The sequence below is a fragment of the Mobula birostris genome, chromosome 24, assembly GCF_030028105.1.
Source record: "Mobula birostris isolate sMobBir1 chromosome 24, sMobBir1.hap1, whole genome shotgun sequence".
Classification (NCBI taxonomy): Eukaryota; Metazoa; Chordata; class Chondrichthyes; order Myliobatiformes; family Myliobatidae; genus Mobula; species Mobula birostris.
In genome coordinates, this window is record NC_092393.1 from 25,745,909 (window position 1) to 26,034,266 (window position 288,358).

At 40.1% G+C, this 288,358-nt stretch overlaps 1 protein-coding gene across 1 annotated transcript; it reads right to left on the minus strand.

Annotated features, from left to right (window-relative positions):
• Window positions 1–15,339: 15,339 nt before the first annotated feature.
• Window positions 15,340–200,280, minus strand: LOC140187239 (heparan sulfate glucosamine 3-O-sulfotransferase 3A1-like). The gene is made up of 2 exons (XM_072242341.1): window positions 199,441–200,280; window positions 15,340–17,347 (listed from the first exon to the last, which is right to left on the minus strand). Exons 1-2 carry the CDS (start codon window positions 199,968–199,970, stop codon window positions 16,726–16,728), a joined length of 1,152 nt encoding a protein of 383 aa, XP_072098442.1. The 5' UTR covers window positions 199,971–200,280; the 3' UTR covers window positions 15,340–16,725.
• Between the last annotated feature and the right edge of the window lie 88,078 nt (window positions 200,281–288,358).

Consider the following 288,358-nt stretch of genomic DNA (forward strand, 5'->3'; position numbering starts at 1 on the left):
ACAACAACAAATAGAATATAGCCGAAAATATCATCAGCACAATCTCAATTATAAAGGAGCAAAATCAGCCAGCTGCCTCCTAATACTTGTAATTGTGACTTATCAGAAACAATTATTAAATATCTGATTTTGGAATTAATAAGAAAAACAACATTCCAGTAGCCTCTTATTGACGACAATTTTACCGGGTTTTGCCAGCTATTCCACGTGAATCTCTCAATGTAATCCTGATAAGGGCTAGCAAGTTCGGGACTCGTGGCCAAACCTCAATCTCCCAGAAGTCGTGGTCGAACTCTGCCAATAATATCCAGCTGGGCTCTTCCATAACTGCACACTTACATTGGGATCCTCCACTGATCCTCATGAGCATTCATTTGAATGAGGATTTTAAGGCTGTGAGGTAGATAAGAATAAAGTATGTTATATTTTTAATCAATTGGTTTCTCTAAAGCTGTCAATTATTCAAAGGTGGTTTTACATATATGCTTTAGATGATTTCATTTGTTAAGAAATAGTTCAAATAGTTCTTTAAAATTGTGGTAAATTTTAAATGTTTCGGAGTGTCGGGGACCTTAGAAGCACTAAAAACCTTCATCAATGACAGATAGCAAAACTGGGAATACGACTTAACTACCCATTAGTGGCTTCCTGAGGAATTATATAACCAGTGCTTGCTGCTTGGTGTGACCAAATACATCATACAGGGATAATGGGCCATGTCATCCCTGCGACTCAGCCTTGGACACTGACAACCACCCACATGGTCAAGTGGACGCAAAGCCAGTAACCCTTGGGCTCTGGAGGTGTAAACAGTAAATACAGCTGTGAGTCTAATCCGTAAAATCTAAATTTATTGCAACTTATGTATTCAGAGAATTTTACTTTACGTCTTTCTTCTTCAATGCTATCAGTGATAGTTGAATGCTAACCATGCCCTCCACATTAAGAGTTGCAGCACTAGTTGAGGTACTAACACTAATTAATATACGTCCTAATTGCAAGTTGGCCTTCATGACTTCTGCTGTTTACCCCATGTAGGCATTGTATGCTTTTCAATTTTTTTTAAATTTGTAAATTGGTTATTACCAGAACTTAAATAAATAACCTCAAAATAACTTGCTGAAGGGTCTCAGCCCAAAACATCGACTGTACACTTTTCCGTAGATGCTGCCTGGCTTGCGGAGTTCCCTCAGCATTTTATGTGTGTTGCTTGGATTTCCAGCATCTGCAGATTTTCTCTTGTTTGTGATCAAAATAATCTACAAGGTTCCAAAGTTCAATGTGGAAATTGTAATCCAGAATTACCAATGCTCTTCACTTCTGTTAGGGGCTTGTATCATTTACTTGACACAACTGGTCCTAACCCTTTGCACTTTCACCAGTATTCATACTACATTGTTATCACATCCTGTAAGGTCAGGAGATCTTTTTTTTAATATTGATAAGCAATACTGCAGGTTTTCTCCCCTTATCAAGTGAATCTTAAAGAATATTTCTATTTGTTGGTCAGTCAGTAAAGCCCATAGTAAAATTGCCAGATCATTTCAAGGATCAAATTATAGGAAACCTGTCTCAATGCTACTTGCAGGTACTAAACTTGAAAAACTTTGTCCAAGCAATCAGTATCACAGCATGTTGGTCAGTCACACTATTAACAGCTCTCCATATTTTCTATGACAATGTACTGAAGAACATGAGAGGTGACCTGATAGAGGTGTATAAGATGATGAGAGGCATTGATCGTGTGGATAGTCAGAGGCTTTTTCCCAGGGCTGAAATGACTAGCATGAGAGGGCACAGTTTTAAGGTGCTTGGAAGTAGGTACACAGGAGATGTCAGGGTTAAGTTTTTTACGCAGAGAGTGGTGAGTGCGTGGAAAAGGCTGCCGGCAACGGTGGTGGAGGCGGATACAATAGGGTCTTTTAAGAGACTCCTGGACAGGTACATGGAGCTCAGAAAAATAGAGGGCTATGGCCTAACCTTAGGTAATTTCTAAGGTAAGGACATATTTGGCACAGCTTTGTGGGCGGAGGGCCTGTATTGTGCTGTAGGTTTTCTATGTTTCTAACATTATAGCAAAAGAAAAATGAGCAAAACTTTCATTAATCACCTTGAGTCTTCTCTATCGTTCAATAACATCAGCTCATCTGACCTTGGCCTAAAATCCATTTTCCTCTCTGTTCCCCTTAATCTTTAACTCTCCTATCTGTCTATGTCAGCCTTTAACTCATCCAGTGGGGTCAAAAGTTCTTCAAGTTCACAAACTACAAACCGTATTAAGAGAAGAAATTCCTCTGTTTCAAACACACTCTCTCTTCACCTTCCAACAAGGCCTCATAGAAGCATATGCTTGAATAAGTTTGAATAAGATCTCCCCTCACTCTTCTAATCTCCAAAGTGCATAAGTTCAATCTACTCGTTTTTTCCATGATAACATTCTCATCTGTTATCAACCTGATGAACCTTCTCTGAATTCAAAAGCCATGATGCAAGCAGGGAACAAGCCCATAGAAGTGGTCATGGAATATGTTCATGTAGGTGGCCGTGTCATATGGACACTACGATTGCCTTAGATAGGGACACAGTATTTCCATAGAGGAAGAACGATTGCAAAGCACCTTTATATAGATGTTATGGGAGCCATCTGGTCTCAGAATGTTTGTTCAAGTTGGTCCCACACTGCAATGTTCAAAGGATAGGGCACCTTGTCATCTGCTCAAATCCCATTAGCCCAATTTAAGTCTATATCCTTCTAGGCATTGCCCATTTCAAGTACTAGCCTAACCACTTCTCGATATAGTTGATTTCATCATGTCCTTTGGCAGGTCATTCCAGATATCAACCACTGTCAACGTAAAACATCTTCTCTCAGATCCCCTTTAAAACTTAGTAAAAATTTACAAAGTGGCAAATCTAAAATCTGGAAATCTAAAATAAAAACTGAATATGCTGGAAGTATTCAGCGGGTCAGGCAATATCTGTGGGAAGAAAAACAGAATTAATATTTCAGATCAAATAGAGTTGGAACATATTGGCTTAGATGTCTCTTAAAAGACTCCCACTTATCAGATGTCATATTTTGTGTCAAAGGATATGAAATGTAAGTCCTTTTTCATTACTACACTAATTCTAAGTTCATTAAATATCTCTTACAGAAAACTGACTGATGAGCAATTATCGGAGTAGTTCAAGTAAAATGTACATTAATTTCCACCTAAATAACAAGCATGAAAATGATATTAAACTGCAGACTAAAAATAAGCAGCTGAAGTTCATTCATAAATGGCTTGCTTCTTCCTAAATGTTTTTTTTTCTTTTAATATTCTTTTGAAATCTAGTAGAATGTTAGCTTCTGTATCAAAGTTTCAATCTGGAAGAGCAGTGTGGGTGAATATGGAGTGAAACAAATGACAAGATGACCATAAAGGGAGGAAAAGGGACAAGGCTATGTGATAAATGAAAATGTACGGGTGGATAAAAAGAACTACTGAAGTTACTTTGAGCCTTTTGTCATATCAAAAGCCATTGAGCATGAACTACAGTCATCTTCCTGCCACATGCATAAATATCCAGTTGCAAACACTCATGGATGAGTTATAGACAGAGACAAAATCATGGGTTAATTTGGCAGCTGATATAGGGGCAAGAATGTGCATTGAAATTGCAAACCGATGATTGACCTGTGCACATCTGTAAATCATCTTCAGATCAGCTGTTACTCATATCATATAATGAAAGCAGTTGATTAACTTTTACTTCAGTGCAGCTGAGTGCTCCCGCCCCGAATTGTTGACTACCCATTTCCCTCCTTGGGTGATGCTTGACCCATTGAGTTCCTCCGGCATCTTGTGTCTTGCTCTAGATTCCAGTATCTGCAGTCACCAGTGTCCCCTGATTTGCTTTCTGTTTGTCAAATATGATAGTCAAATCATGGAAATGATGACTAAGGGGTGAAGAAAGAACAGGTGATGCTTGGGCAAAGGATTGTGAAATATGGCCGGAATCACATCCAGAGAAATGACTGATATTGAAGAAATAGGACCAGGGTCCTACTTAAATGTAATTTCATCTTTATGATCAATCTTTTGGATCTGCTATAAAATGTAAAAGTCCAATATTTATGATTGCGCAGCAAGTTTATTCAATAACCAATTACAGAGCTAGCATGTATTAGCCATAAATATTGGCCTGCTAGCTAGTAACTTCTGGCAATTGCTTATTTTCTGTTTTCAAATTAAAACATTGCAAAGAATAGAGGCCATCATAAAATTGTGTTTGTATTAATTGGCACTGAAAGCATAACTGATGGTTTCCAATATTAATTAGACATTATTGAAAACAACAGTCTTAGCAGATAAAAAGAGAATGTTTCCTTTTTGTCAGTTAATCTAAATATCCATCACCATTTTCCATAGTACTTAGTTACATCCAACTTTAAGCTGCATAATATAATAGAATATGCTTTCTATGGGAATACCTTTTAGAAATTCTTAGAGGTAAAGCAAATATATGGATACTTACAAGGTTTTTATGTGGATGAAATAAATTATATGGGTCCTTAATGAGGTACTATGGACAATTCAGACAAAGGCCTTTCAAAACTGTAAGCTTGTATCAGAACACAGAAAAACATGTAGAGTAAAGAGGATAGGATTAGGAACAGGCTATCAGACCACTCAAGCCTGTCTCCAATACCTAATGTGATCGTGACTAACCCATCCAAGCCTCAAACCCTCTCTGTGCCATTTCTTCCTCCCTCTCTATTCCTAAATCTTTCAAATATGTAGCAGTTACTCAAACAAACCAACACCGCTTAGAGACTAAGGACAGGGTAGGGTGGTTAATCCTGTATGACGTGCCTTCCAATTGAATGCAAATGCAAGTTTCCAAAGTCAAAGAATATGTTCGATCCTTTGTTAAGAAACTAACAAAACAAACAATCTAGAAGCAATAAAACTAATGAAACTAAAACTAGCGATATAACAAAATAAGCACTTAGCGTAATAAACATTCTTAAGTTTTCTTCAACGTAACAGCATAATTAAGTGGTTTTAAGCAATCAACAAAAATGATATCATCCCTGATGCCTAGCTCTAGAACTAACTGAACTAAAGACATGACTAAGTATGTAAACTAAATCTCTTCACGTCCACCACACTCCCATCCACATGACTAACTACCATAATAAACTTGCAACACAAAACACAATGCAGATGGAAAATAGATACATGGCTCCTACAACTCACATCTCCAGCTCACATTAGATATTTTTACTGACTCATTTTCCACCACCCTCTAGCAGAGAAATCCAGAGGGTCATCATCTTCTGTGAGAAAATATTTTTATGTAAATCAGTCTTAAATTCCTGATTCTACCACCTGCTTCTGCAATATGTACAATATACAGTGGCCAATTAATCTACCAACACGAACATCTTGGCAGCGTGGGAGGACAACAGAGCACGCAGAGGAAACTCATGTGATCACAGGGAGAATGTAGAAGATGCAACACTGACAGTAACTGAAATCAGGATTAACCACTATGGAGCTATGCTGTACCTCAGTCGCTGGAATTCTATACTCCAGGGGTTAATGGAAACTAGACTATGCAAAATATTTAAGGTAGAAAGAAGATAAATGCATGAAGGATTGGGAAATCGCCACAGAAAGAGAAGCTGAGGTCCGCACCTATCACCTACACTCAGTGGCTACTTTATTCAGTATCCTGTACCTAATAAAATGACCACTCATTGTATATTCATGATCTTCTGCTGCCGTAGTCGATCCATTTCACTGTGGTGTGTGTTCAGAGATGCTCTTCTGAACACTACTGTTGCAACGCTGTCAGTTGCTGTCAGCTTGAACCAGTCTGGCCATTTTCCTTTGGCCTTTCTTATTAACAAGGCATTTTTGCCCACGGAATTGCTGTTCACTGGAATGTTTTTTTTTGTTTGCACCATCCTCTGTAAACTCAAGAGACTGTTGTGCAAGAAAATTTTACTCAAACCATCCCAATTGGCAGCAACAACCATTCCACGGTCAAAGTCACTTCGGTCACATTTCTTCCCTATTCTGACGTTTGGACTAAGGAACAACTGAACCTCTTGACCATGTCTGCATGCTTTTATGTATTGACTTGCTTCTGCATGATTGGATATTTGCATTAACGAACAGGTGTACAGGTTTACCTAACAAAGTGGTCACTGAGTGTAAGATCATATTAAATGTTGGAACAAGTTTGAAGGGCCTTCTATTTCCCTGCATTTCATTTATGGTCTAGAATTGCCCCCAACAAATTTCCTGACATATGCTAGTGATATTAAACCTGATTCTGATTCTGAACTTTATTGAATATACAGTATCTCAAATGAATTCACAGAATTTCCCTGAACGTTAAATCACATTTCAAATGGTTTTTTAAAATTATATGTTGACTATTCTTTTTTTTAATGGTCACTGTGTTGAAAGTAAATGTGAATAATATTTCTTTCAACCTTTTCTGTTGCTGCAAATAACTCAGGACGTATAGGAATGAGGAATGACAGGTGACCTACTGTCAGAATCCTATCTTAGTTGTATATTTTGCTACTGCTCAGGGTGTTGTTTTGTGATTCAACAGGAACTCAAATCATTTCCTTAAATTAATAACAAAATAGAAAAGTCTAGGGTGGACAGTTTATTTGTGTTCTGTCTGTATTTCCTCAGGCAGTGTACAAGACAGATTTCCCTCAACAAAATATTGCAATAACTTAAGTCAAATAAATGGTGTTTCCTTTCTAATGAGAATGTAGGGAAGTTATATATGTCGTACATTTCACATTCAGTGACTTTAATAAACTAGTAACTGATTGCTATAATGCAACCATAAAATGGGTAATGAGATTGCATGAAATAACAGGGTGAGGTTAGCTATCAGTTTCCAAAGCAGTTACTGTGAAATAGGACTGGTATAAATGACATTTCAGTCAATTGGCTGTTCAATGCAAGGAAAACATTCCACATTCCTCCAGATATTTAATTGCATTCTATTAGCATGAACAGAAGGGGTACTGTAGACAAACAATGTCAATAAACAGCAGTGAGATTTAATTTATCTCTATAGCGTAAAACCTACATATTTGAAATCTTATATTCTGTCTGTCTCTGAGCAACAATGGCTGTACCTCAATGCCTTTGTTGTGGTTTATGAGAACGCAAGGGTTTAGAGTGCATTGAAAGTTGCCGAGACCAGAATTAACAACTGCCACTGTTTCGTTGAGAAGGTTATTTGTGTATTCCAGAGGGGAATGCTATATCATAGAATTTAAATGCAGAGACCCTGTTTATTCCATAGCCTGGACTTTATGAAGTCATTTTAAATTGCTTCTTTGTGGCCTTTTCATATATTCTATAAGCATCTCTAGAAGCAACCATCAAATCAAAAGAGGGAAAAAGAAATTTAAGAGGAAGGAAGTAGGCATTTGGCTCTTTAAAACTACTCTGTATTCCTTGCGTTCATGGCTAATTTTCATCCTCAACATCATTCTTCTTCACTATACCTTAACCCATAAAATCCTGAATTGAATAATTTTGGTTTTAAATGAATTCACTGACTTTATCCAGGGTTGTCCTGTTCCCTCCCAGATCCTAAATACATGTTGTTGTTACGTTGAATTACTTTCATAATCTGTCCCCGAGATATTTTCCGGGGCAATATGGGGATGAGGATTTATTGGTGTATGGAAGGCGTTTGGAGAATGGGTTTGCTCTGTTGGCTGGCATGAATGATGGACCAAGTGACCTTCTGCTATGTTGTAGCGAAATCTGAAGTATATCTACTGAATGTGCAGCTGGATGAACTAGCCACTTACTCTGCTCCCACTGACCACCAATAAAATCCTGACTAATGTTTCATCTGGTGATTCATCGTATTCATAGATGACAGTTACTTTTTTTATTTGAAAGATATAGTTTTATTTTGTTTTTCAAACATCTTTCTTTAATCAACTACCCCACTCGGTGAAAGAACACTAAACTAAATATGTCATGCCAGCTTCTCTTCTGGAGCAGTGGAAATAAAATTGAAACAGATCTTTTACACGAACTATCAAAATCACTGAAATTTCCTTTTCTTCCTTTATAAAATATTTTCAGAACAAACAATCCTTTTAGAATGATAATGTCTTGAATGATTTTGAAGTCAATTTTTGCAACAGACTCATGTTTAGCATCTTGTTATGATCAAAGTATGGCCAGATTTGAGAACAGCTTCTCTCCAACTGTGATAAGACTGCTGAATGGATCCTGACCCGGATCTGGGCCGTACCCTCCAAATATCCGGACCGGCCTCTCGGTTTTTTTGCATGACCTTACTTTCCCTTTTCTATTTTCTATTTATGATTTATAATTTAAATTTTTAATATTTACTATCGATTTGTACTCCAGGGAGCATGAAGAGCAGAATCAAATATCGCTGTGATGATTGTATCAATTGTTTGGCGACAATAAAGTATAAAGTATAACTGCACAAATATCTCATGGGAATTACATAACCAATGTACACAACGCAATATCAGTGGCCATGGCTGTCAATCAAAATGAAGCCAATGTGGAAAATTGTACCAAACATCTCATCTTCTTTTCTTTGTTTTCATGGATCTGGAACATAGTAAAAGTGCAGTAAAGCCTCAGCAGTACAACTGGAGTACAGATGTACAATTTTCAAATTAAAAGACGAAGGATTTACTTTCCCAGCATGATGGAAAGATGCCAGAAATGAGCTAGTAACATCATGGAGGACTCCATCCCACTCTGTTCATGGACTGTTCGTCCCACTCACATCAGGGAAGGGCCTACGTAGCATTCACACTAGGAACACAGACTCAAGATCAGTTACTTTCCCCAAGCAGTAAGGCTGATCAACACATACACCCAATAACCCAACCCTCCACACCCTCAGCCACCACAACTTTAACATTTCCTGTCGATCACCTTCTGTGCACACTTCTGTGCCTAGTATGTCACTCTATGTACATACAATCAATCTATGTATAGAACCTCTCTTATGTATTTACATTTATTGTGTTTTTGTTAATTTTTGTGTTCTTTATCTTATCGAGATTTTTTTGTGCTGCAATGGATCTGGAGTAACAACTATTTTGTTCTCTTTTTCAGTTGTGTACATTAAACAATCTTGAATCTTGAATCCTTGTTCTCCTGTAAAGGTGCAATGAGTCTATTCTACTTTCTGTAATTAAGCAAATGTTTATTTTAAAATCATTACTTTTAACGGGTTTAAAACAGTCAAAAATGCCACAAAGAAGAAGAGACATCTCTGTGATTTAGCTGAGAAAAACAATGCAATATCCTTGGTGCCTGGTCCACCAGTAAATAATGGAAGTACACAATTAGGTGACTGGAACTCCTCAGCATGGGTGCTTGCTGCATGTGTTCACAGAATTGCAATGTGACTTTATCTTTTATAGAGCCATTGGGAAGTAATTTCAGTTTCTGAAGCATTGCCTATTCCAATAAAGCTTTAAGGATTGAAGGAGTCTCCAAATAAATAAATCAAAAAGAGTTATTGAGTGCAGTCAAGACACAAATGTCTATTGTGATTCTTTCTGTCCATAGTTGAAATATTGGCTTTTTTATTTAGTTTTGTTTCAACTAGTATTTTCAGAAAATATTGTCCTTTAATAATATTGTTTTAATAATAAAAGGAATACTTGCTTTTAAATACTAAACTGAATAGTAGGTAAATAAAATATTAAGTAACTTACCTATGAAATTTAAAATTTCTTATCATTATATGACTAAAGAATTCTAAAGTTTTTAGTTGCTTAGGCAGAGTAGAGAAATGGGAAATGAAATGAAGTCTTGCCTCTTTGTAAACCTTCTGCAACATCTTTAATTATTTCATGAAGATATATGACTCCTTCAATGTGCTAGGTTTCTTTTCCTCATTTTATACAGGGAAGGGTTTGTAGTAATGCTAATGCAAATGAATACAGTGCTGACGAATGGAGTTGAATAGTCTCCTTCTGCATAGCTGGGTTGAGCAAGCATCAAATACAAAGTAAATCCTTATCCTAGCCAACCATTGTTTCATCCTAGCCTTAGTGGGATAGTTTTCACTTCAGTACCAATTGATGTGAGTGAAATAGCTTAAAATGCACTGAGTACAGAAGACTTGGCTTTGTACTTTCTAGAGCAGGGCCAACAATGTAATTCCTGACACATGAGGAAAAAGAAAGTACAGGCAGAGGAAAAACTATATGGAATTATGGTTAGATTGTGTGTGGAAAGAAAAATAAAGAGAGCTAAAGAATAATTGAAATAAGTGAGTGTACAAAAAACTGGAAGAGAGAAGTAAGAAAAGGTTCAATCTTAAAATTTAAAAATGTAGAATCTTTGAAATAACATCTGTTTGCTGAAGGAATGAGACTCTACAGATTCAAAAATTCCTTTCCTAGGAAGGAATGGCTGACTGACAACGACTGAACATAAATCTCATTATTAAAATGCTCTGGTGAATGCAATCCCTCACTTTCTGTGTTGAATTTAATGGGTAGTTAACACACAAATGCAGCAATCACTTGGGAGACTGACAGCAGACTTCCGTTTTTGTGAGGTTAACGGAGGAGCAGTCCAAATTTACTCATAATTTGAGGCAATTGGCAAATTGAGGCATAAATCCTCTTTACCACCGTGCCGTCAGTTTTTCATTATATTCTTTACCTTTGCACAAAATAAATTCATTGAGACCATAATTGGTGAGGGAGAGATTCACATACTCACACTTGCAAAAAGAATAGAGAATATTTTACTTTAACTCAATTTAATTAATAGCATTTTTTTCAGTGAATCTTTCTCTCCATTCAAAATGTAGTCAACAGATTAAAGGATCAAAAGAACGATACGGTGAATTTGGAAAATACGAGTACTAAATAATAGTCACTTGAAAATAGAAACAAGTAAATATTATTTCAAAACTGGAAAGTTAGAGTTTTCATTTCTGGGTGTTTCGAATTTTTTAATTCTAAGTTCAAATATTCCGTAATGACAATTAGTTCAATGATGCGTCTGTAGCCAATAACAGCAGACAAGAGTTTTAATGCATTGCTCTAAGAGCATAAAAAATTACAGATCATAAATCTGAAAGTCTCTTGAAATAGTACACAGTTCTCTATGCATGATTCGCCTGATAACAGCTTCTGTTGTAAGTAGCATCTCAACATTGTTCCCGAAGTACTGCAGGAGTGCCTTCATTGCGAAGACTGCAGTGGCTCACCTTCACCTTCTCAAGGGCAGTGCCAAATGAAAATAAACACCAGTCTTCCCATGTTGCTCATTCCACAGAAATGAATAAACCAAAAAATTTATGCAAATGTTGTGTGCGCGCAGCAGTAGGCACATTGCTGCTCGGTTACCTTTTAACAAGAGCAGACAGCAATGAAGGAGTTCACCATTACCTTCAATACAACAGACTTTGGTCAAATGAGGAAAAGGGCATTTCAAGGCCTTGGCATGTAACTCATGGCTTACCATTTATGGAAGTGTAAATGCTGCTGTTGATAAAGGTGTAGGTGTCCATGTATAAACACAAAATTAGAAGCTAGTTCCAGTAGATGATTAGGTCGGGGTATCTGACCTAAGGCCAAATTTGGAGTATTGTGTACAGTTCTGGTCACCGAATTATAAAAAAGATGTCATCAAAATAGGGAGAGTACAGAGAAGATTTACTGGAATGTTTCTTGGGTTTCATCACCCAAGTTACAGAGAAAGGTTGAACAAGTTGGGTCTTTATTCTTTGGAGCGTAGAAGGTTGAGGGGGGACTTGATAGAGGTATTTAAAATTATGAGGGGGATAGATAGAGTTTATGTGGATAGGCTTTGTCCATTGAGAGTAGGGGAGATTCAAACAAGAGGACATGAGTTGAGAGTTAAAGGGCAAAAGTTTAGAGGTAACATGAGGGGAAACTTCTTTAGTCAGACAGTGGTAGCTCTGTGGATCGAGCTTCCAGCAGAAGTGGTTGAGGCAGGTTCAATGTTGTCATTTAAAGTTAAATTGGATAGCTATATGGACAGGAAAGGAATGGAGGGTTATGGGCTGAGTGCAGGTCGGTGGGACTAGGTGAGGGTAATAGTTTGGCATGGACTAGAAGGGTCGAGATGACCTGTTTCCTTGCTGTAATTGTTATATGGTTATATATATCAGAATGAAAACAATTTATCTTCAAACGGTGATAAAATATACAAATTGCCCAAGAACTCAGCAGGTCAGGCAGCATCAATGGAGAGGATTAAACAGATGTTTTGGTCAGGATCCTTCAAATGAACTGGAAAGAAGAAGAAGCCAGAATAAGAAGGTGGGTGGAGGAGGAGGAGTACAAGCTGGCTGACGGTAGGTGAAACTAGCTGGGTGGGTGGGTGGGTGGGGTAAGGGGAATGAAGTGAAAAGATGGGAAGTGAAAGGTGGAAGAGGTAAAGGGCTGAAGAAGAAGGACTCTTACAGGTGAGTAGAGTGGACCATGCAAGAAAGAGTTGAAGGAGGGGTACCAGAGGGAGCTTCAGGGCAGTTGGGTAGAAGAAAAGCGATGAGAGGGGAGACAGAATGGTGAATCTACAAAGAGAGAAGAGAAAGCAGAGAGAAATTTCTGGATGGGAGAGATGGAAATGTTCATGCCGTGCTGCTGAAAGCGTGGGAAGGGCTGGATCTGCACTGTATCTCCAAATAAATAAATGAATCAGGCTGGAGGCTACCCAGCCAGAATGTAAGGAGTTGTTCCTCTAGTTCAGAATCAGGTTTATTATTACTGGTACTTGTCGTGAAATTTGTTAACTCAGCAGCAGCAGTTCAATGCAATACATAATATAGAGGGAAAAAACACAAAATAAAATAATAATAATAATAAATCAATCAATTGCAGTATATGTATATTGAATAGATTAAAAATTGTGTAAAAAAACAGAAATAATATATATTAAAAAAGTGAGGTAGTGTCCAAGGGTTCAATGTCCATTTAGGAATTGGATGGCAGAGGGGAAGAAGCTGTTTCTGAATCACTGAGTGTGTGCCTTCAGGCTTCTGTACCTCCTACCTGATGGTAACAGTGAGAAAAGGGCATGCCCTGGGTACTGGACGTCCTTAATAATGGATGTTACCTTTCTGAGACACTGCTCCTTGAAGATGTCCTGGGTACGTCGTAGGGTAGTACCCAAGATGGAGCTGAGTAAGTTTACGACCAAGAGTGGTCTCATCATGACCGTGGTGGAGATCATGAACTGTCATGTCTGAATGAGAATGGGAAGTAGAATTAAAATGGATGGCCACTGGGAAATCCTATCTTTAGTGTCAGATGAATGAAGGCGCTTGTTGAAGTGATCCCCCAATCTATGTTGGGTCTCACCAATGTTGTAGAAGCACCAAATATAGCAGATGACTCCAATAAACTCACAGTAAAGCATCAACTCACCTGAGGGACTTTTCAGGGTGCTGAACAGTGGTAAGGGAGGAGGCATAGGGGCAGGTGTAGCACTTGTCCAGCTTGCAGGGATTACTCTTGTGCCTGCCACACTCTCCTAGGGAAATGACAGTAGCTCTGATGGTAGCATTGTAGTGTAGTGGAGATATGCAGTGAACCAGTCTTTCAGTGTTACTAAGTTCTAAGTATAGTCATTTCTCGAAGATGCGTCAGGTCAAGAGTGTATAATTTAATATAGCCTAACTAAATGACACAGATACTTACTTCACATTATGATCATGTCATTACATAATATATACACATTCACTTACCAAAGGATTCATGATCCTGCCATTGTACCTTTTATGCATCCTTGTTGATGACTGTTGGCAAGTTGCTCTTGAGTTGTTGCTGTTCAGGATGTTGTGGTCAAAATTTAAGCCTTTCATAGACATCTTGAATGCCATCTGTAGACACCAGTCAAGGTGCCATCACTAGGATGGCCTTATGTTGGAAAATCAGCCTACGAATCTGAGTCTCTAAAACTTTTTAAAAGCCTATATTACCTGCAATTTAGGTGAATCACCTTGGAAACTGAAATAGTCATCAATAATTAAGAGTTAAGTCTTGTAGCAATGTAGCATCAGTTTTGAGATTTTATTGGAACATCTATGATTAGGATATGACAAACCAAACACTTAGATGTTGTTTTCCTTCATTAAAGTCTCATGTTAGGTTTCATAATTCTGAATAAATGATGAAGGATGTAGTACTGAAGCCAAGAGGCTTCTTTTTCCACTTAGAGAGCCGCAAATCTTTGGAATTCTTTTCTCCAGAGAATTACCTATAACCTGTTCTTGAATGTAATCAAAGTTGAGGTTGATAGATTTTTGGTATTTGTTCAAAATCAACTGAACCAGTAAAAAAGGTCAAGTAATTTCAAATATAAACTTACAATCAGTGCAAAAAGAGTTTCTGTGATTTATTGCTATATTTCTTTAGAAGTCCATATAGAAGACCTTAGCTCCAGCTTGAATTAATCACCGCTGTGAATCTTCACTTGTTGTGTCTACAAGAGACAATAAGTATTAAGTCCCTTGTAATTTTTTAAAAAATGCAATGGCATTTATAAGTACAAACTAAAAGCGTGTGTTTAGTTTTAATTTATCAATAGTGCACACCATATAATAATTCTGAGCAGTTTTCCATTCATTTGGAAATTCATTGTCCATTATGTATAATCAGATTACTCACAGGTGGTGGCCTGGCAACTGAAATGATTTTTTTTAATTTTATGTCTATTGTCAAAACACACAAAGTTACCACACTCAAATATATTGAAGGATACTTAAAGCAAAAAATGCATTTTAGAACACTACCCAGTTGTGCTTTTTCATAGCAGTTTTTGTAATTGGGAAGCTGTAAAGGCATTTCAGCAGAATCTATTAAAAAGCATTTCTCAGAACTGGCACAATCCTTGGTGGTTTATCTTCTGAATAACTAACTGCACTCTTGGATATTGAGGCAGGACCAGTTTCCATGACCAGCATGAGACAAATGATAAGAGAAACTGTCTATTTATACTTTTATGCAGTGAGAGTAATGGAGTTGACAATCAATATCTTTACATTTCAACAGCAGAAGAGATATATTGAAGGGCAAAAGGTGAAAATAATACTATTCAAATAAATAATATTTTGACTTTCTTTTGAAGAAGCAACTCATATTTAACTTCATTATGCTGTGTAATTGATATTGTACTAAATACCCGTATCACAATTGGCTGTGCCAGGTTTAAGTGTTGCTGAAAATAACACGTTATGTATTACATAAAAAATAACGCTCAAGCTCCTTTGTCAAATATATCTCTTTTTCTGAGATTAGCAAGTTTACAGATCTGATTGCATATAAAATTTCACATAGATGTTTAAAACTTTGGGTACCATTTACTTGACAGCAAATGATGAATTGAAACCATCTATAAATCTGTTCTGATCTTTATGAGAAAAGTATGTCTAGTACTGAGAAAATTAATGAATGTCACTTACCCCTGAATCTATACTTCTATTCTTAATACTATAGGGAACTCTATATCTTCACTACTGCAGATGTGGCGAGTCTACAATATGTCAATCTGCTGCTACATCAGAAGGGCAACCACAAATGAGCTGATAATACTGGGATGAATTATGGTAGCTATCAATTTAGATGCGTGATAAATCTGATACGAAAATTCAGATTATTTGGGAATAACAGAAATTCCACAAGTTCAACAGAAATTCCCAAAAACATTGATCAGTTTTATTTTCCTGCTGAATAAAATTGTAGCTTAGAATTAATTTATCAGACACATGTGCTAAATGAGCAATATCCCAACGGCGGACTAACTTCTGAAATTTGTTTCCACTGACCGCAACAGAATTTTATTTCATAAATGGAGTCCACTGCACAGCTGTTACTTGCTGTGACTTGAGACATACAATGGAATACAATTCCTACCCCTAGTTTTCTGTGTTACAAATACATTGCCTTGTTGACGAAAGTTTTAAACTGATGATCTTCTTATTCTGAACCCACAATTCATATAAATATATGAAATTCACCTTGATGGAGTTAGCAATTCACTTAGCCAAAAATATTTAGGTTCTTATATATATGCTGAAAATTGAACAAATATATTTATTTTTTTTTCTAATAGAGACTAATTTTGCAACACCACTGCCCCTCATTAAATTTTCCTTGGATTTACTCAAAAAGACAGAATAAATAAATGATGCATAATCTTTCAGCTCCTCACATACAGTATCCTAACAGGGACGTAGAGATTGCTGATTACAAATAATATTGTTATAAATACCCGTAAACTTTATTAAATGTGTGCTTTTTAAAAAAAAACTCATAAATGAGGTAAAAGAAATGACCCAGTACAGAATTAGCACCCTTATGTAAAGAAATCTGTGAATAAAGTAACACAAAGAATTTGCAATTCTGTAAAAATAACAATTTCCGCTAAAGATTTTGGTAGTTTTGAGATAACAAATATCTAAATACTTCTGTTAAACTGAACTCTAATGCAAACTTCTAGGTTGCTCATTCTATATTCTTGTCTAATATGTAGCTATTGGTTTAAATAAATAACTCAGAAAAAATGTATCTTTGAACATAAGGAAAGAACATCCTTGCTTCCAACAGATTCCTGCTTAAATTTATTCAGAATATCTTCTGTTGTCATTATTTTAATATTTATAGTCCTGTTGTGACTATCTTACATATTTAACATTTCAGTTATCCCAGCCAAAGTTCTGTCCCGTCATTTGGTAAAATTTCATGTTGAAAGGCCTATAGAAGTCTCTCAGCCTCCGAACCACCTCTGGGTCAATATTGGGATGTGTCCTTCCTTTCGTTTTGCCTAGGCAATGGGGCTTGCTGCTTCCCTCTGGTTTCTTCAAGCAGAGAAAGCCCTTGGTCTTGTTGAAGTAAAAGTGTTTATCTGTAATGATTCTTTTGAGACCCAGGAAGTCTTGTACTTTGCCTAGCTCCCCGGCTGGGTCATTAATTAGTCTCTCTCCACTCACAAACAGGATTTGTCCCATAGGGAAATAGAGAAGCCAGTTCTCCAGGTGCTTGGCATAGATGCCAATCTGGATCGCATTCCAGGAAGTGTCAATCAAACCTGAAGTCCTGTTTTTGAAGGCTAAGCTCTCAAAACTGGGTATGTTGGGTTTCTTCGAGAGAGCTTGTGTGTAGTCAGATATAGCTCTAGTGACTGGATCCCGAACTACCAGTATGAGTTTGGCATCCTTGGACATTGCATAGATTCGGGCAGCTGCTTCCTTAGTGACAAAATAACTGGGTGTTTTCTCCATAGTGACTTGTCCATCCAGAGTTTTAGGCATCAAGTTTCTGTAGAAATATAAATTGGCATTAAAAATATTAGAGCTTTGCTTGTGCTAATTTATTAAATACATTAAATCCCATTCAAATACAATGGGGAAAAATCAACTTTATCATAAGTTACTCATCAAACCCTTGTCCAATTCTCCTTTGTAAAATCAATAAGCAACAGAACTGGAGAGATAACACAACAGCAGCCAGTCTGTGAAAAGGAGAGACTTTCCCTCTTCAGTCTAGATTTTGCTTTTGAGAGCATTTTTGTTTGATGCAAAACTGGCTAGCAGTTTAGGAACAAAAATACCCTGTGAATGCACACACAAAATGCTAGAGGAACTCAGCAGCTCAGGCAGCATCTATGGAGAAGAATAAACAAACAACATTTCAGACCAAATCCCATCATCTGGACTGGCACTTCACACACTCTCAATCTCTTTAAGTTCCCTAGCCATAGTTGCCTCATTTTCACTATGGATGTTCAGTCCCTATACACCTCTATCCCCTGAATTGCTAAGTTCTTGCAACATTTTGTGTGTTGCTCTGGATTTCCAGCATCTGCACAGGCAATTGTGTCTGTAAATGAATGCATTTTTGATCTGTCTCACTTTCATATGGATATTCATTTGTTTGACTTGTTAACTCTTAACTCACACTATGCTAATTGGTGTTGGTCTGCCTGAAGAACCACCAAAAAATAATGTTTACTAAATACCTTTTACATTATGGGACAGATCTCCCACTACAACACAATGCACATAACTGTGGAAACATCTCCAGCCCTGCTGCCTGTGTGGCTCCATTAGACTTCTTACGGAAGCCAGCGTGAGCTTCCACGATTTTCTCAGGTCCCAAGCTGGAAAATCTCTCTGCTGAGCTTGAGCTGTGTTTAGCCTGACACCGGTCCCCATTCAAATTGAGAAGAAGTAGTTGATTTTTATCATTTCTTTACATTATTTTCAATATGAAGCCATTTAATATACATTTAGTCTATAAAATGTAAAATAAATAACATCTTAGCAATGTTTCTGTTTTCAACTTGTATCAAACATATGAATTTAATCATCATAGCAATATAAATTGCCCCTGTGTGGGGACAAGGCCATACCAGATGTCAAAGCAGTTCCATGAATGATGGCCCGAGTACTGTATGCCAAAACACTTGGAGCCTGGATCTTGGTGAAAGACTGTGGTGAGTAGGAGGCAAGGGCACATGGATGGGTTTCTAGTAATGATGTGAGAACTGAAGATTTGCCCCAATAAGATAGTTTAATGAAGCAGAAAAAAAAGAGAAAACGAAAGTATGGCTATCAAAAGCATAGCATCAAAAATACTGGCAGTGAGGGAATAAATAGACATTTAGGGAGGAAAGTGAAGAGCACAGGTAACTGAAGGTGCAGCCGCCAATGTTAACATGAGGAAAGTTCAGGACCCAGTAGGTTTTAAGCCAATTGAAGAAGAGTGGGGGTAAGGAATGAGGGGCAGTGGGGTGGCATTACTAAACAGTTGAGATGGATTGAGGACATGGAGGCATTTGGACACAAGGCTGAAAGCTGAAGCATTGAGACTACACATCAGTTTTGTCATATCCACTTATGAGATTTTATTTTTCAAAGTTTAAAGTATATTTATTATCGAAGTATGTATACATTATACAATCTTGAGATTTGTCTCCTTACAAGCAGCCACAAAACCCAAAAAGAACCCATTAAAGAAGGCAGTCAAACGCCCAATGTGTAGAGAGAGAGAAAAAAAACAAATCATGCAAACAATAAAAAGTAAACAAATAGTGTTCAGAATGAATTTGGTATTAGTATTAGCACATTACTGTCATATGTACTGAGATACAGTACAGTGAAAAAAAAATATTTTCATGCCACCTCGGCTGATCAACCCATACAATCGATGTACTTACAGTACTTACTTACAGTACATCAATTCTAGGTTTGCTACCATTCAGATTTATGTACTTAAAGGATTGTCATCTTGATGGCCCAATCTTATAACCTTTCCAACTTATATTGTGCTGGGAACTCTTGTTTCCCATTTGCAGTGTTTTTTTTCATCCGGCCCCTATTTCCCAAATCATTTATGCCCAATATGAATGATGATGGTCACAAGATTGATCACGTTTTTCTATTTCAACACAGTTCCATTTACAATTATCCATTATTTCCTCAAATTTGGTCTACCTTCAGTCCTGAGGTAAAGATAAATTAAAACTCAGGTTTGCTCATATTGGAACTCAATTGTCACATAATATATTCACTTCAATTCAATCTTAATAGAGTCAGTAATTAGTCTGCCAAGATATGTTGAGACTGGAACAATACTCCATATTAAGTATATATCCAATTTGAACCACAACCCATTAATTTTTATGTGGTAATTTAAATTCAAACATGAATAGATGAATATTTCCAAAACCACTGATTGTTCACAGTGTTAATTTCCTGTTTTTGCCTGTTAACTGATCACTTTTTACTTGCTGTAAGCATTGAGCAAGCAGAATAACTTGGTTTTACTTGATGAGTGGTTCACGTCTTGGCGTTGTAATATTTAACACTGCAAATGAATGGCATGATTTGGTTCATTGCAATTATGCATTTCAGTCACAATTATGCTTGGCTTAAATTTACGTTAAGCAGCAATCAGTAGAGAACCCCCAGAATGCATGAACTGCTATTTTTAATGTATTCCTGTCTGAGTAGAATTTTATCATAGGCCAGTAATAACCCTGGGAGCACTTTTCATTTGCAACAAGTCACTGGGCATTTTATGAGCACAATAACAAGAAGGCCTTTGATGTTTGGGAATAGTTTACAATACACATTAATGGCCAGATTAATGGCTTCACTTGCTGCACTGCTCCAGGGTCTATCCCAGAAGAAAGTGTTGGGATTAATCAGCAAAGCAGAGGGCTGATATTTAGTCCTGTAGAAGCCCTACTCCCCCTGAATATAGAGGATATGTCTTCTAATATCAAACTTTTTGTCCATGGTTATATTGTTGTTGGATATAGAAAGAGGAACTGCTCTAACTCTGTTTTTCAGTTGCAGACTCATTCGGGCGTGAGACTTTTCTGTTGAGATATTCCATCCGCCCTAGTATTCTTATGCTCATGGTGCACACTATTGCTGGAGTACAGGTACGTGGTTGCCAGCCATTCACCAGTATCTTTCCTGAGTGATTAATGCATTAGTGTTCATCTAGATAGAGGGCTTTTATCTCACTGACTGATTCCTAAATTGGATCTATGGCAGAGTGTGAAAGTCAGAGCTTCTGTTCAATTATATGTATCCATAGATTCCTAGAGAGATACTGAAATGAAAAAAGGTCCTCTGATCCACCAAGCCCAGCAACTATCCATTTATCACCGACTAATCCGTCATGAATCTCATTTTATGTTCTCCTGACATTTGCATCAACTCACCATCGATTCTACCAGTCATCTGCACACTGGGAACAATATTCAGTGACCAATTAACCGAGAAGGCCTGAAGCCCTTAGGATATGGAAAGAAACAAGAGTTCCTGGAGGAAATCCACACAGTCACAGCTGAACGTGCAGACTTGACACAGACAACAGCCAAGGTGGTAACTGTGAAGTATCAACTCTTTTGTGGCATTTGTAGTACTGTGCCATTCTACACTGACTAAACTAAACTTGATCCAATCTAGAATGAAACTCTGGAGCCATCCATACAGATATTTCATTGAGATCTGCTATATTTTAATTTTAAATGCCTCCAGCAACTGATGTGGCCCATAAATGACACTGGACTTTTCATGGTAAACTATGAAGGCCTCAGTCTGGGATCCTGCTGTCCTGCCTACCTGACTAATGTGATGAGATCAGCATTGAAGGAAAATTGAACGGAAGTCCAACCTATTTTCAGTGATCTGATAAAAAGTAATCATCCCTGTGAGGGGAAGACACAATCTGGCTTGATTGTTTCATCTTCTGACTGTTGGAGGTTGACTAATCATGGAACAAAAATCACATCTCACACCATTCCTGTGCTTGGAAACACTTCAATCTTCAAACTGGGATGGCATGGTAGTTTAGTGGTTAGTGTAACTATCGCAGTGCCAGTGACCAGGGTTCACTTCCCCCACTGTCTGTAAGGAGTATGTACATTCTCCTCATGACTGTGTGGCTTTCCACTGGGTGCTCTGGATTCCTCGCCCATTGCAAAGACAAATGTGCCAGTAGGTTAATTGGTCACTTGGGTGTTATTTGGTGTTGTGGGCTCGTTGGACCTGTTATTGAGCTGTATCTCTAAAACAAAAACTCTACTTCATCTTTTCAGATCCCTGGGTTGCCTCTGTTCTGTCCATCTCTGTCACACCCTCTAGCCTTGAGACATATGAACTCTTTAATTTGGTACATGTGCATCTCCAATACTGCTGTTGGAGTATCTCCAGTACCCCACTGGTGGCTCATAATTTCAGTTATCTTGATCTTAAATTTCATATTCCCTACTTAAGCCTTCCCACCTCAGTACTTCCTCCCCCCCCCCCGGGATGCTTGCCTTACTTTCTTTTATGCCTTGGAATTAGATATTGTTTGATAACAGTCTTTTTAAACACCTCGGCCCATTATAGAGGAACAAAACTTGGACAATCTAATATTTTGACCATCATTAAAGGAAATTAAAAGCCAATATAAAGTAACACATAGATACATTTATTGCTCCACCTGGGCTTCATGTGTGATATGAAGGATCTTCTATCCATTCTGAATCTCAAGAATTCATTCAACCCAAAATATCAACTTATTTTTCATATTATTCCTGGTCTCCTATGAACTTCTTTGGGATTTTCTGATTCTTTTCCCATATTCTTAGATTTTCTTCTGATCTCTACTAATAAGCAGCCGAACCATAGTAATCAACAGTGTGGAGCTGATTGCACCATTAGACAATATGTGTTAAACTTCTACCTGCTGCTTTTCACTCCTAAAATAAAAATACTGGGAAGAAAAAGTAGAATTAAAACAATATATATATATTCAAGAAGGGTTATGCAATTCAGGAAATAAAAGTAAGGATTAAATGAAAGGTGAGAAGAACTACAGGAGTTACATGGAGCTAATCTGTGTAATGTTCCTTGAGCTGTGATTTGCTAGAGATTGTGTCATAACTGGGATTAATAGTTAGTAGATGACAGCTTTGCAAATCAACACCTCGACATAATAGTCATGATGATAGCCATTATATGCCCAACCATTGGAAGGAGATGTAATGAGCACCCAGGGCTATAATTCTAGCAAATTGTTGCCATCTTTGTTATCACTGAGCATTGCCAGTTTGTAATAAGTGTCTTTCAGAACATGGTAAAAGTAGAATGAAGGAAGATGAATTTGAGAAAAACGTGGAATTGCCTTTTTTTTCCTGTTAGACAGTACTAACGAGATATTCAGTGACCTGAGAAAATGAAATAATTTGAATTGAAGTGAGTTTGTTGCTGTTAAAATCTCTTTTAAATTTGAAAAATGTAGAGCAGCTTAGCATAGGTTGCTGGATGCTATGTATTACATTTCTGTCAAGATCAGATTTTGTTCTTTGTTTACCTGCATAAGGATAACAGCCTATTTTTATGTAGGAACCTATAGATTTTCTATCAATATCACATCATCAAGCAGAAGGCAGCAAAGTCATTGAAACTTGATCGCCCTCCAGTTACTCTTGATCCTCATTCTCTTTAAGATGTTAACTTGATCCCAGGAGCAGTTTATACATAGTACCGAAGTGGACATTAGATATACATACATGAGGCTTGATAGCTGTGGCAGCAGGGCAAAGGCTCGAGTCATACAGTGAAACATTGGGCCTAATATCAAAATCTGCACAATTACATTGGAATTCCATGGTTTAAACAAGAGTAGGCACCTCCCTCTAACTAATGGTGCTGCCACCAGTGCTGTTGGAATCAGGTATCACTGCACACAGTGGCAATCAAACTTAGTTCCTTGTTAATCTGGGAGTTTTTTTTAATATGAATACAGTTTACTCACAAACTAAGATACAGAGGAAGCAACACACAAAATGCTGGCCGTATGCAGCAGGCCAGGCAGCATCTCTAGGAAGAGGTACAGTCGATGTTTCGGGCCGAGACCCTTCATCAGGACTAACTGAAAGAAGAGATAGTAAGAGATTTCAAAGTGGGATGGGGAGGGGGAGATCCGAAATGATAGGAGAAGACAGGAGGGGAGGGATGAAGCTAAGAGCTGGAAAGTTGGTTGGCAAAAGGGATACAAGGCTGGAGAAGGGAGAGGATCATGGGACGAGAGGCCTAGGGAGAAAGCGAGGGGGAGGGGAGCACCAGAGGAAGATGGAGAGCAGGCAAGGAGTTATTGTGAGAGGGACAGAGAGAGAAAAAAAAGGAAAAAAATAATAAATAAATAAATAAACAAACAAACAAAACAAATAAATAAATAGGGGATGGGGTAAGAAGGGGAAGACGGCATTAACAGAAGTTAGAGAAGTCAATGTTCATGCCACCAGGTTGGAGGCTACCCAGACGGAATATAAGGTGTTGTTCCATCAACCTGAGTGTGGTTTCATCTTGTTCAGAACACCTACGCTCTGTCCGCCAGAGAAAGCAGGATCTCCCAGTGGCACACATTTTCATTCCACGTCCCATTCCCATTCTGATATGTTAATCCATGGCCTCCTCTACTGTCAAGATGAAGCCACACTCAGGTTGGAGGAACAACACCTTATATTCCGTCTGGGTAGCCTCCAACCGGATGGCATGAACATTGGCAATAAAGTAGCCATTTACAATAACTCTCACTACTATGAAAAATCATCACTAAACGTAGAGAATCTAAAAGTTAAAACCTGATAGCAGCTGGATTTCCTGGCACCCCTTCCCCTTTAATTCTTTGATCAATTCCTTTAAGTCTGTGGCCCTTGGCTATTGACTCCTCAACTAAGTGAAGTGGGTTCTTCCTTTTTAGGGTTTTCTTATGTATTCTATTTATCTCCATTATTTTGTCCATCTCATTTGAATCCTCCCTTGCCTTTAACACCTCCACTCTCAAAAAATCTCTACCCAATCTTTCCCCACAGCTCTAATTGTCTTCTCCAGGCAATATTCTTGTAAATCTCCTCTGCACAATGTAATGAATATGCTACAGTTGTCACCGACTTCATCAAGATCTGCATGGATAAATGTGTGCCTTCGGGAACATAATGGACATATCTAAGTTAAAAGCTGTGGATGAATTTGGAGATCCATGGTCTGCTGTGTTCTCTTCCATAAAGAGTACTTGCTTAATCGCTCTGTCATTTCCATGTTCCTCATTCTTCCATTTCTGTCTGTAAATCCCTCACTAAATAAGGAAACCAAAATGCTCTGTCATTTTCAAGATGTGGTCAGTATAGTTACAGCAAAACTTTCCTTCTCACTTACTACATTTTCATGGCTGATTCTGTTCCCTAACATTATATACCTTTATTTTTCCATGTCCCCCATATATTGCAAATATAGTCATCTTAATTTAACAATTCATCTTAATTGTGCTAGCCTTAATTGCCATGTAGAAAAGAGTTCCAAATTTTTACTACTCCCTGAAGCACCTTCAATAACTCCAAAAGACTGAAATAGGGTAAATACTGAAAGGCTTTTGGAGTTATTGAAGGTGCTTCAATTTTATTTGCTGTACAATACAACCTCCATGGTGAGTGTCTGCCCCCGGACTGAGGGAGAGGGGCAAGGCAAAATCACCTTTATTCAGGGGTCTGTGGGAGGAGCCACAGGGGCAGTCAGCAGAGGGGCGTGTCCAGACAGTTAACCCAGTTACAACATATATATGGTTTGCCACACTCCCCCCCCATGCTATGCCATACTGTTGCACCCTTACTTAAGGGTTGCTACTGAAAGGTTCACCATAAAGGCTGTGACCACCAACCTGCAAAAATTGTTTCTCTCTACTTATAACATAAGTTTGTGCTAATAATATGAAAGTTTATGACCCAAATCTTCAAAGTGAGTTGTCAGTCTTTCTTAACATGAGAATGGAAACATCTTGAGGAAAAAATGTAAAGAAGGCTTGTTTTGAGCACAATTCTCTTTCAAGCTCTCATTTGAAAATGTACTGTATTGTAAAATAGACGAAAAGAAAGCCCCAGGATCTCAAAGCACAGAAAGAGGCCAGTCAGACCATTCAGAATGTTCTGATTCTTGAACAATAATCCTCTACGGACTGTGGCCTCAGTTTTACAGCACTGGACTTCTTTTCAGATTGTCACCAGACATCGATCCGTTTGTGTGTTTGAAATCCAGCACTGGCGTGCTGAAATCTACGGCAATGCTAAATGTGTTTGGCAAACTACAAAGCTTTCTATTATTTACAGTTAATGTGCTCATGGTTATAAGATTGTGGGTTGGATCAAGAGTGCAAGAGTGGATTATTAATGATTTACAGCTGTTCACTGCAACTTCAATCTGTTTTGAAGTTCAGGGAATTCAAAATCCAAAAGTCAAAAGAACATTTTAATTATTTATTACACTGCTGGCACTGCTTGAAGGAGAGCTTTGTGTACAATAATTCAGTCCATAATAGCAGTGCCCAGCAAAGCACGTTACATTCTGAAAACTAAATCTCAAATGAAAAGAGCTTGCTCAGTGTGATGCATTGGAGAATACGGTCTGCGGATATTCTTAAAGATTGACTTTGGCTGTGAACCTATTCAATAATCTAGACAGGTGAACCGTTTATGTGCCTTTAATTTATTCCAGACTGCAAATATTGCTGGGATTAACATTTATATCTAGAAATGGGTGTTCACCCCTTTTCGTAAAATAGGTGACACATACAGCATTTTCTGCATTGTGTCCTTCTGTGTGATCCATCAATAAAATAGTGAAATGGTTGAAAAACCTAAAAATACTGAGTTGAAAAACACTATTCTGGGTTTGAATGCAGGATTATTAATCTGCAATGATCTCACCTGCGCAGATGTTGCCTGATCTTCTGAGTATTTTCTTACATTTCTATTTTTATTTTAAAGGAACATTGAATTATACATAAAAACATTACCTGTGCATCACCCAGTGGCAATTGCCTGCAGAGTCCACAGCGGCCATGTCAATGGCATCGACTGCTGTGAAGTGAGACAGTTCTCAGTGGCAGTCACACTATAATAGCATAAACTGCTGCCATAGAGCTGGGGGAAAATGGACATAGAATTATTGTCATACACTACAGGAACTGGATCAAGGCCCAGTTTGCATCCATTTATTCTCTCCACAATTCTAATGAGCTCCCTCCCGATCCCAGCACTCAGTTTCAAAAGAGACAATTTACAGCAGTCAATTATCCTCCTATCAACACACACATCTTTGGGATGTGAAAGGAAGCCATGGCAACTGGAGGGAACCTAAACGATCACGAGGAATACATGCAAACTCCAGATTGTACCAGATGTTGGCTCAGAACCTGGGTTCCTGGAGCAGTTTGGGCACAGGTCTCCTTAGTGATCTACCCTACTGGTACTAGTTCCACTGCGGTGGACTGAGGGGGGCAGGAGAGTGATAATCATGACTGACTCATGAGCCTAATGCCATGTTCCCCAAAATACACTGAGTTGGGGATTCATGAGGGGATCGATAATCATAGCAACCTGCACGGAGATGCTTAATATAGCAATGCTGAAAACTTTCTCAATGATGCCGATGGGAAAATGAGAATATTGAGTCAATAGCTGCTGTAGACCACCTGATAGCAGGCTGGAGTCAATGCACTGAGCTACATCATGACCAGGCTACTTTCAGTGGACTCAGGTACCTCTATCATCTGAAATATGATTTCTTAAAATCTGTGCAAGGCACCTAGGCCATAACTGGGTCCAACTTCTAGGAACGAAATCTGTCAGAGATCTTTCATAAATCCAAAACTAACTGAGAATCAAACACAGTCTGAGCACATCAAGTGCTTGTAGACCAGTACACTGTGGTGTATAAGGTATCTTGACACAGTTAAGTACATGTATTCCAGACATTTCAGCTTCTTGAGACAACAGTGAAGTAGTCAGGCAAAACAGCAACTTAGCATGAACCAGTGTTAAAATATAAGTCAACTTTAAATCTCCTTAGACGTCTTTATCTCTATAGTCTTGTTTTCACCGATATCCTATGAAGACTCAGGAACTTGGCACCCTGGCAAGTTGAGTCCCTTTGTGCTGGACGTCACATTCCTGTAGCCCTGCCAGCACCACTCATACCCCGCAACTTCCAGACCCAGCTTTCCAGACGCTGGTGTAACGTCCTCAGCTCAATGGACTCAAATCTCTAGAATGTTTTGCCTTCCAAACTCCCTTTCCAAACTCATTTGTCACCTCTCCCTCTTCTTTTGAGAGTTAATGTATCAAATAGCCAGCACTTAGTGATTAAAATTAAAGCCACTTTAAAGCAAAAGCAGTAATGATTTGACAGCTTCTTCCCAATCCTATCCTAAATAGCCAGCAAAAGCTTAGCGATATATTCCAGGGTGGTAATGTAGGACTACTTAACTTGCTTTGGTAGGGTCTTTCCCTGTAGTGGCTACTAGTGGCTCCATATGGGTACCGAGCACAGTTAGTTCCAAGCCTAAACGTCAGGAGTTTGAAGATTTTAAAATTTGATCTGGTGCTGCAGTGGGCAATGCAGTGTGGCATACTACATCTTGTGTCTTTGCAGCATTCATGCATTCTTGCTTCTTCCATCTCAGTATCTCGTGATTACAGCTAAATAGGAACAGGAGAGTCAAAAAAAACCACTAGCAGCAGGGCTTCAGTTAGATCAATCCTATGGTAATTAGATCTAAGAATGACTGTAGGGCCTTTGAATATTCCAATACTTACCTGGAGGAATTTAAAGCAGAACTAAGATTGGATGTTGTAGAAAAAATCTAAACACTTGTAATCTATGGAGTTAATAAATATTGGACTGATTGACGTACACAAGATGGAAACAAGACCTTCAGATCAATTTGTCATAGAAACATAGAAAACGTACAGCACAATACAAGCTGTGCCGAACATGCCCCTACCTTAGAACTACCTAGGTTTTACCCAAAGCCCTCTATTTTTCTAAGCTTCATGTAACCATCTAGGAGTCTCTTAAGAGACCCTATGGTTTCCGCGTCCACCGCCACCGCCGGCAGCCCATGCCACGCACTCACCATTCTCTGCGTAAAAAACTTACCCCTGACATCTCCTCTGTATCTACTTCCAAGCACCTTAAAACTGCCCTCTCATGCTAGCCAATTCAGCCCTGGGGAAAAGCCTCTCATTATCTTGTCCACCTCTGTCAAGTCAACTCTCATCCTCCATCGCTCCAAGGAGAAAAGGCCAGTTCACTCAACCTATTCTCATAAAGCATGCTCCTCAATCCAGGCAACATCCTTGTAAATCTCCCTTGCACCCTTTCTATGGTTTCCTCCTCCTTCCTGTAGTGAGGTGACCAGAATTGAGCACAGTACTCCAAGTGGGGTCTAACCAGGGTCCTATATAGCTACAACATTATCTCTCGGCTCTTAAACTCCATCCCACAATTGATGAGGGCCAATGCACCATACGCCTTCTTAACCACAGAGTCAACCTGCGTAGCAGCTTTGAGTGTCATATGGACTCGGACACCAAGATCCCTCTGATCCTCCACACTGCCAAGAGTCTTACCATTAGTACTATATTCTCCCATCATATTTGAACTACCAAAATGAACCACCTCACACTTATCTGGGTTGAACTCCATCTGCCACTTCTCAGTCCAGCTTTGCATCCTATCAATGTCCTGTTGTAACCTCTAACAGTCCTCCACACTATCCACAACACACCCAACCTTTGTGTTATTAGCAAATTTACGAACCAAACCCTCCATTTCCTCATCCAGGTCATTTATAAAAATCACAAAGAGTAGGGGTCCCAGAACAGATCCCTGAGGTACACCACTGGTCACCGGCCTCCATGCAGAATATGACCTGTCTACAACCACTCTTTGCCTTCTGTGGGCTAGCCAGTTCTGGATCCACAAAGCAATGTCCCTTTGGATCCCATGCCTCCTTACTTTCTGAATAAGCCTTGCATGGGGTAGCTTATCAAATGCCTTGCTAAAATCCATATACACTACATCTACGACTCTAGCTTCATCAATGTGCTTAGTCACATCCTCAAAGAATTCAATCAGGCTCGTAAGGCACGACCTGCCTTTGACAAAGCCATGCTGACTATTCCTCATCCTATTATGTCTCTCCAAATTTTCATAAATTCTGCCTCTCAGGATCTTCTCCATCAACTTACCAACCACTGAAGTAAGACTCACTGGCCTATAATTTCCTGGGCTACCTCTACTCCCTTTCTTGAATAAGGGAACAACATCCGCAATCCTCCAATCCTCTGGAACCTCTCCGTCCTCATTGATGATGCAAAGATCATTGCCAGAGGCTCAGCAATCTCCTCCCTCACCTCCCACAGTAGCCTGGGGTACATCTTGTCCGGTCCCGGTGACTTATCCAACTTGTCCATACTAACCATGTCACCTAATTGAGCTAGTCCCATTTGCCTGCATTTGCTCAGATCTCACTGAACCTTTCCTGTCCATGTAATAATCCAAACACCTTTTAAGTGTTGTAATTGCACCTGCCTCCACCAATTCCTCCAGCATCTTGCTCTATTCATCAATACGTGGAGCTGCGTGTCTACGTCATACAGGTGGGAGCTGATTTTGCTGTAAGGTAGAACAGGAAGCGGTCATTGTAATATAAACAGATGATAAACAAGAGGGGTGTCTTTAAATTATAAGTAGGCATTAAACTAGAGGTTGGTGCGGTCCATAGATCAAAGGCAAATGAAAAAACAGGTCTGATGAAACGTTGTAGGTTTTTACAAAGAAAATGGTGTGAGGTGTCTTTTGTTTAAGAAAATCCGTAACAACTCATTTATTGTAATCCAAATGCTGAAAACAAAGTGCGCTAACAGATCTTCATGTAATTACATCAGCACATCAAACCTGCCTCTTAAAGTGAACCCCAACTCAATGTCGGTGGTTGTGAATTATGTACGTTTCCACCAATTACATAGCCAACCCCGCCCCCCAGAGTTCACTAAAACCAGCATTGTGAGGCTGTCTGAGTTCGGACAGGCCGGTCGGCTCGGGTCCTATGTTCCATGGCTGGAGGAACAGCAGAGGCCTCTGGCTCATCCACAGCTGTGTTGACACGCTCATGGTCATGTTGTGATGGCAGGGGCATGGAAGTGGAATCGTCCAAATCTCAGTGGGCTGGTTTAAGGTGATCTACTGAAATACATTTAGGCCTACCCCGTTTTTCTATGATAGAAGTTTTTTCTCTCCGTTCTAAAACGGGTAGCGGGCCAACATTAGGGGGCCTAAGGGGGTTTTGGTGTGCATCATGGTGGATGAAAACAAACAAAGTGAAATGTAGGTCAACAGGAGCCCAAGAGTCCTATATACATGATACCATGATGGAAGGTAGGAATAGGTGCAAAGGAACTGAATTTACTGAGGAGGGTGGAATGCTGTCAAGAGTCCAACCAGGCGGTCGTGACATCAGGAATCAAATCACCTGGCACTCCTAACTGATGCCTGTATACCAGCTCAGCTGTGATCGACTGCCGATCCTCTACTGGAGCTGTTCTGACCCCAGAAGACAATCATGCCAACACTCATCCATTAGGGAAGCCTTCAAAGCAGCCTTTAAGGAGCGGTCAAACTGCTTTCATAAGCTATTGGACTGTGGGTGATATGCCGTGGTGTGATGGAGCCTATTGCTGAGGTTCTGGCCATCACAGCCCAGAGGTCTGATATGAATTGGGGACAGCAGTCAGATGAATTTTCAGATGGAATGCCAAACTGAGCAAACCAGATGCTGATGAATTTCTGAGCCATGTCTGTGGCCATTGTCGATGCTAGAGAGACGATCTCTGGCCACCAGGTGATTCTGTCCACCATAGTATGGAGGTGCGTGAAACCGTGGGAAGTGGGAAGAGGACCAATAAGGTCCACATTGACATAGTCAAACTGTCGCTCAGGGACCTCAAAAAGTGCCAATGGCACATGGACATGATGATTAATTTTTATCCGCTGGCACTCCACACAGACTGAAGTCCAATCATGCATGTCCTTTCTAAGGCCCTGTCACACAAACTTAAGTGCAACCAATTTCTGTGAGGCCTTGTGGCCCGGAAGCAAGGGGCCATGTATGGAGTCAAAAAGAGTCCATCTTCAGCTTGCAGGTAGTGTGGGGTGAGGATGACGGTTTGAGACATCACCTAGAAGAGAAACTCCAGCTTCCCCAGACTTAATGTCAGCCAACTGCAGGCCCATGACTGCTGTTCTTTAGGCCTGGACCTCTGGGTCAGTAGATTGGTTGGCTCCCATGCCAGCACGATCAACCCTATGTGTATGGCCTCAACAGCAGGCCCTGAGAGATGATCAGTCATGGCATTATTTTTCCCCTTGATATGTTGTATATCAGTTGTGAACTCAGATATGTAGGCCAGGTGGCGTTGTTGCTGTGCAGACCAGGAGTCTGATGTTCTTTAGTTCATGGCACGCACGAGAGGTTTGTGGTCAACAAATGCTCTGAAGTGCTGGTGCTCAAGAAGAAAAGGAAAATAACGGACAGCCAGATAGAGACCGAGAAGCTCATTGTGAAAAGTGCTGTTCTTCCTTTCAGCACGACAGAGCTGCTGGCTGAATAAGGCGAGCGGCCGCCACCACCTCTGACCAACTGTTATTGGAAAGCACCCAAAGCATAGTCTGAGGCATCAGTAGTAGAGGCTATGGGTGTATTGAGGGAGTGGGTGCTCCAGTAGGGTCACATTGGAAGGAGTTCGCTTGGTATCATCACATGATTAAGGGTGTTGCTTTTAAGCTCACGAAACAGGGAGAGAAAGTTCAGCAGCTCCCAGAATGAAACAGTGATAGAAATTCAACATACCTACAAACACCTGCAGCTGTTTAGTTGTGCAGGGCTGTGGGAAATCTATAATAGCAGCTACTTTTGATGAGAGGGATTTTGCACCTTCTGCAGAGATGCGATGGCCAAGAAAATCAATGGTTGACAACTCAAACTGGCATTTAGCAGGGTTAATTAATCAACCAGTGTTGGTTTAAGCACTCAAAAAGTGTGCAGAGATGAGATACATGTTTGGATTTGTACACATTGGTGACAAGTATGTCATCCAGGTAAACCAAAAGGAAATCTAAGTCTTTTAATACAGAGTCCATCAGCCATTGGAAATGTGCTGCATTTTTCAGCTCAAATGGCATGCACAGAAACTCAAAGAGGCCAGAAGGGGTTATCATAGCCATTTTGGGAATGTCCTCCGAACACACAGGCACCTGATGATAGACCCTAATTAGACTGACTTTGTAAAAAAATTAACTTTCCGGCTAACTGTGTTGAAAAGACTTTGATGTGTGAGACCAGGTAACAATTGGGAGTAGTGGACTCATTACGCCGTAAATAATCACTACATGGGTGGCAACAACCATCAGCCTTAGGGACCATATGGAGAGGCGAAGCCCAGAGGCTATTTGACCAGCATACAATGCCAAGTCTCTCTAAGTTGGCAAACTCAGCCTTCATGGTTGCCAGCTTTTCTGGGTCCAATCTACACACACAGGCATGGACTGGTCGGCCAGTTCGGGAAATGTGGTGCTCGACCCCCATGTTTTGTGACTGTAGTGGAGAATGTGGGCTTGGTGAGGTTTGGGAAATGAGGAGAAATGATGCACCTCTGCCTGGCTGTGTGTAGACTATCAGCCATTTTATCAAGCTCCCTATAGTCCTTCAGGGGTCCATTAGCAAGGGCTATGTGAACTTGATCATGCATTTGCTGCATGAAGAGTTCTTTCAAAATAAAATAAGGATGGTGATTTGCTAGGAAAGACAGCATGTGATCCATTTGTTCTGATGGCTTAGCATCTCCGAGACCAGGTAATGAGAGCAAATGTTTGGTGCGCTCACACTCTGAAAGTCCTAATCTCTGTAAAAGGTGAGCTTTCAGCAATCGGTATTTATCACATTTAAGGGGGTGTTCTCATAGACTCACTGCTCTTGATGCTGAGTGATGCTACCACATAGTAGAATTAGGTGTGTTCCATGGTGATTACTTGCTGCGCAAATCGGGCATCAGCTTGTACAATCCAGGCATCAGTATTTTGCTCCCAAAGCTCTGACAGTGTCAAAGGAACTGCGTTAGCCAACATCTTCAATGACTCTGGAATCATCCTGGAGCATCGGGGTCATCAATGTAGGTTTTTGCAAATAAGGCAGCATGAGGCATTTAGTATTTAAGAAAAATCGTAACAACTCATTTATTGCAATCCAAACCCTGAACACAGAGAACATCATGGAATTATGTCATCACCTCAGACCAGCCTCTTAAAGTGAACTCAGTGTTGGAGACTGGGAATTATGTGCATTTCCACCAATTACATTACCCTACAATGTCCTCAACATTGAACACTAACAGTGAACAGTGTTTAACTCGCTGCAGATGTCACCTGAGTTGCTGAGTATTTTCAACATTTTCTGTCTTTCTTCACTTTTTGAGGGTCATATCACTTAAGTAGGTGAAGGACTGGAGCAGGTCACAGTGTTAAAACTCATTAAACAACTCAGGGGGCATTATAGGGTTTCAGAAGGTGTTGGGGAGGGGGGGTTATGTACATATTGGATAGAAGAATCTGAAGGTCAATCCCTGCAGTTCTCTAGTTGTGACACAACTGAGTTAACAAGAAAAGCTACTGCCAGAGAGGCTTTTGCTGTGATTAACAGAGTTACAATGGAAACAAGTAACAAGAGTGCCAAAACCAGACAGTGAAGGTTGTATGTTGGAGCACTAAGGCACAATGGTGCAATCAACCTCATCCAGAGACAAGGAGAAACAACAATGCAACATACACTCAGTCACAGAGAAGCTTCCTTGTGAATTCACCGGGAAGAATAGCAGGCTGAATGTAGGGATTCAAACCAGCATTCAGGCAAGCAGGAGTGATGTGTCATTTGCTGAGGAATTAGGTTGGATATGAATGACTGATTAAATCTTTATTGGCTAAGTCAACTGTTGAGATAGAGTTTGTGAACTACCATTGCCTGACCAAACATAAAATCATTTAAAATTTGAGGCTAGACTGAAACAATTTATTTATAGCTTGCATTGTCAGTTCTATTTTGATTTAGTTCATGGTATTCTTTGGTTTCCATTAGTGCTAGGTTATTCAGTTAGTTTTGGTTACCGAAAAATATTCCACTCAAGAGATGTATCAACATTCGAAGAGCAACTAAGCTAAAATGGGAAACAATTACAATTCCAGACTAGTTCAGTCTCCAGCTGAATTATTTCTTCAGTAACATATTTAGCTTCTTTCATGTATTGGTGAATAAGTTCAGTTCTTCACCCCATTTGTTGCCTGTGCCCTTAATCTTCCAGCATATTTCATCATTATGGTGTCACCGACCGGCACAGCCCACATGCAAGTCAAATAAGAAATTTGTGAAGTCACATATGCTATTCTTAAAATGAAATCAAGGAAGATGTAAATACTAAACACAAAAGATTCTGCAGTGCAGGTAAAGAGTTTAAGCCCGAAATGTCGACTGTTTATTCCCCTCCAGATACTGACTTGCTGAGTTCCCCCTGCAATTTGTGTGCATTGGTCATGACGAACATTTAATGCCAGCAGGGTACTTCATCAATGAAAACCAGTTAAAAAATTAACTCCCCCCGAAAGACTTTAGAAATGTTTTCTTTTGTTTCATGGGTTAAACATCAAAATATTTAGACACCAATCAAATTCTAAGCGTTTTTTTCCTTTATCTGGTAGGACAGAAATTGCATCATATAACTGGTTGGTTGTGTACAGCATTTGATCTACCAGGCTGGTTTCATTAGCATGGAGAATTTTTTTTTTCAGATTTTCCCTCTTTTTGTCTCCTCTTTCTTATGTCCCAAAGGAGATCAGAAGCTCCATGAATGGATTTTGAAGCTGTGTGGGATTTAACATAACGACCAATAGTTTCAATGTCCTGACCTTCAGATTTCATTTGCAAAAATCTGATGAACTTTATTCCATCAATGAAACAGGCAGTCCACAGGAACACAGATGTTACTGTAGATAAATTGAAACTTTCACTCAGCAATTTGGTGATTGAAATCCTGTGGAAAATTGTATGAAGTTAAACAGCAATTGAAAGCAATTTAAGTAAATGGAAATCCTGAGGAGAAGCAGTAATCTATTTCTGTTATTGAAAAAGTAGCAGTTGATGTGAATTTCAACTGAGAAAAGAAAGAATACCTGGTACTGATGTGAAAATGAATAGCTTTGACAGTGACAAAGGATATCAGAAACATGAAAGGCAGAGATTTTTCATGTGTACACTAAACAAGTCAACCCATCAATTATTTGAAATTGAGTTAAGAGTTTGAGATAAACCTATATATTCAGGTAACTGATAGGAATAGTAAAAAGGGTCTGAATAATTTCTGAATAATTCAGAATGTTGCTGTGTGAGAAAGGAGGGAATAAAATCTCTTTTCAGACAAAGGAATACACATGTGGAAAAGGAGAAAGAGTGAAAGAGCAGGGCAAGGCTTGTGGAGTGAGGAAAACAGAACTCTATAGGGAGTACTCAAGAAAGATTAATAAACTGTCAAAAGTGAAAATTGAAAAGTCATCAATCAAATTAAATCTGAAGAAGAGAGTGGAGAGGAAAAAATTTAAAATGTGTATATTTCACCAGAGTATCATTCTTCAGAAGAGAAGAACAATTATTGAAAATGTAATATGTCCAGGCAAATACAAGGGCACATTAAAAAAATATCAATTTTGAGTAGTTGTTGCCTTGACAGCAAATCTAACAAATGGGAGGAGATTGGTTTATGTTTCTAGCTGTGAATTGATCAGTCATATGATTTAAATTTTAAGAACTACACAGGAGAGTGTCATATCTGAGCCCACAAGCAATTAGAGCAGTTTGGCAGCAGTAATCATATTGAATGAAAGATGCATTACTGGCATTGCACAAGGGTACCAACTACAAATAAATGTTTTGTATCACTACCAGAAGATCCAGTGTTTAGTTCTTAGTTCTGAGTTCTTCAGTAAAGTATAATGCTAAAATATTATAGACTATGAATTGTTTATGGTGGAAAGAAAGAAGTTATTGGAGGGAAGTCATTTGCTCACTGTGGAACAAGCTGATGGTGTGATTTTCAGCAAGCTCTTCTGGTGATGCAGTTTTGCAAAGAATAGCCATTTGCGTTGCAGGATAAAATAACAACTTAATAGGACTTAGAAAAGGTTCAAGAGAATAGATGTTGTTGATCATAACTGGTGAAGATGAAAGGTAAATTGTAAATATCTTTGTGACCCCCATCAGGAAAGCATTAGAAACTGTAATACTGCCTGGGGAGTAGAAAGTGGCTTATTAAAGCCCAGTATTACAAAGGAACACAAAGAGCTACAAGCAGTAAACATAGCATTTACTATTGGTCACATATTAGTACACATGTTGAAAGCAGAGATAATGAAAGGCTAGGTTAAGTATGGTGCTAATGGATCAGCAGAGATCGAAGGGTAACAAATATTCCGCATTTCTTTGAGAAAGTGACATTGATAATAGAAGCTCGAGTTAAGATAGATTTAGATTTCACTATAGTACAATCTCAGATGTATCTGTGAATAGAACTGTGTTAACAAGACCATGGTCACTAGTGGACCGCTACAGGGATTGGCACAGGATTCATTGGTGTCTGCAGTGTAGATAAATGATTTGAGCTGAAGGCAGAAAAAGAGCTAAAGAACTTTGCAGATATTGCACAAGAATAATGGACAAAGCCAAGGTAATGTGTCTAGGGAAGTGAAAAAAAATAGCAATATAAATTTAGGCTACAAACCTCAACAAGCTTCCTAAAACCAATAGTAGTGTGCAGCAGCAGTAAGGAAGGCTAATTGAATTTTGGGATTTATATACAGACAGACTGACTATAAATCCTAGAAAGTGATACTGAGTCAGAACAAGGCTTTGCTATTGCAAAAAAAATTCTCTGATCTCCTGCTGCAGTGCTATCCAGGGATTGGAGGTGGATTAGAAATAAACAATTGATCTAAAAACTAAGATTTACTTTGTGACCGGAGGTTGGAATTTTTTGAGGTCATTTACTTTGAATGAAAAGTTTTGAGAAATATTATTCAAATTTTCATATAAATCAAATGTGATAGTAGGCCACTCAACCCCTGAGCCTGCTCCAGCACTTAGTAAGATCATGGGTGAACTGATTGTAATCTCAGCTCCACATTCTTTTGCAATTCTGGATCCCTCCAGGAGGCGATATATAGGGCTATTATTCTGGCTGATTGTTTGCAGTTAGCAGTGAAATAATGCACTCTCTGTTGACCTCTCCTGTTCAAGAAGAATTGATCCTAGACAGGTACAGATGTCATGAGAAAGTCCGTGGCGAGCACAGGCAGATCCATCAGTAGACATGTTCCATCCCAATCATTTTCATAGTCAATGGACCAAAATGCACAAATTCTACCCATCGGTTCAATTGTTTCATTGAGCGTCAAATAGGAAGAAATGATTAAGTTGGCAATTGTAATATTACAAACCATTTAAAAAACTAAAAAAGAAGATTTAATTTTAATAGCATTTGCACTCAGTGGCTACTTTATTAGATACAGGAGGCACCTAATAAAGTAGCGATTGAGTGTATGTTCATGGACTTCTGTTGCTGTAGCACTTCAAGTTTTGTTCGGAGATGCTCTTTTGCACAACACACCTGTAAGAAGTGGTTATTTGAGTTACAGTCGCCTTCCTGTCAGCTTGAACCAGTCTGGCCATTCCCTCTGACCACTCTCATTAACATGATATTTTTGCCCATAGAACTGCTACTCACAGGATGTTTTTTTTGTTTTTCCACTATTCACTGTAAACTCTAGAGAACGCTCTGCATGAAAATCCACGGAGATCAGCAATTTTTGAGATATTCAAACATCCCATCTGGTACCAGCAATCAATCCACAGCCAAAGTCATTCAGATCTTCCCGCATTCTGATATTTGGTCTCAAAAACAACTGAAGCTCTTGACCATATCTGCGTGCTTTTATACATTGAGTTGCTACCATGAGATTGGCTAATTAGATATTTGCATTGGTGAGTAGGTGTACAGGTGTACCTAATGAAGTTGCCGCTGTGTGTACTTTACTTGAAACAGTCGTCTGAGCAGTTTACAATCCACAAATGGAAAATTAGCTTCTTAGCATCAGAATATTTACTAAAGTATAAATGACGTTTGGAATTGCATTAAAGTGTAACACTTGCAGAGCATTTTACAGTGAGAATAACCTGAAAATGTTCATCAATTCAATGAGTTTGTGCGTTAGCAACGGAGAAGGCGGCAGAAGAGCAGAGCTTAGAAAAGAGGGCTGAATATTAAAGTTGCTGTTACCTTTACAAGAAGATATCAAAGGTCATGGTCATCACCACGTCAAAATTTGGGTCAATAGTTCACTTTCATTGCCTCTAACAAGGGAGCATGACTAAATATCTATGTAGGTGTCAGTGGATTTAGATGGAAGCACAGCAGTTGTCTGTTTTGACACAAAAACGTTCAGGGTTTCCACAGGTGCACAGTTAATTGCAGAACTCTTGAACTTGAATGGGATAAGTGTATATTTGTCAGGACCCTCCACAATGAATTCCCCATGGAGTCAACTGGTGGAGTTAAGTCTTGCTAACATTCACCAAAGAATTAGCTTCCTGCCTCTGTCTCAGGTTACACATGACGCATGATTTATGACCCCATTGATCTCATAAACATTGTAAGGAAATGAAGGCAAATAAAAATGTTTCTTTTTCAATGGTTCTATTTAATATCAAAGAATGTATACAATACACAACCTGAAATTCTTACACTCCACAGATATCGTCAAAAACAGAAAAACACTGAAGAATAAATGACAGAAAAAAATGTAGAGCCCCAAATCTCCCTGCTCCACTCCCATGCAGAAGCAGTATCCACCCTCTCCTCCCCCTCCCCCTCCCCACTTATTCTAGCATAAAGCATCAGTATTCGCACCACCCATCATGCAAGTAACAGCAAAGAGAGACCATCAGATACCTCAAAAACTAAATGTTCACTCCAACATCTCAACATCCCTCAGGCTCTCTCTCTCACTAACAAAGGAGATACAAATATCGCCCGTTCCACAGTGACAGGGGAGACAACAGCCACTATTTTTTAAGTTGATTTGGTTTGTTTAATCCATAATAACCTCTTAAATGTTTAACTGTTTTCTTTTAATGTCTTCTTTTTTCATATTCGGTTTATTTTGGTAGTTTTAAAATGTTTCAAAATATCGGCATCATTGAGAGACATTTGAAAACCGGTGCAGCTTTGGTAGGTGGCTAGGAAGTCAAAGCTGTAGAGGGTGTCAGTGTTGGGACGTCTTCAGTGTATCACTGGAATTCCTGCTAATACTGAAACCATTCCAGTGGAGTCCAGGATGCTGACTGCCAGCAACGTGAGGCCTCTGCGTTCCCACAAGTGAAGGAGTGTTTGGGTTGGCCATAATAGCATTTGTGAGTAGTGGGCTCGGGCCTGAATGTAATAGCTCTTTCTTTCTCTTCAGCAGCAGATTGCAGAGACAATCATCAAGCATTATTCTAATGTTTATGGAAGATAACATGAAGTCAGAAAGTATGAAAAGAAATGCGTTAGGAATTGAAAATCAGATGAGCCTGTGGCTGCAAAAAATCAACCAGGAGCTTAATATAGACAAATTCTTATCTGAGGTCATTTCATTTATTGATGAGATCATCTCTAAGGAAAGCGTGAACTTGATCATATAGAAGTCACCAGTCATGACCATGTGTCATATAGACAACAGTAGGGGTACTAATGGCTAGGTTCTCTAAGATGTGGGGAATTTTCTGGCTGCACATTCAAGGTCTCTGAAAGTATTGGCCAAAAATATTAAAACGCCAAATGAATCCTAAAATGGAAGAAATTTCGGCTGTTACTGAAATGAACTACATTTACTAACCAATGAAATTTCACTTTAAGTACAGTGTTAGTGTAAAAATATGATTATTAACCACAGGAAGTCAATGGCACCATAGACAAAGAATGCTAAAACTTGTTAGGCGATTTAGCTTAGTTGCAGAAGTTTCTGTGGCTTTATGTAAGACAGCGTCACTCATGCTTTCACTGATCATACTGCCCATGACATTTGTGAAAAGTAATCCTTTGAATATAAAAAAATCATGATCAAGTTAGGTAGGTCAAGCCTGAGGTTTTAAGGTTTCTGGTTCAACTATCATTCAGTAAAATAAAAAAAACCTGCAGTTTAAGGAGTTTATTGAAACTTGCATGCTTGTCATGGTTATCACAGTAAATAATTAAATTTCCATGACCAGTTGCAGTAAGAATAACGTCTTTGGGATTTTAGCAGTCAAAACTCATTGAATGAAACACATGATCAAAGTGAGATTACTTATAAAATATCACAGTACATTGAAACCATTGAACTGAGATCTTGCTCTGATACAGCTCATGTAATCATAAATTTCATGACCAGTTTAAAATATAGAACAAATTAAGCAGCAGAATCATTGAAACCTCAACCAATACCAAACCAATTAGGAAAAGAGTTGATGAGATGATAATCAACAAACTTGGTAAAAGGTATACAGCTTAATTTCATAGGTAAAATAGTGATCATCTCAATGTGTGATATCTTTTCCCCACAGATACTGTATGCTAAACCTATTCAAGTCTCCAGAAGATGTGGGTAAGAGTTTGCCTCTTCCCAACACCGAGGCATGTGTTTTTAACTTAACTTTGTCATATTTACCCATAATGTCTGTCTGTGCTGTATGGAAATTCTTGATAAATCAACAAGGGAAAAGTTTTGATGAAAGTACAAAATGGGAAACAAGTATGTAAAGGGGATAACTACCTCTTTTGGTTTGTACTGGCCTCAGGCCTCATTTAAATTCTGTATCAAATCTCCTTTAACTGGGAGTTGGTTGCTCCAGACACCAATTGAGCATTGGTCCCAAGACAGCAGTGATTCATAAAATTTCTAAAGAACTAGGAGGTCTGTTTATAAGGGGTCCATATTGTTTCCTTGCACAGTCTGTGAAATCACTTCTGTTCCTTTCCACCCCAAAAGTAAATCAAACCTTACCTTCATTTATGTCCTAAGAGACCTGCCACCTGATGCAAGAGGTATTAATACCATTAAGTGAGCTGAAAATAGCACCTCCATGCCTCTGTTCACCCTCTTTATTGAAAGCTCTCTAAAATTTTATCCCACAATATTCACATAGAGACATATTATCTTATTGTCTGAAAAACCTGTTATTTTAGTAGGTCCTTTATTTAAAAAATGCCATGACTTTTTTTTGAACATTATGAATTTGAAATATAAAAACAGCACATCAAAATTCCAATATATCTGGAGAGTCATATGGTAAGAGAATTTAACATTCAGAACATGACCTTGATGGTGGAGTTCATTAGGGCTAAACCTTTAAGATCATTTTTATTCATTATTTAACTTTTTACATTATTACTTCATTTGATGATAGCTGTGACTCTCCAGTGTCTCTTGAATGATCTTCATTTCAAATAAATTGTTGGGACATATACAATATGAATATAATTTCAAAAGGAGATTAAATTCCAAGTATCTAATGGCTACCGTAATAGAAATAGTCAACTCATTTGCAAAGATTGCTATTTCACAGAAGTGTTTATTTTTACACAACAATTCATCAACAACTCTCTGACCTCACTTGCAACTGGCGGTGGTTGTTGTTTCTTGAACAAGGTTTGAAAGGCACAATAGTTCCAGCTTTTTACATAATGTGACATGTCATTCAAATTTAGACAGAATGCACAATGGCAACTAGCTATTGTCTCATCTTTTTTATGGTCACATGCCTGCTGAGGAGCACTTTACATTTGTTTTGCCAATTCAATAAATAATCGACATTTCCATCATCTGTTCATCAATAAAATTTAATCCAAATTTTGCATGCACTTAAGTTTTGTTATTATAGACAGGAAGCTGTAACCTGCCAACATTTTATCACTGCACCAAGATAATACATCTTACTTTCATCAACATCAATATCATCTGACCTTCAGCTGAGTGTGTCTGTCCGCTCCGAATGTTGATGATATTGGGATCCATAGAAAGGAAGAAAAGAAAATCTTTCTATTTACATCTTCCATCTCATGACTCCTAGGTCTCAGAAAAAATATTCATGGCCAATAAAGTTTTCTGAAGTTGTACTTTAGTAAAATGTAGCAGCCTATTAGACCATGGTAGGGCGATACAATGAGGTGAATTATCTAGGAAATTTGCTGTTGGTCATGTGTTTTGAGGAAAAAAATTGTGAACTGGACATAATAAGAAGTTCAAGAGCTTATCGGAAAAGTTCAGAGGGAAAGTCTGATTTAATTTTTCATTAGGGAGGATTCAACTGTCAGGATACATTACGCATTTGGGAGTTTAGAGTGGGGTTTAAATTTCTGATTCGGAGACAACTGTGCAACCTGAAAGAATAATTAGCATTTTATGATGGGTTAAGTACAACACGAAACATTTGTACCAACCGTGCAAATAAAATGGATTTTGTTTAATTGGGTCACATCAGGACCAATACAGCTTGGCCTAATTAGCTGAAGTTTTGTGGAAATAGTTAAAAAGGCATAATAAAGACAAACTGAATAGCAAGGTATGTATTTGAATGAAACACAGAAAACAACAGAACACTGCCAATACTACTACAGTACTATAAAACTGTGTGTTGGTTCCTAATAGTTCGTTTGGAGGTTGTCCTTCGTATCTGACAATGACAGGAAACCTGTGCGGGAGAGTTTTTAAAGTGGTAACTCTATTGCACTGGGGCAGTTCTACTCACCTGGACTCAGAAGTCTGGGTCCAGTGGTATGAATGTTGTCCCAACTAGAGTTCTCCTTGGTTGTAGTGGTCGACCATAATTTCTGTGCCTCCTCATGCCCTTGGCTCTGCACAGAGCATTGCAGAAAAGCCTTCCTGGCCGTTGGATCTCACTGTAGGTCTCATCTGCCCAGTCCACTGGAGCTTACTTCGCATGCTAGGACAAGCATGTCCTATCTCATCAGGGTATAAGGCCCACTGGCTACGCTGAACTGGATTAGCCCACCTGTTGAAGTGGCATACTGGGGTGTGCCTGATACCACAGGCAAACAGTTCTATGTAGCTACAGGTGAGAAATGTGTGCATGCTGCCATATTTTTTGATCGATTGTAAATAAACAAAATCAACACAGACACCTAGCATAAGATAACGGACTGCCTTCTTAAAATTTTTGACATTTGCATTCTCCAAATCTTCATTCACATTGCAACATTCAAGATGATTGTCGATACCTTCAAATTCTTCATAGTTTCTAACTTGTTGAAGTTGTAAAATCGCTTCATTTTCACTCCTGCCCATTTCTGGCATCTCCCAGCCTGAATTCTTGAAACTGGAGTGAACAAAACAGTTCTGATTTGCCTTACTGTTTATTTCTTGCTAACTATTAGTGACAAAAATCGCTGCTTTTTAAAGGGAAGCACACGCAATTGATGCTATTTAAAAACTGTTTGCTCTAAGCATAGTGTAGTGTCTAACAGCAACAAAGTTCATGCGTCTGACCACAGTTAGAAACTGTTCAGCAACAGTCTCCTGCCTCAATTACGTGGCACAGTGTCCCAAATAGACAAAGAGAACCCCGGCTATTTTCTTAATTAGTTCATGTGCTTTAAGAGTTGTCCTAAATAAGCAGCTGCCCCTATTGATGGCTCAATTAACCAGAATCCACTATACTTGCTCTTGCATCATTTTCCCTTCCCAACTATGGTTTGAACAATTACCAGGGAAAATAATAATGGTTGTGTAATAGATCATTTAAGAACTATTGCGTATACAAATTCAGACTAGCTGACACACAACATATGCCACATTGTATTAAGGAAAAAGAGTTAATTTTGAGCAGAGGAAAGTAAATAATTTCTCTAGACCTTGAAATTTACAGAAAATTTGACCTCGCTCATGTGCAACTACTGAAATTACCTGGATTATCTTGGAATAGTGGCAAGACTGTTGCATTCCACCAAAGGCAACCTGAGCAATACATTCAGACCTCAACGAGTATAATGGAGAGATTTTGACTTTGACCAGCTCAGAGAGGGAAATATATAATGAAAAAGGAGATAAACCCACTGTCCTTCACCATTTTCCATCCCCTTTTTCCTCTCTCACCTGATTTCCTTGCCCACCCATCACCTCCCTCTGGTGCTCCTCCCCCCTTTTTCTTTCTTCCATTACCATCTGTGTATTTCACCAATCAACTTCCCAGCTCTGTACTTCATCCCTCCCCCTCCAGATTTCACCTATCATCTGGTGTTTCACTCTTCCCTCCTCCCACCTTTTAAATCTACTCCTCAGCTTTTTCCTCCAGAAGGGTTTTGGCCCAAAATGTCAACTGTACTTTTTTCCATAAATGCTGCCTGGCCTGCTGAGTCCCTCCAGCATTTTGTGTGTGTTGTTCGGATTTCCAACATCTGCAGATTTTTCCTTGTTTGTGATAATCCTTTCCCTCATGTTACGCTGTCTCCAGTCCCACCATGGATAAAATAACATGATTGCTTAATTCAGCACGTTCCAGTCCCCTACAGAAAAAATATACTATATGTATATTATAGAACAAGCTGGTTTATGCTATGGTAATTACTATCCCCAACATACATAACATTATCTCTATACCTTAATATAAATTCACCCGAATAACTAACAAGCTACCGATAGCCAATTCAAAATCAAAATATAATGTAATGCCTAGGAAAATGTAAATGTAATAAGTCAGATGAAAAGCATATCCTCCAAAGTTTCACACACAAAATGCAGGAGGAGCTCAGTAGGCCAGGCAGCATCTACGGAAAAGAGTGCAGTTGACGGCTGGGGCCGAGACCCTTCTCCAGTCCCGATGAAGGGTCTTGGCCCGAAACGTCAACTGTTTACTGTTTTCCATAGAAGCTGCCTGGCCTGTTGAGTTCCTCCAGTATTTTGTGTGTGTTGCTTGGATTTTCAGCATCTGCAGATTTTCTCTTGTTTGTGATTGGTTGATTTTACCACAAAAGCACAAAAAGGGGTGAGGGGCTTGAGTTCATTGCGTGAAAAATAAATGAAAGCATTCCCTCTGGTAAAACAAAACCCGGAAGTAATTATGTCCTTGGACCTGTTGGCCCTGCATGTGGCATACCATGCCTTTCTCCTGCAGAATACTACCTCCGATGCAAGTAAGTAGCATTTCAAATTCATTCTGTCTTCATTTCATTAAAAGCTTAAATAATCATTCAATGACTGAACAAGGCATGGCATGAATAGAGTACATTTCAGGGGGGCATGTTAATATTTTGCGCTTGAATAAGTTATAAAATATGAAGTCATTCGTTCATAACAGATTTTCATATGCTTGTCACATTCAATATTTTCTGTTTATTTAACACAGGGCCAAGGAACAAATGCCACTACACAAGCAAGTATTACTCACCACTGCTCAAGGGAAGTGCAAGAAAATAAAGAGGCAAAATTCCTGGAATGTCAAGTTTACCAAATAAAAACCTGCAGATAAGCATATGCTCTGGTACTGGGTTAGATTTTGTAAATCCAGAAACAAACGCTTTTTGACTCATTGTCTGAAAGACGTGAGATGCAATTTTTCAGTTAAAGTATGAGTGATGCAAACACCTCAATAGAAAGTGTCACCTAAAATAGGTATATATATGTGTGTGTGTGTGTGTCCGTGTGTGTGTGTGTGTGTGTGTGTGTGTGTGTGTGTGTGTGTGTGTGTGTGTGTGTGTGTGTGTGTGTGTGTGTGTGTGTGTGTGTATTTATTTATTTATTTATATAAATAAATTTAGTTTGGGAAGATTCAGGATCTGATTTCCTTTTCCTCTTCCATTCTCAGGCTGTCCATCCACTAGAATTGGCCATGAAGTTAGCTGGTTATAAGTAAAAGGAAACCCCTTCATCCACAGTTGAAATCAAAAATGTGGCAATTAGAACTATATTGCTCTTTATGAAATTCTACAAAATCATTCCATTTGGTGACTGCACTGCTCCCGGTTACACCCACACTCATATCTTCCAGAGATACCCCAAAAGAGAATTGACAAAGACGAGCATTCGGCAAACAAAGACAGAGAAGCACACAGCGTTTAGATTCGCTCTGTTACAGCCTGTTATCATTTTATGTGAAATATGATAACCAAGGAGGCACATATGCAGCTCCTTATGATGTGCAGCCTTCTTAAGAGATCACCATGGAAGGATCCATAATCAGAACATCAGAAGTTTCACACAACACCACACGAAACACGTCATTTTCCAAAGTATTCAAAACAACTTCATCAAAACTCCCAAATGGATTTCAGTGTGGAAGAAGAAACAGGGCAACACAAATTGATTCATCAGCCTACACCGACGCCTTCACATCCAAGATGATTAAGTGTTATCCATTGGAGCAGGATGAACCCCAACACCCCACCCATCCTATATGTGCAAGACCTTATAACAAGCTATTAATAATGACTAAGAATATCAGAGTATTTCTTTTAATTGATGTGGGTAAAGGTGTCCTGTTGCTATATTATTATGGTTTGTTACTATATTTTCTTTTGAAATAAACATTGTGCATTTCCTCTTTAAGACTGTGCTTTTTCTGCCTGCTCAGTATCAAGGGTGTGGCTGTAAAGAAAAAAAAGATGTCGTTTCACATTCTGCACAGAAGACAGTCTGCAGAATTAGACTCAGATACAAGGGCCAAACATTCACAATATGCTTGACAAGAAAATTCATCATTTTGTACAGGAAAATGCATCATTTTGATGTACAAAAAAAAGCCCTGCATTTCATTTTGCACATTTGTACAGATTAAGTCAAGATTTTTTAATCAAATAGGCAATGCCTCCCATTTGACAGCATGAACAAAAAATTACCAGTGTTTATGGAACAGATACAGTGATTGACAGAATGCTGTGGGCAAATGTAACTCCATTATAATTTTGACAGCAATGACCAATTGCTTGTGGCTTTGACCTTTCTTGCAGCCTACACCTGCCCATCCCAGCATGCTCTCAATGATTGTTACTGCAGCTGCCTATTGGCCAACTTTACACGTATAGTATCAGGTCTCCATGACCTTCACATGATCTGACTTGGAGGTCACGTGTTTGCACTCAGGAAGTGGCTGGATTTCTACCACACATGTGAAAGTCATTCATCTGATCTAAACAAAGGTTCTCATGTGACCCACTTACCTTCTCACCTGACTAAACAATTGGGATAGTTACGCCCCTTGGAGTACTGAGTTTCCTTGCTACCTTTAAAAATCTGTGTGTAGATCTTGCAATAAATTTAGCCATCTGAGCTTGCAACTCTAGACTTCTGAGTATTATAATTAAAAGGACAATGAAACCAAGAATGCTTCTATTTTTGATCTTTGCTGAAGCAAAAATATTAGACACACAAGTGTACAGTTTAATTTTGATAGACGATTCTGCCATTGTCCTTACAGGAGAGGGTAATGTAAACATAGATGATAGTGATGATAGTATCACAAACAAGAGAAAATCTGCAGATTTCAAAGTAAGACACACAAAATGCTGGAGGGAATCAGCAGAGCAGACAGCATCTATGGAAAAGAGGTAATAGTCAACGTTTTGGGCCAAGACCCTTCGTCAGATGATAGTATTGCAGACAATTTAATTCTGTACAGACATATCTTAAAAGAGAATTAAAATTTGCATGTTTATCCTTCATGAGTAAGAATAAAACATGTCTGGGTTTATTTATTGCTTTTAGTAGGGCTGTAGGTCAAATTGGTTACCATCTTTCTGACATTGTTACAGTAGCTGCAAAGATATAGTACTGCACTGATGTAAAAGGCTTTGGAACATTCTAATCCTTCGATAAGTACTTAATAAATGTATGTCTTTTTAATTATTTTTTACATATCGTGAGATAGTGCTGCACAGCAAAAGTCTCTTCACTCTAAATTGATACCAAATTAAAGGTGACTCATACTTGTCATCCTGAGAGACGCCATACTGTGATGGATGTTACTTCGTCAGAGAGAGCAGTCCGCTTTCTCTGTCATGCATCGAACATTAAAGTAAACAGAGAGTTAGAGAGAGAGGGCAAGGAAAAAGTCTCTTTGACCCTAAATCTACTCCAACTACCAACCACAAATTTACACAATTCCCTCAATACAACTCAAACATATCTCCATTAATACCATCTTTTTGATTATTCCCATGTTCTCCTCAACTCCTGCCCACCCACTCACCTCAACCACAGATGGTACTTACAGATTCTGGACACCCTCATTGGTCAATTATCCTACCAACTCACATAGTTTCGGGAGGTAGAAGGAAGCTGAAGCACTCAAAGGAAACTCTGTTTCTGAGGAGCAGTTCTGCTTCAAGAGGTGACCAGGGAATATCGTAACACCTGTGCTTGAGGCAAAGGCTGGATTGAACATGACCTACTCACTATAAAGATTCATATTAAGTTACATGTGCTAAACATGCTATGTAGTCATGGCTATAAGTTGAATAATACTGGGATATGGGGAGAAGGCAGGAGCCTGGAGCTGAAAGAGAAATGGATCAGCCACGATGAAATGGCAGAACAGACTCGATGGGCCAAATGGCCTATTTCTGCTCCTATAACTAATATTTTTGAAACTGGGTTTCAACAAAGACACTGGAACTGAACTTCAGCAGTAGAGCACAATACATGAAAACTATTAAGTCCTGCATTTGACAAAATAGAACTAGAATTTTTATTCAAGGAAAACACTTAAAAAAGTGGATACCAAAAATGTCATCAGTAACTAGGGTCTTGTTGTAGTTGGTATGATGAGGACCACCATGAGGAGAACATTATTTAAGTTCTTGGAAAAATGTCTTTATGGAAAAATAGCAGGTCATTAATATTTTTCTGTTATTTTAAATTCCTCTAAGGTATGTTGGCTGACCATTAATTTTGGTTTGCAAGAGATAAAAGCTTTTCATGGCAATGCTTGGTCAAGACCGCAAGTCTGTTGAATGAATTTCAGGTCACATTTCAAACGCTAACATCTGTCTGTACAGGACTAAAGCAGTAAATGTGAACATTGAAATAATTTGTCTGCACTAGATTCAAATAGTTCAAAAATCCCAATAGATGCGTTTTTCAGGGCAAGAAATAAACTGAGGCCCAATTATCTGTAACTCCGAAAATGCAGAATTTTTTGGACAAATTTGAACAAAATATATATATATTTTTTTTCTTTCATTGGGTTTTGTATTTTGGCTTAGTGAATTTTAGTTTCTCCGTAGCATTAGGGAAGAAGTTGCTTGGCAACTATGATTTGGGTGTCTGGAGTTGAACCTTGAGCATCAGGAATCATGAGTTTGGTTAACCCTGAGCTTCAGATTCAAATACTCACCTTCAACAAGTGCAAAATGTAAATATTCACCTGCAGATCCAACTAGTAATTCTCCTACTCCAACAGACTGTCAAATGTGCACAACTCGCATTGATAGTATGGATACCCTCATAAGAAACAGGAGGAGGAAGGGAACGTTTGGCCTTTTGTGCCCACTCCATCATTAAGATCATGGATAATTTGATTTTTGGCAACAGCACCTCTATCCTGCTTGAACCCATAATCCAGAACTCACTACAGTCAACCTCTTCAAGCTTTGAATTTACTTAATTATTTGCCATCCATAGCTTTCTAGAGTTGAGAAATTTAGAAGTTCATTACTTTTTGGAAGAAGACATTTCCCTTTACGTTGGTCCACTTTCTCCTGAAATTATGCTTCCAGATCCAAACCCCTCACAAGGAGCAAAATCTTTACATCTGTCTTGTCAGTTATCCCCAGGATCTTAATTGTTTCATTGACATCATTGTCTATATTTACCAATGTCTGATAAGGGTAGGCTGAATTTACCCTGTATTCCCTCATAAAAGCATTATTTAATCAGAGGAATTAATTCAGCAAAGCTTATTTGCAATGATGTCTTCATTGAGCAAGAATACTCCTGGTGTGGTCTCTCCAAAGCCAAGTGCATTTGGTGCTAACATTCTTCTCTTGGGTTTCTATAAGACCAACATTCCATTTTCCTAATTCCTCATTGTACTTTTATGCCAGATCTTTCTGAAGATCAGCATATGATAGCCTCATGCCCTTTGATTAATATTTTCCTTTTTTTACACCGCTGACCAAAGTGGATAACCTCATAGTTGGCTGAAGCTAACTTTTTATTTTAGAGGAATTACCTTTATAAACAATTTGTGTCAACAACCCAGCCAATTCTGCAGAAACTTTTGGGAAGTCAAGACACTTGGATCAATTGCATTTTCATTTGTTTCAATAGAATGCAATGTTTTGTTTTCAAACCTAGATGTTGCCTGTATCTTCCAACATATTTTAGTGTGTGCATTATAGGTTGCAGACTCCTCCGGGAGCAGGGTATTGGCTTGCTGCAGCCAGAAAGCATTAATTCATCATTTCCCATTGCCAGCAGTCAGCTCATAGTTTAAATATTTAAAATCTCACTGCTGGTATTCAGTCATTTAATGGGCAAAAATGAACAAGGTCAGCAAAATAGGAAAGAAGGCTTGCCCAGCCTCACCATAAGGGGAAACCCAGCAAGACAGAAAACATTTATATCTACATGGAATATGAACAAGTTCACCATCCTAGAGTCATAGAGCCACAAAGCACCACAGTGCAGAAACAAGCTATTTGGCCCATCAAGTCCATGTTGAACTGTTATTCTGCCTTGTTCCATCTGTACCTAGACCATGGTCCTCGATAACCCACCCACATGTATTCATCCAAACGTCTGCTGGCAGCTCAATCCACACTTGCACCATCCTTTAGGTGAAGAAGGTCCCCCTCAGGTTCCCCTTAATTATTTCACTTTTCAACCTTAACCTATGACCTCTAGATCTAGAAGTCATCAAATGATGGCCTGGCTTCCAATAATGAGACTGAATGTTTAACTCTAAAGGAAGGAAATAACTGATATAAAGCATAGCAATGATTCTAGGTCCTTTAATTTTAAAGTATTTCCTTTGAGAATGTGTTCTTGAGCCATCTTTGTGAACCAATGTAGCCCAGTATCCTGTTTCCAAGGAAATTCTGGGATTCTTACCAATAGGAGGAAGGCTTTGATGATGGATATGTCCATTTGGTGCTTGATGGTTTTCTCATAGTGGCCATTACTCTATATATCAGACAGTCTGTGGTTTAAATGCAGGAGTTTCAGCACTTTTAACAGCGGCCAGTCAGAAATTCGGAGTGAGAGAATAGTTGATTCACACAGGTCGGCGCGTGTGCATTAAAACGCATTTGAACAACAACCAATTCGAGATCGGAATTCATTAACGGGGTAAGCAGGACCACCTTTTTGGAATGGGCAGTGTTAGAGTGGAGATTTAAGGCTTTAACTTCAAGACTTCAGTGAGGAGAGGCTAGAGTGAGAGAAGGCAAAAGCTGTAGGTAGACTTTTTTTCCAGTTTATTTGCTTCCTTCTTTATAATTGCACAGTCACAGCAGTACGGGTGCTAGGCAGTATAGTTGAATGCTCCTCTTGCGGGATGTGGGAAGGAAGGTAGGCGTCCAGTGTCCCTGATGACTTCACCTGTGAGAAGTGCATCCAGCTGCAGCTTCTAACAATCCGCATTAGGGAGTTGGAGCTGGAACTGGATGAACTCCAGATCATTCAGGAGGCTGCGGGGGTGATAAACAGGACATTCAGAAAGGTAGTCACACCCTAGCTGCAGATCACAGGAAACAAGGTGATAGCCAGGAGAAAGAAAGGGGTTAAACAACCAGTGTGGAGTACCCCTGTGGCCATACCCCTCAACAACAGGTATACCATTCTGGATAACATTGGGGAGGTGACCTAGCAGAGAAAAGTAACAGTGGTCCAGTTTCTAGCACTGAGTCTAGCTCTGTGGCTCAGAAGAGAAGTGGGGAGAAGAGATGTGCTGTGGTGATTGGGAATTTGCTACTTAGGGCAACAGAAAGAGGAACATCTTAGATCAAGGCCTCAACATCCTCAAGTGGGAGGGGGAGCAGCCAGGGCTCATGGACCATATACTGTAGGTACCAATGAAGCAGGTAGGAAAAGGGATGAGGTTCTGCAAAGTGCGTTCAGGGAGTTAGATGCTAAGTTAGAGGACAGGACCACCAGGGCTGTAATCTCAGGATTGCTACCCATACTGGTGAGACCAGAAATAGGAAGATCATAGCTTAACATGTGATTAAGGAGTTGATACAGGAGGCAGGGGTTCAGATATTTGGATCATTGGGCCCTCTTCTAGGGAAGGTGTGACCTAAACAGAAGAGATGGTTTACATCTGAACTGGAGGGGGACTAATATCTTAGCGGGAAGCTTTGGTAGTGCTGCATGGGGGTGGGGGGAGGGGGTGTTAATTTGGAGTTGCAGGGCAATGCGAACTAGATTGCCAGAACAGATAATGGAGTGGTTATGGAGAAAAATGTTGTTAAGACCTCAGACAAAGTTAAGAATCTAAAGATTGAGCATGGTGGAACAAATTTTCTAAGTTGTATACTGTATACTTCAATGCAACAAGTATTGTAGGAAAGTGCTTAGGGCATGGATCAACACATGAAATTATGACATTGTAGCCACTAGTGAGACTTGGTTGCAGGATGAGCAGGACTGGCAGCTCAATATTCCGGGGTTCCATTGCTTTAGACTTGATAGAGCACAAGGGGTTAAATGGGGGGGGGGCCAGGGGGGCATTACTAGTCAGGGCAATGTCACGGCAGTGCTCAGTCAGGACAGACTAGAGAGTTCATCTAGTGAGGCTTTATGGGCAGACCTGAGGGAAGAGAAAGGTATGACCCTGTTATATTATGGACTACCAAACAGTCTGCGCAATTTGGAGGAGCAAACTTGTAGAGAAATCACAGACTATTGCAAGAAACATAAGGTTGTTGTAGTAGATGATTTTAACTTTCCACTTACTGATTGGGACTCCAAAACTGTAAAAGGACTAGATGAGATGAGCTTATCAAATGCGTTCAGGAAAATTACCTTAATCAGTACATAAAGTCCTGATGAGAGAGTCTGCAATACTTGATCTCCGAATAGGGAATGAGACAAGGCAGGTGACAGAAGTTTGGTAGGGAAATACTTCGGATTGATCTAGTGCTCGAGTGGAGGATCTAAACTGGAGAAAAGCCAATTTTGGTAGTACCAGAAAAGTTCTGGCAAGTGTGAACTGAGACAGGCTGTTTTCTGGCAAAGGTGCACTTGGTAAGTGGGAGGCCTTCAAATGTGAAATTTTAAGAGTATAAAGCTTCTATTTGCCTGTCAAGATAAAAGGCAAGGATAACAGGTTTATGGGACTATGGATTTTGAGAGATATTGAGGACCTTGTTAAAAAAAAGGAGATGCTAGCAGATATAGACAGGTAGGAACAAATGAGGTACTTGAGGAGTTATAAGAAATGAAAGAGAACACTTAAGAAAGAAATCAGGAAGGCTAAAAGAAGACATACGGTTGCTTTAGCAGACGAGGTGAATGAGAATTTTAAGGGGTTCTACATATATATTAAGAGCAAAAGGACTGCAAAAAATAAAATTGGTCTTTTGGAACTGGTCCTCTGGAATATTAGAATGGTAATCCCTGAATGAGGTGAAAAGAGTTGGATCTTAAATGGATTTTTTACAGCTATATTTACTTAGGAGATGGAGACAGAGTCTATGGAAGTGAGGCAAAGCAGCAGCAAGGTCATGGACCCTGTACAGATTACAGAAGAGGTGTTTGCTGTCTTAAGGCAAATTAGAGTGGACAAACCCCCAGGGCCTGACAAAGTGTTCCCTCAGACCCAGTGGGAGGCAAATGCAGAATTTGCAAGGGACCTAGTACAGATTTTTAAATCATCCTTAGCGATGGGTGAAGTACTAGGGATTGGAGGATAGCTAATATTATTCCGCAATGTTTTTAAACAATGTTTAAGAATAGCTCTAACAATAAAGTAGGAAATTATAGTCCAGTGAGTCTGAATGCAATAGTGCGAAAGTTATTGTAAGGTATTCTAAGGGTCCAGATATATGAGTATTTGGATATGCAGGGACTGATTAGGGGTGGTCAGCATGACTTTTTGTGTAGTAGGTCGTGTCTAGCCAATCTTGTAGAGTTTATCAAGGAAGTTACAAGGAAAGGTGATGAAGGCAAGACAGTGGATGGTGTCTACATGGACTTCAGCAAGGCATTTCAAAAGGTTCCATGTGGGAGGTTATTCAAGAAGGTTCAGTCGCTTGGCATTAAAGATGAGGATTGGATTAGACATTGACTTTGTGGGAGAAGCCAGATGGCAGTAGTAGATGGTTACCTTTCTGACTAGTGGAGTGCTGCAAGGATCAGTGCTGGGTCCATTGCTGTTTGTTATCTATATCAATGATCAGGCTTATCATGTGGTTAACCGGATCAGCAAATTTGTGGATGACATCAAGATTGGGGCTGTAATAGACAGCGAGGAAGACTATCAAAGTTTGCAGTAGGATCTGGATCAGCTGGAAAAATGGCCTGAAAAATCTCAGATGCAATTTAATGCAGACAAGTGTAAGGTGTTGCACTTTGGGAGGACCAACCAGAGTAGGTCTTTCACAGTGAATGGTAGAGCACTGACGAATGCAGTAGAACAACAGGATCTAAGTCTATAACTCATTGAAAGTGATGTCATAGGTAGGTAGAATCATAGAGAAGGCTTTTGGCACATTGGTCTCCATAGATCAAAGTATTGAGTACAGGAGTTGGGATGATATGTTGAAGTTCTATAAGATGTTGGTGAGGCCTAATTTGCAGTATTGTGTGCAGTGCTTATCATGTACCACATGAAATCAATAAATGAAATTGAAAGAGTACATTGAAAGCTTACAAAAATGTTGTCATGGCTGGAGGACCTGAATTATAAGGAAAGATTGATTAGTCTAGGACTTCATTCCCTCCTGGAATGTAGAAGAATGAGGGGAGGTTTGATAGAGGTATATAAAATTATGAAGGGTATGGATACAGTAAATGTAAAAAGGCTTTTCCCACTGAGGTTGAGCAAGACAATAACTGGAGGTCATGGGTTAAGGCTGAAAGGTGAGAAGTTTAAGGCGAACATGAGGGGAAGCTTCTTCAATCAGAGTGTGGTGAGAGGGTGGAACAAGTTGCCAGTGCAAGATGTGGATACGGTGTTGGTTTCAACGTTAAAAAGAAGTGTGAATAGGATGGGAGGGGCATGGAGGGCTGTGGAGGGTGCAGAGCGATGGGACTAGACAGATTAAATGGTTGAGCACAGACAAGATGGGCCAAAAGGCCTATTTCTGTGCTGTAGTTTTCTATGACTCAAAATCATATGTCCTGCAACTTCACTGTGCCAGTAAATGATGAATAGGTGGAGGGTTAAGTTTTGGGCTCTATATTGATCAAACAACTGCACTGTCATAAATGATGTCAAGCTTCTTAAGTATTCCTGTAACTTCATCTGTCCAAATAAGTAATAGTACATTCCAAAGCATTGCTGATTTGGGATTTTCTGGTGACAGAGAGATCCTACTGCGTTAGGAGGCAAGATATTGCAGAATAAACAACATAATAGTTGAACGCGTGTCATATTGATAGGAGTAGACAATTGGTGTCTTTCAGATTAAACCATAAATTTTTCAGACGCAAGTGAAAAAAAAATTTCGCACTCTGAATATCCTGATAAAAATTCATTCCTTAACTGACTGATGCAGTATTGTTCATCTCCCTGCTGTCATTTGAACCTTGCTGCAGGAAAAAACAAGCTGCTCTGTATGCCTGTAAAACAATGGATGCTCTTCAAAGAGAATTCACTGGTTGTGAAGCACTTTGGTTCATGATGCTAGAGGAATGTTTAATCTTTACAATGAATAAACAGGAACAGTTATTAGAGCGATTTTTGTCTTTAAGACATATACATTTAGCAATTGACTGTGGCTACCAGTCTTCACATCTGAATATGCATTGTGGATTTAATTTGGAGTGCAGCTCTGAACAATGGGTTCCTAAAAGCCGCGAATCCCAGACCAGACAGTCCTGATTAAAATTCATTTGGATGGTGTGGATGCGAATCAGGAGGTGTGAAGGTAGTTTCGAAGAAAGCATTGTCTATATGTTGAAATATGGAATTGTCCTTTGATGTTTGGCACATATGTTGGGCTAGCCAGACCTTTTGACTGAAAGCATCTCCATATAATGCCTGCTGTAGCTTGTTTGATCAAATAAAGAAGCTGCTTTGTATCTACCAGTAATTTTCTCTGGTGACTTCATTCATGCAACAACACAGTGGCAACGATCCCCTGGCTATCCAGCACAAACTGAATAAAAAATATTTGATGTTCTCAAAAATTTATGGCAGAAAAGCCAATATCATGAAAACTTGCAGAAATTTAATTCTAACAAGCCTCAGTACACCAGATCCACCTCTAGGCCTTCAGGATGCAAATCCAGGAAAATATGATTTAAACAGACCCACCAAACCTATGTGAATCAGCAACAAGACTCAAACACTTGTTCCAGCAATTTATCCCTGTGTTGAGTGATACAGAAAAAAAACACAAGTTTTATGGTCAACAGAAAAATATATGGTCAAAAGATAAATATATTTGTATTATTAAATAAGTTATCCATCCGGATTGTCAGGTCATGTTAATATTTCAAAATATCTACTGGCCATTTACAATACCACAGCAGAATTTTCTATAAAACATATATTTATTTATAATTAACTTCAATTAGATTACATTATATATATATATATATACTGTATACAATGCAAATCAATTGGTTTATTACATAGTCTTGTAAAAGATGATTGATGTGCTTTGTTAATCAGATGAATATGCAAATTGAAATTGGTCAAGATGATACAAATATATACGTAAAATTAAATAAGTAATGCAGGAAACAGCAGTAAAAGAAAAACAATAATGAAGTAGTTTTAATGGGTTTATTGTCCGTTCAGAAATCTGATGGCGGTTGGGAAGAAAACTGTTCCTAAGATGTTGAGTGTATGTTTTCAGGCTCCTGTACCTCCTCTTTGATGGTAATTGATGGTAGCAGTGAGAAGAGGACATGTCTTGGGTGATAGGGGCCCTTAAAGATAAATGCTGCCTTATGAGGTATCTCCTTTAGATGTCCTCAATGTTGGAGAGGCTGGTGCCTATGATGGAGCTGGCTGAGTTTGTAACATTCTGCAGGTTTTTTTGATCCTGTGCAGTGGCCCATCCATACCAGATGGTGATACAATCAATTAGAATGCTCTTCATGGTACGCATGTGGAAATTTGCTAGAGTCTTTGGTGACGTACCAAACCTCCTCGAACTACTAATGAACTATAGCCACTGTCGTGCCTTGTTTGTAACTGCATCAATATGTAGGGCCCAGGATAGACTTTCAGAGGTTTTGACTTGAAACTGCTCACCCTTTCCACGGTTATTGCCTCAATGTGGATTGGTGTGCGTTCCCTTGGCTTCCCCAGCCTAACGTTTACAATCAATTCCTTCTTACTGACATTGAGATTCTTGGTGAATGATGTTCACATTCTTGCTGGAATAAATCCTTCAAACTCCCCAGCGTATGTATACACACATTCATTTCAGGGACTGGGTAAGAGCTATAGCTACTAATATTAAAATAGCAAGCCATATTCAGCGTTCTGACATTGATTCTTGAAGTAAGGTTCAAAGGTCGTACAAGTCGCTTTTCATACTCTCCATACTACAGTATTTTCCAGCTTATTTTTAGTTCTGGCACTTGCATTTAAAAAGTTGAATGAGCTTTAGTGGTCTTGATTGGTGCAAAATGCCTCAATTAGGATTCCAATAACATCAATAACTCAGATCTGCATGTAAATGTTAAAGTAAAATTGATATGTATGAAACTCTGCATCTTGGAACTAAATTGTATTAATTATTTCTTTAGCATTGTGAAAGTAAAAAAAAAATTCCTAGACTGAAATGTAATAATAGCAGGTCAATTTTATATCACTCTGGAGTTGCATCTTGGCACCTCTGCGTGTGAGTTACCTTTATAACCCTGAAGTAATTTCCATGTTTGGGATACTAAGGATGATGTCATTCCCGGTGCATTTCACCTTTTGCATTGGAGGAGCTGAATTGATTTTCTCCAGGTGAGTCCATTGTTAGGCATTTCTTGATTAATCTGGGTTTTCCCAGAATTTTACCACATTACAATATCTGCCACGTAAATGGATTATTACCGTAATCCTTTATCTCCAATGAATCAACTCCCTTGCCGCCCCTGTAAGCAACCCAGGTCTATGATCACTTGCATTGAATCTATTGGTCCAGATGCAGCCCTTTTTCTTCTGAAATACTAATCTTCCATAATGTAGGTGATTACCCATTGACTCACCACCACTGAGCACAGCACACACCTCCAATCCCAACTGTTGTGTTCACTCACCTATATCTACTGATGAGACCCTAAGCCTGGAGATAGAACAAAGCCGAAATACGGAATAAACCTTTATTCAGCAACCACTCAGCTAAAAGAAACAGTGCAACTAGAGCACAGCTATTTAACGGCTCCTTAAAGGTCACGAAGAACATTCGAAAAGTTGTCAGGAACAACGACCGATCAGAGAAAGTCAGCCTGGGATTGATTGACAGCATTGGTTGCTTTCGGTTTGCTGTAACTTCAAGTACCATTTTGAGCACTACAGCTCGGATTGCGTAGAGGGAGAGAAAGGTAAAAAGAAGCGAGTGAAGCTAGAAATAGGAAGATCATACAGTTTAACGCTTCGCTAAGGAGATAGTGCAGGAGGGAGGACTTCAGATTTTTGGATCATTGGGCTTTCTTCCAGAAAAGGCTTGCACCTGAACAAAAGGGGCATTAATATCCTAGTGGGAAGGTTTGATAGTGCTGCCTGGGGTGGGGGGTGGGGGGTTACATTAGAGTTGCAGGGGAATGAGAACTAGAGCACCAGAACGGATTGTGGATTGGTTGTGGAGAAAGATGTTAAGCCTACATACAAAGTCAGGAATCGAAAGGTCGACCATAATGGGACTACTGTTCTGAGATGTGTATATTTCAGTGTAAGGAGAATTGTAGATAAGGTAGATGAGAGGGCATGGATTATGACATTGCAGCCATTAGTGAGACTTCATTGCAGGAGGGGCAATACTGGCCCCCCTATGTTCCAGGGTCCCATTGTTCTAAACATGATTAAGTGGGAAGGAATAAACGTGATATTACTAGTCAAGGAAATGTCACCACAGTGCTCAGTCAGAGCAGACTGGAGAGCTCATGTGGTGAGGCTTTATGGGTAGAACTAAGGAATAAGAAGGGTATGACCACATTAATGGGAACAACAAACAACAGGGATTCTGCAGATGCTGGAAATTCAAGCAACACACATCAAAGTTGCTGGTGAACATAGCAGGCCAGGCAGCATCTCTAGGAAGAGGTATAGTCGACGTTTCAGGCCGAGTCCCTTCGTCAGGACTAACTACACTCTGTCCGCCAGAGAAAGCAGGATCTCCCAGTGGCCACACATTTTAATTCCACATCCCATTCCCATTCTGACATGTCTATCCGTGGCGTCCTCTACTGTAAAGATGAAGCCACACTCAGGTTGGAGGAACAACACCTTATATTCTGTCTGGGTAGCCTCCAACCTGATGGCATGAACATCGACTTCTCTAACTTCCGCTAATGCCCCACCTCTCCCTCGTACCCCATCCGTTATTTATTTTTATACACAGATTCTTTCTCTCACTCTCCTTCTTCTCCCTCTGACTATACTCCTTGCCCATCCTCTGGGTTCCCCCCCCTTGTCTTTCTCCCCAGACCTCCTGTCCCATGATCCTCTCATATCCCCTTTGCCAATCATCTGTCCAGCTCTTAGCTCCATCTCTCCCCCTCCTGCCTTGTCCTATCATTTTGGATCTCCCCCTCCCCCTCCCACTTTCAAATCTCTTACTAACTCTTCCTTCAGTTAGTCCTGACGAAGGGTCTCGGCCTGAAACATCGACTATACCTCTTCCTAGAGATGCTGCCTGGCCTGCTGCGTTCACCAGCAACTTTGATGTGTGTTACCACATTAATGGGGCTATATTATAGACCACCCAACGGTCTGTGGGATTTAGAGCAAATTTGTAGAGAGGTTGCAGACTGTTGTAAGAAATGTAGGTTGTGATAGCAAGGGGCAAAATTGGTCCTCTAGAAGATCAGAGTAGTAATCTCTGCATGGAGCTGAAAGAAGTGAAAGAGATCATAAATGGATTTTTTGCATCTATATTTACTTGGGAGACGGACACAGATGTGAATCAGTGAGGTCATGGACTCTATACAGATTACAGATGAGGAGGTGTTTGCTGTGTCCCCAGGGCCTGATAAGGTGTTTCCTTGGACCCAGTGGGAAGCAGGTGCAGAAATTGCAGGAGCCCTAGCAGAGATACTTGAAACATCCTTATTCATAAGTGAGGTTCTGGAGGATTGAAGTATAGCTAATGTTCTGTTGTTTAAGAAAGGCTTTAAGAATAAGCCAGGAAATTATAGGCTGGTGAGCCTGACATCAGTAGTGGGAAAGGTATTGGAATGTATTCTAAGGGACTGGACAGATAAGTATTTGGATAGATGCGGACTAATTAGGGATAGTCAATATGGCTTTGTTTGTGGTAAGTTGCGTTTAATCAATAATATAGTTTTTCAAGGACGTTACCAGGAAGGTTGATGAAAGCAAGGCAGTGGTGTTGTCTACAAAGTTCAAAATACATTTATTACAATGTACATGATATGCAATGTTAAGATTTGTCTCCTTATAGGCAGCCACAAAAACAAAGAAACCCAATAGAACACATTTAAAAAAGATCGTCAAACACTAAACGTGAAGAAAAAATACAAATCATGCGAACAACATTCAGAACTGAAGTTCACAAGAGTGAGCCCACTGTCATGAAGCCAGTCATCACTGCTGTTGATTCAGGAGCCCATTAGTTGCAGGCCTCAGACTCAGTGCAGCGAAGAGACGTGTATGCGCGTATGCGGAGCAGCGAGATGAACTGGCCCGTCACTCACCTCCTGCCCCGATAAACTGACCTTTTCATTCTGGCCTGGCACCTAAATCATCCAAACCTCGGGTCGTCCCTCACCCTCGGAACTGGGCCCAGACTCACCGCCTTGACTCTGCATCGCTTCAGTTTTTCAATCTGGCCAAACTTCGGGTCTCTCTTTGCTCTTGGGTCCATACCTGGGCCCCACCACCTCGATTCTATTTTATTTGCTACCCACAATTCATTGCTGTGCTTCACCAGCACTATCTTAAACTGGGCTTTAGCAAGGCATGGGAATTTGATCAAGAAGGTTCAGTTGATTGGCATTGAGGATGGAGTAGTGAAATGGATTAGACTTTGGCTTTATGGGTGAAGCCAGAGAGTGGTAGTAGTTGGATACCTCACTAACAGGAGGCCTGTGACTGCTGGTGCACCGCAGGGATCAGGGCTGGGTGCATTGTTGTTTATCATCTGTATCAATGATCTGGATGATAATGTGGTACACTGGATCAGCAAGTTTGCAGGTGACATCAAGATTGGGGGTGTACTGTACAGCGACAAAGACTTTCAAAGCTTGTAGCAGGAGCTGGACCAACTGGAAAACTGGGCTGTAAAATGGCAGATTGAACTTAATGCAGATACGTGTGAGGTTTTGCCCTTTGAGATGCCCAGCCTGGATGGTGAGCGACAGAGCACCGAAGAATGCAGTAGAACAAAGGAATCTGGGAGCAGAGGTGTATAATTCATTTAAAGTGACGGCATAGGTAAAGAAAGCTTTTGGCACATTGGCCCTTGTAAATCAATATACTGAGCACAGAATTTGGGATGTTATGTTGGGATTGCACAAGATGTCGGTGAGGCCCAGTATGGAGTATTGTGTCCAGTTTTGTCACCTGCCTACAGGAAAGTTGTAGATAAGATTGAAAGAGTGCAGAGAAAATTGACAAGGATTTTGCCAGGACTTGAGGACCTGAGTTATAGGGAAGGATTGAATAGGTTTGGACTTCATTCCCTACAACCGAGAAGGTTGAAGGGAGATTTGACAGCAGTATATAAAATTATGAGGAGTGTTGATAGGGTAAACGCAAGCAGACTTTCCACTGAGGTTGGGCGAGACTACAACTAGAGGGCATGGGTTAAGGGTGAAAGGTGAGAGGAACACGAGGGGGAACACCTTGACTCAGAGGGTGGTGAGAGTGTGGAGCATGCTGCCAGTGCAAGTGGTGGATGAGGGGTCAATTTCAAGATTTTAGAGAAATTTGGATAGGCACATGGATGGGGGAGGGATGGAGGGCTCTAGTCTGGGTGCATGTCAATGGGACTAGGCAGATTAATGGTTCAGCATGGACTAGATTAGTTGAAGGGCCTTTCTCTGAGCAGTAGTGTTCTATAATTCCATCAGTACAGGTGATATACAGCAACAGGAAGACTATCCATGAGGCCCTAGGGGCAACTGATTCTCTGCGGTGACATCGTGACTAAAGTGCTCACTGTCTTCCTGTTGCTGGGCCCAACTTCTGCATACAGAGGATACCACTTCAGCAATGAGAGGCAGGGCCTTGACTGAACGTGTCCAAATACTGTACCTGCCTTGGGAAATTTGTGTTACCCAGTTTTAGTGGATTTATTATTAAATTGTGGTAATTAGGTTTTCAATCGTCCTCTGGAATATTTCAAAAAAAATATTGTTGAAGCTGTGAGACAAGACCTGATAATTATGTATTTTAGAATTCTGCAGCAGCCACCACAGATTAAGTTGACAGGTTTTCACTTTATGCATTTAATAATATACTGTATGCCTGAACACCAGAGTGCTTGTGAGTGCTGGCCCTAATGCACAGGAGGGACAAGTATACTGTTTCATGCCCCTCCAATATCCTGCCAGCCAAACATCCCCCTACATCTATCCCACGAGAGCTTCCAAGAGCCATTGCCAATGAAGAAGTCGCTTGATGCTGATGCTTTCATACTAGCAAGAACTCAGGGGATGTGTGACCAATGCCAGCATGTCAGGTGGACTATACCACTAAGACTTCTAGTCCAATCTCTACCAATCTTTTTTTTTTCCTAACATGCAGCAATGGGAATAAAGTAGACCTAGCATAAAGCACACTATTCTTCTTGCGGCCATAAAGATCTCCCCAAACTTCCAACTATCTAGCAGAGGTTCAATTACAATGGCTATAGTAAGAGTTCTGTCTATATTAATACCAAGTACATTAATCATAAAAGATTTTAACTTCAGTATGCTATTTTTTAATATTTGCTTTAAACCAAACACAGCTGTGTGAATCACCCCATTAATTTCATTTAACATTTCTACACTCCATAAACCGTGTTCAGTCTTTTACAATTTCAGCCCAATGAAAGCAATGCAGATGAAGTTTCCCCAGCTGTTAACTGCGACACGCTAAAGTGTTTTCATTTTCTGTCATTTGCAGTCATTAGAGAAAGCCCACAGAGTTCTTCAGCCTTCACTTTGTAAAAGTTTTATAGAACAGCTGTAGAAGTAATTGGTTTATTTAAAAGGAAACCATGTTAATATAAGACAAAGGAATTTAGATGCATGTTAAATGGATGAAGGATGGCTTTACAGAGTGGATTGCGAGAGTACATCTGCGTTTTCTCATGCACTGTCTCAAATGCGTGATGACATCCCTTTCCTGTAATGAGCCAGTTTAACAACTTATGGAATATCAATCTAGTTTTATTTACAGGCTAAATGTAAAGATTTAGTGGTTTGTAGCTGGAGATAAGATGGGTTGAATAAAATCAAATTTGAATATAATATTCAACTGTATCCTTTCTCCAAAGCTTTATAGTGGAATTTCAGGCCTGTGCTCCTTCATTATAACAATGAACTGCTTTCAATGCCGTGTTAGCTGCTGTATTGCTCATCTGATTTGAACTGGGACAACTGAAGCATCAGAATTTATGTTTCGGTTCATCAGTCCTCAGTTTTTAACACTGCTCATGCTTGTAACACATGGGAAGCCACTTGGCCCATCAGTTCCATGCTAGTTCCGGCTTATCCATCAGCTTCCTTTCACATTCTATATATATATTCATTGTCACTGATCTGTACTAAGTGGCAAGTTACTGTAACCCATTAATATATAATTGTTACCTCTAACCGCCAGTTTTTTTTTAAATTCTGGCTCTTCTGAGGGCTCCGACTCTTACTGACTTTGGGCTTCATGTGTGCTAGGTCTCCTCCACCTTAATGCTGTATATCAGGCACTAATTCAGTATGCTGGTAATAGCAGGCTTCCTTAATCAAATCCTCATGTGCGCACTTTCCAATTCTTCACCGACCAACTCCCAAGAGCAGTGATTTCCAGCTTTCTAACTCAGGCATAAAGAAACCAGTGCTAGTGGCTTCACTGTTGCTCCTTATCAAACTGCATGCAATCTACGATTCAATGCTTCACAATGTGGCAAATCCACACCCCCCCCCCCAGTAGAAGGGAGAAGGTAATAAACAAGTAAGATCAGATAGTAAGAGACAGACAAATAGATGGGATAGTATACCAATCTGTTCATGGAACATGTTTGCAAAAGTTTCCTGGAATTATAGAATTCTAATGGCCTGTATTTGGTGATCAGGAGCACATGCTCAGTGGCCACTTTATTAGGTACATCTGTATACATGCTCTTTAGGGCAAATATCTAATCAAAAATATTGTGGCATCAACTCAATGCATAAAAGCATGCAGGCATAGTGAAGAGGTTCAGCTGTTTTTCAGACCAATCATGAGAATGGGGAAGAAATGTGATTTAAGTGATTTTGATGGTGGAGTGATTGCTGATGCCAGACAAGGTGTTTTGAGTATCTCAGAAACTACTAACTCATGGGATATTCACACATAACAGTCTGTTAGTGGTGCAAAAAAAAAAAAAAAATCCAGTGAGCGGCAGTTTCGTGGGCAAAATCACATTGTTAATGAGAGAGGTCAGAGGAGAATGGCCAGAGTGGTTCAAGCTGACAGAAAGGTAACTCAAATAACGATTTGTTACCACAGAGGTGTGTAAAAGAACATCTCTGAATGCACAACATGTCAAACTTTAAAGTGGATGGGCTACAGCAGCAGAAAACTACAAATGTACACTCAGTGCCCACTTTATTAGGTTTTGAAGGTACTTAGTATAGTAGACACTGAATGTAGATCTGGTACAAAACTCAGGAGCTGCAAGGTAGCTTCTGCGATCTAGCCTACCTACAACAGGCACCAAACTGAATCCACCAATACTGTCTTCACAAATTGCTCTAAATTCACTGGAGCCAATGTCAGTGTCCCCTCCCTGATTAATATCACAGCAGTGTCCTAGTTAAACTTACAGTGAACAGGAGACATAATTTCCATGCCTGACTCCCATAAGACATGCCCTATTCTCAGCTCTGTCATATGAAAAGATTCATGGGGGCAATCAAAACTTCCATGAAGAAATGTAACATCTCCACTGATTCTTGGGAATCTCTGGCCTACGAACCATTCAAAGTGAAGAAGCTGTACTCAGAATGGTGTCAAGAAGCTCAACCCAGGAACATCCAGTATCCTGTACAAACAGGGCAAGGAATGAATAAGCTACCTATCCATCCAACCATCAGGCACTTTCTGGCCTGATTGTAGAGAATCAAAAGTTCCTATCTTGTGATTGCCCAAGAAGAAGAAGATAAGATGGAAGGCAACCACTCGACCTATCAATTCCCAGCTGAAAATGAAGAAGAAAAACAGGTAAGACTTTAAAGAAGATAAAAAGGTAAGACTTTAATTTGAAGTTGGCAGCATAAGTAAATCAGGCAAACAGCAGGCTTAGTCATTCAGGAGTTAAAAAGATAGGAATTAATTTGGATTTTGTAGGCTTTAGACTAGATCTAGCTTATAGCTCAAGGATTGTGTTCAGTTTTGTACCATTATTGGTAGAATATAACATAGATGTGTTAAAAAGAATCCAGGGCTTATTTCAGAAACTATTCAAGGGGTTACCTTCTCATTTTTTTTTTCAAATTGTAAAAGGTTACACATGAACCTCAGGAGTCAAGTCAGAAAAATAATTTGTATTTGAAAACAAAATACTCACAAGCATAAGCTACTTAGCCAAAAAACAATGTAAAAGCTATTTATAAATTCATAAAAAGGGGAATAACTTATGCTTGAAAAAGAATATAAAGTAATAAAAGTTAGAACAGAACTTTCAGATAAACTATATAATGTGGTTGATGGAGAACTATTTATAATTGCACAATCTCATGATTTCATGCACAGCATGGGAGGGACATTCACTCAATAACTACATGCTAATCGTGTATGCTTTGTGCACACAGTTAGTAATTATGTCTGAAGAAAATCAGTAATGAATTGGACTTGGCAGCAGCCAATGAAAATTTAGGTATTTCAAAGATTAAGTGCAGAAATGTTTTGACTACATTTAGAACTAGTGTTTATTTGGTAATTAATATTGAAAGGCTAGTCATCATCGGTGACATCAGAGTTACACCCTGTCATGTTCTGTCACAAATCAGATAACACCTGATCCATTGAATCTGCTACTAAGTCATAAAAAAACAAGCAGGGACCTGGGTAATATAAATATCCTGACCTGTGCACACTGAGGTGCCACTATAATGATTATAGGCAACTAAGAACTGACATAATATATAATATCTCACAGCATGGATTGCACATAACCACAAAACATCTTCTCAGCAGTGACACATCTGTTTAAATGCAGTAGTACAGATTATCCAATAGTGTTCAATCTAATACCAGTATCATTGTTCCCCAAGCCTCCACCGAACATGCTGGCTCTTGCTACATTCATTCCATAGAGATCAGCAGCATTTCCCTGATTCCATGCAAGACTAGAGGATCCTAGCAAATTCATTGGGTTACGTATCAAATGAACTGTATCATCCCTTTGACTATCAGCATTTGCACAGCCTTAGATCAAATCTGTATTGTTATTATTCTTCTTATAGTATTTTATCTATTAATTATCTATTAAACATTCTGTATTGAGATTGTCACAAACAACATACGTTTAATTTTCCCACTCTATACACTTCTGATTTCGAACTTTCAGTGGAGGGAGAGATTGCACCTTTCAACTCAACTCCCATATCCAGAAGTTCCGGGGACAGGGAAGGACGTGACGTAGTGAAAGGATCGGAAGGAAAAAGATTGAGGGGAGATTTGATCGGGGTATACAAAATTATGAAGGGCGTAGGTAGGGTAAATGCAAGCAGGCTTTTTCCACCGAGGTTGGGTGGGACTACAAGTACAGGTCCTAGGTTAAGGGTGAAAGGTGAAATGTTTAAGGAGAACATGAGGGGAAACCTCTTCACTCAGAGGGTTGGGAGAGTGAGGAACGAGCTGCCAGTGCAAGTGGTGCATGTGAGCTTGATTTCAATGCTTAAGAGCAGTTTGGATAGGTACATGGATGGAAGGGGTACGGAGGGCTATGGTGCTGGTGCAGGTCAATGGGAGTAGGCAGCTTAAGTAGATAGGCATGGAGTAGGTGGGCTGAATAGCTGGTTCCTGTGCTGTACTTTTCCATGACCCCATGAACGTAGAGTTGGGCTAAATATTTGTGTAGATGCAAAACCATGAGTTAGGCATTTATTTTGCTTTGAGTCTAAAGGCTGCTTTAATTGAATTTATGATCTAACCATATATGTTGAATTAGCTTTCACAAAGTGGTATTTTTCAAACTGCTGTGAGAGTGGCCCCTTGCCTAGATTGAGTCCATGTCTGACTGCATCATTTATAATGTAAGAATGCTGTGAGAGTGTATTTTGTGGACCTACTTCACTGGAAAGAACAAAGTAATTCTCAAGCTCAAGGGGCCTGCACCCCACCCAAATATGTCTCACAAAACTCAACATTGAGCAGAAAGACTTCCTACCTGTTGATTTTATTTAAGTTAAGTCTGCTTTGCTATGATTCCCTTTATTACTATTATTTCTGTTAGTATGGTGAGTATATATTTCACAGGCAAAAAAAAAGCACCTCCCTTGTTTGCATATTTACTTATTTATTTAGAGATATTTATGGAACCTTCAAGCACAACAAACCACATCGCCTAGCAACCCACCTATATAACATTCGCCTATTCACAGGGCAAATTACAATGACCAATTAACTTACTAACCAGTACATCTTTGGACTGTGGGAGGAACCCACATGGTCACAGGTAGAGTCTACAAAATCCTTACAGTTGAACTCTGAATTCCAATGCATTGAACTACAATGGGGTCGCATTAACCACTATTTCATGAATTGAACTGGAATTTGCCCAGAGGTGAACAAGGCTCCCAAATGTTCCCAGTGGCCAAAACCTAAAGAATTTTTTATTTAATTCTTTTATCACCGGGTCACTTCCATCACAGAAGTGGGCAAACACATTGGACTGAACTAACAGAAATCATCTTGGTTTAAAAGCATTATTCATTATAATGGAAGGACTAACATTCCCACTGAATGAATTGGACATTTTTCATTATCTTGTTGCAATGTTTAGCAGTTCATTATTTGCCCAGAAATTTCAGCCCACAGTACTCCTCTGCCAAACTCAGCTTAGTAACTCATGGAACTGTGATGCAGAGAAATCTACCTCTTTATTTTCTTTGATCTGCGTCTATTTTAACCAGCAGAACCTCAAGTATTGCTTGGGTTGAGGTGCATTTGGACTAAGGTTAACCATAGATTTGACATGCCATTTAAAATTTTGACGAACATCTATAGATGAATAGTGGAGAGTATCCTGGCTGCTTACATCACGGCCTGGTATGGAAACACCAGTGCCCGGGAACAGAAAAGTCTAGAAAAAGTGGTGGACACAGCTCGGCCTGTCACAGCCAAATCCTTCTGATCACTGTGTGCATTTACAAGGAACACTGCCATAAGAAAGCTGTATCCATCAAGGATCCCCACAATCTCTCTACTCACTACTACCTTGTGGTAAACCATGTATACATGTTGTAACTCGGTTACCTGTCTGGACACACACCTCTGCTGACTGCCCCTGTGGCTCCTCCCACAGAGTCCTGTATAAAGGTGTTCGCCTTGCCCCTCCCCCTCAGTCCGGGGGCAGACACTCACTGTGGAGGTCGTATTGTACAGCGAATAAAAGCCTTTCAGTATTTTACCAAACCTCAGTCTTTTGGAGTAATTGAAGGTGCTTCAATTTTATTCGCTGTACAATACGACCTCCACAGTGAGTGTCTGCCCCCGGACAGAGGGGGAGGGGCAAGGCGAACACCTTTATACAGGACTCTGTGGGAGGAGCCACAGGGGCAGTCAGCAGAGGGGTGTGTCCAGACAGGTAACCGAGTTACAACATGTATACATGGTTTACCACATACCTTTAGGCAGGAGGTACAGGAACCTTAAATCCCACACCACTAGATTCAGGAACAGTTATTACCCTACAACCATCAGGCTCCTGAACCAGCATTGATAACTTTACTCACCCCAACAATGAACCGCCTCCACAACCTATAGACTCACTTTCAAAAGAATAGCTCATGTTCTCTGTAATATTTACTTACACTTTTTAAATTATTGGCACTGTTTTTCTTCTTTTGAACACCAAATGATTGTCAGTCTTTGTTTACATATAGTTTTTCATAAATTCTAATGCATCGCTTATTTTCCTGGAAATGCCTACAAGAACATGAATCACAGGGTAGTATAAGGTGACATGTATGTACTTTGATATAATAATTATCTTGACTTTGACTTTGAATACTAATCTGACTTATTAACAGTGCATCTCTCTTAACTGACACATGTAGGTTGGCTTGCCTGCTCACTACTACATTTTCTTAGTGGAAATTTCCTGTGTGCAAGTTGGCTAATATTATCCCTACATTACCACAACGACTACAATTCAAAATAATTTATTAGCTGTAGAGCAAGGCAGGACATCCTAAGGTTATGAAAGGTGCTGTATTTCAATTCAATTCAAATTTATCATGAATACAGCCAAACAAGACAGCGTTACTACGGGGTCAAGGTGTAAAGACACATTACCAACAGTCACACACAGTAGGCACACAGAAGATCACAATCCATGGCTTTGAGACCCAGTCCTCGCATATATAAAGAACATATGAACAGGAGTGGGCCACCAGGTCTCTCAAGCCTGCTCTGTCATTTGATATTATCATGACTGATCTTCCCCTCACCTCCACTTCTGTTCCGAATCCCCAAGGTCCTCAAATTGCTATCCTTCAAAAATATATCTTCTTCCTCTTTGCACACTCCCAATGATCTAGCTTCCATGACCCTCCAGAGATTCACTGCCCTCTGTAAGAAGACTGTCTTAAGCAACACCGTAAATCTTTTCTTTCTTTTTTCTTCTTTGCCCTGCTGATCTATGCTCATCCAGTAATGACATGCAAGTTACTGGGAGACTGTCAACATCTCAAAGAACTTGGATGCAGATTGGAAGCAAATAAGGAGCACTTTGATCAGATATTTCAGATACCATGTTGTTACTTGAGCACCCGTCGGGCGAAGTCGGGTGAACTGATCCGTAGCGGGAGCTGGAACATCAAAGACAGGAGGACTCAGCTGCTGGAGGGCTCAGTATTGGTAATCATTTGACTTCTCTCTCTCGCTTAATGGAGAGGGAGCTTAACGTTTCGCTGCTGATTCTCGAGTCGGAAATTCGAAATAAAAAGCAAATTTCCAGACTGACTGGAACATTGGAATAGTGACTATTGTCTCCCTTGTTGCTGTGGAAGAAGTGATATCCATCTCTCCCTTGTTAGTGAGTGAGAGTGTCTGTGGGATGTTGGAGTGAAGTTAGTTCTTGATGTACTGTGGATCATGGTCTCTCTTTAGGGGTTTTGCTGTTGTTTGCATAGTGGTTGGTGTGAATACTGATGCTTTATGGGAGGGGAGGGGGGAAGGGTTGATGCTAGTTGCTGCTGCTTGTGCATGGGAAGGACTTTGGATTCTTCTGTCATTCATTCTTTAGGTTTTTTTTCTGTTTTGCGGTTGTCCGTGGAGAGTGAGAATTTCAGGTTGTCCTCTGTATATATTCTCTGATATTAAATGGAACTATTGAACTATTAAATTAACCAAAATATGCTAGGTAATATTGAAATATTGTTTAAATATCCCATCAGAAATACTAGAAATATATAACAAGGCTTAAACGGCACACACAAAATGTTGGAGGAACTCAGCAGGTCAGGCAGCAGCAATGGAAAAGAATAGACAGTCGAACTTTTGGGCCCTTCTTCAGGATTGAGAAGGAAGGGAGAGGATAACAAGGTTATTGATATCTTAAGAAATAATTGTTGGCTGAATTTGGGACTTAAATCATGCCACGTCTGCTAAAAAGCTATACCAAAATGTTAACTTACCATATCTCTTCGTCTTCACATGTACTGTACTACAAATTGTTTTGTTGCAGATCTAACAATAAGCCAACTCAGATATTTAATTTGCTCAGAATTTAATATTTATTGTGGATCTAATGTTTTCTATTGCCATGAGTTAACTGAATCATGTCAAGATGGATCATTTTGTTTCAAGCTATTGAATAACAATGCAGGAAATACTATGAATATATTGGCACAACGAATTATGTGCACAGACCTATGTATGTAAAGTAAATATTTGAATTAGGACTGTAATTTAGCCAAAAGAGTAAAATGCTTTCAGTTTCAAATTGAGTAACCACTGATGTGTAACTGTCAAATTGTGCTATAATGATTTATAATTGCTTATAAATGTGCTTCATGAATAACAGCAAAACAAGCTATGGATTGACTTTATCAGAATTCCAGTGAACCCTGGATAAAGTTTACTTGAATATATTACATTCAGTCAGTTCAAAATCGGTCATCTTAATTTATCAGTGAATGTTTCTATTAGGATGCCAAAACATCAATTATACAGTCTTTTGAAAAATGACCTGAAAAAGCAGATGGATTGAACGGATTGAACGTTCATTTCATCACTATTAAAAGGATAATGATGAAATAGAATGGCTGCTGTGCCGATATACTGGCCATTAGCCATCAAAAATAACAGATGACATAAATTATGTGAGGATATTAAAGACTGGATGATTTACACGAGTGTGAAGTTTTTTTAGTAATGCATAAATAAAAAAAAACACTGGAAATAATTTAAGACTACGAGTTCGTATTGCTGATATCAGTAGAGGAAACCTAAATGCTTTCGTGGAACAGTTGTTTGATTGTTCGTCGTAGATGCTAACTCATGTAAAAGATTAGAATCAATGATACTGACTATGTAGCTACCAAGCTGTCATGAAAACTCAACCAGTTCAAAATGCCTTTTGGGAAAAGAAATCTATCTCCATTACACAGTCTGTTCTACCACGTGACCTAGACCAATAAAGACTCTTAATTGATGGCCTACTCGGTCCAGTCAGCCACTCAGTTCCACCAAAGCATAATGAAAATATACATCGAGAACAGCATCATCCTGGTAGTCCAGCTTTAACCTAGAACATGACAAAAGCACTCCAGGGTAATAACTCCTGTGACATCCACAGTTTGGGATGCATTAGGACTACCAAGCTCCAGTCAACGTTTTGGTCTAAGCTCAAATACAGGAATTGTGAATTTCAGTGAGCTAATCCGGGCTATCCGTGATAACAGTAGCATTTGACTGAATGTAGCATCAAGAAAACCCAAGTAAAATAAAAGACAATGGGCTTGGGGAGATGATCCACTAAGTGGAACAACAACTAAAACAACAAAATATATTTAGGATCTTTGAAGAGCATTCATTTAATTTTTGGAACATCATTCCAGGTATCTTTTGATGGATATCTAACCTTCTTCAACTTCTTCGTTGATGGCTTTCATTATATTAAGAGTAGAGATGTTTGCTAGCACTTACAATTGTTCACAACTCCTCAATTAAAGAAGCAGTTTAAGCCTGCATTCAGCAAGATTTGAACAACGTTCAAGTTTGATCTGAAGTGTAGAAAAAAGCTTTCATACTATAATTGGCATCCCTAACAAAAGATATTCTCTAATGTGAAAAATCTGTTGGCTGAAAATTCTAAAAATGATGTGCTGGGTTTGAAATTAATGCAATATAACATGGACCAGTTCTGACTGTTCATTATATGTACTTATGCTATTTCTCTCAACTATTGCTAGCAAATTCCACATATTCTTGGTAAAGTAAACACAAAATAATCTGCAGATGCTGTAAAAGATCAAAGTAACACTTTCAGTACGCTGGATGAACTCAGCAGGTCAGGCAGCATCAGTCAGAAACGATGAGTCGATGTTTCGGGCCGGAACCCTTCGTCAGGACTGAAGAATGAAAGATGGGGAAGGATTTGAAGAATGCTTGTAGCGTCAGTTGAAAGACCAGTAATTTGAAAGACAAAGGGGTGGGGGAGGGGAAGCATTGACGTCATAGCCCTGAAAACAATGGGTGGTAGAAGAAGGAGGCGGAACCATGAGGGAGCTGGGGGAGGGGGGTAGAGTGAAATAGGGATAGAGGAAGGGAGGGGGAGGGAATTACTGGAAGTTAGAGAATTCTATGTTCATACTAAGGGGCTGGAGACTACCTAGACGGTATATGAGGTGTGGCGCCTCCAACCTGAGTTTAGCCTCATTATGGCAGTAGAGGAGGCCATGTATGGACATATCGGAATGGGAAGCAGAGTTGAAGTGGGTGGCTACCAGGAGATCCTGTCTGTTGTGGCGGACAGAGTGGAGGTGCTTGATGAAGTGGCCCCCCAATCTGCGTCGGGTTTCACCAATGTAGAGGAGGCCGCACCGGGAGCACCAGATGCAATAGATGACCCCAACAGACTCACAAGTGAAGTGTTGTCTCACCTGGAAGGACTGTTTGGGGCCCTGGCTGCAAGTGATGAGGTGTAGAGACACTTACGCTTACAGGGATAAGTGCCGGGTGGGAGATCAGTGGGGATGGACGTGCGGATAAGGGAGTCACGGAGGGACCGATCCCTGCGGAAAGTGGAGAGGGGTGGAGAGGGAAGGATGTGCTTAGTGGTGGGGTCCTGTTGAAGGTGGTGGAAGTTGAGGAGGATAATGTGCTGGATCCGGAGGCTGGTGGGGTGGTAGGTAAGGACAAGGGGAACTTTGACCCTGTTGAGGTTGGGGGAGGATGGGGTGAGGGCCGAAGTGCAGGAAATGGAGGAGATGCGGGTGAGGGCATCATTGATGACGGTAGAAGGGAAACGATGATCCTTAAAGAAAGACGACATTTGAGGTGTCCTGGAATAGAAAGCCTCATCCTCGGAGCAGTTGCGGCAGAGACGGAGGAACTGGGAATAGGGAATGGCATTTTTGCATGTGGCGGGGTGGGAAGAGGTATAGTCAAGGTAGTTATGAGAGTCAGTGGGCTTGTAGAAGTTGTCAGTGGACAGTCTGTCTCCAGAGATGGAGATCGAGACATCGAGAAAGGGGAGAGAAGTGTCCGAGATAGAGTAAGTGAATTTGAGGGCTGGGTGGAAGTTTGAGGTAAAGTCGATGAAATTGACGAGCTCAGCATGGGTGCAGGAAGCAGCACCAATGTAGTCGTCAATGTACAGAAGGAAAAGTTGGGGAGCAGTACCAGAATAGGTCTGGAGTACAGACTGTTCCACAGAATTCCTTATTAGATTTTTCAGATACTACCCTGTATATATGGTCTTGATTTTGGATATATCATTAAATTGGGAACTCAGCCAGAAATTCATTTGGCCAACATCAGAGAAGTCAATGTTTTGCAAAGAAAAATTGCATTAACTAACATTAACCAAATTTGCATATGTTTCTGGGAGTGTTGACACCAATCATTAATATCATTGCAACACACATCTGCAGAATCGCTTGTGGTTATTAATATCATTGGGTGTTTTGTGCAAGACTTTCTTGTTCCCTGGCACTGTTTTAACAGCATCTATCTTGCTCAAATGTCTTCAGTAATGGTACAGTCATGAAAGTTCATTTCTAGTGAAATTAATAGCCTCACTGGTATGAATAAAACCAGTGGCATTCTCTCACTGAAGAACCAATTTTTACCAATGCCAAACGCTTAAACTGAATAGTATTTAAAGAATCAAGCCCCTGTCTCTGCAATCTTTTGCAGACTGCTACATGGCTATCAGCAAAATAAATGCCAAGTGAGACCCAAGACACACCCCACCTGTAGTTCCAAATTATTTTGCCAGATATTCCAGAGGAAGTCACACAAATAGAGAAATGGTTACATATTCGTCAGATTAGAAATGAGTTTTAAAAAAAGAGAACAAAAGAAAAGGCACCTGATATGCTTTGTAACTCCAGAATTTATTTGAAAGAAAACATGGGAGCCAGAAAATTGTGTCTACTTAGTTGTTCTTTTCGTTAGTGAGATACATACATATGATATGATGGCATAGTGATGTATGCCATTCATGTACTCCTTACATATCACCGACAATGAATGATGTAAACAACAAAGGATGCTTAATCAAACAATATATTTACAATGATACTGAAATATTAAATACTCTTCTGCAACTTTTCTCACAACATTGCTCTTGGGAAATAGTCCTCAAAGACTCACAGCACAAAACACGTGTATCAGTTTGATACTTGAGTTTGTCTGTGACCTCAGAAGACCTTAAGTACAAACTAGCATGTGCCTGCTCCAGGCAATGTCTGCTGAACTCTGCCACATATGACTCTTTACTGCTAACAGCTGCATTGCCGAATCTAAAAACTGAAATGGAAGTTTATTGTTGAATTCAGTTTTGTTCTTCCTTTCACCTTTCTGATGACTTCTTGCAGCAAGAGCTTTATGAACAAGGAATTTGTGTCTTGCATGTGCTGATCTTCTGAAACTTGTGCAGGTTCCTTGATACCCTGGGAGCATTCTCCCTGTCCCCCACCCCCTCCACTGCAACATACAAGTTATTCCTTGCCTGCTCTCCTGAGCAACTAACAGATTGGCTGATTATATTCTGGTGTGATTCTTTAATAGGCAATTCCTGAGGTTAGAACTTCTGCTAATACAAGAAATTTCAACCCTAATGCACAAAGCTCCTGAAATAAAAGAACATTACACAGGGCTGCCTGCTGGTGCTGTTTTGCAACAGGTGCCTATGGACTTCTGAATTTTGACTTTTCTTGTGTTTCTTAAAAAAGCATTAGGGAGTTTGCTCCTGTCATTTCAGTGATGTGAAATGGTGCAGATTCATTTCTATGCCATCATCTCCTTTTCAACTCTATTGAAAACATTGAGAAGAGAACAATGTCTAATGTTTCTTCCTCTATGTCACAAATACAGCCATCCATTAAATTACCTTCACCTTGTTCATCTGTTGCATGTTTTTCTGCGATATTCCCTCTGACAGAGGATGGAATTCTGATTCCTTGGAGATTCTTCCCAAAAGTTTTCATATTGAATCATTATTAAGTCCTTATAAAGTTTCTGCTAAAGCACAATTTACATTTTATTCATTTCAGCAAGAAGTCTCATCTTCTGTTTGATGTCCTAAAGCTTCAACTTGTCACCAGCAGGAATTCCTCATAATAATGTGGACTAACCATAAAAATGGAAAATATCTCACTTGCAAAACAAAGATAATGTCAGAAAGCATTGGATTTATGGTGCATTGCTCAGATCATATGAAGATCATTTTTAAGTATGGTGTAAAACTAATATTTCACCAATCTCTTCCTTCTGTTCTTGTCCTTCCTTGATGGGTGAGGTTAAAGTTACTTCCTGCATAACACCTAATATTTCACCATCTTTAGCAGATTGAAGTTAACATTGTCCAATCTTAACAACTTTTGTATGTAAGATCGAATGGATGGAGTGCAACAATTCTACCCAAAACTTACCCATTGCCAATGCAGTTTCTAAATGGTGTTATAGTTTTTCACCTCCAGATGTTTGTTTATTACTCACACTTCAAAACACTGAGGCCTCCCATTATTTGTAGTTTGCAAATAATAGGACACATTTTTAATGAATAAAGAACTTATCAGTTGAATATAATGGTGCCCAAAATGATGTTTAACGTGAGGGTACATTTGATCCTCACTAATTTTGTGTGAGGCGTCTGACAGCGAAATTATATCATGCATGAGAGCACAATAGAATAGGCTTTGCACATTTTCACCATGGAAAGGACTTTCCTCCATTAACTCCATGATTGTGGAATGAACAGAAGAAACTGGTTGGGTGATGTTTTGGGGACTGTAGAGTGGACTTTAGAGAACAAATTAGAAGACATTTGGAAAGAAAGAATTGGGCTAGAGGGGGGAAATCTGACATCAAACTCAAACAAAGGATCTATGGATATTGGCAGATATGGGATTTTAAGGCAGAGGACAGATGGTCATAGACAGATGCATCACAAGTGGGCCTATGAAGGGGAAACAAATGGCAAAGTGAATCAGATTGGATTCAATCAGAGATTAGCAATTGAGAAATGGCAGAAGGGCAAACAGATGAAGGTGGGAGTAGGTGATTGTATAATATGCAAACAGACTTTGTAGCCCAAAACTTTGGTATCTAGCAATTAGCTACACCAATCGCATTCTCTTTTCTCTCTCATCTCTCTCCTGCTACTCACATCAATCAGGGATCACTGGTAGTTTCCAGTTAACCTACCAGCAGCTTATCTTTGGGAATAAGGGAAGAACTGGATAATCCAGGAAAAATCTATGTAGACACGGAGGAAATGTAGAACCTCCGGATACTGTAGATGACAGCAGGATCGAATCTGCATTGAAACTGCAAGGCCGCTGTACTAACACATAGCAGGACAAACAATAGGAGAAAACAAGTTTGGTGACAGGCCTAAAGACCAACACATGTGGGTGTAGATCCAATATCACAGGAAAAGCCTTTGAAAAAGTTGATGTTGAGGCCAGTTAGCTATATTCTGCAACCAGAAAATGCATTCAACTGCAGTTTGTTAAAATTGACCAACAGGGCCATCATAAAACAAGGGTTCAAAAAGCAGACAGAGACTTAGTAGACATCTTTCAATTGAGGAAGTGCAATAGCTTCTTTCTCTGTTATACTTTACTCTTCCATTTGAGTGATACCTTCAACAAATTAAATAATTACAAAGTATTTGTGCTATCGGGCAGAATTTTGAATTGAAATCTTGATGGTGCAGTGTGACACTTCAGCACCTCTTTTCATGCTAACTCAGTCTGCATAACTATACTTTGCTCCATTTTGTTATTTTGGGCTCATTGTTGTATTTATCAATATATCATGTATATCATTTACCCTGTGATCTTCACACCAGCAACCCATTTCAATGAACCCTTCTGTATATGACTGAGCTGAATCTAAATCTGAACTTGATCTAGAACAGGTTTGATTATAGACCTGATCAAAGAGAAATGCACTTTAATGAGTGAGTTAAAAGAGCAATTGGAGTTGGGGGGGGGCGGTGATAAAAATGCAAACCTAAGTTTAGTAACCAAGCAACCAAAATTAAGGTCAGAAATAAAATTACAGAACAATAGAGCTAGACAGCACAAAAAAACAGGTCCATCAATCCTAAGCCAAACTCACCCCACTTACCAGCACTTGATATGTAGTCAGCTACACCTTAGCGATTCAAGTATACATCAGTAATGAAACACGAATATCAAGGTTGGAGAGATTTACAGAGATATAATTCTTGAGTCTGGAAAATGTGTTCAAATGGACAGGTTACATGATATAATGGCTAAAATATGCACATGCAACTTCTGGCATTTTATATCTAAACTTCCCAGTACAAAGCTGGTAATAATTTAGGGGTAACATGAGGGGGAACTTCTTTACTCAGAGAGTGGTAGCTGTGTGGAACGAGCTTCCAGCAGAAGTGGTTGAGGCAGGTTCGATGTTGTCATTTAAGGTTAAATTGGATAGCTCTATGGACAGGAAAGGAATGGAGGGTTATGGGCTGAGTGCAGGTCGGTGGGACTAGGTGAGAGTAAGAGTTTGGCACAGACTAGAAGGGCCGAGATGTCCCGTTTCCATGCTGTAATTGTTATATGGTTATAATAGTCGACAACCAGATTCCTCATCGGTGTTGCCGACTGAAGCGCTGCGGGAGATTGAAACATCGAGAAAATGAGTGTGGCTATCAGAGGCCTCTGCAATCAGATAACCTCTCTCTCCCTCCCTCCCCCCCCACCCTCTCTCTCTCTCTCTCTCTCTCTCTGTCGATGGTGTGAGAGAGTCTGCTGATTCTCGAGTCGGGGAATGTCGAATAAGCGACGCTGCAGACTGTAACATTGAAACAGCGCGTTGTTGGCCTCCGTCTCACTGCGGCAGGAGAAATGTCTCTCTCTCCCCTTTGTTAGTGAGTGAGAGGGCCTGTTGAGATGTCAAAGTGCTGGGATGGACAGTAGTTTTTTCATGGACTCCACATCATGGTCTTTGGGGGCTTGTTATTGCTTGCATGGTGGATGGTGAAGGAGCTGATGCTTTATGCTGGAACAAATCAGGGAGGGGGAGGGGAGGAGGGTTGATGCTTTGCTGCTACTTGTGTGTGGAAGGGGGAGGGGCTTTGGGGTTCTCAAGTTTTTCTGTCATTCATTCTTGGTTTTTTTTCTCTCTGTTTTGCAAAGAGTAAGGATTTCAGGTTGTTATACTGTATGCATTTTCTGACATTAAACTGAACCATTGATTTAATATTCTTTTCACTGCCTAAAACAAATATGATATTATCCCTTGTTCGGTTCAACTTTGATACTCTTCAATGAATTACGGCCCAAACCTTCTGCAAATTCTCAAATGGCATTCAATATTAAAATACTGGAAAGAGTGCAATCTTTGTATCCAGAGCAATACAGAAAGTCAAAAAGCATGCAAGCAGAGAAGATTGCAGAATATCACATTCTGAAAGCCTTGAGGTCTGTCAAGACAGGATGAACATATCAAATGAGAGTAGAAAACCATTAGGGCGAGAAGCAGTAATGATCTTTGACAATTGCACAGCATATCAGGCAGTTTCAAATCTTTATGTTTTGGGAATACCTTCGAAGGTTTTCTTTACTTTCTTCGCTTCCATATCAATTACTAGCAAGAGGCATACATTATGAGCATGTAGATTTCTCTTGGCTGGTAAATTTATCCCTCTTAAAAGCATGGATATGCGTTTTTTGTCCAGAGGATTATTTCAGAATCTCCATAATACTGGAAACCTCCCCTGCATTTCCATTAGCCGTTTGAACAAAAATCCAATTATTTACACTTCTGATCCAGTAACACTACCATTTAGTAGTGTCAAAGTGAATTAATTTTTGAGTTGTATAAGTATTCTTGCAAATGGTTTTCTGTTTTCTTAAACAAAATTAAATGGGAGGTAAAATTTGATCTTCCCTTGTGCCCTAATCTAACAAGCTGTATGCATGCATTAATATCCAATTTCCAAACCTACGTAGGTTCTCTTTTTGAATACTGATCCATATAGATATTAAGGGCTTTCTGCCAGGTTATAACTTTAAAGGCTCCAAAGTCTCCAAGGAAGTCTGTAGTGTCACTTGTTCAGCCTCTCTACATATAACTGTTCACATAAGATTTAAATATAAATTGCTTCACATTGGCACTTTCCTTATTTTTGTATGTGCTAGTGCTGTCAGATCACCCATATATCTTGATGCCAAACACTTAACATAACGCTCTTCGGCATTGACTTTGCTCATCTGCATTTACAATCGTGTTCTTGGTGTATGAAAGATGCTGGAGACCAATATTACAGAGCTGAAGTTGGCAAACTCCGTAACCTGACGTTTGTGAGAAGGATCAATTTTATGAAAATACAGTGGATCCCCTTAATCGGGACACTTTGAAACCAGTACATTTTGGCCCAATTAAACAGCTGCCCCAATTAGCTGAAGTTTCATGGAAATAGTTAAAATAGTATTTTTAAAAACAGACAAACTACTATTTAACTGAGTAACAAACCATGTATTTAAATTAAATACAGAACAAATGGGAACACTACTAATACTACTACAATACTATAAAACTGTGTATTAGTTCCTAACAGTTATCTATGGAAGAATTCATCAGGTGTACGTAGCCATGCTTTTTTGGTTGACTGTAAATGAACAAAATCAGCAGACACTAGTGCAGATAATGGGCTGCCTTCATGCAATGCTTTCAATGACTGCATCCTCCAATCTTCATTTTCATTGTAACATTCAAGGTGATTGTTGATAGCATCAAATTCTTGAGTAGCTCAGATTGAAGCATTTGATGTAGCGGTGTTCGCCGAGCTTGGCAAACACTGCAATATCATATGGTGACATGTATATACTTTGATAATGAATTTACATTGAACTTTGAAAGGGTTGTGTAACTGTTTTCAATAGTAATATTCAAAAAGGTATTGCATTTATACTTGAGAAGGAAAATAATCAGTATCATGGAAGGAGGCGGTAAGAGTAATCAACTGATTAAGTCTCTCAAAGAGCACGTTAAATTGAATGGTCTTCTGCATAATTTTATAATTCATTTTGAAGCAGAGCATGGGGAGGCTTTTAATCCCAGGCATCTCAGAGCTCTCACACTCAATGGAACAAGGATCTCAGTAAAAAAAATAACAATTTGTCAATGTAGTATAAAACAAGAACGTACGAGGGGTGATTGATAAGTTTGTGGCCTAAGGTAGAAGGAGTCAATTTTAGAAAACCTAGCACATTTATTTTTCAACATAGTCCCCTCCTACATTTACACACTTAGTCCAGCGGTCGTGGAGCATACGGATCCCTTCTTTGTAGCAGTCAGCGTCTTGGACCTCCAGGAAGTGGTCCACAGCAGGGGTGATTGATAAGTTCGTGGCCTAAGGTAGAAGGAGATGAATTATTAACTTCAAACTTTTTGCATAATCACTCAAAGAGTTGAACTGCACATGTTTGTAACGAGAGCCATATAACTCATCGCCTTCTACCTTAGGCCACAACTTATCAATCACTCCTGCTGTGGACCACTTCCTGGACGTCCAAGACGCCGACTTCTACAAAGAAGGGATCCGTATGCTCCACGACTGCTGGACTATGTGTGTAAATGTAGGAGGGGACTATGCTGAAAAATAAATGTGCTAGGTTTTCTAAAATTGACACCTTCTACCTTAGGCCACGAACTTATCAATCACCCCTCGTCTCTAATATATTTAGCGGTGGAGTGGCAGAGCATTAACGGGGAATATGGGGGTTGGTTCATGGAAAAATAGGAAGAAACTTAACTTTGTGCCCTTGAACAAAGTAAAACACTTGGCCATGGATTCTCTTTCTCCTCAGATTCTGTGAGTTCCGCTGGGCAACGATTTGCTCAGACATCAAGTGAAGGCACTATGAGTAGCCTATGGTTTATCAACAAGTGTGAGTGTGTGTGCGTGTGAGTGAGTATACGTGTGTGTAATTGTGAAAGCACGTGCACACAAAGCAACACACAGTTAATAATTTTATACCATCTTGCATGCTGTTCAAGCATCTGCAGTTGGAATCAAAGTCCCTTAGGGAGATCAAGCTGGCCACAACTGCTGCTCCTGACTGCCGGCCAGTACCTTTTTGATGCTGAGTGAAGTACGGATCAGTCTTGGCTGGGATAACTCCTCCTGATCCCGATCTGGTGCTCTAAATCCTGATTAGGGCTAGCAGAAAGTTCACCACACTGGGTTAAGAGCCCCCAAAAAAGGCAGGCTGAAGATTCTAACAGCTGTTATGTTTCTTCCCTGAATGACTATTTGAAAGTGGGAGGCATTTATGCCATTGAAGAAGCTCCTGAACATATCCACTGTACAAAATGGAAAGAAACTACCTAACAATAGTGAAAATGTGAAAGAAATTGAATAATATATAGAACAGAACGGCAAAGGATTTACAAGAGTGAATTCAATGTGGAATAAAACATAGATTGTATTAGTCACAGTTCAAACAAAATAGAGCCAGATTTCAAACAGTGAGAGGTTATAATACACATCCAACCTTCTTGTTGGCACAGACTCATAAATAGGTTTCAACAAACTGACTTGTGTAGCAGGGAAAATCAGTCCTTGTACTGCTTGCTTCTCAGCTTGATGTAATATTTATGTACCCTTGAATGGAGCTGAATGGTTTTGCCAGCAATTTGCACCATGTAAAGGGATTTTTTTTCAAACTCTGGATAAACTTTCATGAAACCAATGAGAAATTTCAGCTAAAATTCCTCCCTAATAATTCATGTTTTCTAAATATTTGCTTGTCTGGAGAAGAAGAAGTGGCTTGGTCCTTCAAGTCTTTGTGTCTTAGAATGCTGGTGCTGGGTCCATGCTAACAGATTATTGTAATGAGCAAAAAAAGTACTCTCCCCTGCCACAGCTGAGATACTAAAATAAATGAATGCACAATTCTGCAAATGTTGGACAGTATACACTCAGTGGCCACGTTGTTAGGTACCTCCTGTACCTAACAAAGTTGCCACTGCATGTACGTTCATGGTCTTCTGCTGAAGTAGCCCATCCACTTCAAGGTTTGACGTGTTCTACATTCAGAGGGACTCTTTTCCACACCACTGTCATAGTGTGTGATTATTTCAATTATAGTCACCTTCCTGGCAGCTTGAACCTGTCTGTCCATTCTCCTCTGACCTCTCTTACTAACAAGGTGTTTATTTCCCCATGGAGCAGCTGCTCACTGAATTTTTTTTTGCATATCACTCCATTCTTTGTAAGTGCTAAGGGCTGTTGTTTCTGAGATACTCAAACCACCCTGTCTGGCACCAATGGTCAAAGTCACTTAGGTCACCTTTCTTCCCCATTCTGATGTTTGATCGTAACAACAACTGAACCTCTTGACCATGGCTGAATGCTTTAATGCATTGAGTTGCTGCCACATGATTGGCTGATTAGATAGTTGCATTAACGCGCAGGTGGCCACTGAGTGTAGAAACAAGCCTTTTGGCACACTGTGTCCATTTTGACCAGAAGATGCCAAGGTCCTCTTAACCCATTTTTGTTCCTGTTCTTTTCACTAAGTTCTCACTCTAGACCCCCAATATCAGAATTATGGGAGCATGGTAAGGGAAAATAGTTGTTTCTATTTTGTAAGGTACCATGTAATAGAAATAAAAAGTCCTGGGATGCAATTGAGGTGATTGTTTTCCATGATTGCCCAGATGTCTTGAATTTCCAAGCAAGGAAGAAAAATTGTTGAAGTGTGTGTCATATTATTTTACTCTCAAGCATGCTCTAGTGGAGAAATTAATATCAGCACCACAGAGAGTTCATCCATTCATTTCTTTGGTCAGTCAAGAAATCATACTTAAAATTGAATTTTCAGCAGTAACTAGATCTGTTTGATTTCTGTGTGCTCTCTTATGTGGGTTTTAAAAATATTTGTGTAACTTGATTAACATTTAAACTGAGCCTATTGTTTCCAGCAAAGAAAAAACAAGCTCTGTACGTGCACTAGGTACCGTGAAGCTCACAGGAATTCAGTGCATGTTAAGACCAGTATACAAAGGAGCAGTTTGTCCCTGTGAAGTCTTAATCATGGCATTGCAACCTGAGATAAATCACATTACACACACACCTCCCGCTGCTACTGTGCCTGCCTTGCAGCAGAGCCTTTCCCAACTATTGATAGCATTTCTACTCCATGCAAAGCAGGCACAGCAGAAAGCATTCCAGGGAAATCATGTGAACGTCTCCAGCATCTCAACACGGTAGCAATCAAACACGGTGTGAAATATTGCAGCAAACCTACTGCGTTGAAACACGCTGATAGACGGAATGCTTGCTGGATGAAAGAATATGTTCCAAATGGTATTTGTAATGTTACCATTAACTTAATAGAACACTAATAGCTTTTGCATCTCTGGTAGAAAATAGTCACTAGTGTCAGTTCATCGTGATATATTGCAGTACCGTCTTAATTCTCAAATGTTAATTTACAGTATTCTATACTCTTTTTCAATCTTCCACAGTGCTGAATAGGGAGAACGATTTAATGTACACTGAGCGGAGTGTGATTTCTTACAGGATGCCACAGTGGCACAGCTCATAGAACCGATGTCTCACAACACCAGAGACCTGATGAGACCGCGCCTGAGAAGGACCGTGTGCAGTTCTGGTCTCCTTACTTGAAGAAGGATACACTGGCTTTGGAAGCAGTGCAGAGGAGGTTCACCAGGTTGATTCCAGAGATGAGGGGGTTAGACTATAAGGAGAGATTGAGACACCTTGGGACTGCACTCACTGGAATTCAGAAGAATGAGAGGAAATCTTATAGAAACATATAAAAAAATGAAAAGGATAGGCAAGATAGAGGCAGGGAAGTTGTTTCCACTGGTAGGTGAAACTAGAACTAGGGGACATAGCATCAAGATTTGGGGGAGTAGATTTAGGATGGAGATGAGGAGGAGCTACTTTGCCCAGAGAGTGGTCAATCTGTGGAATTCTCTGCTCGATGAAGCAGTGGAGGCTACTTCAGTAAATATATTTAAGACAAGGTTGGATAGGTTTCTTTATTATAGGGAAATTAAGGGTTATAGGGAAAAGGCAGGTAGGTGGAGATGAGTCCATGGCCAGATCAGCCATGATCTTATTGAATGAGGGAGCAGGCTCGACAGGCCATATGGCCTCCTCCTGCTCCTATTCCTTATATTCTTATGTGTGCCCTCTTTGTAATTGCATCAATATGTTCGGCCCAAAAATAGATCTTCAGAACTCTTTTAACATACAGGAACTTGAAAATCTCAGCCTTTCCACTGCTGACCACTCTCTAAGGACTGATGAGTGTTCTCTCGACTCCCCCTTACTGATGTTCTCAAATTATTCTTTGGTCTTGCTGGCGTTAAGTGCAAGGTTGTTACGACAACACTCAGCCAGCTGATCTATCACTCAGCAACAGTCTAGGAGCAATTTAGAGCAGTCAATTAAGATATCTACTGTCATGTCTTTGGGATGTGGGTGGAACAAGGGTATTCAGAAGTACTACAAGAAGAATGTGCAAACATGCAGGATCGAACCTAGGTCCCTAGTGTTGTGAGACAGTGGTTCATATTTCATTAGAGGTTTGAGAAGAATTACTATGTCACCAGAAACTAACAAATTTCTACAGAGGTACTGTGGAGGGCATTCTAACTGGTAGCATCACTGTCTGGTGCGGAGGGGCCACTGCACAGGATCAGAAAAATCCGCAGAGGCTTGTAAACTCCCCCAACTCCATCAAGGACTCTAGCCTCCCCACCATCGAAGACATTTTCAAAGGCAATGTTTCAAAAAGGTGGCATCCATCATTAAGTACCTCACCACCTCTGACATGGCCTCTCTTTATTACTACCATCAGAAAGGAGGAACGGGAGCCTGAAAACACACACTCAACGTTTTAAAAACAGCTTCTTGCCCTCCACCATCAGATTTCTGAATAGACACTGAACCCATGAGCACTAATTCATTATCTTTTGCTCTCTTTTTGTCCCACTTATTTAATTTTATATATATTTTATGTATTGCACTGTATTGCTGCCGCAAATCAACAAGCAGACATCCCACCTCTCCCGGAAGTTCTGGGGGTCCCCTGCACATTAGTAGTGGCTCCCTGATGCCCACAAAGTATCTACAATGTCCCAGAAATTGATTTTTTTGAGAGTCAGCATGAGAGAACTTGCGAGAAAAAGCGAGAGAGCGAGCGCAAGAGCAAGAAAGCAAGCGCGAGACAGCAAGGGCGAGTGAGAGAGCGCGAGAGCGAGAGAGAGAGAGCAAGAGCAAGAAAGCAAGCGCGAGTGAGAGCGACCACGAGCGAGAGAGCACACGCGTGAGAGAGAGCGAGAGCAAGAGCAAGAGCAAGAGTGTTCCAAAAAAAGAAATTATGAAACGTACGTCACCCCAGACTACACTAAACTGTACCCCTGCCTAATAGGGGTCAAAAATAATGACAGTGCTGCTTGCTGCACTGTTTGCAACTGTGACTTTTCTCTTGCCCATGGTGGGTTAAGACTGTAAAAGACATGTTGAGGTGAATTTAACAGGTGTTATTCATTCATTAGCATAGCTAACGTTATTTAAACTAGCTGGCTAGCTGCTAAGGAGCTACTCTATTGCAGACATCCCACCCTTCCCGGAGGTCTCCTGCAAATTGATGATGCTACCTCCCTGGAATGAGTTTTTGCAGGGTTGGATGTCTGAACAAGTATCACAACATACTGTGTGTCAGTGATAGTAAACCTGATTCTGATCCTGATTGTATCTGCATCTTCATGTTGAGCAAGAACTAAAACGCCAACAAGGGTTTAAGAGAAAATCGGACACCATCTTCTGAACATTTGCAGAGATGGGTGATAAATAGAGCTTTACTGGTCTTACCTACATTACTGTGTGGTCTCAACAGTGCCACAGACCTCTCCTGAACCAAAGCCTTTGACACATCAGTCTCAGAATTTATTGTGCTTGATGCAGCACCATCGTATCTTTTCTACCCCATTCATTCCCAGCACGCACCATTAAACTCATTGCGGCAGGGACTTAAACGGGGGGCATATGATGCACACAAGCCTTCTGACGGCAAGGAGATAATGTTACACCAGGTATCCTGCAGCAATGTGTTTTGATGCTATTACAGAGAAAAAAAATCATCAGATTGTGCCCTGAAGATTTAGGCAAGTTTACACTGCCCCAAGAGCAGCCTGGTCACGTCTGCATTAAAAGCCCAGTGATGCTGAAGGCTTAGATAAGAAATTGCTCTATGTCTAAGGTAATACCAGTGGTCGACATCCAATTTGTCTGGGAAGGTTTTTTTCTGAACTAGTTCAGTTTCTGTGTAACCACTGAGCTTCCAGATGAATTGTCTGGACAGGGAGAGACAGTGGGGTCATATAACTCCTCGGAAGAAAGGCATTAAATCATTCTGCAATCAAATTCTTGCCCTTGAAGTAGACAGCTTCTCACTAGTCACTTGATTAATCTGTTTAGTTTGCTAATACATTGAGAATGACAATTGGTTAAGCTTGAACCACCTTGTCATTGCAGGTACAGACAAATAATGATATTAAAGAAAACATTAATATAATGTCTTTTCCACGAGCTGATGTAGGAGAAGGTACAATAAGTCTCTGTTAGCATTCAGTAGTCTGGTTACACCTGTATGCACACTGGAGGAAAATATTCTAATAATTCTTGCAAAGTATCATTTTCAGATGTCAATAATTTTTAAACACTTTATTGATATGAAACAGTTTAAGACAGTACTGCCACACCTTTAATTTAAAACAAATACATATATTAATAAATGACTAGTCATGTTAGCTCATAGTTGAAACTCTAGCTTCTAACATTACTCCTGTTTTGGGCAACAGGGTAGGGTTGTTAGCTTTGAGTATGAGGTGCTCTTGGGTTAGAAAATACACAAATCCAATAAATGGTTACTTACGCTAACCTAGTCTAATGACTTAAATGAAGTGACAGAACACTTCCCCCACCCCTGAATAACCAATTCACCTGCATCTGTTTGGAAATCCCACAATGAAGGTGATCATTTTACAGAACCACATCCTAGCAGAAGTTCAACCATCATTTAATGGGCCAAACATGCAATACAAGAATATCTGGGCACTGAGTCAAGGGAAATGAATTCCAGAAAACGAGCTTAACACTTATTCTCTACTCCACTGTGCACTTAGTGCATACAATAGAGAGTGAGTGTCTAAGCTCACACTGTGGAAGAGTCATAAGAACTGTCTGCAGATGATGAGAGTGTGCTAAACTGAGGAGATGAAAGGTTCCCTGTGTTCCCTTTGTTCACATCATGGAAAGATTTAGCAAGATAAAATCACACATCCATTTTAATTTTAACACAACATTGACAATTTTCCCAGAGTTTTTATTCAACTCAAGGCGCCCATGTGCACACAATATTAAATTATTAAGCAACAAAGTGAGGGAAAGTAACTCAAAAATCCGCAGATGCTGGAAATCTAAAACAAAAGCAGAAAATGCTAGAAACACTGACAAAAGATCTTCAACCTAAAACGTAACCAATGTTTTTCATTTTCCACAGATGCTGCCTGACCACTGAGAGTTTTCTGTTTTGAAAGCATTTTGTCCTTTTTTCAAATTGGGAGATGCTGAAAGTGCATGGGTGTGATTCCATTCATCCTTCTAGGATAGTTGTATCTGTACTCAAATGCTAATTAGATCAGAATTTGGGAGGATTACATTTTTATACTTTGGGTTATGTCTCATGCACCTCTATCCATGCTGGCAAAAGTTCCATCACTTGACCACTCTTTAGACTTCTCATGCCCAGAAACAGAAACGTAGAAGCACAGAAAACCTACAGCATAATACAGACCCTTCAGCCCACACAGCTGTTTTGCATCCTATCAATGTCCCACTGTAACCTCTGACAGCCCTCCAAACTATCCACAACTCCCCCAAACTTTGTGTCACCAGCAAATTTACTAACCCATCCCTCCACTTCCTCATCCAGGTTATTTATAAAAATCACAAAGAGAAGAGGTGCAGAACAGATCCCTGAAACACAACACCGGTCACCAACCTCCACACAGAATATGACCGGTCTAAACCACTCTTTGCCTTCTGTGAGCAAGCCAATTCTGGATCCACAAAGCAAGGTCCCCTTGGATCCAATGCCTCCTTACTTTCTCAATACATGGAGTACCTTATCAAATGCCTTGCTGAAATCCATATTCACTACATCTACTGCTCTACCTTCATCAATGTGTTTAGTCACATCCTCAAAAAATTCAATCAGGCTAGTAAAGCACGATCTGCCTTTGACAAAGCACTAGTGACCATTCCTAATCATATTGTGCCTCTCTAAATGTTCATAAATCCTGCATCTCAGGATCTTCTCCATCAACTTACCAATCACTGGTCTATAATTTCCTGGGCTATCTCTACTCCCTTTCTATCCATTGATGATGCAAAGATCATTGCCAGAGGCTCAGCAATCTCCTCCCTCACCTCCCACAGTAACCTGGGGTATATCTCATCCGGTCCTGGTGACTTATCCAAATTTCTTAATGTCTATATGCTCAAGCTTTTCAGTGCACTGTAAGTTATCCCTACAATTGCCAAGTTCCTTTTCCGTAATGAATACTGAAGCAAAGTATTCATTGATTACATTTGCTATCTCCTCCAGTTTCATACACACATTTCCACTGTTACATTTGATTGGCAATATTCTCTCACGTCTTATCCTCTTGGTCTTCACATACTTGTAGAATGTCTTGGAGTTTTCCTTAATTCTGCTCACCAAGGCCTTCTCATGGCCCCTTTCTGGCTCTCCTAATTTCATTCTTCAGCTCTTTCCTGCTGGCCTTATAACTTTCTAGATCTCTGTCATTACCAAGTTTTTTGAACCTTTCATAGGCTTTTCTTTTCTTCTTGACTAGATTTTCAACAGCCTTTGTACACCACGGTTCCTGTATCCTACCATCCTCTCCCTGTCTCATTGGAACGAATCTATGCAGAACATCACACAAATATCCCCTGAACGTTTGTCACATTTCTGCCGAGAACATATATCCCTGAGGACATATGTTCCCAGTTTATGCTTCCAAGTTCCTGCCTGATAGCTTCATATTTCTCCTTACTCCAATTAAACACTTTCCGAACTTGTCTGTTCCTATCCCTCTCCAATGCTATGGTAAAGGAGATAGAACTGTGATCACTATCTCCAAAATGCTCTCCCGCTGAGAGACCTGACACCTGACCAGGTTCATTTCCCAATACCAGATCAAGTACAGCCTCTCCTCTTGTAGGCTTATCTACATATTGTGTCAGGAAACCTTCCTGAACACACCGAACAAGCTCCTCCCCATCTAAACCACTTGCTCTCGGAAGATGCCAATTAATATTGGGGAAATTAAAATCTCCTACCACAACAACCCCGTAATTATTGCACCTTTCCAGAATCTGTCTCCCTATCTGCTCCTTGATGTCCCTGTTACTATTAGGTGGTCTATAAAAATCACCCAGTAGAGTTATTGACCCCTTGCTGTTCCTAACTTCCACCCACAGAGACTCAGTAGACAATCCCTCCATGGTTTCCTCCTTTTCTACAGCCAAGACACTATCTCTGATCAGCAGTGCCATTCCCCCACCTCTTTTGTCTCCCTCCCTGTCCTTTCTGAAACATCTAAAGCCTGGCAATCTAAGTAGCCATTCCTGCCCCTGAGCCATCCAAATCTCTCTAATGGCCACAGCATCATAGCTCCAAGTAGTGATCCACACTCTAAGCTTATCCGCTTTGTTCATTGATACTCCTTGCATTAAACCATCCGTCTGAATGTATCCCTTCTCTATCACCTGCCTATCCTCCCTCTCACACTGTCTACAAGCTTTCTCGATTTGTGAGCCAACTGCCCCTTCCTCCGTCTCTTCACCACCCCCCCCCCCAGTGATTCTAGTTTAAACTCTCCCCAGTAGCCTTTGCAAACCTCCCTGCCAGGATATTGGTCCCCCTGGGATTCAAGTGCAACCTGCCCTTTTTGTACAGGTCCCTCCTGCCCCAAAAGAGGTCCGGATGATCCAGAAATCTGAATCCCTGCCCCCTGTTCCAATCCCTCAGCCATGCTTTTATCCTCCACCTCACTCTATTCCTATACTCACTGTCGCCTGGCACAGGCAATAATCCTGAGATCACTATCTTTGAGTTCCTGCTTCTCAACTTCCTTCCAAATTTCCTGTAGTCTGTTTTCAGGACCTCCTCCCTTTTCCCACCTACGTCATCAGTACCAATGTGTACCACGACCTCTGGCTGTTCACTTTCCCACTTTAGGATATCATGGACGCAATCAGAAACATCCCAGACCCTGGCAGCCGGGAGGCAAACTACCATCTGTGTTTCTTTCCTGTGTCCACAGAATCGCCTGTCTGACCCCCTAACCACAAAGCCCCTATCACTGCTCTTCCCTTCCCTACCCTTCTGAGCCACAGGGCCAGACTCAGTACCAGAGGTGCGGCCACTGTTGCTTCCTCCAGGTAGGTTGTCCCCCCCCCCCCAACAGAACTCAACCAGGAGTACTTATTGTTGAGGGGGACAGCCACAGGGGTACTCTCTCTTATCTGACTCTTGCCCTTCCTTCTCAGAATTTTGGATTTCAGGCTGCTTTGTTGCATCTCATCACTGCTTTCATAAAAGCAAGCTAGAGCATCGATAAACTCAGTATAACTTCTTTTTTATTTTCCATTTGCTCCTAAATTGACCAGGAAAATGTGAGTTTGTACTTGATGGACACTCGCCTCAGCCCCCTGTGCCACGGACGGGGCAACCAGAAGAATTCAAGACAAAGAATTCAACATCCGCTTGATATGATAAACCCACACAGCAATTGGCTGAATATTTGAATGCCCACTTCAAGTGCTTCTTTACGGAGAAAATTAGTAATTAAATCAACTATAACTTCAAAATAAATACTCACTGGTATATGAGATTTGCTATTTCACCTTTAGCAAGTGCAGTTAGGCTACAAGGAAACACCCCACTGTGTGTTCAACATATCCTTTATTTATTTATGGGATAAGGGCAATGCTGACAGAACACCTTTTTAATGACTGCTCTTGAGAGGGTGGGGTAAATTGTTTACCAGAATAGGTGAAGCCTTTATAGTGCAAGAGTGCCCACATTGCTGAGGAAATATCTCAACTGCTTTCAAAAATATTTTCATGGAATATGACATATCTGAGCCAGCAATTTCCACAAATCAACATGGGGTTGGTTCATGATCATTTAGTATGGAAAGGATAAATCAACAGATTTATATTGCTAGTCTCATTTTGCCTGATCCTCCTGTGCAGAAGGAAACATCCTGCTTTGCCAAAACAACACTGTCAGATCACTGCAAAGTTCATGAAGTTTCTTGTCAAAACAATAAGCATCAAGTCTATAAATCTGCATCCATTTCGTGCAATGAGTATCATTATAGAACACATTGTGTGTGATATGTCATCCATTAACAGAAAGGTAGAAAGGCAGATTACAGTACCTCTTGGTTGGGAAGATTGGACAGGTTGTCTTTCTTGACTATAAAAGATTCCTTCCAAATTAGACACTGATGGTAGATAGACGCTTGAGCATAACATTTCCCAATGAACTCATTTATTTTAATTAAAACTGCTCAGCCAAAATAGGCACCTGCTAAAAAGCACAATGCACAGGGACATTCTCAGTGTCTCATCTCTTTCCTTGCAGCACCAGAACCTAGACACTAATCAACTCATTAACCACCAGGGTGTAATTGACAATGATACTGTGAAGACGTCTCTGAAGTTTGAAGAATCCATTATCATCACCTCAACAAGCACATCTTCAAAAAAAATGAACTGGTGACGATTCAGCAGAGCTAATCTATCCATTAGAAAGCATTCCAAGGAAGTGTGCCTGAAAATACGTACGTGGTGCCCTTTCTTGCCCACAGGTAGTAAGCATCAATCACAGTCCAGTGCATTTAATAAAGTTCCCACTGCATTTTCTCATATGCAGTTTTAGAACTCAATGGGTGTCAGGAGAAATAAAACAGACCCACTATGAGCAAAAAGGAAAGAGAGAAAAAAAATCACAGCAGGAAAGAACAACTCAGACATTCAGAGCAATTTACCTTCCAGCACATTGTGAAGCAAGGTCACCTTCCATTAGTTGCCTGAGAACTACAAATATAATTCAGAAACCAATTATCACAAGGTTAACTTTGTTCATCAGATTGTAGCAATGGTAAAGGGAATGCCGATTTAGACCGAAGGTACAATGGTTGCCTTATCTTTAAAATGTATTTTATCTTATTGTAGCATTTAACAAGCAATTACTGTAGTCGTGTCAAGAACTATGCTTTCAGATCCTGATGAAAAGTCATTTGCGCTTTAATTTCAAAATTCCTTTTTCAGTTATTTTAAATGCAACGTTTAAAATGCTAATCTGCTTCCATCATTGTGGATTATATGTCAATGGGCATTTGTATGCTGTACATGTTGAACAGAAATTGGGTCAAAAATTTAAATAATATTTATGTTATTTACTTAGGATTGTTTACATTCTTGTGGGATCTTAAAGCACCTTGACAACCAGCAGTGACATTTGAAGTGCTGGCCCTGTCACTGCTGTAATGTGGTAAATCCAAATGTGCTACAAAGAATGGTAAATATTCAAAATCCAGTGGCATTATTGATTTTCCTTGTATCTCCAATTACTACCAACAAAAGATATCTTAATTGGTTGCCTGTCACACTGCTGTTGAGAAACTGCACTGTGTGCTGTTCAGTTATCACAGTGGCACTTTTCTCGTGAGGTTTATAGATTTTGTAGGAATTAAAACTGGAAAAGATGCAATAAATTACCATGCTTTCTTTCATTTATTTGTTCATAGTGTGTGGACGTTTATGCTCCATCACTATGGCCCCTACATTGTCAACTTCACATGATTCATGACCATAACTTCCTCGCCGTGTGCTGGGAGGAAAAAAATCATTATTTTTCCAAGTGTTTCATATCACTGAATTACAAAATTTTATGCATGAGGACAGGCCCTGTCAGATCTCATATCTTGAATGTAGAACTCCTGAGAACTTCATCCTGAGAACTGTTAATTAAATTTGCTGACGACGCTACACTGATTGGCCTAATCTCAAATAATAATGAGGCAGCCTACAGAGAAGAAGTCACCACCCTGACAAGGTGGTGTCAAGAAAACAACCTCTCCCTCAATGTCGCAAAAACAAAGGAGCTGGTTGTGGCTGCTACCATCCGGGAACTGGTACCGCAGCATAAAAGCCAGGACCAATAGGCTTCGGGACAGCTTCTTCCACCAGGCCATCAGGCTGCTTAACTCATGCTGACACAACTGTATTTCTATGTTATATTCATTATCCTGTTGTACATACTATTTATTATAAATTACTTGATTGCACCTTGCACATTTAGATGGAGACGTAACGTAAAGATTTTTACCCCTCATGTATATGAAGGATGTAAGTAATATAGTCAATTCAATTCATAGCCATTTGGGCCTACTGTTGACCTCAATTTACGGGTAACATCCAGACATACAGCTTGAATTCTAACTGTTCTTACTTAATTGATTCACATTTCATTCTTTAAACAAGGTACAACTTATAAATGCAAAACTTTTAAGGCAACTTATTCTGCTTTCTCACCCCCTCCCCAATGCAGTGACTGAGCAATGCTGGAAGCAACAACTACAGAGAGGGATGCAGAGGCAATGTTTAAGATCAACAGACACGTCTGCTGCATTCATGGTATTTTGCTTCAACCAATCAAGGGAAACAACTTGCCTAATTTAACCCATTTCATTGTCAACAGGTTACTATGAAGCTTTGACTTATGTGGCATTTGCTTTTACTGTATTATATCGAACCTAATTTATGCATCATAGACCACTTTTGCTGATTCATTATTAAGAGTCTCTCCGCATCATTGACTCTCTTCAAAATTATTGCAGAATTGTTCAGATTTAGCCCTGTTCATTTTACTTCACAGCTGGTTGATTTAACAACTCGGATCATCCATGTTATCCTTCTTTGAGCTCTTTGAATTTACTGAAGGAATATTGCGAACTGCAGCTTGATTAAACATACTGGCACAATTCTATCCCATGATTTTCATTCTGGCAACATGAAAAAGCCATTTGGCTTCAAAGGTTTCAGCACTTCGGTTCCTGACCTTTATATTAATTATATTCAGTCATTTACCAGTGACATTGGTTCATTTTTTCTTAGTTTATTGCACTTTTCAGGAGAAATAATTTGTGGTAATTCCTGGACCTGACAGGCCATCAAGGAGCGTACTTACTGTGATACAGATGGGCTGTGAACTGTCACAAGTCTAACCTTTACCCGGTTCTCCAGAATGTGAAAAATACCATGTGGCCAATCACAGACACAAGCCCGGGACTCACCACTCTACAATTCAGTTCATTCATCTTACCAATAGCTAAGAATTTTTTAAGCATATTGGAAAATCACCTGAGAAAAATAAATACTTCTGCATTTCAAATCCAGATGTTATGCTTTAATGCAGGTGTTGTTTCAAACAGAACCGGCAACGTAGAGAAAGTGGTTCAGTGAATAGCATTGATTGATGATATGATACATCATTGCCCTGTTATAGACCATTAAACTTGTTCAGTTAAACCTCTACCACATGGCTAATCTTCAGCTGAGCTGATCAATAATTATTAATCTCTGTCTTCCAGAAACCCATGTTAACTGATATTGATAAAGGTTCTCTCTGCTTGGGTATAAATTGGGATCCATTTTCACATTCTTCTTTTAATTTGCTCCATTAATATTCATCCAAAAAGCAACCCTTGACCCCTTGACCACCTTCACCTTACAAACCACTGCCATTTTTCCAACCTCTATTTCCTACCCATTTATATTTGCATATAATGACATAACACTTTGGTGAGATCACATCCGTGATCATAAATATCATGTACCATTTTGGTCTCCTTACCAAAATATGATATACTTGCTGACAGGGAGAGTGCAGTGAACTATCATCAGACTGGCTGCTGGGATGGTGGATCTGTCATGTGAGGAAAATGAGTAGTCATAGACTCTTTGGAGATTAGAAGAAAAGGACAAACTCATTATAACACACAAAATTCTTCAAGAACTCAATGTGATGTTGGGGATACTATTCTGGATTGAGCAGTCTAGAGAATATGTCTTGAGGGGCAATGGTCTTCAGGTAAGTATAGACAATTTGGGACTGAAATGAGGAGGAATTTATTTGAATTTTCTACCTTGGCGGACTATGGAGGCTTAGGTATTGATTTCATTCAAAGCATAGACCAATAGACTTCTGGGTGATGAAGGACACAAGGGACATGGGGATAGCCAGGAAAATGATATTCAAGTAGAAGATAAGTGATATATGCTCCGTTAATGCTAGAACAAGTTCAAGGAATTGAATGGCCGGCTCTTGCTCCTATTTCTAACGTTCTTTTGTTCCTTTCCAAACTCTTTTTAGTACTGCTGCCTCTAATATTGATAGTTTCTTAACCAGAAGTCCATGTATTAATCTCCCCAATCAGGTTCCTGCCTCAAACAGAAACAAAATAACTCTCATGAACTGATAACCTATACTGCTAAAAGTACTACACCTCTCTAGACTTATCTGATCTACCTGAAGCATTAGAGGTATTTGTTAATTCCCACCAAAGGGACTCCCCACCATTCACCTCAGTGGGTCCACATTTGCCCGGTTCCTTTCACATTCACTTGTAGACAAAGTCTCACTTGCAGTGCCCTCTGTTCCTCTCCCACATTGGTTCAGGAATGAATTCTCTTTGGTTGACTTTATAATGATGACATTTATAGCTTTTAATATTAAAAATATGGAATATGCAACAATAGTATTTGTTAGTTGGTTAATAGTTACATGATAAAGTTGCTTCTTTCAAATTTTATATAAAGAATTTTATTCTCACTGTGTTAAATCCCAGACATTCAGGAAATCCTAAACCTAATTCTAATCTGACACAAAATTATATATCAATATTTTACAAAAACAAACTGGACAATATTGAATCCCATTTATATAACTTTCAAAGAACTAGCAAAATTTTGATGGGCAAAAAGCCCTACAAGTTCAATATAAGTCATCATCACTTCATATACCGCATGCTGTAGCTTTGCAATGTATCTAATATACTATGTCTTATCTGATAGTTATTTGTGACTCCCTGTGCATAATGGAATATTAAAACACAATTTATGATCATGACTCATCACATTATATGTCTGCAAACAAATACTGGATGAACAGACATTATATCCAATATTGGAATGACTGAGATCCCCATTAGCAGTGACAATCATGATGACTGTTCCAAGCCACAGGTCTCCTCTCCCTGACTGAAAATGAATGGACTGTTTGGATTCTTGATGTCATGTATGACCAAATATGAGCTTCAAACCACATGACCATCCCAATTACTAAAGTATCTCTGAAGCATCATCTGGTTCAATTCCTGCCTGAGCTGGTCAGCTGCTGTAACTTTTATTGTTGCACTGAGATTGCACTGATCTAATATACAGCCTACTGCTGTCCCTTATTCTTCTCTGTAAACCTGAGGTGATATTTTTAATGCATATCTGATTATGGGAATTCCATCATGTGTCCACACATAACTCAGTCTGGAGATGTCAAGTTGAACTTCCAAGGTCAAACATGAAATGGACCAGAGAAAGTAGTCTACATGTTTCACAGTTCATTCTATCCATGTCTTAACTCTTAGCAAGCCCTATTCAATCATCTTTCCAGTGACTTCTGACCCATGGCATATTCAACCACAAAGAGAAATCACATCAGTCCCATTCCCCTTGCTTATTTCTTTACAACCTGTTCCCCTTCACGTGTCCACCAACTCCACTTTGACTCTTCTATCACTCGCGTATAGTAGCCAATTAATCTAACAACCAGTATGTCACTGGGATTACCCAAGGAAGCTAATGCGTTCACAGTGAGACCATGTAAAGCTTAACTGAGATCTGTGAACAAGGGTATTGCATTGAAGACTAGTTGGGATCTGGGGGAAGGCATTCAGTATCAATGGTCAAGCAGGTGGAAAGGGGAAGGGTTAATGGTTGCAACTGGACAGACACCTGCTCTCAATTGGGACAGGTGGACTGAGATTCATGACCTCTATCTAGGAATTTGGCACTCTTAGAGCAGAGTGGAATATCCTCCCTCGCAACGCTTCAAAAGGAACAGTGCAAGTGAATTGACATTATTGACCTCTGAAATTCCATCACATGTCCACATACACCAGAATGTGCCATGTCAAATTTTCAGTGTGTCCATCAAATGGACAAAAACTATTCATTACCGCATTTCATTTCAGAAGTCCTTTTGCACACATTTGGTTCTAAATTAAACAGTGCTGCACGATCAAATTTCTAGGCAATCCTTTACTTTCCTGATGTCTTACATTACTGGTTGATTGACTTACAGCCAAAAAAAAATCCTTGAAATTGAGACTGAAGAAAATTGCAAACACAGATCTGCTTTCTTGCTTGCTACACTAATACCAAGTGTCAAGCATATACATACATAGAAAATTAAAAGGTCATGGAGGGGCACAGAAAATCATCAAAGAACCAAAATAGGACAAATAAAGTTGAAAAAAATCAGCATTCTTTTTGATTCAATTGAAACTCATAAATCTTAAATTGAAGTAAAAATATCATTACAGCAAATGAAGGCAACAATCCACATATCTAGGTATGCAATTTTTAAAATGGGTAAGAAACAGGTTTTAAAATAGTCAGGGTATTTCAAAATTTATTTTTGGGAATACATCATGTGTGTTACGTATGTGTTCAAGTATAGACCACTAGTTAAAATCACTTCCTGCATAAATGTTTCCAGTAACTTAAAGTGGGAGGTAAAGAAGCCTTGAATGGTGTTAAAGATTGTGAAGGAGAATGTAGAATTGTATAAGAAATTGCAAAGAAATTTCGATAAGACTGAACACCAATAATGTAAAATGAATTCAAGCCCATCGTCTTTCAAATGACAATTTGTTCCTTCTGTTTAATAATATCACTGCAACTGTATTTCTTGAAACTGGTAATCCTTGGACTCCTTTGATAACATGGTTTATTAGTAATTACTTCATTTCATTCTCTTGATCAGATTATCATTCAATTATTTTTATTTGCCTTTGAAGTATAAAGGATAAAGTATTAGGGGTTACCACTACACTTTACAATATAGGTGACTTTAGTTAAATTCCTGCCACTGCCTGCAAGGAGTTTGTACGTTCTCTCCGTGACCGCATGTGTTTTCTACGGGTGCTCCGGTTACCGCCCACAGTCCAAAGACGTACAGTTGACAAGTTAATTGGTCATTGTATATTGTCCTGTGATTAGGTTAGGATTAAATTGGGGATTGCTGGGTGGCGTGGCTCAAAAGGCTGGAAGAGCCTATTCCACGCTGTTTCGCAATAAATATAAATAAATAAATAAATAAATTCAACATTAGCTTCAGAATGCTATTCTGAAGCAATGTTCTTGTTTAATTTTTACTATTTCTTTAAATCATTTTAGAAAAATTCTATCTACTTAATCCTTGTTTCAATACTGCTACAAGCATATAGCATGTCTTTGATCACTCAGTGCTGGATAACTACAGTGTAAATTGGTCACTGGACCTGTCTACTTAGGAGGACTAAACCAAAGCATAAAGTTGGCTTTCTATCAAAGGGAAAGTTAATTGGCTAACTCTGAGCCTTAGTTTAGCATTCACAAGGAATATGAATTAGAACTAGGTTTACTCGAGTGGAAATTGGACACTCCATTCTGGAGAGATTGCAGTTAAATCCCTGAAGTATGACAGGGAAGAGGGGTGTAAGTAATCTTGTTAACAGAAAGAAAGCCCTTGAGGGTTTTTGATCTGTTTGGAGTGCAGAAGATGGAGTGGGGATATAACTGACATAAATCAGTCGATGTGTTTCACCAATAACTGAAACATGAAATGTCCAAATAAGAGTAAAACCAGACATTATTTGCTCATACCTTTCAGTTCCGGTAGTAAAAAATGTGGCAGTTTGGATCAGCGTCAGTGGCTTAACTCTCAAAAGAAGAAATAAAAAGACTAGTTGTGTTTATGATGAGATCCTTAAGACAATGTCAAGAGATCTTAATTCTGAGACAATAGCGCTTCATGTTATATTTAGTTGTTTTTTGGTGGTAAAATATGTGCAAAGAATTGGAAATAAGGTCACGGTGGTGGGGAAGAGGCAAGGACATAAGCCACCTCCAATATTATGAGACTATAAGACAAAAAGATATAAGAAAAGAATTAGGCCATTTGGCCTATCAAGTCTGCTCTGCCATTTCATCATGGCTGATCCAATTTTTGATCCTACCTTCTGCCTTCTCCCTGTATCCCTTCATGTCCTGAAATCATTTTGGTGAACCTCCTTTAAATCCTCTCCAGTTTCAGTGCATCCTTTCGAAGATAAGAGCCCAAAACCTGCTCACAATACTCCAAGTGATGCCTCACCAGTGTTTTATAAAGTCTCCACATTACATCCTCTCAACATTATCTAATATGTACCAAGATGAGAAAATCTGAAGACGCTGAAAATCCAAGCAACACACGCAAAATGCTGGAGGAACTCAGCAGACAAGCCAGCATCTACGAAAAAGAGTAAACAGTCGATGTTTTGGGCTGAGAACCTTCAACAGGACTGGAAAAACAGATAAGTTAGAGCAAAAAGATGGGGTGAGGGGTGGAAGATGATTGGCGAAACTGGGAGAGGGGGAGGGGTGAAGTAAAGAGCTGGGAAATTTTTTGGTGAAAGAGATAAAGGGGCTGGAGAAGCGGGGATCTGTTAGGAGAGGGTGGGAGACCATGGAAGAAAGGGAAGAGGAGGAGCTCTAGAGAGAGGTATTGGGCAGGTAAGGAAATGTGGTGAGAGAGGGAAATGGAAATGGGGGAATGGTGAAGGTGGGAGGGGGCAGTTACCAGAAGTTTGAAATATTGACGTTCAGCATTTTGTGTGTGTTACGTAATATGTAGTCTAGCTTGAGACAATGGTTACGTGCACAGTTGCCTTTACCCATAACCTGAAAGACACAAAGATTTGTCCCTCCAAAAGCAAAAAGATCGAACATCTGTATACAGTTCAGTATTGCTCATTCAAGGAAGTTCAGGACAGTATCTTCGCTGATGATGAAGAATTGAGCTCCGTCAATGACTTAATCGGTAAATGTTCGTCATGTTCAGATAGACCTCAAGTCTTCACATGTTGTTAGTTTAGGCATAACTAGGCAGAAAAAATATGGCAGTTCCACTGTAAGTCTCTGTATATCCAGATGAAGGTTAAAAATTAGATGGATTCTGTCCAATCACTACTCTCCGGTAGCCTTTTGTGCTGCTGATAACATTTTAACATGAGGTGATGACTGGATCCAGCTTACAATGAAATAACCAAAAGTGACAGGTAGTTATGGGACAATATCCATGGAAATCTGGCCTTTGTGGGGGAGGAGGAAAATGAAGGGAATAACATACACAAACACTGCTAAAACTTCTCCATTTCCAAGTAGTACTGCTATGTAAGTCTGTGAAATGCAACTTTCTGGTCCAATTCGGAACTCAGTGTTTCCTTCCTGAACCCTATTTACAAGGGAAATCCACTCTAATTTGAATCAATTTGATCCCTATCGACAAGCTTCTTTGCTTATTTCCTTCTCCATTTACACAAAAATGAGAACTGTTTATCTCAAGTGTAAATCAATACAGATTAAAGAGCTCAATTTGCGTCCCTTGATTTAAGTGAGCAGTGTGTGGGTTGGATAGATCATTTTGCTTCTGATGTGTTTAGCTTGCATTTGTGAGGTTTGGGCTTGTTAGGTGAAGTTTAAAAATTAATAGAAATAAATCCAAAAGTCAGTGGACATTAAAATTTTCTGTAATTTAGGATAATATTTATTCTGCATAAACCATATGATGATTATTGGGGCACTGTACTGGAAAAGGTGGCCTATTAATAGCAAAAGTTATGAATCAGATAAGCCCATGAGTGATTTTGATGTTTACTGTACATAGCTCCTAGTCTATAATTGACAGATAATATATTTTATATTTATTTTAGAAATAAAATTCAGTACTTAGATTTGTCTGCTCATATCAGGCTAGGAAATGCCAGCATCAAATGGCAATTTATCCTGAGTAACCTGATCTGTGTCCAAGGAGACAGGTAGCATATACTGTGAACTAATCTTAACACCTCCATGTTTAAGCAAGGGAAAATTAGCCAGATTGCTAACATCTGTCATATGAGCAGGAACTCCTACTGGAGGTCAACGTGAGTGAACATCTGGAGAGAATTCACATCCTCGCCTCTTTGGCACCCCAGAATGGGAAGTTCAAACTTATCATTCACATTTTTAAAACCGTTGGCAGTAAAGCTGAATGAATTGAACTGGCCAGAGTCAGGCTCACAGCCAAATGACAGGCGTGTGAATTTCAGTTATTTTTATATGTAATATAATAATACTGTCAAAACAACAATCCTCCAGTTTCCTGTGAATCTTTCAATATCAAAGTGAATTCATGAGGGGGAGGGTCAGATGTTCAGACAGGAGCATAAAACCGTCTGACAGGTTATGGAAGGGAGGTGGTACAGTGGAGCTAGATACAACGTAGTCTCATAGCTCCAGTAACCCAGTTCCATTATGCCCTAATGGGCCTCCTTCAGGTGATCCAACGTCCCAAAGGCAAGCTGGTTGATTTGTTAATTGTGCACTTTGAATGACCCCCGATTGTAGGTGGCTACTGGAAGAATCAGTGGGTTGTTGGTGGACATGTGCAAGATAATGTGATATGAAAAATAAATGGGGAAATAGGATTGATAGGACTGAAACAACTTGATGAGCTGAGCAGCCTCCTTCTTCGATTATGGAATGAAACAGAAGGTAATTATTTTCTCTTGGACTTTGGAAATTAAAAAAAATTATAAGTAAAATAAAATTATACTAAAACTTGGAGATTTAGGAGTCATTTTTGCTGCTGGCGGCAAGGGTATGCTTCAAAAAGCAAAAATTTCATGACATAAGCCAGTGATATTAAACCCGATTCTGATGACAGGGTTTAAAAGGCAGAAACAAAGTAGCTGAGAGATAAGTTGAGATGGATGCCTAGATGGGAGGATGTGAGTCAGTGGTTTATCAGGAATGAGTTCCAAGCTTAACAAGCAGATGGTGTTGGAGAAGGCAGAGGAAGAGCAGGGAGAAATCTTCCAAAGCTCTGATCTGGGGCTGGACAGGTGAGAGATTGGCTACTGTAAACTGCCCCTTGTGTATGTGAATGGTAATCTTGGGAGCGCTGATAAGAATGTGGGAAGACTACAATTGAAAGGATCAATGTAGGATTAGTGTAAATAGCTGGTTGATTGTCAACATGGATTTAGTGAGTTGAAGGGGGCCAATCTCCATGCTATATTACTCTATAACTTTTGCTGGAGGTTAGAATGGAGGCAAAGGAACAGAATATTAAAGAAATAGCAATAATATAAAAGATAGAAAAAAAGTGCCTTTTTTTTTCCTTCTGGTGCAATAAACCATTTAATTTCATTTTCAGCTTCCCAAGGTTATTGGATAGACTTACAAAGTGGCAGGTAAGAATGTAGCTGGTGCAGATTTGACCTTCCCCTAGTTACTACACCTGCAAAATTCTGTACTGGCATCAACAGAAACCAAAGTCCGACAGGATCTATTACAGAATCTAACATCACATTTTAAACCCCTTTCACAGTTCTTCCCATTGTTGCTTAATGCCTTCAACTTGTAATAGCACTGTCCCTTCAACTCATTAAACACTCTGCTTTTCTTTACTTGATAGGTGAAAGGGAGGTCACCTGGGGGTAGTTGTTGTTGTCCTAATAGAAATGATTAGAGCTAATGGTGAGGAAGGCAGTGCCTTTAATGAGGCTCATTAATTATTGAGAAACAAATGATTGTTTTTCGGAACACAGCACGTCCCAGCTAATACCACCTCCCCAACACACACACTGCCTGCAACCCCAACATATCACAAAGAGAAGTGGGATGCTGAAGCTTGGCCTGACAATTAAAGAGTTAATATTTGTTCCTGTGAACTCTGACAGGCCATGGTTATTCAGAGTAAACTTCTGGAAGGAGAGAATTACAAGCTATGACACAGACAGCAGCTGTTGAACTCAGCCAACACTGAGATAATGAGCCCCTCCTGCATCTCTGTACTAAATCTCAAAGTGTACTATTCTTACATTTCCTATGAAACTGATAACAAAACTATCATCTTATGTTAAAGAAAAAGTGTATTTTTAAACAGCCACCCATCTGGTCTGTAGTTATTTAAAGAGATTTGAAGTTCTACAATTCAGAAATAGATCCTTTGGCAGACTACCTGAGCTAGCCCCATTTGCCAGTTCTTTCCTTGTTTTTAATGTAATGAAATCCAGTAGCTAATTTTCAGTAATTCAAGTTTTTTTTAAATTGAGTTCATTAAGAAGAATTTAGTAACTATACCACTCATATTTAGAATGCAATTAGTTTGAAAACTATACTGAAGATGGAAAAACCACTGAACTGCTGAAAGATTCCATCTCTCTTTGGCTATGGCCTCAATCATCATCTAACTCCAATTAATGCCAGTGCATATTCATAATTGACTCAGTGGTGTGATATTGGCTAGACTAGGATTCAAGGCTATTTTCTCTCCAACAAGGATTAAAAGAAATAAAAATGAGGACAGAGTTCATGTGTCTTTCATATTAAAGACCTAATTTACAAAATGTATGGTCTAACAGTTTGGTTCCTTAATGATAAAAACTGAGCTTGTACCTCATTTGATAACTGAATCAAGACCTCTGCCCCTTTACTCTGTGCCCTTGTCTTTGTATTCATTGCTTTTGAGAAGAAACTGGTTCAGATGTTGTATATCAACTCCAATGAGAATCCATGAATACAAAATTGCTTAAGTATAAGAATCAATTTGTAGAGTTGTTCTCATGGTCAAATAATAGGTGTAGAACCCAGCAGTTTTTTTTCTAAATGTACTCTCAGTAGGAGTAGAGGTCTATTTGGTTATAGATTGACCAACTCACAGATCAGCTAATTGATAGAAATAACAGATGAAAATTAATGTTCTCTATCAAGAGTGGAAACATTAAAATAATGTTAAAAGTAAGTATGCATTTTCACAAAAGACCATTAATATCCTCTGTGTTATATCCAGTCTCCTCACACACCCAAATATTGTACAAGCCAAAAATTTGTAAGCCAAATTCACATCTGTATTTTGACATTTGAGCAGCTTTATTGTTGTTCCTTTTTGAATGTTCACATCTACTTTCCTTAGCTTTAATTTCCTGCTTACACATAACTTGTTTATTTTTCATTTCACTGGATGTTTTGTGCTCCTTGAACTCATTAGCTGCTTTTGAGAGATGGATTCAGCAATATTTCACTACCTAAAAGTTCCCTCTAATACCTTATTTTTGAGAAGTTAGTCTTAGCTTCATTATTTTATGATAAAGCTCTCTTGATAATTAATTATGTTTGCTTAAACCCACTAAACCCAATCAGTTTGAAAAGTACCTTATTAATATGCTAATACCTCCTGTTGAAATTCATGAATCTATATTAATAAAACTCAGCTCTTCAGAATTTGTACTCCAAAGTGGTTGTTAATGGCAGACAGCTGATGCTCTTCTCTAATGTTTAGCCATAGAGTCAAAGTGCTGTGTATTAATTCAAAAGTTGTACATTCAATTCCTTTGTCTATGCCATTTTGCTGCTCTTCCTCAACCTTATTAGTTCTTACTCATGTAATGTGAGAGAATTAACCCACATGATTGATAGGGGGGCCAGACCAGAGTGCAGCAGAGAAACCCAAGATTATCAATGACCAGACTTGAAATGGTAAAACAGTGAACTTAACTGCTTCTGTTTATCTTGATAAAACACTCATCTTATACCACAGCAAATCAAAGGAGCTCATTTGCAAATACTGCTGACAGATCCAACTGTCAGAAAGCTCTAGAAATCAGAGCTCAGTTCAACTGTTGGGGAAATAGTTATTGCGCAAACACAAAGTAACAGTACGATCTATAAAATTCCTTCCTTAAAGGCAGCCTTCGAAGATAGTGTTTAGTTTTCCAGAGACATGCTGAAGCATCCATTAATCATGTTCAGTTATGTACCATTGCAGACTGCCACATTAGAGGCAAATTACTTTAAAGTGAACTGGGGTGTGTAGATATTTTTCAGACTGTTAAAGATTTAGTCCCAGGGTGCAATTTTGGCTATTATTTATGAATTGGTTGGTGGATATACAACTTTGTTCCAATATGGAGAATTTTACAATGGAAAATATGTCTTAAAAACACCTGTTGTGGATTTCATTTACAGAACAATTTAGAGCAAGTTAAAGAACATTTTGCCTTTTACAGATGGCAACTTTGCTACATTCCATTTTTGCCAAAAATCAGCAAATTACGCTTTGTAGTAAACTACTTTTTGTGTTTTAAGAAGAAATGTTTGAAGTACTGAAAGCAATGAATTGGCAATGGCTGAGTTCAATTCAGACTTTGGATTTCTAGATGCAGACAACAGCCAATGTTAAAAATGTACAATAGATATTGGGGAACACAAGATGCTGGAAATCCAGAGTAACACAAAATGCTGGAGGAACTCAGCAGGTCCGACAGCATCTGAGGGAAGGAATAGAGTCGACATTTGGAGTGAGACCTTTCATCAAGATTCTGAGGAAAAGTATTTAACTTTTCAGGTGTGTTACAATTTTTGGAAGAGAATTGGCAATGTAAATGGGGGAGTTGATTTAAAAAAAATATTCCCCTCGAATAAAGAGAATGAGAATATTTAGAGAATCTCGTAGATTATATTCCATTGATTTAGAAACGTGTCTGTCCATTTGATTAAAATACAGCAGGAAACCAATATCTAAAAGGAAAATCACTGTAGATCAATCATCAACAAAAATAAATGACAGGGCTACATTTAGGGCAGTGTAAATTCTGTGAAATTACTTATCATTCGAACAAAACATCAGAAATAGTACTGACATTAGCTCTTGACACAAAATGTCAACCATCCCTTTACCTCTATACATGCTGCTTGACCTGCTGTGTTCCTCCAGCAGTTTGGTTTTTTTCCCTTAGAAATAGCAATCATCTTACATCTAAGCCCTAAAATCCCAAGAATTTTGTTTATAGTTTTAATTTACCAACATTTACACATTTCTGATAGCCCTTGAATGAGGTATGTTCACAGAATTAGAATGAAAGGATGCTTGTAAATGAAATCCCTCTTTACACCACTATTAGACTATTAGGAAGCAGCAGCCTGATTTAGCATCGGCACAGTATCAATAGTGTAAAACCATACAGAGTGCAGTATCATATCTCAAATTCCTCCATCCTAATGTTGGACGAGGGAACCCGATATATGCAGAAGACAGCTTCTCTTCTTGCAGTTCAACATTTAATATCAACACTAAATCTAAGTAGTATGAATATACTATGAGTCATCAACCCAAATGTTACAAGTATTCACCCAGCCGCAACCCTATTCCTAACCCTCTGTGACCTCACTATCAAGATGCATTTCACTGTGAATTTCTCTGGCTAAACTGCCAGGACATTTATGTGATCTGCTTCTCAAGCTTGGTATGAAGATTTATGTACCTCAGTCTTGGGCTGCCAAACTGGAACCCATAGCCAACATCAAAAAAGTAACGGATTAAGTAAGGTTTTCTCAAGTGGATTATGTACAGCGTGTGTTTTCCTATTTCTAGTTGTTTTGTAATGTAATCAACATTTCCAGGTTCAATGAAAGGAAGAATTTGCATCTATAAATAAGAAAGCAAAATCGACCAATGACAGAGATTGAAATAGCATTGAAAATTGAAGGCAAGCATTGATCGCACTTTAACCATCAGCTGAAGCCTTTGAGAAGAACAATTTTATTACAGTTCAATATTATCTGCATTCTTTAGTTGGTAAAACACCAGAAGCCAAAGTAAATATAAAGAGTTGGAGATGGAATGAGTTGGATGAGAGGTAATTTTATTAGCGGAGAATGATTGATGCCTTTTGAAGATGTCCTCGAAGGTGGGGAATCTTGTGTCTGTGATAGAGTTGGCTGAGCTTACGTCCCTTTGCAGCCTCTTGTAACCTTGTGCATTGGAGCCTCCATCAAGCAGTGACACACCCAATCAATGCTCTCCACTGTCTGACTGTGGAAATTTGCTAGCTTTTGGTGACATACCAAATCTCCTCAAACACCTAATAAAGTATAGCCACCTGTGAGTGCATCATTACGTTAAGCCCAGGATAGATATTGGCACCCAGGAGCTTAAAGCTGCTCGCCCTTTCCACTGCTGATCCCTCAATGAGGACTAGTGTGTGTTCTTCTGACTTCATCTGCCTCAAGTCTACAATCAATTCCTTAGTCTTGTTAAGTGCAAGGCAGTTGTTGTGACATCACTCAACCTGCTGATTTCCCTCTCTTCTATACACCACCTCATTGCCATCTAAGATTCTGCCAACAACATTGGAAACATTGGAAAATTTATAAATATTTGTTTGAGTTGTACTTAGTCATGATTCCTTAAGGTTGTTCTAGCCAGGGGTGGTAATGGGGACAAGCTCCCTCTACCTATTAAATGCTCCCAATGGTGTGTGCCTCAAATAGCTTCTGAAAACCAAGTCCAGCTCCTGGCCTTCATGCGTTGTTTGGCTACTGAGTCCAGCAGAACCATTTCTACTGACAGGAGAAGGTGCAAGGGCAGGTTACTAGTGCCTTAAAACCAGTCACTTTGGGCAGATGGGGCTAATCAGCAATGGTTGGCCATTCAGCCCATTGAGTCTGGTTCACCTCTTAATAAGATCAAGGCCAAATTGACTGTAGCTTCAATTCCGATGTAACTTCCCATCTTATGGCAATGATGTTTCAGCTTCTTTCTCATTAACTATCTATCTGCTTTACAGTAAACTACTCAGAGACTCTGCTTCCACTGCTCTAGCAGGGACTGGGGAAGCATTGGGAAGCTATGCTAGTCTGCATTCTACTGCACTATTGGAATACAAGGGTCTTGTGATAGCAATCGGTTGTGCAGAAGTTTAGAACATCCACGTCTGCAGAAATTTGCATGGAAGTCCAAATACTGAAACATTATTGGAGTTTCATATACAATTACTGCCTTTTATTGTAAATTTCAGTGCAATATTCATACAAGAGAAATAACCACTGAGGAATCAATATTGTCAGCTAATTAAGATGCCAGATACGGATTTTGTAAACTTAAGCAAAATCACATTCTGGTACTTTCACCCTCTGAACACCAACAGACGTTAGTAAATAAGTATAGACATGTGGTTTGACAATGAACTTATAATCTGTGGAGTTATTAGATCTTTCTTAACTAGAATTAGTTTTTAGATGTAGGCATTCTCTGGTAGAAACTGAATTTGTGGGAATATCCAAACATTTTTTTACAATGTGCTTATGAATGTTATTGAGGTACAGTGCAGAGTATCAAGTCCAGCTGCCCAGCAACTCCTGATTTAACCCTAGACTAATCACAGAACAAATTACAATGACCGATTAATCTACCAACTGGTACATCTTTGGACTGTGGGAGGAAAACAGAGCACCCAGAGGAAATCCACATGGTCTTGGAGAGAACGTACAAACTCCTTACAAGCAGCGGTAGGAATTGAACCTTTGTCACCTGTACTGTAAAACATTGTGCTAACCACTACGCTACCGTGTCATTATAACAGTTCTGTTCTTGAGTAAGAACTAAGGGTGGTTTTTAAATGTTGCTTTTCGAACATTGTATCAGAATATGCCATTTTCAGAAGTTAACTGACCAAAGTTTCAAAACATTTCGGGTCTCAATTGTTAAGACATCCAAAGAAAAAGGCACCCTAGCCATACATACACATCCAAGACTTTTGCACAGTACTGTATAACTCAAGAGAAATGTTGATAAAAGCATATGAGAAAAAATAAAATCACCTCCCCATGCTCCCAGCAAAGAATTCAGATTAGCCTCACAAGACAGAAATTAAGCAGTGATGTCATTAACCTGTCCTTAGCTCTATTTTGGAATCCAGAAGGCTAACAATGAGAGAGGAGTGTGGGGGAGAAAAAAACAGTATGAACTTATCTTACCTGTAAAAGCTGACTACTGGAAGAATCAAGACCGTGCCCTTTTCCCTCTGTCATAAGTATCATTTGAGATTAGCGGCCTTCCCCTGGGTCTCAGGAATTGCAAGCTAATATTTTTTTGGACGTCTTAACAGTTGAGATCTGAAATGCCTCGAAACTTGGGTCAGTTACTTCTGAAAATGGCATATTCTGATACAATGTTCAAAAAGCCACATTTAACAGATTTCTCTGCAAATTGACAATGCCTCACATGGATCATATTGAAAAGTAGGCACTCCCAATGTGATTTTCATATTTTTAGCAGTAAGAAGTCATTTTTTTTTTACATCGAACGGTATTGGCAATTTGATGCTATCATGTTACCAAGCAATATTATTATACCCTCCAGTGTCTACAGACATGCTGAAATATTTCTGTCTTGTGAGGCTAATCTAAATTCTTTGCTGGGAGCATGGGAAGGTGATTTTATTTTTTTCTCATACGCTTTTATCAACATTTCTCTTCAGTTATACAGGACTGTGCAGAAGTCTTGGACACGTATGTATGGCTAGTGTGCCTGAGACTTTAGCACGGTACTATAGTAATTTGATGTATTGCACTGTACCACTGCAAAAACAACCAAATTTCATGACACATGTGAGTGATGATAAACCTGATTCTGATAGGGGGCTCTGTTGTGGACTGAGAGTGAAAAGGGGGCAGGGAGAGGGGAATCACATTTGGAAGAGAGGGAAGAGAGAGAGCAGGAAGCACCAGAGAGGCATTCTGTAATGATCAATTATCCAATTGTTTGGAATCAAATGACCTTCCCTGGTACTTCAGGGCTAGGTGTGCCTGCTCCCGTGTCACTGCCCACCCCAGGATTCCTTCTCTGCCACCTGTCCCACACTCATCCTGTGGCATTCTACCTTTGCCGTTCCCAACATCCTTTGCTCCCACCAGATTTACGAACTTGCTCTATGCTCCGAATTGACAAGTACAAAACTGCGCAGAAGTCTGAGGCACCCTAGCTATATACAGTATATGTGCCTAAGAATTTTGTACAGTCCTGTGTATTGTAAAAATACTTATAATGAGGAAAGTGCCTCATTTCATTTGTAAATCTCCATCTGCTTTTCAACATTTAGCATCAGCTTGAAGGGATTGCTGTAAGCGCCAAACCGATTTGAAGAGGTCCAGAGTAGCTTTGGGCTGGGCAATGAGGTCTAGGCCCTGTGATGGGCCAGGCGGGGCATGACCCGGTGTTTAGATGAATTAAACACCGACCCAGATAGACTGGAAAGGCAAGGTGCTGGGAATGGAGGTGAGGGTCTCCTGTCTCTGCAGCATTGAGATTGTGAGTCTGCTCCTGCAGCTACCTGCTTTGTGTCTGTGAGCTTCACAACATCTTTCCCCACTACATAATGAACCTGAGACCAAGGCTTTGAACCTGCTCCGGGGATTCGGGTCTATTGACTCAATCTGGTTCGTAATGTTATTGCATGCTTCTATTGTTGGCATGACTGTGTTCTTTTATTCTTTTGTTGTCCATTGAGTGTTGGTCTTTCTTTTTTTAATTGCGTTTTCTCAGGTTCTGCGCTTTGTGGCTGCCTCTAAGCAGACAAATCTCAAGATTGCATAATTTATACATAATTTGATAATAAGTGTACTTTGAATCTTTGAACTTTTGGATGGGCTGTAGCTTTTAGGGTGAGGGGAGGTGAAAAGTTGCTTGAAGTGTAGTCGCTTCATTGGAACAGAGCACTGGCAGAGGAACTGCTGTCTTCTCTGCATCTGGCATCCTTTCCAGTTCTTTCCCACTTTTTTACTTTCACCCTGGTCATTTACTTTCCATGTGCTATCCATTGCCTCTGTTAAGGCAACACTTCCTTTTCCTCTCCTGTCTTTAACTTCTTTAGTGCTTCTTTCTGTGATTCTGTTATCAACTGTAACAATCACTCAGTCAAATACTAGCCCAATCCACAAACACTACCATCTTTCCTATTGTGTGTACACTAATTAAATGCCTAATGAGTTTATGCTTCTGAAGAAGGGCTGCTATTTCCAAAAGTACTGATTTCTTTTTAGTTTCCAATTTCTAATACAGTATTGGCAATTTTTTAACTTTTATTTTGGGACAACTAGCTCATCTGTCCTAAGTTTGGACTGTTCAGATCTGTACTTCGCCATAGACTCCACTTCGTTCATCTGAGACTGACTCGACACTGAGATATGCAGCAATGATAGAATACCCTTACGATCATAATCTCACATCTATTTGTGTGAAAGCAAGTATACTCCACTCATGTATGCTACTTTTCAATCAACATAAAAGTTAACTTTGTAAAAATGGTGCCTTTTAATATTATTATTATATCAGAAACAACATTCACTATTAACACAATGTTTAAAATCTAAATAATGGACAGAGAAAATGCAGAAATCTTAATGATTGCAGTAAGTGTTCTGTAGTGTAAATCTGGACTTTTTAAAATAAAAAGTGTGCATTTATCTTCCAAATAAAACAGGGTAAGAGGTGTGTAAAGAAGCATGACTAGCTATAAATCACTCTCCCAGTCATACTTCATGCTAAATTAGGTAATCATCAGCATTCCTTCATTTTCATTCATTCAAAATACTGGAGCATCTTATTGAAGGGGAAGGTAGCACTACAGCAGTTTAAGAAGGCAACTTACCATCACCTTCTGAAAGGTAAATAGGGCAGGCAATCAACTACTCCTCTTGCCAACAAAGGCCCCATCCCATGTAAGAAGAAAGAAATAGAAATACAGATTGCCAAAGCCTTAGGATTGATCTGGTTGCAAAGGGAAAGGGGTTAAGAGCATTGCTTCTGGTTCAAGAGAGAGAAATCTGATGGAATTTAAAATTATGATATCACTCAGAGCCGTGTACTCCCAAAAGCCTATCTCAATCCCAATACCCTTTCCTCTTCCAAATGTGGATCTGAGGAAAAAAAATCAGGGTCAAGTTCAAGTGCCCAGATCCTCTGTAAACAAATTCACTGAAATGATCAATCACAATTTTAAGGAGGTCCTGGGGAATTTGGGGAAGGTACATTAGCAAATTGTCAGTGGAAGGGAGGATATGATCTTGAAAAATTTATCCTGAATTTTAAAATATGTTCAGAAAGTACTTTCTTTAATTTATAGCTGGCCTATAAACTATTCATTTCTGTTGATCTTCTATATTTGTGAATTATATTGGCTAAACAAAAAATAGGCAGGAGGCTCAAATAATAAACATGATTCATTTTGTGAGACTGGTTTGTCTTCTTCCATCGCCATGAGAACACAATTTCCATTAGACATCAATTCTAATCCAGTAGATTAGACTTGAAAACTGATACCTAGAAATGGGAAGAATAAAAGCTGGATCAATTTTCACTTGTCAATTGGTCTCATTATAATTGCATGAGGTTTGGTTGGGGTCTCGGCTGCACCTGAAACAACCTGCAGGGAGGATGCAGGATCATAGCTGTGCCGTCAATGTGATATGACAGTCATAGGTGTGCTGAAAGAAGGGGGAGAAAAACAAGGAAATTTCCCTCTGGGTTGCGGGTAATTTAATGAGGATGTGGGGTGAAGAGAGGCAGCAACGTTTGGCAGTCAGACTCCAAGATATACATACAGAGCTGGGAGCTGAGTAATCTTTATCTGGGAAATACAAGAAGTCATGGAGTAAGATGATGAAACTTTGAAAGTAGAGGGGAAAATAATTCAGAATAGAGAACATTGACTTCTCTAACTTCCGCTAATGCCCCACCTTCCCTTTGTACCCCATCCATTATTTATTCATTTATTATTATTTTTTTTTCTCTCTCCTTTTCCTCCCTCTGTCCCTCTCACTATACTCCTTGCCCATCCTCTGGGCTTCCCTCCCCCTTTCTTTCTCCCTAGGCCTCCCGTCCCATGATCCTCTCATATTCCTTTTGCCAATCAACTGTCTAGATCCCTCCCCCTCCTGTCTTCTCCTGTCGTTTTGGATCTCCCCCTCCCCCTCCCACTTCCAAATCTCTTACTATCTCTTCTTTCAGTTAGTCCTGACGAAGGGTCTCAGCCCAAAACGTCGACTGTACCTCTTCCTATAGACGCTGCCTGGCCTGCTGTGTACACCAGCAATTTTTATGTGTGTTGTCAGAATAGATGTGAAGGTTTTCTTTAAATGGTGGCTTATACAATCAGTGGCTGCTTTATTAGGTGCACCTCTACACTTGCTTGTTAATGAAAATATCAGGTCAACCAATCATGTGGCAGCAGCTGTTATGTATTTATGTATATTTTGACCCTTATGGTTTGCTTTCAAGCTTCCCTGCTTGAGATGGCATTTTGGGTAGATGACTTACAAGTACGATAACCAGCTTCACATTTGTTCCTTACCTCTCCGTCTCTCGTGTGTGCTATTCACGGCCACCTGGCTTCCCAGTACCACAAACATAACAACTGGCAATGAGGTGACAGGTTCTCACGTGACATTTATTGTTTTGTTCCCTTCGGCAAGAAAGGTCCATGTGCAACGCTGGTGGTGTGATGTGGGGTGAGCGAAGAGAAGGTGCCAAACACCGTAAGAAGATGGCTGCTGGAAACATGGTGAGTGAAGAATCCAAGGGAAGGTAATGGGAACGGATGGTTAAATAAAATAAATGAGAGGGGGAGAGAGAGAGAGAGAGAGATGGATAAAACTAGTTAACTTTTCTGGAATATGATTGTGTTTGAAAATGGTGACAATGTTTGGAAGTAGGAGGCTGTATGGTGAAACAAACAGAGAAAGAAACTTCCACTGTACATTGTTAAAGGTGGTTATCCAGTGCTTCCGAGCCACTCGTGGCTGAAGTAGCATAAACTCAACAGGCCAAAGTGCACTTGATTTGTGAAAGCACTGGTCTACAAGAGGTATTGAAGAAACGCATAGAGGTATTGAGCAGAGAACTGGGCGGAATGAATAGAATCTCCGTTACGCTGGCTGTTAACTCTGACACAAAACCCAAATGGTTGAAAGCAAGATCTGTTCCATATGCCCTCAAACCAAAGGTATAGGCTGAATTGGAAAGACTGGTCTAGACACAAACAAGTCTAGAGTATGATATTGGAATGAGTGTGCGTAAGTATATGAGCATCTCCAGTGGTTCCTGACCTAAAAAGGGATGGGACCTTAAGGATTTGTGAAGACTTCATTAACCCAGTTCCTATGACTGATCAATACCCTCCTCCCCTCATTGATGACCTTTTTGTAGGATTGGTTAGAGGACAGACAACATTTATCAAGATTGATTTGTGTCAAGTGTACTTGCAGATACATGTGGAGCCAAAGTCATGGAAACTGTTGACCATAGTGACTGTCAAAGGAATGTTCAGGTACCGAAGGCTTCTGTTTGACATCACCTCGGCTCTTGCCCTTTCTCAGCAAATGGTGGATTAGGTCCTGTGCCGGTTGATGGGTGCGATACGATTTGGATGACTTACTTGTTACTGAGAAAATGAGCGTGACCTCCTACAAAACAGGGACGCTACACTACAAAGACTCAAGGAATATGGGTGAAGGGTCCAGAAGGACAGGTGCATGTGACTTCAACTATCAAATGAATATTTGGACTATTTGATTGACAACCCAGGGCTTCACAAGGCACCAAATGTGAAGGCAATCATGGAACTTCCACCACCGCAGAATGTAAGTTAATTGAGATCATTCTTAGGTCTTCTAACATACTATGTAATGATTGTTGCTAACCTAGCAAGCATGCTGAAACCACTTCATGAACTTTTAAATAAATCATCACACTGGCACTGGACAGATTGCTATGAAGAGTCTTTTAAAAAAAGACCAAAGCAGCTCTGTCATAACCCGAAGTACTCAGACACTTAAATGCCCTTACAGTTGCCCCACAACACTTCGCCCTATGGTGTGGGGGTAATCATCTCACACGTCAAGTGAAGGGTATCCAATCACTTTTCCATTCAGGACATGGAGCAAAGCAGGACATGCCTTGTTAGTGAGAGAGGTCAGAGGAGAATGGCCCGACTAGTTCAAGCTGACAGGAAGATGACAGTAGCTCAGGTAGCCATGCTATACAATGGAGGTGTGCAGAAGAGCATCTCTGAATGCATAATGTACCAAACCTAGAAGTGGATGAGCTACAGAAGACCACGAGTGTACATTCAGTGGCCACTTTATTAGGTACAGGAGGTACCTAATAAAATGGCCACAGAATATATTTATCATGCCTAGAAAGAGGATAGCCACATTGGTATATTAAATATAGCATTTCTCCCTCACTTCCAATCAAGCAACTCCCAAAATTCATCAAACTGGTGAAAATCCTGGTAGATATTTTTAGGGTGATTTTACTGTTTCCATCAGTAAAATGCTTGTCGGCAGTTGTCTAGCTGAATATGCCCACAAAGCTCTAAACGCAGGCAAAACAATCATGTTGTTGAATTCCACTACCTATGACAGCTAAAGCACTGTGGCAAAACAGTGCCGTTCAGGGAATGGTTGCCCTGTGCTACTCTGAGGGACAGAATCTTCAAGGGGCTGGAATAATGGCATCTTGCACTGGGGTACATTAAACAGAGATGTTGCAATCTTTGACATTGATGGTTGTCTAATGGAGCATAGCACATTAAAAAAAAATCAGTTCATATATTGAGCTCAAAGTTCAAAGTAAATTTATTCAAAGTACATATACGTCACTATATACAACCCAGAGACCAATTTTCTTGTGGGCATAGTCAGCAAATCTATAGAACAGTAACTATAACACAGGATCAATGAAAGATCAAACAGAGTGCAGAAGATAACAAACTGTGCAAATGCAAAATGTAAATAGCAATAAATAATGAGAACATGAGATAATGAGATAAAGAGTTCTTGAAAATGACATCACTGGTTGTGGGAACGTTTCAATAATGGGACAACTGAAGTTGAGTGTAGTTATCCCCTTTTATTCAGAAGCCTGATGCTTGAGGGGTAGTAACTGTTATTGAACCTGGTGGTCTTCTTGTACCAGACAGAGGCTCTTGTTGCCTTCTACCTGATGGCAGCCATGAGAAGAGACACAACAGACTGCAGATACAGGAATCTGGAACAACAAACAATCTTCTGGAGGAACTCTGCAGGTAAGGAGCAACATCTGAGGAGGAAAGGAATTGTCAATATTTCAGGTTCGAGTTCTAATGCAGGGCTTCATTCTGAAACATCAGCAACTTCCTTCCTCCCACAATACTGCTCTACCCACTGAGTTCCTCCGGCATATTGTTTGCAATCCATGAATTAATACGGACTTGTTTTAATCTGAGTCAAAGACGAAGACCTTAGATGGCACATTATTGCTCCTATTTTGGTCAACAAGGCAGGAAAGTTTATTGTGTATGTTAATAACATCATTACATTCGTGAATGAAGTTGGAGAAATGACAGAAGTGTGACATTAATACTCCCAATGGGCGTGGCTTCATCAAACATAAACAATATCGTTTTAAAGCTTCCACAAATTGGATGCTGTGTGTTTTACATACAAATAAGGGTGCTTGAGTGCTTTAACTTCTGGACATTAAGTGGGTTGCATTTTATTCACCTGCTGCTTTTGATCCCTCTCTTAATCTTGAGTAATATCATCTTGCGTAGAGAGCATCAACGCTTCAGTTATCTGAGAATTTCAAACTGACCTGTATCTATTCTAAGGAAATCAAATAAAGAGGAAGAAGCTGGTGACCTTTACCCTATAGAGGCTCAAGAGCTTAGACTTCTGCCTCCATTTTTAACAGAGCTGATAAAATATTAAAGCTGTAAATAGAATTTAAAAAAAAAGGGTTTTGAGCCTCAGGCAATCCCAGGATTAGATTTGACCAGGCACTGGAATTCTGCTCATAAAATGAGTTAACTCTTTCTTTTCCATGATACTGTTACTGTTATCTAGGTGACAAAAATATACTAATAGAATTCCCTTTTGTTATTTAATACTGCAGTGGTAGCATACTGCACGATTCAAGTTTTAGTTTTTTTTTGTTTTGACAGACTCATCACTACTGCTCACAGGGTGTGTACAAAATTGGGGATAGAGGTGCTAACATAATTCATTTTAAACCAGCATGGCAAAATGTAACATGAGCCAAATCAATGTTTCAAATGTAAATGATAGAATTTAGAGAGGAACAGACTGATATCGCTTTAAATAATTACTGAGAATAAAGAGAGCAGGAACTGATCATTTTTGAAAAAGAAAGTGGTATTCATGGGAAAGGAAAAACCAGTGAATAGCAATCAGTATAATTAAAGAGTAGAAGATTTAAAAGGAAAAGCTCTTTGCAGTAGCTGCCAGTTAAAGTGTATGTATTTTCTTCAGATGGTTTACAGTTTTGCAAGTAATAAACCAAAAATCTAATCCAGTCAAGAAGGACAAACTCTAAGCTGGAAACGTCAAGTGTTGCCCAGTCAATTCAGAGTGGCAACAACACCACAAGGCTGTGTGCTTAGTTCCCTGCTCTACTCGCATTGGACTTGTGTATAAAGTGAGGCTAAGTACAGCTCCAATGCCACATTGAAGTCTGCCGATGACACGACTGTTGTTGGCTGAATGAAGGGTGGTGGCAAATCAGCATATGGGAAGGAGATTCAAATCCGGCAGAATGGTGCCAGAATAAGAATCTCTCACTCAATGTCAACAAAACCAAATAGCTGATTACTTACGACAGGAGGATGAAACCGGAGGTCAATGAACCAGTTCTAGTCAGGGAATCAGAGTTGGAGAAGGTCAGTAAGTATAGATTCCTCGGCGTTATCATTTCAGAGGATCTGTCTGAGGTCAGTACACAAGTGCCATTACAAAGGAGATACAGCAGCACCTCTACTTTCTCAGAGGTTTGCTCAGAATTAGAATCAAATCTAAAATTTTGACCAGCTTCCATAGGTGCACAATGGAATGTGTACTCACTGGTTACACCATGGCCTGGTATGGAAACACCAATGCTCAAGAATAGAAAAATCCACAAAAAGTAGTGAATACAGCTCAATCTATCACAGGTAAAGCCCCAACCACCATTGAGCGCGTCTACAGGGAACGCTGTCGCAGGAAAGCAGCATCCATCATCAAGGAGCTCCACCATCCAGGCCACGCTCTCTTCTCACTGCTGCCATCAGGAAAGAGGTATAGGACCTTTCGTTCCCACAACATCAGACTCCTGGATCCAGGGTGGATAACTTCACACACCCCAACACTGAACTGATTGCACAAACCAGGACCTCACTTTCAAGGGCTCTACATCTTGCGCTCTTTCTCTTAAAATATATAACACAATAAAAACCAAAATATCCTCTATCTTCATCCAATGTATGTCTTGAGGCCACATTCTGTATTAGTCATGTAAAGAAGCATCAAGCAAATAAACATCATGGTTCTTTCTGATAATTAATATTTACCAGTAACCACTTTAAAATTACTATTCCCCTTATCACAATAGCTCTATCAACTCTGAAGAAGATGTCTTGTTTTCTCCTTACTCAATTGGAAGGTAATGCCATCTGCCCCAAAGCAAAATGGAAAGCCTGTTTGGCATGTAAGACTTTTTCAGATCTTTACACCATCTGAATATCCACTGTGAAAGGAACTAAGCAGCAATGCAAAGCTTTATGCGATTCAATTGAAGCAGTTTTAGATCACAGCTCAGCATACATCCAATAACCTGCTTTTGAGGCTTCATTCAGCCTGATTGTCAGAACAGAAAAGCACAGCAGAAAGTGAGTGCATGAGCTGCAATGCCATGTTTTAAGTTCACTGATGACACCCTGTTTTGGGTCAAATCAAAGGTAGTGACAGATCAGCAAATTGGAGGGAGATAGAAAATCTGGTTGAGTTCAAAGTAAATTTATTATCAAAGTACATATATGTCACCTTATATAACCCTGAGATTCATTTTCTTGTGGGCATACTCAATAAATCCATAATAGAATTAATGAAAATGCACCAACTTGGGCATTCAACCAGTGTGCAGAAGACAAAAACTGTGTAAGTACAAAAAGGAAGTAATAATAAATAAATAAGCAATAAATAAGAGATAAAGAGTTCCTGAAAGTGAGTCCATAGGTTGTGGGAACATTTCATTGATGAAGTGGAGTGAAGTTATCCCCTTCGGTTCAAGAGCCGGGTATTTGAGAGGTAACAACAACTATTACTCCCTCAACATCAGCAAAACCAAAGAGGTGATTATCCAATTACAGGAGGAAGAAGTCAAAGGTCCAGGAGCCAATCATCAGAAGATTAAGGATGGAGAGGGTCAGCAGCTTTAAATTCCTTTGCATTACCTTGTCAGAGCTTTTATCCCGAGACTAACGCATCAGTGCCACCACAAAGAAGACGTGATGGTATTTCTTAAATGTTTATATAGATTTGAGATGTCACCAAAAACTTTGATAAACTTCTGTAGATGTACAGTGGTGAGTATCTGAACTGGTAGCATCACAGCCTAGTATGGAGATACCAATGCCCAGGAATGGAAAAGACCACACAGAGAGGTGGATATCGTCCAGTGCATCACAGCAAAACCCTCTCCACCACTGAGTAAATTTACATGGAGTGTGCTGCCACAAGGAAGCAGCATACATCATCAAAGGCCACCCAGACAATGTTCTTTTCTCACTGCTATCATTGGGCAGGAGGTACAGAAGCCTTAGGAGCCCCACCACCAGGTTCAGGAATACTTATTACCTTACAACCATCAAGCTCCTGAACCAGCATGAATAACTTCACTCACCTCAACTCTGGACTGATTCCGTAGCCTACACTCACAATCAAGAACTATTTTCAACTCATGTTCTCAGTGCATTTTTAAAATTTGCACTCTTTATCTTCTTTTGCACATTGTTTGCTTATCAGTTTTCTTTAGTAAATTCTATTATTTCTTTATCTTACTGTAAATGCAAGAAAATGAATCTTCAGGTAGTATACATTAACATATCCTGTACTAGTTTGATAATGTACTTTATTTTGACTTTTGAACTTTGGAATTGATCCAATAGACTCATCAATATGCCAGCCATGCACCAGGAGACTGTGATCTCTGTACATCAGTGAGATGGTTCTCCTGAGATTTTCTGGACCAGTCATGGGTTAGGGCAGTATCTGTTAAGGATGTAAAGGAGGGGATGATGGTCAACAGCCATGAAGAGAGTGGGGTGGACAGCTTCACTGTTGTGACAGCTGCCGACAATTGGAGAGCGGAGGAAAAGACAGATAGGTGGTTGCAGAGGCAATGCAGGAATCAAGAAGGAAAGGAAGTGTGAAGGGGTAAGGAGTTGAGAGGGAATAGGATGAAGGAAGATAGACTGAGTGAAGCAATTAGAGGAAGGGCACAGAGGTAGGGATACAGTCTGGACTGAGGGGAAGAAACAGTGAGAGGCTGAAGAAAAGGCTGGAGATGGGAGTGAGTGTGTGTGTGTGTGTGTGTGTGTGTGTGTGTGTGTGTCAGAGAGTCCACCTGCAACCAGTTTCCTCAGCAAGGCTTGTACTCCTATTGCATTGATTCTCCTTAACACTGAGCCAAGACCTTACTTAGTTAAGACTATTTGGTAGCTAGTGTGGAGCAGCCACCTCAGAATTAAAGAATTGAAGCAACAGGAATCGTCCAGTTCTTAGAATTGAAGTGGAAGCAGTCATCATTTATTCCCAGTGACTGACTCAGAAGCAGATGTAGAAGACTGTGCAGTATTGTATAATTACTGATAAATTAATAATTGCCAAGCATATGATCTTTCCAGAATTAAACATTATTCCGTTCAAGGTGACACAGCAGCACAGCTAGGAGAGCCACTGCTTCATAGCAGCGGATAGCTGATGCATAAAAAACTATAAATTACAGTAATAAATATACTGTATATACATATGTATAGAGCAAAAGAGTAAATAAAAATAGTGAGGGAGTGTTCATGGGTTGGTTCACTGTCCATTCAGAAATCTGATGGTGGAGGGGGGAGAAAAGCTTTTCATCATATTAAATGTCTGTCTTCAGGCTCCTGTACCACCTCCTTGATGCTAGCAATGAGAAGAGGACATGTCCTGGGTGCTGGAGGTCCTCGATGATGGATGCAGCCTTTTTGAGGCATTACCTTTTGAAAATGTTCTTGATGCTGGCTGGCTAGAACCCATGGTGGAGCTGGCTGAGTCTGCAACACTCTGCAGCCTTTTTCCGATCCTGTGCAGTAGCCCCTCCAGATCGACATTGATGCCACCGGTTAGAATGCACCTTACATTTGTAGAAATTTGCCAGAGTCTTTGGTGACATACCAAATCTCCTCAAATTCCTAATGAAATGTAGCTCATTTTGTGCCTCCTTTGCCTTTTAGTAATAGACCAAGACAATTGTGCTGCTCCAAAGTGCCCTACATGAGGTCATTCTTGCCCTCAGCTATTAGGCCCTATAATGGGTCAGCCTATAGCCAGGGAAGTGATGACCCCCCTCCTGCTAGACAGTTTGAAAACACTTTTTTAAAATTCTTTCTTACTTTTCTTCTAATGTTTGTATATCTGTGCTCTTGTAATGCTACTGTGATACCTTTGGGGTCAATGAAGTATCTATCTATATATCTACATCAATATTTTGGGCCCAGGGCAGATTTTCGAGGATTCTTTTTGTGTCTTCATTTCATTTTGCTTCTTGATGTAGTAATTTTTCTTTTTGTTTATATCTGTTTGAATGAACAAAAAGACCTTGTATTCCATCTGGGTACCCTCCAGCCTAATGGCATGAAAATAAATTTCTCCTTCTGGTGAACAAGTTTCTACTCCTGCCCTTCCACTATTTCCCATTCTAACCTTACACTTCTTCTCATCTGGGTCCCATCCTCCTTCCCTTTCTCCAACTGTCCACTGTTCTCTCCTGTCAGATTCTTGCTTCTCCTGCCCTTGATCTTTCCTACCCACCTGGCTTTACCTATCACCTTCCAGCTAGCCTCTTTTATTCTCTCCCTACCTTTTTATTCAAACATCTTTCCTCTTCCTTTTGCTCCTGAAGGAGGATCTCTGCCCAAAATGTCAACTGTTTTCTCTTTTCCATTGATGAACTGCTGAGTTCCTTCAGCATTGTGTGTTTCTGTGACACTTCACTGAAATGGTTAATTTTCAGGCAGAGATGTTGGAGACTATTTGGCCATTAGCACATCAGAGCCGGACCGTACTCTTGCCTTGCATTTGTATAAATCTAATTCAGTGTGCAGTAGTCAAGGCCTTCTGGTATGTTTTTCTTACCAATTTGGTGTCCCCATTCTCCACCCTATCTGATTCAGAAGAAATTTGTACCAGCTTTATAAAGTCATCCAACTCAACAAAGACCTGGCAAAAGAAATGCAAAGTTGCAAACTATTGGCCTAACCTGGCTACTAATTAAGCTGGAAGTCAACCATTCTGCTTATATGAGCCTATCTTCTGAGATTAATGAGGTCGCCTGCTTACTGATAAATCTTGTTGATAAATCTTACCTGCACATTTAATCATTCTTCCTCCCATCATTATTTCCCTCCCTTCACTTCCTACCAGCATCTTCACAGATATCTTCAAGATAGAGCTGCTTCTGAATGCTTTTATTTATTTCCCTGGTTCATTTCAATTAGGTTAGCACAAAGAGGAAGGAAGAAAACTGAGTGGTCAAAAAGGTTTTTCAAAATAATTTCAGGAGATTCTATCTGCTCAACTCTGTTCCCTCAGTAAAGTTTATGCTGGCAAAAGTCAGGAAATCCTTTCTGGAGGGAAAAACAAAATGTATCCATTCCATCATCAAAAATGCTCAGGATTTGTCATGTCCAATACTTAAGAGTAAAGGAGAACAAAATAATTGTGACTCCAGATTCAATGCAGCACGAAAACCACACAATAAGATAAAGAACACAGTAATAAAAAAACACAATAATATAGATACATAAGGTAGCTTATATACACTGATTGTATGTCCATAAAGCGATGCTAGGCACAGCACTGTCTGTACATAACGTGATTGAAAGGAAATGACAAAGTAGTCGTGGTTGGGGGTGTGGAGGGGTGGGTTCGAGGGTCGAAGTGATGATCGGCACACACGAAAATGCTGGAGGAACTCAGCAGCACAGGCAGCGTTGATAGAAAAGAGTAAACTGTCAACGTTTCAGGCCACAAAACTTCATCAGGACTCCTGCTGAAGGGTTTTGGCCCGAAACATCGACTGCTTACTTTTTTCCATAAATGCTGCCAGGCCTGCTGAGTTCCTCCTGCATTTTTGTGTGTGTTGCATGGATTTCCAGCACCTGCAGGTTTTCTCAAATTCATGGAGGTGTTGATCAGCTTTACTGCTTTGGGAAAGTAATGGATTTTGATTCTGTTGGTCCTGGCGTAGCCTCCTTCCTGATGGAAGTGCAATAAACAGTCCGCGAACAGGGTGGGTGGGAACCTTATGAGGTTACTGGCCCTTTTCCGGCACCTTTCTGTATATATGTCCTTAATGGCGGGTAGGCAGGAGTTGATGATGTATTGGGCAGTTTTAACTACCTGTTGAAGAGTCTTCCTGTCTGCCATCGTGCAATTTCCACACCATACAGCTTGTTTCACCAGTGCCATCTCAAACAGGAAGATCTTCTGCTGAGGATGATGCGGAGGGAGATGCAGTCATCCATCCTGAGTATCTGAGGTCTGTTTGTGAGGAAGTCCAACACCCAGATGCACAGTGGAGTATTTACTAAGGAGTAGGAGTCTTTTTAATAAGCTCAGTGGGACAATAATGTAGAACGCCAAAAGGAAATTCAGAAACAGGAAACTGACAAAGAATCAGGGCAAGAGAAGAACAGAGAATTGCACGTAGGATTGTAAATCTTTGAGTGTCCTACCTCAGAGGACTGTGGATGCTAACTAGTGAACTCCAAGAGTTTATTCAATGAACAATGGAAAAAAGGTGATTCTTTTTGAAGATATGATGCTTGTGAAACCCTCGAGAGGAAGTTTAAAATATATGACACTGATCACTTGTAATGTAATGCTGATACTGGTGCAAAGAAAATTTGGAAAACATTTCAATTTTAGCAATGACATCAAATCAAGTTGATGAGCCCACAATCTTCCAAATGCAGCAGATTCTGTTTCTTGAGAGTTGTGCATTAGGGAAAGCAAATCACATTTATTTTGCATTAGTGAGGTTAACTAAATCATTGATCTGTGCGAAAATTGCTACTATGGTTTATTTTAATTTTTTTTGCTGGAAGCAAGTCAGCTAAACAACTTAAACAGCGAAAAATCAGCCATTGTGTTATCAATCCTTTTGTTGAGATACCCCTCAAAAGCACAGGGGATTAGCCATGGCATTTTGACAGGACTTAAAACAGCAATTGAATGTATTGTTGGCAAAGTGTTCCCACTTAAAACAGACGGGGGATGGGGGAGAAGAGGCAGGGGCTGCAGTAGCAGGACAGGAAGGACATTATGTTCATCCACAATGACATCAGTCTGCAACCCATTTATTCCTGCAGTACCCTCCCAGTCTTTTAGCTAAACTTATTCACAAACTAGAGGACATCAATGTGGACAAACTGAAATGATGAATACAGAGTATGGATACAATGAGCAACCCAGTCTATGACAATATGCACTGTAATTGAAGGCAACAGAAAGATTAAAAAAAAATCAAACCTTGTAGAATGAAATTATTGAGGATGAATATGTTTCCAATAAGTGTATAGAACAGTATTTTTTGTTTTAAATCTGAAGATGCAGCTCAACGAAAAGGCAGAAAAAGATGGAAATGCAGAGTAGGGCAGGGAACATCTGTGGAAAGAGAAGTAAACCTTTCAGACTGGGGACTCATCTGATGAAGTGTCCTGAACCTGAATTATTAACTACTTCTCTTTATACAGAAGCTGTCTGACCTGCCGAGCATTCTCAGCATTTCACAGACACGAGGTACTACAGATGCTGGAAATCTAGAGCAATACACACAATGTGCTGAGGGAGCTCAGCAGTTCATACAGAATCCTGATGAACGGTCTCAATTAGAAATGTCGACTGGTTATTCTCATCCATACATGTTGCCTGACCTGCTGAGCTATTCCAACACGTTGTTTATTCCCAGCATTTACTGTTTATATCTTTTATAAAATAGGCCCGCCTTGTCCAATAGTTTGATCTTCTAGATTGGGAGCACCATGATATTCTTTGACTACCATGTTTCCTTGATCTGGTTATTTTAGGATTGCTAGACTTGTGGCAAATTATCTAATTCATATGCAGTTGGTCAGTCAAAAATTTTACTCTTCAACATTCAACTATAGCAAAGGAAAATGCCAGTTTCTCTCCTAACTGAGAATGTTCTATATTAAAGGAAACTGATTATTAATTTATAGACCAAGCCCAGAAGGCATTGATGGTTTATTACCACTGCGTGTGAGCACTGATTTTATTTTACCCTGTGCTATATTTCTGATCTGGGATTTCTGAGAAATTATTATTTTCTACCTTGACATGACGCTTGTGACATGATGACCTTGGGTCACAAATGTTAATTTTTTGAATGCATTAGATCTTCTTTGAAAATAATGTTAGTGTGTGGTACTAGCTGATAAGCAACTTTCAGAGAGGATATTCAAACCCTCTCCCATTTCTCACAAGTCAGACTGCAGCCTTGAAAGCACAGAATGTTCATTCATATGTGGTCAATAATTATGAATCAAATTAACTTCAGATAATAAATATTACCAAAAATATCAGTAATGAATTTAAATTGCATATGATTCATGCTGTACTCAACAACTTGTAATCACATGAGTATCATTAGTTAAAATTTAAGAATTTATCAATCTTGGATTATTTACTGTATAGATGAAACAAACGAAAATAAAATCAGAAATCAATCAATTAATACATCCAAGTAGGTTAATTATTTGAAATGTATATATATTATATATATATATATATATATATGTCAGCAAACTATTTTAATGTTAATTCTATTTATTTATTCATTGAGACACAGTGCAAAATAGGCCCTTCCAACCTTTTGAGCCGCACCGGCAAGCAATTCCCTGATTTAATCCTAGTCTATTCACAGGACAGTTTACAATGACCAATTAATGCCCTTAGATTGTGGGAGGTAACCGGAGCGTCCGGGGGGGGAGACCCACGCGGTCATGGGAAGTGAGTGATGTATGAAATGTTTGACAGGGATCATTCATTTTTAATGAATAATTAATAAACCATAACACGCAATAGGGAGAAATGGCAAAAGAGCAGAGTTAGGGTTTATTCAGTGGTTGAATTGTTGAAGACAGACAGTAAACATATTATTGGAGAAGCAGGTTCCAGTTTCCTTGCTAGATTATTTCTGTCACCCTGGTAGAAAAGTGACTTAAAATTGGTGCTTGGCATTTGATATGCCATCAAGCTGCTGAAGTAAAAACTAGCTCTTCACGCTTTTGGATCTCCAAAATCTTTCTCAATGAATAACAAAGACATGCAAGGAAGACCTTGCATTGTAATTGATACAATGGGTTTAACCCCATCAAAGGCTAGAGTTCAATTAACAATCAGCAAGTCTTTAGTGTATTAACAATTGTTTTTGTTTCCTTAAGATCCAATAAATGAACTTTCAGTGATTCCTGTTGAAAAATATTTTGGGATCACTGGTTCTCAATCGTTAAAGCTTCATCACTGAATAATGTTATTTTCCAAATGTTAAGTATTTCTTTGATGAGACTATACTGGAAGACATAGTATACAGTATATGGAAAAAAACATGCAGCCCATGGTTAGCATGTGATCTAACCAGCCTTTGCTGAGATTCTCCCTGCCCTGCTGAGCTTTCTGTTTTTATTTGATTTCTGGCATTTGCAGTTTCATTGATATTCATTTTGCTGAGCTCGATACACCACTCAATCCTCCCTGTGTTTTCTTTACCTAACTCTCTCACAACAGTCCAGTGCATTCTCTGTAGTTTACATATCAAATCTCCTCCATAAGGACATCTATAGACCTCAGCCATTCTCTGAAAGGCAAGTACTCACTGCTCATTGATAAAGGTTTCCTCTGAACTTCCTATATACTTCCTTGTTGATTGACTCTAGAGTAATAGAATTATGCAGCACAGAGAAACAGCCCTTGGACCACCAGGTCCCCAATGAACATTGAAGCATCCATTGACATTAATCCTATACTATAACAAATGTGTTCATTCCACATTTCTTTCATCTCTCTCCAGATTTTAACACTTACCTGCATGCAGGAGCAATTGTCCAGGTGACCTATAATCCACAAGTTTTGAGAGTGTGGGAGGCAACCAGGGGAAACTTTGGGGCTCACAGGGAGAACCAGTAGACTCCACATGCAGACTCTGAGCTCAGGACTGAATCCAGCCTGCTGGAATTCTGAGGCAACAGCTTAACTGGCTGTGTCACTGCTGACCCTGCACCCCGACTCCATCCCCTCCTTACTGCACATGGTAATCCTAGGAAATCTCCCATGCAAATAGTAGATCCTGAGATCAGGCAAGATTCAACATGTTACTCTATTTTATTGCTCGTTGTGCCCTCACATAAATGCAGACATCTCACCTCTCCCGGAAGTTCCGGGAGTCTCCCGCATATGAATAGTGGCTCCTTGATGCCCGCAAATTATATACAATATCACGGAAATCAATTTTTTTGAGAGCGAGCGAGAGAAAGCAAGAGAGAGCACAAGAGCAACCATGAGAGAGTGTGTGCGAGAGAGAGAGCGAGAGAGAGTGAGTGAGAGAGAAAGCAAGCAAGAGCGCGCGAGCGAGAAAGCAAGCGAGAGCGCGCCATGGCAGAGTGTTCCAAAAAATATATAAAACGTATGTCGCCCCAGACTACACTAAAGCGTACCCCTGCCTAATAGGGGTCAAAAATAATGACAGTGTTGCTCGCTGCACTGTTTGCAACAGTGACTTTTCTCTTGCCCATGGTGGGTTAGGACTGTAAAAGACATGTTGAGGTGAGTTTAACAGGTCTCATTCATTCATTAGCATAGTTAACGTTATTTAAACCAGCTGGCCGGCTGCTAAGGAGCTACTCTATTGCAGACATCCCACCTCTCCTGGAAGTCTCCCGCAAATTGATGATGCTACCTCCCTGAAATGAGTTTTTGCAGGGTGGGATGTCTGTAAATGTAATAATTCTACAGACTTTGACACTCTTGCTGGCTTCATTTTACAGGAGGAACAGCAACTTAGACCAGGGGTTCCCAACCTTTTTTACGTATGGATCAATGCCACTAAGTAAGGGGTTCATGGACCCCAGGTTGGGAATCCCTGACCTAGACAACTGGATCTTTCCTGATAGCATTTTTTTTGCTGGAACCATCATTTACTGCACCCTCTCCTCTTTATGACATGCTGATTGGAACTGAACACAGTCTTCCATTCCGGACCTACCAAGGTTCACTGTAAGCTTGACTTGAATTCAGTACTATTATATCTGAGGTTGCCATTCTGCGTGATGCTTGTGAAAATAAACCTCCAAAAGAGTCATGAAACCAGAGAAGGTAATGCCACAACAAACTGGAATGAATTAATGTAAGAACATTACAACTGGGTAAAATAGGTAACTGCTACCTGACATCATTTTTTCTCTTCAGTGACTGCTAATTTTTCATTCTGCAAAATACATTGAGAACCGGAGAAAGGAGCAATTGGGAATGAATCAATTAATTGCCCTGAACAGACTGGAGTAGCCCAAAATGAACTGCATTAACAAAGACAACATTGCAGAACCAGACAAGACTGATGATAAGAATGTTGCCACTGGTGTATTCCAGAATAATGCTTACTGGAACCAAGTGTTTGATTCGGCTGCATGTGTGATTAATGTGACACATTGAAAGAAGTTTGGTTGTTGGCATTTATAACTGTCAGAAACATGGAGTTTTTACTGACAAAAATCAAGTCATAATTACCGTACCATAAAGAGCCATAAAGTTTCCCTGCAATTTTGGAACCAGAGCTCCTCTTGTAAATCAGCACATGGAGTAGTAATTCTCCTTCTCTGGTAAATAGCATTTAGCAGGTTATGTTAAATTGTGTTATGCTTTAGGAGTGATACAGTCATATATCACTGCACTGAGATGATTAGAACATGCACAATGTGAGAGTGTTAAGGGTTCAATGAATTGCTCATGAGTACAGAAGAGCACATTTCAAGTTCCATTACTTATTGATACACTCACCATTTTTCCAGCTCCCAAAGACATTAACGTCATTGCATCATAGACACATTCACTTCAGGTGTACAATAAAAATACTGTGAGCATGTACCAAGTGTAACAATTTACTTTGCACCGTGAATCTATCCTTGTCTGAGAACATTCTCAGTAAATGCAATAAAATTGTGGCTAAAAATTCAGTCTCTATTCATTTTCAGTCTCTACACACTTATATCAGTTTCAGATTCTAAGAGAAATTCAGAAGGGTCATTTAGGATATTTTATCTTGGAGCTCCCTTATTGGTGAGTGCAAATTCACACATCTTGGAGAGTGTCTCCTTGCCTGGTGATCTGGGGAAGCTTTCATAGCCAAGAGTGAGACATTGATGAAATCTAAATCTCAGAACACTGTCACAGAAACTCCAGTTTATTATGGCCCCTGAAAGGCCAGCAATAGAACAGGATGGGGAGCAGCAATAACTCCTGATCTAACAAGGGTGGCTGAACATTCACAAACGCTTAATTTTCCCATGTTTTAATTTGAAAATGTATTAGAGTTACTTGACTCCAATTTCACCAGATCAAATAGAGCTCTATAGGCTTTATTCTTCCATAGACGTGAATTTATTTTTGGAACGCACTTTAGCCCAGCATTTGACTTTTCAGCTACCTTTTCTACCTAGGACAGGAATAACCAGTGAGCTCTCAGTTGCATTTTGTTTAAGTTCCCCTCCCCATTTCCAGAGTGACCTATCCATCTTGATCCTCTCCACTGCCATATTGAGACCAAATGATTTCTAGAAGACGACGCCATATATGCCTCATAACTCGGGCGGCCTACAACTAGTGGTATGAACGTAGGATTTTCTAACTTCAGGCAGTGTTCGCCCCCTATGATCTAGTGGTCCAAATAGGTTCTCTCTTCCTTTCTTCACCTCTTCCAGTTCCATCTGCCCATCATCCACATACCTATCCACTGGGGTTTCTTCTTCCCTGGCCTACCTCCACTATTCCCTCCACTATCTGGTTGCATCTGTCCATCATTCCTCCCCTATCTGGTTCCACTCATCAATTTCACTCCCTCCCCCTCCCCTCCCCATCCTCTCCCATCTACTGGGCTCTATCTTCTAATCTTGATTGTTCTCTTGTTTGTCCATCTTCCAATAGTTTTTTTTCTTTTATTTTCCTTATCTGTTTCCACCTATCACTCACCAATCTCTTAGCTCTTCACTCCCTCTTCCCCATTACCTGCCATCATCCCCCACCTCACTAGTTTCTACTCATCATCTAGCAAGCACTGTCCTCCACACTCCCCTCTCATTTCTGTCAAAGACCATACTACACTCTCGATCCTTTCTCCACACAAAAAGTGTGGGGCCTCTTTGCCTCCACAGAACCTGCCAAGTTCCTCCAGCAGGTTGTTTCTTTGCTGCAGATTCTGGCACTTGTAGTCTATTAGAGCCAGAATGTGTGGCAACACTTGTGGGCTGCCCCCAGCACATCTTTCTGTTGTGTTAGTTTTTAGCTCAAATGACTCATTTCACTGTATTTATTTAGAGATATAGCATGGAACAGGCCTTTAAGTCACACTACTCAGCGATCCCAGCCTAGTCACAGGACAATTTACAATGATCAATTAACCTACAAACCAGTACGTCTTTAGATTGTGGGAGAAACTTGGAGAACCAGGAGGAAACCCACAAGCTCACAGGAAGGATGTACAACTTCTTACATAGAAGGCCAGAATTGACCTCCAACTTCTGAATCCCCTGAGCTGCAATAGCGTCACACAAACCACTACACAATGTGGCGCCCCGTCCCACTGTAATCTTACAGGCCTTTTGAGAAGGCTGTCACAATTCACTTTTTTTTGTGCTGCTTTCAACAAAATCAGAACAAACTATGTTCAGCAATCTGACGGTGCTCCTCAACCCAACTGTCAAGAGGAAGTTCTCCTCTGCAACCATCAATAGTATGCATGTGAAACCCAATGGTATGAATGGCAGCGATGCTTCACTACCAGATGAACTCAATGCCTTCTATGCCTGCTTTGCAAGGGAGAACACAATTACAGCTGTGAAGATTCCTGCTGCACCTGATGACCCTGTAATCTCCATCTCAGAGGCTGATGTTAGGCTATCTTTAAAGAGAGTGAACCCTCACAAGGCAGAAGGTCCCAATGGAGTGCCTCGTAAAGCTCTGAAAACCTGTGCCAACCAATTAGCAGGAGTATTCAAGGACATTTTCAACCTCTCACTGCTACGGGCAGAAGATCCCACTTGTTTCGAAAAGGCAACAGTTATACCAGCGCCTAAGAAGAATAATGTGGACTGCCTCAATGACTATCACCCGGAAGCACTCACACGAACAGTGATGAAACGCTTTGAGAGGTTGATCATGACTAGACTGAACTCCTTCCTCAGTAAGGAACTGGACCCATTGCAATTTGCCTATCGTCACAATAGGTCAATGGTAGACGCAATCTCAATGGCTCTCCACACGGCTTTAGCCCACCTAGACAACACAAACACATACATCCGGATGCTGTTCATTGACAATAGCTCAGCATTTAATACCATCACTCCCACAATCCTGATTGAGAAGTTGCAGAACCTGGGCCTCTGTACTCTCCTCTGCAATTGGATCCTCGACTTCATAACTGGAGGACCACAGTCTGTGTGGATTGGTGATAACATATCCTCCTCGCTGATGATCAACACTGGTACACCTCGGGTGTGTGCTTAGCCCACTGCTCTACTCTCTATATACACATGACTGTGTGGCTAGGCAGAGCTCCAATACCATCTATAAATTTGCTGACGATACAACCATTGTTGGTAGAATCTCAGATAGTGACGAGAGGTGCACACGAGTGAGATATGCCAACTAGTGGAGTGGTGCCACAGCAACAACCTGGCACTCAATGTCAGTAAGTCAAAAGAACTGATTGTGGACTTCAGGAAAGGTAAGACGAAGGAACACATACTAATCCTCATAAAGGGATCACAAGTGGAGAGAGTGAGCAGCTTCAAGTTCCTGGGTGTCAAGATCTCTGAGGATCTAGCAACACACATGAAAGTTGCTGGTGAACGCAGCAGGCCAGGCAGCATCTCTAGGAAAAGATACAGTCGACGTTTTGGGCCGAGACCCTTCGTCAGGATGGAGGGGCTACTGCACAGGACCAAAAGAAGCTGCAGAAGGTTATAAATCTAGTCAGCTCCATCTTTGGGCACTAGTCTACAAAGTACCCAGGACATCTTTAGAGAGTGGTGTCTCAGAAAGGCAGCGTCCATTATTAAGGACCTCCAGCACCTTTTCTCACTGTTACCATCAGGTAGGAGGTACAGAAGCCTGAAGGCACACACTCAGCGATTCAGGAACAGCTTCTTCCCCTCTGCCATCCAATTCCTAAATGAAAATTGAAGCTTTGGACACTACTTCACATTTTTTTATTTTAGTATATAGTATTTCTGTTTTTGCATGTTTTTAAAAATCTATTCAATATACGCAATTGATTTACTTGTTTATTTATTATTATTATGTTCTATTTTATTAATATTTTTTCTCTCTGCTAGATTATGTATTGCATTGAGCTGCTGCTAAGTTAACAGATTTCATGTCACATGCCGGTGATAATAAAGCTGATTCTGATCCTGATTCTGATTTTCCTATCACCACTGCGATGCTGAGGTTTGATTTGATTGTGAATTAACTTTAGCATACAGGATACAATTACCAAATTTCACAAGTTGATAAACTGGATGATTGCCAGTCCATAATAAGGTACACCTCTTGTCATTATTGGCAGGGGGAGTCATGGGATGGGGTGGAGCAGAGGGAGAGAGGGTAGGTACTTCATGTAGGTTCACTTTCATTAAATTCATATTACTGCGTGCATTGATGCATACAGCAATATTGTTTAAAAATAAAACTGAGGTATATGTTGCAGCTACATTGGGAACATGGGGAAAAATGGAGAGAGCTCTGAAATCCTGTATTTCAATTTGAGTGTATGTGACAATTAGTCTCTTGCATGATCTCAAGATAACCTAGATACCTAAAGGTTTGGGTGCATCTGAACTCAACCACTCAGTGTACGTCCGTCAAAGCAACATTTAACTTGTCCATGATTTCAGGGTTTATAACCATTATCTAACACAGTAAGGAAGAAGAGACGTATTTATTTTGAACTTTTCACAATGTCAGGATATCTTAAACTACTTTAAAGCTAATTAAGTTACTCCAATTCCTGCAATGAATGAAACATACTAAACTGAATTCAGCAAGGCAACATGAACTGTAATGCAATACTATTTTTCGCAGGGGTGGGGGGGCTGTGAGTGGAGGGCTTTAAATTGGACAAGCTCACCAAGGAGGACTTCATGTGATTCTTCAAAATAGAGCCAAGTAATCTTTTGCTTTCATCTGAAAGGACTGAAAGAGCCTTGGTTTAATGTCTCACTCAAAATTGCATCTGCAATCATACAGGCCTCACAGAGAACTGCACAGCAGTGAATATCTGTTCCTTAAATAGCCTCTTTGTGCTGCAGAGAGTCTTTCAATTTGAAGTAGTCATGTAATGTGCTAGGGTATCTGGAACCTTGAATGAGCCCATTTATATTGCAGAAAGGATATCTGATGACTAGTAGTGATAGAGAAAAAAAACTATTGACTATGCCCAAGGTTGCAATTCTGACTTTCCCTAAATGACTTCCAAATTTCCGTAATGTTGGAAGGGATCTGCATGAACCAAGAATGGAAAAATCATAGCAGTGGCTGCACAGTGCAGCATTATACGCCAGAAGGGATGGTCACAGTGGCTGCAGTTTGTCCAGAATGAATTACTAACTCCGATAGAATCCAGAATCTAGTTTAGATTGTCCCAGTGACGTGAGTGTACCCTGAGTGATTTAGAACCATGATTTTGCATTTGATTGAATGAGAAGTTTTAAGTCATAATATAAATGAAATAGTGGTTTTTTAAAGAAACAAATTGTTCAGTACAATCTAGATATAGAGTGTGAAGAGCGTCCAGTCCTTTTCCAATATTGTTTACTAGTAACTGTCAAGGGTGACTTAAAATGTTGGCCTTGTGATGCCATTCTGGAGAAAATTGTGCCATATTTTATAAATAACAACTTCTTTCTGAGATAAACAATAATTTATGTGGCTATATTTCAGCTGGTCAAGAAAGCTGGAAAGGAACCCCTAGAACTGTCCTTATAAATAGTCATCAACCCCTGCTTTTCTCTTCACAGATGCTGCCTGGCTTGCTGAGCATTCTCTGCATTTATTTCAATTTCCTTGTAATTTGTTTGCTTTCCCACTTACACTTTCTAATTCAGAAATAGCTCATTATAAGGGAACAACCATTCTGCAAGGAATGAACATTACACAGAAATATGACTCCCCGATCCCCAAGGCTATTCTAGCCACTGAACCCTTTATCTGTGAGGTTGAAAAGGTCCTCAGAAGATGCAATGGAAGAATAAACTAGATGATAGTTCCTCTTATGAACGAATGCCAGCAAAGATCAATGAGTGGTCTTTTTCCTTCAGTATTAATTAATATGAGCGAGAAGGAATAAAGTTTCAATTGTGTAATGGTCATGGTACTCCCAAAAATGTTTCTCAACATGAAACACTTGGAGGTATTGTGTAATGGAGTATTAAATATTGTATGAAAGTCTAAACAGCTCTAAGGGATACTTTATCTTTCGTGAACTTGCTGCTATACTTTGTATTGGTCTCCTACAGTTTTTGGTGTTTTCATTCTTGTTGCTGATTGGTAGGTGGGCGATATGTTACTTTTTGTTGGGGGGGAGTTGGGGAGTTGGGGTTTTGGGGTCTGATGTTGTTTTTCTGTGTGGGCAATCTATTAGTTTTTTTGTGTGTGAGGTGGGGGGTTGGGGATTTTGATGCTACTGTTGCTGTCCTTTTCTGTGAGGAAGGGATTGGTGGATTTACATAGAAACATAGAAAATAGGTGCAGGAGTAGGCCCTTCAGCCCTTCGAGCCTGCACCGCCATTTATTATGATCATGGCTGATCATCCAACTCAGAACCCTGCACCAGCCTTCCCTCCATACCCCCTGATCCCCGTAGCCACAAGGGCCATATCTAACTCCCTCTTAAATATAGCCAATGAGCTGGCCTTAACTGTTTCCTGTGGCAGAGAATTCCACAGATTCACCACTCTCTGTGTGAAGAAGTTTTTCCTAATCTCAGTCCTAAAAGGCTTCCCCTTTATCCTCAAACTGTGACCCCTCGTTCTGGACTTCCCCAACATTGGGAACAATCTTCCTGCATCTAGCCTGTCCAATCCCTTTAGGATTTTATACGTTTCAATCAGATCCCACCTCAATCTTCTAAATTCCAACGAGTACAAGCCCAGTTCATCCAGTCCTTCTTCATATGAAAGTCCTGCAATCCCAGGAATCAATCTGGTGAACCTTCTTTGTACTCCCTCTATGGCAAGGATGTCTTTCCTCAGATTAGGGGACCAAAACTGCACACAATACTCCAGGTGTGGTCTCACCAAGGCCTTGTACAACTGCAGTAGTACCTCCCTGCTCCTGTAATCGAATCCTCTTGCTATAAATGCCAGCATACCATTCGCCTTTTTCACCACCTGCTGTACCTGCATGCCCACTTTCAATGACTGGTGTATAATGACACCCAGGTCTCGTTGCACCTCCCCTTTTCCTAATTGGCCACCATTCAGATAATAATCTGTTTTCCTATTTTTGCCACCAAAGTGGATAACTTCACACTTATCCACATTAAATTGCATCTGCCATGAATTTGTCCACTCACCCAACCTATCCAAGTCACTCTGCATCCTCCCAGCATCCTCCTCACAGCTAACACTGCCACCCAGCTTCATGTCATCCGCAAACTTGGAGATGCTGCATTTAATTCCCTCATCCAAGTCATTAATATATATTGTAAACAACTGGGGTCCCAGCACTGAGCCTTGCGGTACCCTACTAGTCACTGCCTGCCATTCTGAAAAGGTCCCGTTTATTCCCACTCTTTGCTTCCTGTCTGCTAACCAACTCTCCACCCACACCAATACCTTACCCCCAATACCGTGTGCTTTAAGTTTGCATTTGATGTTATTGCTGCTGGTTTTTTTGTGAGGGAGGGAGATGGGGATTGATGTTATCATCGCTGTTTTTTTGTGAGGGTTGGGGTTGGGGGTTTGGGGTTTTTAATGTTTCAGCTTCCATTTTCCATGTGGGCGATCTGTTAGTTTTTTGTGCAAGGGAGGGGCTGGAGATTTTTGGTTCTTTTCTTTTTCATGCCAGTGGGGCGGGGGAGGTCGGTGACTTTCCTTTCAATGACTCCCATGGTTTTTCTGTGTTTCATGGCTGTTTGGAGAAGACAAATATCAGAGTTGGATTGTGCACGCATACTTTGATAAAATGAACCTCTGAACCTTTCAGCATGTACAGTGTCAAGTGTAGGTTTGTTAATGTCTAATGTTTGCTGATAGTGGCTGGAGTCTTCCTTAGCCTCAGGCACTTGTGGCATGAGAACAAAAGACCAAAAAATTATCTGTCTCTGCTTGTCTCTCAATCCTTGTGGAACTCCAAAAGGTAACATGCTGAGTTAGTAACAAAAGATCACATATTTTGTCCATCTCTGTGTGCCTCACTGTGCTTGTGGATTGAACATCCTTTTCACTCAGATCTTGGGACTTCACCTAACCTAGGACAGACTCAGGGTGATTTCATGGGTCGGAATTCAGAGATCCTCCAACAACAGCAACTATCAAGTCCCCGGCGGCAGCAACAATCAACTGAAGACTACGAATCATTTGTGTGGTTTAGTTGTGCTTTCTATTTTAGGATAATAAATTAGGCTTAAGTTACTTTGTCGTGCTTGTATGCTTATTATCACATGTCTTGGGCACTTGAATTGGCTTGGGTCTGATCAAAACAGCCCATTATATACATTTTGAAGAAATAATGTAGACTTGTAATGCTTAGACAGAGGCATTCATGCTTGTTTAATGAAGGTGATAACACCATTGGAGAATGTCATGAAATTGCCTGTTGACTGTTGGGTATGTCTGAAGGTTGAATCGAAAATCACTCAGCGCGCAATCCACCTCTGTAATCCGCCTTGGTCCAGTTCATTATGTATCATAAATATGTAAATTAACTCCAGCCAAAATAAAATGCACTATTAAATTTTGGGGGTCACTGAATAGGTTAATTTGATAGATTAATGTTAATATTTGGTGGTATTAAATAATTAAAATGAGGATAGAAATTAATATTTGGAAGCCATGGTATGTTTACCTTTTCTTTTTGCATACAAATGGCATCTAAAGCAGTCTTGAGATAATGCAGAAATTAAAGAACAGAGCTAAACACAAAAGAGATAATTAGTTAGTCAATATAGATTTCACTAAATGAACAGGATATCTTAATGACACTAGAGATTGTAATGGTAATGAATTCACTATTACATGGTTAAGGCTAATAAGCAGCCATCACTGAGGGAAAGTGGCCCACAGGGAAATTAGTTCCATGTTGATTTTCATCAAAAGTGCAATCATCACGTGATACTTTTCCCAACTTCCCAAAACAGAATTAAACTGAGACTTTCCTGAGTTATTTTACTTCAGTTTGATGTTCTGCTGCTGGACGAAATGACTGTTTCCAAGGTACAACTTTCTCATTACCACCTGTCCTTCAGTAGCTCACCCATGAAGCTCAAGTGTAGTAACAGTACAGCTCCCAGCTAGAATTGGGATGAGGGGTTATTACCCAATCAAACAGCCTCATGACTGCACTGCTCCAAGTGACTAGGATTGATTTTATGTACAGAATTTGTATTACATAAAAATCCACCACTCAATCCATTTTTCTCAGAAATCAGACCGCTTTTATCAGGAAATATTAGTTCAATTTTCTGCTGCTTCTGATAGAAACTATTTAATCAGGCAGTAAAGATTAGATGCCCTTTTTTGTTTGCTGAGTAAATATTTATTATTTGGCTTGGTTGCTATAAAACACATTGTGTGGTTGAGAATCTTGCTGTCGGTCCCAACCTTTGGCTAACAGAGCGAAATTTATTGGCTAAGGCTACATAATTTATTAAGCTGTGATAGGCTGACACAATGAATGTCACTAGCTGGGGGCACATAATTTTCATTACAAGAAGTGGCTATTTAGCCCATCAAGCCAAGGCTGGCTTGCAGAACATTCTCTTAGTCCCATTCTGCTATTTATTTCCCAATTACCTATTCTAATCAAATCCAATCAATTTCTGCCACCAAATTAGTGCAATTGGTACCTTGCAGTAGCCAGTTAAGCAACTTATTGCAAACACTGATGTGTGGGAGGAAATCCGTGTATTTGCAAGAAAAATGTGTGAATTCTACACTTTAAGTCTAGGTCAAACCTCTATCCTTGGAGTTATAAGGCACCAGCTCTAACTGCTGCAAAAGTTAATAATGGAAATCAATGAGTTGTACTATGTTCAAAGGTTAATTTATTATCGAAGTATACAAGTCTGAGATTCTTTTGTCAGTCACTAATGAAACTCATCAGCTGAAATAGTGCAATTTATTAATGTAACTAGTCAATTCAATAGATTCTGTAGCGAGAGGGCGGGCTGAAAATGCTGGAAGTACTCAGCAGCAATAGAAACTAAGTTGACATTTCGGATCAACAACGTATCATCAGAACTAGGGGAAATATAGAAATCAAACGTCTTTTAAGTTAAAAAGGAGAAAGGGGCAGAGAGAACAAAGGGAATGTCTCTGATAGAGTAGACCAGGGGCTCCTAACATGGAGTCCACGTAACCCTTGGTTAATGGTAGGGGTCCATGGCATAAAAAATGTTAGGAACCCCTGGTGTAGACCAAGATTGAGTGAATGATGAACAAGTACAGAAAGGGTGGAGAGGTCTGTTAATTAGATCTGGTTTCTGTTGAGTGATTCAAGTAGGGTAAAATGAATGAGGACAGAGGTAGGGAAGAGGTTGTTGGAACAGTGAAATACAGAAAACCACAGACGGTTGCTATCTAAATAAAAAGTTTGGAAATGTTCAGCAAATCTATGACATGAGGGAAGAAGAAAAAAATCATGTTAATGAACTAGCTTGTTCAGGATCTCCTCTGTAGACTGAACAAATTGGTCATTCAATCTGAGTTACTTTCTTCAAGGAGATGAGACTATGCCATGTGAAGTATGTTAAATTGCAAAACAATACAAACAAATTGCTTCTAATTTGTACTAAACTGAAACCTGAGAAGGCAATGATCATAATATGATAGCGTTCATCCAGCAGTTTGAGAGGGACAAGATAAAGTCAGATGTATCAGTATTACAATGGAGGAAAGGGAATTACAGAGGCATGAAAGAGGCCAAAGTTGATTGGAAGGGGACATTATCAGGGATGATGGCAAAACAGCAATGGCCAGAGTTTTGGAAGGCAATTCAGAAGGTGCAGGTTAGTTATATCCCAAAAATAGAGTTCTAAAGGGAGGATGAGGGAACCGTTGCTGACAAAGATTAGATTAGATTAGATGCAATTTTATAGTCATTGTGCCGAGTACAGATACAAAGCCAATGAAATGAAGTTAGCATCTGACCAGAAATGCAAAGAATAGTGTTATTTACAAAATAACTGTGAATAACAAGTAAGTGCTATAGCACACAAATATAAAAGTACCGAGACAGTACAATATGGATGCAATGCTGCTTAGTGCTGTGATAAGAGGTTCAGCAGCGTCACAGCCTCAGGGAAGAAGCTCTTCCTGTGCTTGCTGGTGCGAGAGTGGAGGCTCCTGTAGCACCTACCAGATGGGAGGAGAGTAAAAAGTCCATGGTTAGGGTGAGATACATCCTTAATAATGCTTTTCGCCCTGCCCAGACAGCGTTTATGGTAGATGTTCTCAATGGTGGGCAATTGGGTGCCGATAATCCGCTGAGCAGTTTTCACCACACGCTGGAGTGCTTTGCGGTCCGATTCAGGACAATTTCCATACCACACTGAGACGCAGTTGGTGAGTATGCTCTCAATGGTACAGCGGTAAAAGTCCGTCAGTATCCTGGGACAGAGGTGAGCTTTCTTGATGCTCCACAGGAAATAAAAGCGCTGTTGCACCTTTTTGATCAGGATGGAGGAGTTCAGGGACCAGGTGAGATCCTCGGAAATGTGGACACCAAGGAATTTGAAGCTTGATACACGCTCCACTACAGCTCTGTTGATGTAGATGGGCACGTGAGTGTGGCTCCTAGCATGCCTGAAGTCCACAATGATCTCCTTGGTCTTCTGGGTGTTAAGGGCCAGGTTGTTGTTGGCACACCACACGGCCAAGTGCTGGACCTCGTCCCTGTAGGCCATCTCATCAACCCCTCTGATCAGGCCAACCACCTTGGTGTCGTCTGCGAACTTGATTATGGAGTTAGAACCATGTACAGGAACATAGTCATAGGTGAAAAGGGAGTGCAGAAGAGGGCTCAGCACACAGCCTTGAGGCATGCCAGTGTTCAGGGTGAGAGTGCAGGAGGAGAGGTTGTCTAACTTAACTGATTGGGGTCTGTTAGTCAGAAAGTCCAAGGTCCAATTGCAGAGAGATGAGCTATTACCAAGCTGGCGAAGTTTGGCGATCAGCTTGGAGGGAATCACAGTATTGAATGCCGAACTAAAGTCAATGAACAGCATTCTGACATAAGAGTTGGGGCTGTTCAGGTGGGTCAGGGCAGAGTGAAGTGCCGTGGAGATGGCATCCTCTGTTGACCTGTTGGAGTGACAGGCAAATTGATGGGGGTCCAGGGTGGTGGGCAGACAGGATTTCAGATGTGATAGAACCAGTCTCTCAAAGCACTTTGCAATGATGGGGGTGAGTGCAACTGGATGGAAGTCATTCAGGCCCGGAAGGAAGGCAAAGACAGCATAAAAGGCAAAAGAGATGACTTATAATATAACATAAATTTGTGGGAAGTTAGAGGATTGGGAAGCTTTTAAAAACCAACAGAAGGCAACTAAAAAAGCAAGAAAGAAAAAAAAGATGAAATATGAAGTTAAGCTAGCCAGTAACATAAAAGAAGATATCAAACTTTGATATTTAATTACTTAGATTTTCAGAAGGCCTTTGACAAGGTGCCACACATGAGGCTGCTTAAAAAGCTACGAGCTCATGGTAATACAAGAAAGATTCTAGCATGGATAAACGAGTGGCTGATTAGCAGGAAGCAAAGAGTGGGAATAAAGGGGGCTTTTTTTATGGTGTTCCACAGGGGTCTGTGTTGGGAATGATTCTTTTTACGTTACGTGTCAATGGTTTGGATGATGGAATTGATGGCTTTGTTGCAAAGTTTGGAGATGATATGACGATAGGTGGAGGGTCAGATAGTTTTGAGGAAGCAGAGGTGACAGAAGGCCTTAGATTAGGAGAATGGACAAATAAGTGGCAGATGGAATACAGTGTCAGGAAGTGTATGGTCATGCACTTTGGTAGAATAAATGAAAGGGTTGACTATTTTCTAAACGGAGAGAAAAAATAAAGAACGGAGATGCAAAGGGACTTGGGAGTCTTTTTGCATGATTCCCTAAAGGTTAATTTGCAGTTTGTGTCTGTGTTGAGGAAGGCAAATGCAATGTTAGCATCATTTCAAGAGGACTGGAATATAAAAGCAAGGACGTAATGTTGAAAATTTATAAAGCACTGATGAAAGCTCACTTGTGAGCAGTTCTGGACCCCTTTATCTTAGAAAGGATGTGCTGACACTGGAGAGGGTTCAAAGGAAATTCACAAAAATGATTCCAAGATTTCATGGCTTGTCATATGAAGAGCATTTGATGGCTCTGGGCCTGTATTCATTAGAGTTCAGAAGAATGAGGGGTGGCTTCATTGATACCAAAGAATGGTGAAAGGACTTGACAGGGTGGATGTGGAGAGGATATTTCCTACAGTGGGAGAGTCTAAGACCAGAGGACACAGCCTCAGAATAGAGGGGTGTCCTTTTAGGACGGAGTTGAGGAGGACTTTCTTTAGCGAGACAGTAATGAATCTGTGGAATTCTTTGCCACAGACAGCTATGGAGGGCAAGTCTTTAAATATATTTAAGGCAAAAGCTGATAGATTCTTGATTGGTCAGGGCATGAAGGAATATGAGAAGAAGGCAGGAAATCGGGGCTGAGAGGAAAATTGGATCAGCCATGATGAAATGGCAGAATATACTCGATGGGAAAAATGGCCTAGTTCTGCTCCTATGACTTATGATGTTATGGTGCCAAGATGGTTGTTGTATGCATCTAGAATGGTAGTGTTGTGAGCAGTGCTTGTCTCTCTCACTTTCAGCTTCCACTGCTCGCTAGCAGTCTTGCAAAAAGGAGAGCTGAATGTGTAAGTCTTTCCCTGCCAGTACATAGCCTCTCCAACAGCAAGTCTCACGTAGTGCCTCCTTTCTGGCAACACATGGAAATTGAACTCCTTCTGGATTCAGGCTAAACTACAGAGGATAAGGAGGAGGGTCTGGCCCTTGCAGACGTAGCATGTAGGCCCACCGGTGTGTGGCCAGACCCTGGTAGTAGTGAACCAGATCCCCAGCTATGGGTAAATGGCCCCACTGCCTTGTGGGTAGCCTCGGGAGAGACGAAGGCTACGGGAGTAAACCCAGACAGAGAGTCCAGAGTGCAGCCCCTAAGGCGGCTGGATGTCATTGAACATCCTTCCGGCAGCTCTTGCTGCCAAGTTGGTGTCAAACGCATTCTTTATAAGCTTTCCTTTGGACAACACTGGTGAGGCCAAGAGGGGGATCTTGACAACTGGGCATCTCAGGATCTCCATACCTTCCGTTTAGGGTTGTGATGATGATCATCATCACCCAATGTCCTTCAACACCAACACCATGGTCTTATAATTTTTTTTCAGATATAAAGAGTAAAAGAGAGGTGAGAGTGGATATTGGACCACTGAAATTGATGTTAGAGTGGAGTAATGGGGGACGGAGAAATGGCAGACAAACCTAACAAGCACTCTGCATCAGTGTTCAATGTGGAAGACATTAGCAGTATGCCAGAAATTCAAGAGTGTCAAGGGGTAGATGTAAGTGTAGTTACTATTTCCGAGGAAAAGGTGCTCAGGAAGCTGAAAGGTCTGAAGGTACAATACTGTGCCAAGTCTGAAACACATGTAAAAAATTCTGTAAAGCAAAGATGCTTTCAAAAATAATGAAAGGAAAAGGCTCTCAGTATCAGATAATTTACTATGAAGATCAGTAAGCAGGAAACAACTAAATTAAATCAATATTTGGTGTGACCACCATTTGCTCTTAAAACTGCGTAATTTCTCTTAGGTACACTATCGTGCATATTTATAAGGAATTCAGCTTGTAGGTTATTCCAAACTTCTTGGAGAACTTGCCACAGCTCCTCTGCAGACTTTGGTTATCTCACTTGCTTCTGTCTCCAGGTAATCCCAGACAAGCCTTGATGATGTTGAGATCAGGATCAGTGCAGAGACTGCTTTTTTTTATATTGTATATCAATGATTTGGATGGTGGAATTGATGGCTTTGTTGTCAAGTTTGCAGATGATATAGAGATAGTTGGAGGGGCAGGTAGTTTTGAGGAAACAGAGACTGCAGAAAGACTTAAACATACTTGGACAAAGAAGTAGCAGATGGAATACAGTGTCAGGAAGTGTATGGTCATGCACTTTTGTAGAATGAATAAAGGCCTAGACTATTTCCTAAACGAGGACAAAATTTAAAAAATAGAGGTGCAAAAAGAGTCCTTGTGCAGGATTCCTTAAAGGTTGAGTTGCTGCTAAGGAAGGCAAAACTTGCTGGTTGAGCCAATGTAATGTTTGATTATCAGAGCAAGGATGTGATGCCGAGGCTTTGTGAGGCATTGGTCAGACCCCTTATCTAAGAAAAGATGTGCTGGTATTGGGAAGGGTTCAAAGAAGTTTACGAGAATGACTCCGGGAAAGAAAGGGTTAACATACCGGGAACGTTTGATGGCTGTGGACCTGAACTCGCTGGAGTTTAGAAGAATGAGGGGCGATCTCATTGAAACTTATTGAATATTGAAAGGCCTAGACAGAGTGGATGTAGAGAAGATGTTTCCTAGGGCGGGTGAGTCTAGGACAGAGGGTACAGCCTCGGAATAGAACGATGTCCATTGAGAACAAAGATGAAGAGAAATTTCTTTAGCCAGAGGGTGGTGAATCTGTGTAATTCATTGCCACAGATGGCAGTGAAAACCAAATAATTGAATTTATTAGTGCAGAGATTGATAGGTTCTTGATTAGTCAGGGAGTCAAAGGTTATAGGGAGAAGATAGGAGAATGGGGTTGAATGCGATAATAAATCAGCCATGATGGAATGCAGAGCAGCCTTGATGGGCTGAAGGAGAGGAATAGAGCCATATGTCTTATGGTCTAAATCTTACCTGTTTATTCCAAAGCCCAAACAATGGAATTGGCCACATTTTTCAGAATGACTTGTCCTGAGCCTATTGAACATAATTCATCCTGTCATAATGACTGACTGAAGGGAATTTTAGGATTCTGTTAGCTGCCTCCTAAAAAGGAACATTTTAGGATCCTGATATTCCTTGTCTGTGGTTGGCTACTTCATGTCAAAATAATTCCTGGGACTTACTGTTTAGGGATTCATCACATTTTTGTTCTAAGAATCTTACTGGTCTGATTTTGAAATGATGACTTGAGAAAATGTCAACATAATGTAAACAGAAATAAGAGGTTAAAACCTCCAGTTTTAATAAGTGGATGGGGTGACTTTACTAACATGGCTAGTATGTTACAAGTGGCACTTTAAGTAACAAATATGTGTATGGAAGCAAATAAGCATACATTTAATAACATAATAATTAGCAAAGATAATACATCAGTCCCTTTGAACCTGATCCATATCCAACATTCCTCTTTTCCCTTAATACCCAAAAATCAATGACTGAGTCGTACAGACTTTGCTAATACAGTTTTCCAGATGTTCACCGCATTCTGAGTGAACAAATTTCACCTCCTCTCCATACAACATCATCTGTGTCTTGTTCTGAGACTTTGACCCTAGTTTTCGACATCTTTCCAGGTAAGTATCCTTCCACATTTTTTCCGTTGAACTCTAAGAATTTTGTAAGTTTCAATGAGTCATTCCTCATTCTTCATTCCTTTCAAGTTTAAAGATCATAGGCCCAGTCTAGTCAATCTTTCTTCATATAGGCTGTGGACCATTTTTAAGATGCTTTCATTTTTTTCAGAAATTAAATGAAATAAAGGATGATGGTTTTTTATATAGATTTAACAAGGGAAAAACTACTACTTCTGACAAGTGAGTCACAAACCAGAGATCATAAAATAAATTGCCTGCAGGGACTGTGAGGAGAAATTTCTACATACAGGAAGCTGTTAAGAATGGGTCCTAACAGCAGTTTCAAAGGACAATTGGACATCTACTTGAGGAAGATTAGTGGCAGGATTGTGGTGAAAAATACTGGGCAGTGGATCTAAATTGAATAGCTCCTTCAAAGAACCAGCAGAGGCCCCATAAGCTCTCTGATTCTTTGATTTGGAACTAATTACTGAATTCATTAAGTATTTAATACAATGGTTCTCATTGGAAACCTGTCAAAATTAAATATATTCTGCTCTGACTATCCTAAAACTCAGTGCTATAAAACAATTCAATTACATAGCATTCTTGAAATATTTATAATATCACATATTTCTTGAATTCTAATAGACAATATTATGAGGATGAGACTTAACTGTCTGTGATGTTGTGGTTTTAAAAAACAGATTACAGAAACAGCAGCCAGTCACCTCCAATTTATTTCCCCCATTTAATTAGAATTAATTAGATTATCTAATCTAATTCTATAATCTTAAATTCCCATAGATAATAGCCATCTATCATTATCTGATTTGACTTTTACAATTGACCTAGGTTACGTGAAATAATTCCATTGTCCCACTACCCTTCATATGAAGAAGTACCTCTTGACAGCACCCTTAAACAGCTTTTCCCATTTAAAGTTCAAAGTAAATATTATTATCAAAGTACATATATGTCACTATATACAACACTAAGATTCTTTTTCTTGTGGGCATACTCAGCAAATTTATAGAATAGCAACTACAACAGAATCAATGAAAGACCACCTCAGCTCGAGCATTCAACCGGAGTGCAGAAGACAACACGCTATGTAAATGCATAAAGAAGAAACAATAATATAAATAAATAACCAATAAATATCAAGAACATGTGATGAAAAGTCCTTGAAAGTTAGTCCATTATTTGTGGGAACATTTCAATGATGGGGCAAGTGAAGTTATGCTCCTTGTTCAAGAGCCTGATGGTTGAAGGGTAGTACTTGTTCCTAATCCTGGTGGTACAAGTCCTGATGCTCTTGTACCTTCTTGCTGATGGCAGCTGCGAGAAGAGATTATGTCCTGGGTGGTGAGGGTCCTCGATGATGGGTGCTGCTTTCCTGCGGCGGCGTTTCGTGTACATGTGCTCAATGGTTGGGAGGGCTTTACCCGTGGTGGACCAGGCCATATCCAGTATTTTTTGTAGAATCTTATCTAAGGTTATGTTTTCTTAGTCAGGACTACTCTGCCAGAAGCTGTCTCTCTCCTTTTACCTTCAACTACTTTGATCATCTGAGGCACCTCCATTAGGTAAAGCATTACTTTTCAATACTCAAGACAATTATCACCCACTCTACACAACCTATTCTTGGAGCTCAAATTGTCAAACTGATTTTGCAATTTTGACCTTTTTCTGCTCTACATGAAAGATGGGTTGCAAAACTTGGAAGCATCACATATTACACTTTGGTTCCTTGTCAAGTAATCTCGCATTCTGTGTCAGAAGGATTGTGATTTCAATTTTAAAGATTAAAGCACATTATGCATACTTGAAGTTCTGATCATTTAGATGACCCCCTTGCTCTTTCCAATATTTCAAGTGAACTTCATATCCTGCAGTTCCTTGGGATTGAAGTTGACTTGCTTCTAGTAGAGTTCTGTGGATTCTGAGATAGCTGGAGAATATTATGAAGGGTTCTTGAACGCTGTCACAGATGGGCTAACAGATCCTTGTTGGAACATGTAGTTTAAGATATTGGGTGCTCCCTCCACAGTTTGCAAGTAAAACTTTGTGTGTTCATGTCGTTATATTCTACCACATAGCAGTCAGGAAGTACAAGTTCCCGAAATTTTCAGGCAATTTTCCTCTCTTAAGCCAGTAACAAGAAATGAGTCACAACCAATTTAGCTCATTGAAGAATAACATTTCGGTCTTTGATGAGGTTGGTTAAGGAAGGAGGGATAATGGAACCTTATTGCTCCAAATTTGCACACAATTAGGACTGCACAGTGAAATGTTTTATCTGCAAAATGCTTTGAGATATTCTTGAAAGATATCATGAGGCGTATTTAAAGTGCATGTCATTTCTACAACGAGAATGTTCAGTACACACAGTTCCATATCGATGAGTACTTCAAAGAAGCAAAAAGGAACAGTTCATTTACACAGGAAGAATTAACTTCCATTAAAGTACTTTTATAGTTGGGTAATTCACAGGTTTGAGCTACATGAACCACATATGCAGAAATCATTTCTCCCTTTGACCAAGTTTATTTTAGATTGTAATAACTAAGTTTGTGTTGCTAATTCTAAATAACCGGAGTTTGAGGAAATGGTCTGGCTGGTTTTAGCAGTGGTTAATATCTGAGTTGGAGTTTTGTATATTTTGCTTTAATGTAAATATAACCAAAGAAGAGTACTGAATAAATGAGGTGAAACATAAACAAACTGAGGACTGGATTAAATAAGGAAATACTTACATAACAGACCATTTAGGAATTACTATGCTGCCCACAGCTGCCTCAAATGATATATCACTCGCTGGAGGATGGCAAATAACAACTTCCATCAAAGCCTGGAGCTTGTATGGTCAAGGAGAACTTAAATGAGATGCAGATAGTTGAGTCATGCAAATTGTACTGAAAATGGCATTGCACTGTTTGAGGCATTCTTTTGCATGAGACATTAAGCTGAAGCCAAGTGGGTCCTCCCAAGAGAATGGAAAAGATCTGAAGGTCTTTTTCACAAAAGCAGCAGAGAATCTACCTCATGCCCTGAATAATGTGTAACCCTTAGCAGGCTTCACCAAAGTGGATTGTCTATGTGTTAGCTTACAAGAAATCAAAACGTCTGCAGATGCTGGAAATCTGAAATAAAAGCTGATAAAGCAGAACATGTACAAAATAAAACAGAGTTAATGTTTTATGTCGAAGTCATTAGTATCACTCTCCAGCATTAAATTATCTCCCTTGTTTGCCTCACTAATTAAAAAATCAGTTGAAATCTATCATGAACATGTACAGTGACTGAGCCTCCATAGCTCTCACAGGAAGAGAATTCCAAGACTAGAAAACTCTTTGAATGGAGACATTCCTTGTTAACCCTATCATGAATGATCGATTTCCTAGACTGATACTCTAAATATCACATCTTCAGGAAGTATCAACTAATTCTGAATTAATTTTGTTGAACTCCTTAAAACTGTTATAGATTTCAATGAGATCTACTCTTATTTTTAACTCTGGAAAATATAGGTCCAGTCTGCTTACTCTCTTCTCCATTCCAGGAATAGTTCAGATAAATCTTTGTTCTGTCACTCTATTGTAAGTAAGTTCTTCCTTAAATAAGGAGACCAGATAAGAATATTCAAGATTCTGTGGAGATCTCCAGCACACCATATAGCTGAAGTAAAGATATCTTATCCTTCATAAGCCAATCTCACTTGTAATAAGCACCAAAAGATCACTTACTTCACTAACAGATTATTAACTTTACATTGCTAACTTTCAGTGATCTGTATATAGGGATACCTTGGTCACCCTGAACACCAACACCTTTCATCTTATCATCATTTAAAAAAAAACACTATCCTGTTGTTCTGCTTTTGTTTCTACCAAAGTAACAGTTCAGGAGTTAAATTCTAAGTAGTAGAACAAAATGTGATGAAAGAAAATCAATTATTTTAAGACTTTGTGTTCAAAAATGGCCACATTTTTTGGAATAGTTGCTATTTTTAATCTATGATTTCAATGAAAGTTGTAAAGTGGAAAATTGGTCTCTTCAGTTTTTTGAATTTTCCATCCTCTGTTTCTTATTTGTGATTATAGCAGCTGTGAGTATAAAGAAATTAGTTCACTTCTCAGGCCCTTTTCACGAAGGTGATCTCCTAATGAACGGCAGGAGCATATTACCCTTTGTTGCCCAGTGCTCATGTTGTTGCAAAATTCACTTTCTAATACTCTGTGAAATGTCCAGGCAACTGTACACCACAGATATTAGTATGTTCCATTTGGCTGCATTGTGACCCTTCAGTTGTCTACCTTGATCCTGAACATCTCTCAGCCACCACTCCTGACACAATGGCCTGGAAAAGCCTTTGCAAAGCATCAATAAAAATGGCGTGTGGAGCTGAAAATAGATACGACCAACTGCAACGTTGTGCCCATTTCCACATCTCTCCACATTTCTTAGAAAAATTGACTCCCAACTTTTCGAAGTGAGATTTGTCAGCACTGGAAGTACTTTCCCACAGTAAAAATTCCCTTAAATTAACTAAACAGTAGAGCAAAACTTGACTTGGTCTGTAGCATGCTTTTCAGTTTCACTAATCTGAAAATAGATAGTTATTATTCTCAGAAAAAGCAGTCTTTACTGACCTTGGTTCCTCTAAAACCACACGATTAAAGAGCCAACACAACAGCTGTATTCTTTGAAATTTGTCCTCTATAGGAGTATGCTTGGGCTGCTTCTCCCATGGAGCTCAGGGTCTCAGTCACACTCAGCTTTCTAGCTTCAGGATCATTCCAGACATTTTTTGCTGATCTCCAGAATTCTTACAGTTCGTTGCTCATTACAGAGCTTAAAAAAAAAGGAGGAATTATCTCCTCCTCCTTCATCTCAGAGGGGCACACAAGGGAATTTGCTGCAATTGCAAGCTTTCCAAAATGTGGGTGTTCATAAACTGTAACCATCTGCCAGGAGCATGTGGTGGCAGACCTGAAGGTTTCCTGTGGCCTCCTTGCACTAAGAACAAACATCCTGTTTGAGTACTGTTCTCCGCCAGCCTGTCCAGGTCTCTCTGATGCCCTGGGGGTACAATCATTTGAGACTCATACAGTACCAGGCTACTACAGCAGTCAGCCCTGAAGGAGAGATACTCACCAGTGGCTGGAAACGAGAAGCTTGTATATTCCCTCTGCTAGCTGCCAAGATCATTGCCACAAGTCCAAGTGCTGGTAGCCCAGAGATCTTGAGTTAGGTGAACAAAATATGCCTCACTAGAACAGACATGGAGCAGTGCTTCTCAATGTAACTCATTGTTCTGGAACTTCACAAAAGAATATTCCAATCATGCTAGTATATTCCAACAACTTTGCAATCAGTTACTCAGTACCAATTTACAGACCGGCATTGTAAATTTTTATGGTTCTATGAGAAGCTGATGAAGCGTGGTTATGTAAATTTGAAAGGACTTCCGTAAGTGGTAAGGGAGTTTGCAGGGAAATTATAAAATTGCTATGCCAACAGGCTTTGTCACTACTGGTGGAAGGGGATCGAGACACAGAAAATGACATGGTCATGCTCAACCAGCTTTGATGAACAAGATGCATCATCCATAAATCTGACACGGACTCCCAAAACAAACACTTCAAATTCAGTCAAGGCAAATAATTTCCAGGTGAGCAGTAGATTTTCTTTAGGAAAACTGTAACCTTTTCACAGACTCATGGCACATGGCAGCTCAAACTGCAGCAGGAACATTCAGGACACAAACGGGAACAAAACAAAACTTTGCTAGCAACCTGCCCATCTACCCGATAAAACGCCTCCTGCATCACTGGTAGCAGAGTCTGTATACAGTGGAACATGGAACTGGAATGAAAGCAGGTCAAGCCACTGCATGTGAAAGGAGAGTGGATGCGTTGATAGTTTGTATAGAATGGCAGTAGATGTGACAAAACTGACATGCAAAGAATTAAAGAAATCATTCTCTGAGGTTGTATCCACCCTCTGAGGACAATGATTGTTGAGACTATGAGTGATGCTGTTGTAGTTGTATCAAGCCATGTTGCTTGAGGGGAGAATAATGAGAAGCATTCTGAATAAACTGAATAAAATGTTTCAGAAATAAAGCTTGCTATTTCCAATGGCACATTAAAAATAGTTTTTACGATGTGTAATGAAATCCTCTCCCTTGCCTTCCCTCTTTTTCTCTCCACTCTGCCCAACAACCCACCTCAACTTAGGTGTCATAGTCACTATAGGGCAGCTCCAGTAAGTTTGCTTCGATTCTGACGTTGGGTGCTGTGTGAAGTGTTCATGATATTTGACTGTGTGGGTTCTCTCCAGGTGTTATTTCCCTACATCCCAAAGACACACTGGTTGGCCTGTTCAGAGGCTCTTATAAATTTCCCTCAGTGTTGTTAGCTGGTCAGAAGGGGTTACTGGGTATATGAGAGAGAATAGGTTAGAGGGAATGGGATTGATAGGATCACTCTGACAGGTGGCACAGACTTGTAAGGGAATATAAAATTAATAGGAGATGTGTTAAAGCTCCAGAAATAAACTTGCTCATTCTGAGGAGTAGTTAAACATGAGAATGAAATATCAAAGGATTGCAGACTCTTGCAAGCTAGTTCCTTCAGAAAATAAAAATGAAAGATTAAAAGAAATTGCCACAGGTAAGAAAAGATATTGAGTGAAGTTTCTTGAGTGAATGGTGAAAGGGACAAAAGGAGACTCTCATTTCCATTTCCATTGTTAACTGTTTAGTATGCAATGCAAAACCAGCCTTATCTCCAGGAGTTCTTGCACACTGCTCCTGAATCAGAAAGACTGGTCTGAACAAAATAGCAGACAGCGATAAATAAATCAATTCACGTTTTAAAGCTTCATCACAATTTGGTTATCTGTGTGAGTCCTCGGTGCCTTTGGAGTATCAGCTTTTGACCTGTGTAGCTGACTGTTACCCACTTCTTTGTAGCAGCTAGGGCAACATTAATAGCCAGCAGTTCTTGGGCTCAGTAGGCACTCCCTCCCCTTCCATTAATTCAGCCAATAATAAACAATTAGCCTTTCTCTCCTGATAAATCTAAGTTGACCAAATCACTTTCTGTCTGTGGTTGAAGGATAAGCTTATTTGTACAGGCTAATTACGGATATTAAAGCCTCAGCAGCCACAGCAATCTTTATTTTTGTCCATTAGCTCCTGCAAGCAGAGAAGGTGAATGCTGATGCCACCTTCTCTCTGTATTCTCCAGCTGTTTCTGGTGAATGAAACCTGAGGCAGGTGCTGTCATCTTTCCTGCCTTCAGAACCCATCCCACTATTTCCCTAATTGTCCTGGACTGAACCCCTCACCAGGACGGAAAATACAGGCACAAAGCTAAAACTACTGCCTGAATTTGGGAAGATCTTCACGGAAGACATTCTTAGCAAGTGCACTCTTACACGTCCACTGCATCCATGTAGGAAACTTGCAAACAGCAGTTGAAGGGGTGCTTTGTGTTAAGCGCCACTGACTCCTTGTGATCCCAACAAATTGGCTTCAATGTTCAAAGTGTAAGATTTTCTGCTCTTGGCTAAGTGGAGCCAGGCATGGTTTACTGCAGACTCAAAAATTAGCCAAGAGCACAATGAGATGACTGCTCACAATTTGCCAGGAACTCCTCATTTGAATAATTATTCCAAGTGCCTTTGGCCTTTTGCCTGATTTTGGAGCAAGAATGTTGTAGTTAAAGGGAAATTCAAAAAGGTAAATGACTATATAATAATGTCACTTCTTCATCACTGCTAGATTAAAATCCTCTTTTTCAGATTTGGAGTTTCACCAACACTAACCTGCAGTGGGTACAATAGGTGACATATCACTCTCATCTCAAAGACAAGTAGGCAAGAGTTGTAATGCCTACTGGAGTTCCATTCAGGATGGCACTCAGCTACAGTCTCCATCGTGATCGTGGCTCAGATTTATACCATTTTTTTTTAAGTTTGTAGTGATGGTTTGGGAACAGAGAGGGAGTTAGGGTCATGCTGAGGTTTAGGGACATGGATGTTGAAGAGCTAGAGGTCGGACCTCCATTTTGCATTTGAAGTCCGATGCGTGGACGGGTGATGAAGGACACCTGGCAGCTTGGCCGCTGCTCTGCTTGAAGACCAGAAATATGGACAGGTGATGAAAGACATCCATGATGTCTGATTGTTCCAGGTCATGGATCCCAGGATCAGATGTTCATGTGACCAGGCAAGAGGAGGCACAAGCGCTTTGTGTTGTTGTGCCGAGCATTGTGAGCATACTATGTTAGTGCCAGAATGTGTGGTAATACTTGTGGGCTACCCTTAGCACATCACCAGGTGTTTTGGTTGTTGGTGCAAATGATGCATTTCACAATATGTTTCCATGTACATGTGATGAATAAATCTGAATCTGAATATACAGTATATCCACAGAATGAAACTTTAGTAATGTTGGGAGAGGGGGGAAGAGACATTCTTTGAGCTTTTACAAAGATTTATGTACTAGCAGAGTTTACCAAGGATAGGCACTGGCATAAAGAGGGATGACAGAGAGAGAGACGGAGAAAGTGAAAAGAGGCAAGGTTAAACAAACCTACAACCTACGATGGACCAGTTCAGCCCCTGAAGCCTTTTCTACAGATGATTAAGTGGAGAAGTCACCACAAGAAGATGACAATGACTCTGTTTTGTGCTCTGCTCAAGGAAGCAGTGTATAAAATCTGACATTTATGATGGCCATTCCCAATGGTTTATACAAAATGCGTAAGGCAAGGCAATGGAAACTAAGCAAAGTGTTTATATTAGGGTTATGATGTGGCAAACACATTTAAAAAGACTTTCCAGCATGTTCAATTGCATCACAACTGATGTTCAATTGCTTCACAATTGAACATCACGTATTGCTTGTCAATCTGTTCCATGTTTGCCTTGTGTGCTTGTCAGCTCCTTGCATAAACCTGAAATATCTCATAGACAGAGCAGTGTAACATATGCTGCTCATGCCACATACTTTCAGCAATCTGGATTCGATCCTGTTCTTGCGTGTTGTCCAGTGACTATGTAGATATCGTCTTGGTGCTCCAGTTCCCTTCCATACCCCAAAGGTCTAACTTGGACCCCAGTATGAATGGGGAGGAACTGATTGGCATGTCAGAGAGAATGGGTTTCAGGAATGGGGGAATGGGACTGAGCGGTACCCTTTGAGGGACAGCATAAACTCGATGGGCTAAATGGTTTAAGTTGTAAAGAAATATGATGAAGTTATTTCAAACTAATGATCTTCCACTGCCTTAAACATTCAGTTTGCAGTTCTGCAAACTAGCTCTGTGGTGCAAGGTGAGCAACGTTTCATTTGTGTCTTCTGTGCAATTCTCAAGACAACACAATTTCAACATTGCTCTTTGGTTTCCTTGCACCATGAAGCAGTCAAACCTGTATTGCATCAATATTTGTAACGCAAAGCTGCCATTTTCTGGGTATCTGGGATTGGATTTCATGCTAGTTTACCAAATGAACTACAACTCCTATGTGATAATTAGGAGAACAGCATTTTGGCATATTATGAAAAGTACCACATAAACACATCTTTCTTTATGGGCTTTGTCAGTCTTGTTCAGATATAGATTATAGGTCATATTTTTAAAGATTGCCTCACCTGTAAAGTCTAAGTAGCAAAGGAGGAAAGCTGAAGTCTAAGAATATATGCAGAAACTTGAAGAGCATTGGCCATGAGACAGAGGAGAAGAATTAGGCCATTTGGCCCATCGAGTCTGCTCTGGCTCACGGCTGTTCCTGTTTCTTCCCCTCCTCAGACCCAATCCCCGGCCTTCTCCCCGTAGCCTTTGATGCCGTGGCCAATCAAGAACCTATCAATCTCTGCCCTAGATATACCCAACGACCTGGCTCCATAGCTGCCTATAGTAATAAATTCCACAACTTCACCACCCTTTAGCAAAAGAAATATCTCCTCATATCTGTTTTAAATGGATACTCCTTTATCCTGAAGCTGTGCTCTCTTGTCCTACTCCCCCACCATGGGAAACATCCTTTCCAATTTATTCTGTCTAGGCCTTTCAACATTCGAAAGGTTTCAATGAGAACCCCCTTACCCTTCTAAATTCCAGTGAGTACACACCCAGAGCCATCAAACATTCCTCAAAATGATAATCCTTTCATTCCCAGAATCATCCTTATGAACCTCCTCTGAACCCTCTCCAATGTCAGCACATCTTTTCTTAGATGAGGAGCTCAAAACTGTTCCCAATACTAGAGTGGTTTATAAAGCCTCAGCATCACATCCCTGCTCTTGTATTTCAGACCTCTTGAAATGAATGCCAACATTGCATTTACATTCCTCACCACCGACTCAACCTGTAAGTTAACCTTTAGGGTGCACAAGAACTCCCAAGTCCCTTTGCATCTCAGATTTTTGGATTTCCTCCCTGTTTAGAAAATAGTCTGTACGTTCATTTCTTCTACTATGTGCATGAGCATGCATTTTCCAACATTTTATTTCATTTGCCACTTTCCTACCCATTCTCCTAATAAGTATTTCTGCAGCTTTCCCGTTTACTCAACACCTCCTGCCTCTCCACCAATCTTCGTATCATTTGCAAACCTGGCAACAAAGCCTTCAATTCCATCATCTAAATAATTTATCTACCGCATATAAAGACGTGGTCCCAACACCGATCCCTGTGGAACACCACTAGTCACTGGCAGCCAACCGGAAAAGGATCCTTTTATTCCCACTCACTGCCTCCTACCAATCAGCCAAAGCTCTAATCATGTTAGTAACTTTCATATAATACCATGGACTCTTAACTTGGTAAGCAGCCTGATGTGTGGCAACTTGTCAAAGGCCTTCTGAAAATCCAAATATACAACATCCACTGCATCCCCTTTATCTATCCTACTTGTAATCTCAATGAATTCCAACAGGTTAATCAAGCAAGATTTTCCCTTAAGAAAACCATGCTGACTTTGTCCTATCTTTTCCTGTGTCACCAAGTACTCCATAACCTCATCCTAAGCAATTGACTACAACATCTTCCCAACCAGAGGTCAGGCCAACTGGTCAATAATTTCCTTTCTGCTGCCTTCCTCCTTTCTTAAAGAGTAGAGTGACACTTGTAATTTTCCAGTCGTCCGGAACCATGGCAGAGTCCAATAATTTTTGAAAGATCTTTACTAATGCCTCCACAATCTCTACTGCTACCATTTTCAGAACTCTAGGATACAGTTCATCTATTCCGGCTGGCTTATGTATTTTTAGGTCTTCCAGTTTTTTGAGCACCTTCTCCCTTGTAATAGTAACTGCACTCACTTCTCTTCCCTCACACTCTTCAACACCTGGCACACTACTGGTATCTTCCACAGTGAAGGCTGATGCAAAATACTCATTTAGTTCGTCTGCCATTTCCTTATCCCCCATTATTATTTATCCAGTGTCATTTTCTAGTGGTCCTATATCCACTCTCATTTCCCTTTTATTTTTTATATACTTGAAAAGGGTATATAAAATGATATTCACTTTGATATTGTTTGCTAGCTTGCTTTCATATTTCATCTTTTCCCTCTTAATGATTCTTTTAGTTGCTCCCTGTAGGTTTTTCGAAGCTTCCCAATCATCTATCTTCCCACTAATGTTTGCTTCGTTGTATGCCCTCTCTTTTGCTTTTACATTAGTTTTGACTTCCCCTTGGCCAACTCCTCTCTCATAACGACTGTAATTTCCTTTACTCCACTGAAATACTGTTATGCCAGACTTTACTTTCTCTCTATCAAATTTCAAGTTGAACTTAATCATATTGTGGTCACTGTCTCCTAAGGGTTCCTTTACCTTAAGCTCCCTAATCACCTCCGGTTCATTACATAACACCCAATCCAGTATACCTATCTACTAGTAGGCACAACAACAAACTGCTTTAAAGAGCAATCCTAGAAACATTTAACAAATTCACACTCTTAAGATCTATTACCAGCCTGATTTTCCCAATCTACATGCATATTAAAATCTCCCATGACTATCATAATATTGGCCTTTTGACACACCTTTTCCCTTTGTAATCTGTAGTCCACATCTCAGCTATTGTTTAGAGGCCTCTACATAACTGCCACCCAAGTCCTTTTACCCTGCAGCTTCTTAACTCAACCCACAAGGATTCTACATCTTCCGATCCTGTGACACATCTTACTAATGATTTGACACCATTCTTTATCAGCAGAGCCACGCCATCCCCTCTGTCTATCTTCCTCTCCTTCCAATACAACACTGAACCTTGGGCAATCAGCTCCCAACTACAACCATCCTTCGGCTACGATTCAGTGACGGCCACAACATCATAGCCGACAATCTGTAAAGTGTAACAAGATCAGCCACCTTTATTTCTTTTACTCTGTGCACTGAGATATAACACGTTATGTATTATATTTGCTACCCTTTTTGATTCTGCATCCCTAATGCACTGATACGCATTCTGCTGGCTGCAATTTTGTCCTATCATCTGTCTGCCCTTCCTGACAGTCTGACTGCACACTATCTTTGCTTTCTTACCATCCGTCCTATCCTGAGTCCCCTAACTCCAGTTCCCATCTCCTGCCAAATTAGTTTAAACCCTCCCCAATAGCTGCAACAAACCTGCCCGTGAGAATATTGGTCCCCCATTGGGTTCAGGTGCAATCTGTTTCATTTGTCAAGCTATGAAAATTATGGGTAAAACATCATTTCAGATACAGAGCAACCTGCTTCCAATATTTCCTGTCCAATCTTATCTTTATTATTGCTCTTACAGCTGTCTGACATCACCTTAGAAAATGACGTTAAAATGATATGGTTCATAGAGCAGAGAACAGTACAGCCCACAATGTTGGTTCCTTTGCATTGCTTACATCAAGATCATGACCAGAATAATGGAGCATCACAGCAGATATTTTGCTGAAAACCTCTTGGCTATTCTTATGTACTGTATATAAGCAGTACAGCTCAGCTCTCCGGTGAAATGATATCGTATTTCTTAAATAGGGTACCGTGCACAATTCTGATTTGATGGGGACAGCCGTGAGAAGCACAGAGGAATATCAGGAGCAACTTCTGAAATGCCCGGTTCGCTGCCGCTGCTACTGTGCGATCGAGAATCTCCGGAGGGGAAGGCCCCAATTCCTTGGCTTTGCCTGTTGCTCGGCGGCCGGGACTGGGGTCGAAGCACTCGGCAGAGATGGTGCTCGGTGCTCGGTGTCGGAGGGCTGGTCGGAGGCTCAAAGTTTTCGGACGACTCAGAGTCAGACTGCGGTCGGGCATGGCAGGGAGAGTTTTCTTCCTTCTCCTGTCTGCGTGAGATGTGGGACTTTCGAGAGACTTTGAACTTTTTTTACCGTGCCCATGGCCTGTTCTTCATCAAGTTATGGTATTGTTGCACTGTTGTAACTATATGTTATAATTATGTGGTTTTTGTCAGTTTTTCAGTCTTAGTCTGTCCTGTGTTTCTGTGATATCACACCGGAGGAATATTATATCATTTCTTAATGCATGCATTACTAAATGACAATAAAAGAGGACTGCATGTCCTCATAATCTAATCTAATCTAATAATCTGAATTTTTCTCTTAATGCTCTCTTTTTGATTTTTTTATGTTCCACTAATTTTCTGTTTTCCTCAAGGTTACACAGACATACGCTGGTAACCAAAACCTGTCAATGCTGCCCACATCCCAAAAGAATATTACTGTATCTGTCTGTGTCAAAGTGTAACAATCTCTGTGATATAGAAAGGCTTTCTGTCAAATGCAGACTGATCTTCATATGGACATCCACTTTAACAGGAAATTGTCATTTTCTGTGTTGGTGAGGTTGGAATTTCATTTCATATCAAAATTGCTGGCAGATATGGAAGGCAGAGGCAGCCGTCCATGGATCCTCATGTTTATACGCAGTAGCTTGGCTACCTCAGTCTGGACAGCTGAAGTTTGTGAATATATATGCCACTGGGTGCGGAAGTCTGCATGGTGAGCTTCAGTAGTTTGATAAAACTTTATTAGTTTGTAAGCTTTATTATTGTCCCTGAGATAAAGCTTTAGTAGTCCATTGGCTGATAAATACAGTCCCATCTTCACCAAAAGCAGAGGTGTGCACAACTGCCAGCTGGGGTCCTTTGAATTGTAATCAGAGAAGTGAAACTCACCTCGTCTTTTATTCCTTCTTCTTGGTCAGGACCTCAGCAAAGCAGGAATCCGAATTAGATGCTCCCTGGTTGATGTGGCTCAGTAAAACACTGCATGCATGGCCCATTCACTCACGAATGCCTCCAGGCACTCTATCTACATTCTCCGAACAGAAAACTCTCTAAAGGAAATTAATGCAGCTGAGGAACTGGAAAGAAAGCTTTTGTGGATTGCTGCCAGTATAGATGTAAATATTTAATGGCAACTGCATCTGCTAAAGGCCTCTTTGACTAAACATAGAATACATTTAGTTAAAAATGGCAACGTTACTTACCAGAATATTCACAGGGCAAAACACATTTTCTGTAAAGAAGTTATAATGAAGCCTGAATTACTTGGCTTAATTTAAAGAGTCTGTGTCACTTTCAGCCAACTGGTCTGTCTAAACACTATAAGCACACATTCTAGTAGATTCACTGAGATAAAGTAATAGATAATGTGGAGTGTATTTTTCTCACGTTATTCATAAAAAATGATATACAAGTATAAAAAAAACGCTCTATTTACATTCATAGTGTCACTTCGTCAATACATTCACAGTGTTAATGATTCCACACATTGGAGATGTTTGCACAGTGTATATACATAGCAACATTGCCACTCATGTGACCTCCTGGAATGAGTCAAACTTCAAGTGTTTGAGGGGCGTCCACTGCAGACTTCACCCCTCCATGTTAAGTGGTGAAAGGACCCTAGGCAGCATTACTTCCCCATGATGCCGTGGCAATGGCATCTGTGTTTCCTTCATCATGTGCTCCAGCAGCTGGGAATATGCTGATCAACAGCATTGCCTGATGGGCACCTTGTACTGGAAGACCAACAAGCTTTGTGCAGTCCAAAGAATATCCTTCACCAAGTTAATGACGAAGATCAAGCAGCGCTTGATGTCTGGCTGTGCATCCCTGTGAACAGCACTCAGATCAGAGCTGTCGTACAGTTACTTGGTATGGACCGTGACAAGGCACCTTACATCCTTCTCCAAATCCTCTTTGCAAATACATAGTCCACAAAGAGGTGGACAACCATCTGATTCTCACTGCAGCTGTCCCAAGGACAGTGTTTGTTGGGAAAGTGATTCCAATCACACAGAAGGAGCTGAGAGGGAGGGCCCTTCTCACTGCCAGTCATAAGGTATTGGTGCTTGTTGCCAATGAGGCATTTTGCCAGATGAGTTTCCTGGAGATTAGCTAATCCAAACCTCCTACCATACAGTAATTTTGAAGTTCCTGGTAGAAATAACCACAGCTTGTATTATCTCTTTCCAAGAATTAACAATTTTAAGTTAGCGCATCTTGTTCCATCCAAGACCAGTTGATCAAGGGCTTAGATGTTTTCAAAAATGAAGATGTTAAACATTTTGTTCAATAAATATATATTCACATTTTATAAATGCTACAGTGTGTATACTGCTGTGATTTTTCTGCCTATTTTTCTTTTTTCCATGCTGACACACTTTCTCACATATTCTCTCCCCCTTTCTCTCTCTCCCCCCATCCCTCCCTGTTGTTATTTTATGTGTACATAATAAAGAACTTCAGAACCCTCCTCCTCCCTACCCACTCTGTCCTATCTATCCCCTCTCACCCCTTTCTCGTACCCCCTCACCTTTATTATTCACACTCTCATTCCCCCACTCAACTATTACACCCCCTCTTCCTCTGCCCCACTCCTCACCCCCTTTCCCTCTCTCACTTCCTCCTCTCACCCCTCACCCCTGCTGTCACTCCCACCCTCACCCACCCTTCTCAACCACACCTTTCACATCCCTCTCATCCAACACTGTCACGCACCCCCTCACCTCACTCCTCCCCCTTCTCTCACCCACTCTCACCCTCATCCCTCTTTCTCACCCACCCCTCACTCACCCCCAATCTGTCCTTTCTCTCACCTTCACTCTCACCCTCTCACCCCTACTCACCCACTCTCACCCCATCCCTCTTTCTCACCCACCCCTCTCTCACACCCTGTCTCAGCCTCCTCTCACTCACCCCCCCAATCAGCCCCTTCTCTCACCCCCAGTCACCCACTCTCACCCCCTCACCCCTACTCACCTACTCTCACCACCTCTCCCCACGGTCACTCCCTCTATCCACCCTCACCCCCACTCTTAACCCCCTCACCCCTCCCTCTCACCCCCCTCTCCCCACCATCACTCCTCCTCTCCCTCCTCTTACCTTCTCCAACGCCCCTACCCCCCCCCCCTCACATCATCTCTCTCTAAAAGGCATGTTCAATCTTGCCCTTTACAGCTTTCAGTTGACTCTGGTTGACAGAAGTAGTTACTTTAATCTAGTTGATTTTCTTTTCTACTACTTTAGGGATCAATTTCGATACCAACAAGAAGGTAACATGTCTACTTGGCCTCTCCTTTGTAATGAAACATATATATCTTGGGGCCAAGCTATTCCTCTTCTTAGAGGCATTAACCATTCTGATAAGTTCACATTTATAGCTGATGTTTCCAGGCGCATCCACTGGCTCGCAACTATATTTATGCTTTACCACTGCTAAATACCCCAACACCTGACTCACTGTTGGGCGCACTGGTGATGTGCTGTTTGCACCTGAGGACCAACTTCACATCAGAGAGGGCTGGCAAGGAAGTAGCAATCTCATTCAATTGCATTGTACTACAGACTCGGTATATATAAAAAAACTTTACTTACCTTGTTCCAATTTACTGTTTTAAATTATTTATTAGTCTTTCACTGTTTTACTTACCTCTATTTAAATTATTTAGTTTTTTACATTATTTACATATTTTTGAATAATCTTTAATTATATGACTATCAAGAGAAATTCAAATGCTGGTAGTTGTCGTTTTTCTACCACCTAAGATAGCCTCAGACTACCAGTGAGCTGTCCAAGATAGCCGTGTCTTCCTAGGGAAAGAGCTTCAGAAGCTACCTGAAATCTGTCTGTGCTGATAGCTCATTCCACCCCCAGATAACTCAGGGTCAGGATGTTCTGTTCTCTGGCCAAGCTAAGTGCAAGTACAGCGAGTACAGGCTGCAAAAAATCAGTTCAATATCCTTTCACTGGTTTGTTATAACCAACAAAGCAGTAAAGTTGATCCTTCTTTGCACAATAAGTTCTGTGATTTAGAAAAGCAGTTTACTGTAAAAGAGAACTCTGCTCCAAAACAACCATGGTTTGAGGACATGCTTCTCGAGATGTTCATGACATGATTGCTGCTGAAGAAAGAATGCTTCTGTGATAGGCACCTCCAGGGTTTCTTCACGAAAATGAGACTGTTTGTGAGGCAGTCCCTTTTAATTGCAATTACACCAGAGCTTGGTGACTCAGCCAAGTCTAAAGGGACCCAAGTATACATGTTGAGTTCTGGTGTATGCTGTGATCAATGTGTCTGTCGGCCTGGTCAGAGCGATTTGCTTAATGTTACTGCCATGCAAGTAATAGGTTTGGGATTATTTTATTTATAGTGATGGTCAGGTCAGGTTGGGTCAATTCTGAGGGAAATGTATAACTCCTAGGTTTGTAATGGACATGTCGAGTCGAGTTCAAGTGAGGTTTTAATTTTATATTCAAACAGCCTTCTAAATCACACTGTGCCTCCAGCATATGGTTTTCTTCAAAGTTTACCACAGTAGCAGTAATAATGACACAATCTATTTCTGCTGATTGGTAATGTATCTCCCTTTATCTCTGTGTTTATTTTGCGATTACTAAGTTTTGTAAGGATATATTTGTAAGCATGCCATGTTTGTTTTCTAGTTTCATGAAAACCAGTTGTGTAGTTTTTATTGTGTGTTCCAAACTATTATTCTTGCTTTAGCATCGAGATCACAGGAATTACTCTACTGTTAAATAAAAGAGGCCTTGGGGTAACCCCAGTTGTAAACTGATTATCAGGGGAAACCACCCCAGGTTAATGGCAATTTCCTGCCAGGAAAAGGAATTTACAGAATGATAAAGGTAACAAACGATTAGGGATTTTCAGCTCATGCATACGGCAATTATCAGGCTTTCTAGCAAGGAGAAAACTTCATAAAAATTTAACTATCTATGACTTTTCTCTGTAAAGTAATGCGTATCAGGGAAAGTTTTAACCACATCTCTCAAAAGCACACTTTAATTAGTTAAATGTATACCTTGAATAATATCTTAAGGAGATACAACCTTAAGTTATGGAAGCGTTTTGTAGATATTCTTCTCATAATACTAATGGATAACTCAGAATGATGATTGTTTACTTAGTTACCGTAAGAGCAAAACTCAGGAGAACTTGAAACAGATTAATACTGTTGGTAATTGAGTTTAGTGCATAAATGCTTACTTTTGTTCATGAATTTTACATTCAAAGAGAGTGCTGTTAATAATGTAAAGTGGATCCTGCACCATATTGAAAGGAACCTATGATGCTTTCAGCCTGAAAAATTGTAGCCAACAGTAGAGTTACAGGGTTATTGGTCACTGTCAAGTTAATGGTAAGGGTAATGGCAATCTCTTACTTGCGGATAAATTGTACAGGAACGTTAGGGAGGCACAGGAGACACAGTTAAATACAAATATATAGAAGCAGCTGTCCAAAAAGTGTTGCTGCATCATTAGCATTATGAAGATGACATGTTGCTCCTAGCCTTTCTTGTTTTTCAAGATATTGCTACATTTACCCATTAAACAGACAGTAAAAATACTAAGCATAATCCCATCATTAAAGGCTCAAGAGTTCTTTTACCAATGGAAAAATAGCAATGACTGTCTGTAATCCTCTTCAACTCTGAAAATTAACTGTTTTAAATAGAGAAGTTTCATTCTACAATTGTTTTAAAAGTGTCTCTTTTCAATTGCTTTTCTCTTTCTTTATTGTTTTTCTTCCTGTCACTCTCACTTTATATCTTGTTCGGAATCTGATGAGGGCACTCAGATAGCTTCATCCTGATACAATCCTCCTCACCATGGATGACATCTCCAAAAAACACTGCCTCCAGAAGGTGACTTCCATCATTAAGGATTCTCACCATCCCAGATACACTCTCTTATTACTACGGTTGAGTTGGAGGCATGGGAGCCTGAAGACCAACACTTTAAATTTTAAAAGCATCTTCTTTCCCCCTGCCATCAGATTTCTGCATGGTTCATGAATACTACTTGGCTAGTCCTCTTTTGCATTGTTTACTTGTTTTTGTAACAATGATTTTATGTCTTATTCTATAATACGGGAGAGGGAGGAGAAGATGGCGGCGCGATGCAGCGCGCGCAGCCGTTCCGAATTGATATCGTATCTGTGAAGTAGGATGCAGTGCACAATCCAGATTTGATAGAGACAGACATGAAGAAGCACGGAGGAACATCTGGAGTAACTTCTGAAATGCCTGCTTCGCTGCCGCTGCTACTGTGCGATCGAGAATCTCCGGAGGGAAGGCCCCAAATCCTCGGCCTTGCCTGTTGCCTGATGCCGGGGCTGAGGTCGAAGCGCTCGGCGGAGATGGTGCTCGGTGCATTGGTGTCAAGAAGCTGGTCAGAGGCTCGGAGTTTTCGGACGGACTCGGAGTCGGACTGTGGTCGGATGCTTCCAGGATGCTGCATCGGCAAGTTTGCGGTGCTGGAGGTTCACTGTCTGCGTGAGATGATGGGACTTTCAAGAGAATTTGAGATTTTACCGTGCCCATGGTCTGTTCTTATCAAATTACGGTATTGGTTTGCACTGTTGTAACTATATGTTATAATTACGTGGTTTTTGTCAGTTTTTCAGTCTTGGTTTGTCATGTGTTTCTGTGATATCATTCTGGAAAAACATTGTATCATTTCTTAATGCATGCATTGCTAAATGACAATAAAAGAGGACCGCATGTCTTCATAATCTAATCTAATACTGCCAAAAAACAATTTCATTAAGTACATCTGTGGTAATAAACCTGATTCTGATTCTGACATGAATTCACCCCCTTTCATTGATTCTAACTCTCATTGCTTCCACTGTTGATTTCACAACCCTTCACTTTCTTTGGTGAAAGAAATAGGTGTCAGATGCTCTGTATATTCATATTGCACAGCTATGATCTATAGAGTCATACAGCACAGAAACAGGCCATTCAGCCCATCATATCTATACCTATCAACAACTAATCTCCTTTGCCAACACTGTCCATTGCTGTTAACAGTTGACTTTTCAGCAGTCTGGTAGGAAATTACTTAAAGTGCAGGAGAAAAGTTCTTTCAACAGCTTGACCCTAGTGTATCAATCAAGATGATCCTACACTTCAAATCCACGTAAAGGCTGCAGATGCAAGTCCAAAGGTGAGCTAAATTCCGGGCATGAACTGAGAGTGACTGTTCTTAATACTAAGGTATAATTTGAACCAATGATGCATCGCAGGACCTTAGTGGAATTAACGCCAATAGGTATAAAGGGGAAAACACTTCATTGATGGGAGTCATACCTTGCAGAAGGGAAGATGATCACAGTTGTTGGAGGTCAGACATCCAGTCCCAGAATATCATTGTGGGACTTCCTCAGGATAGTGTCCTGGATCTATACATCTTCACTACATCATCAATGACCTTTCTGTTATCATAAGATCAGTAATGTAGGTTCCTGTAGAAATATCCAACAAATTAAACAGCCCATCCCACATGCATCAGGGGCTGATTAATGATAAGTAACATTTTCATCACAGTAGTGCCATTTCCAGCAAAAGAGAGTCTAACCATTGACACTCAATAGCATTACCAACGCCAAGATCTAAACTATCAATATCCTGGAAGTCACCATTGATTAGAAACCCAACTGTCTCCAAGGACTGATAGAAAGTCTGGGTATCCTGAAATAAGACAGCTCCTTATTAGCCAATGCCTTTCATTATCCATAGTGTGTGCTGTGAGGAAAGAAGCTCAGAATATCTAAATCAGTGCAGCTGTAGTGAATCAGAAAGTTGCTTCATTATTGTCGCCTGTACCAACCTACAGTGAAAAATTTGTCTTGCATACAGATCAATTCATCAGAACAGTGCACTGAGGAAAGCAAGGTAAAGCAATAACAGAGTGCTACAGTAGAGGGAAAGAGCAGTGCGGGTAGATGTTGCAAGGAGATAGATTGTGAGGTCGAGTCCATCTTATCGTACTATGAAAACATTGAATAGTCTTACAACATTGGGATAGAAGTTGTCCTTGAGCCTGGTGGTATGTGTTTTCTTCTTCTTGAAAGGGGGGAGGGGTGAAGAGGAAATGTCCTGGGTGAGTGGAGTCGTTAGTTATGTTGACTGCTTGACTGAGGCAGTGTAAAGTATGGACAGAGACCATGGAGGGGAGACTTGTTTCCATGTTGTGCTGAGTTGTGTCGACAACTCCCCACAGGTCTTACAATTCTCAAGAAACAGAACATCATCTAAAGAAAAGCAGCTGCTTGACTGGCACCTAGGAGGACCACTAAACCACCTCCCAACTTCCCAACCTCCCCCTCCCCCTCCCCCATCTGCACATATGTGCGCAATCTACATTTACTATGCCTAGGTTCACAGGAACGTTGCCACCTGTTGGCTCCCCTGCAAGATCTCAAACCATCCTGGCAGAAATATACCACCTATCTTTCTGCAATGTGGGGTCAAAATATAGCCGACAACCTTGTGGGCATATGTTCAACTAAAGGATTGCAGTGGTCCAAGAAGGATGCTCATCACCATCGTCTCCAGGGCAACTAGGGATGAAGAATAAATGCAGTCTCACTCAGATCGCAGAACAGAATAAATACAAAAGATTGGAAGATTGGTAGTAGAGGCCATTAGTGGCTATTTTACACCAAAACATGATCTATGGTTATTCCCCCTTTGGACGCAGTCAGTAATAAAACTCAGTTCACCTCCGGCAGCCAATGGATCAACTGATTTATTAGAATGTTATTCAGAAAACCTTGAAGAAACCATGGGGAGGAGTTCACCTTTGATTGTCGTTGCTGGACTGCGCAAGCGTATCAGTCACTAGTTTAATCATCTCTGCACATTTGACTTCAAAAGTAGTGAAGGTTTGGAAGGTGAGTAAAATAAAACACTGTTATTTTTGGATCTGTTTAGTGCTAGCAATCAAAGAAAAAAAATCTGTGCGCTTGGACAGTCCTAGATAATTGATACAGAGATTAACGCTAACCAGTCTTTCTGACATCAGACTGATTCTTCTGCATTCATAAAATCCTGATTTCACTTCTGATAATTATGTGCACAAGGAGGTCCCTGGAAAATGCTTTGAATTTACTGTGGGAACTGTATTTATAAGCAAAGATGAGCATTGTGAAGTCCAATCCGGGAGTTATTTCTAGAGTAACATAATGGTCACAACACGCTGGAGGAACTCAGCAGGTCGGGCAGCATCTGTGGAAAAGATCGGTCGACGTTCCGGGCCGGAACCCTTCGTCAGGACTGTAGGGGGAAGGGGCAGAGGCCCTATAAAGAAGATGGGGGGAGAGTGGGAAGGAGAAGGCTGGTAGGTTCCAGGTGAAAAACCAGCAAGGGGAAAGATAAAGGGCTGGGGGAAGGGAGGCAGAGAGGTGATAGGCAGGAAAGGTGAAGAAAGAATAGGGGAAAACACAATGGGTAGTAGAAGGAGGCAGAACCAAGAGAGAGGTGGTAGGCAGCTGGGGGAGGGGGCAGAGTGACATAGGGATAGGGGAAGGGAGGGGAGGGAATTACCGGAAGTTGGAGAATTCTGTGTTCATACCAAGGGGCTGGAGACTACCTAGACGGTATATGAAGTGTTGCTCCTCCAACCTGAGTTTAGCCTCAACATGGCAGTAGAGGCTATGTATGGACATATCTGAATGGGAATGGGAAGCAGAGTTGGAGTGGGCGGCTACTGGGAGATCCTGTCTGTTTTGGCGGACGGAGCGGAGGTGCTCGACGAAGCAATCCCCCAATCTGCGTCGGGTTTCACCGATGTAGAGGAGGCCGCACCGGGAGCACCGGATGCAATAGATGACCCCAACATACTCACAAGTGAAGTGTTGCCTCACTTGGAAGGACTGTTTGGGGCCCTGAAAGGTGGCAAGAGAGGAGGTGTAGGGACAGGTGTAGCACTTGCGCTTACAGGGATAAGTGCCAGGTGGGAGATCTGTGGGGAGGGACGTATGGACCAGGGAGTTGCAGAGGGACCAATCCCTGTGGAAGGCGGAGAGGGGAGGAGAGGGAAAGATGTGCTTAGTGGTGGGGTCCTGTTGAAGGTGGCGGAAGTTGCGGAGGATAATGTGCTGGATCTGGAGGCTAGTGGGGTGGTAGGTGAGGACAAGGGGAACTTTGTCCCTGTTGTGTTGGTGAGAGGATGGGGTGAGAGCCGAAGTGTGGGAAATGGAGGAGATGTGGGTGAGGGCTTCATTGATGACAGCAGAAGGGAAACCATGATCCTTAAAGAAAGAGGACATTTGAGATGTCCTGGAACGGAAAACCTCATCCTCGGAGCAGATGCGGCAGAGACAGAGGAACTGGGAATAGGGAATGGCATTTTTGCATGTGGCGGGGTGGGAAGAGGTATAGTCAAGGTAGTTATGAGAGTCAGTGGGCTTGTAGAAGATGTCAGTGGACAGTCTGGAGACCGAGAGATTGAGAAAGGGGAGAGAAGTGTCCGAGATAGACCAAGTGAATTTGAGGGCTGGGTGGAAGTTAGAAGTAAAGTCGATGAAATTGACGAGCTCAGCATGGGGGCAGGAAGCAGCACCAATGTAGTTGTCAATGTACAGAAGGAAAAGTTGGAGAGCAGTACATCGGTGAAACCCGACACAGATTGGGGGACCGCTTCGTCGAGCACCTCCGCTCTGTCCACCAAAACAGACAGGATCTCCCAGTCGCCGCCCACTTCAACTCTGCTTCCCATTCCCATTCTGATATGTCCACACATGGCCTCCTCTATTGTCAGGATGAGGCTAAACTCAGGTTGGAGGAGCAATACCTCATATACCGTCTAGGTAGTCTCCAGCCCCTTGGTATGAACACAGAATTCTCCAATTTCCGGTAATTCCCTCCCCTCCCTTCCCCTATCCCTATGTCACTCTGCCCCCTCTCCCAGCTGCCTACCACCTCTCTCTTGGTTCTGCCTCCTTCTACTACCCATTGTGTTTTCCCCTATTCTTTCTTCACCTTTCCTGCCTATCATCTCCCTTCCTCCCCTCCCCCAGCCCTTTATCTTTCCCCTGACTGGTTTTTCACCTGGAACCTACCAGCCTTCTCCTTCCCACCCTCCCCCCACCTTCTTTATAGGGCCTCTGCCCCTCCCCCCTACAGTCCTGACGAAGGGTTCCGGCCCGAAACGTCGACCGATCTTTTCCACGGATGATGCCCGACCTGCTGAGTTCCTCCAGCGTGTTGTGAGTGTTGCTTTGACCCCAGCATCTGCAGAGTATTTTGTGTTAACATACTGGTCACTGTAGCTGATGCACATTTAAGAAATGTTTAATTAATTTTATAAGTGGAGGATGCACAATAATAAGTTTGCTCTGTGCCACTAAAGTTTTAGATGGTACTGATATAATACTTGCAGTACCATAAAGTAATAACTTTTCATTTTTGTCACTTTTTAATGTATTCTTTTCTTAAGTGCGCTACCTCATCAGAGTCCAGGTCTCTTCGCCCTGCCCCTGTCTTTTTTCTGTCCTGACCCCCTGCCCTCATGCTGTGCATTGTTTTGTGCATGAGAGTGAGTACACAAAATTGGCAAGTGGGGAAGAACAACTGGTTCCGCAACCCCATCCCACAGAATGACAGCTCAATCATCGTGACTAAACACTCCCTTCTTTGACTGTGTCAGCTACCTCCACCCCACCCCACTCCATCCCATCACCTAAAGTATTGTAATCTCCTGGGACAGGGAGACAAAGCAGACAGGGTAGAACATCTTTAGTGTCCTGTCTTCTGAATTCAAGACACTCTAAACCTTTGACCTTCTGTTCTACGCACTAGTGCACCCAATCCTCATCTTTTGCTCTCTTTGTTAAGTAAGTCATACAAATATTGCAGATCAAGCCATCTAAAAATAAAGGGGGAAAAAAAGCCAAGAAAACACATCGCAGATCTGATAAATACAAGGAAATCCACAGTACATTTGTTTTTTCATGACTCAATGTACATGGGAAAGGAATTACAGTTCATTTTTAGTGCTGACATTATCATACTTTCTTCTAATCATTCTTGGACTTTGTCATGTAACGTTTCCCATTAAACTCACCAGTGTGAATGCAATTGACTGATAAACTGAGGAAACATAACTTGGAGTCACGTGGCATGCTCACTCTACACCACCCAACAGCATGGGACAAATTTATTCTTAGATATAGACCTCCACCCCATTGTCACAACAACAGAGTTGTCCCAATTACATAAGATCACAATTTGACAGGCAAGACAATTTTCAGTTCTAAGCAAATGCATTCTGTAGCCTGCAATTCTGAAAGAGCATAACTCTTTTTTTTTCTGGTGTGTCTATGCATTCAGATCCTGCTGATTAACAGTATCAGCTTCTGTGAAAATTTGACCTTGCTTGGCACAGATTTATATGTGCATGTGAAACTAATTACAGCCAATGCAAATAGTTGTGCCGGGCTCAATCTTTAACTTTATTTAAATAACAACTCAGGTTTTATGTATTATTGAAAATTCAGTGAAATAAAAGGCATTTCAGAACCTCCAGCAGGTCACGAAGTGAACTTGATCCAATGTATAATATTCTACTCCCACTTAACCCATCACTAATAATAACGTTAACTTAAATCTGTTATTTTATTTAGAACCTACTGTGAAGTACAGACCTGTATTCTGCATCAGAGTTCACAAGAGCCAACACTGAACTGTGGAATATTCTGGCTTCATTTTAGATCAAGGATACCTAGTTCAAATGAATTGCTTGCCCTCAAAATCTGGTCAGGCTAATTATGCCTCATTTTGTGCAATATTTCTAAGCAGGAATTCAACCAGAGAGCTTCTTTGCTTTTCCAACTGACAGACCGCTTGTGACTGTTCAGTCATCTTTTAGCTGTTAACAGGCAAGCATTCAGTGAAGTTCTGGAGAAAGAGAAGCTCTTAGTCATTTGCAAATGTCACTCCACTCTTTACGAAGGGAAGAAGACAAAAGAAAGGAAATTATAGGCCAATTAGCCTCACCTCAGTGGTTGGCAAAGTATTGGAGTCGATGATTAAGGATGAGGTTTCGGGGTACTTGCAGACTAATGATAAAATAAGTCAAAGTCAGCATGGTTTCTGTAAAGGGAAATACTGCCTGACAAATCTGTTGGAGATCTTCAAGGAAGTAACAAGCAGGGTGGACAAAGGAGAGGCGGTGGATGTCATTTACTTGGATTTTAAGAAGGCACTTGATAAGGTGCCATACTTGAGGCTGCTTAACAGATAAAATGCTATGGCATTACAGGAAAGATACTGGCATGGATACAGGAATGGCTGACAGGCAGGAGGCAGTGAGCGGAAATAAAGGAGCCTTTTCTGGTTGGCTACCAGTGACTAGTGGTATTCCTCAGGGAATATCACTAGTATTGGTACCACTACTTTTCACATTGTTTGTCAATAATTTGAATAATGGAATTGATGGCTTTGTGGCAAAGTTTGAGGATGATACAAAGATAGGTGGAGGAGTAGCTAGTGCTGAGGAGGCAATGCGATTGCAGCAGGATTTAGACAAATTGGAAGAATGGGCAAAAAAGTGGCAGATGGAATACGATTTTGGGAAATGTATGATGATGTACTTTGGTAAAAGGAACAATAATGCGGACTATTATCTAAATAGGGAGAAGGTTCAAACATCAGAGGTGCAGAGGGAATTGGGAGTCCTTGTGCAAGACTCCCAAAAGGTTGGGTCTGTATTTATTTCAAGGGGAATACAATATAAAAGCAAGGAGATGATGCTGAGGCTTTATAAGACACTAGTCAGGCTGCACTTAGAGTATAGTCAACAGTTTTGGGCCCCATAATCTCAGAAAGGATGTGTTGTCATTGGGAGAGTCCAGAGGAGGTTCAAGAGGATGATTCTGGGAATGAATGGTGTTAACATATGAAGAGTGTTTGACAACTTTGGGCCTGTACTCACTGGAATTTTGAAGAATGCCGGGGGATCCCATTGAAACCTATCGAATGTTGGAAGGACTAGATAGGGTGGATGTGGATGTTCCCTGTGGTGGGGGTATCCAGAACTAGAGGACACAGCCTCAAAATTGAGGGACAACTTTTTGGAATGGAAGTAAGGAGATTTTTTTTAGCCAGAAAGTGGTGAATCTGTAGAATGTTTTGCAACAGACTGTGATGGAGGCCAAGTCAGTGGGTATATTTAAGGCAGAAGTTGATAGTTGCCTGATCAATCAGAACACCAAAGGATATAGCGAGAAGGCAGGTGTACAGGGTTGAGTAGGATCCAAGATCAGCCATGATGGAATGACAGAGAAGACTTGATGGGCTGAATGGCCTAATTCTGGTCCTATGTCTTATGGTCTTATTATCCTACAAGCCTGGCAACTTCAGGAATCCCTTCACTTACTGTAACTAAAGCTGGCAAAACAAAATTAAATGAAAACAAAGATGAATATTGCCCAGAAACCAGTTCAGTGTTGGTTCCTGTATACTCTGCTACAGAATACAGATCTGCAGCTATCATAAAAAAAATAATGGTAACAGATGGTTAACCATATCCTTCTAACTGCCATTCACCACAGTTACTCATGAGTTAGAGAAATTCATGGGCATCATCAATCACGTATTCATAAAGACTTAGCCAACGTTTAAGATGATACTTCAAGTCAAACCGACAATTTTGGGAATGAGAGTCCGACGTCAGTAGCAGATGCACACATTCAATGTCCATGGAAAGACTGAAGGGAAGAGTTCCTGGTTTTTGATCTACCTCAGAGATGGTAGATTATATTTAAAGGAACATGTTCATGCCATGGTGAATCAGCCGCTTGCTTCTCAAATGGAAAATGTAAGATAATCCTAGGTACACCAGACATAGAACATGTTGTGCTAACCTACCCATCAAGGCCTGATATTCTGGTCACCTCATTTCTTCATTTGATAACTCAGGAGGCTACTAATTGGCTTGGCAGACTGGTCATGCAAGTGTGAAGCTTTTCATGTTATACAATGCAAGGAGGAGAAGCCAAAAAGCAAAATGTGAAACCCTGGTAAACCATAGCTTTCCAGTGCCTTTTTAATTATATTATTATTAAACTCTGGCATGGGCTGTTTGTAACAGAAATACATTGGCACATTTGTCAATCACTTTGGAGTTCCCATCTGTGGCATCAAACTAGAACTGACGCTTACAATTTCTCTGCTAAACAGCAAGATTGTGCTATCAAGAGTGAAAACACCTTAACTTTCCCAGCAGAAAAGAATGTTGAAAGCATGTTCACAATGAAGTTGTGCTATTGACTGCATATTACATAGTGACAGTTCATGTCAATGATAGCAAAGTTGGCCATTTGCTGTCTTAAAATGTCACAGCATTGCAGAGTCACATTTCCATGGGGCTACTAAACCAATGTCAAGTCTCTCAACTGTAAAACAACCGTCAGATCAAAGGATTTATATTCGGGGTAGCAGAGACGTGTGACGTTAGCATTGAGAGCAATGTAGACAGACTGTGATTTTCGCTTTAAGCAGCACTTCCATGAGAATCCTAGTGAAAATTAGAAATAGGCTTGCAAGACATTCCAAAACAGACTTGTATATCTCACAATGGATGGCCTAAGCAGAATACATGGGGGAAGGTGCAAAGAATAAAAAACCTGGATTGATAAACCACCATGCATGGGACTCTACAAGAGAAGAAGGACCCTTTGTAATGGAAGCAAACATCCTGATGCAAGAACCAACCCAAGCGATGATCATCTCTCTGCTTCCACATTTGCTATCTGACGCATTGAGCTCATCCGGCAGTTTGTTTTTGCCTGTTTGCAGGGGAGAACCTGCAGCAACTGAAAAAAGAGATCATAAACAGCAATGTGATGATGATGAGATCTGCTGTTAGTGTAGTTGGGTGAGGAATGAAAATCATAAGAACGTCCTACTTCTTTCTCACAAACATGCCATGGGAAGTCATTTTGCTTCTCAATTCAACTTGTACGTCAGCATGGATAATGCGTCAAAATCTTTGTGCATCCCTCTAGCATTGTTAATTGAGGATGAATTTTCAGTTAATCAAACCCAAATATATACTAAAAATCAAATGTCAAAGTGTAACCAGGAGACATGAACATTGGAACAACAGCTGTCCAAATTATCATCCCACCCCCATTTCTTTCCAGCAAATTTCCTTTCGTCTAAGGGTTCGGTGAACTATACAATAGAGTTGCCTCAAAAATAGAAAAGAGCTACAGATTTGCAAGTGCAGGTACCTCTGCAATCAATTAGTTTTGACTACAAATACTCATTCTGGTTCTTGGCAGTGACTTCCATTTTTTTTCATTGCAGGCCTTTACGATGTGCTTCATCTTTGTCCAAATATCACACATATTTCCTCTCTCAAATATGCTGTTTGGTCGATGTGAAGAAACAGTAACTGATCTACCTAGTTAACAATCCGCTAATGATTTTCACAAACAATCATTAATGGGATGGTAATGGCATTGTGAAAAACAATCTTAATATAACACATGAGTAGAGTTATTTTTTTTAACTTGGAAGCTCTATCAATAGAAAAGAGTTTGCAGGAAACATTCACTCAAATATTTCTTCTCCCAGTAATTAGTGCATGATTATTTTTCACCTTGAATTCTTCTGGCTTATTTTTACTACGTATATTTCATAGTTAGCACCAATCAAACCAGTTCAGTTCAGGGGGACAATGGACAAATTTACATCCAAAAAGTTATACACCATCACAGCATCCAAATGATGGTTGCAATCAGCCAAAATGAATGATTATATTGAATTCTCCTCAAGCTATTTCTGATACTGTATGTGCAGGACAGAGTCACCCTCTAATCAACAACAGATTAGTTTTCTGTAGCCTGGCAACAAATGCCTCAATGTTTCAATCCCCATTCATAAGTATCACAACACACTGCACTAAACTGCCCATTTTAAACAAGAAAATCAAATAACAGTGGTATTTCAGAACCAAAGTTGACAGTAAAAATCTTTGCTTTGGCAACACGTTTTAGGGCTGTGCTTACGATAAAAGGAATATCATGACCAAATTACCAGCCTCGTGGCTTTAATGAAATCAAAGCACATCACAATCTCCACCGCTTCCTATACCAGTATTGGTGCTGTCACAAGTTCAATTTCTAACACAGTTTCAAAATATTTTACACTAAAGGTCACAAAATTATCAACATCAATATATATTAATGACTTAGACGAGCGAATTAAATGCAGCATCTCCAAGTTTGTGGATGACATGAAGCTGGGTGGCAGTGTTAGCTGTGAGGAGGATGCTAAGAGGATGCAGGGTGACTTGGATAGATTAGGTGAGTGGGCAAGTTCATGGCAGATGCAATTTAATGTGGATAAATGTGAGGTTATCCACTTTGGTGGCAAGAACAGGAAAGCAGATTATTATCTGCATCGTGGCCGATTAGGAAAAGGGGAGGTGCAACGTGACCTGGGCGTCATTGTACACCAGTCATTGAAAGTGGGCATGCAGGTACAGCAGGCGGTGAAAAAGGCAAATGGTATGCTGGCATTCGTAGCAAGAGGATTCGAGTACAGGAGCAGGGAGGTACTACTGCAGTTGTACAAGGCCACACTTGGTGAGACCACACCTGGAGTATTGTGTGCAGTTTTGGTCCCCTAATCTGAGGAAAGACATTCTTGTCATAGAGGGAGTAAAAAGAAGGTTCAGCAGGTTGATTCCTGGGATGGCAGGACTTTCATATGATGAAAGATTGGATCGACTAGGCGTATACATGCTGGAATTTAGAAGATTGAGGGGGGATCTGATTCAAATGTATAAACTTCTAAAGGGATTGGACAGGCTAGATGCAGGAAGATCGTTCCCAATGTCGGGGAAGTCCAGGACAAGGGGTCACAGTTTGAGGATAAAGGGGAAGCCTTTTAGGACCGAGATGAGGAAAAACTTCTTCACACAGAGAGTGGTGAATCTGTGGAATTCTCTGCCACAGGAAACAGTTGAGGCCAGTTCATTGGCTATATTTAAGAGGGAGTTAGATATGGCCCTTGTGGCTAAAGGGATCAGGGGGTATGGAGAGAAGGCAGGTACAGGGTTCTGAGTTGGATGATCAGCCATGATCGTACTGAATGGCAGTGCAGGCTCGAAGGGCCGAATGGCCTACTCCTGCACCTATTTTCTATGTTTCTATCACATTGTGAGCAATTCTGGGCCCCTTATCTAGAAACGATGTGTTAGTATTGGAGAAGCTCCAGAGGAGGATCGTGAGAATGATCCTGGGAACAAAAGGGTTAACATATTATGAGGAGCAGTTGATGGCTCTGGGCGTTTACTCACTGGAGTTTATATTGATGGGGGATATCATTGATACTTATCGAATATTGAAAGGCCTAAATAGAGTGGATGTAGAGAGAATATTTCCTACAGAGGAGGGAGTCTAGGTCCAGAGGGCACAGCCACAGAATAGAAGGTCACCCCTTTAGGACAGAGATGAGGAGAAATCTATTTTGCCAGAGGGTGGTGAATCTGTGGAATTCATTGTCCTGGATGACAGTGGAGGCTAAGTCATTGAGTCTATTTAAAGCGGAGGTTGATAAGTTCTTAATTAGTAAGGGTGTCAATGGTTACGGGGGTAAGGCAGGAAAATGGGGTTGAGAGGGATAATAAATCAGCCATGATAGAATGGCTGAGCACTCTCAATGGGCCGAATGTGTTTAATACTCTCCCTATGTCTTATGGTCTTATACCAGTGGACTCCAAATAGGAGGGAAACACAGTAAAAATGTAACGTTTGAGTAGATAATTTAACGTAAAGGTCAGATTTGTCATTATTGAATGGAGTTTTACGAGTAAAAACCTGAAAGAGAATATATTTCATGATAGACTAAAAGAGCAATTCAGGCATTATGAATTTATTATTTGGAAAGAATGATCATTTGGACCCATTTTGAAGATCAAAAATTAATATATGACATTGGAAACAAAGCCATTTTTAATTTGTTAGAAGAATGATTGCAAAACATAAAGCAAACGTAACTATATTAACATTCTCTAAAGAGAACAAATTCTAGAACTGAAAACTGGTATACAAATAACTGTATGATAACAATAGAATCATTAGTTTTAGCACAGAATGAATACAATTACACATTAAAAGGCTTGATATATCAAAAATTCAAAATATTTATTAAAAAGCAGATAGCTTTCAAAGGGCCAGATGCATTTTCTAAAAGGGGCAGATGTTAAGTCCAATATGGGAGCAGCACATATTTCATACAGAGGCTTGGTTCAGGATCAGAAAACCAGCCACCACCATCAGTACGCTGGATCTCAGAGACTGGATGCAGATCCTCTGCGATACAGGGCAAATGAAAATGTGAGCTGCAGCATTTTGGATGAATTGAAATTTATGGAAAACTATAGGGAAGGTAAAAGCTGTGAATCTTAAGGCAACAAACAAACTTGGATCCTGCAGGAGAGGGTTATGAGTGGATTCAGAACTATTGAGGAACTGATCTGAGAATAGACTGAGCTTCTAGCTCAAGCAGAATCCAATGATTCTGTATGCTTTCACTATGAGGTACAACTGGAGGCCTACGTTTGTACATGCCAGTGCAAGTATCATGCCATTAGCCAGTACAAGCAAGCACAAATAGTTATTCACTATCATTTCACTTGCCTGACTTAATTCGACTGATGAATGGTGCCCAGGCACCGGAGTTTGCAGTGATGATCATAAACATTGTATTCAGTTTACCCACATTTAGTCGTAAAAAGTATCTGCTCATCCAACCTGAATGCCGGATAAACAGAGTAAACTATGATAAATCTGAGAGTGGATTAGTCCAGTGAGTTGCTGCGAGGTGGAATTTTCTTTCATCTGTTCACAAGTTCAGAATTTCAGAATCAGATTTATTATCATTGTTATTTGACATGAAATTTCTTGTTTTGCAGCAGCAGCACATTGTAAGGACATAAAAATCAACAAATTACAAGAATAAGTAAATAGTGCAAGAAAAAGGAATGAAGAAATAGTGATCATAGTTCATGGACCATTCAGAAATCTGATAATAGAGTGGAATAAGTGGTTTCATAAGCACCGGCCTGATGGGCCATAAAGGCTCGGGGCAGACTTTTTAAAAAAATCAATGAGTGTGGGTCTTCAGGCTCCTGGACCTCCTCCTTAACAGTAGTGATGAGAAGAGTGCTTGTCCCAGATGGTGAGGGTCCTTAAGAATTGATGCTGCCTTCTTAAGGCACCATATCTTGGAAGATGTCTTCGATGGTGGGGAGGCTTTGAAAGTAAGATAAGCTTTATTTGCCACGTGTACATTGAAACATCAAAACATACAGTGAAATGTGTCATTTGCATCGATGACCACACAGTCTGTGGATATAATGGCGGCAGCCTGCAAGTGTCAGCACCAACATAGCATGCCCGTAACTTACTATTGAGCTTGGGTCTCTGTCACTGTCATAGCATTATACTAACCACTACACCACCATGTCTGTGATGGAGCTAGCTGAGACTATAATTCTCTGCAGCCTCTTGTGATCCCTTGCACTGGAGGATCCATACCAGTCTGAATGCTCTCTAACATACACCTATATAAATTAAAACGAGGTTTTGGTAACATACCAAATCTCCTCAAACTCTTAATGAAATAAAGTCCACGGTATGCCTTTTTTATAATTGCATAAATGTTTTGGGCCCAGGATAGGTCCTCTGAGATGTTGACACCCAGGAACTTGAAGCCGCTCACCCTTTCCACCTTTGACCCCTCAATGAGGATCGGTGTATGTTCTCCTGACTTCCCTTTCCTGAAGTCTACAATTAGTTCATTGGTCCTAATAACATGCCTTTGAATGACATCACCTGGGATAATATATACTGTGGGTGCAAAATTACAAGGAACCAATGTTAAACGCTTAGATTACTCCATTGCTAATAGTGTGCAATGAGAGAGGCAAGAAACTCCATGGTTTTAAGTCTTTGAGGTTCAATATTAGCTCCTGTACAAATGATTTCCATTCATGTAATTGCCCTTTAAATGCTGCGGCTCACAATATCCCTATGATGCCGTTAGGGAGAACCGCCCCCACCCCCCCCCCCCCAGGATTTTGACCCAGAATCAAAGTTCTCACAATCATCCAACACAAGAAGGGCCCTGTTGAGGGTTCTTGGCCTGAAACATCAACTACTTACTTCCCTCTGTCTCACCTGCTGAGCCCCTGCAGCATTTTGTGTGTGTTGCTCTGGATTTCCAGCATCTGTGGAATCTCCTGTGTTTACCACTGTTAACCCTTCCAGCAGATTCACAGTATATCTCTTCTTCAACTCTTATCCAAATTCCCAGCCAAAATATAAAAGGATCGCTCAGCTCTTTCTAGGTTCTGACTTAATCTGATAAACTGCTTCGAAGTAAACACTCATCCTGCAGATTCAACATCAAGCCAAAGTACAAAGCTGCGTAGGAGTAATTCTGCAGTATAGTCTTATGCAAAATCCTACTGATTGGCACTCTTCCTCCACTTCCACCACTGGCCCTAACAGCGATACCAACAGAAGCTCCCTTTATCAGATTTGCTGTGCAACAGGTTTTTAAGAGTGGTGTTAAATAGTTGCAAACTGCATAAAAATGTGGAATGTTACCTTACCCCTTGGTTATTTATTTTCAATGCGGGTCCAATTTTCTGACAATGCTTGCATCACATTGGTAACTGAGAGAATGCATTGTCACTCCGCTGACTGCTTGATCAATGGGCAACGATGCATGTTTCAGCTCCTCCCCCTCATTATGTCATGACTGGAAACAGGTTACTTGGAGATTAAATGCTTCTACCCGAGAGACAGGTAACCTTTCATTATTCCCTTTAATCCTGCATAATAACAGTGTCAGAATGTCACTAATGCTCCATTACACACAAGACAACTAGAAAGAAAAGCCCAAATTTCCCTAAAGACCATATTGACATAGGTATTGATTTTACCAAGTTTACTAAGAAATCCATTTGGGCAATATCTACTAAATGAATAATCCCATTATCCCACAGAACTACATGCAGTTTCATCACAGAGAAAAACATCATACTTAAGATTAAAATGCATAGTTTATTTTCTAAATTATGTTTAAAATGATTGGGTTAAAACTTACATTTGGACATAAGTATTTTGGGTGTTTTTAAAATGTCACAAAGGTGGTGTGTTTAGACTGCAGTGCCACTAATGTGTGTCCAATGAATTTATTATATTGTTTGATAAGCACAAGTTACAGCAAAAGAAGGAGAAAAGGAAAAATAAAAGTCCTATAATATTCCACGAGTTAAGTCATTAGTACAAAATAAACAATTCATTATGGAAATAGATGGTATTATTGATAGTTCTTTCTAACCTCTGAAAACCAGAATATTTCTTATGGCTCACAAGAAAATATTGTAACCCTTCTGTTGATCAAGCTGTGACGAGTGCCTAATCCAAAATACACAACCGACAAAATGAATTTGCCTGCAAACAGGAGTGAATTTATCAGTGTAGTGCCTCAGATTAACATCCCATAAACACCAGTTTTCCACCTTAATGGCAGGTGAACCAGAGAGAGCAACATCTCACTGCTTTTCCCAGACAGGTCCATTTTTTCTCCCTCTAATGTATTTGATGGTAATGTAGACATTCCTATACAAAGCAGGAACTAATACTCACTGTACACATTCTAATTCTCTAATTTCCATTGGGGCAATGCACGGACATGTTTCCATCATTTCTGATCTGTATTTGAATTAAAAAACCAGCCATCAGGAAGGTAGTTGTGGGAATTGCTGCAACTGAGCTAAATATTTAGAAATTGGATTTCACCATTGCTAGGTGCACTGGAATAAGTTCCGTTTCACTCTAATTCTCAGTCCAGAAAAAAAAACAGGCCACTTCCTGGTGGCCAAACTTTTTAATTCTGATTCCCATTCCTGTTCTGATGTGTCAGTTCATGACCTCCTCTTGTGCCAAGATGAGGCTACTCACATAGTGGAGGAATAACACTTTATGTTCCACCTGGGTAGCCTCCAACCTGATGGCACAAATAATGTTTTCTCCTTCCAGTAAACAAATTCCACCCCTCTTCTTTATTCCCCACTCTGACATTTTACCTCTTCTTACCTGTCTATTACTTTCCCCTGGGTTCTTCCTCCTTCCCTTTCCCCTGTGGTCCATGCTCCTCTCCTATCAGATTCCTTCTTCTCTAGCCCTTGGCCTTTCCCATACACCTGGCTTCACCTATCACCTATCACCTTTCAGCCAGCCTCCTTCCCCTCCCCCCACCTTCTTATTCTGGTACATTCCCCCTTCCCTCTCAGTCCTGGAGAAGGGTCTTGGCCCAAAAACGCCGACTATCTATTCATTTTCATAGATGCTGCCTGATCTGCTGAGTTCCTCCAGCACTTTGTGTGTGTTGCTTTGGACTCCCAGCATCTGGAGACTTTCCTGTATTTATGATAGGCCATAAAGTTGATTGAACTGCAACAATAGTGTTTCGTACCCTAAAATGGGACCTGTGTACACAGACCCAGGCTCCATTAAACTTGGCTGATGGGACATTAATGTGCGGCAAGCTGAAAAGTGCATCAGCTCTTACAGCTATATTCACCAGAGAAGCCAAGGAGAAGAGGAAAGAAGTACCCAGATTGGTCAGATTGGCACAGATACATGCCAAGAGGGAGCTTTTCCCTGCTTGGGGTCTTGGGGGTTCAGGACATTCAGCATTAGAAGAGTCTAGCAGGAGAGACTCAACTACTCTCCACGGGAGGTAAGGATCTATGGACCCAGGAAGCAATACCTGGAGGAGAATTTGTAGCCTGACAGTTCAACACTAATAGAACACAACTCTTTCTAGTGGATACACACAATCACAATTTGTTAATCACTCAAGTTAAACTTCATCCCCACACTGTGCACAGCCCACCCTATCCACCAGTATCATCATAATGGACACAGTTATATCTTACTTTATCTTTGCAGCTTTGGGAAAAGCCTCTCACATCCCCTCTCCAAAAGAAGAGTTCACAGTTTGAACTTAACCAAGTCATTGCTGGTGCTGTAAAGACAGGAGTTATTCTTTGTTTCAGCAATGTTAATAAATATAGATAATACTTAAATGCTGAATCTTATTTCGGTTGAAGAGAAAAGCATTTGAAACATTTAGAATAAGAATGGAATTCGCTTGAATTGGTTGTTCCAATAAGTTTGCTGCACATTGAATTACCAGTTCATGGCGAAATGTTATCAAGGTATTTAAATTTCAACCACAAATACAATATATTATAATTTGATTTATGCCATGAATAAATAAAACGGGTATGGAGTATGGTAGATTATTGACAAAGTATTGAACCACTGATCCAGAAGAATGAATTCAAGTCCCGACTTGATAGCTAAGGAATTTAAATTTAAGTAAGTCTGGTGTCCTTGAAACAAAATCTTGTCCCAACAACAAGACAAATATTTTTCAGGGAAGAAAAACTACCATCTTTACGCAGTCTGGCCCACGGTAGTGTAGAGGTTAGCACGACGCTTTACAGTACCAGCAACGCGGGTTCAAAATGATCAAACAAGCTCAGCATTTTAACACCATTATTCCTATAGTCCTGATCAAAAAGCTACTGAACCTGGGCCTCTGTATCTCTCTCTGCAACTGGATCTGTGACTTCCTGACCGGAAGACCACAACCTGTGGCGATTGGTAATAACATCTCCTCCTCGCTGGTGATGAAAACTGGCACACCTCAGGGGTGTGTGCTTAGCCCACTGCTCTATTCTCTCTATACCTATGACTGTGTGGCTAGTTATAGCTCAAATGCCATCTATAAATTTGCTGATGATACAACCACTGTTGGTAGAATCACAGATGGAGATGTGTGGACCTAGAGGAGTGAGATATACCAGATAGTGGAGTGGTGTCGCAGCAACAACCTTGCACTCAATGGTAGTCAGACCAAAGAGATGATTGTGCACTTCAGAAAGGGTAAGATGAGGAAATATGAGCCAATCCTTACAAAGGGATCACAAATGGACAGAGTGAGCAATTTCAAGTTCCTAGGTGTCAACATCTCTGAGGATCTCTCTTGGTCCCAACATACTGATGCAGCTATAAAGAAGGCAAGGCAGAGGTTATATTCCATCAGGAGTTCGAGAAGGTTTGGTTTGTCACCTAAAACATTCAAAAACTTCTACCGATGTACGGTGGAGAGCATTCTGACAGGCTGTATCGCAATCTGGTAGGGAGGGCTAATTGCACAAGATCGAAAATTCTAAAATTAGTCAGATCCATCAGGCGTACTAGCCTCAGTAATATCCAAGATTTCTTCAAGGAGTGGTGCCTCAAAAAGGTGGCATCCATTATTAAGGACCCCCATCACCAAGAACATGCCACCTTCTCACTGTTACTGGCAGGAAGGAGGGACAGAAGCCTGAAGCACAGACTCAGTGTTCCAGGAACAGCTTCTTCCCCTCTGGTCATCTGATTTCTAAATGGACATTGAACCCATAAACACTACCTCACATTTCAAAATTATTTCTGTTTTCGCACTACTATTCTTAACTATTTAATATACGTATCTATATTAAGGTAATTCATTTATTGATTTTTTTCTATGTTATCAATGTTTTGCATTGTATTGCTGCTGCTAAGTTAACAAATTTGACGACATATGCCGGTGATAATAAAACTCACTCTGATTCAGATTCAGATTCAATTCCCACCGCTGCCTATAAGGAGTTTGTACCTTCTCCCCGTGGCCCTGTGGGTTTCCTCTGGGTGCTCCAGTTTCCTCACACAGTCCAAAGACTGTGGTAGGTTAATTGGCCATTGTAAATTGTCCCGTGATTAGGCTTGGTAGGATTAAATCGTGGGATTGCCGGGCAGCAAGGGCCTATTCTGTGCGGTGTAGAAAGAAAGAAAGAAAGAAAGAAAGAAAGAAAGAAAGAAAGAAAGAAAGAAAGAAAGAAAGAAAGAAAGAAAGAAAGAAAGAAAGAAAGAAAGAAAGAAAGAAAGAAAGAAATATATATATATATATATATATATATATATATATATATATACATACATACACATACATACGATTCTAGATCTGCCGGAATGGACTAAGCTGCCTCTCCAGTTCATAGCGGTTCTGGGTGCACAATAACAATGAATCTTCACAACCCATGAACAGTTAAATAAAAAGTTTAAAGTAAATTATGTTTTTAATTCCTGTTACATTTTATTGTTGGAACTGCTGGGGATTAAGCCATTAAATCAGCAATGACCATTGCAGCTGCCATTCCTTTGCAAGAGCTGGCTAATGTTTACTCAACTTTCATCACAGCAATAATGTTCACAACAAACTTCTACAGAGTTCACAGTACAAATTGAACTTAATGAATCTGGTGAAATTCAAGAGACCGGTAAATGGATCTTCGTTCATAATCTCAGCTAGGCCCAAAAATATTCCTTCAGCAGATGCATATTAATTTCCCATCAATTTTCAGTATTTTGAAGGAATCATTCGTCTGTCCCTTTCTTCGCAAAGAGCATGCCCGGTCTTATGGCACTTTCCCTTACAGCAGTAGTTGTAACTCTGGTCCTTTCACCTTTTCTCTTCTCTCCATCCACAGGTTCAAACAATCATCATTTCTTCCATTCTCATGTACTGTGATCACTATTCACAATTCGGCCTCCTTTTACTGAGGAGAAACCAACCACAGAGTAAATTATCTCTCTGTGGGGCTCCTGCACTTTGTGACCTTGGGCGTCTGCCTACCTGCCACTTCAATTGTCCATCCAATTTCCACTCCAACCTTTCTGACAGGATAATATGGTGAAGCCCAATGCAGGTGTAAGAACAATACTTCATTTACCATCTTGGAACACAGCAGGTTTCTAGACCTAATAATGAATTATGCAAATTTATGTACCTGGCACCTTGTCTCTTTCTGATTCAGAAACTGCTATTCTGAGCTTTCTACTTGACATCTGTCTGTAATTATGACACTTCTAGACATGTTCCATAGCCTTGCTATTAGCAACAATTAACACAGATCTGTTCCTAACTTCTTATTTACTCATTTGGTCTCATCCTATTCACTTCGTTCCTGCCCCCTTTACCTTATCTGCAAATGAGTTTCTTTTCTTTGTTTCCCAGTCTGGTCCTGCAACATTAACTCTGCTTATCTTTCTGTAGAGCAGGTGCTCCCAATCTGGAGCCCACATACCAGTCAGTTAATGGTAAGGAACAACCACAAAAATGATGGTGAACGCAGCAGGCCAGGCAGCATCTATAGGAAGAGGTAAAGTCGACTTTTCAGGCTGGGGCCCTTCGTCAGGACTAACTGAAAGAAGAGATAGTAAGAGATTTGAAAGTGGGAGGGGGAGAGGGAGATCTGAAATGATAGGAGAAGACAGAAGCCACAGTTTAAGAATAAGGGGTAGGCCATTTAGAACGGAGTTGAGGAAAAACTTTTTCACCCAGAGAGTGGTGAATATATGGAATGCTCTGCCCCAGAAGGCTGTGGAGGCCAAGTCTCTGGATGCTTTCAAGACAGAGATGGATAGAGCTCTTAAAGATAGCAGAATCAAAGGTTATGGGGATAAGGCAGGAACTGGATACTGATTGTGGATGATCAGCCATGATCACAGTGAATGGCGGTGCTGGCTAGAAGGGCCGAATGGCCTACTCCTGCACCTATTGTCTATTGTCTGTTGAGGGGAGGGGTGGAGCTAAGAACTGGAAAGTTGATTGGCAAAAGGGATACCAGGCTGGAGAAGGCCATGGGACAGGAAGCAGGCAAGGAGTTATAGTAAGAGGGACAGAGGGAGAAAAAAGAGAGGAAGAAAAAAAGGGGGAAAAAATATATATTAAAAAATATTAAATAAACAAATAAGGGATGGGGTGTGAAGCGGAGGAGGGGCATTAACGGATGTTAGAGAAGTCAATATTCATGCCATCAGGTTGGAGGCTACCCAGACGGAATATAAGGTGTTGTTCCTCCAACCTGAGCGTGGCTTTATCTTGACAGTAGAGGAGGCCATGGATAGACATATCAGAATGGGAATGGGACATGGAATTTAAATGTGTGGCCATTGGGAGATCCTGCTTTCTCTGGCGGACAGGGCGTAGGTGTTCGGCAAAATAGTCTCCCAGCCTGCATTGGGTCTCACCAATATATAGAAGGCCGCACCGGGAGCACTGGATGCAGTATATCACCCCAACTGACTTGCATTTTTTGTGTGTGTTGCTTGAATTTCCAGAATTTGCAGATTTCTTCGTGTCTGAGTTAATTGTAAGGGTCCACAGCATAGAAAAAGTTTGGGAACCTCTGCTGGAAAGGCTGCCTGACTTGCTGTTTCCTGCATTTCCATCATAATTTAACAAACAAGGTAACCAGCTGAACAAATTTAATTTTGCTAAGCTTCCAAAAGTAATTGAATTTTTAAAGACACCCTTCAGTCAGGAGGTGAATTTGTCACTAACGTAAAACAGATGATAACAGGGTGACCACCATTTCTAGACTTCTGATATTCTGTAGAATTTAACAGAAAGGAAAATCAGAAGAGTTGTATAACAGGAAATCGATCAGATATCATTCACTTTGCTATATCATTACTGTCAGTTAAGTTAGTCCCATACCCCAGAAAAGTTATGGGGAGCCCAAGCAAATGGAATAAACAAAAATTCACAAAAGTTTCTGCACCTAATCTTTCAATGTTATATTGAGAAGTGAAAGAACCTCTACAGAGACACTTAACCTGGAATATCTAAAGTTGTAAATAAACTGGTTCTCATTTGGATTAGATTTCAGGAAATCACAAGGATGGATCATGCTGTCTCTTGCCAGCTAGCCACGTTCAGCTAGAGCAAGACCTGAGACGACACAGATTTCAGTAGGGAATGTAATACAAATATTTGGAAGATAAGGGTTGAGACATACAATGACAATGTAGCGTTGCTTTACTTTCATATTTTTGCTTACATTTTAATGTTTTAGCAAACAATCTTTTTTAACAAATGGAAGTCTGACACCTTCTATATAATATTGTTAAGCTCCAGAATGAAAAATGAAAATGTTTACAATGTTAAAAAAGTGTTAATTTTTCAGGTAAAGTATCCTTTGGCAGGGCATCGACAGCATTCTGTTTTTATTTCATCGTCTGCAGTTGATTTATTTAGTTAGTTATGTTTTTCAATTGCTAGTCTCAGGAATGCATCAGGCCAGTGTATGCACAAGGTAGGTGCAGATGTAGGGTTCTTCAGGCAACAATTCCAGGTGGAGGTACCTGGCTCAATGTGCATGAAGTGTGTCCACATTTGTGCAATATATCTGTTAGCAGACCCAGTCATTCACAGGTCTGCTGTTCTGCTGTCAAAACAACAGAGCCATATTTAGTGGTGGCCACGGCAGCCAACTTACAAAACTTGCTTAACTTGCTAAGCTGAACAAGCATCCAACTAAAAGTGTTCTAACCCTGTTTCCATAATCGTGCTTCTAAAGCCAAATATTATCTTTAAAAATAATACATATTAAGGCAACGCATACAAAAAGCAGGAGGAACTCAGAAGGTAATGTAGCATCAATGGAGGGGAATAAACAAATGTGAATTGTTTATTCCCCAACCTGCTGAGTTCCTCCTGCATTTTGTGTATGTTGCTCAAAATTTCAAGCATCTGCAGAATTTCTTGTGTTACATACAATGACAATGTAGCATTGAAGAAAGATGCACTATACAGTCCGACTAATCATATCTTTCCCCCTTTTAAAACTCCTGCTTGTCCTCAGACAGTTGGGAGAATCAGACCTTTCAAGTTTCTTAAAAGCTTGATGCAATGGCTCAAAGAAACGAAGTGTCAATGTTATTCCTTTAACGTACACTCAGTGGCTCATTAATGCAAATATCTAATCAACAAATCATGTAGCAGCAACTCAATGCATAAAAGCATGCAGGCATGATCACGAGGTTCAGTTGATGTTCAGACCAAAGATCAGAATTTGGGAAGAAATGTGATCAAAGTGACTTTGACCATTGAACCATTGTTGGTGTCAGACAGCTTCTCAGAAACTGTTGATCTGCTAGGATTTTTACACACAATAGTCTCTGGAGGGAGTGGTGTGGAAAACAAAACAAAATAATAATGGTGTGAAAAACAAAATAAAACATGTTAGTGAGCAGCAGTTCAGTAGATTTAGGACGGAGATGAGGAGGAACTACTTTTCCCAGAGAGTGGTGAATCTGTGGAATTCTCTGCTCTATGAAGCAGTGGAGGCTACTTCAGTAAATATATTTAAGACAAGGTTGGATAGATTTTTGCATAGTAGGGGAATTAAGGGTTATGGGGAAAAGGCAGGTAGGTGGAGATGAGTCCATGGTCAGATCAGCCATGATCTTATTGAATGATGGAGCAGGTTCAATGAGCCAGATAGCCTATTCCTGCTCCTATTTCTTATGTTCTTATAATTTAACAATAAAATTCTGCATATTAATATACACATCTATAGAAGAGATCAGAGCTCAGTGTATTTATAAAGATGGCTTATGTTTAATATTGTAACTTAGTATATTTGAATTGTCTTGTTCGTAAAGATTATTCATCTTAAAGATTGCATTGGCATAGAGAAGAAATTGGAATTTTCTCTTTTTATAGAAATAGCAAATAGTTCAGAATTACATGAACTGACCATGTCATTTCTGACTGCAAAAGAGGCATGGGAATTTGAGAGAATCTTGTGTGCATTAATAAATTAGAGGTATGCCTACAGTTAAATGTAAATTAAACACTGTTAAATTGCAATCATCCCGCGATAAATACATACTATATTTAAAATGTTAAAGTAGAATGCCTTGGCTAGAGACAAAACACTTTAAAAACCTATTAGATTAATTTAGCTGAGATGTTCATCTCTACTTCAATTACCCAAAAACTGTCCATTGGTTCAACAGAGATCTTTCCTTCAAGAATATGTTAGAATTTAGCGCCCTCTAGAGTCAGCTGTGACATCTCTGGGCAGATCAAGAGGCAAGGAATCAGTTCAACCAATCAAATTACAGAATCCTCACAAATGAGTATATACAGAAAGCAATGTTATAATGTTATGTTGGGCTAACTGCCCAGTCTTCAGACCATGTCTAAACTATAGGTTATAGAATTAAGGATAGCTATGTTTTCCTCTGGAGGTCAAACTTATTTATTTATTTAGGGTTACAGCTTGGAAAAGGCCCTTCTGGCCCTTCAAGCTGCACGGCCCAGCAACCCCTGACAACTCTGATTTAACCCTAACCTAATCACTGGACAATTTAAAGTGACCAATTATCCTACCTCTTTGGACTGTGGGGGGAGAACTGGAGGACTCAGAGAAAATGCAGGCATTCCACAGGGACAATATACAGACTCCATACAGAGCAAGATGCTCCAAACTGTAATAGCATCATTCTAATGCTATGCTACCATGGCACCAAAACTGTATGAATGCTAAAAGTGTTTCTTTTTATCTGTAAAACTTAACAAGCATGAAATCTCATTCATCAGAAGAGAATTAATTTTCAAATTTAATCAAATATACTTTGTGTTTGTCTCCCTTAATGACATGTCAATATTTTAATTTATTTCATTTTCTTTGGAGTCATTTAAATGTTTTATTTTACTTTACACATTGCTGGCAAATTGGCTTCATGAGGCAACATCTATGTAAATAGAAACAGAGTCAGCTTTCAGGTTGCAGATTCTACATGATAAAGTTTGCTGAGAACTTTTCATAGATCCTGCCACACAAAGCCATATGTGCTTTGTGTGCAAAGCAGTAAGTAAAATATAATAAATATAAATAAAGTTTAAATTATGCCAAAGAAAGTAAAATAAAGATTAGAATATAGTTGTGGTATTAAAGGAGACAATTCTACAAGGATAACAGGAGGACTTTTTTTTCTTGTGACTATATTTTTCTGTTATCTTATATGTGCTCTATGTGCTTTCTGCTGCGTCTTGTACCTTGGCTCTGGAGTAACGCTGTTTCATTTGGCTGTATTATGGGTATTCATGTATAGCTGAATAATAATTAAGCTTCAACTTAAAAAAGTTATACTGAATAAAAATACTACTTAAAATGCTAATTAATTATCTTCTGAGAAATGTATTTCTATGTCCGTAAAGTTAAGCTTTCCGGACCAGAGTTTTCGTTCAGCAGTATATTTCACAGATTACACTGAAGAAAGCAATACTTGTTCTGCAATGTATACATCTTAGTCAATTAGCTCACCTTATGGCATTAATTTCTCTGCATATTCTGTAGCTGAAAATTGAAACAGTGCATCTTGCGGAGAAGCAAAGTACCAATGGCATCAGCTTCCAGATACCTATGTTTTATGACACCTGTCCAGATGCCAACAATGCACGTGCTGATGACACAAGCGGTTGTCACTTTTATCCCAATGCAATAACGAATTGGTGCTGACAACTCCATTGTTATTTGTGTAGTAAAGTCCAGTTCATTTTATCTCACCATGGGTTCTAAGATGCAATTACCTTCATATGCTCTACCATTGTTTAGTTACTAATTAACCTGTAGATGAATTGATGGTTATTGACGCACACACAGTTGTTGGAAGAATGACACTGATAAAATGGAAAGGGCAGGGCTCGGCCATGAAAAGCTATTTTTCACATACTGAATTTTAAAAAAGACTTGTTCTGGATCTTCATGAACTGTACAAACAAGCTTGTTTTCTTTGTTTGGGTTTCAATTTAAATTACAAATATGCACATCTGGTTTGGCTGAATCAGAACGGCAACTACTTTTCTCCAAAATGGAACAGGCGAACCACAAACCACAGTGCTCTGAACTTTGCATGTGCCTTTCCATCTCCACGTATATTTATCCATTCCACAGCTGGTTCTGCTTCATATTTCAATATTACTTGCAAAACATTCTAAACTTAGGAACGTGATAGGGCTAAAAACATTTAGTTGCTGTAGTTTTTGCTGTTTGCTGTCATTGCGATAGTACACTTAGTTCTGAATAGGTGTTAATCACGTAGTACAAACACAAAAAGTTTTTTTCTTGATAACAAAATTCAGCACAACCTAAAATATACTCAGTGGTTGCTCCTGCACCTAATAAAATGGCCACTGAGTGTACTTCTGTGGTCTTCTGCTACTATAACCCATCCACTTCAAGGTTCAACATGTTATTTATATACATACATTCTTTCTCTCTCTCTCTCTCCTTTTTCTCCCTCTGTCCCCCTCACTATACCCCTTGCCAATCCTCTGGGTCCCCCCCCACTTTCCTTCTCCCTTGGCCTCCTGTCCCATGATCCTCTCATATCCCTTTTGCCAATCAACTGTCCAGCTCTTGGCTCCATCCCTCCCCCTCCTGTCTTCTCCTATCATTTTGGATCTCCCCCTCCCCCTCCAACTTTCAAATCCCTTACTCACTCTTCCTTCAGTTAGTCCTGACGAGGGTCTCGGCCCAAAACATCGACTGTACCTCTTCCTAGAGATGCTGCCTGGCCTGCTGCGTTCACCAGCAACTTTGATGTGGGTTGCTTGTATATTTAGAGTTGCTCTTCTGCACACCACTATTGTAATGTGTCGTTACTTGAGTTACTGTTGCCTTCTTGTCAGCTTGAACCAGTCTGGCCACTCTCCCCTGATCTCTCTCATTGACAAGGTGTTTTCCCTCACAGATCTGTCACCCACTGGATTTTACTTTTGTTTTTCGCACCATTCTCTGTAAACTCTAGAGACTGTTGTGTGTGAAAACCCCAGGAGACCAGCACTTTCTGAAATACTTAAACCACTGCTTCTGGAACCAACAATCATTCTAAGGCCCAAGTCACTTAGATTACATTTCTTTCCCCATTCTGATGTTTGGTCTGAACAACAACCAAATCTGTTGACCATGTTTGCATGCTTCTATGCTTTGAGGTGATGCCACATGATTGGCTGATTCAATATTGGCATTAACGAGCAGATATACAGGTGTACCTAATAAAGTGGTCACAGGGTATATTCGAAACCCAATAGCATAATTCATGATTTACACAGTAAAGTCAAAATGAACTACATCATACTGATCTCATACACCTACATATATTTACGTATGTTGCTTCAATAATACTTAATAAATACTAGAAATGCGTAAAATTAGAAGACCGATTGCATATCCTCTTTCACCATGCGTACTCACAAGCCAAGGCTCTTATTACACTACAACATAAGTAGATATTGTTTCTTCTTAAACTTGTTTTCAAAGCTCTAATTGCCTCTATTTGAAATGATTGACCTGTCTGAAGAGAAAATCTTTTGCTCCCTTCCTCCACCCCAATCCCCACTTCATATACAGACTACCTCCAATGAGAGCAAACCCATTTACACCCATACAGTGAAATAAATTTTGGTTGGTAACATAAAAGGGGTGAAGATAGATCAACATCTTTTCCCGTTAGCTATTATTCATTTTGTGCAGCTGCCCAGGACGGTATTGTTCATGTTGCTTCATAACAATTGAATCACACTTATTCAGAAATGGACCATGTAATAAGCCCAGAGATATTTTGTTATGGAAGTTTTTTCTTTTGAAAACTGTGATAGCTGTTAAAATAGAACAGTGAATTAATGAAGATGCTAAAAATATAGGCAGATTGATAGCAATCAACATGTTGGAAGCAGTACATATTGTTTGTCACAATGACGGAACTAGCTCTAGATGTGGTTTCTTCAATGCCCAATGTAAAAACAAAATCAAGATTTCACCTCCTGTGATCCAGAGCACAGACTAAAGTGCCATGCTTCTAGCCTAATGAGGAACAGCTTATGAAAGAAGACACAGTGAAAACAGAAATTATTAATTTCTTTGTTCAGAGCAATACGTATATATGATGATTTCCCACATCTTACAATATTTATGAAATCCCGGCCCTAACTGACTGTGTACAGAAAAAAATGTCCAATCTCAGAGTAACGTCAGATTGAATACACTGGGAAAGCAGATTTGAAAAACTTCAAAATGTTTTCAACAGCTCCCAGATTTCAAAATGAAACAGCATTGAATGAGGTTTTACAGTAGGTTCTTTTTAAGGAGAGCCAGAGAAATTGGTGTGAATTATTGAAAATTTAAAATAGTTAAAGTGTGACTCATTTCATCCATTATATTATGGGGTGGCATGGTTGCACGATACAGATGACCTGGGTTCAGCTCCTGCCACTGGCTGTAAGGAGTTTGTATGTTCCCCCCCCCCCCCCGTGACCGTGTGGGTTTCTTCCCACCAGTTGGTGAGTAAATGGTCATTGTAATTTGTCCTGTGATCAGGCTAGGATTCAATCCTAGCAGCATGCTGGGTTGTGTGGCTCAAAGGGCCAGCAAGGCCCATTACACGCTGTATCTCAATAAATATACGAGCATCAGAAATCTTTTCACTGATGAGATTTGGAAAGAATACAAGATTCTGGATTTAGCAATTAGTTGCCTCCCTCACAGATTGCAGACAGTTGGGAGTTTCAGATACAACAAGATGGAGGAAGTTGGGACAAGTACTTCAGTTTCCCCTTTTATGCTGATACCTGTTGCCTCAAATTAGGAAAAAAAACCTACAATCAAAATTATTGCTGGTATGGCACGTGAAAAAAAACAAGATAACTTGAAGTCAGTTGACAGGAAATATATACCTGCAACAACTTTTTTTGATAGAAACTTCATTTGACTTCCTAAAGTGATGAGGTTTGAGGAGTTAAAGCCAAACATAGTCTTAAGATTAAATAGAGTTAGAGACAAGCACTAATTGAATAAAAAATGCCCCGATGCTACTGAAATTCTATGTGTAATGTCAAAGACTTTATTCTTAATTAAATGCAAAAGGTTGATGTAAATCTACTTAAAGTAAATTTATAAAGCCTACTGCAATCATTGAACAAGCAAAATAGATTTACTCAGAGTATAGATTATAGACTGAGAGCAAAGCAACCCAAAATTGTGATGCTGAAGCTCCATTGCTGATCAGAGGTGATGCAATTACATGCTGTGGTAAGGAGTTATCAGTTTAAATTGGTTAACTGAAAATGTAGGCAAAAATGGGAAGCAAAATCTTTTAAGTTGGAAACTTTTCTGCAAATATTATATAGATACTAAATAAATGTAAATTAGGAAAAAGTGATAGATGGTTGAACGCTAAAATAAAAGCTTTCATACGATTATTAAATAAAATCTTTTTACTGCTTTCATGGCAAAAGGAGGCGATATAAGTTACAATTCTCTAAGATTACTGTCATTGATCTGAATAAAACTGAATGATGGACTCAAGGTAGGTGACCATATAAAGACACACACACAAACACACAGCTCTAGAAGTGAAACTGGTAGATCAACAGCTTTTACAACTACTTTCTAACAGTAAATTTAATTAATTTCAACAGCTGTGAACTGTTTTGAAGAATATTGTTAATACAGAACTAATAAATTAAATATGTCAGTTCAAAAATTATGATATTGAAGTTACCCAAGAATAATGTAAACAATGGCTCGTTTTTGGCAAAGCAGAGGGGTTCTGAAATTAGGGGACAAATGTTCTGGATCTTCCAGCCACTTCTTACATCAAGAATAATGTGAGTTCTTGGATTCAATGAAAGCTCCCGTATTTTCATTCTGTAGCCCATTCTAGCAATAACTTTAACCTCCAGGCTGAAGGTGCAGTAAAAGCAGTTATTTCTTTCACTCTTCTGACTCATAACCAACATGTCCATATACTGTTATAAATATCCTGGCTACCGAAAGAAATTAAAGGAGAGGCAACTGAAAAAAAAACGGTATTTCAATTCTCTGAGAGGTCTTCTCACATAATTTCACTTACTCCATTTATTATCATGAAACGCAACTCAAATTGGAACATTTTCCAAACAACAAATTTTAGATCAGGTTCAACTTTCCTACAAGTTCTTACAGTTTCAAGCAACATACCTCATTTAATGCATTCCAAACTTTTTGAGGGCGGACCTAAACTTTCAAGATATTTGATTCGTGCTCATTTAGGCAAAATTAGGCATTTTCAATACAGAAAAATAGGAAATATATAAACATGAAATATTTTGTATAATATTATTGAATTAGTAAATAGAGTCTTGTATGTAACATATATCAATCATGCCAATACAGAGTATACAGACATCAAAGAATAAAATTACAGATAAAGATAGACACTTTAATTTACTTTGTATTGTATTAATGACCATGCATGGTGAACTACATCCATGATCGCACCTCCACTGTTTACAGGCATAAATATGCAAATTACAAGTAATATTAAACTTTTCACCTAAGATAATGTTCATCACAGCTACTCCAAAAATTAGGGGCGCATAAATTTTGTTTTAACAAATATATTTCATTTTTTAATTAATGGAATAATCATCAATATGTTGTTGTTTAATAAGTGTTGGTGACATTATTAATGAAGTGTTAGAAGAATTATGACGTTTAGCGTTTGTAGGGTCTGAATTTACTTCAGTAAAAGAAATCCTTGCTTCAAGAACCTCAAGTCTCGGAGTGTGAATTCAACTCATTTTGATCGTAGTTCCTTCATGTTAAGTTGTTTTGATATGAACCATAACTTTACCCTGCCTAAACTAATCTTACCACTCTACCTACTGAATTATTGCCAGTAATATACTTCTAATCTACTCAAAGGTCAGCCAAGTTGCTGCTGTTTGTTGCTTTGTTGGCTGATTTAAGAGATAAAGGTGCTGCTAAGTTTATGCACCGGGAGAGCGAACACCAAATTCCCTATAATTCTTACTCTCAAATAACCAGACTGACTGAAATTAAATGCAAATGATTGGCAATTCGTTCAAAGTTAGTTATGTGTTCCCTTTGATTAGAGATACTTTTAAGATAATCTATAATATATATATATTTATATATCTATTATATATATATTATATATATTAAAAATCACGTGAAAGGAAACGGCTAGTAACTGGCGGCGGCCTTACGGCAATGAGATGAAATCCTGAAGTTTAAAACAAAACTAAAAAAAACTAGTGTGAGTTTTAATGGAACACCCACATTCTGCGCTCTGAAAACCAGCCACTTTTTCTTCAACAGCCCAAGTGAAAACAACTTACTAAAAAGCAAATGCTGCTTAAAATACACACTCTGTAATAGGAACGCATATCATTCACGCCATCCCACCTCAACTCGCCTCTAACCAATTTAGTTTCCCGCAACAGTGGCAATATTTTTATAATATCTGTCAAAACGATCTGTCTGTATATTTTTCTCTGCCCGTAGCCAGCCCTTAGTGGTCCAAGACACACAAAACAAACCAACTGGATGCAGTATATTCTGGAAGTTGACGCATGGTGCGCAAGTGAAAAGGAAAACAGCCTTTCATATTAACAGAAATGTGAAACCTTCTTAAATCCGCAAAGCTTTTGGTACAAAGGCAATTAAAACGTGAGGAGAAAATGCAACGAGCACGCAGTATTATGCACGAGTTTCAACCAAATTTGTGTCGTGGCGCAAACATTATATTGCAGCAACGTGGGCATTAAGGAAGTATTTTTGTTTATAAGTATGTTCTACTCTGGAGGTTAATTGCTCGCGAATGTTTGTCGGTCGGGAGATTTAGATCAACAAGTGATTGCTAGTGATAAACCAGCTTAGAGCATTTTGTTTAAGGTCTGTCTGGTATGATTTGCCTTTACCTGTACCAGCGGAGTCCCTTTTCGTAGTGTCGGTCGAAGAAATGCGGCTCTTCCCCCACGGCCCTGATATCGGGGTGGACCCGGACAAATTCGAGCAGAGCCCGTGTGCCTCCCTTCTTCACCCCGATGATGATCGCTTGCGGGAGCTTCCTCACCCCGTCCTCACTGAAGCTCAGGGTGCTGGGCGGGTTGCCCGCCAGCGACCTGCCGATCCTCTCCTGCTGCTTCACGTTCACGGACTGTAACTGCAGCCTCAGCTCCCTGAAGTACTTTTCAGGGAGCTCGCCGTTCAAGTAACCCTGCAACTGGAGCTTCTGCAGCAACCTCTTCCTGCGAAGCGCCTGCCACTCGCCAAAGTCTCCCGCCAGGTAGTTTTCCTCTGAGCCACGGACGGGGCTGGACATGGTGTGACAGAGATCCGTCAGATAATACAAGAAGTACAAGGACATCATCAACGAGCAGAAGATGACCACAATTTTCCGGCACACCGTCGTGGGAAGGGCGTCCAAAAACACTGTGAGAAATGCCATAACGTGTAGTAGTCCCCGGCGCAGGAAAATACCATGCTAAGCTGACATACTCCAATCTAGTCATGTATCAGCTTTGAAGAAATATTTTATTGATGTGTGTATGTATATGTGTGAATATAGATGTATCCGATCATTTAATATGTTTGATACTGTCAATAAAATAGGTGCCCCGGTTCTTTTTATATCCTCTTAGTTTCGCGGCTCCGATCTTCAGCCGCTCGCCACTCTACGCGCTGGTGCATTTTTCACCGTGCTCACCCTGCGCGCTGTCACGGCGCATTGCTTTCCTCGCTTTGATTCATCCCCACTTTCCGCCACATGTGTACAAATGTAGCAAAACTTCTCCAGCAGCACGCGTGACAGGCACCCGGCACAGCCAATGAACAACTCCGCTCCGGCGCCGGCTCTGTCCCAATGCGAAGGCAGGTTGAATCTGTTGCCCAATCAAAGATGGGCGTAGGGGCGGATCTTCGCCTTGAAATTGCGCAGAGCCGCGAGGAGCCGCTCAGAAGCGGAGTGGGTTGTGTGTTAGTGGCGAGTCGGCAGTGGCCACCAACCACCTGCCTAAATTCTCTGAACCCCGTCAGCTATCCAAGGTTTCCCAAGTGGACTGCAAGGAAAGGGTTTCAACTGTAAAATACGCTGGGATATGGCGCAGAATGAAATAGCTATTAAATAAGGAAGCATGATTGAATGGTACCTAAGGAGGAAATCAGCCCCACCCCTCAGTAACTGAAATAAATGAAACCCTCTCTAAAGAAAATCAAATAAAAGTCTTGACGGGCCACTTCCGACGAAGTTTGCTAATCATGGGTTTGGAACATTCAGTCCTAAAGCGATCTGAGGAGGGTGTACTCCCGGCGCTCGCAGTGCCGAGGCTTCCCCCTCGTGCTTTTACAAGGCGCGGTCCGATGTCTGCCTGACCAGTGATTATAGTTGTTGTCACCAAGGTGGCGGTATCAGCCCAGCCGCCTGACTTTGAAGTTTCTCCATTCTGCTAGTGAAGGAGCTGCTCGTTCTATCGCTTGGGCTGTAGGAGACTGTAAACAGCAGCCGGAACAAGGCGACGTCTTGTCAGATGGGAAGATAATTGATTTTATTTAAAGCAGCTGCTTTATTGCACTTTAATATATCGCAAATCGTATTCGATTGCTGGTCCCTGCGGGCCTTCACCATTAAACAGTTGGGCAATAGACGCCGCATTGTACAAAACAGAGTGCTTTAGGCAAAGTACAAAAGTGAGGGACGTTCGAATGACTGTACACGCATAGATGCAACCAATTTTCATTAACTTCCACTGTTATTTCCCTCAGAGGCTACACATATGGTACAATTCAAAGGGAGGATAGAGAGCGAGGCACTTTAAAACTGAAATATCTTATTAAAATGGCCAAAGGGTTTAAATAACTATTGTATAAAATTCACAACATGGGTTATGTATAACTTCTTAACGTTTATATATATATAGGAGGTCCCAGGAAAAAACTGAAAAGTCCATGTATGATCTGTTGCGTTAATATAAGTTTCTGTCGCCATCACGTTTTCTCAGTCTGTATTCCGGACAATTAAAGTGTTTATCACAGAATTATAAATACGGTCTGTAAAGTGGGGATATACGGTACTTCCGCCCAATTTAATTGGATTTGAACTCTCCTTCAACAGCAGCAAAGATAAATAGATGTTTTCAAATATTTCTAGTAGGTCTAACATAGATACACACCGCTACCCCCCACTGAGCACTGCGCAGTGAGTAGTAATCACGTAATAATTGCTATATATGTTCATGCTCCGCAGCTATTTAGGTCATATTTATTAAAATATAAAACACAGTCACATCTATCAAGGACGGTGCGTCGGACGTATTTTCGAAGAGTGTTTTACCAGCTGCCTGAACATTGAAAGCAAAATCGATTAATGTACAAATACGCGTACGCTCGGGTCTATCCGAACCAAAACTTTAAAACTTTTCTTGTGATTGACGTCAGAAGTTGGGGCAATAGAGATTTCTGAGACCATTTGTAAGGAATTGTGTCGCGTGAAAATCAATATTAAACAGTCGGGAACATATGAAGAGGTTAAACGCTGACGACTGGAACACCAGAAATTACGTTTCCTCTGCTATCAATTCTCAAATCCAATTGTATCAAAGCGAGCTAGGAAAATGGAACCTAACAGCCTTTCTTCAACCCAATCGTTTCTGGTTCAGTTAGTTTCTGTCCAGTTTTGTTTAATTCTGTCACTTGTTGCGTGTTAACATCTCGATCTCCCACTTAGTTGCATCAATTTAGCCGAAGTTTTGTGCAAACCCCATCACGCAGCCCACCAAAGACGATCACTTTTCTTATCTCTTGCCTTGTTAAGAGCTAGATCATTTCTTCACAAGTGAAACAAGGACACAACCAAATGTTTCACATCTGCTGCCTTAATTTTTTTGGGGGGGGGGGCTTGTTTCTTCTGCCGCTTTCTGGAGGACAAAATTTGCATGAAAATAGCGAAGTCAGTGCTTCAATTTGTCCGCACATCAATGCCCGAGAAAGGAAAGCGACCCAAAAAACAGCGACCCCGGCTTTACCATATGTTCAGGGCCCGCAATAATAGGGCGAGCCAGTAGTTAACAAACCACCTCTGTACAATTTGTATTTTTAGGACGGAGAAGATGAATTGTGGGAACTACTGTCCGCGAGTTATTTCACAACAGTTTGCACAAAAAGGTTTATTATATATTTATTTAGTAAAACCATACTTTTACTTTATGTCACTTTATTCAGCGGTAGGATTTCATTTCACAAATTATGATTATGTCATTACATTTACATTAATATTTACAGTAGTCTATCTAGTTAGCTTGTCACTGTGTCTTCCTCTTTAAATATCAGACATTTCTCTGCCAAAAAGATGAAGGATTTGATTTCAAATACATTGAACTCCAAAACATAATTGTTCCTTTCACTCAGTAAAATTTAAACTCAGTAAGTCATCACTCGAATTTTTAGGACGTTTCAGTAAGAACTTGAAACTTCAAAAGTTTATGTTTAAAAGCTAGGTACGGCACGAAGTTTATATTATTAAATTATTACTTTTTAATTGTGCGGCGAAGTCAAATTTAATTAGTAAATGCGATTTGTGTCACTTATATGACCAAACTTTCTAACGTAGATTACAGGACGACAAACTGTGGGCACGTTGCGCTAAAATCAGTACATTCAAATGATGTTTTTTTCCCATCATTTATTATAAACTATAGAACCGGTGTATGTCGGAAGCCTCGGTCGTATACTTCAGACCATCTTGAAAGCGGGTTAAATAATGGGGCTCGCAACTTTTTTTTTCAAACTATCGAATAAACTATCTACGATTGCGAAGAACTATTAAATTTAAAACCGCTGTGAACTATCGATATTTAAAGTGGATTCAGTTATTTTAAAGCAAAGGAATTTTCTTATTTGATTAGTTATTTTAATCATCTAATTACTGATTGGGATGTTCTCTTGTCGCTGATAATTTATTATGGATACGAATTTATAATCCGGCCGCATTTATTACAGAAGCCATTCTTAAACAAAATATGCTTCAGTTCCTGTTTTTTTTTCATCTGTAAAGTCCCACTCTGAGCTAATGTTAGAATGTTTCCAGCATACTTAAAAAGTAAACCTGTCTTTTTTATATACAATATTAAGATATCTCAGTTACAGTTTAAAAAAAATCTCTTCCCCGCCCTCCACATGCCCGAACTTTGGAATTCGGAGCTCTCTGGGAAACACATTTCTGCCTCTAAGAGGCAGCAACCGCCAACGCAAGGCGCCAGAAGCCGTACGCCAGACCTGGAAACCTCGGCTCCCGCACATCCGAACGCCCGGCTAAAGCAGTAACAAGCTCGAATGAGAAAAATATGCATCCGAGATCAATCAGTCGGCAGTAAAATTAACACTAATGTTCTTTTTTTTAAAACAAAGCAACGGTGCAACCGATTAAAACGAGTTAACGGTTTTCCCCAAACCACTCTTTCGATACAATACAAACGTCACACCCCTCTCATAGTCCTGTGACAGTTCATTAGGTTTATGTCGGTACCACCATTCCCAATTATACCAACATTAAACTTTGCACACCGGCGTACTGGTGCTGAACAAAGAACGACTTTTTCTTTAAAAAAAAACATTTTTAATTGTTAAAGTGTAAAAGTGTAGAGCTACAAGCTCTAGTAATGAATTACAGGGAGCGGTGTACTGTGTAAAAGAGCACATTTAGCATAAAGCAAACGTTTACAGGGATCTGTCGGACAGAATGATAAATGTACGTCCCGAAAAGGAGAAATTAGCGGAGTAGCTGGGCGCAGGAAACAGAAGCGACATAACGCGCGTGAAAAGAATACGAATTAAACACTGAGTTGAATAGCATTAAAAGTTCTGACGCTGAAGTAAATCCTAATGCTTGGGAGATAATAGAATATGACAGACTCTGGGGGTGGAATCAAATAAAACAGAATAAATAATGCTGATTCTAGTTGATTTTAATATATAACAGCGCTTTATTAAACGGCATTCGTGCGTTGTTACCGTTTAAAAGGCAAATCTACAACGGCATTTGGAATCAACTTGCTCACGTTCAAGAGGGAGGACTTTAGCAACACGACGTTCCTTTCCTGTAGGAAATAGCTACGAGTTGGAACTTTATTTTGACAATATTGGTCGAGAGGAATTCCAAGTAACTTGTGTTCATCCAAAGGCCTCACGGCGTGTTCACCGGTGCAATACAATTCCAGGCGGTTAGTGATAAGCTTTAGTTTATATACTGTATTTAGAAGCGACAAAAGCGGAATCAATGTAATTTTTTTCCGGGATGACAGCACGTTAATGATTTTGAAAAATAAAAATACTGGCGTCTGTGTAACGTGTACTGCAATTGCCTAATTTATAGGACAAAATGTTTAATTAAGGGCACAAACTGCAGCTCCTCGCTACCTCTTTTCCCCACTGCCTTCCAACCTTCACCCGATGCTAAATCATTAAAATAAAATTGCTGGAATTATAAATATCTACTTTACGATTCATGTTTGGTCACTTGGAAAATAAGTAATGAAGATCATTCGTTAATGTCAATGAAGGGGGTGATGCATAACTCTTCAGAGTAAGTTGTTTCTTTCTCTCCCGGTCTCATTCCACTCACCCGACAACCTGCTGCTTTAATTAAATATTTACTATATTGGCCACAAATTCAACCAGCTACGCCCGAAGGAGCTGCGCTAAAATTAGCACCTCCAAATGACTTTACATTTGCAAGCAAAAGTAGGAAACACACAAGTAAACAAAGGCAAGAGTTTGTATTAACAGTTTGGTCGCAGACGGTTTTAACTCTTTCACAGCATTTCTTGTCCGTCCTCGCACACCATCCATTTTGCCAACTACCCAGCTTGGGCAGTTAAAACCGGGAATAATTCCTGCCCCAAAAGCAAAAAACCGCAGATGCCTGACATCTGGAATAAAAGCGGGAATTGTAGAAACAGTCAGCAAGTCGGAGATCATTAATAGGGAAAGGAGCAGATAATTTTTCAGGTTGACGACTTCACTAGAAATGAGAATGTTGCACTGGTTTCAGGTCATAGAGAAAGGGGGAAGGAATTAACATGAGAGGTGGATGTGAGTTTGGGTTTTTCCAGGAACAATCTATTCTTGATCTCCTCAAAGCCCTCTTCGAGAAATTAATCTTTTACTAGCTCTTCTTTCTGTTAGTCCTGACGAAGGGTCTCTGCCGAAACGTCGACTGTACCTCTTCCTAGAGATGCTGCCTGGCCTGCTGCGTTCACCAGCAACTTTGATGTGTGTTGCTTAAAGTAGTTTTCATGACTGAGGTGCAAATAATTGTCCTTGACATCAAGACTGCATTAGACCAATTTTGGTTCATGAAGCTCTGGAAAACCTGAAATCTATGAATTTCAAAGATACCAAGTGATTGAAGTGCTGCCACTCCCAACGGATGGTAATTGTGATCATTGGGGCTCAATATCCCAAACTATGACATCACACAAGATGTCCGAAGAGCAGTGTCCTAAGCTCTATCATCTGTTGATCGTCCTTCCACCCTAAAGTCAGATGTGTGCATGTTTGCTGATGATTGCACAGTGTTTAATTCCATTCACAGCTTCTCAGCAAATAAAGCAGCCTATACCTCCATTCAGCAAGACCAAGACCGCATTGATTCATGAGTGGAAAGTACTACAGATCCACAAAAGTACCAAGCAAAGACCATCTTTAGTAAGAGGGAGTCTTAACTATCTATCTTTGTTGTTCAATACCATTACCATCACAATTATTAGATCCCACACGATCAATATTCTGTGTGTCTCTGTTGACTACAAACTCAATGGGATCATAAGTACAATCACTAAAAGTGCAGGTCAGAAGCTGGGTATCCTGCAGCAACTGACTCTCATTGTGTACCCTCCCAACTTCTACAAGGCACAGGTCAGTATCATGATGGAAATATTCTCCACTTTGCAGCTCCAGTGACTTTAGAACATAGAACAATGTAGCACAGTACAGGCTGTTCAGCCCACAATGTTGTGCCAATATTTTAACCACCCAGCATTAATCTAATCTTTCCTTCCCACACAGCCCTCCAACTTTCTATCATCCATGTTTCATACAACTCAAGACCAAGCAAGCCATTAACTGCCACCCATTTATCATTCTAAATATTTACTCCCCCCACCTTCAGAAGATCATAGTGTACCATCTACAAAATACTGTGCATTTACTGAAACAGGTTACTCATTGGAGGAGGCATAAATTGAAGATAAAGCAGAATCAAAGATTCAAAATATGTTTATTGTCAATGTATGCATGCAGTAAACAACCCTGAGAATTATTAAAATTATCAGAAGAAAATACTTTTCTTTTAACACAGAAAGAATGGCTTATCTTTGTAACAACTAAATAGCTACGCCCATTATAGTCCGGAAAGCATGCTTTTTAAAATTCCTTATAATAACCATTATCACTAGAAATATTGAATATCTTCCTTATCATGATTCCATCTTTTTCACTTTTCCTTCTTTGTGTCTCTCTGTTAAATCTGTCTTTAATTCAACATCCTCACTGAATCTCATGTTTCTTCATGTGCATTTCACTGGTTTTAATATTAATAGCTACAACTTTCAGGAAATTGCAGTTATGTGACTTACAGTCCTGTTAACAATTCAGATATCTTGCAAATTGCACTGCAAAAATAAAATGACCCAGGGTTTAAAAAAAAATAGTTCCTGGAGTGGGATCTGCCCAATGGGGTTTGGATAGCTGAATGGTCTCTTCCTAGGGGATGGACTTGGGAGGTGTTTTTTGGCTGGCTGGAGACAGATCATCCATCTCCCCATGTTGCTCCCCTTGAGGTGGAGTGAGGCACATTTAGTATTTAGATAGATTTAACACATTGCAACTCCATTTTGTTGCTGCTTTTTATTCCGGCTGTAGGTCCCAATGCCCCCAAAATATGTAGAGCTAAGTGTATTGTCGGATTGGCTATAAATCTGAGCAACCAATCTTTCAATTTAAAAGGATTAAGGTGAAAAAAATCAGTTTTTCTATTGAAAATAGATGATTGTAGGCTATTTTGCTTCAGAATTCATTCAGTGAATTGAATGTAATAATCTGTGTGATGTTATTTAATATTGGGGTGCACTTCAAAAAAAAGACCAATGCTTTTTTCTAAATTTTGAATTATTCCCACCTTCTACAAGGCACAAGGGGAGGTACCAGAGGATTGGAGGATAACCTATGTTGTTCCACTATCCAAAAAAGGCTCTAAGCAGAACCCAGGAAATTATGGGCTGGCGAATCTGACGTCAGTTGTGGAAAAATTATTGGAAGGTAATCTAAGGGACTGGATATATAAGTATTTGGATAGATATGACTGATTAAGGATAGCCAGCATGGCCACATGCATGGTAGGTCATGTCTAACCAACCTTATAGAGTTTTTTTGAGGAAGTTACCAGGTAAGTGGATGAAGGCAAGGCAATGGATGTTGCCTATATAGACTTCAGGAAGGCGTCCGACAAGATCCTGCGTGGGAGGCTGGTCAAGAAGGTTCAGTCGCTCGGCATTCAGGATGAGGTAGTAAATTGGGTTAGACATTGGCTTTGTGGGAGAAGCCAGAGAATGGTAGTAGAGGGTTACCTCTCTGACTGGAGGCCTGTGATTAGTGGTGTGCCACAGGTACCGGTGCTGGGTCCTTTGTTGTTTGTCATCTGTATCAATGATCTGGATGTTAATATGGTTGATGAGATCACCAACTTTGCAGATGACACCAAGTTTGGGGGATGTAGTGGACAGTGAGGAGGGCTATTGTGGCTTGCAGATGGATCTGAATCAGCTGGAAAAATGGACTGTAATTTAGCTGATGACATTTAATGCAGACCTGTATGAGGTTTTGCACTTCTGTAGGATCAACCAGGGTAGATATTATAGTGAATGGTAGGGCAATGAGGGGTGCTGTAGAACAAAGGGATCTGGGAATACAGGTCCATAATTCAGTGAAAGTGGTGTCACAGGTAGATAGTGTCGTAAAGAAAGCTTTTGACACATTATTCTTCATAAATCAAAGAATTGAGTACAGAGCATAGGATGTTATGTTGAATTTGTACAAGACATTGGTGAGGCCTAATTTGGAGTACTGTGTGCAGTTTTGGTCACCTACCTACAGGAAAGACATAAAGAAGGTTGAAAGAGTGCAGAGAAAATTTACAAGGACGTTGCCGGGTCTGGAGGACCTGAGTTATAAGGAAAGATTGAATAGGTTAGGACTGTATTCTTTAGAATTATGAGGGGTATAGATAGGGTACATGAAAGCAGGCTTTTTCCACTGAGGTTAGGTGGGACTACGAACAGAGATTATATGTTAAGAGTGAAAGGTAAGAAGTTTAAGGGGAACACAAGGGGAAAAAGGGATGTGAGAGTGTGGAATGAGCTGCCAGGAAGAGTGGTGCATGGGAACTTGTTTTCAATGTTTAAGGGAAGATTGGATAGGCACAACGATGGTAGGGGTACAGAGGGCTATAGTCCCTGTGCAGTCGATAGGAGTAGGCATTTTAAATAGTTCGGCATAGACTAGACGGGCCGAAGGGCCAGTTTCTGTGTTGTATTTCTCTATGACTCTATCACTAGTCAGAAACATGAAGGATTATTTTATTGTTATCCTTTTAAGGGTTGAACAGATCTGAATTACTTGTTCACACTTACTTTTAATTTAGAAGATTCCACAATTGCTTTTATTTTCTCTCTCTGATTTATGCAAGCACAGTGGAACGATGGGGGAAGAGGTTTCACCAACAGTCGAAATGAAATCTATGGAAAGGCTTCTGTGAGCCATAGTCAAAGAAAGATATGGCACAAAAACAGGCCATTTGATTCTATTTTGAAGCTACCTGATTGTCATAAAACTCCTATCTGATTTACTAATCCCATTCAAAACAGAAACTCTAGCATTCCTTCCCTCGTCTGGCCTAATAGTGAATCCAAGCCCATTATGTTTGCTTCTTTAACTGCCTACTCAATTCAAGATCAGACTTGCATGGATAATAAATGCCAGTGTTGCCAGTCATACTTGCATCCTGTAGATGAATCGTTAAGACTCTCTTGATTGTAGAGAGTGTCCTCATTCTAGGGAAAAAAATTCCAGTAACAAAAACATTTCTGTGGTTGCTTACAAACTTGACACTCCTTAGTCAAAGACAGTGACCATAATGGAAGCATCATTAATGAACGTAAAATTTTATGACACTGTACCACCACTCAGCAAATCCAGAAACACATCATAAAGAAGGATTTCACTCCCTTTGATGGCACTAGTCAAGTTTCATTGAAGGGACTGCAAACAGAGCATTAGAGATCACATCTATAGATAAACTATATTTGTTGCATGCAGATTGATGAACTGCCAATAACTAATGTCATAATAATTTTATTTATCTATTTATTTATAGAGATAGGCCCTTTCCACCCCTTGAGCCACACCGCCCAGCATTCCTCCCCCTCGCCCCCGAATTAATCCTGGACTAATCATGGTACAATTTACAATGACCAATTAACCTACCAACCGATACATCTTTGGACTGTGGCTGCACTCAGACGAAACCCATATGGTCACGGGGAATACGTACTAACTCCTTGAACCCAGGTCACTGGGACTGTAAACTGTTGTGTTAACCATGATGTAAAGACACCACTCATGTTCCATAAAGCTAGATTTCCAGTGGTTTCTCTTTTGAAATTTTGGATGTTCAGCTCTTATCAGTTTCCTTGCAGTTTATCGTTCACAATGTATTTTGTGTCACAAACAGAAATGAAGAAATTTTAAAGTGTGACCACATCCAGGCTTTATCCAGGCAGATACTTACGGTTTTATACCTTGGGTTATACGTTCACAGTTACAACATGTGTTCACAATTCAGAGCATTGTTTACAGTTCAACATTTAATCTTTCAGCAGTTCAACACTTTCTTTATGGTGAACTGCTTCCAGGGATGTTGTAATGTGCACAGACTGCAAAATAATTTGGATAAACGCAACAACGTTCTGTAATACCTTCCTGTTGTTGAATGTGCTTCCTCACTTCTGCTTGGTAGCTACTTCAGTCAGCTGTTCATGGAACATAATGGAGCTTGAACATTAAAAAGACTAATTTAATTAATGGCCTCGTAATTTCTACACCAATAATAATTATTTAAATTCAGAGATTAGATTACTGCCTTGAACTTGCTCTCTAGTATACTTTGTTTCAATTGCTTTTGAGGTTTTCAATTTTATTTTGGACTCAATGAAGGTCACCCATACATCAAATAGTTGATCTATGGTGATATTTTTAAAAGAATATTGAATTCATTGCAACATTAATAAAGGAAATTTTTCTACTAACAGAGTTTAGCATGATTTATTATATTTACTACAAATGGTGTCTCTTTAGCAACCTAAGCAGTGGTTTGCAATCACCTTCAATTAATATTTTTCTAATGCAACATACAGTTGTAATCATCAATTACCTGTAATATTTTTTTGGGGATAGCCGAATGCAACCATTATACAACAAATACTAACAGATGCTGCAGAGAGAACTGAAGGCTGAAACTCAATCCTAGGATCTGCTGATGTACATAAACTGCTCAGACTGCATTCCTCTGGTTTATGAAGTCATCAGGTCCTTTGATTGAATCAAGCAATCTTGCAACTCCCTCCAGAGCAGCCCTAAACATAAACAAGGATCCTTTATTTTCTCATGCAAATATATTTTATTTTAAGATGTTTTAATCTACCATCTCACTTTTTATTAAAGCAAAGAGAATTTTACCAATCAAGAGTGGGATAATCTCGCTCCATGTGATCTTACAGCTGTGCCTTTCCTGCCAGTATTGCTCTACCCATAACCTTTAACCTACATACCACTTTCAACATTACTGGACAAATAAGCTCAAAAACACCTCGGAGAATATGTAATAAGATATTCCTCTTATTTCTTTTGTACTTCCAGCAAATTATGGTTATTGGATCATTTAGGAAAGAATGTGACAGATTCCACATTAAGTTGGTACATTATTACTAGCACGACTGCTCAAAACATCAGACATATAAATTAGATTCAGAAAAATGAAATAAATTACTTTAAAAAAGTTCCTTTTCACCCCAAGAAGGTTTAGCACTTCTTAATGTGTAGCAGAAAGGAAAACTTTTCAACATTCCCCATCAAATTTCAGCAAGTCACATTTCTAGTCCAAACTTACCAATCATTATGTGCAAATCATCACACTTCCCCTCTAGTCTAAAGACATGCAGAACAATTGCTATAAGTGTAAGTTTCACTTGGTAACATCTCGTCCTTGCTAACAATCAACACAAGCACATTTCAAGGATATGTACTTAAGCCCACTATTTAACTCTCTCTACACTCATGACTTTGTGGCTTGGCACAGCTCAAACACCTTTGATGAATTTACTGATGACAGCACTTCTGTTCACAGAGTCTCAGACAGTGATGAAGAGGCACAGCGAAGCTAAATAGGTTGGCTGGTTGAGTGGTGTCACAACAATAAGCTTGCACTTAACATCAACAAGACCAAGGAATTGATTGTGGACTTCAGGAACTCAAAAGCAGAGGTGGAGGTGTATGCCTCATGGTCAACTCTTCTTGGTGCACAAATATATCAGTGCTGTCCCAATTCTGCTCACCAGACCTGGAATATCTAGCAGTAAAGTGCTGTACTTTTTACCTATCACGAGAATTCTCTGGGGTCATTTTGGCAGCAATTTACATTCCACCTCAGGCCAATGTCAAGCAGGCTTTAGTTGATCTGAGTAAGTACCAACATGCACGAATCAGTGCACCCTAACGCCTTCACTATCGTTTTGGGAGATTTTAACCAGGCCACTCTGAAAAAATCACTGAGCAGCAGATCACTTGCAATACAAGAGGAAACAACACACTGGACCATTCCTACACCACCATCAAGAATGCCTACCATGCTATTCTACGTCCTCACTTCGGGAAGTCTGAACACCGAGCTGTACTTCTACTCCCTGAGTATAGACAGAGACTGAAGACTGCAGCACCAGCAGTGAGGACCAACAAGTGAAGCACTAGTGCGCCTACAGGACTGCTTTGAATCGGTGTACTGGACTGTATTCAGGGATTCATCTTCAAACCTGGATGAGTATGCTTCAGTTGTTACCAACTTCATTAAAACCTATGTGCGTGAGTGTGTGCACACAAAAACTTACTGTATATTCCCAAACCAAAAGCTGTGGATGAACCAAGAGGAACATCACCTGCTGAAGGCTAGATCTGTGGCATTCAAGTCTGACAACCCAGGCCTGTACCAGAAACTTGGTATTATTTGCGGAGGGCTATTTCAAGGGCGAAGATACAATATTAAATGAGGTTGGACGTGATATTGGATGCATGGCAACTCTGACAGGGTCTGCAAGACGTTACATCCTACAAAACGAAACCCAATAGGATGAATGGCAGTGATGCTTTACTACCAGATGAACTCCACGCTATCTATGCACGCTTTGAAAGGGAGAACACAACTACAGCTGTGAAGATCCCAGCTGCACCTGATGACCCTGTGATCCCTGTCTCAGAGGCCAATGTTAGGCTGTCTTTAAAGAGAATGAACCCTCACAAGGCAGAAGGTCCCATTGGACAACCTGGTAAGGCTTTGAAAACCTGTGCCAACCAACTAGCAGGAGTATTCAAGGACATTTTCAACCTCTCACTGCTATGGGCAGAAGTTCCCACTTGCTTCAAAAAGGCAACAATCATCATCATCAGCATCATCATCAGGTGCCGTGCCCAGTTTGAGCTTTGACTGCCATGGCCCACACACTCCTGTTTCAGGTCAAGTGGATCAATTCATTAGTATTCATTTCCAGTTCTCTGGCTGCTGTCTCCATCATCATTTGTCTTTGTCTTCGTCTTGCTTTCTTCCCTTCAATCTTTCCCATAATTACCGTGCATTCTAACTCCTGTTTCCTAACCACATGTTCAATGACGCTACATTGCCTTTTCATGATCTCATACATTATTTCTCTTTTTGTGCTTGCTATGTTCATGACATCCTCATTAGATATTTGTTTTGTCTATGATATTCTTTGCATCCTCCTCAAAAAAATCACATCTCTGCTGCTTCAATTCATTTCCTCATGTTACTAGACATTGTCCAACATTCTGAGCCATATAACATAACTGGATAAACGTAACATTTCAGTACTCTGAGGCGGGTTGTCATGCCTAGGTTAGTATTGGTCAGTATACTCTTCATTCTCGTAAAGGTGTCTTTTGCCATCCCTATTCTTCTTTTGACGTCCATGTTGCACATGCTGTCTGATGTCACCCAGTTTCCTAAGTAGCAAAAGTTCTGTAATTGTTTTATGTCTTCCCAGTTTATTCCCAGCCTGCAGATAGGATTCTCCTTCTTTTTTGATATCACCATACATTCTGTCTTTTTGCAATTGATAGATGGACCCGTTTTTGCATTTTCTTCAACAACTATATCAATTAAGTTTTGTAGTTCTTCCTCCATACTTGCAATTAACACAGTGTCATTCGCATATCTGAAATTACTGATGTTTTCACCACCAACTTTGATTCCCAGGATGTCTCTTATTTTTTGTAATATTGTTTCACTGTACACATTAAATAAATCAGGGGAGAAAACACACCCTTGTCTAACACCTCTCTTGATTTTCGTAAACTGACTCACTTCTCCATCTATTCTTATAGCGGCAGTTTGTTCCCAGTACAGATTTCTGATTAGGCAGAGGTCTTTCGAATCTAGATCTAGAGTTTCCTGTAATATTTCAAATAACTTATTGTGCTTCCCTTTATCAAGTGCTTTTGTGTAGTCGATAAAACAAACAAACAAATCTTTTTGCACTTGAATAGCTCGTTCTGATAGTATCCTTAACGTCAATATTGCATTTCTTGTACCTCTGTCTTTCACATAACCACATTGTTCTTTGCCTATTTCAGCTTGTATCTTACTTTTAGCTCTTGTCATCAAAATTCTTAGAAGTACCTTGGTGATATGACTCATTAAGCTTATGGTCCTATGTAGTTCACACTCCATTGCTCCAAGTTTCTTAGGAAGAGTGATAAATATTGATTTTTTCATCTCTTCTGATATTATTGCAGTCTCATAAATGTCATTGATTAAATCAGTAAGTTTTTCAATTCCATAATCTTCAAGGGCGATAATTTGTTCTATTACTAATTCATCAGGACCTGCTGCCTTTCCTTTCTTCACCTCATTTATTGCATTACGAACTTCAGATTTTAAAATACTTGGACCTTCAATATTCCTCTTAATTTCTGGTTCTCACCTCCATCGTCTTCAAATAATTCCTGAATATACTCAGTCCATTTGTTCATAATCTCATCTTTTTCCATGATAATGGTACCGTCCTTTGCTTTCAAACATCCACCTGAAGAACAGAGAAGCTTTTTACCAGTGATATTCTTGATTCGTTGCTGTAACCCTTTAGGATCAGTAATAGGAATTCTTTCTATTTGCTCACATTCCTGGTTTAACTATTTTTCTTTGGCTTTTTGACATAAGCTTTTAACTTTTTTATCTAAAGACTTATATTCTATAGGATTTGCTTTCTTCTATCTCCTTTCTTCCATTAGATTTTTGATTTCATCTGTCATTTGTGCTTTTTTCTTTTTTAGGAATCACTGACTTTGCTGATTCTACCAAGCCATCCTTTAGAGAGTTAAACTTCATTTCTACATGATTGCTATCATCTTCAACAGATTCTGTTTCTAAACTTTGAAATCTATTCCTTACTTCAATTGTAAATTTTTGTCTTAAGTTTTCTTCTTTAATTAATTGCGAATAGTCAAGGGATTGTTCAGGTTTTTGCTTCTTTAATTTTTTAAGTTTTACTTTTACATGATATATTACTGGGTTATGGTCACTATTACAGTCTGCACCTGGATATGTTTTGCATTGAGTCACTGAGTTTCTACATCTTTAGTTTACAGTAATAAATTCAATTTGATTTCTGGTGTCATCACCTGGACTTTTCCAGGTCCACAAGCATCTTGGGTGGTTTTTAAATTAGGTATTCATAATGACCTGATTATTCATCTTGCACCATTCTACCCATTTCTCACCTCTTTCATTTCTTTCCCCAGTCCAAATTTTCCTATGGGAAGGAGGTTGAATTTTCCGGATGTGGTGCACACAACCCTATGCCCGGACATTGTACTGTGGTCAACCGAAGACAAGAAAATAATTCTGGTTGAGCTGACTGTGCCGTGGGAGGAGGGATGGGAAGAGGCCCACGAGAGAAACGCCTTGAAGTACCAGCCCTTAGTGCAGGAGTGTAAAGACAAGGGATGGCAGGCATGGTTGTTCCCTGTGGAGATCGGCTGCAGAGGTTTCCCAGCCAAATCAGCATGGCGGTTTTTGTCAGATCTGGGCCTGGACGAAAGGAGCAAAAAACAAGCAGCTCGTAGGATGGGGGAAGAGGCAGAACGAGCCTCTTGTTGGCTTTGGGGTAGGCGAGAGGAGGGAAGCTGGAAGCCAGGAACAGATGGGCGGTGATTTGGCCACCACTGCCAGCCCACCAACTGGAGAGTGTTGTGGTTAAGGGTCGAAACACTCGGTGAAGGTTGGGAACCACCTGATGACATCTGCTCCTGGCTGAAGTCTACGGTTTCCTTATAAGGTAACTGGAGAAAAACCCTAACAGGTGTATGCAACAAAGAACAAGCCATCAGCACCTTGTCCTACTTTAGCATTTAGATCTCCCATGACAATAACAATATCTTGAGATTTGCATCCATCCTTTGCTTGTTCAAGCTCTTCATAGAATTTATCTATATCCTCATTTGTTCCATCTGTTGGTGCATATACCTGTATAATTGCTAAATCAATGGTTGTCCTCGGAATCTAGCAAGGAGCACACTTTCTGATATTGCCCAATGTCCTAAAACACTTTTTGCCATGTTTTCCTCCATAAGAATTCCTACTCCGTTAGTATGGGATGTTCCACAAGAGTAAATTAGTGTTTTATTTCTATCCTGTTATGTTCCAGCACCTATCTAACAAACTTCGCTAATTCCCATGATGTTAATCTTTAGTCTTTCCATTTCATTTATCACATTGTCCAATCTTCCTGCTTGATATAGGGTTCTTACATTCCAAGTGGCAATAGTTTTCTTTTGTGCTACTTGAATTTTATGAGCAGTAGCTTGATGACGGTCAGGGATCCCCTGCTGCCCAGAATCAACCCTACCGAGCGAAGCATCTTCAGAATTATCTTGAAGATCCTCTTGATGCTGTTGTTGTGCGATACATTTTGTGAGTTTGACCGTAGTTTTCTTAGCAAATAGATTCTAGGAAACCTAGTATCTAGGACTGGTAGTTTGCTATTGCCTACCGTTGGGCGAACTAAAGAAATCACCATTTTTCTTCCCAAATGTTCATCCGCCTGTACTATAGCCATTGTCATTTGAGGTCCTAGCTCATCCACCTTCTCCGTCATAAGTTCAGTTACTGAACCTGCTGTTGGCCTTCGCTCGTATCCTGAGCAGGAACCCTTGCAGGTGCTACCGTTTCGGGTCAGAGCAACCCTGGGAGCAATGAATGACTAAGGGGTAACTCCACTTTCCCCAAAGCTCTGAAAGTCCCCAATCACAGCCTCATCACCGGTTGCAGTTTAGAGTCATACCCAGGACAAGCAAAAATCATACCAGTGCCTAAGAAGAATAATGTGGGCTGCCTTAATGACTATCACCCGCTAGCACTCACACGGACAGTGATGAAATGCTTTAAGAGGTTGGTCCTGACTAGACTGAGCTCCTGCCTCAGCAAGAACCACAATAGGTCAACGGCAGATGCAATCTCAATGGATCTCCACACGGCTTTAGATCACCTGGACAACACAAACACCTACGTCAGGATGCCGTTCATCAACTATAGTTTATTCCCATAATCCTGACTGAGAAGTTAGAACCTGGGCCTCTGTGCCTCCCTCTGCAATTGGATCCTCGACTTCCTAACCAGAAGACCACAATCTGTGTGAATTGGTGATAACAAATCCTCCTTGCTGACGATCAACACTGGCGTACCTCAGGGGTGCGTGCTTAGCCCACTGCTCTACTCTCAGTATACACATAACTGCATGGCTAGGCATAGCTCAAATACCATCTATAAATTTGCTGATGATACAACCATTGTTGGTAGAATCTCAGGTGGTGACAAGAGGGCGTACAAGAATGAGATATGCCAACTAGTGGAGTGGTGCCACAGCAACAACCTGGCACTCAATGTCAGTAAGACAAAAGAACTGATTGTGGACTTCAGGAAGGGTAAGATGAAGGAACACATACCAATCTTCATAGAGGGATCAGAAATGGAGAGAGTGAGCAGCTTCAAGTTCCTGGGTGTCAAGATCTCTGAGGATCTAACCTGGTCCCAACATATCAATGTAGTTATAAAGAAGGCAAGACAGCAGCTATACTTCATAAGAAATTTGATGAGATTTGGCATGTCAACAAATACACTCAAAAACTTCTATAGTTGTACCATGGAGAGCATTCTGGCAGACTGCATCACTGTCTGGTATAGAAGGGCTACTGCACAGGACCGAAAGAAGCTAGTAAATCTAGTCAGCTCCATTTTGGGTATTAGCCTACAAAGTACCCAGGACATCTTTAGGGAGCGGTGTCTCAGAAAGACAGCATCCATTATTAAGGACCTCCAGCACCCAGGGCATGCCCTTTTCTCACTGTTACCATTAGGTAGAAGGTACAGAAGCTTGAAGGCACACACTCAGCAATTCAGGAACAGCTTCTTCCCCGATTCCTAAATGGACATTGAATCTTTGGACATTACCTCGCTTCAAAAAAAACAGTATTTCTGTTTTTGTACATTTTTTTAAATCTATTCAATATATATAATTGATTTACTTGTTTATTTATTATAACTATTTTTAAATTTTATTTATTATTATTATTATTATTATTATTATTATTTTTCTCTCTGATAGATTATGTACTACATTGAACTGCTGCTGCTAAGTTAACAAATTTCACATCACATGCCGATGATAACAAACATGATTCTGATTCTGATTCTGAATGGAGAAGTCGGGAGAACACACGCCAATACTGAATAAGGTATCAGCGCTGGAAAGGATGAGTAGCTTCCAGTTCCTGGATACCAGCACCTGAGAGGATCTATCCTGGGCCCAACATATTGATGCAATCATATTGAAGGCACATTATTGGCTGCACTTCATTAGAAGTTTGAGAAGATTTTGTATATCACTGAAGTCTCTCGAAAATTTCTGCAGATGTACTGTGGAGAGCATTCTGATTGGTCCCATTACCATGTGGTATGGTGATTCCAGTGCACAGGATCGAAAAAGGCTGAAAAATGTTATAAACCTTCCCAATTCCAGCACAGACACATGCCTCCCTACCATCAAGAACTTCAAATTTCAAAGTTTAAATTAAATTTATTATCAAAATACATATAGTATATGTCACCATATATAACCCTGAGATTCAGTTTCTTGCAAGCAATCAGAATAAATGCAAGAAAAACAATGGAATCAATGAAAGACCAATCCCAACAGGATGGACAAACAACCAATGTACAAAAAAGAATAAACTATGCAAACACCAAAAGAAAGAGAAAAAAGAAATAATAATAATAATTATTATTATCATAGAGTTTGACAGTAAAAATATACCAAAGGCAAAAAAATACCTTTGCTATACCTATATTAGTGTATTCTTTTGGCATAATACCTTTGTTATAAACCGCTCTGGAAAATTTACTAAGTGAAATAAGAACTGAAATGACAAGTTTCAGAAAACATTATGTACATTCAAATGCACTTGGATTAACAGTACCTAAGGCAGAAGGGGGAAAAGGAATGGCAGACATTAAAAATCTACACAACAGTCAGATAAAACTTTGAAGGATATACTTTCATCCACAGAAACGGGAATCAGCACTCCATGCGAGCATATGCAATTCTGCTAAGAAGTATACACCACTAAGCTTAAATGAGAGCACAACCCAGAAAGATGAAGACATTATCACTACTGAAGAACACGTTAACCAATGGAAGAGCATGATCCTCCATGGAAAACAACCCCATGATCTGAGAAAACTAGATGATTGATGAACCTTTCCTGAATCTGGTGTTGTGGTTCCTGAGGCTCCTGCACCTCCTTCCTAATGGCAGCAATGAGAAGATAACATGGCCTGGATGGTGTGGGTCCTTGACAATGAATGCTGCTTTCCTGTTACAGCACTCCATGTCGATGGGCTCAATGGTGGGGAGGATTTTTCCTATAGTGGACTGGGCTATATCCATTACTTTTCATAGGCTTTTCCATATAAGGGCATTGGCATTTCGATGCCAGGCTGTGATGCAACAGTCAATCTACTCTCCACCACACATCTGTGGAAGTTCACCACATTTTTAGATGATATGCCGATCTTCCCAAACTTCTAAGAAAATAGAGGTGCTGCTGTGCTTTCTTTGTAATGGCAGTTACGTATTAGACTCAGGACTGATCCTTTGAATTGATAAGATCAAGGAATTTAAAGTTGCTGACCGTCTCCACCTCAGACCTCCTGATGAGGACTGGCTCATGGACCTTTGGTACCTCCTCCAGATGTCAATTATTAGCTCCTTGATTTTTCCAACATTGAGTGAGAGGTTGTTTCTGTGGCACCACTGAGCCACGTTTTCAATCTCACTCTGAGATGCTGATTTGTTATCACCTTTGATTTGGCCTACAACAGTGGTGCTGTCAGCAAACTTGAATATGGCATTGGAGAGGTGCTTCGAGCGGGGAGCTAAGTACATAACCTTGTGGTGCACCTGTGCTAATGGAGATTGTGGAAGAGATGTTGTTACCATTTCAAACTGACTAGTGTCTGCAAGTGAGGAAATTGAGGATCCAGTTGCACAAGGTGGTATTGAGGCCAAGGTTTTGAAGCTGATTAAATAGATTTGAGGGAGTTCTTTAAAAGGCTGTGCCTCCAGAAGGAGGCATCTAACGTGAAGGACCTTCACCATCCAGGACATTCCTGCTTCCTGTCGTAACCATCAGGGAGGATGTACGGGAGCATGAAGGCCCACACTCAATGTTTTAGGAACAGCTTCTTCCCCAGCCGTCAGATTTCTGAGTGATCCATGAGCACCACCTCACTATTCCTTTCTTTCACTATTTATTTATTTGTTTATTTGTTTACTATTGTAACTACAGTATTTTTTATCTCTTGCATTGTAGTGCTGCCATAAATCAACAAATTTCATGATATATGTCAGTAATAGTAAACCTGATTCTGATTCTAATGTGGTATTCTTATTCTTGCCGATTATGCACTGGAATAATTATTTTTTAAATGGGTTAACATAATTATTAAGATTTTGATTTTCAATTCATTAATTCTTATGGTGTCTGTAGGATTTATTAGGGAGAAACAATTTTTGCCATTGGTTGTAATTGGTTCTCAAATGTGAGACCTAAACTCACTGTGTGGTTGACATCTGCAAAAATATATTGGCTAAAAATTATTTGTTTAAAAATATATATTTGGTGACAAATTGATTAGAAATCCAAAGTTGGTCTTTAAATTGTATTCTCATGTTGTTAATGGGTGAAGCTGGTTAACTTGTTTTACGTAGGTCAAGCTTCCTGGCGTGAGGTTATCAGGCGAGTGTACAGTGGGGTTAACAGGGCAGAGTGCACATTCAGGTTATCAAACTCTTCTTTGGGCAGAGACCGAGTCTGATATGCTCTTACCTATTAGATAAGGAATACCATCTCAGTATTTGGAGATAAAAAAAATTACTTACAGTCACCAAATCAGTAGCCAAGTTATTCTTAAAATCTTGAACTTTGAATAGGTGACATGTCCACATTCCTATAATTGTGAATATTGTAAATATTGCCATAAAGTACAGAAACAGTCTTCTTGGCTTATCATGTCCATTCTGGCCATCAATTTCCCATCTGTATTGATCTCACTTAGCAGTACTTGCTCTATGGCCTTCTGTGTTTTGGCCATTCAAATGTTGTTCTAGATATTTCTTCAATGTTGTTGGACTATCTACATTCCCGATTTCAAACACCTTTTGAGTGAAAATACTTCCTCTTCAGATCCCTCCAGACTTACCCTTACCTTAAACTAAGTCTTGTTTGGACACCTCTGTTGTGAGGAAATACCCTGTCTTTACCCTGCGAAGAAGTATACTATTGGTGACCCAAGCAATGCTCCAGCACTGACTGATACCCAGAGAAAGGCCATATTCCCACCTTTGTTTTTGAAATGCCCAACAAATTTCAATCCATGCTAGTATATTTCTCCCATTCCATTATGCTTCAATATTTCACATTAAACTCTTACGTGGGACTCCATCAAAGGCTTTCTGAAAATCCAAACAAATCCCACCCAGAGGTTAAGGAAAGAAACAAGCTCCATTCTTATGTGATTGTGAGTATTTCGACAGTGTAAACACCCCCTCTTCTATTTACATCACTTTTCATCTCCCTGCCATCTTCCTGATTGCTATAGGTGCATGGAGAGAAGTTTCACGGTGTAGATGTTCTTTTCAAGAATTTAATTTTCTTAGCTGACAGGGTGTTTCAGAGGAGATGCTATTAATTTAGAGGAGCCCAGATGGGACTGAAAGGTCCCCTTCCTTGTTATCATTCTGTGGTTGTATTATTCTGTGATTTTGGAGGTGTAAGAAAAACAGAATGTCAACTTCATAGAATGACGGAAGTAACTACTTATGCAAGAATGTACTTCAGATCTTATTGTCTATTGTGTGTTGACTCTTCATAAATATTTTTGCTTATAAAACATCTACACATCCTGTCCTTACAAGTATGCTGTAGCATCTCAGTACCATTTCAGATGGAATGGTATCACTCTCTATTTCAAGTGGTCTGAGATTGTCGTATTATTTAATCTCTAGTGGAACGCAGTTTCCCTTTATTAATTTAACTAGGAGTCTATGTGGCTTGCCTGCCTCCCAGCTGCAGTGAAAACATCAGTTATGGTTGAGTCTGACAAAGCACTTAACAAATGACAACAGTTGAGAATTCCTTATTCTGTGGTGATTTGTCTTTACTCAAAGTTGGAGATTAGGAAGACCTAAATGTAAAAGATGATAGTACAGTGGTCTTTCTCTCAGCCGCTCCATGCTGCATGCTGATAAGTGATTGTTCACAAACATTCCAGAAGTCAGTCTGCAGATGATTTGACAAATCCTGACTGTAATAACTTCATAGCTGAGAAAACATACGTCTAAGAAAAAATTCTGCTGACTATTAGTACTGTAACTGCAGCTTTCTCTTTGATGTTATACTATTTTTTTCATTCCCTCTCCCCTTACCTGATCAAACAGAAATTCAGTTTAGGCTCTTTCATCACCCTTTTATTTGTCTTGTATTTGTGTCAGCTATTTGACTGAATTTTAATCTGCTTCATAATCAATATTCGAGTTGCATTTCAGGTGAACAAATACAATTCAACAGTTAGAATATGATTTCACTTCAAGCGCGTTAAAAAAAATCCACAATTACAAAGAAGTGACATTATACGCAGATAACTTAAATAAATGCAGTTCTCTGCAGCTCCACCCCCTTTTTAACTTGTACTGTCATTACTTTGTTTGTTTGTTCTGGAAGTCTGAGTTACCTGCATCAGTGCAACTGATGAAATGACATTCTATAAATAAATATATCCTTGAGTCACAATGAGATTTTTATTGGAGGAGCTCTGTATTTGTTTGCATTTGAAATGCTGTTCTAATGGTTTTCAATTCAGCAATATCCAACCACTTAGCATTTCCAAACACGAGGAATTCTGCAGATGCTGGAAATTCAAGCAATACACATCAAAGTTGCTGGTGAACGCAGCAGGTCAGGCAGCATCTCTAGGAAGAGGTACAGTCGACGTTTCGGGCCGAGACCCTTCGTCAGGACTAACTGAAGGAAGAGTGAGTAAGGGATATGAAAGTTGGAGGGGGAGGGGGAGATCCAAAATGATAGGAGAAGACAGGATGGGGAGGGATGGATCCAAGAGCTGGACAGTTGACTGGCAAAAGGGGTATGAGAGGATCACGGGACAGGAGGCCCAGGGAGAAGGAAAAGGGGGAGGGGGGAAAAACCAGAGGATGGGCAAGGGGTATAGTGAGAGGGACAGAGGGAGAAAAAGGAGAGAGAGAGAGAGAGAGAGAGAGAGGGAAAAAAGAGAATGTGTGTATATAAATAAATAATGGATGGGCTACGAGGGGGAGGTCGGTCATTAGCGGAAGTTTGAGAAGTCAATGTTCATGCCATCAGGTTGGAGGCTACCCAGACGGAATATAAGGTGTTGTTCCTCCAATCTTTGTCCTTATCTACCACTCCACCAGCCTCCGGGTCCAACATATTATTCTCCGTAATTTCCGCCACCTCCAATGGGATCCCACCACTAAGCACATTTTTCCCTCCCCCGCCTGCTTTCCAGAGGGATCACTCCCTACGCGACTCCCTTGTCCATTCATCCCCCCCATCCCTCCCCGCTGATCTCCCTCCTGGCACTTATCCTTGTAACCGGAACAAGTGATACATATGCCCTTACATTTCCTCCCTTACCACCATTCAGTGCCCCAGACAGTCCTTCCAGGTGAGGCGACACTTCACCTGTGAGTCGGCTGGGGTGATATACTGCATCCGGTGCTCTCGATGTGGCCTTCTATATATTGGCGAGACCCGACGCAGACTGGGAGATCATTTCGCTGAACACTTACACTCTGTCCGCCAGAGAAAACAGGATCTCCCAGTGGCCACACGTTTTAATTCCACGTACCATTCCCATTTTGATATGTCTATCCACGGCCTCCTCTACTGTAAAGATGAAGCTACACTCAGGTTGGAGGAACAACACCTTATATTCCATCTGGCTAGCCTCCAACCTGATGGCATGAACATTGACTTCTCTAACTTCCGCTAATGCCCCACCTCCCCCTCATACCCCATCTGTTATTTATTTATATACACACATTCTTTTTCTCTCTCTCTCCTTTTTCTCCCTCTGTCCCACTGACTATACCCCTTGCCCATCCTCTGGGTTTCCCCCCCCCTTCCCCCTTTTCCTTCTCCCTGGGCCTCCTGTCCCAGGATCCTCTCATATCCCTCTTGCCAATCACCTGTCCAGCTCTTGGCTCCATCCCTCCCCCTCCTGTCTTCCCCTATCATTTTGGATCTCCCCCTCCCCCTCCCGCTTTCAAATCTCTTACCAGCTCTTCCTTCAGTTAGTCCTGATGAAGGGTCTCGGCCTGAAACGTCAACTGTACCTCTTCCTAGAGATGCTGCCTGGCCTGCTGCGTTCACCAGCAACTTTGATGTGTGTTACAAAGCATTTCCAGAGTGTTTGAGTATGAATCTGGACATTTTGGAGCCCTAGTTTTGAATTTCAGAGTTTTCGTGACACCAACTGCATGTCACTATTTTTCACAATTTGTATATGTATTTACCAAGTCCTTAGCAATGTGTGGATAGTAAATTTTAGTCAATCTAAAGTAAATTTATCTTCATCATATCATGACAATGCTAATATCATATCCCCCATGCCTCAATATCCTGCTAGTCCCCAGTGATTAGAAATCCAGCTGGACCAACCACTTAACAAAGTATGTTAGAGCCTGAGTTTTCTGGGATAAGTAAGCCATTTCCTAATTCCTGAAGTTTTTTTTAATATTAAGAAACATCAAGCAGGGAGTTACGAAAACCTGCTTCTGTTCTGGATGAACACATTTTCAAGAATATTTAAGAAATTACTCAGAAATCTCATTCAGCATTAAGTAGCATGTTTGATTTACATTGTGTCGACTGTCTGAAAAGCTCATACAGCAGTTGAAATGTACAGAATCTACAAGGTGCATTGCAGCAATCAGATAAGATTTCTCCACAGGTAGCTCTTAGCAAAACCTAAGTATAGACCTAAACAGACCATAGGCGATATGAGTACACTCCCACCTTCATGATCTCCTCCAAGTCACATACCGTTCTGACTTTGAATCTACAATGTCATCTTGTCATCGAGTCAATATCCTGGAGCTTTCTCCCTAGCAGGACTAATGGAATGCCTTTGCCAAACAGTTGCCAGTAGTTGCATCAACATTAATGTCCAAGGACCTTCTCCACCGACAGCAGGAACTGGGGTGAATCATCAGAGACAGAGACAGTTAACAGTTGCCTAAAGAAACCCTTTGAATATCTCCTCCACCACAACTCTATCCTTATTGTCAATATCCTTGATTCAGTCTCACAGGCTTGCTACCATATCTGACCAACAAGAAATCAAGAAGAACATATCCTAACTCAAAAGTAAGAAGGCCTCATGAGAAGATGATATCCCTGGTCAAATCCTCAAACTTGGTGGTCAAGAGCTTCAGTCAAAATCCAGTCTCATTGCCCATATACAGAAAAAGAAGCATATTCCAGGAGATTTCAGAGTTGCCACAATCATCTTCATTTTCAAGAATGGAGATGTCTTGTCTGTGGTACATTCAGGAGGATTGTTGTACTGTTGTCTGTCACAGGAAAATTCATTGCCAGAGTCCTCTTCAACTGATGTCTTCCAGATACTAAAGCACATCCCCTTAAATCATAGTGTGAATGCCATCCAGATAGAGGTACAGAGGACATGACTGCTTAACTACTCCAAGAAAAATACAGGGAGAAGCACCAGCCACTATATGAAGTTTGTTTTCAATCTCAACAAAGCTTTTGACTCCATCAGTCAGAAGAGACTGTGAAACATCCTCCTCATATCTGAATGGCAACTGAACGTTCTTTTCACTTTATCTTGTTTCACAATGATATGCAAGCCATAATATTAAATAATGGGTCTACAACAGAACTATCCTCAGTGAAAACCAGAGTCAAATAAAGACATGTCATTGTCCTAACACCTCTTTCATTCTTTCCTGTTAAACTTTTGAAACATACCTCCAACAAGCTTCCCATGGGAGTGGATTTAATCCTCAAAGCTAGTAGAAAGCCATTTACACAACAGATAAGTGTGTGTTCATGTTTGCGGGTATCTATTAGTGTAGGTATAGGTACAGGTGTGTGTGTGTTTGGAGGAGTCCATAAGGGAGGCTCTTGCCAAGGGATTCATTCAGCCCTCTACCTCACCAGACTTCGAGGGCTTCTTCTTCATACAGGAAAATGACAAGACCTATGGCCATGCATTGATTATAGAGGGCTGAATTGCGTAACATCCAAAAACAAACCCTTATGAACACTGCCTTTGAGATTCTCCATGAGGCAAGATCATTCTCGAAGCTAGACGTGTGGAGTGTATCTGCATAAAGGAGAGTGACGAATGGATGACTATATCCAACACACTGTCCGGTCACCATGACTACTGGTTATGCCCTTCAGCCCCGTGAATGCACCAGCAGTTTTCCAGGCCTTTATAAACAACGTGCTCTGGGAAGTTCTCCATAAGTATGCCTTCGCCTATTCGCATGATATCCTTATCTTGTCGAAGTCCATGGCGGAGCACGTTGCTCATGTCAGAGATACCTTAAAGAGGCTTCTGGATCATGGACTTTTTGTTAAGCTGGAGGAATCAGAATTTCACATAACCACTGTTTCACTTTTGAGTTTTATCTTCACTAAAGTCAACCTCAAGATGGACCCCACTAAGACACAAGCAATCAGAGATTGGCCACAGCCATCCAATATGAAACAAGTCCAAGGATTCCTGGGATTTGTCAACTTTTATAGAAAGTTTATTAGGAAATTGTGTTGGTGCGTGGCCAAGTGGTTAAGGCATCGATCTAGTGATCTGAAGGTCTTTAGTTCGAGCCTCAGCTGAGGCAGCATGTTGCGTCCTTGAGCAAGGCACTTAACCACATATTGCTCTGCGACGACACCGGTGTCAAGCTGTATCGGCCTTAGTGCCTTTTCCTTGGACAGCATCAGTGGCGTGGAGAGGGGAGTCTTGCGGCATGGGCAACTGCCAGTCTTCAATACAACCTTGCCCAGGCCTGCGTCCTGGAAACCTTCCAAGGTGCAAATCCATGGTCTCACGAGACTAACAGATGCCTATATTAGGAACTTAAGCTGAGCAGCAGTTTTGCTGACAGCATTAACTAAAAGATCTACAGGCCTTTTTGTTTGGACTCCTGAAGCGGATGTTACTTTTACAGAACTCAAACAGCAATTCATCACAACTTCCATTTTGGTTTCAACTAATTCGGACCTTCCCTTCGTTGTGGAGGTGGATGCCCTGGATGTTGGAGTGGGAGCAGTGTTGTCTCAACAGACACCTTCGTACAATAAACTGCACTCATGTGTGTTCTTCTCCAGGTGGCTATCTCCATCACAGGTGAACTACAATATCAGAAATAGAGAGCTTCTCATGGTAAAGTTGGCTTTAAAGGAATGGCATCAGTGTCTGGAAGGGGCCAAGAACCCCTTTATTGCATGGACAGACCACATGAACCTGACTAATATTCGGGAGGCCAGAAGACTGCAATCCAGGCAGGGCAGGTGGTCTCTTTTCTTTAACTGCTTCGATTTCATCCTGACCTATCAACCAGGGTCAAGGAATGAGAAACTGGATTCCTTGTCCCGTTAGTTTGCCGAACCTGAAAGAGATGAGCAGCCTACCACTATTTTGCCCCAAGCTAAGGCGATAGCACCAATTCCTTAGGGAATTGACGCACTTGTTCACAAGGCTCGAGCGCAAGGGTAGATTACAAAGAACTGTCCTCCAGGTCGTCTGTCAGGTCTCAGGTACCTCAATGGGGACATGCATCAAGAATGATCACTTAGCCATTGTTGCAGTATCAAGACTACTTGCAATATGCTCTGCAGCAATTCATCAATTCCTTTACAATAGCATCTCTCAAACCTGCAATCCCCATCACTCCTAAGCTGTGAATATATCATTACTTAATATGCTATCAGAATCTGAAGCTCATTAATCAATAGGACTCAACCAGTTTAAGTCTACTCTAAGGCAATTAGGACTGGGTGTTAAATGCTGAACTAGCTAACAACACATATATCCCGTATGTGAGAAAAAAGCTGACATCCTCACTGTTGATTTCTTATAAGTAAATGCTGCCAAGACTGCTCTGGATCTCGGCAGGCAGTCTGTTCTACTAAGAATTGACTGAACTCAAATTACTGTAATCTCACATGGAAAACTTCTATTATCTCCATTTCCTTCTCAGTCAATTCACTTTACTGGTACTGAATAAAGCAAATTCCAAATTAAAGCTATTTGGCGATAATTGTCTATCCATATGTACACAGTCCATGCTGATTGTTCTTTGCAAGTATCCACTGCAATTGGTTCCAGTAGAGCAAAAAATATTACCGAAAAGTCTGTAGCATATGTAAACACGTCTAATTTACTGCAGGTGCAGCGTTTTTTAAGGCACTCTTTAAGTATGCTGAATTGTGATGTTAACCAACTAATACCTTGTTTACACTTTAGCCCAGCACATTGATCTTGGTTTGGTTCTGAATCCATAATATTTAATAAATTGTGCCTTCCTTTCTGTACTGAGTCTTCATGAACGTAATTGTTTATTTTTCTTTTCACTTAATGTACAGTCCAACATACAATTGACTGACTAGACATATGCACAAGAAAATACATAATAAAAGCTTGTCTTTACTGTTTCCCCCATGTACATAATGGGATTATTGTAACAACAAATCTATCACGTATGAAGAGAGCACTACTTCCCATTTGGGCCCAGTAAGTAAATTTAGTGGTGGATAGATTGTTCATGAGCAAAATCAATAACTATTGATAAAACATGCATATTTCTTATAGCGTAATTGAAAACTTACAATATAGAAGGAAGCCATTTGGCTCATCGTAGTATAATAATATCAGAAATAGAGCTACCCAACTTACTATATGTTCCAGGACTAGGTTATTCAAGAACACAGCCAAGTACTCAAAACATTTTATAAGGGCTTCTGCCACTCTTTTACATTCCAGACTCGAAGCACCCTCTAAATGAGAAAATCTTTCCTCGTTATTCCTCTAATTCTTCTAAAAGTTAGGTTAAATCTACACCCTCTAATCTTCCATTGAATAGAAAATTGGGGAATAGAAATAGGTCTAAGAACATAAGAACGTAAGGTATAGGAGCAGGAGCAGGGCACTTGGCCACTTGAACCTGGTCAGCTACGCATCAAGATCATGGATGATCTTCTACCCTGGAATGCTTCTTACACTATTTCCACATCATTTGGATTTCTTAAAATCTAGAAATTTATCAGTGAGATCGATGTCTGTTCTCCTACTGTCCTCTGAAATAGAAAATTCAACAGGGGTCATCATGCTCTGCTTGAATAACTTTCCCTCCATCTCATTGCTAACTGGCCTAATCTTTATACTTCTGATTCCAAATTCTTCACCCAGTCCATCATAGGTAAAACTCCCCCCACCACTGCCAACACTTACATGAAACACTGTCGTAGGAAAGCAGCATCCATCATCAGAGACCCTCCTCCCCAACCACCACCCAGGACATGCTGTCTTCTTGCTGCTGCCATCAGGAAGAAGGTACAAGAGCTTTAGGACTCACACCACAAATTCAGGACCAGTTACTACACCTCAACCATCAGGCTCTTTAACAAAGGGATAACTTCACAACTTCACTTGCCCCATCGTTGAAATGTTTCTGCAAGCAATGAACTTTCTTTCAAGAACGCTTCATTTCATATTCTTGATATTTATTGCTTATTTATTTATATTATTGTTTCTTCTTTTTGCCTTTGCACAGTTTGTTATCTTCTGCACTTTGGTTGATAGCTCTAATTTGGCAGTCGTTCATTGATCCTGTATAGTTACTATTCTATAGATTTGTTGAATATGCCCAGAAGAAAATTTCAATGTTGTATGTGGTGACATATATCTACTTTGATTATAAATTTACTTTATGCTTTGCAGAGGAAGTTTCCTCTTTGCATCTAGTTTGTTGAGCCTTGTAAATGAGCCCTCTATTTCATCTAGACTTGAGACAACATAGACCTACTCTGCTCAGTCTCTTCTCAAATGGCAAACTCACCATTGCCAATCCAGTAAATTCTCACTGCACTCTCTGTGTGTCTTAAAAAATAGCGATTTGAACTGAAGCTGTTTCAGGTAATAAGCTGGATTGTATCCAGATAGTCTTATTCATTTATTTTTGATTTTATGATGAGATACAGCACAGTAATTGACCTTTCCAGCCTAACCAGAGGGCACAGCCCGAATGGAGAACAACCCTTTAAGACAGAAATGGAGCAATTTCTTCAGCCGGAGAGTGGTAAATCTGTGGAATCCATTGTCACAGACAGCTGTGGAGGCCAAGACATTGGGTATATTTAGATTTTAGATTATGAGAACACTCAGTCCTCGTTTATTGTCATTTAGAAATGCATACATACATTAAGAAATGATACAATGCTCCTCCAGAGTGATATCACAGAAAAACAGGACAAACCAAAGACTAACACTGAGAGAATCACATAATTATAACGTATAGTTACAGCAGTGCAAAGCAATACCATAATTTGATAAAGAACAGACCATGGACATGGTAAAAAAAAATCCGAAGTCCTGATCGACTCCCAAGTCCCCGATAGCAGACGGCAAATGGGAGAAACCCCCTGCCATAAACCTCCAGGCACCGTCAACTTGCCGATGCATTGGAAGCACCCGACCACAGCCGACACTGAATCCGTCCATCCGAAAACTTCGAGCCTCCGACCAGCCCCTCCAATACAGCCTCCGGAGCGCCATCCTCTGCCGAGCATCTTCAACCTCACCCCGGCCGCCGAAGCAAGCAGAGCCAAGGATTTAGGGCCTTTTGCTCCGGAGATTCCAGTTACCACACAGTAGCAGCGGCAGCGAAGCGGGAATTTCAGAAGTTTCTCCAGCTGTTCCTCCGTACTCTCACGTCTGTCTCCGTCAAATCAGAATTGTACACGGTACCCTACTTGACAGATTACAGATATCATTCACCAGAGAGGCTGTGTGTGCCGCGTCACGCCGCCATCTTCTCCTCCTCCTTATTTAAAGCAGAGGTTGATAGACCCTTTATTAGTAAGGACATCAAAGGCTATAGAAGGCAGGAGGATGTGTTTGACAGGTTGAATAAACCAGCTATGATTGAATGGCGGAGCATAATTGATAGGCCAAATGTTCTAGTTCCGCTGCTATGTCTAATGATATTATGACCATCAGTATATCTGTAAATGTACACTCTTCCCCCATCCTCTAAGTCAGTAATATATTGTAGATGATAAATAATTGAGGGACAAGAACTGATTGTTGTGGCACTCCAGTACATCCTTCCAGTCTGAAAAAGTTCCATTTATTCCAATTCTCTGTCTTCAATGTTAGAGTCATTGAGTTATAGAAAAGTACAGCACAGAAGCAGGCTCTTTGGTGCATCTAGTCTATGGCGAAACATTTAAACTGCCTTCTCCCATTGACCTGCTCTGGGACCATAGCTCTCCATACCCCTACCATTTATGTACCTGTCCAAACTTCTCTTAAATATTGAAATCGAGCTTGCATGCACCACTTGTGCTGGCAGCTCATTCCACACTCTCATGACCCTCTGAGTGAAGACGTTTTCCCTTATGTTCCCATTAAATTTTTTAACTTTCACCCACCCAACCTCAATGGAAAAAGCCTGCTTGCATTTAGCCTTTCTATACTCCCTCATAATTTTGAATGCCTCTATCAAATCTCCTCTTAATGTGTTACTTCCCAAGGACTAAAGTCCCAACCTATTCAATGTTTTCATCTAACTCAGATCCTCCAGACCTGGCAACATCCTTGTAAATTTTCTGTGTACTTTTTGAACCTTATTTACAACTTTCCTGTAGGTAGGTGACCAAAACTGCACGCAATACTTCAAACTAGACCTCACCAATGTCTTGTACAACTTCAACATAATGTCCCACCTTCTGTATCAATACTTTGATTTATGAAGGCATTGTGCCAAAAGCTTTCATTACAGCCCTATCCACCTGTGACCCCACTTTCAATCAATTATGGACCTGTAGTCCCAGATCCGTTTGTTCTATTGCATTCCTCAGTGCCCTACCATTACCTGGTTGATCCTACCAAAGTGCAGCACCTTGCACTTGTCTACATTAAGTTCTATCTGCCAGTTTTCAGCTGAATTTTCTAGATGGTCCAAATCCTGCTGCAAGCCATGATAGCCTTCCTTGTTGTCCGCTACACCTTCAGTCTTGGTGTCATCTGCAAATTTGCTCATCCTGCTAACCACATTATTATTCAAATTGTTGATATAAACGATGGACAATAATGGACACAGCACTGATCCCTGTGGCACTCTACTAGACACAGGCTTCCAGTCAGGGAGGCAGCCATCTACTACCACTCTCTGGCTTCTCCCTCAATGCTTATGTGTAATCCAATTTACTACCTCATTTTGAATGCTGAGTGGCTGAATCTTCTTGACCAACCTTCCATGTGTAACCTTGACAAATGCCTTGCTAAAGTCCATATAGATAACATCAACTGCCCTGCCTTCATCCACTTTCCTGGTAACTTCCTTGAAATCTCTATAAGATTGGTTAGACATTATCTACCATGCCCAGAACTATGTTGATTATCTTTAATTAGTCCATGTCTATCCAAATGCTTATATATTCGGTCCATTAGATTCAAAGCTTCAAAATGCATTTATTATCAGAAAACGTACAAATTATGCAACCTTGAGATTTGTTTGCTTACAGGCAGTCACAAATACCTTCAAATAAATTCCCCTCTGTATCACCCGCCAGTTTGCACTCCGTCCCCCCCCCACCTTCTTATTCTAGCTTCTTCTCTCTTCCTTTCCAGTTCTGATGAAGGATCTCAATCCAAAACGTTGGCTGTCCAATCCCTTCTGTTGATGCTGCCTGACTTGCTGAGTTCCTCCAGCACGTTGTAGGTGTTGCTCATGATTTCCAATAACTTTGTCTCTATTTTCTGTCAGTCAGAGTAAGCATAGAAGGCATTGAGTTCCATCTGTGAGCGACAACTCATTGCCACTTTTATTGTATGGTTTTACTTTGTCGGAGATGATGCATTCAAACTCTGTTCCAGTTGTTGAGTATCCTTCTGCAATTCAAGTTTTGTTTAAAATTACCACTTTGCAGCTGGATCTCTTTTATTCTCCTGGCCTGGAAGTCCTAAATGACACCAATCCAGCCCTCTGCAGATTGCGAATCTGTTGGTTCTTCCAAGGCGAAATACTCTGAATGGTTTTGTAGGGACACATGGGTCCATGCGTTCTTTATAAAGTCCACGACAACTGTGTTGTTTTCAGTCAGGTCTTCGATAAGTCCTTGAACATTGCCCTATCCCCCAACTCAAAGCAATTCTGTAGCCATCCCTCTGTTTTCTGTGAGAACCTCTTTGTTGTCCATACCCTCTGACTTGCTCTTCAGTCTCTGCCTATGTGCAGGTAGGAGGAGAACAGCCAAATAGTCAGATTTCCTGAAATGCAGTTGAGAGATGGAACAATGGACATTTCTATGATTATATAGCAGTGGTCGAGAGCATTTGGTAAATAATGTATTGGTGGTAGAGAGGCAGAACTTTCTTCAAGCTAGTCTGATGGAAGACCCCGGCAAAGATGAGAAAGATGTCAGGGTAGGCCATTTCTTGTTTGCTAATCGTGGAACTCAATACATTGAGTCCTCGGTTGACATCTGTTGTTAATGTAGACTGCAGTCAAGATCACAGTGAACTCCCTCGGTAAATAGAATGGCCAGCACTTAATCATTAGATGTTCCAGATGGGGAGAACAAGAATGAGACAATACCACTAAGTCCAAGCATCATGAAGAGTTAATCATCAAGTAGGCACTGCCGTCTCTGCCCTTTCCAGATACTGCCATCCAGTCCATCCAGTGGATTGAGAACCCTTTGGGCTAGAGCATGGTGTCCAAAGTGTAGGTGGTGAGCCATGTCTCATGAGATAGACAATGCAGCAATACCTCATTTCCCTCTGATACAGCAAACTTGCCCTTAGGTCCTTTATCTTGCTCTTCAGCGACTGTATCCAAAAATTTTTTTCTCCTGCTTAGTCTTTGCCAATTCCTATTGGAAAAGCTTTTGTGCATATTAAACAAAGATTGAACAGGACATATCTCTGGATCATGCTTGAGTCAAATATCCTGCCACACTAAATATAAAGGATGCAGTGCAACTTGAGTTAGGTGCTAGAGACTTCTACAGTTTGTACAGTGCAGGAGCATTGTAAGAAGTGCACTTAGCACTGAGTGCAAAAGGAACTAAAAAAATGTTTGAGTGTAAAATGTTAAATGACTGTGTCCAGACTAGTGATCTTGCTGGACTTCTCAATGTATGAAGGAATGCATGATATTTCAATGGCAATGATTCCATCAGCGGTAGATCCCATTTCTATATCACTTCATTGTCCAACTGGGTCATCATTGAATCTCAGGAGTGTTGGGGTATTAGTTATGCCCTGATTAAAATGTGCAGACATATGTGGATAGAAGAGCACAAAGAAACCACGTGCACAATAATGAGAAGTCAAATCAAATCTATTCTTGTATTCACATGTGCAATGTAAAACTTGCCTGCAGCAATATCACAGACATATAGGTTCAGACAGCACATGGAACATAAAATATCTCGATAAATTATACAAGGCAATGAAGAAAAAGTGTGCAAACACAGGATATTAATGCAAAAACACAATTAGAAACAAGTTCATGGTAGTTAATCTGTAGTATTCCTTTGCTGCAGAAGGGTTAGGGTTGTGCATGTTAGTTCAAGAACAAGATGGGTGTAAGAAAATAGTTGCTCTTGAACCTGGTGCTTTGAGCTTCCATACATCCTGCCTGATACTCATTATGAGAAGAGGACATGGCCTAGATGGGTCGCCTCCTGTAGGTGCTTTTGTTGATGACGAGGTCCATACCTATGAAGGACCAAACTGTGTCCACTACTTTCTGCAGCAGACTCATGCATTCCCGTACATTGACATTGCTGTATCAGGCCATCATGCAACCAGTCAGGATACTTCCTAATTTTTATTCTGATTGTTATTTGTGGACATAAAACAAAATATAGAAGTCATTCTGGACTTAAAGGTTACTAAATAAACTTTATAAAGTCCAGTGAGAAGTACAAAGAGTAGAATCCAAGGTTTTACAAGGGTTTCGTTAATATTGACTGCTATACCTCCAAATAGAAGACTCCCTTTGTACATTAAGATCCGTGTGGAGATGGTGCTTACGTTCAGTTAACCTGTAATCTGCAGCAGGATGTACAAAAATAAATTCAATATGTTAGAGGTGATCATTTTCATTGTGTAGAGGAAGGAATCTTTAGGCACATTATCCCTGAGCCCTAATTGAAATTCTCACATAATCTGCAGAACATTATTACTGCTATATCCAGCACTCAAATAAGAGGTTTGTGGTTGTTGCTACATCAACAGTTACGGATGGTCGAAACTCTTACAATTTCACTGATGCTTGAAAAAAAGCAAGACCTTTAAGAATCAGGTCATTGTAAACAGTGCCAAACTCAGCATGGCTCCAGTACGTTCTCAGTGGAAATGAAGCATTAATGAAATATAGTTTTGAGTGGTGCACTTAAATGAAACAGTCTGCATCTCATTTGTTCTCCTTTCAATTAGTCCTTGAAATGGTGGAAAACAAATTAATTTAAAGTAGAATGCTGTGTCAAAAGATAAGACAAATTGAAATACAATTTACTGAGATAATTTATCTCCTAGTTTGTGAGAGCATTAATTGTGACCTGAGCAGAGCAATTTTTTAATATTCATATGTGGAATATAGGCATTGCTGTCAAGATCATTATTTATTGACAAACATTAATTGCACTTCAGAAGGTGGTGTTAAATCATTATGTTGAACCCCTGCAGTCAGTGTGATGAAGGCACTAACACAATGCTGTTGGGCGGAGTATCAGGATTTTGACCCAGTAACAATGAAGCTACAGGAGAATGTTAAAAATATCATGGACAACACACACATCAAATGAAGAAGTTCTCAGAAGAGCCCAAGCAGTTCAATCACTCATACCAACAATAAGAGAAAGACAACTCAGATTCCTAGGACACATCATGTGGAAATATGAACTAGAAAAACTCATACTCTCTGGAAAGATTGAGAGGAGTAAACCTAGAGGAAGACCTTGGCTTATGTACATCAAGGGCATAGCCAGGTGGCTACACATTGAGGAAGTGGAAGTCAGCCAAAAAAACGAAGGATAGATCTACATGGAAAACCATGGTCACCAAAGTCCACATCGGATATGGTACCTAGACAGACAGACAACAATGAATCAAAAACAATACATTTCCAAATCAGCATTATGTGCGACTTCAGGAAGAATTCCAGTTTGGTGTGTGACTTCAGGAGGTGGGTAACAGTTTTCCCCTGTTTCTGCCTCCTTTAACCTAGGCAGTCGAAGTTGTGGGTTCAGGAATCCTTCTGAAGAAATCTTAGCAAGCTGTCTCAGTGCTTTTTGTAGATAGTTCACAGTGCAGCCATGGACACCCAGGATGGAAGGAGTGAATCTATTAGGTGAAGAACTATGTACCAGTCAAATCCACTGTGATCCCTTGATGCTTTCCAGCTTCTTGGCTGTACTCATCCAAGCAAGTGGACTGATTGGTTGAGCAAAAAGTAGGATTACTCGGCCAACCATTTAAATTCCAATCCCCATTCCCAATCCGATATATCAGTCCACGGCCTCCTCTACTGCCACGATGATGCCACTCTCAGGCTGGAGGAGCAATACCTCATATTCCTTCTGGACAATCTCCAATCTGATGGCAAGAACATCAATTTCTCCAGCTTCCCGTAATTTTACCACTTCCCTCTTCTTCAATTTCCCAGACTGGTCCCCCCTTTCTTTCTCTCTTCTCCTCACTTCCCTATCACTTCCCTTTATTGTTCCACCTTCCCTTTCTCCAATGGTCCACTCTCATCTCCTATCAGCTTCCTTTACCTTTTCCACCTGTAACCTCCCAGATTCTTATTTCATCCCTCTTCCCACACCCACCGAGATTGTCCCATCACCTTACAGCTTGTACTTCTTCCCCTCTCCCTGCCTTATTACTCTGGCTTCTTCCCTCTTCCCCCTTTCCTTTCCAGTCCTGATGAAGGGTCTCAACCTGAAATGTCTACTGTTTATTCATTTCCATAGATGCTGCCTGACCTGACGAGTTCCTCCAGCATTTTGTGTGTGTTGAAATAGACCGATTTATGTGTTGCTGAAAAGATTTTGGGGTTTATACTGGCCCTGGCTACCACACTCTGAAATGATCTTGCCATCACAATGTTGATGTAAGAACAATATTGTGGTTAAGTTTCTGATCGATGGTGTCTCTCAGAGTGTTTGTGCTGAGAATTCATTGTTAATGAGTAAACAACTGAACAAAATTGCAATGTTCCCTTTAGAAACACACCATGATCTACAAGTATTCGTAGCACAATACGTTTTGCTTTAAGAAGAAAAATAGCATGTGTAGAAATCATGGAGAAGAGCAACTTTATGAAAAAAAAGCTGAAAATGAACCAAAAATGCAGGGAACATTCTGCAGATTCAATGACATTTGTTGGAAGAGAAATAGTGAATGTCTCCAATCAAAGACTTTTATCAGAACTATTCCTCTACAGATTAGCTTGCACTGCTGAATACTTCCTGCATGCCTGTTTTAATTAAACAACAGAATGACAACTTGGTACGTATTGGCATTTATGGAGGTTTGGACCTTCTGCTAAAATATGCAATGTGGTACTGGTATCTTCCTTCAGACAGTAATGAAGTACCACACAGACAAATTCTTCTGTCTCGTTACCTCCTTATCTTAAAACACACCCATCTCCTCTTTATTTGAAAAATTACAGAACTGTCTGTAACCCTCTCCCCAGGGCTCATAACAAACTCAGCTTGTTAGCTAACTCTGGCTGACAGCCATGTGACTAAGCATCGTATGGGTAACGATAGCAACACCTTCAATAGCAACACACATCAAGAGTCGGTATGTTTCGGGCTCAACTAAACAGGAAAGTTGGAATGTTCCGATGAGGGAACGTACATTATGGTGAGCGCTGTGTAAATACTGCCCCATGCAAAGTTATTACTTGCCATGAAGTAATAGATCATATACCGGCATACAATTACAGTGGAAGTATATTTACCAATCTCAACTTTAACAAACAGTAAACAGAAAAAGAAAATTTTTTTAAAAAGTCCATTGCAGTTAATCCAGTTTAAATGTGCACATAGACGTTAGAGCTCTTCTCTGTACCAGTTCTATTGTCTTACTCATGGCGCTGAACTCCCAGCCACAGGTTGAACTGTGAACTGTTGAACAGGTTGAAAGAACATCACAAACAAACTGGTTAACTCGGAGGTATTGGTACTTCCTCTTTGAAATCATTCATCTGCACAAAGCACTCGTTGCAATAGGTCTCCCATACACACACAAAAAATGAGTGAAAAACACAAAATATGAAACCTCAAACCACTAAGTCATTGAACCAGCCTAGGAATGTTCAGCTTAGTTCAATTTAATGCTGTGTCGTTCATTGTCTGAACGCTGCGGAGTCAGTCCTCCCGATCAAAATCGCACAAAATAGCAATAAAAAAAGGAGTAACCAGGAACACATTATAACATAAACTACAGAGTCTAACCAACAAACCTTGGTCAATACTGAAGACTGGGGCACTTTCCTCCCGTAGCAACAAGTGAGAGCAAGAGAGAGACTAGTCAAATGCAGGCAGATAGCACAGAACACCTAGTCACCTTCTGCTCTTGTCCTCTTTGATTTCAATCTTGCTTGATACTTTAATCAACGACATCAGTGAGAAATGGAGTCAATCATGGGCTCGCGCAACGTCTTCAAGTTTCTTGGCTTCCAGGTACACACTCCACTCGAAACCTCACTGAGCTCCCTTAGAGACAACAAAGCGTCAGACCACTCAATCGGTCTGAAAATACACCATCAAAATGTAAATCCAATAGTAGCAGAAGCATATCTGAAAGAAGAAGAATAAGCACAGGAAGTAAAATAAGCAGTTTCGTAAACTATTCAGGTCCACTGTCCGAGATTTCGCTCAGGTCTACCGCCTGAGTAGAAAAAGGAGGAGCGGGTCACAGCAACGTAATAGAGCTCTGACCAGTGACCAATCCATGTCTGAGGTTGATTAACAACAGCAAATTAAAGGACAGAAGAGGCAAGCACAGTGACCATCATTGCAGCAGCCATCATCTGAGTGGACAGAGTCAGAGTGGTGATCTTGAGGTTTTAGCTCTTCGAAGCTTCAGTCAGAGAAAGTAAAGAAAAGACAAGCTCCAGGTTAAGATTTTTTTTGCCTTCCCTTCTTTATATCTGCTCAGTTAGGACAGTAGTGGTGCCAGGCAGGATAGTGGAATGCTCCTCTTGTGGAGACAGGAGACCTCCAGTGTCCCTGAAGACTACTGTGAGAAGTGCATCCAGCATCAGCTTCCAACAATCCCTGTTAAGGAGTTGGAGCTGGAACTGGTTGAACTCCAGATCATTCGGGAGGCTGAACCGGTGATAGATAGGACATACAGAGAGGTAGTTACACCCAAGGTGCAGGCCACAGGAGACTGGGTGCCAGTCAGGAAGGGGAAAGGAGTTCAGGAGCCAGTGCAGAGTACTCCTGTGGCCATCCCTCTCAACAACAGGTATACCACTTTGTTGGGGTGGGGTGGAGGCATTAATATAACAGAGGAAAGTCACGGTGGTCGCATCTCTGGCACTGAGTCCGTTGGCAAGAATGCAATTCTCGGGTGGTATGTTGCCCCATGAGTTCCGTGGTCTGGGGCATCTTGGATCAAGTACTCAGCATTCTGAAGTGGGAGGGTGTACGGCCAGAGGTCATGGTCCATGTAGGTACTGGAAACCCCTTTTTTACCAGGCGTTTCTAGAGATGCTGCTTGTCAGCCCCTCGCTAACAGCCACCAGACTCAGTGTAAGAAAACCGACTTTCTCAGACTCCGTACATCTATGGTAGAGATGATCTGGGTTCTGCCACGCCTGTGAGATTGGGTTGACTTGCCCACTCGAATCCCAGTTTCCGGGAATACTGTGTAACTTTCTGATTCCATGCAATCACCCGGCGGCAAGAAATACAGACTTTACACTGTGTACGATTATAAAGAAAGTATATTTATGGATGTTAGTTTAACCAAACAATTATGAAAGAAAAGAAAGAAAAAAACCCAAAAAGGATCATCATAATTAAACAGTCAAGTGTGCACAGGCTGGTGCTCAAATCTTCCAAAAGCCACTGTGTCCGATGTACTCATGGTGCCAACTCCTATTCATTGATCCCCAGAAGAAGTTCTGTGCTGACATTCCTGCCGGCAGTTCCTTCCAATGTACTTTGGCCCACTCCTCTCTCATACCCCTGTAATTTCCCCTACTGCACTGAAATACTCTACATCAGACTTTACTTGCTCCCTATCAAACTTCAAGTTGTACACAATCATATTGTGATCACTGGTTCCTACGGTTTCTTTACCTTAAGCTCCCTAATCGCCTCCGGTTCATTACGTAACACCCAATGTAGAAAAGCTGATCCCCTAGTAGGCTCAACGACAAACTGCTCTTAATAGCTATCTATTAGGCATTCAACAAACTCACCCTCTTGAGATCCATTACCAACCTGATTTTCCCAATCAACCTGCATGTTAAAATCTCCCATGACTATCATAATGTTGCCCTTTTGACTCACCTTTTCTATTTCCTGCTGTAACCTCTGGTCCACCTCCCAGCCACTGTTGGGAGGCCTGTATATAACTGCCATCAGGGTCCTTTTACCCTTCCAGTTTCTTATCTCAACCCACAAGGATTCAACATCTTCCGATCCTATGTCACATCTTTCTACTGATTTGATGCCATTCTTTACTAGTAGAGCCACACCACCTGCTCTGCCTACCTTCCTATCCCTCCAATACAACATGTAACCCTTGGACAATCAGCTCCCAACTACAACCATCCTTTAGCCATGATTCAGTGATAGCCATAACATCATACCTGGCAATCTATAATAATGCAACAAGATCATCCACCTCATTTCTTATACTATGCGCATTTAGATACAACACCTTGAGTATCATGTTTGCTATCCTTTCTGACTCTGCATCCCTAATGATTTCATACTCAGCCTGTTGGCTGCAACTAAGTCCCATCACCTGCCTGCCCTTCCTGACAATCTAACTGGATGCTATCTTTACTTTTTTACCATCCATCCTTTCCTGAGTCCCCTCACTCTGGTTCCCAGCCCCCTGCCACTTTAGTTTAAACACTCCCCAACAGCTCTAACAAACCTGCCCATGAGAATATTGGTCCCCCTCGGGTTCAGGTGCAACCCATCACTTTTAAGCAGGTCATACCTCCCCCAGGAACCTGAAGCCCTGTCCCCTGCACCAGCTTCTCAGCCCTGCATTTATCTGCCAGATCACCCTGTTTCTACCCTCACTAGTGCATGGCATGGGCAGCAATCCAGAAATTACTACGTGGGAGGTCCTGCTTCTCAGCTTTCTGCCTAACTCTCTAAGTTCTCTTTTCAGAATACCTGGTCACTGTGGCATTCTCTTGGGACGTCATCCCCCACAAAAGTATCCAAAGTGGTATACTTGTTTTTGAGGGGAATGGCCACAGGGGTGTTCTGCTCTAACTGCCTATTTCCATTTCTCCCAAGAACTCACCTCCTGCAACTTTGGGGCGACTACCTCTCTGGAACTTTGATCAATTATATCTTCGCTGTCCCTTACGAGCCGAAGGTCATCCAGTTGTTGCTCCAGATCCCTAACACGGTCTTCAAGGAGCTGCAACCGGATTGCACTTCATGCAGAGGTAGTTCCCTGAGAGACTCTGGGTCTCCCAGTTCTCCAACATCCGGCGCGAAGAACACACCACAGCCATTTAAATGGTAGAGCAAGAGAGGGAAAAAAACAAAAAGGAAACCTTAACAGACGCTTTACATCTCTTCCCAGCCGAAGCCTAGTTTGAGCCAAAGCCTGTTGCTTCTACTCTCGCCACTGACCTACTCCTGTACATTGGCTGCTCTGCTTATCCCTTCTGTACTTTTATTCATAGAGCTCTGTTGTCACCGCTGATAGGCCACATACAATGGACAAATGCTCTCGAAGCTCCCTTTTTAAATAACCGCTGCCAATCTGCAAGAGATCCCTCTTGGTAAAGCTCTGTTGATGCTGCTGATAGGCCGTGTACCTTATCTTTAACGGTAACCCAAATACTACCAGCAGAACATATTGCTTCTACAGAAAACTATTGCATGAAATATCCTAAAACATTAGCAGCAGAATCTTTACCAGGACATTACAGTACCAATGACATGGGTAAGATGAGTGATGAGGTTCTGCATAGGGTGTTCAGGGAGATAGGTGCTAAGTTAAAGGGCAGGACCTCCAGGGTTGTGCTCTCAGGGTTGCTACCCGTGCCACATGCTAAGGAAGCCAGAACTAGGAACATTATACAGTTTAATACATGGCTAAGGATTTGGTGTACATGGGAGGACATAAGATTTTTGGATCATTGGGCTCTCGTCCAGAGAAGGTGGGACCAGTACATAAAAGATGGCTTGCACCTGAACTGGAGGGGGACTAATATCCTAACGAGGAAAGTTTGTTAATGCTACACAGAGGGGTTTAAACTAGAGTTGTAGGGGGATGAGAACCAAAGTACCAAACAATTAGTGGAGAGGTTGTGGAGACAGATGTTGATAAGACCTCAGATAAAGTCAGAAATCAAAAGGTTGGGCGTAGTGCAACTAGTGTCGTGGACTGCATATATTTCAATGCAAAAAGTAATGCAGGAAAGGCGGATGAGCTCAGTGCATGGATTAACACCTGGAATTATAACATTGTAGCCATTAGTGACATTGGTTGCAGGAGGGGCTGGGCTGGCAGCTCAATATTCCAGGGTTCTGTTGTTTTAGATGTGATAGAGCAGCAGGGATTAAAGGAGAAGGGGTAGTGTTACTCGTCAGGGAAAATGTCACAGCAATGCTCTATCAGGACAGATGGAAGAACTCGACTAGTGAGGCACTATGGGTGGAACTGGGAAAGAAGAAATGTGTGACCACAATAATGGGGCTCTATTACAGACCACCCAACAGTCTGAGGGATTTAGAGGAACAAATTTGTAAAGAGATCCCAGACTGTTGCAAGAAACATAAGGTTCTAATAGTAGGTGATTTTAAATTTCCACATATAAACTGGGAAACCAACATTGTAAAAGGATTGGATGGGATAGAGTTTGTCAAATGTGTTCAGGAAAGATTGCTTTATCAGTGTGTTGAAGTCCGAACAAGAGAGCGTACAATACCGGATCTGCATTAGGGAATGAGAAAGAGCAGGTGACAGAAGGGGAACACTTGGCATCCAGTGACCAGAATGACGTTAATTTCAAAGTAAGTATGAAAAGAGATAGGTCTGGTCCACAGGTTGAGATTCTAAATTGGAGAAAGCCTAATTTTGATGGTATCAGAAATGATCTGGTGAGTGTGGATTGGGAGAGGCTGTTCTCTGGCAAAGGTGTGCTTGGGAAGTGCGAGGCCTTCAAAAGCAAAATTTTGAGAGTACAGACCATATATGTGCCCGTAAGAATAAAAGGTAAAGATAACAAGTACTTGGTTTTCAAGAGATATTGAGGTCCTGGTTAAGAGTAAAAAAGAGGGGCATAGCAGGTATAGACAAGCAGGAACAAATGAGGTTCTTATGGAATACAAGAAATGCAAGAAAACACTTAAGAAAGAAATCTGGAAAGCTAAAGGAAAGCATGAAGTTACTCCAGCGGGCAAGGTGAAGGACAATCTGAAGAGATTGTACAGGTGTGTTAAGAGCAAAAGGATTGCTATGGACAAACTTGGTCCTCTGGAAGACCAGAGCAATCCATGTAGGGAGTCGAAACAGATGGGGGAGATCTTAAATGTATTCTTTGCACCTGTATTGACTTGGGAGATGGATAATGAGTCTATGGAAGTGAGGCAAAGGGGCATCAACTTCATGCACTTTATACAGATTACAGACGAGGAGGTGTTTGCTACCCTGAGGCAAATCAGGATGGATAAATCTCCAGGGGTCTGACAATGTGTTCCCTCCCTATGGGAGGCAAGTGCAGAAATTATTGTGGCCCTTGCAGAGATATTTAAAACATTCTTAGCCACAGGAGTGGTACCAGAGGATTGAAGGGTAGCCAATGTCGTTCCGTTGTTTAAAAAAGACTCTAAGCAGAAACCAGGAATATATAGGGCCGCTGAGTCTGATATCAGTGGTGGGAAAGTTATTGGAAGGTATTCTAAGGGACTGGATATATAAGTGTTTGGATAGACATGGACTAATTAAGGATAGTTGGCATGGCTTCGTGTCTAACCAATCTTATAGAGTTTTTTGAGGAAGTGGATGAAGGCAAGGCAGCAGATGTTGTCTATATGGACTTCAGTAAAGAATTTGACAAGTTCCTGCATGGGAGAATGGTCAAGAAGGTTCAGTCACTCGGCATTCAGGATGTGGTAGTAAATTGGATTAGACATTGGCTTTGTGGGAGAAGCCAGAGAGTGGTAGTAGAGAGTTGCCTCTCTGACTGGAGATCTGTGACTAGTGGTGTGCCGCATAGATTGGTGCAGGATCCTTTGTTGTTTGTCATCTGTATCAATGATCAGGATGATAATGTGGTTAATTGGATCAGCAAATTTGTGGATGACACCAAGACTGGGGGCGTAATGGACAGAGGAAGGCTATCAAGGCTTGCAGAGGGATTTGCATCAGCTGGAAAAAGGGTCTGAGAAATGTCAGATGGAATTTAATGCAGACAAGTGTGAAGTTCTGCACTTAGGTAGGACCAACCAGGGTAAGACTTACTCAGTGAACAGTAAGGCATTGAGGAGTGTGGTAGAACAAAGGGATCTGGGAATTCTGGTCCATAATTCATGGAAAGTGGCATTACAGGCAGATAGAGTCATAAAGAAAGCTTTCAGCACATTGGCCATCATAACTCAATGTTTTGAGCACAAAAGATGGGTTGTGATGTCGAAGTTGAGTAAGACATTGGTGAGGCCGAATTTGGGGTATTGTGTGCAATTTTGGTCACCGACCTACAAGAAAGAAGAAAACAAGGTTGAAAGAGTGCAGAGAGAATTTACAAGGATGCTGCCAGGTCTGGAGGACCTGAGTTATAAGAAAAGATTGAATAGGTTAGGACTGTTCTTCAGGTGGATGCTTGAAAGCAAAGGACAGTACCATTATCATGGAAAAAGATGAGATTATGAACAGATGGGCTGAGTATATTCAGGAATTGTTTGAAGAAGATTGAGGCTAAAAACCAGGAATTAAGAAAAACATTGAAGGTCCAAGTATTGTAAAATCTGAAGTTCGTAATGCAATAAATAAGACGAAGAAAGGAAGGGCAGCAGGTCCTGATAAATTAACAAAAGAACAAATTATCGCCCTTGAAGATTATGGAATTGAAAAACTTACTGATTTAATCAATGACATTTATGAGACTGGAATAATACCAGAAGAGATGAAAAAAATCAGTATTTATCACTCTCCGTAAGAAAGCTGGAGCAATAGAAAATGAATTACATAGGACCATAAGTTTAATGAGTCATATCACCAAGATACTTCTAAGAATTTTGATGACAAGAGCTAAAAGTAAGATACAAGCTGAAATAGGCAAAGAACAATATGGTTTTGTGAAATACAAAGGTACAAGAAACGCAATATTGATGTTAAGGATACTATCAGAATGAGCTATTCAAGTGCAAAAACACTGTTTGTTTTATCGACTACACTAAAGCATTTGATAAAGTGAAGCGCAATAAGTTATTTGAAATATTACAGGAAACTCTAGATCTAGATTCGAAAGACCTCCGCCTAATCAGAAATCTGTACAGGGAACAAACTGCCGCTGTAAGAATAGATGGAGAAGTGAGTCAGTTTACGAAAATCAAGAGAGACGTTAGACAAGGGTGTGTTCTCTCCCCTGATTTATTTAATGTGCACAGTGAAACAATATTACAAAAAATAAGAAACATCTTGGGAATCAAAGTTGGCAGTGAAAACATCAATAATTTCAGATATGCGGATGACACTGTGTTAATTTCAAGTACAGAGGAAGAACTACAAAACTTAATTGATATAATTGTTGAAGAAAGTGCAAAAATGGGTTTATCTATCAATTGCAAAAAGACAGAATGTATGATGATATCCAAAAAGAAGGAGAATCCTATCTGCAGGCTGAGAATAAACGGAGAAGACATAAAACAAGTACAGAACTTTTGCTACTTAGGAAGCTGGGTGACATCAGGTGGCAGGTGCAACTTGGAGATCAAAAGAAGAACAGGGATGGCAAAAGACACCGTATTGAAAATGAAGAGTATACTGACCAATACTAAACTAGGCATAACAACCCGCCTCAGAGTACTGAAATGTTACGTTTATCCAGTTATGTTATATGGCTCAGAATGTTGGACAATGTCTAGTAACATGAGGAAACGAATTGAAGCAGCAGAGATGTGATTTTTTTGAGGAGGATGCAAAGAATATCATAGACAAAACAAATATCTAATGAGGATGTCATGAACATAGCAAGCACAAAAAGAGAAATAATGTATGAGATCATGAAAAGGCAATGTAGCGTCATTGAACATGTGGTTAGGAAACAGGAGTTAGAATGCACGGTAATTATGGGAAAGATTGAAGGGAAGAAAGCAAGAGGAAGACAAAGACAAATGATGATGGAGACAGCAGCCAGAGAACTGGAAATGAATACCAATGAATTGATCCACTTGATCTGAAACAGGAGTGTGTGGGCCATGGCACTCAAAGCTCAAACTGGGCACGGCACCTGATGATGATGATGAAGTGTTGTAACTACTGAGCCAGTAGTACTGGCAGTTTCTGGGACTCTTTAAGGCAGGCAGTCTGACAAGGTAGCTTAAAGTTATTACAAATTTTATTAACAACCAGGTCTTGTTAAGTATGTTGTACATCAAGAGGCAAGTCCAATTTCAAATAAAATACAGCTCCTGAGTTATGATCAGACCAAATAAAGTGCAGTAAAGTGTGTAGGTAAAGTTACTACAGCAGTATAATAAAGCACACCAGTGCCTCAGGTTCACATGGAGATTTAAGACTAACCATACAAATACCAAAACCTCAATTTAAGCAGAAGGAATTAAATAAAAGGTTAAAGCAGTGACTCACACAAAGATCTACACCATCTTATCTTAATGGACTAGACCAGCTTAATAGTTACAATATTGTTTAGAATGTAGAAGATTGAGAGCAGATTTGATAGAGGTATATAAAATTACGAGGGCTATAGATAAGGTAAATACAAGCAGGCTGTTTTCACTGAGGTTGGGTGGGACTAAAACCAAAGGTCATGGGTCAGGGTGAAAGGTGGAAAGTTTAACGGGAACACGAGGGGAAATCTCTTCACTGAGAGAGTCATGAGAGTGTGGAATGAGCTGCCGGCACAAGTGACACACGGAGCTCGATTTCCACATTTAAGAAAAGTTTGGATAGGTAAATGGATAGTAGGCATATGGAGGGCTATGGTCTCGGTGCAGGTCATTGGGCATGGTCAGTTTAAGTGGTTTTGCAATGAATTAGATGGGCCAAGGGGCCAGTTTCTGTGCTGTACTTCTCTATGACTCTATGACCTCATAACTGTCTGAAGGGCATCGCTTTTGGCCTCATCTTCTTCCATCTTCAGCAGCGTGACTGGAGAATAGTGAGCAATTCTGGTCACAGGTGCTGAAGAAGATCAGAATAGGTTTTCCACATTTGTTGCTGAGAACAGGGAGTTCAGTTTAAGTTAGACTGAGGAAGCTGAGGAGTTTTCCCTGGAACACAGAAAGATGACATCATTTTTGCAGGCGTACAAGATTGTATCTGCTTTATCTGGGTAAATTGATTGGTTCAAGAGCCAGTGAAACAATTGTAAAAGCTGAGCAAAGATACAAGGAATCGTGATCTGGAATTCATTAATTATAGCGGTGGTGGAATCTGTATCAATCAGTGTGCTCACAGGAAGTTGAATGAATACTTACACCAAAATAGCCTGCCCAGCCGTAGAGATAGAAGCAGAAAGGGAAACATGGTGGGAGTGCTCGAGTAGGAGTCAGCAAAGATGTGAGAGGGCAGACAAGATTCTCTGCTGTAATGTTTCTGTAATTGTATGATAACATGTTGACACCTGTGAGCATGGTGAAAACAAAAAGAAAATTTCTGTTTTCGCACAGAGAAACCTGTATCCAGAGATTACCAGAATTTCTTGCACCAGTAAACTCAGCTCCTCCACCTGGAGCAGCTGTCACGTCCTACTGGACTCAGTGCAGCTTACCTTGAGAGCAGCAGGTTTCCAGATCCAGGGGGGTGTGAATGCTGCATTGCACTGCACACCACAGTCAACTGCCCATGAATGGCCACCAATGTATCAGCAGGGCAACCACAGGGAACACAGGGGAAATACTGGAATCACAAATAGTGGAATCACATTGGGAGCAGTTTCAAGTGAGTTTTCTCACTGGCAAGGTTGTGCTTTCGGAGATATTCTTCTGCACACCAATGTTGTAACACCTGGCTATTTGAGTTACTGTTGCCTTCCTGTCAACTTGAACTAGTCTGGCCATTTTCCTCTGACCTCTCTCATCAACAAGCTGTCAACACCCACAGAACTGCTGCTCACTGAATTCTTGTTTTGTTTTTCAAACCATTCTCTGTAAATGAAAATCCCAAGAGGTGTCTGATCAGCAGTGTCTGAGTTACTCAAGCCACCCCATCTGGCACCAACGATCATTCCATGGTCAAAGACACTGAGATCACATTTCTTCCCCATTCTGACATTTGATCTGAACAACAATTAAACCTCTTGACCAGGTCGGCTTGCTTTTATACATTGAGTTGCTGCCACATAATTGGCTGATTAGATATTTGCATTAATGGACAGGTGTACAGGTTTACCTAATAAAGTGGCTACTGATTATATATATATTCAAACAATACTGTCACATTTGACAGATATCAATGTTTCCCACTTTGAGCTTTTTCATATCAATGCACTGAAAACACCCACAAAGGTTGAATTTTTTTTTGCCCTGGTATCATAATGTCAGTGGCCATTATGAACGCAGAGCCTGAGGCAGGAAATGTTGTGAGTTAGTTATGGAACCTAATCTTATACTTGGCTGAAAGCTGATAAATAATAAGTCTGAATGTGGAAGTGATTGTTAGCTGTAATATGCTTTCCCACTCCATCAGCCTCCAGCTCAGAAGAAACCAATTTTCAATACATTTCATGTGCAACCAATGTTATAAGTTCTCATTTTATGCCAAAAGAGAGGCAGGTTCATTTACCACTTCCCAACTAGCACTAGACGTCATCCAGCAGTTTGTTAATTTAGTGAATATCCTCTTCCCAATTCCTGCAGCACAGTCAGGGAGGATTACAAGAATACTCTAAAGTTCTCCACTGAATGGTCTTTTTATTTACCAGTATAACCCCTTATAAGACAACAAAACTATGCAACTATTAAGGGTTATAGATAATCTCAAGAATTATAGCCAAGCTTGACTTCCTAATTGGATTGACTTAATGTCGCTAATAGATGTTTATTTTATAGTGTTACTTTTAATGCCAATAATAACCTTACAGGGGATGTAGTCCATTTGGTTATCTGAGGACTTTTTGGAAGATTACATTTCTTCAACCTCTCTCCTGTTTGAGGATTTATTTAGTTATCTATCAATCTATCTATCTATTTAGAGGTACAGTGGGGAACAGGCCCTTCTGGTTTAACAAGATACACTGCCCAGCAATCCACCTGTTTAACACTAGCCTAATCACTGCACAAAAAAAAGCAATGCCATACATCTTTGGACTGTGAGAAGAAACCAGATCACACCGAGGAAAGATTCAACCCAACATGAACTCTGATCTCTTTGTACTGTTATTGAAGCACAAATCTCATTTTAAAAATACCAGATGCTGGAAGTGACTACTTAAATCAAATGCTCAACCATCGTTTCTTTGCATGAATTAGCATAATTTGTTCCTTAAGGTTGTTATAGTCGGGAGTGGTAATGGGGATAAGCTCATACTATCTATTAAATGCTCCCAATGGTGTGCACCTCAAATAGCCCCTGACAACCAAGTCCAGCTCCTGGCCTTCACACGTGGCTTAGCTACTAAGCCCAGCAGAACTAGTTCTACTGACAGAGGGAGGGGCAAAGGTGGGTTACTAGCGCCTTTAAATCAGTCACTTTTGTCAGATGGGGCTTGTCAGCTGTGGTTGTCAGCTCAGCTAGGAGAAGGAAAACACTGGTCTCAAACCTCTGCTACCTTGTGGCTGTACCCACACATGAGGAAGGCTTTGGGAGTAAACCCTGAGGGAAATATCCAGAGCTGGCATCCTTACGTTGAGTTCAATGCTGACTGGCATCTCATGCGACACTGCTGGTGCCAAACTGTACCTGTCTCTTCAGTTCTTTTGGTTTCATCAGATGTGTGGAGAGGGGAAGCTTACTACATGGGCAACAGCTTGCTCTCCATTTTGTACTGCCTGATTTTGATATCTACACAGCTAGGGCGCAACATCCATGATTGATCCTGACCAACGGAGGCCTCAGAATTAGCATATTTATTTATAGCAAAAAAATGTTAATTAGTTGTGAAAGTGCTTGTGGCAACAACACATTTCTAGGTTTTACTGTTTCATTTGAAATAACTGAAATCAATTTCAGTGGGACTGTTAGCTGCTTCAGAGGATATTGGCAGAAAATTCTGTTTTACATTTGTATAGTAGGCAAACTAAACATTTAAACCTAATTTGCAAAGTTTCAGTCTTTATTACTTTTCTAGACAGGAAGCAGATGCATTTCATGTATAGAGCTGCTGGCTATCGTGGATTTGTTAGAAATATTCGACCATGCCTGACAGAATAAACAGTACAAGATTATTGTCCATATTTAACTCAGAAGGGTTCCAGTCAGCAATCATTATCTGCCCTACCATTGGCACACTTACGGGATTCGAGTAAGAGCTAACTTTGTTTTTTTTTTGGATAAAGTCTGGTCCCTGTAGTAACAAAGCCAGTTGTTCCACAAATGCTGACACCAGCCAACCAAACTCTGTTAAAAAGCTTAACTCATTCAATTAGACATGAATAAAAAAGTAGGTTGCTGGACTCAGTCACTGTAAATTAGATTGAACATATCCAGAATCCTTTTGACTGATTGCAAAAGTCTCACACTTACCTACTAAAGTAAGAAGTGGGACTATTTTCACAAATACATAGCGCTGTTCTGAAGCCTTATTAGAGTTCTCAGTGATGGTCAATTAATCTGAAAACAAATCAATGTCACTTGAATGACTGTCCTCAATAGATCTTTTCAAGATTGTTGGCTTATTAAGTCGGCATCTGAGTCACTGGAGTAGAAGCTAATTTTGGAACCAAGGAGTTGTGACCAAGAACGAATTCCTTTTTTAAAGTTGTTGGAAGAAGACTTTTCACAAAGTGGCATGGCTTTTTTTTTATGCAACTCACCTCAAGTTAGCCAAACCATTTAACAAGAATAAAGAATTTCAAGAGCATATTTTGCAAAATATGGTTAGCACAATGCACTTCACATTGAGCAAGATTTCAGGTCTATATTTTTTCTGGATGATTAACTTAGAAGAACTTAAGAATGGTGCAAAAAAAAAGCTACTGGAGGAATTCAATGGATCTGGCAGCATCTGTAGAGGGAAATAGACAGTCTCAACTGGTCATGATTTTAAACATTAACTATAGGGGTTATTTCTAAAATGGAATTTGATCTGCTGATGTCCAGAAGTCCACAGTATGTGAGATTGCAGAGCTGTGTATCAGAAACTGTGTTCAGAAGCACAGGGACACCTCAGGGAATTGTTCTGTCCTCTTTCCTGTTCACTGTCTACACCTCGGACTTCAGATGTAACTCAGATTCCTGCCACCTGCAGAAGTTTTGGGATGATTCGGCAGTTGTGCTCTGTATCAGCCGAGGTCAGGAGGCTGAGTACAGAAGAGTGGTGGACAACTTTGTTGAGTGGTGTGGGCTGAATCACCTGCAGCTCAACATCACTGACAAAGGAGTTGGTGGTGGACTTCAGGAAGGTGAAAACACCCTGCATTCCCATTTCCATCAAAGGAATGGATTTGGAAGTCAGCTGGGACTGCAAGTACCTGCGAACTCACCTGGACAATGAACTGGACTGGACTAAAAATACAGAGGCTCTGTGCAAGAAAGGACAGAGCCAATTGTGCTTCCTGTGGAGGCTCCAGTCATTCAGCGTCTGTAGTACTATGCTGCAGATGTTCTACGAGTTGGTGGTGACCAGCATTCTATTCTACACTGTAGTCAGCTGGGGCGGCAGGGTGAGAGCGGCTGACACCAAGAAGATCGATAAGCTCGTCAGGAAGGCTGGTTCTGTTCTGGGGGTGCAGCTGGACTCCCTGGAGGCTGTGTCTAAGAGGAGAATGCTGCAGAAGCGACGGAACATTATGGACAATCCCGCTCACCCCTCTATGACATACTGGACAAACAGTGGAGCACCTTTAGTAACAGACTGTTTTCAGCAAGGTGCACCACTGAATGCCACAAGAGATCCTTTCTCCCTGTGGCTGTAAGACTCCACAACTCCTCCTCCTTAACTATACAGGTATTTGATTTCATTCCACATCTGTGTTTTGCATATTATTACTTTTTAATGCACATTGTATTTTTTCATACCTCAATGCTTATATTTTGTACTTTTAAGTGTATATTTCTGACTGAACAACCTTTCAACAATAATTTCCTTTGGGATAAATAAAGTTTTATCTTAAGTTGTATTGTCTTTGGAGCATTGCAAACAGAACATACCTGTTAATACATGATTGTTTTGTCAGAAATTCATTGGGAAGATTCAAGTTTATAATTCTTTCTTTCTAGTACCATATGATGGCTAGCCTAATAATAATATTTATATGATAGTCTTTACCTTGATGTATTAGAGTGCATCAGGAGTAGAACCAATACTAGATGATCAGTGAAAGCACAGTTGGGCTTAACCCTAACTTCAGTGAAAGTATGGCTTTATAAAGCAGATGAACTAACTCAGGTCTGGGCATGACTATCCAGGCAATTGCTTGCCTTTTTCTATTTCACCAAGTGACTTTTACAGATGTCAATTTAATGAGTATCAACAGGCTTTGCTTTGAGGCTAATTTTAAAACTGTATCTGACCATACCTTCATAGCTTCACTTTCTAAAAGTCACCAGATAATGACGTAGATTGGGAAAGTGACCTTTTGTTCCCAACACAAGTGCAGTACGGTCATCTAGTCGTGGCATCAAACTGAAGATTAATTGCAACATCTTCCTGTGATTCATATATATTAGTTGCACCCCAGTTGCTACATTTATGAACAGCCTAATAAATTAGAAACAATTTTAAAAGCCAATATTGTAACTTTAGTTGTCGGAGAGTTTCAATATATTAATATACTATGTATAGTAATAAAGACACTTCTATAGAATGTAGATGAAGTCAAGCCTTTAAAAACATTTCTGGAGTCCAGTAGAACCTAAAACGGTTTGTATGAAGTGGTTTATGTCCTATACAAATAAATTGCATTAAATATAATAATGCCACTGTTGAGAAGACCTGCCTGGATTTCAGCATGCACTGACTCTTTCCATCTGTGTATTTGTAATTGAAATGGATAACAGCTGTAATATCTCATCGATACGCATATGGTGCCTTGCTGGTGCAATGCTGACAGGAAAAAGTCTAGTACAGGTTTCAAAGAAAAAAGAAGTTTGTAAATGTATTTAACAAAAATATTTATAGACTTTGGGTTAATGATGACATCAACACGGGCAAGGAAGAAACCATTATGACATCATTGATTTAGCAACAGGGAAAGATCCATTCTGTGATACAGTATAATGTATTTTAGCAGGCTTGCCTGCCATTTAACATCATTGGCATTTGATCATCTATCCACTACAAGGGTGGCATTGTCTAACCACTCGCTAATAGAAACACACCAGACTACAGCTATGTTGCTTCAAGTATTAACCTCTTCGATACTATATACTGTACGTAAATTTAAAAAAAAAACAAAAATAACAACAGTGTCTTCTCTTAGCATTGATGCCTTAAATAATCCCAAAGTTCAAGATTTGGAACTTAATGCATCTTTGTCTTCCATTCATTAGTTACAACTGCAACCAAAAGGCAAGGTTAGGTGTTAACCACATGGAAAAATGTATTTTTTGTCAGATTGTTCATGTTTTAAAACCCTTGCTTCACTTCTTTTGTAAAAATATTTTCCTTTCTTCAAAATAAATTATACCTTTCTTGCACTTCGTGCCTTTTTATTTCCCGCTTCTAGACTTCTGTACAGTTAAATAAATTGTGTGACGATCTTCAAAGAACCTCAATAATGCAGTTTCTTGTGTTAGGTTACTTAACCCGAGTGTCTGTACAGGGAGCAAATTTCAAACTTTAATTATTGCTATTAAGTCTTTAGCATTTCAAAGTTATTTTTATAGAGTGAGGTCATTTCTGGTTAGAATCCTCTTGTGTCAGAAAATTTCCTTCAAGATCCTATTCATTCACAAAGAAGTCACTGAATCTACAGCCTTTAAGAATAGTGTCTCTCAGAGTTCCTCCGTAATTTTCATTGTTGAAATATTCTGACATTTGCCACACAAGTTGTATGTTATTTGAAAGACAGAATCATTATAAGTGAGAATTTGAGAGTTGATCATTGATCGAGGGACATAAATACTACATAAATATATAAAACCAAGACATGAAGCAAAGAGTAATCAACTTTTTGTTGATTTAATCTCAATTGCTATGTCACTTCATGGATTTTTTTGATGATCAATTAATAAAAAATATGTTTCTCATTATTCCGGACTTTCACCCAATCTGATTTTTTTTTCTCTTGCCCTCTCTGCTTCTTGAACGTGTCAGTTCATGCTAATGTAATGTTCCATGGGATGAGTGCTTGGGTGACCATAGGAGGGCAAGAGTCCGAGCCCTTCCTTGTACACACAGGGGTGAGGCAGGGGTGTGTACTAGCGCCAGTGCTCTTTAACATTTTCCTCTTGTGTGTTACCAAGCTTCTCCACAACGAGATTGAAGCCAGCAGCGGTGTGGCAGTGGACGTCAGATTAGATGGCAACCTCTTTGACATCAGGAGGCTCCACGCAATCACCAAACTCCGTAGAGAGCGGGTCCTGGAGCTGCAGTATGCAGATAACTGTGTTCTTGTGGCCCATACTCCGGAGGATCTTCAGACTGTCTTTGCTGTGGTGGTGAGAGCATACAGCAGGATGGGGCTGACTGTCAATACCATCAAGACAGAAGTGGTTTGCTAATGTCCCACCCACTCTACGTGCCTTCATTGTTGGTGATGAAAAGCCGTCATTAGTGCCATTTTTCAAATATCTGGGGAGCATTCTCTCTGAGGATAGCGGCATTGACAATGACATCCAGAGCCGCATTAAACAGGCATCAGCTGCCTTTGGGAGACTTTGGTGTAGAGTCTGTCCCTCCACAAAAGTTGCCGTATACCAAGTGGTCTGTGTCACCACCCTCCTTTATAGCTGTGAAGCTTGGGTAACCTACAGCCGTCACATCAAGTCCTTGGAGCACTTCCACATAAGCTGCCTCCAGCGCATTCTGTGAATTACCTGGCGTGAGTGGGTGCCTCACACTGAAATACTTGTAAAGACCAACTGCAGGAGTATTGAGGCCACGATCACCCAGCGTCAGCTGCAGTGGCTGGGGCACGTGATAACGATGCCCCCATGTCAGCTACCCCGCAGAGTGTTATACGGCCAGCTACATCACGGCCGACGCTCAGTTGGAAGGCCGAAGAAGTGCTATAATGATCAGATGAAGGATGCTTTAAGGAAGTGCAAGATCAGACCCGAGGACCTGGAGGATGTTGCTGCTGACCGTACCACTTGGCGACAGCTGTGTAGGGACGGGGTTCATATTCTGGAGATGGAAAGAACAACCAGAAGACAGCAGAAGAGAGCCAGGAGAAATGCTGCCATGGTTGCCACCAGTACCACCACTACCACATATACATGTCCCACCTGCAATAGAGCTTGTGGGTCCAGGATAGGACTGTATAGTCATCAAAGATCTCACCGTTAAAGGAGTGGACGTCATCATCAGATTTCGATGAACAACCGAAGGAGAAGAATGTTCCATGACTAGTAGCAAGCCATAGAGTAAATTTCAAATGATCATTGATCATGTATGTATCTAGATTGTACCAGCTTTCAGTCTAGGCACTGGAGCTAAATCTGGTCTAGTCCCTGGCCAAAATCCAAGTTTGTTTGGATTTCCTAAAACGTGTTGAAAAGAAGAAATTTGGTCCTTTGGGTTCAACTGTTCCCCTAAACCAAAGCAGAACTGAGGAAACAACTAATCTCTGAATCGGAATCAGCATACACCATGAAATTTGTTGTTGTTATGTGGCAGCAAACAGGATAGTTAAAACTGTGAATTAGTGTAAGAAATATATATATTTATAAATATGTTAAGTAGTGATGTAGTGTTTATGGGTTCAATGTCCATTCAGAAACCTGATGCTAGAGAAGGGGAAGAAGCTGTTCCTGAATCACTGAGTGTGTACCTTCAGGCTCCTGTACCCCCTCCCTAATGGTAGTAGTGAAAAGAGGGCACGTCCTGTGTGATGGGTGTCCCTAATGATGGATACCGCCTTTTTGAGGCAACACTCCTTCAAGATATCCTGGATGCTGGCGATCTGCTTGACACTTCATTGTGAGTGAGGGATATGAGACACTTGGGAAATAATAAACCTGATATTGTTGGGTGGAGAGGGATGGAAGATGTGCCTGAGTGAAGGAGGAGACTTACTTTGCGTACCCCCATATGCAGTTTTAACTTAATTGCTAATTGGTTAGGAAGGGCTCCACAGCAGACTACAGAAACAAGTAGGAACTACCAATAAATCTCAAGGCTCTAAATATGCCTGGATGCTTCAAAAATGCTGTTAAAACACCAAAAATATCTGTAGGTATCTTGTAAGGGGGTCGCTTCTCCCAGCATTCAAAAAGCATAGACTCGTTAAGTTAATTCCTTTGACCCCTTACTCACCAAAGGGTTAATTTTCAATTATGGCTCATACTATTAATTTTGTCTCTTGGAATACAAATGGTTTAAACCATCCAATAAAACAGAAAAAGATTTTCAAAGTGTTCCAAAGACTGAATGCTCATATTATTTTTGCACAAGAGACTCATGTAAGGAAAGAGGACAATCAACACTTATTTAAGTTTTGGAAAAAAGAACAATACCATTCAAATGCTCAAGCCAAAATTAAAGGCATTTCAATTTTTATTGATCCCTCAATTACATTTATTCATCAAGACATTATTTCAGATCCTAATGGCAGAATTCTGTTAATTACTGGAGTACTTTTTAATAAAAAGGTCGCTATGGTTAATGTTTATGCTCCGAATGTGGATTATCCTGAATTTTTTAAACACTTATTCACTTCCTTTCCTAACTTAAAAGAGTATATGTTGATAATGGGCGGTGATTTTAATTTATGTTTGAATCCCATGTTGGACAGATCCATAGGTAGTCCGGCTTTACTGAATAAGTCAGCTACTATTATTAACTCTTTTATGTTGGATTCTGGGATTTCAGAAATTTGGAGATTTCTATATCCAAATGATAAGGAATTCTCCTTTTTTTCACATGTTCATCGTTCTTTTCCCCGAATTGATTATTTCTTGATTGACTCTCATTTGATTCCATATGTAGTTGATTGTAATTATGACATTATTGCTATTTCAGATCATGCTCCAATGAAACTTTCCATCAAGTTAATGGACACCTCTTGTACTAGCGGACAATGGCAATTTAACCCTATTTTGCTTCAAGATCAGGACTTTGTCAAATTTATAAAGGAGCAGATTGATTTCTTCTTTTCAACTAATACTACAGAAGAAGTTTCCAATGGAACTGTTTGGGACGCCTTTAAAGCTTATATCCGTGGTCAGATTATTTCCTATTCGGCTGGTTTGAAAAGACTTGTTAACAATGAAATACTTCTGTTGGTTGATAAAATTAAAGAAGTTGATAAAAAATATGCTATTTCTCCAAGTAAGGAGCTGTACAAACACAGAGTTGAACTCCAATTGGAACATAGCTTATTATTAACATCCTCGATCGAAAATCAATTAATGAGAACTAGAAGTGATTTTTATATTCATAGCGATAAATCAGGTAAATTACTGGCTAACCAATTGAAATTTGATTCGGTTGAACCTCAAATTACTAAGATTCGCAAACAGGATGATACTTTCACAGTTGATCATGCTGGGATAAACCAAACCTTTCAAGAATTTTATACCTCTTTATATCACTCTGATTTTCCTCATGATTCTAATTTCATGCATGATTTTTTAAGTAAATTGAGTTTTCCGAAACTATCACCCGAAGATTGCCTATCATTAGAAACTTCCATTTCAGAGGAAGAAATAATAACTGCAATCTCATCATTGAATTCCAGCAAAGCACCCAGTCCGGATGGGTTTACAGTGGAACTTTTTAAATTTTTTTCCTCCATTCTTTCTTCTAAGTTGTCTAGAATATTCAAGGAAGCAATCAGTTTAGGTAAATTACCACAATCGTTTTATGAAGCCTCTATTTCCTTAATTCTTAAAAAGAATAAAGATCCTACTGATTGTGCATCGTACAGACTGATATCTCTTCTGAATGTAGACTCTAAAATTTTTTCAAAAATTCTAGCAACTAGATTGGAGAAGGTGTTACCTCAAATTATTTCCATAGATCAAACCGGATTTATTAAAAATCGCTATTCATCCTTTAATATTAGGAGGTTAATGAATATTGTTTATACCCCCTCATTTCCTACCCCGGAATGTATTATCTCATTAGATGCTGAGAAAGCCTTTGACAGAGTTGAATGGCCTTATTTATTTAATGTTCTTGAGAAATTTAATTTTAATTTGACATTTATATCTTGGATTAAATTGCTATATTACTTCCCGGTAGCCTCGGTTTGTACAAATAATTATAGATCTCCTTTTTTTCGTCTTTTTCGTGGTACTAGGCAAGGTTGCCCTCTTAGTCCTTTACTATTCAATATTGCTCTTGAACCTTTAGCAATTGCTATTCGTGACTTGCCAAATATTGTTGGTATTACACGTGGAAACGAAATACATAATTTATCATTATATGCAGATGATTTGTTGTTATACATCTCTAACCCGGAGAAGTCAATTCCTGCTATCCTAGATCTGTTAGCTCAATTTAGTAACTTCTCTGGTTACAAATTGAATCTTAATAAGAGTGAATTATTCCCGTTAAATAAGCATGTACCTATTTATGGACGTTTACCATTTAAGTTGGTTACTGATTCATTTATATATTTAGGGATAACAATTACGAAAAAATATAAAGATTTATTTAAAGCTAATTTTTTACCTTTAATTGATCAGATTAAACTTTTATTTACCAAATGGTCGCCAATCTGTTTGTCTTTGATTTGTCGGATTCATGCTATTAAGATGATCATTTTGCCCAAATTTTTGTATATATTCCAATCGGTTCAAATTTTTATCCCAAAATCTTTTTTTGATAACGTAGATTCAAAAATTTCCTCATATATTTGGCAGAATAAAAATCCTAGGTTAGGTAAAAGGTATCTACAGAAATCTAAAAAGGAGGGGGGGCTCGCCCTCTCGAATTTTAGATTCTATTACTGGGCAATTAAATTCGATATTTAAAATTTTGGTTACGAGATTTGGATGTATCTTTAAACCCTCATTGGGTAAATCTTGAGTCTAATTCATTACAAGGGTTTTCCTTGGGTTCGGTTTTAGGAACTTTACTTCCTTTTACTTCTTTTAAATCATATGAACAAATGAACAACCCAATAGTTAAGCATACTTTACGTATATGGTTTCAATTCCGAAGATTTTTTGGATTTAATCAATTTATTCTAGCAAGTCCCATTATATCAAATTTTCTTTTTCAACCTTCCACGATGGATCAAGCTTACTTTGATTGGAAAACCAAAGGTATAATATCTTTTCGTGATTTATTTTTGGATAATTGTTTTATATCTTTTGATCAACTCTCTAATAAATATAACTTAACCAGATCTCACTTTTTTAGATATCTACAGATTAGAAACTATTTAATTACTGTCTCCCCTAATTTTCCACATCCATATCCAATGGACACTTTGGAAAAAATCTTAGATTTAAATCTCTCTCAGAAAAGTGTAGTAGCAATTATATGTAATATAATTATGAATTTATGTCCTCATGCTTCTAATAAAATTAAAGTTGACTGGGAAAGAGAATTTGAGATTAATATACCGACTGAAAAATGGGAAAAAATCCTTCAGTTGGTGAATTCATCCTCTGTATCTGCTAAGCATAGGTTGATACAGTTTAAAGTAGTGCACAGGGCTCATATGTCCAAAGATAAACTATCTCGTTATTACTCTTATATTAATTCAATATGTGACTGATGTCACTCCGAGATAGCTTCTTTAACCCACATGTTTTGGTCATGTCCCTTGTTGGAGAAATAGTGGAAAGATACTTCTGATATTATTTCAACGGTCCTAAATATAGACTTACAACCTCATCCAATTACTGCTATCTTTGGACTACCAATGATAAACTTAAATAATTTAACCTCTTCATCACGAAGGATGATTCCATTTCTTACTTTAATGGCTAGAAGGTCCATTTTGTTGAATTGGAAAGAGATTAACCCTCCTAATGTATTTCATTGGTTTTCACAAACTATGGTGTGTTTGAATTTGGAGAAAACTAGAAGTGCAGTTTATGATCCTTCCATTAAGTTTGAAAAAACTTAGAGGCCATTCATTCACCATTTTCATTTGATGTAATTTGATCATTTCCAAACTTGTTTTATCTCTCTGTACTGTTGTTAGAGGGGAATGGAGTCGTCGACACTAAGGTTTTCTTCTTTTCCATTTTTAAGTTGTTAGTTTTGCCCAAATCTTTTAGTTTAGTTGATTAATTTTATTTTTCTTTGGGGATGGGGTTTGTTTTTTTTGTTTTGTTTTTTTTTCTTTTTCATGATTTTTTTTCCAGTTTTTTTTTGCTTTGTATTATCCGTTGTTAGCTCTACATGATTGGGAGCTTTGTTAATTTACACTATTTGATTTTACAATTACTTTTCTTAAGAGTAAATATATGTCTCCTACTATTTCTATTATTGCTATGTTTTGTTTCTATATTTTGAAATTAATAAAAAGATTGAAAAAGAAAGAAAGTTAATTCCTTTGAACTTACAAATGGGCTCGAAAAAACAGAACACTGAAATCCAATTCCATTTGAAAGTCTTGTGTTGGCAACACTTTAATCACACTGCAGGAGATGTTCCTGTTCAGAAGCAATTGAATTATCTGGGTAAGCCTGGCTTGCTTCAACTCAGAGATGCCTGGATGCCTCCATCTCTACTTTGAATTTTGAGATGAACTAACAGAACAGGGGGAGCTCATGTTCAAAGAGCATCAATGTGGAAATAGCGCCTTACATTAGGAATTAATGTCAGCGGCTCATTTAGGGTATGACCCAAGAGAAGCTTATATTTCGAGAGCCTACAACAGTTTTTATTGGTCGACAATCCCAGCAGAGCTTAAACAATCCTTTACAAATTATGATGTCTATATAGTTTATTGCAGTACCTCCTGTAAGACTGCATTTAGGTCTTTTTACAGATTGGGACTGTGAGTTACATGTAGATACTCTTCTTGCATGTGACGTGTTAGCATAAATTTATTGAAGTAACCAGCTCCACTTCTGTTTAAATGCACAGAGTTATGTATGATTTCCAAGATGTTTGATACCTTGTGAAAGATAATGTTCTAGCATTTGTAAGCATTTCAGAATTTGCCATATTTGCCAAGAAATAGGGATTGAGACCACAGTAAAATGAGCCAAGAAAACTCACAAAAATGCTAAATGATGCTTTGCAAAAAAGAGCCTCATCAAAAAGACATTGTAGCTCAACGCAGTACCTTATGTGATGGTGTAGTTACAAGCTCTGCACTGTAACATATCCAGCAAAGGTGTAAGACTTCGCTATCCAGAGCAGGACACTGTTACAGCCTTGCTATTTGGATGAAGAGAGCAGCTTGTTGCAAAAAAAAACAATGCCATCAGATTTATGTATGGAATTCTAGTGCCTATGAAGAAATAAACCCTGGTGATAGTGTACAAAGTAACTCCTCTGGCTAGTAGCTGGAACATGCACAAATAAGGGAGGTCAGAAGTTATGACATTCAAGTCTAAGACTCAATGTACTGCATGAATTGGTGGCAGTTGCTTCCCTTTTAGAAACATAGAAACATAGAAAATAGGTGCAGGAGTAGGCCATTCGGCCCTTCGAGCCTGCACCGCCATTTATTATGATCATGGCTGATCATCCAACTCAGAACCCCGCCCCAGCCTTCCCTCCATACGCCCTGACCCCCGTAGCCACAAGGGCCATATCTAACTCCCTCTTAAGTATAGCCAATGAACTGGCCTCAACTGTTTCCTGTGGCAGAGAATTCCACAGATTCACCACTCTCTGTGTGAAGAAGTTTTTCCTAATCTCGGTCCTAAAAGGCTTCCCCTCTATCCTCAAACCGTGACCCCTCGTTCTGGACTTCCCCAACATCGGGAACAATCTTCCTGCATCTAGCCTGTCCAATCCCTTTCGGATCTTATATGTTTCAATCAGATCCCCCCTCAATCTTCTAAATTCCAACGAGTACAAGCCCAGTTCATCCAGTCTTTCTTCATATGAAAGTCCTGCCATCCCAGGAATCAATCTGGTGAACCTTCTTTGTACTCCCTCTATGGCAAGGATGTCTTTCCTCAGATTAGGGGACCAAAACTGCACACAATACTCCAGGTGTGGTCTCACCAAGGCCTTGTACAACTGCAGTAGTACCTCCCTGCTCCTGTACTCGAATCCTCTCGCTATAAATGCCAGCATACCATTCGCCTTTTTCACCGCCTGCTGTACCTGCATGCCCACTTTCAATGACTGGTGTATAATGACACCCAGGTCTCGTTGCACCTCCCCTTTTCTTAATCGGCCACCATTCAGATAATAATCTGTTTTCCTATTTTTGTCACCAAAAATTAAATCCACATTAAATTGCATCTGCCATGAATTTGCCCACTCACCCAACCTATCCAAGTCACCCTGCATCCTCTTAGCATCCTCCTCACAGCTAACACTGCCACCCAGCTTCGTGTCATCCGCAAACTTGGAGATGCTGCATTTAATTCCCTCATCCAAGTCATTAATATATATTGTAAACAACTGGGGTCCCAGCACTGAGCCTTGCGGTACCCCACTAGTCACCGCCTGCCATTCTGGAAAGGTCCCGTTTATTCCCACTCTTTGCTTCCTGTCTGCTAACCAATTCTCCACCCACACCAATACCTTACCCCCAATACCGTGTGCTTTAAGTTTGCACACTAATATCCTGTGTGGGACCTTGTCAAAAGCCTTTTGAAAATCCAAATATACCACATCCACTGGTTCTCCCCTATCCACTCTACTAGTTACATCCTCAAAAAATTCTATGAGATTCGTCAGACATGATTTTCCTTTCACAAATCCATGCTGACTTTGTCCGATCATTTCACCGCTTTCCAAATGTGCTGTTATCACATCCTTGATAACTGACTCCAGCAGTTTCCCCACCACCGACGTTAGGCTAACCAGTCTATAATTCCCCGGTTTCTCTCTCCCTCCTTTTTTAAAAAGTGGAGTTACATTAGCCACCCTCCAATCCTCAGGAACTAGTCCAGAATCTAACGAGTTTTGAAAAATTATCACTAATGCATCCGCTATTTCTTGGGCTACTTCCTTAAGCACTCTAGGATGCAGACCATCTGGCCCTGGGGATTTATCTGCCTTCAATCCCTTCAATTTACCTAACACCACTTCCCTACTAACATGTATTTCGCTCAGTTCCTTCATCTCACTGGACCCTCTGTCCCCTACTATTTCTGGAAGATTATTTATGTCCTCCTTAGTGAAGACAGAACCAAAGTAATTATTCAATTGGTCTGCCATGTCCTTGCTCCCCATAATCAATTCACCTGTTTCTGTCTGCAGGGGACTTACATTTGTCTTTACCAGTCTTTTCCTTTTTACATATCTATAAAAGCTTTTACAGTCCGTTTTTATGTTCCCTGCCAGTTTTCTCTCGTAATCTTTTTTCCCCTTTCTAATTAAGCCCTTTGTCCTCCTCTGCTGAAATCTGAATTTCTCCCAGTCCTCAGGTGAGCCACTTTCTCTGGCTAATTTGTATGCTTCTTCTTTGGAATTGACACTATCCCTAATTTCTCTTGTCAGCCATGGGTGCACTACCTTCCTTGATTTATTCTTTTGCCAAACTGGGGTGAACAATTGTTGTAGTTCATCCATGCAACCTTTAAATGCTTGCCATTGCATATCCACCGTCAATCCTTTAAGTGTCATTTGCCAGTCTGTCTTAGCTAATTCACGTCTCATACCATTATTATTTGATGAAATAATTGTTGGCAAACTCTGACACTGTACTTTTTTTCAGAAATATAATCCAGAATGAAAAAAAGAAAAAAAAACAGCAAGATCCACAACTTATTAGTGTTAGGTGCCAGCAACCAAATACAGGTGTGAAAGACAGATCTGCAACCTGCACCTACTTGAGCCAGCAAGCATTCATTATGCATGTGCCTGTTTTGGCTAAATTTCACAGTTCCACTATGTGTTTGTAATTTTTTAAACAATTGGTTCCAGAGTTTTTCTATCTTTCAAAGAGGACTCTGTAACCTAATTCACAGTTGGCTGTAGGTGATGATGTCTGAAGTTAGTCAGTTGATTCTTTTATTCTGTCTCTCTTGTTTGTGTGACCTAGTGAAGGGAGGTCAAATAAATTTCCTGCAATTACTGTGAGTTTACTTGGTCTTTATGCCTTATCCCACCAACCTCACCACACCACTCATTTGCATCCACAATATATCACTAGATCACTGTGCAGTCAAGGTATTTCAATTGAGTGTAGTAAAAATATACCTGTATCTGGAAGGTCCAATTGCTGGTGAGTCAGTATCCTGGGAAAAACTACGCCAGAAAGACAAAGAACACTCCGAGCAATTTTGTGAAAAGGTTATTGAAAAGCACAAGTCAGGAGATGGATACAAGAAAATTTCCATGTCACCGCATATCCTTTAGAGTACAATTAAGTCAATCATCAAGAAATGGAAAGGATATGACACAGCTGTAAATCTGCCTAGAGGCCAAAAACTGAGTGACCGTACAAGAAGGGGACGAGTGACGGAGGCCGCCAGAAGACCTATGACAACTCTGGAGGAGTTGCAAGCTTCAGTGCCTGAGATGAGAGAGACTTTGCATACAATAACTGTTGCCCGGGTGCTTCACCATTCACCACTTTATGGGAGAGTGGCAAAGAGAAAGCCACTGTTGAAGAAAACACACATGAAATCTTGGCTAGAGTTTACTAGAAGGTATGTGGGAGACTCTGAAGTCAGCTGGAAGAGGTTCTATGTTCTGATGAAATCAACATTGAGCTTTTTGTCCATCAGACAAAACGCTATGCTTGGCGTAACCAAACACCGCACATAATGAAAAACACACCATCCCTACTGTGGGGCATGGTGGTGGCTGCATCATGCTGTGGGGATGCTTCACTGCAGCAGGCCCTGGAAGGCTTGTGAAGGTAGAGGGTAAAATGAATGTAGAAAAATGCAGGGAAATCCTAGAGGAAAACCTGGTACAAGAGAACTGCGACTTGGGAGACGATTTGTGAAAGACAACGACCCCAAGCATAAAGCCAAAGCTGCAGAGGAATGGCTTAAAAACAAAAAAGTTAATGTCCTGGAGTGGCCAAGTCAGAGTCCGGACCTCAATCCAATTGAGAATTTGTGGCTGGACTTGTAAAAGGTCTGTTCACTCACGATCCCCATGCAATCTGATGGAGCTTGTGCAGTTTTGTAAAGAAGAATGGGGAAAAATTGCAATGTCCAGATGTGCAAAGCTGATAGAGACCTATCCACGCAGGCTCAAGGCTGTAATTGCTGTCAAATGTGCATCTACAAAATACTGACTTGAAGGGGGTGAATACTTATGCAATCAATTATTTTTGTGTTTTATAGTTGTAATTAATTTAGATTACTTTGTAGAGATCTGTTTTCACTTTGACATGAAGGAGTCTTTTTCTTTTGATCAGTGTCAAAAAAAACCTAGTTAAATCCATTGTGATTCAATGTTGTAAAACAATAAAACATGAAAACTTTCAAGGGGGTTAAATACTTTTTATAGGCACTGTATGCCCTCTAGTTTTTTGATTCTCTTTTCCTGGGGAAAGTACAATGTGCATTACCCCTATCCATGCCCCTCATCACTTTATTCATCTCTATAAGGGGAGATAATAAGATGGCAAACCGAAAGGAAACAGAATGCGAATAAATACATTTTCAGATTGGCAGTCAGTAATTAAGGTAGCACCACTTTGGCCTCACCTATTTATAACTGTGTCAAGGATTTAAGAGATCAATATTCCCAGCATTTGTTTTATCTATTCATTTCACAAGTGAAAGCATCAAATCTCACCATTCAACTCAGCAGTCAGATTCATTTAGACATTGTTTCTCTATCCTGACAGCATGGATAAAAGAATTCCAAAACATTACATTTAAAACCCATCCAGCCTTGCCATTTTACGGATATTCCTAATGAGAAACATGAATGTTGTTTTGCATGATTGGACTCCCAGTCATTTGTAATATTTCTAGGAATAAAACTAAAGTTGTTTAATGAGCAAATATTTGCTCTCAAAATATAATGGAGTGAAGTTAATCAGACATCATGATCATTCTCCAATAGGTTGGGCTGAGTTTAACATGGAAATGTGTCATGTGTTTGAGATAGCAGTGAGTTGTTAGGAAAGAAATTCCAGCTGTACTTCCTTTGCCTGCCGTATGTGAAACAGCACGTGCATGCTCCTCACTCAGTTTTCATTGGGAATGGTGGTTTGTCGTATGTTAATCCCTTGATGAGATCAACTTGACACACTGTTGCCACTTGAAAGATCAGGCCAAGGGCTGCCTCAAACTTGGCTGCGAAATTAAGGTTACTTTCATCAACCTGGTTCCCTTCTAAACTTTGGTTGCTTGGTCTACCGCATCAGTGTGCATGATGCTCAATGGAGACACAAGAGACTGCAGATGCTGGAAGGCCAGGCAATTTCTGTGAAGCGAAATGGACACAAGAATAGAGAAAGGTCTTCACCCAAAACATCTACTGTCTATTTCTTTCCACAACTGCTGCCTAGCCAGCTGATTTTCTCCAGCATCTTCTTTTTAGCATGATGCTTATGCTGGTTGCATATCAATAATTGTACCTAAATTAGCAGCTGTACAGAGGAAAACAACAGAAGGGACAAATATACATAATGCAGTCTCCAATATTTGCTCTTTCTTGACATAAAATGCACTAGTCATATTATCTGGCTTGTTTTGGAGTCATATTGTAATGTGAGACATGTGGTATCATTATTTCTGAACTATTCACAAACCTGGTGAATCTCCATTTTGACAATATCCTCTGACCCAGAAATATTTAATGTGCAGATGTTGTATTCCCCTAAAATTCCATTATCATTGACATTTTCCCATCATATTCATGATTTCACTGTTTTTATCTTACATTATTTTAGAGTTTATATTCCCAGTGCTCCAGTAAACCTAGGTATTTGGCCTTTATCTGTTACAAGTTAGTCTGGAGTACATTACTCCTTTCATAATTTAGAAATCCAAGATTTTAACATGCATTATAAAAGAATGCACATTCTAAATGTTCCATAAACACAAATAAAGTTACACCTACGTACTTGTAATTGAACATAATCTTTTGTGATTTTAGCATAACATTTCAATATGTTACCAATCCAAAAATAACTTCACCAGTGTAAAGTTCAGGAGGTGTTTTGGATGGTGAGCAGGATTCTCTTCACCAGGCTTGAGCTTTGGTGTACCTCTGCACCGCATGTTGCAGTGCATCATCATTATTGTGTCCAGTCCCCTTAAGCTTTTCCTCAGATGGCCCTTATTCCGCTAATCTGAAACACAGTGTTTTGAACCAGCCAACCATAACACAACATCTAATCAATATCCACTCGGACCCTGGAGGAGTATATAAGCCAGCATTATGAGGAGACAACACTCTCAACTGCACACTGATGATGGCTTCTCAATTGGAACCGAAACGTCTGCAAACATTTTGCCAAGTTCAGTGATCATCCAAACTTCCACCTTTCTTTGTCCTTATTTCACAGAATCTGGCTTGGGATTGCTGTATATTGACTACCCCATTCAGGTATCTCCTACAATAGCACAAGGCTTGCTGTTGCAGATGGATTTAGTGGCTCACAGACAAGAATCCCATTGTTGACGTCTTTCTATATGCCAAAAAATTGAGATAAGCTCTTCCGTGTCCTTGTTTTGTCTTTCTTAGAAATAACCTCGCTGGTCAGTAGCATCCTACACCTTCACACAGGGTTGCAGGTAGCACGTTACTGGTACATTATTATACAAATTAATCCCCACTTAGCTCCGAAGTTTGGGAATCCATCTGCAACACGTTGAAGTCCTTAGCCTGTTACAGTCTGGAGTACTACCTCCAGCAAACTGAGCTTTAACAATGTGAATGAAGTAAGAAGATTGATTCATGGTTTATATTAAGAAATAAAAAAAATCAACTGTCAATCAATCAACCAAGGTAGCATCTGCTGAGACTTTTGCCTGAGGTCTATTTTGCTGCTCTCTTTCAAGCGTGGCTCCTTCCTTAGATCAGCATGATCTCATATTTGTGTCCATTCTTGATCAACACAGCAATTCAGAAGCTCTCCTCAATCCGCCTTTTCCAAATGTGACGAGTATATGTGCTTTACATTTCTCTCATTGTGGGTTTTGCTACACTGCACTTTCAGCAATTTCTCAAAATAAAGCTGAGACCTCGATATTGATTGAAACGTATTGGAAGCTCCTGTGGTTTATATGGTTATCCACTCAAAGCATTTCACCAGCAGCACTGAGAAAACTGGGTATTGCATTGCCTTGCTTGTACCAGAATATTACTGAGTGGCTATAAAGGGTAAATTAAAAGAAGTCCATTTTGGTACCAATGATATCAGTAGAAAAAGAAATTATGTCCTACAACGCAGATTCTGGGGAGTTAGGAAAGTAGTTCAGAACTTGAGTGTCAAAGACAGTAATTCCTAGATTAATTCTAGTTGTATGTGCTTGTAAAAACATGCAGCTGAATGTATGGGACAGGAGAGAGAATGTTGGAAATTGAAAAGTTCTAGGAAAGTGGGAATTGTACAGGCTATACGGTTTGCACCTCAACAAGGTTGGGACCAATATCTTTTTTTGGATTGAGTGGGGGTAGGCTCATGGTTGCTTAATATGTTGAAAGGTTTGATGTCTGGCAGGGAAGTGGAGAGCTGAGCAGAGTCAGGAGGGAGAAGAGCAGAAGTAGAAGGTGAAGAAGATAAAGTAATAACAAAGCTTGAAATACAACAGATGGAAAAATAAACAAATAAAAAATTGACTGTATTCAGTGGTAAACACCTGAATGTAAGAAAAATGGAAAATAAAGCAGATTGGTAGAGTGCACAGCTATAATATGGTATTTCGTGACTACAAAGACTCGGTTGAAAGAGGGACAGGCTACAGAACATACTCGTTTCAGTTCTAACAAATGAAAAAGTGAAGGTGTTACAAAAGTGGACAAGCAATAATATCAGTTAAAGGACATGAAAGTGGATGATGCGTTAGAAGAACCATCAAATGAGCTTTATGGATTGAAGTAAACAACAAAAAAAACACACCTGGACTGCACTGTATGCCTCCAAATCACCTACAATAGATAAAAAGATAATGTTTGGGCATATTTTGAGATACAAAACAAGTAGAAAAGTAGTACTGGAATTTAATTTAGCCAAATGTTTACTGAGAGGCAATCAGTGTAAAATCTACGTAGGACACAAAATTCCTGATCTGGATTCAAACTGAGTTTTTTTTAACAAATATGTAGCAGGCCTGACAAGATGTGGTGGAGTGTGGAGTGTGGTGTCATTCTCGAAGTTACAACAAGGAATATAAAAAAATAAATAAATAGTGCAAAGACAGAGCAAAATAGCGAGGTGGTGTTCATGGGTTCATGGACCATCCAGAAATCCGATGGTGGAGGGTAACAAGCTGCTCCTAAAACGTTGGAAGTGTGTCTTCAAGGTCCTGTACATCCTCCTGATTACAGTAATGAGAAATGGGCATGTCCTGGATAGTGAGGGGCTTCAATGTCGGATGCCAACTTTTGAAGATTTCATCAATGGTGCGGAGATCATGCCCATGATGGGAGCTGGCTGAATTTACAACCCTGTGCAGCTTTTTCCAATCCTTTGCATTGGCGTTCCCCCTTACCAGTCAGTGATGCAAACAGTCAGAATGATCTCTACGGCACATTTGTAGAAATTCCTATAAGTCTTTGTTAACATACTAGTTCACCTCAAACTCCTAATGAAACATAGCCACTGGCATGCCCTCTTCATAATTGCACTAATATGTTGGGCCCTGGGTAAATCTTTAGGGCTGTTGACACCCAGGAACTTGAACTACTCATCTTTTCCACTGCTGACTCCTCGATGGGGACTAAGCATCCCTTCATGTTTTGAACATGGACTAGCAAGGATTTTATCGGAATACCTTGCTCAGATGAAGAAGTCTGAGCTGGCAGAACATCTGACCACAGAGTGTAACATGCTCAGATGAGGCCTCGAAGTAACGGGATGAGAATTGGCAGATGGGAGTCACAATACTACCATGTGACGGTTCATGCCAAGGGTGCCACAAGTGTGCCCATGGCTTGAATCCAATATTGACATACAAAACCATATTGGAAGCAAGAAATGTGATGAAGACCGAAAAATCCAAAATTCAGTGATAACACCAGAGATCAAACATTGAACAAGAGTTTGGAACAGCTGCGTCTCGGAAAAGGAAAAACTCTCTTGAGAGCCTGGCCAATTCACAACTGTGTGGTGAATATCGCAACTGATTAAATGACGTAAGTCCAAAAGGAGATAACCAAGCATAGTGAACTACTAAACAACTATTCAGCCCAAAATATCAACTCGTTATTTCCTTCCATAGATGCTACCTGACCTGCTGCATTCCTCCCGCATTTTGTGTATGTTACTCTGAACAATGAAAGAAAAAGTGTAATGTATTTCTATCTGTTTCAACAGGTTTGAACATTTTGAAAGAATAAGCCAACATAAATTAGGTACGAGTATCAAGGAAGTCATCTGAAAAGTAGAAAATCTAACTGAAATAGTTATAAGGAAAGTTTTGAAGATAGGAGGCAATATCGCCAAAACAGAGGGCTTTAGAAAGGTAACTTTAGTTTTTATTCCTAATGCTTATTTATTTAAAAAAAAGCCTAGCTATGGGCAAGAGTGAAAACACGGAGTGCTAAAGTCTGACTATAATTTAATTAAAATACACTGCCCTGCTAAGAATGAGGATGTTCAGAGTCCAAATAAAGGGTATAACGTATAATATTATGTCAGTGAATCATATCTTCAAAAAGAGGATTGAAGTTTCTTTCCAAAGCTCTAAACTTTCTGACACATTCACAGAATTTGAATGAAATATTGATTTCATCTGTGTAAATCAGATTATATTATATACATATGCTAATAAAGCAAAGGGCTATGACATCATAAAGCAGCAGATAAAAGCTTGAGGAGAGAAGATAAAAGCTTGCAGTCCTTTGTATGGCAGAGTAATATACACAGCAATCAAAATACTAATGTAATTTAAGATCATTTGATTCCATTAAAATCTAATTTATTCATCTATTGTGTAATCTAGCCCAATGAAATAATGAGGAGTCACATATATAAGTATTTATAAGTATATACTGATTGCTTCCTTTGATTCAAAGATTTATGTCTCTTATTGTCAAGTATTCCTCTGAGAGACTCTTCGTTAACTTGGCATTAAGTAGAACATGGTAGAAGACTGCTTATTACACAACATAGCAAATTGTCTTCTTCCATGAATTACAAAATATGCAAATTACCTTGAAAGGCACCTAGGGCTTTGCCAAGATTGAATGAAGATGCCATGGTCTACTTGTGGATCATAATGAAGCAGGATCATATTACAAATTGTTGCTACAAATTACCATTCATTCTGTTCCTGATGGATGAGCCATTATAATCAATGGAAACAATCAAATCTTCAAGAGATTAACCGACAAGGCTCAGTTAGTTATAATGAAGATTATTTTAATCAATGCATTACCATTGTGAAAATTCTTCCTAAGTATCTATAAAAAATGTTGGTGCTCACAATTCATCCTACTTAATTTGCAAATATCACAATGATATCAATAAATATTCTCATGTTTACTGCTTTTGTTTAAACAGAGTGGATCATTGCCCTTCAACTGCTTTCTGAGTTTCATTATATTTTGAACAAATCAAATTTCACTGAAACAATATTTTACGCCTACATTCTTATGTGGTATTACATGGCATTTCATACTGATTACAGCACACACTTTTCCATACTGGCTTTATACTACATACAAATCTCTCTGAATCCTGTTTCAGAATCAGGTTTATTATCACCAGCATGTGTCATGAAATTTGATAAATTAGCAGCAACAGCAGTTCAGTGCAGTACATAATATAGAAGAAAAATCAATCAATCAATTACAATATATGTATATTGAACAGATTAAATATCATGCAAAAGCAGATATAATATATATTTTAAAAAGTGATCTAGTGTTCATGGGTCCAATGTCCATTTAGGAATCAGATGGCAGAGGGGAAGAAGCTGTTCCTGAATCGCAGAGTGTGTGCCTTCAGGCTTCTGTACCTCCTACCTGATGGTAACAGTGAGAAAAGGGCATGCCCTGAGTGCTGGAGGTCCTTAATAATGTACACTGCCTTTCTGAGACACTACTCCCTGAAGATGTCCTGGGAACTTTGTAGGCTAGTACCCAAGACGGAGCTCACTAGATTTACAACCTTCTGCAGCTTCTTTTGGTCCTGTGCAGTAGCCCCTCCATACCAGACAGTGATACAGCCTGTTACAATGCTCTCTACTGTACATCTATAGAAGTCTTTGAGTGTTTTTTTTGACATACCAAATCTCTTCAAACTCCTAATGAAGTATATTCACTGTCTTGTCTTCTTTATAGCTGCATCAATTTGTTGGGACCAGGTTAGATCCTCAGAGATCTTGATACCCAAGAACTTGGAACTGCTCACTCTCTCCACTTCTGATCCCTCTATGAGAATCGGTATGTGTTCCTTCGTCTTACCCTTCCTGAAGACCACAATCAGCTCTTTTGTCTTACTGACGCTGAGTGCCCTCTCATCTCCATCTGAGATTCTACCAACAATATTGTATCATCAGCAAGCTTCTAGATGGTATTTGAGCTACGCAGCCACACAGTCATGGGTATAGAGAGAGTAGAGCAGTGGGCTAATCCCATTAACAAAGACTTGAGTTTCTTTTGATTTCACATTTTTAACTTCCCTGTAAACATATTTGGGTTAATTTCCTACTTGAAGGAATAAATTCCTCTTTTTTAATCACTCTCTCTGGATAAAGATGTTTCACTGCACCTCTCTGTCAGATAGTCAAGTGAAAAGTTTATGTTCATAGCGCTAGATTTGATACCTCTATGCAAATTTCTTCATGGCCTTGAGTATTAACCCTGCAACAAATACATTTGACAAACAACAAAACTATAGACAAAAATATAGCAATCAGGCTTCAGTCTTTATGAGCCACCAAGAAATTTTAAATTCACTTCTATGATCCCCATGTTATTGCCAATTCAAATACTGGGGCTGGGTGCACATTCCAATCTAAGATGAATCATAACCATGATAGCTTTCATTTTCAAGTATTTTGTCATTCAACTGTACACATGTATACCATCAAACGAGATAACGTTCCTCTGGACCAAGGTGCAAAACGCAGTACATATAACTCACACACATAACACATAAATAATATTACCACAAATAAATTAACAAATAATAAGGTTAAAAGGTTAAATGTACAACAGTACTGGTGCTTCATACGTGATGAGACCTAGATAGCGGCAGGGAGTTCAGTAGTCATATGGCCTAGGTCCAATCCTAACAGTTCTTGTCCTAATGCTCCTGCCTGATGGTAAGGCATTGTTGGACGGATGGGAGGAATCATTAACAATGCTGCGCCCATTGTTCCTGATGTGTTCTGTATATTGGCGAGACCCGACGCAGTCTGGGAGATCGTTTCGCTGAACACCTACGCTCTGTTTGCCAGAGAAAGCAGGATCTCCCAGTGGCCACACATTTTAAGTCCATGTCCCATTTCCATTCTCACATGTCTGTCCACAGCCTCCTCTACTGTAAAGATGAAGCCACATTCAAGTTGGAGGAACAACACCTTATATTCCATCTGGTTAGCCTCCAACCTGATGGTATGAACATTGACTTCTCAAACTTCCCCTAATACCCCACCTTCCCCTCGTAACCCATCCGTTATTTATTTATATACACACATACCTTTTCTCTCTCTCCTTTTTCTCCCTCTGTCCCTCTCACTATACCCCTTGCCCATCCTCTGGGTTCCGCCCCCCCATTTTTCCTTCTCCCTGGGCCCCCTGTCCCATGATCCTCTCATATCCCTCTCACCAATCAACTGTCCAGCTCTTGGCTCCATCCCTCCCCCTCCTGTCTTCCCCTATCGTTTTAGATCTCCCCCTCCCCCTCCCACTTTCAAATCTCTTACTAGCTCTTCTTTCAGTTAGTCCTGACGAAGGGTCTCGACCCGAAACGTCGACTGTTCCTCTCCCTATAGGTGCTGCCTGGCCTGCTGCGTTCACCAGCAAATTTGATGTGTGTTGCTTGAATTTCCAGCATCTGCAGAATTCCTTGTGTTTGCTTTTTTAAAATGGTAGGTGTGGTAACTTTTATGTTAGCCATCTCCTGGAGAAGATACAAATGGAAAATTAAAAGATGAAATGCAGGGAAAGCGAAGATTGGAAGAAAAGTGTAGACAGATTGGGAAAGAAGGAATACCTCAAAGCAGACACTGGTTATTGTCATTGTTTCTTCACTTTTTAAGATACTGGAAAATAATCATGATTCAAACTAGAATATCAGCAAAGGTACTTTGTTAATTAAAAGTATGCTTGCACCATCAAGCAGCATGCTGACAATGGCTTTTTTTCCACACTGACTGCTTATAGAACCTTCTACACACAAGGCTGCAACTCATTTAACAGATTAGCTTTATGAGCTTTCTTTGTCACATGCACATGAAAACATATGGTTAGATGTGTCGTTTTGCATCAAATCAAATCAATGAGGATTGCACTGAGCATCCTACAAGTGTTGCCACACCTCCAGAGCCAGTACAGCATGTCCACAACTCAGTACTCCTAACCCTACGTCTTCAGAATGTGGCAGGAAACTGGAGCTCTGGGTGGAAACTGAAATGACCAGGGGGTGAGTGTATAAATTCCTTACGGACAACACTGGGAATTGATAATCGCTGGCTCTGTAACTCGATGCGCTAGCCTCTACATGGTGCAACTCAATCCTGAAGAGATGACTGCATTAATATGATTATCATTGCTCAAAAACTAATATTACATATGAGTTATATTGCAGCCTTACTTTAATAGCAAATGACAAACAATTATCTGTCGATATGTGATATACTTTGACACAATTGCCTCCAGATACTAAGGTTGACAACCTGTTACTAACTGGCTGAAATCTCCCCGGAGTGTTTTGTTGAGCTGTTGTGTTACTGTTCTGTGTCATAGAAACATAGAAACATAGAAAATAGGTGCAGGAGTAGGCCATTCGGCCCTTCGAGCCTGCACTGCCATTCAGTATGATCATGGCTGATCATCCAACTCAGAACCCTGTACCTGCCTTCTCTCCATACCCCTGATCCCTTTAGCCACAAGGGCCATATCTAACTCCCTCTTAAGTATAGCCAATGAACTGGCCTCAACTGTCTCCTGTGGCAGAGAATTCCACAGATTCACCACTCTCTGTGTGAAGAAGTTTTTCCTCATCTCAGTCCTAAAAGGCTTCCCCTTTATCCTCAAACTGTGACCCCTCGTTCTGGACTTCCCCAACATCGGGAACAATCTTCCTGCATCTAGCCTGTCCAATCCCTTTGGAATTTTATACGTTTCAATAAGATCCCCCCTCAATCTTCTAAATTCCAGCCTGTATAAGCCTAGTCGATCCAGTCTTTCATCATATGAAAGTCCTGCCATCCCAGGAATCAATCTGGTGAACCTTCTTTGTACTCCCTCTGTGGCAAGAATGTCTTTCCTCAGATTAGGGGACCAAAACTGCACACAATACTCCAGGTGTAGTCTCACCAAGGCCTTGTACAACTGCACCTGTACTCGAATCCTCTTGCTATGAATGCCAGCATACCATTCGCCTTTTTCACCGCCTGCTGTACCTGCATGCCCACTTTCAATGACTGGTGTACAATGACACCCAGGTCTCGTTGCACCTCCCCTTTTCCTAATCGGCCACCATTCAGATAATAATCCGTTTTCCTGTTCTTGCCACCAAAGTGGATAACCTCACATTTATCCACATTAAATTGTCATGGTGATTCTTTCTCAGCCACTGATGCTGGCATCACCAACACTTGCATTATCGAAGCAACCCTAAATAAAAGCAGAAAGAATATGCAGTTACCAGAAATCTAAAGAGTACTAGAAATATTCAGTGGATCTGAAAACGTCTATGAAGAGGGAATCTGTCAAAGTTTCAGGTTAATGCTGCTTCTCTCTCCACAGATGTCATTGGACCTCCTGATACTTTAGCAACTTTTTTTCTTATTTCTAAGCAATTCCATTCTGCTAATTTCCTCATTTCAGTGGCTTCCCCTAGCCCAATAAACCTTCATGATCACTGCTTTTCCCCAGCTCTGGCCTGCAAGGTATTAGAAATTCTAATCACTCTAGTAATGGTGGCTGTGCATTCAACAACTAAGTTAAGCAATTCCTCCCCACTTTCCTTAAAGAATGTTTGATTGGTCATATGTCCTGTATGCTTGGGGACAGATTTTTTCAAAAAAAAATCACTTTTGTTACATTAATAACGTTACAAAATGAAAGTTGGTGTCATAATCGCAACTGACGCCACAATAGAACTCAGTGGAGCTGAAGGCTGACATAATCATTATTTTGTGATTAGAATCACAAGTCAGAAAATAGTATATTCATAAAGAACTAAGATGAAATTTCTAGAATTTTGGGTTGCATGCAGAAGTTTTTTTAAAAATTGAAGGCAAGAATACTGAAAATCACCATAGCCTGGAACCAAATGCCTGTGTCTATAATGGTTTCATTATATTTAATAACAACACTGAACAATGCTGATTTCTTTTTAAATATCCACATTAATTTGTTGATCATCGGTTATTATAATGTAATGCCAGTTTAGTTCTCTCCAGCTCGAAGTGCTAGCCAATTGTTTTTGAAAAGCAAAATTAGTTGCTATTTCAAAGTTAATCTATTCATCTATCAGAGAAACTCATCAGTATTTCTAAGTCAAATTAAATTATTCTTCAAGAAACTTTCTAAAGCCTATACACAAAATACTGGAGGAGCTTAGTAGGCCAGGCTGCATCTGTAAGAAAAGTACAGGACCCCCACCTTTTGAATCTACTCCTCAGCTTTTTTTCTCCAGTCCTGCCAAAGGGTCTCAGCCCAAAATGTGGACTGTACTTTTTTCCATGGATGCTGCCTGGCCTGCTGAGTTCCTCCAGCATTTTATGTGTGTTGCTTGGATTTCCAGTATCTGCAGATTTTCTCTTGTTTATAACTATAGATGCTTGCGAGACCATACCAAATAATATAGTTGAAATAAAACAATACAGTGGTCATGTACAAATTGCTATTGACTTAATACCATTCTCACTCAACAATGCAAAGAAAAAATACAAAACTTTTTTATTGGGAAAACACATAATTATTTCATGTAAGTATGAATTTTTGACACTTTGTTAGCCAGAAACAAAAACAGATATACTCAGTGATCCAAATTTAATTAAAGTTTGACAGTTGCACTGATCCAATATTGATGTATCTGTAATGCATTATATCTGTAATAGAGTCCTGCTCGTTAGCCAATACTTTGAGTACCACAAAGATCAAAATATAATTTGAATTATTTTCCCTTAAGTGTATTTGAACAATCTTTTACTTAACCATTAGTTTGGAATTAGAAATAATTCTATGTCTACTAGGAACTATTTTATCAGAAGAGGTTTGGGCATTATTTTTTATAATACATATTCACAAATATGTGTTACTGTGGTGATTTGACTGTCATATAGTGAGCACCTTCAACAACAAAGAGAATTGACTGAATTTAGTGAGAAAAGAACGTAAGAATATTATTGAATCAATATTATGATTGAATTGAAATTGAAAAATTCACAGCGTTCTGAGAAGTAACTGAATAAAAATTACTGTAGTAATCTAAAGACTATTATTTGCCATCAGAACAATAAATTATTTTAAATATGTGTTTGTTAGCTGATTTTTACCACCTTTTTCATTACTCTTCTGCTAAAAGCAATTGCTGCACAGTATGAAGAATATTAAGAGTTACAATGCTGTAACATCATCATATGGGTTCAGGTGACAACATAAACAGCCAAACTGAAGCTTAAGCAGCTTAGACAGTCACCTAAGCTCCCAGATTGTGTTTCAGACTTATGTTATACACTTGACTACCTGCTGTTTGCTGCAAAGTGAGCAATGAAAGGTTAATGAGATCACAGCTTTGAGATAGGATGATACAGAATTTTTAAAGCAAAGCAGCATCTTGCCCTTTTTGTTACCTTTGTTATATAAAACAGATGTAAGATTAGAATAAGGACTTGGTAAAATGACACTACAGTGCCACGAGACACTGAGTTCTGCAGGTCCATTAGTAAATCAATAATGAATTATACTAATTATAAACTTTGAATGAAAACTATGGATAGAATTTCTCTCACACAACTCTGATAAGAAGTTATTGCATCATTGACAATCAGCTGAACATGGAGTACAGCAAGCTTGTACACATTTCCAGGTGTTTACAAGTGCACTAGAAAAAATGTCTCTTCACCATTTGGATAAGCATTAGGTTCTCCCATGCACTCCCCAATAAAACACCTGAGTAAAGTGCCAAGCACTAAATTCACTTGCTATGAGATCTACATCCTCACAAATATGACAAATTGCAATTCTTATTTATTCACCACATTTGAACTTTGATATTCAACTTGCCCAGCTTCTCCTCCAGTCATACTATTTGAAGATCAATACTCAAACTATGTTCTTTTACCTCTCAGCTGTTGCTGATCTATCAATTTTCCAATGACATGACTATTGTTGGCTGAATTGCAGGTGGTGACCAGGAAGTGTACTGGAATGAGATAGATCAGTTAGTTGAGTGGTGTCACAGCAACAACCTTGCACCCAACATTAGTAAGACAAAGGAATTCATTGTGGATTTCAGGAAGGGGAAGTCAAAGAAATAGACATCAGTCCTCATCAAGGGAGCAGAACTGGAAAGGGTGAGCAGTTTCAAATTCCTGGGTATCAACATCCCTGTGGATCTATCCTGGGTTCAACTTTTGACGCAATTACAAAGAAAGCACAGCAGTGGCTATATTTCATTAGGAGTTTGAGAAGATTTGATATGTCACCAAAGACACTGGTAAATTACTACAGAAGTATAGTGGAGTGCATTCTAATTGGTTGCATCACTGTCTGGTATGGAGGGGCCACTCTACAGGATTGGAAAAGGCTGCGGAAAGTTGTAAACTCAGCCAGTTCCTCCATGGGCACCAGCCTCCCCAGCATTCAGGACTTCTTCAAAAGGCGATGCCTCAAGAAGGCAGCAGCCATCTTTAAGAACCCGCATCACCCAGGAAATGCTCTCTTCTCATTGCTACCATCCAAGGAAGAAGCACAGGAGCCTGGAGACACACATACATTGTTTGAGGAACAGCTTCTTTTCTTTGCCTTCAGATTTCTGAATGGACAATGTACCCATGATCACTTCCTCAGTATTATTTTTCTTTCCGTCTCTACCTACATTATTTATTTTACACAGACACACACACACACACACACTCACACACACACACACACACACACACACACACACACACATATATATATATATATATATATATACACACACACATACATATATATACATATATGTATGTATGTATATGTGTGTGTATACTATTGTGTATACTATTCCAGTAAATTTTGTACAGTTTTAGTCACCGAATTATAGGAAAAATGTCAACAAAATAGAGAGAGAAGATTTACTAGAATGTTACCTGGGTTTTATCACCTAAGTTACAGAGAAAGGTTGAACAAGTTGGGTCTTTATTCTTTGGAGCGTAGAAGTTTGAGGGGGGACTTGATAGAGGTATTTAAAATTATGAGGGGGATAGATAGAGTTGACATGGATAGGCTTTTTCCATTGAGAGTGGGGGAGATTCAAACAAGAGGACATGAGTTGAGAGTTAAAGGGCAAAAGTTTAGGGGTAACATGAGGGGGAGCTTCTTTACTCAGAGAATGGTGGCTGTGTGGAACGAGCTTCCAGCAGAAGTGGTTGAGGCAGGTTCGATGTCGTTTAAAGTTAAATTGGACAGCTATATGGACAGGAAAGGAATGGAAGGTTATGGGCTGAGTGCAGGTTGGTGGGACTAGGTGAGAGTAAGAGTTCGGCATGGACTAGAAGGACCGAGATGGCCTGTTTCCATGCTGTAACTGTTATATGATTATATGGTTATATGATTTTATATATATACTTCTTATTGTTATGTATAGTATTTATGACCATGTATTGTAATGTACTGCTGCAGCAAAACAACAAATTTCCCACCTCGTTCCGCTCAATGCAGCATACTTTCTTTCATCTCTATCACTCCCTGTTTTGTGAGGACTGCCTGTAAAGATCATATCTGCTGGGTTGCAAGTTGGCAACTGTGAGAAAGATAGGAGGGGTCAGTGCTGTGTCACTGCTATAATACTGTTTAGTGAATCTCAGACTGAAGTTCTCATTCTTTATGTAACTTTTTTGGTGTTAACTGCCAGCAATGTAATTTTTAGTGCCAAAATGTAATAGCTAGGCTTATATATTTCTTATAATTGTTTGCACTTTAAAATTTACTACACCACTTATGTAGATCCAACCCAATTTGAAATCCTTGGCCCAAATGTGTGGCAGAAGAATAAAAAAAAAACTGAACTAAACAATGGCTTTAAAAGAGTTAGGAGAAGTCCAGAGTACAGTATATCTTAGTACAACATAGTACAGAAGAAACAAGGTTAAGATGAGGAAATATTCAGCAAGTCAGGTAAGTCTGTGTAGAGAGAGCCTGATGAACCAGGTTACATCACTGATGATGTGTCCCAGTAGCACAATCCTTCTCCTATCACCCTTCTGATGGAGTGGAGTGGGGTGGGGAGTGATGGGAGATCACATTGACCAGAAACAATTGGAGCAGCTGCGTCTGTATTAGATTGTAAGATCAATTCAGAAGTGGCTTATAGTGTGATCAGTGACTTAGCTCCTCAAGTTCTCTTTATAGATCACAAGGCATGAATGGGATAGACAATCTCCATTTGCACACATGAGTGTAACTCTGACTCAAAATGTTTCAAGATTATTGCAGCTTCACCACCATGGAAGTTCACTGCCTTCACCACTGTGTTGTAGTTTGCGCCATCAACAACATGCAGACGAGCTCTCCCAAATATGTGACTTCTACCAGCTTGAAGGATGTGGGGGCAACATCAGTCAATCAACCTGGTTTGGAAATATGCTGCCATTTCTACAATCATGAAGGTTCAAGGTGAATGTCAAATGTGGCTTTGCAGAGATGCCTATGTCTCGTGAATGGACAGTAAAGATCTACATCTCATTATGATAAACCTTTATACTTTTTTTTATACTTTATACTTTATTGTCACCAAGCAATTGGTACTAGAATGTACAATCATCACAGCGATATTTGATTCTGCGCTTTCCACTCCCTGGATTACAAATATTAAATATTAAAAATAGTAAAAATTAGTAAATATTAAAAATTTAAATTATAAATCATAAATAGAAACTAGAAAAATAGAAAGTAAGGTAGTGCAAAAAAAAAAAAACAAGAGGCAGGTCCGGATATTTGAAGGGTACAGCTCAGATCCGGGTCAGGATCTGTTCAGCAGTCTTATCACAGTTGGAAAGAAGCTGTTCCCAAATCTGGCCGTACGAGTCTTCATGCTCCTGAGCCTTCTCCTGGAAGGAAGAGGGTCGAAAAGTGTGTTGGTTGGGTGGGTTGTGTCCTTGATTATCCTGGCAGCACTGCTCCAATGGCGTGCGGTGTAAAGTGAGTCCAAGGACGGAAGATTGGTTTGTGTGATGTGTTTCACCATGTTCACAATCGTCTGCAGCTTCTTCTGGTCTTGGACAGGACAACTTCCATACCAGGTTGTGACGCACCCTAGAAGAATGCTTTCTACGGTGCATCTATAAAAATTAGTGAGTGTTTTAGGGGACAGGCCAAATTTCTTTAGTTTTCTCAGGAAGTAAAGGCGCTGTTGGGCCTTCTTGGCAGTGAACTCTGCTTGGTTGGACCAAGTCAGGTCATTTGTGATATTAACCCCGAGGAACTTAAAGTTTTTGATCTGTTCCACTTGCGCACCACCGTTGTAGATTGGGTCGTGCGGTCCGCTACTCCTTCTGAAGTCAACAACCAATTCCTTCGTCTTGCTGACATTGAGGGATAGGTTATTGTCTTCGTACCATGCCACCAGGTTCTTAATTTCCTCTCTGTACTCAAACTCATCATTACCCGAGATACGGCCTACAATTGTTGTGTCATCGGTAAACTTATATATTGAATTTGATGGAAACTTGGCTACACAATCATGGGTGTACAGTGAGTACAGCAGGGGGCTGAGTACACAGCCTTGTGGTGCACCGGTGCTCAGAGTGATTGTAGAGGAGAGCTTGTCCCCTATTTTTACAGCCTGGGTCCTGTCTGTGAGGAAGTTGAAGATCCAGCTGCAGATCTGAGTGCTAAGGCCCAGGTTCCGGAGCTTAGGAATCAGTTTATTTAGAATGATGGTATTAACCTTCCAATTCTCTTCAACTTAAGAGTCCTCTGCTTCATCGTGACTGAATAGTTTCAGGCCTGGCTTGAACTGGGTAAACAGACTGTATTTAGAAACAGAATATCTGTTCTTTTACAATAACATGGAATCCATGCTGTGAGTTATTTTGAGCACTGCTTTGGAATGACATACTGCCGTATTAGAATTTTAACTTACAACAGTATAAATTGCAATATTTCTTCAGATTTTGGTACACTACCAAGGTCCTTCAAATGACAGTAATAATACCTCACAATATTCCACATAGGCAGACCTATATCACACAACATGGTGAAATTGCTTTGGAGATTATGAAATACAGGAAGAAACAATAAACTACGATACTTAAAAATATACCACAGCCTGTGGCTGTGAAAATCAAATTCATCTCCCCTGGATTAACTGTAGAATTATAACAGTTATAATTTTATATATTTATATTAGATGCTGTTGGTTGGGAAGTAATTTGAGTTCAAATAAGCTATAGTTAAAATGGGTCTAAATTGCTAGCTGCTAGATTGGCTATAGGTAATAAACGGAATCGATGTATTGTTTCTTTGCAGATAATGATTATACATTCAGGGATGATTTTAGGAAAGAACTAAAACATTTGTTTATATATGCAGTCCCTTCAGGAAAAGTACAACGCAGTACAGAAGGCAAAATGCAATTTAGTCAGTAATTGACCTACTTAGTAGGAGGATCATTCATTTTCATTTAGGACAATAAATGCCTGCTTTTCAAAAACATTTTAGCTATTGTCTGCTTAAATTTTAAATGTCAGATACTCAGTAGGAAAACATCATGCAAAGCTACGTCTGATCAAACCGGCCAGCTGTAAAATTAACTTGGCTTTAATTTCTTATATTTGTCAAATTTTTAAGTATCTTAGGGTTACCTTTTTTTCAGAAATAATGTCAAGAAGTCTTTGAGGAAAGGCAGGACCCCATAAATCATAAATAATAAGTACAACTAGTTATAAAATGTGACAGCATTATGTAAAGAATGTTATCATACATATGCTAGTGAAGGACATTACCAGATTTTGATTGCTTTTATCTTCAACTGTAATTCCCTTGTACCTATCAATCTGAGGGATGTTAATGACCAGTAACAATTTGTACTGCTCCCAGAGCAGGTCAATGCTGAATAAATGCATAGCATTTTCCCTCTCAAGGATATCAATTTTAATTCCCCTTCAAACTACCCTTAAATATGTATTTTCGCTTTCTCAGGTTTTAAGGTAATAAGAAATTGGAGCAGGAGTAGGCCATCAGACCTGTCAAACCTGTCTGACCATTCAATAAGATCATGACTTAGACTCAGCTCCACCTACCAGCCTTTTCCCTGTAACCCTTAATTACCCTGTTGTGCAACAAAATTATCGAACTGCGTCTTAAATATATCTGATGAGCAGACTCTACTGCTTCCCTGGACAGAGAATTCCATAGATTCACTACTCCCTGGGAAGAGCAGTTTCTCCTCATCACCTCCTAAATCAATTCTCCTGAATCTTCAGGCAATTCCCCCAAGTTCTAGCCTCGCTTATCAGTGGAAATAACTTTTTGCCTCTATCATATCTATCCCTTTCATAATTTTATATGTTTTTATAAGATCCTATCTCATTTGTCTAAATTACAGTGAGTTTTAGACCCAGACAGCCCAATTTCTCCTCATAAGCTAACCCTCTCATCTGGTGAACCTCCTCTGAACCGCCTCCAAAGCCAATATATTTTCCCTCAAGTAAGGAGACCAGAACTGCACACAGTATTCCAGGTGTGGCCTCAGTAGCACCTTATACAGTTGCAGCATAACCTCCCTGCTCTTACATTCCATCCTTCTAGTAATGAAAGACAGCATTTCATTTGCTTCCTTGATAAACTGCTGCACCGGTCAAGTGCTCCTAAATCCCTCTGCAGAACAACATGCTGCAACCTTTCACAATTTACATAATATTAGGATCATAAGATAAGTCCATAATAAGACCATATGATAATCTGATCTTCTATGCTTCCGTCCAAGGTACAGACATTGCATTTACCATCATTCTACTTCATCTGCCGGGCACTTGCCCACTCACATAACTTACCTATAGCATATCTCTCTGCAGACTCTGCACATCCTCTGCACAATTTGCTTTTCCATTTAGTTAAATGTCATCAGCAAACTTAGATACATTGCATTCAGTCCTCTCTTCCAAATCTTTAATGTATATTCTGAACATTCCAGCCTTGACCCCTTCAGCACCCTGCTCACCACAGACTGCCAGCCAGAAAAATGCCCACTTATACCAACTTTCCAGCTTAGATTGGTTAATCAATCCTCTATGCATGCTCATACATTACCCCCAACTCCATTCACCCTTATCTTTTAGATAAGTGGCACCTTATCCTCCCCATCATCCTCAACGTGGGTACCTCCAAGGCTGTGGGCTGAACCCATTGCTGTACACACTGGTCACACATGACTGCACAGCTAAACACAATCACATTATTGTTCGCTAATGACACAACAGTGGTGGGGTTCTTTACCAACAACAATGAGACAGCCTACAGAGAGGAGGTGGAAGAGCTCAAGGCCTGTTGCCAGGCAAATATCCTCTTCCTTAACGTCAACAAGACAAAGGAGATGGTTATCGACGTCAGGAGAAATCGCACCACATACACCCCTATTTACATTGGTGACACAACTGTGGAAACTGCGAGCAGTTTCAGCTTCCTAGAAGTACACATGATGGGGAACCTCTTATGGTCCCAGAACACATCAGACAAGACAGTTCACCAATACCTCTGCTTTCTGAGGAGGCTGAACAGACCTGGACTTTGCACATCCATACTCATGTCATTCTACAGAGCATACTAACAAGCTGCATCACGGCTTTGTACGGAAACTGCACTGCGACAGACAGGAAGACTCTGCAACAGATAGTCAAAACTGCCCAATGCATCACTGGCACCAGACTACCCACCATCAAGGACATCTATACAGAAATGTGCTAGAAAAGGGAGAGTAACATCATAAAGTATCCCACACAACCTGCTCATGGACAGTTTGTTCCAGTCCTATCAGGAAGGAGGCCACATTGTATCTACACCAGGACCACCTGGTGTGGGCACGTGGCCAAGTGGTTAAGGCATTGGACTAGCGACCTGAAGGTCGTGAGTTCGAGCCCCAGCTGAGGCAACGTGTTGTGTCCTTGAGCAAGGCACTTAATCACACATTGCTCTGTGACAACACTGGTGCCAAGCTGTATGGATCGTAATGCCCTTCCCTTGGACAAAATTAGTGTCATGGAGAGGGGAGACTTGCAGCATGGGCAACTGCTGGTCTTCCATACAACCTTGCCCAGGCCTGCACCCTGTAGAGTGAAGACTTTCCAGGCACAGATCCATGGTCTCGCAAGTCTAACGGATGCCTTTAGGACCACCATACTCAAAAACAGTTACTTTCCCCAAGCAGTAAGACCAATCAACACATCCACCACTACGATATTAATTATCATCAGTCATCTTATGTACAACCTAGCATCACTGTATGGACACACAATCAATCTATGCATATTATATGTATTTATATTTATTGCACGTTTTTTAGACCATAAGATATATATGAGCAGAATTTGGCCCATCGAATCATCACAACTGATCCATTTGTCCTTTCCGCCCCAATCTTCTGCCTTCTCCATGTATCCCTTCATGCCCTGTCCAGTCAAGAATCTATCAACCACTTCCTTAAGTCTTGGCCTCCACAGCTGCCTGTGGCAACAAATTCCACACATTCATTGATCTCAGGTTAAAGAAATTCCTACTCATCTCTGTTCTAAAAGGACACCCCTCTATTCTAAGGCTGTGTCCTCTGGTCTTAGACATTCCCTCCATAAGAAACATCCTCTCCACGTCTACTCTATCAAGGCTCTTTACTATTCGATAGGTTTCAATTAGGTCACCCCTCATTCTTATGAATTCCAGTCAATACAGGCTCAGAGCCATCAAACACTCTTCATATGACAAGTTGTTTAATCCTGGAATCACTTTCGTGAACCTCCTTTGAACCTACTCCAGTTTCAGCACATCTTTTCAAAGATATGGAGCCTAAAACTGCTCACAGTACTCCAAGTAAGGCCTCACCAGTGCTTTATAAAGTCTCAACATTACATCCCTGCTTGTATATTTTAGTTCTCTTGAAATGAATGCTAACATTGCATTTACCTTCCTCAACCTGCAAATTAACCTTAGGGGAATCCTGCTCAAGGATTCTCAAATCCCTTTGTGCCTCGGATTTTTGTATTTTCTCTCCACTTAGAAAACAGTCAACCCTTTCATTTCGTCTACCAAAGTGCATGATCATACACTTCCAGACACTGTATTCCATCTGCCACTT

Excerpts from the sequence above, each read along its gene's own strand:
- LOC140187239 (XM_072242341.1), bottom strand. The coding sequence starts at position 199,970 with ATGGCATTTCTCACAGTGTTTTTGGACGCCCTTCCCACGACGGTGTGC. Across the intron at positions 17,348-199,440 it reads AAGGGACTCCGCTGGTACAG|AAACTTGATGCCTAAAACTC; the intron begins GTAAAGGCAAAT and ends ATATTTCTACAG.